The following is a 288,358-nucleotide window of genomic DNA, read 5'->3' as shown; positions in this document are numbered from 1 at the left end:
TATTATACCAGTAGGATAGCCCTGTTTATAAATGAGAGCTACACATAGTGAATATGAATAATTTGCTGTATTTTCTTCCAGTGTCTTACTTTTGTATATGATTTTCACGGTTGTAAAACTTTGAACCTTAGTTGCTATGTTACCCTAATTTTTATGTGTAATCAATAATAATTATTAGTTAATTTTTAATGTGACACATTTTGTCAGAAGTGAGTTTTTTTGTTTGTTTCTGTCTGTGGTTGTGATACTAAAGAAAGGGAAGAATTTTAGAATGTCAAGTCTGAGGCATTATAGTATCAAACCTAGTAATGTGATAGTAACTTTCAAATGTCAGTTACCCTAGCAAACAGAAAGAACTTGTTAGGAATTTGAAGGTAGTGGGGTGGAAGGTGGATGGGCATAGGGGAGGGTTGGCTGATCACACCCATGCCAGCTCTTTGGCCTAAGATGCTGGTAAGTAGAAGTTAGGGATATGTGCTTGACCACTCTGTGTAGTTTCTGGTATTAACTCAGCTGCTGTCTCATTCTTCCCTTTGGGCATGAGATGGAGAGAACTTGTTTAACTTTATGTGCTTTCACCCCTAAAATGTTTCTCAGTATGGAGCTAAGGATTGTTTTTTAAATAAACAGTTCAGATTCAGATACTACACAAAGGTTGAAAGATGATCTTTCCAGATTATGTATATGTTATCTGTTTTTGTAAATATATTCTCCACTGTTTTTAGTATCTCCAAAGTATTCCATGATGTGACTGTGTCATTCCCCTTCTGATGGGCACTCAGGCCGTGTCCAACCTTTAGCCACTGTAAACAGAGCCACAAGGAATATCTTTGTTGTTTCATCTTTGTAGCTGTATATTATTTCCTTGAGGTAAAGCCCTAGGAGTCTATAAAATACATGAACTTCCCTCTTTCCTAGAGTCCTGATCCTAATGCCCGCCCCAAGAGCACAGGTGTCTTTCAGGATGAAGAGCTCCTTTTTAGTCGCAAGCTTCAGAAGGACAATGACCCAGACGTTGACCTTTTCTCCGGCACCAAAAAAACCAGGGTCAGTTCCAAATGGTTCTCCATGTCATAGCTTTGTTATTATGTTAAATGTTGTCTCTGTAGCTCATCTGACTCTCTTTGTAAATTGCTTTTGTTTTGGATATTGAATTTAAGCTTTTTCTATTCTAGTTGTTAGAGCCAAGTGTTGGGAGCCTGTTTGGGGATGATGAAGATGATGATCTTTTCAGCTCTGCCAAGTCGCATCCTTTGGTATCAGACTTTTGTTCTCAATACTGCAGTGTGTGGGAGGGCTTCTGGGAAAGGAAATGAATGTCCCCTTATGTGACTAAGGAAAATGCTCACTAGTAAATGAACAGCAAATAATGTGCTCATGACAGTGTTCAGGTTGTCTCCATCTTATGTTTCCTAACGTTGAACTATTAACTAACCCAGGCTCTCTAACCGTATTACAAATCTGTTTGATTTTTAAGTTGTTCATTGAAAGACAAGTACATATGATATGGTGACAAAATATTCATACCTTTCAGGGGCAAAGCTGTAAATCTCAGTGTTAGTCCATGTGTTTCATTTCCCTCCCTTCCCCAGTAGATTTTTAAGTACTCTCTATTTTCTCTTTATTACTGAGAGGACGCCTGGTCTTTAGAACTCTGTTTCTGAAATGCTGCCTTTAAATTTGTTTGTTCAACCCTCATTTGTGAAATGACTTTTAAAAGTCAGAAGCTATTTTCTCTTTTTGCATTATGACTTCTCCTTAAAATTTCTAAGATACTTGACAGACTTTGGGTATTCTTTGCTTTTGAAGATCCCAGAAAAGAAGAAGGTAGTGAAAAAAGACCACTCTGTTTCCTCTTTCAAGAACCAGAAACATCCTGAATCCACTCCAGGTATCAAAGAAAAAGGCATATGGAAATCGGAAACACCTCAGGTTAGAACTGATCTCTTCAAGGACTTTCAGCTCTTGTTTACAGTGTAGTATAGTTTAATTGCGTCATTCAGTGTTCTCTTAATTAAGGAGAAAATAGCAACTAGGACTACCTCCCTTTGTTTACTTTTTTTTAAACCCCTGCTCATTTCTCCTCTCCTCACTCCACACTGGTTCCATGAATCTATACTTATCATTATTACTTTTGGAGTACCTGCAAATTTGATTCCAAGATAGAGTTAAGGCAGGATGAAGATCTTCCCACTAGAACTCCATTTCTCCCTTTGGGCTACTTTGGAGTAGGGTTCCATTAGAATTAAATATGAATTATATCCACTTTCTTGATTCCCTCTCTGTGTTATGTCTTCTGAGATCATTGCTATTAGGCCTCCATCCTCAGCAGTCTTCTCTGTGGCGCTCCTACTGAGGGCAGAGCAGAGCTAGACAGTGAGTTCTGGTCCTGGCTTACAGCTGTCCCCGGATGTCTCATTGAGGCCTCAGTGTTCTGAGCTGTGAAAATGAGGCACTAGGACTCACACATCTCCAGCGACTCAAGTCCCAGATTCTTTTGCTTCTAGAACTAGTGCATTAGGCTTGGGTGAATTTCTCTGCTCTGTAATATTTGCTGTGTGAGATAACCAGCATGGTAATGTTTCCAGCTGGTCCAGTTTTGGGGCTCTGATACACTATAATTCTTATGAATCTTATTCATGATCTTTGTCTCCCTTTCCTCCATGTGTGGTCTTACAGCCTTCCACTTATACAACGGATAAGGAAGCACAAATGAAGTAATGTTAGTGAAATGTTTTGAGGCCCCAGGAGAGATTTGAATGCCTTTCCCATTATAGGATTATAGAAACCAACAGCTTTGTTCCATCACAGATTTATTTTCAGGCATATGTGTAATCCAAGAGACACTTTTCTATTTCCCCAATGGATTTTTAACTGAATGTAATTTCACACAGGACTCACCAGATCCCGCTCCATTTAAAACCAAAGAGCCATCCCCTTGGATCTGGAAAATTCAAGTAATTATAACATGTCTGGAACCTTCATTGCCTGCCTTGTGGCATCTGTGAACTTTCTTGGGTTTTCCTTTTGTCAGCTGCTGCCAGGCGTTTTCTCATCTCTTCCCCACCCTGTGGTTGTTGCTTCCTGTGTGCTGCATCTGTAACATCTCTTCTTTGGTCCTGTGGTGGGCACAGGGGTATAGCCCTCTGTTTTAATTCTAAGACTAGATCAGGAGACTTCCCTGCCTTTCTCTTTCTCCTCTTGTATTATGTATTACGTACACCGAGTCTTTCGTCATGTGTCACAGTAATAAGAGTAGACTGTTGTGTTTAAGAAAACATACAGAGTAAGTCTCATTTTTCTTCTTTAGGCAAATTTAGCAATTAACCCAGCAGCCTTGCTGCCTACAGCGGCTCCCCAGATCTCTGGAATGAAGTCTGTTTTGCCAGAATTGGGTGTTCCTTCGTCTGAACCTGGGAGAATCCACAGTCTGGAAAGTATGCCCACTCTTCCTGGGAGTGGGGAGACCGGCGTGAGTTTTGACCTTCCAGCTCAGGCAGACACCTTACACAGTGTGAACAAGGTGATGAAACCACCTTTGCTTGCTTGCCTGCTTTTTTAAAAACCAGAACAGTTTGTATGTTTCTTCCAAGTTCATCAGTTGCACATGATAGGCTGACCCCGATTCCTCATTTGAAGGAGGCGCCTCATCTTTCCTTGAGCCTCTCTGCCCTCCTTCCACCTCCCTAGTTCTGTGTCCACTCTTCCACTGCCTGCCTTTGTTACATTTACGTTCTGCTCAGTAGCTAGCTCACTAGCTCCTGGCTGCCACCTGGAGGCCTTCTGAACACTGAGCATATCATGTCCTTACTGTTTGCTTCCTCTGCCGTCTCCTTACTGCTCAAAGGAGGATGTTCAAGCTCCTTGGTTTGGTATTAAAGCCATTTACAGTCCGTGCTAACCGAAGCTTCCAGCTTTCCCACCAGTCGCCCCACACTGTCAGCCTAAGTCCAGTCACCAAGAACCATTCCCCAAACACACATGCCCCACCGTGCTGCTGCCATCAGCTCGTGCTGCTTCCTCTGTCAGGAATGCTCTTCCTCATCGACAGCTCTGCACAAACTTCACAGTTTCTGTGACATTTCCCCTCCTGCCCCTGTCCTGGCCTCCCTCTCTGAGATCCCCTGGCAATTACGGTCCTGTCACACTGTTGCATAGGACTGTGGACTTGTGCTGGATGGACCATGAACTCTTTGAGGTTTTACTTTTATTTCAATTGGTTCTCTTTTCTTCTATCCAGTCTTCCTTCTCTAAAAAAATCTTAACTGTTATCTAAGTAATAAACAGTACCGAGGATGACCCTGCAAATACATTCATTTCAAGTGTTTCCAAACCTGTTTTAGTTATGAAAAATAAAACATCCCTCCTTTCTTTTTTTTTTCTGTTAGCTTATTTTGTTGTTGTTAAGTTTAAATTGTTCCTGAAATAATTCGTGAAATTTCCTCTACATAGGCGAAGTACAGTTAAGTACTTTGCCCAAAGTAGCTTGTGCCTTCTTAAAACTACTTGATGGTATATGTTGGAAAATATTACAAATACTGCATTATTGCTAATAAGTGACTCATATTTTGAGGTTATATTGAAAGTTCTGATTCCTAAGCCACATTTTTTTACGTGAAATATTTAAAATTTGGATTTAGTGTTTGTTGACTTGAAGAAAAGAGCATCTGAGATTACCTTTCTGTCTTTATCATCTTATCTCTCCGTTTCTGGAGCCTGATTTTAGGCTATCCCCCAGTAAAGCTTATTGCCAGAATCCCTGTAATTCTTTCTCATTTTGAAAGATACCCACATTTAAACTTAGGGCAGAGAAGGAAGGGTCCAGGGAGCGCTGTGGGACACAGGACAGTGTGGCACGAGCAGTGTGGCTTCCAGTGGCAGATGAAGCCTTTTGTATCAAATTGAACAGAAATTGAACAGACTCAAAAATGGGGGACACTGAAGGATTAAGAATGAGTCTTAGAGTACTAGGGGCTATTAAATGCCTTTGGAAATCTTTAAGAAATAACCTCTTCTGTCTTAGATAATATCTCGATTGAGGGGCACCTGACAACGTAACAGTATTTTGAGTTGCTGATGATTTGCTATGTTAGTTTTGAGCACCTTTTAAAAAACCATCAGGTCAGCATGTGGTTTTTGCCATTGCAGAACCGGGTCAAAGTGAGAGGGAAGCGCAGACCACAGACACGCGCAGCTCGGAGGTTGGCTGCCCAGGAGTCCAGTGAGGCTGAGGACATGAGTATCCCCAGGGGATTTGTTGCACAATTGGCAGATGGCGTCATTTCACCAGATGGTCATCAGCCACAGCCCAGGGCAGCTGGTGGAGAAGACAGCTCTGAGGAGGCCGTGGCAGCTGCCATTCCAACTTGGGCAGGTGGTCCTGTGCTTGGGACAGACAGAAACCCCTTTGTGAAATGTCTGGGTCAACCTCTTGAGGATGACCTTTTTGATTCTGGGGATATCTTTTCCAAGGGCATTGCATCTCAGTCCACGGGGAGAAGAAAAGCCAAGGTGAAGGCAGCAGACAGCCTGGCCAACCCGGCAGGGGGAAGTAAAGAAAAAAGCCCCATGTTTCCTGCTCTCAGTGAGGCAGGCAGTGATGATGATCTCTTTCAGTATGTTAAACCAAAACCAGCAAAGAAAACAAATCCTTTCCCTCTCCTGGAAGATGAGGATGATCTCTTTACAGACCAGAAAGGCAAGAAGAATGAGTCAAAATCCAACAGTCAGCAGGATGTTATCTCAAAAGCACAAGATATTTTTGAGGTAGGTAATAGGACACAACAATACATTTTTGTGCGGGGTTCTTTGTAAAGGAAAATACCTGATTAGGTCATTTGAGCCATAGATTGCATTAAACCTCTTTGGTTGCTGCCCTGTATCTACTTGCTTAGTGATTATAATTAGGTTCTCTGATTAATAACTCTGAAACTTATTCAGAAGTGGTTTTCTGTTTTGTTTCTGGCCATAACCGTTGATGCAAGTCTTGATTTTTGTTGTTGTTGTTGTTGTTTTTGCGGTATGCGGGCCTCTCGCTGTTGTGGCCTCTCCTGTTGTGGAGCACAGGCTCCAGACGCGCAGGCTCAGCGGCCATGGCTCACGGGCCCAGCCGCTCCGTGGCATGTGGGATCTTCCTGGACCGGGGCACGAACCCTTGTCCCCTGCATTGGCAGGCGGACTCTCAACCACTGCGCCACCAGGGAAGCCCAAGTCATGATGTTTATAGTTTTTATCTGGCTATTGCTGCAGTCAGCATAGATAAAGTAGCATCTCTACAGCTTGAGTGTCTAACCTCTGGTTCTTGGGGAAGCAGGCCCTGGCTTGAGCTGATGGTTTAATGCAAGCGGTAAGGCCTTCAGTGACACTCTTCGGGCAGATGTTTATTGAGCATCTGGGAAGTGGAAGCACAAGGTGAACTAGGACCAGTGCTCTGCTCCCCAGAGCTCTCAGGGAGGGGAATTGGATATAGATAGAGCCGCATATAAATAACGTTTTCAGGTAATGTTAAGGGCCTTAAAGAAAACAACCCAGGGCAGTAGGGCAGAGTGATGGGTTGGGGTGGGAGGTGCTTCTTCAGGTAGGACTGGTAGAGAAGGATTCTCTGTACAGCTCGAGGTTTAGCTGGGACTAGAAGAAAGAGAAGGACCATGCCAGGCAGAGATCTGGAGTAGCAATTCCAGATAGAGGGGCAGCTCACATGGCTGTTCCAGAACCCTGTGGCAGTTTGCATTTCTACAACTTGTAGAAATTAGTGTATGTAGTAAAGTAAAAACTTGACTTAAAATTGCTTTGCTTGTTTTTTGGCTTACAAGGATGATATATTTGCTACAGAAGCAATGAAAGCCTCACAAAAAACAAGAGAGAAGGAAAGAACATTTGACTCCAACTTGTTTGATGATAACATTGATATCTTTGCTGACCTAACTGTAAAACCAAAAGAAAAGTCCAAAAAGAAAGTGGAAGCTAAGTCTATTTTTGATGATGATATGGGTAAGTTTAGTTTTCTACACATGACAGAGAGAGTCATTACTGTTAAGTGACTTGGTATTTCTCCTGCTACCTTTGTCTTGACCCTTTCCTGGAAAATTTTCCCCATTGGGTTTCCTTTGACTTTCTGTATACTCCTGAGATAGACTGAGGGTGGATAAGTAAATGGCCTAGTCATTTTGGTGAAACAATGTTTTGTTATGATGGATATCAAGGAGTTTGAAGGAGCCCAGAGTTTGACTTTCAAGTATAATTTAGCTTTTTTCTTAGTGTGCCCCCTGCCAATCATCTATGACAAATCTGATCACTGATGTCATGAAAGGAGGATCAGAAACTACCCCACATGCTAAAGTAGGCTGAGGTGGCTGCCTTGGGTGTGATGCAGTGCTAGCTGGAGAGTGAGCGTTAGTGGTTCGGAGAATGGAGGGGCAGTGCAGGGGGAGAGCAGGACTGTATAGAAAAGCAGGCTATAACTCAGACTTTACGTCTCACTAAAGATCTTCTGTGTTTGTAAACATGTTCATTTTCTCTCCATAGTATAATGTCTGCTTTATTACTGGGCAAGCCAAATGCCCCGTAACCCGAAATGTAGGGCTTCTGATATGTCCTGTGTTAGTGCATAGGACTCGGGCTGAGGCCATATACACTTCCTACTCCCCTACCTGCTCTCTCCCAGTCTGGACCTTGGGGTTAACTGGAAGAAAGCTGGTACTGCAAAGCCACACTTTTTCGACTCCCCTAGCAAGTGTGCTCTGTCTCTACCTGCTTCCCACTACAAGGTACAGAAGAGACTTTATTACAAAAAAAGTAATACATGTTATAATAGATTAATACTATTTTTAAAATGTAAAAAGTAAAAAGGTAGCCCTAGAGGTAACTATTATTGAGAGTTTGGTGTGTCCCCTTTCAGACATGGTGACAGTAATATTGGTTTGTATACATATAAACGTATACTTATTTTTTCAGTGTTTTCCCATGTCAGTACATAGAGATCTACTTCCTTGTTTTTAGTAGTTGTGTACTGTTGCTTTATATTTAGCCGTTAGCCTATTGAGAGTGATCTAGATTGTTTCTCCATTTTCTCTGTTACAAATGATGCCATAATCTTTAACATTTGTGCATACATATCTTTATGTACACATGCTTAAAATCTCAGTAGAATAGAATCCTAGCAGTAACATTACTGGTTTACTATCATTACTGAGTAAAATAAGTCATGGAGCATTAGAGTCAGTGAAACATTAAACACAAATGTAGTCATAAAGACTTACACGCTTAGCATTTAGGTGCTGCAAACAGATGCATTTATTCTGAAAGAGGGTGACCTGTGTTGGATTTCCCTTTGCTTATTTTTAGTGCCTTTTCCTTTTAAAATCCAGTGGGAAAAGAATGTAGAAATAAGTATAATGCATAGATGGTAAAGTCAGGGGCTGGATTGGAGATTCAGTTATCTTTCCACTTTTCCTCTCCTGCATGTGCACACACACAGCTTTGTAGCTGAGAAAATTATGCTCAGAGAGAAAATGTGACTTGTATGCGATCATAAAACTTAGTAGCAGAGCCAGGACCAGAATTTAAGAGGCTTGGCTCTATCTTAGTGTTTTTTTCGTATCCCATACTGTTGTCAGACTTGAGTCTTCAGTTGTTTGTGTAGATGTGTCTTAAAAGCACCCATTTTCTTGCCTATTCAGCAACTCTTTTTTTTTTCTTTTTTTCCTTTTGAAAGATGATATCTTCTCCTCTGGTATCCAGGCTAAGACAACCAAACCAAAAAGTCGATCTTCACAGACAGTGCCTGAATCAAGATCTGAACAGAAGGTGTCCAACATATTTGATGATCCCTTGAATGCCTTTGGAGGCCAGTAGAGTGTACAGGGTATCCTTCAGCTACATCCTTGAGTTAATGATGCTGTCTTCTGTGCTCACTGTCTTAACTGAATTATAAAAAGCATATACTGAAACAGCTAGCTCACTTCTTACCCAACGTACTTCGTATTTTTCTGTACTGGTTTTAATCATGCTTAATACTGCCAAACAGAAATAAATGTTTCACTGTTTTGTTATTGGTTTTGCTTTTTTAACCATGTTTTGATTAGCCTTGGTGGGGCTATGGTTTAGGGTCATTAGAAAAGAAACCTGTTTGTGCCTTTCATGGGTGGGCAGGGACTCCCAGAGGTAGCAAATGCCAGACAGATGACCAGGAGTCTTCCCTACATGTATGGGAGCCCTAACTTAGTCAGAACCAGGGCACTTGATAGAGGAAGAAGATGAGAGATTACATACTTCATGAGTCTTTGTAATAGGAGAGGTCTCATTCCACTGAATTCTGAAGATGCCTCTATAGGTCCACTAAAGCAAGGTTTGGCAAACTGTAGTCCTCTACTCTCTGTTTTTATAAATAAAGTTTTATTGGAAAGAACCATACCCATTCATTTATGTATTGTCTATGGTGGTTTTCACCCTACCTCCAATGCCAGAGTTGAGTAGTTGTGTCAGAAACTGGATGGCCTACAGAGTCTAAGATATTTTCTTTGTGGCCCTTTACAGAAACGATTTGCTGACCCTTGCTCTAAGGCATCCATTTCCATTCCTTGGAGCTTTGCATTATTTTTTGAAAGAGCCAGAATGAACCCAGATAATGGTAGGAAGAAGTGCTGAGGATGGAAATGTCAGCTTCTAGAGCACCACTGATTCATAGAACTCTGCACTGATGGGAATGTTCTACAACTGTGTTGTCCCTTGTGGATGGCTGACCACCCCCCCACCTCACTCCCCGCCCTTCTAGTCTGTTTTCCTGTGCTGTGCCATCTTGCTCATGAGTATTCAATCTGTAACCATGGCACAATCTTGTAAGCAGACCCAGTTGGCTTTACCAATTCTGAAGCCAGTAACTTCTTCCTTGGTTACTTTTAAGGTTGAATTGGGAATTGCTCATAGTCAGAGATTTTGTATAGCTCTCAGAACACATCAACTGTTTGTCCAGCTCTGCTGTGAGAATGACCCAACAGCAGAAGAGGGTACATACTGGCTGCCTATTCCTTTTCTCTGTCCCTTTAGTGCATCTTCCTTCTGTCCTTAGGTTACTTGTGTACAGTTTCTTGCTCTGAGTCTGAGCCCAATGTGGGATCTGACTCAGTAAGCATTTGTTAAACATGTTTTTCTTTTGGAATGATCAAATCTGCTGACCCATCATTAGGATTGATTCCAGGGAATTCAGGAGACAATAGAGTTAGAAAATAGGCAAATTGCTATTTTGAGAGGGTTGAAAGGGGGAGGGAACTTAACATTCACTGGTCCGATGGTAGGTGCTTTTTATGTCAGTCTTCTTAACTCTGCCAGATAGGTGTTGTCCTCATTACACAGATGAGGCTAAAATCTGGAAGCAGAGTGGACTAGCGGAACAAGTTTGGATTTTTTTATTGAGACCTAGATTTAAATCTGCCACTTAGAGCTGTTTGAGTATAGGCAAATTGTTTTACCTTTCTTAGCTTCTGTTTCCTTCTTTGTCAAGTAGGGGTTTCAGTACCCACCTTGCAGGATTGTGATGGGACAGAATATGCAAAGATCCTTGTTAACTATCTGGCACTTGAAACATGGTAGATGATGATGGTGAGAATGAATGAACTGGCCAAGGTAGCAGAGCTTCCAGTGTTGGAACCCAGGCTTCAAGCTCATCCACCTGACTCCAAAGCTCCTTCTCTCAGTTCTGACTGAGAGGGGTGGCAGGTTTTAGAAACTAAGGTTTTGCTTCAGTAAGATTCATTTCATCACAGGCACTCATTTAAGAATTTAGTATACAAAGATAATAATCATATTTCTGTCCTCACGGGGCTCCAGTCAACTCAGTATTAGAGTTTAAGAAGGAACCAGTGGCAGGAGAGCCTGAAAATGAGTGAAAGCACAGTCCCTTAATCATATACCTCAGTGTATACTCAATAGTTTTTTGAATTATGGAGATAATTTGGTGGGTGGGGTCTCAGAGGAGAGTAAGAAGGGACAGGCAATGGAGATTAGTCATTGGGGTTCATTTTAGACTGGTTCCTCCGAGTCACAAGATAAGTGAAGCTGCAGTGAGAGGGAGATTACTGTTTATTGTCAGTTGAGTAATCCACCTAGTAAAATAGTAAGCCAGGAGGGCTGGAAAATCCGTTAAGCCTTGGATTTAGAATACCTACAGGAAATGAAGATAAAAAGAAGCAGTGGGGGCCCATGTCAGGCTGGAAGGTTTGTGTTGTCTGTTACGGTGTGCACCTGAGCTCAACAGCTTGGGAATTAGAGCTGGAGGGAAAAAAAAAAAAGGGTGGCTGGGCATAGCCGACGCTGCGATTTGACAACCCAAGGTACCCACTCAATTTCAACTCTACAATTGGATGAGGAATAAATGGATAAGATCTACAGAGCTTGTTTGCTTTCGCTCTTGCTTTCAACCAGGCATGGCAATGTCTCCACGTCTCAGATGAGGTACGTGAGACCAGAAACGTTAGGGGTCAGTAAAGCGCAGGAAGAGTGATTTGTTTAAGGCAGGCCGGCCTGGACCGCACTAGAAGTGCACAGGCTCTGGAAAGGCCATCGACGGGGACTATCCCCCCAGCACGTCGGGCACGTCTAAGAGAGCCTTAGGTTGGTCTCAGGGAGGGTGCTGTCCATACTCTCTTTCGGCCACAGGCCAACCCCACCGTTCCCAGAAGCCTGTGCGACTGGTCTCCAGCCCGTCCGCTTCGGCCCTAGTCAACAGGCCACTGTTAGTAATACAGTATTAACATCCGGGCCTCTCCTAACCAACAACCACCACCGAACGCAAAAGAAGCCCCGGCTCCCGAGCAACAGCAGGCGTCCGCGCTGACAGGTCCCGCCCCCGCCCCCGCTGATTGGAGGAAGACGCGAGCACCAGCGAGCGATTGGTACGCGGTGTCACAAAGAGGCGGGGGCGCGGCGACCACTGAGCGTTGCTCTTCGGTGCCTGCAGCGGCGTCGCTCGCGGGGTCGCACCTCCTTGCGGGAGGGCGAGGGAGTGGACGAGAGCCGGTGAGGGCAAGCTGGCCGGATGGGGAGGGCGCCCAGGGCCGCGGGCCGCTGAGCCGGGCCGCGCTGCCGTCGCTGGCCTCCTGGCCGCGCCCCCTCCGTCGCCGCCGCTGCCCCGATACCGACGCGGCGGGCCGTCTTCGCGGAGAAGGCAGCCTCCACTTTCCGTCCCTCCGCGAGCGCGACGCGGGGTGCCCCGCCCGCCTGACAGGTGCTGCCCTCCGAGTCGCGGATTCTGACGCGGAGCCTGACCGCTGCCCTCCTGATCTGGCCCGTGCGTCTGGGTAGCCGGAGTTTATCCTGGAGGAGCATGGGCTGCGCAGGTGACTCCGTTCTCTTCAAGTGTCTTAACACTGAAGGCTCGAGGAGACGTTGGCTCCGAAGGATTTCACAGTCCCCCTAGGAAATTGATTTCAGAATTTAGGGTACATGATGTGGTGGATATAATTCTGAAGCTTGTATTTAAAACTTAGGTATATTTCCAGGCTTTAGTAGAAACGGTTCATTAAGAGTCGGTATTTTTAAGGACTGCATAACATGCTTCCTCCCTTTATGTCGGAGGAAGAGTTTAAAAGAAATGCTCTTATATGGCTCTTCTTTACAACAGAGGATAAAGCTGATTTCGAGTTACTGAAATTAGTTATTTAGCACTGTTAAAGCATCACCTGTCTTTAACTTCCCGTTCATCTTTGACGGTTGTGTTTTAAGAACTTTTTCAGAAGGGAGGAGAGAAATGTTTTGGAAATTGATTTAGAAACGTTTTTTGATGCCATTAGTCTTTTTTGCCCATGATCTTTTTTTTTTAACATCTTTATTGGAGTATAATTGCTTTACAATGGTGTGTTTTTGCTTTATAGCAAAGTGAATCAGCTATACATATACATATATCCCCATATCCCTTCTCTCTTGCGTCTCCCTCCTACCCTCCCAATCCCACCCCTCTAGGTGGTCACAAAGCACCGAGCTGATCTCCCTGTGCTATGCGGCTGCTCTCCACTAGCTATTTTACATTTGGTAGTGTATATATGTCCATGCCACTCTTTCACTTCGTGCCAGCTTCCCCTTCCCCTTCTCCGTGTCCTCAAGTGCATTCTCTACGTCTGTGTCTTTATTCCTGTCCTGCTCCTAGGTTCTTCAGAACCTTTTTTAAAAAAATTCCATATATATGTTTAGCATACAGTATTTGTTTTTCTTTCTTATTTCACTCTGTATGACAGACTCTGGGTCCATCCACCTCACTACAAATAACTGAATATCGTTTCTTTTTATGGCTGAGTAATATTCCATTGTATATATGTGCCACATCTTCTTTATCCATTCGTCTGTTGATGGACACTTAGGTTGCTTCCATGTGCTGGCTATTGTAAATAGAGCTGCAATGAACATTGTGGTACATGACTTTTTGAATTATGGTTTTCTCAGGGTATATGCCCAGTAGTGGGATTGCTGGGTTGTATGGTAGCTCTATTTTTAGTTTTTTAAGGGACCTCCATACTGTTCTCCATAGTGGCTGTATCAATTTACATTCCCACCAACAGTGCAAGAGGGTTCCCTTTTCTCCACACCCTCTCCAGCAATTATTGTTTGTAGATTTTTTGATGATGGCCATTCTGACTGGTGTGAGGTGATACCTCATTGTAGTTTTGATTTGCATTTCTCTAATGATTAGTGATGTTAAGCATCCTTTCATGTGTTTGTTGGCAATCTGTATATCTCCATTGGAGAAATGTCTATTTAGGTCTTCTTCCCATTTTTGGATTGGGTTGTTTGTTTTTTTGATATTGAGCTGCATGAGTTGCTTATATATTTTGGAGATTAATCCTGTGTCAGTTGTTTCATTTGCAAATATTTTCTCCTATTCTGAGGGTTGTCTTTTCGTCTTGTTTATGGTTTCCTTTGCTGTGCAAAAGCTTTTAAGTTTCATTAGGTCCCATATGTTTATTTTTGTTTTTATTTCCATTTCTCTAGGAGGTGGGTCAAAAAGAACCTTGCTGTGGTTTATGTTATAGAGTGTTCTGCCTATGTTTTCCTCTAAGTGTTTTATAGTGTCTAGTCTTACATTTAGGTCTTTAATCCATTTGGAGTTTATTTTAGTGTATGGTGTTCTGCAGTGATCTCTTGGTTATTTAACAGTGTATTGTTTAGCCTCCATGTGTTTGTATTTTTTACAGTTTTTTTTTTTCCTGTAGTAGATATCTAGTCTTATAGCATTGTGGTCAGAAAAGATACTTGATACGATTTCAATTTTCTTAAATTTACCAAGGCTTGATTTGTGACCCAAGATATGAGTCTTTCCTGGAAAATGTTCCAGGAGCACTTGAGAAGAAAGTGTATTCTGTTGTTTTTGGATGGAATGTCCTATAAATATCAATTAAGTCCATCTTGTATAATGTATCATTTAAAGCTTGTGTTTCCTTATTTATTTTCATTTTGGTTGATCTGTCCACTGGTGGAAGTGGGGTGTTAAAGTCCCCTACTATGATTGTGTTACTGTTGATATCCCCTTTTATGGCTGTTAACATTTGCCTTATGTATTGAGGTGCTCTTATGTTGGGTGCATAAATATTTACAGTTGTTTTTTTGTTTTTGTTTTTGTTTTTGCGGTACGCGGGCCTCTCACTGTTGTGGCCTCTCCTGTTGCGGAGCACAGGCTCCGGAGGCGCAGGCTCAGTGGCCATGGCTCATGGGCCTAGCTGCCCCGCTGCATGTGGCATCTTCCCGGACTGGGGCAGGAACCCGTGTCCCCTGCATCAGCAGGCGGACTCTCAACCACTGCGCCACCAGGGAAGCCCTACAATTGTTATATCTTGTTCTTGGATTGATGCCTTGATCATTATGCAATGTCCTTCTTTGTCTCTTGTAATAGTCTTTATTTTAAAGTCTATTTTGTCTGATATGAGAATTGCTACTCCAGCTTTCTTCTGATTTCCATTTGCATGGAATATCTTTTTCCGTCCCCTCACTTTCAGTCTGTATGTGTCCCTAGGTCTGAAGTGGGTCACTTGTAGACAGCATATATACGGGTCTTGTTTTTGTATCCATTCAGCCAGTCTATGTCTTTTGGTTGGAGCATTTAATCCATTTACATTTAAGGTAATTATCGATATGTATGTTCCTATTACCATTTTCTTAATTGTTTTGGGTTTGTTATTGTTGGTCTTTTCCTTCTCTTGTGTTTCCTACCTAGAGATGTTCCTTTAGCATTTGTTGTAAAGCTGGTTTGGTGGTGCTGAATTCTCTTAGCTTTTGCTTGTCTGTAAAGGTTTTAATTTCTCCGTCGAATCTGAATGAGATCCTTGCTGGGTAGAGTAATCTTGGTTGTAGGTTTTTCCCTTTCATCTCTTTAAATATGTCCTGCCACTCCCTTCTGGCTTACAGAGTTTCTGCTGAAAGATCAGCTGTTAACCTTATGGGGATTCCCTTGTATGTTATTTGTTGTTTTTCCCTTGCTGCTTTTAATATTTTTTCTTTGTACTTAATTTTTGATAGTTTGATTAATATGTGTTTTAGTGTGTTTCTCCTTGGATTTATCGTGTATGGGACTCTCTGTGCTTCCTGGACTTGATTGAGTATTCCTTTCCCATATTAGGGAAGTTTTCAACTATAATCTTTTCAAATATTTTCTCGTCCCTTTCTTTTTCTCTTCTTCTTTTGCAAGCCCTATAATTCGAATGTTCATGTGTTTAATGTTGTCCCAGAGGTCTCCGAGATTGTCCTCAATTCTTTTCATTCTTTTGACTCCATTACTCTGAATAACTAAGCATGATTTTTAAATTATTCATAAAAATTCTGGACGTACTTTTTTCTCTGCCTTCTTCTTTCCTCTTCCTCTTCTATTTTTTAGCTGTCCTTATATCATTTTCCATCCTGTTTTTGAGTCTCCATTGCCCCTCATTTACCAACATCATAGGGGTCCATAATCTGCTCAGTCAAGCATGCTGTAACACAACTTTCAGAAGGTGTCCATGGGGCTTCCTTGGTGGCACAGTGGTTAAGAATCTTCCTGCCAATGCAGGGGACACGGGTCGAGCCCTGATCCAGGGAGATCCCACAGGCCGTGGCAACTAAGCCTGTGTGCCACAGCTACTGAGCCTGCCCTCTAGAGCCCATGGGCCGCAACTACTGAAACCTGTGCGCCTAGAGCCCGTGCTCTGCAAGAAGAGAAGCCACCGCAATGAGAAGCCCGTGCACCACAACAAAGAGTAGCCCCAGCTTTCTGCAACTAGAGAAAAACCTGCATGCAGCAACGAAGACCAAACACAGCTAAAAATAAATAAAATAAAATAAATAAATTTTTAAAAAGCCCAGGGCTGATTCAGACTTGCCACGTCAGTGAGCTCATCCAAATGTAAAGTGATATGTTTAAAAAAAAAAAAAGGTGTCCATGGACCCCGCCCTTAGTCCTGGCTAGGTCTTTGGCCTACTGGAGCTTCCATTTGCCCCTCTGCTATCATCTAGTCCTCCAGTCTGGCTTAACTAGATTTACTAAACTTACTTTGCCCTCTGTTACAGTGATTTCTACTGCTGAAGAGAAGTATTATAATTATTTCCTAGAGGCACACATTTCAGTTTTTTTTTGTTTTCTTTTTTTTTTTTTTTTTTGCGGTAAGCGGGCCTCTCACTGCTCTGGCCACTCCCGTTGTGGAGCACAGGCTCCGGACGCACAGGCTCAGCGGCCATGGCTCACGGGCCCAGCCGCTCTGCGGCATGTGGGATCTTCGTGGACCAGGGCATGAACCCACGTCCCCTGCATCGGCAGGCGGACTCTCAACCAGTGCGCCACCAAGGAAGCTCCACATTTCAGTTTTGAATTTGGTTACCAATCTTGCTTCTTTTTGGATTTTGGAAATTACTCCATTGATTAGGGCCCAAATATGTGGTAGTGTTCCAGTACAATTAGTGCTGTTCTAGGTTGCTAGTTTTCTTTTAGCCCATAATTACTCTGTACATTCTTGTTGCAGATGAAGGACTTCCAAATCTGTCTTTATGTTACTTTCTCCCACCATTTGTTTATTATATTCAGGGTATTGCTGTGGAAGACTACTGTGGTGAAAAAAATGATCTTTATATCTTATGTCTCTAAATTCTTTGGACAGGCACTGGTCACCCATGGCTTTATTTCTGTAATATTCAGTTTGGCATTCCTGACCCCTGACCTCTGTTGCTAGATCTTTTACTATGTAGATAAGAGTGCTCTTGGCTTTGGGGGAACAGACTCTGATAATTCTGTAGTACATTCTTATTTGATATAGGATGATAAGTATGTTTTTAAGAATTCACATATTATCTAAAATTGTATTATAAAAGCAGTCATTTCAGTGAGATAGGAAAAGGGGTTAGGTTCTGTCATTATTCCTACAGGCATGTCAATGTATTAAGGATATTAAGGAGACATAGCCTGAGCAATACAGCCATTTATTTAGCTTTTACTTGAAAGTAATGGTCTTTTACCACTGTCACTAGCATTATTATTATTATTATTTAATAGATCTTTATCAGAGTATAATTGCTTCACAATACTGTGTTAGTTTCTGCTGTACACCAAAGTGAATCAGCCATACGCATACATATGTCCCCACATCCCCTCCCTCTAGAGCCTCCCTCCCACCTTCCCTATCCCACCCCTCTAGGTCATTGCAAAGCACCGAGCTGATATCCCTGTGCTATGCTGCTGCTTCCCACTAGCTAACTATTTTATATTTGATAGTGTATATATGTCGATGCTACTCTCACTTAGCCCCAGCTTCCCCCTCCCATCCCATGTCCTCAAGTCCATTATCTATGTCTACATCTTTATTTCTGCCCTGCAGCTAGGTTCATCAGTACCAATTTTTTTTTTAGATTCCATATATACGTGTTAGCATACAGTATTTGTTTTTCTTTTTCTGATTTACTTCACTCTGTATGACGGACTCTAAGTCCGTCCACCTCACTACAAATAACTCAGTTTCACTTTTTTATGGCTGAATAATATTCCATTGTATATGTGTGCCACATCTTCTTTATCCATTCATCTGTTGATGGACATTTAGGTTGGTTCCATGTCCTGGCTATTGTAAATAGTGCTGCAATGAACGTTGTGGTACATGTTTCTTTTTGAATTATGGTTTTCTCAGGGTATATGCCCAGTAGTGGGATTGCTGGGTTGTATGGTAGTTCTATTTTTAGTTTTTTAAGGAAACTCCATACTGTTTTCCATAGTGGTTGTATACAGCCACTATGCGGGATAGACACCAACAGTGTGGGAGGGTTCCCTTTTCACCACACCCTTTCCAGCATTTATTGTTTCTAGATTTTTTGATGATGGCCATTCTGACCAGCATGAGGTCATTGTAGTTTTGATTTGCGTTTCTCTAATAATTAGTGACATTGAGCATCTTTTCATGTGCCTCTTGGCCATCTGTACATCTTCCTTGGTGAAATGTCTTTTTAGGTCTTCTGCCCATCTTTTAATTGGATTGTTTGTTTTTTGATATTGAGCTCCATGAGTTGTTTGTATATTTTGGAGATTAATCCTTTGTCTATTGTTTCATTTCCAAATATTTTCTCTCATTCTGAGGGTTGTCTTTTTGTCTTGTTTATGGTTTCCTTTGCTGTGCAAAAGCTTTTAAGTTTAAGTCCCATTTGTTTGTTTTTATTTCGGTTACTCTAGGAGGTGGGTCAAAAAATATCTTGCTGTGGTTTATGTCAAAGAGTATTTTTCCTATGTTTTCCTCTAAGAGTTTTATAGTGTCTGGTCTTACATTTAGGTCTCTAATCCATTTGGAGTTTATTTTTGTGTATGGTGTTAGGTGGTGTTCTAATTTCATTCTTTTACATGTAGCTGTTCAGTTTTCCCAGCACCACTTATTAAAGAAGCTGTCTTTTCTCCATTGTATGTTCTTACCTCTTTTGTTGTGAATTTGGTGACCATATGTGAGTGGGTTTATCTCTCGGCATTCTATCCTGTTCCATTGATCTATATTTCTGTTTTTGTGCCAGTACCATACTGTCTTGATTACTGTAGCTTTGTAGTATAGTTTGAAGTCAGGGAGCCTGATTCCTCTTGAAGGAAAATGAAGGAAACCTCATTTTCCTTTCTCAAGATTGCTTTGGCTATTTGGGGTCTTTTGTGTTTCTATGCAAGCTGTAAAAATTTTTTTCTAATTCACCAGCAGTATTATTAGCATATTACTTTGTGTTATTGTATATATTACTCATTATTTTGATAAAAAGTATAACAGCACTCAAAGCCGCTGTGCTTCCAGCAATAGCTTTTCTTCCTGTGGTGCCATATCTTCAGGAACGTTAGCAGTCTGCACAACGCAATTCAGGTTCCCTATTTAATTAATTATATTCATTATGCTTAATTATATTGAATATACTCCCTAGTTAATTGATGAATTTTATATATTAGTTTTATATATTGATCTATGGTGAATTTTTATAACTCAGTATAATTAATATTATTAACTATATTGAGTTATAAAAATTCACCATAGCAGAAATCTCTGTATGTTATGAGTTGTGTAAACATCGGTGGAGTTAGTTTGGAGTGAGTAATGATTCCTATGGGAAACCAGCATTTCTCCAAACAAACTTTTGTAGCATAACCAAACACTTCTTGATGTCTAAAGCAGGGATAATACCTTACCTATATTACAGGTTTGCTCTAAAAATCAGTTGAGAGGATGAATATTTATTTACTCTTTAATTGAACAAACCTTTAATGAGTACCAATATGTACAAAACACTGTGCTAGGTGATGGGGTGGTAAATCAGATGTCCTTCCCTTAAGGAGCTTACAATTTAGTAGAATAAGAAAGTCATGTAAAAAATGAAATTGATTGTAATGGGTGCCATATATGATGGAAGTCAGGGTGTGAAGGGGAGGAACTATAAACGGCTTTGTGGAATAGTTTCTATTCGACTTGAGTCTTGAAAGATCATAGGTGCTTGTCAGGTAGCCAAGTGTGGGAATGGTGGTGAGTAGAGGAAAGCAGGAGCAACGATATAGAGACCAGTGTTTTCTGAAGCCGCAGTTACAAATGATTAGAGGATAGAAGTACCAGATATATTGCAGGATGGGATGAGGTATGTGTATAAATAAAATAGGACTGGAAGGTGATATGCATGATCTTAGGAGCCTTTCTAAGGAGTCTGAATTCTGTAGACAGTGGGAAGCCATCGTGGGGCCTTGAGCTAAGAAATAACATGATCAGTTCTACATTTTAAAAAGATAACTGTGCTTCACATCATATGTCATTAGGGAAATGAAAATTAAAACAATGAGATACTATTATATGCCTATTAGAATGGCCAAAATCCAGAACACTGACAAAATCAAATGCTGGTGAGGATTTGGAGCAGTAGGAGCTCTTATTCATTGCTGGTGGGAATGCAATATAGAACAGCCACTTTTGAAGACACTTTGGCAGTTTCTTACAATACTAAACATACTCTTACTGTAAGATCTAGCAGTTGTACTCATTGGTGTGTACCCCGGTAAGTTGAAAACTTACACATCCACACAAAAACCTGCACGTGGATGTTTATAATGGCTTTACTTGTAAACTATTCTGTGTGATACTATAATGATGGGTACATTACTATACATTTGTGGAAATCAATAGAATTTGCAACACCAAGAATGAACCCTAATGTGAGCTATGCCTTTGAGTGATAATGATGTGTCAATGTAGGTTCATCTGTTGTAACAAATATACCACTCTGGTGTAGGTTGTTGATGGTGGGAGAGGCTGTGCATGTGTGGGGGCAGGGAGTGTGTGGGAACTGTCTGTTCTGCCTAATTTTGCGGCGAACCTAAAACTGCTCTAAATAATCGTTTATTTAAAAGGAAAAAAATTCAGGCTTTAGGCTAACCTAGATTCATTTCCTTCATTTAGTCTGAATTGATGGTTTCACCGCAGTGCATTCTAAAGTCAAATATTAAAAAATTTTAGAATTTTGAGTGACCTTCCCCCTATTATCTATAGATAATTAAGAGTAAAGTAATTTCTGAACTATATGATGTGATACCCTAATCCAGTTTTTATTAAACTTTCTATTTTTTAAAAAGGTAACTGTTGACATCCTAGAGAATGGATCAGAAGAGTGAAGGGAAGAAGTCAAGGATTATAGCTAGGCTATCAGAGTTGCTCAGTTAAGAGCTAATGAAGACCTGAACTAAGTCCTAATCAGTGTGGCTGGAGAAAGTCACAGATTATAGAAATGTTAATTTGTACTGTTAGGATTGGTCACTTCTAGATACCTTGAGGCTGGCGGAAAAATATAAAATGATTCCTAGCTTTCTGGCTTAAGTGACTAGGTTAATGGTGGTACCCTTTACCAAGATGGAGACTGTAGGACAAGAAGGAGGTTTGTAGGAAAGATGATTAGTTTTGGATGTGTTGGACTTCAGGTGTCTGTCTTGTATCCAGATTTTACTTGATTTTTATTTATTTTAAAGATTTATTTATTATTTATTTAGTTTATTTTTGGCTGCATCGTGTCCTAGTTGTGGCACTTGAGATCTTCGTTGAGGCATGTGGGATCTTTTGTTGTGGTGCGCGGGCTTCTGTCTAGTTGTGGCATGCGGGTTTTCTCTTCTCTAGTTGTGGTGCGCAGGCTCCAGAGTATGTAGGCTCTGTAGTTTGCGGCACGTGGGCTGTAGTTGAGGTGCGTGAGCTCAGTAGTTGTGGTTTGCGGGCTTAGTTGCCCTATGGCATATGGGATCTTAGTTCCCTGACCAGGGATCGAACCTGCATCCCCTGCTTTATAAGGCAGATTCTTTCCCACTGGACTACCAGGCAAGTACCTATTTTTATTTTTTTTAACAATGTTTATTTATTTATGTGGCTGCATCAGGTCTTGGTTGTGGCACGTGAGCTCTTTGTTGTGGTGTGTAGGGTTCTTGCTAGTTGTGGCGTGTGGGTTCCAGAGTTTGCGGGCTCAGTAGTTGTGGCACATGGGCTCTCTAGTTGTGGCACGCGGGCTCTAGAGCATGTGGGCTTAGTTGCCCCATGATATGTGGGATCTTAGTTTCCTGACCAGGGACTAAACCGGTGTCCCCTGCATTGGAAGGCGGATTCTTTTTTTTTAATAAATTTATTTATTTATTTATTTATTTATTTATTTTTGGCTGCGTTGGGTCTTCATTGCTGTGTGCAGGCTTTCTCTAGTTGCGGCGAGTGGGGGCTACTCTTCGTTGCGGTGCACAGGCTTCTCACTCTGGTGACTTCTCTTGCTGTGGAGCATGGACTCTAGGCATGTGGACTTCAGTAGTTGTGGCATGTGGTCTCAGTAGTTGTGGCTCACAGGCTTAGTTGTTCCGCGGCATGTGAGATCTTCCCGGACCAGGGCTCGAACCCGTGTCCCCTGCATTGGCAGGTGGATTCTTAACCACTGGACCACCAGGGAAGTCCCTAGTATCCAGATTTTAGATGCCTGTGAAAATCATGTCTATAGAATGGAGATGTAGGTTATTAATCAAACCACAAGTTTTAAAAAATAACTTCTCCTTAATCACATTGTTATGAAAATTGCAGTAACTTCAGTGATATATCCTTAGGCAAAAAAAAGTAAAAAATTTATCACCCATTTTTCTTCTTCATTTCTGCACTGCCCTAGTGTGCACATTCTGTTCACCTAGTCTTACAGATATTCTTCCCCCACTCTGAGGCTTTACCCATTCTGAAATACATTCAAGAGTCTACCTACCTTTAGGGAATACTTCTCAACTTATTTTATGAGGGCAGTATTATCTTGATATCAAACCAGACAAAGACATAGAAAGAAAACTAGATCAATAACTTTTACAGATATAGACACAAAAATCTTCAAAAAATACTAACAGGGCTTCCCTGGTGGCGCAGTGGTTGAGAATCCGCCTGTCGATGCAGGGGACACGGGTTCGTGCCCCGGTCTGGGAGGATCCCACATGCCGCGGAGCGGCTGGGCCCGTGAGCCGTGGCCGCTGAGCCTGAGCGTCCGGAGCCTGTGCTCCACAACGGGAGAGGCCACAACAGTGAGGCCCGCATACCACACACACACACACACAAAAATACTAACAAACTAAATCTAGTAACATATATAAATGATTACAGACCATATACAAATACATTTATCCCAGTGATGCAAGGTTGGTTCAATATATCAAAAAGCAGTCAATGTAATACACCATATAAATAGAATATGAGACAAAAACCACACAATCATCTGAGACACTAAAGAAAAGTATTTGACAAAATCTAACACTGTGATTTAAAAAAGACAACTAACACCTAAACAAAGTAGGAATAGAAGGGAACATTCTCCATCTGATAAAGATTACCTATGAAAACCCCACAACTAAAATCATACCTCATGGTGAAAGGCTGAATGATTTTCCCTACAACAGGAAAAAGACACGAATGTTTGCTCTCACCACTTCTATTCAACCTGTATTGGAGATTCCAGGCAGGGCAATTAGGTAAGTAAAGGAAATAAAGATAATCTATATTGGAAAGGAAGAAGTTAAAATTTCTGTTTGTAGTTGACATTATCTTGTATGTAGAAAATCCTAAGGAATCCACTTAGAAAAATACTAGAACTACTGAGTTCAGCAAGGTTGCAGTGAACAAGACCAATATATTAAAATCAGTTGTATTTTTATACACTAGCAGTGAGCAATTTGACAATGAAACTAAGAACAATTTCATTGATAGTGACAGCAAAAAGAACAAAATTCTTAGAAACACGTTTTTAAAATACAAAACGTATAATCTGAAAACTATAAAACATTGTTGAAAGCAATTAAAGAAGTTATAAATAAACTGAAAGATATTGCATGTTGATGGATTATAAGACTTAATATTGTAAAGATGGTAATACTATCCAAATTAATCTGTAGACTGAACACAGTCCTTATCAAAATCCCAACTGGTATTTCTGCAAAATACACTAGCTGATCCTATAATTCCTATGGAAATTCAAAGGACCCAGAATAGCCAACGATCTTGAAAGAGAAGAACAAGTTAGAAGACTCACACTTCTGATCTCAAAACTTACTACAAAGCTACAAAGACAGTGTGCTACTGGCATAAAGATAGACATATAGATCAATGGAACAGAACTGAGGTTATGGTCAGCTGGTTTTCAACAAGGGTGCCAAGACAATTCAATGGATTTAGAATAGTCTTTCTAACAAATGGTGCTGAGACAACTGGTTATTTGTCTACAAAAGAATAGAGCTGTACCCCTATTGTACAACAACCACAAAAATAAATTCAAAATAGACTATAGACCTAAATGTAAGGGCTACACTATACAATTCTTAGAAAAATATGTACTGGTCAATTGTTATTACCTTGCATTAGGCAAAGCTTTTAAAATATTACACCCAAAGTATAAGCAACACAAGAAAAATAGTCAGATTGGGCTTCATTAAAATTAAAAACTTTTGTGCTTCAAAGGAAACTATCAAGAAATTTAAAAGACAACCCACAAAATTGGAGAAAATATTGTGAATCATATATCCATTAAACAGCTTGTATCTGGAAAGTGTTAGACACAAATAACTCAATGGACAGGATCTGAATGGACTTTCTGAATAGACATTTCTGAAAGAATATGTGCAAATGGGTACTAAGGCATGTAAAAAGATTCTTAACATCTTTAGTCATTAAGGCAAATCACAACCACAGTGAGACTCTACTTCATACACACTACGATGGCTTTAATCAAAAGACAATAAAATGTATTGGCAAGGATGTGAAGAAATCCAAACCCTTGTTCATTGTTGGTGGGAATGTAAAATGGTTCAGACCACTTTTGAAAACAGTTTGGTAGTCTCACAAATTGCTAAACACAGGGTTACCACACAACCCATCAGTTCCACTTCTAGATATATATGGAAGAGAAAGGAAAACATGTCTATCACAGACTTGTAATTGAGTGTTCTCATAGCATTATTCATAATAGGCAAAAATTGGAAACAACCCAGAATGCCCATCAACAGATGGCTGGATAAGTAACATGTGGTACATCCTTATAATGGGCTATTATTCAGAAATAAAAAAGAATGAAATACTGATACATCCTAGAACATGGATGAACTTTGAAAACATTATGCTAAGTGAAAGAAGCCGGTCCCAAAAGTTTACATATTGCATGATTCTGTTTATGTGAAATGTCCAGAATAGGCAAAATTTTAAAAACAGAAAGTAGATTAGTGATTGCCTAGGGCTGAGAGAGACAGAATTTAGGAGTGTGTCTAAAGAATAAGTGGTTCCTTTTAGGGTTGATGAAAATGTTCTAAAAATGATTATGGTGATGGTTGTACAATTTTGTAACCATACTAAAGCCCAGTAAATTTTAGGCTTTAAATCGGTGAATTTTATGGTATATAAATTATATCACCATAAAGGTATTGAAAAGATTTACCTACTTCTCCAGAAAGAATATGTATCATTTGTCCTTTTAGTTTAAGTTTAAGCCCCTCCTCCTTTTCAAAGTTTTCACTGATTAATAGCAATTTATCAATTTGATTATTCCTATTCTCCTAATTATATGCTTGTAATTTATTTTAGTATTTCTGTTGGTTGTGTTTGCCTCTCATATTCATTAGCCATTGTATGTTTGTGTGTAGAGATTATGCCTAATGTCTGTTACCAGTATTAACCTCATCTCAGTGCTATACTGGTGGATAACCTCTGGAAACCCAAATGCTTATTGATTATTTAGTGAATCCTACTTTTAAGATGGTTACTATTCCTTTTATTCAGTGTGATTCAGATGTACAATGGCTATAACATTATACTTTGTATGGGTTATAAATTATAACTTATGTGTTTTAGGAAAGGATGTGCATAATTTATTCAAAGTCTTGCAAATATATACCTACATGTGGAATTCATTGGTTTAACTATCATTAACAACAAAACATATTTGTTGAGCATGTAGTGTAAGTAACTGCTGAGATCTAGTAAGATAAAGTGTAGCAAATATACCTGTTCTTAATAATCTTACACTCTAATTGGGAGAGTGAGTTCAAAGACAATTGTGTAAAGTTCAGGATTAGGCATAGTAAGCACTAAAATGAATTCCGGGCTCTCTGGAAGGCTGACATGGGCCAGAGTTGAGAAAATCTTTGTGGAGGAATGAGACTTTCACATAGGCTTGTTATAAAAACATTATTCTTGTTTTTTAGGTACAAAACTCAAAACATGAACAACGATATATATTACCAATGTTCAAAGCTGATTTGGTTAGAACTGGAATACAGTTGCCTACAACATATTCCAGAGGAATTAGAAAAGTCAAAGTAATGGATAACAGAAAAGATCCTCCATTCTTCAATGAAGATAACGTGGGACCATTTTACTTCAGACTTCCTTTCTGTGATACCATGGAGCTCTTCATTGAAACACTGACTGGAACATGTTTTGAGCTGAGAGTTTCACGCTTTGAAGCTGTTATTTCTGTGAAAGCAAAAATTCGAAGATTGGAAGGTACTAGTGTTTCTTGTTTTGTAGGATATGAGGATTAAATTTGTTCTTCAAGAGTGTATAATAACTTTTTAGCTTTTCTTATGGAGAAATGTCAAACATACATGGAATTAGAAAGAAATGGAGAATGAATCCTTATATATGCCCTACTCAGCTTCAACAGTTACCAATTCATGAACTGTCTTTTTTCCATTCCTACATTTCCCCCACTCTGTTCCCTTTCTACCAGATTCTTTTGAATCAAAGCACATCCCTGGCATTATGTTAATGGTGTGAAATAATATTTTAAAATAGTTTTTCAACAGGTTATGATGATGTGAAGATTCTGCAATAACTACCTTACAGTGATAATTGAATTCCGTTTTATTGACCCTGTTTACTTTTTTAGAGTGCTTTGTGAATACTTTTTATTTTTTTAATGTGGAGATTTTCTGGGAAGTTTTTGGTTTACATTTACATAGATTTGAAGTTTCCTCAGTATGGCAGGGATACTGAATATTGTATAATGTCTCTTTTATGGTTGGAGTATTTGTGAAAAGTGTTATAAATTACTTTGTGTTAAAATTAGTCTTTTTCTTTGTACTTGGGCAGATTTCTGAAATAAGTGGTATTTGCCATTTATAGTTGTTAAAATCCAGTAAAGACAGAAAATTTTCCATATAACACTAAATGGATCTTTGCTTCTTGAGCCAGCTGGAACTTGCTTGTAATATAAAGGTAGAAACTAGCATGCCCTCCAGCTCAGTTTAAGTTCAGAATTATAGAAGGATGAGGAGGATTGGAATTTTTTATCTTTGTAAAGTCAAGGATCCTGGTATCTGAGCTTCTGAATATTTGGTATTCCTCTAGTAACTAAGTTCTATTGAAGTTAGTGACCAGCTGAGTCCAATGACCACATCAGTACACCCATTAATGGCACATGAAGCTTTTCTCTCCCCAAATGATTTGGTGAGATACAGAGTCAGAATAGTTTATTTTGACTTTTCCTGCTTTTTAATTTATGTGATGGGGTAATGGTATCTTTTTAAGAGCGGTAAGATTTTAAAAAAACCCTCTTGTGTTCTAAGTAATCTCTGCATCATTTTTTCCTGCTTTCATGCATTTTGAATAATCTCCGTGCAGCAGAAGCACTCCAAAGGGCATCCTGTTTAGTTCTCTTAATGGCAGAAGAGTAGATTTGGGCTTAGGAAAGATTGGGGACTCATCCAAGGGAAATATTTACTGACAGAGTTGGACCAGAGCCAAGATATAGGCTACTTGTCCTCTGTAGGAGAAGACATAGGGTAAAAGCAATGACTTTGTAGTTATTAGACAGTTGAAACCTAGTTTAGACATTTATAAAATGAATATACTTATTGGGAGATTAAATGAAGTAATATGTAAAATCTCTACAGTCTTTGTCTGCTTGGGCTGTCACAACAAAATACCATAGACTGGGAGGCTTAAACAACAGAAATTTATTTTCTCACAGTTCCAGAGGCTGAAACTCTGAGATCAGGGTACCAGCATGATCAGGTTCTGGTGAGGCTTTCTTCCTGACTTGTAGACAGGTTTGTTTTCACTGTGTCCTCACATGGGCATCTCTTCTTATAAGGGCTTGGATCCAACCATAAGGACCTCACCCTCATGACCTCATCTAAACCTAATTATCTCCCAAAGGCCCCATCTCTGAATACCATCACTTTGAGGGTTAGGACTTCAAGATATAAATTTTGGGGGGATACAGTTCAGTCCATAGCACTTACCACTAGTGGTCAATAAGTCTTAATTCCTGTTCCCATTCCCCATCCTTCTAGCCCTCACCTCTTCTTTCCCTCCTGTTCTCTAAACTTTTGTAACTTCTTTTAGCCCGTGGGCTGGGATAGTCACTCTGTTCTTCAGGAGGCTTTAAGAGGGCATCCTTCATGTAAAATTAATTTTAATCCTTTTCTAGGTGATATTTCTATTTCTACCCAGGATGACATTTGAGGATAACATGGTGGGTAAGACTCTCTAAGATAAAAGGGTATAGAGTAGGTAGGATAGGAAGACAGAGGTGACACTGTTCAGTTTAATCCTTCAGGGAAATGGTTGCTCTTCCAGACTGCTTTTCCTTTTGGGCAACTTTTGGGAAGCTGGGAACTAAAGCATAGTAGGAGATAGGAGGGTAGATGGAGGGGACTGCAGAGAAAGGGTTGAAGGAGTGTGCTGGATTAGGAATGATGGGGCTGTAGTACCTACAGGGGTACATTAAATGGGCCTTGAAGGGACAGGAGCAACTGAAGCCAGACTGCCTGATTTCAGATTACCAACTGAGTAAATTACTTAACCTCTCTTTACCTCAGTTGTGCTAATTTAAAATGGGACTAATAATAGTACCTAGTTCAGAGTTGTCCTCAGGATTAAATGAATTCAATGAAAAGCATTTAGCAGAGCAGCTGTGCTCTTTATCAGGGGAAAATGGTTAGTCTGTGGAGATAGTGCAATATGTACCAAAGGATATAAGAGCTATGCCCTTGGGAGATATAATTTAGTTCTCTTGAGTTTCCAGAGAAGGAAAATTCTTTGGAGCTTATCATTACCTAGAGTAGTGGTCTGCAAAGAAGAGTACATGGTACTCAGAGGATAGGGATTTGGAAAGAAAAAATATGCCAAGAAATGTGAGGGATTATTGTCAGCTGGCTTTTTATTGCTGTGGGCAGTGGATTTCTTGGACTTGCCATCAAATCATTGGCATTACCGCTCCCTAATAAAGATTTCTCTTCCGTACATGGGATAGGATTTTTTCCCTGGCCAACTTTATGAGTTGGTGGGACCATGTTAATAGTTCTGGCCAGTGAACTATGAATGGAAGTCTCCATCAGCCTGAGTCCCTGAGTGACTATCGTGAACAGAGCCCTCCTGACATGCAGTAGACATGTAACTTGAGCAAAAAATAAATCTTTGTCTTAAGCCATTGATGTTTTGGGGATGTTTTGGGGTAAGTTCAATATAACCTACTTTATTTTGCCTGATACAGTATCAACTAGGGATCCATTTTTTTTCACTTTATAAATAATTGGCTATCTAAATACGACTTATTGAATTAGTCTAGTCTTTTCTCACTAAAGTAATTTCATACCTGTCATGTATTACATTTTTATATGCACACAACTGTTAATCACCTGATGTGTCCCCCTATGCCAAAATTATACTGTCTTACTTATTGTAATACAATTTATGAGTTTTGATAGCTGATTGTGTCCATACATATTAAGGACTATGTCGTCTTGGAGAACTGACTCCTTTATCACTATGTAATGCCCCTCTTTATCTCAGATATTTTTCCTTGCTCTGTAGCCTGTTCTGTCTGCAATTAATATAGCTACTCTAGCTTTTTTTTTTGATTAGCATTAGCATAATATATCATTTTCCATCCCTTTACTTCTTTTTCCCTCAGTTTTATTGAGGTATAATTGACAAATAAAATTGTATCCATCCCTGTCCTTTTTAAAAAATATCCAGCTATATTACTATATTTATTTTATTTTATTTTATTTTTTAACATCTTTATTGCAGTATAATTGCTTTACAATGGTGTGTTAGTTCCTGCTTTATAACAAAATGAATCAGCTATACATATACATATATCCCCATATCTCGTCCCTCTTGCTTCTCTCTCCCTCCCACCCTCCCTATCCCACCCCTCTAGGTGGTCACAAAGCACCGAGCTGATCTCCCTGTGCTATGCGGCTGCTTCCCACTAGCTATCAGTTTTACATTTGGCAGTATATATATGTCCAATGTGGCACATATATACAATGGAATATTACTCAGCCATAAAAAGAAACGAAATTGAGTTATTTGTAGTGAGGTGGATGGACCTAGAGTCTGTCATACAGAGTGAAGTAAGTCAGAAAGAGAAAAACAAATACCGTATGCTAACACATATATATGGAATAAAAAAAAATGGTCATGAAGAACCTAGGGACAGGACGGGAATAAAGACGCAAACCTACTAGAGAGTAGACTTGAGAACACGGGGAGGGGGAAGGGTAAGCTGGGACAAAGTGAGAGAGTGGCATGGACATATATACATCCCTCTACTTTTAATCTATATATATCTTTATATTTAAAGTGGGTTTCTTATAGACAACATATAGTTGGGTCTTGTTTTTTGATCCACTCTGACAATCTCTATCTTTTAATTGGTTTATTGAGGCAATTGATGTTTAAAATGATTACTGATATAGTTGAATTAATAACTACCATATCTGTTTCTATTTTCTACTCATTGCCCTTATTCTTTGTTCCTTCTTTAATGCTCTTTCTTTCTTTATGTAGATCTATATCATTTTCCTTTTCTCTGAAGAACTTCATTTCCTGCAAGGCAGTTGTACTAGCAACAAATTATCTCAAATTTTGTTTATCTGAGAAACTCTATTTCTCTTTCACTTTTGAAGGATAATTTCATAGGGTACAGAATTCTAGGTTGGTGGTCTTTTTCTTTCAACATTTTAAATATTTGACTCCACTCTCTTCTTGCTTATAGGATTTTGGATAAGGAGGTTCCTGTAATTATTATCCATATGGTTTTTCCTCTGTCTTCTTTGAAGATTTTCTCTTTGTCTTTGCTTTTCTGCAGTTTGATATAACATGCCTAGGTGTAGATTTTTAAATTTTTATCCTATTTGGTGTTCTCTGAGCTTCCCAATCTGTGCTTTGGTATATCTCATTAATTTTGGAAAATTCTGGGTCATTATTACTTAAATTATTTCTTCTGTTCCAATTTTCTCTTTCTTCTACTATTCCAGTTACACCTTTTGAAAAATTTCCATAGTTCTTTGATGTTCCTTTTTTAAAAAATTCTTTTTTCTCTTTACATTTTGATTTGCGAAGTTCCTGTTGACATTTCTTTCAGTTTACTGATTCTTTCCTTGCCATACCCAGTCTGCTGATGAGTGAGCCTGTCAAAGGCATATCTTTTTCCATCCCTTTACTTCTTTTTTCACCAGCTTTATTGAGCTTCCTTTTGCTTATATGTAATACACATGCATTTGAGATTTATTCATATTGTTCCATATATCAATAGTTCATTCTGTTTATGGTTGAGTCATTTTCCATTGTATGGATATACTACACTTATTCATTCCCAAGTTGAGGGACACTTCAGTTTTTGGTGATTTTGAATAAAGCCATTTTAACTTTCATGTACAGTTTTTTTATGGGTGCATTAGTTTTCATTTCACCTGGGTCAGTACCTAGGAGTGGAATTGCTGAGTTGTGTAGTAAGTGGTTTTAAAATTTAATACAGAACTCCAAACTCTTCCAGAGTGGCTGTACCCTTTTGTATTCCTGTGAGTAATGTCTAAAAGTTCTAGTTCCTCTGTATCATCAGAACATGGTATTGTTTGAGTTGTTTTTGTTTCTTTTTTGCCATTTTAATAGATATTGGTGATATCTCATTGTGGTTTTAATTTGCAACTCCCTAATGATTTTGAGGATATTTTTATTTGCCTATGATTTATGTGTTCTTTGGTGAAGTTTCTATTCAATCTTTGCCCATTTAAAAAAATTAAGTTGTTTGTTCTCTTGTTACTATATTTTGAAAGTCCTAGTGTTTTAAAATTTTTATTACGTTTCCTTATGTTTTCTTTGATTCCTGAATTTTTTAGAAGTATACTTTTATTTCCATACTTAGGGGAATTTTAAAAATTTCATTTATTATCACAAATTTAATTGCAGGTAGTTGGAGTAAATAGAATATTTACGATAAACATGGTATTTATACGTACAGTTTTCTTTGAATCTTATAGCCTGCCTGGGGCACTTTAAAAATTCATGTGTGGTATAGAAGAAACAGGAAGAAAAAAATTGATGAGATGAATTATTAATATTACAAGTTCAAGTGTACCTAAGCACAGTGGGAAGTTAGCTCAGAGATAAATCTTTGTTTCCCAAACCCCACAACCACCATGTTTTTTATTTGTTTTGTTTTCCCACCTACTTTCTGGTACTACAAGATGCTCTAGGATCATCTTGTATATTTCCTGCCGTGTCTTAGAACCAGCCATTTCTCCAAGGAGCTCTCATTCCTTTTGGGGAGTATGGTATTAAAAACCAGGATCTGGGCATGATAATTGACTTTTAAGCAGCAGTAATAGAAACCAGAAGACAGTGGAATATTATCTTCACAGTGATGAGAGATATAACAATCTCTACCTAGAATTGAATTTAACTTTCAGGGATGAGGACCAAATAAAGACATTTGCAGAAAAAAACAAAACTTGAATTTCCTAACAACAAACTCTTGCCAAAGGAACTTCTGAATATATCTTAGAAGGCAAATGATCCATAAAGGAAGTTCATGATGCAAGATGGAATGGCACATTTGTGGGTTAATCTAAATAAACATTTACTTAATAAAACAATGATATGTGAAGGTTTGAAAAACTTCTGGTAACAGTGACATGTAAATCAAGGTGGAGTTGTTTATAATGGGAGTGGTAAGGCTCTCAGTGTTGTTCATGAGGAGGATAAAGACGTGATTAGCTTTAGACTTGATCATTTAAATTTCTAAATTCATCACTAGAGATTAGAAATAGAATTATATAAATTCCAAATGACAGAAGTGCCTCCCCCTTTCCCATCTGTCTGAATTAATACATAAAGGAGGCAAATAGTTAAAGCAGAACAATTAGAAAGCACAAAATAAGATAGTAAAAATGAATTGAAATATGTCAGTAATCCCCCAAATGTAAAGTGGATAAAACTTTCTAATTGAAAAGCCATCATTGACAGACTGGTTAAAAAAAATACATATGAAATGCTGTTTGCAAGAGACCTAATCTAAAATGTAAGGACCTCAAAATGTTGAAAGCAGAAGAATTGAAAAAGATATACCAGGAAGATACTAACCTGAAGAAAGCTGGTGTTTTTGTATTAAGAAAGTTGTTATGTAAAATCTATTTCAAAGCAAAACATGTGAACAAGTCACGTAGAGGAATGTTCATAGTAGTCTTGTTGATAATTTCAAAAATCTAGCAACAACTCGAATGACTACACTAGAGTGGGTAAGTTGTGGTATATGTAAATATATGTGTCATATAGTGGAATCAAATTCTATGAAATAGTCGACAACAGGGAAAACAAATGTAATAGTAGCTTCATACATGACATGGATAAATTAAAAACAATGGTGAATAAAAAAAGCAAAACATAGATGAATACATATACTATGATCCACTTATATAAAGATCAAAAAGGGACCAAGAAACAATACCACATTGAAGTAAAGCACTAACAAAAAGCAGAAGGATAATTCATACCAAATTCAGAATGATGATTACCCCTGGGTGGAGGGAAGAGGATGCAGTTGGGGAGAAACATGAAGATTGTTTTTTCTATGTATCCTTCTCAACATTTGGTATGGTTAGTCTTTTTTAGTCATTCTAATAGGCATGTAGTGATATCTCATTGTGGTTTTAATTTGCATTTCCCTAATGACTAGTGATATTGAGCATCTTCATGAACTTGTTTGCCATCCTTATATATTCTTTGTTAAAGTATCTATTCAGTTATTTTACCCATTTAAAAAATCTGGTTGTTTTGAGAATTATTTATTCTGAATACAGGTTTTTAATCAGATACACATTTTGCTGAGATTTTCTCCCAGACTGTGGCTTGTCTTTTTATTCTCTTAACAGTACCTTTTGAAGTGAAAATGTTAATTTGGCTGAAGTCCAATTTGTCAAATTTTTAAAAATGGATATGGATGTCATATCTAAGAAATCTTTGTCAATCTGAGGTCACAAAAATTTCTTCTATATTTTCCTGAAAAAGTTTAGTTACATTGGTGCTTTTTTTTTTTGCAACGCTACGTGGCAGGTGAGATCCTAGTTCCCTGACCAGGGATCGAACCCTCACCCCTGTGTTGGAAGCACGGAGTTTCGACCACTGGACCACCAGAGAATTCCCAATGACATTTATTTATTTTTTTTTTTTGTGGTACGTGGACCTCTCACTGCTGTGGCCTCTCCCGTTGCGGAGCACAGGCTCCAGGCGCACAGGCTCCAGGCGCACAGGCTCAGCGACCATGGCTCATGGGCCCAGCTGCTCCGCGGCATGTGGGATCTTCCCAGACCGGAGCACGAACCTGTGTCCCCTGCATCGACAGGCGGATTCTCAACCACTGAGCCACCAGGGAAGCCCTGATTTTTAAAATATTAAACCAGCATTCCTGGAATTCACTTTACTTGTTCCTGTTGTTTTATCTTTTTAATATATTGTTGAATTTTGTTTGTTAAAACTGTGTTAGAATATTTGTATCTTTGTTTATGAAGGGATACTGATTTTATTTTGTAATGTCTTCTTTAGTTTTGGTATCAGGGCAATAGTGTCCTCATTTAATGAACTGGGACTATTCCTTCCTTTGCAATTTTTAGATAGAGAGTAGAATTGGTGTTATATTCTCAACTGTGAAGCTATCTCTTTAATAAATATAGGGCTATTCAGGTTATCTTTTTCTTCTTGAGTGAGCTGGGGTAGCTTGTATCTTTTAAGGATTTTGTTGATCTGTTTGTTGAATTTTACTGGCATAGAGTTCATAATATTCTTTTATTCTTTCAATATCTGTGGAATCTGTAATGATGTCACCCCTTTCATTCCTAGTACTTGAATATTGCATAAAAAATCAGTCTATTAATTTAATGAATTTCTTAAAGAATCAGATTTTGTTTCCATTGATTTTTCTCTCCTATTTTTCTATTTTCCATTTCATTGTTTTTGTTTTGATTTTTTCACACACACACACACACACACACACACACACACACTGTATTTTATTTTTACAAGAGATAGATAAACTGACACCAAGAATTGTAAATGTATGACCACAACAAAAGTAACAAGATAAACTGACACCAAGAATTGTAAATGTATGACCACAACAAAAGTAACAATGATTGCAATTACCAAACACGAAACACACTCATACTGTGTCATAATATTGACATTCAGTCCAGTAATCCTCCACTGTAACAGCTCCTTTACTTTGCAGTGGTAATTGATTTGTATATTTTTTGCCTCTGAGTCCTTGTGGGATTTTTTTTTTGTTTTTATTCAAACAGAAAATCACAAAAATTATAGTCATCCTCATCAGTCCCATGTAATTAATTTTTTTTCATCTTAATCTTTTGTTAGCACTTTTATGAATTCATCAGTTTTCCATTAGAGTTCTGAAAATGCTTATTCATTCAGTTCAGCAGTATAGTCAGTTACCAGAAACCTGTACTTGTCAGAGTCTTTTCCATGAATTCCTTGAAGCTGAAACCCTTTTATAGGAACATTTTTGCAAAAGCATCAGAGTACACCCAGAACTGTCTGTAAATAACAAAAGACTTAAAAATGACCACAGTTAAAGATTTGATGAAAGTTCATGATAATGCAATTGACAAGGAAATTTAGTTATTTCTGAGATATACATTTTAAAGTAATAACTAGAATTATGACTTATAACATTATACCAGAACATATAAGATTTTTAGAAATTTCATGTAATGTCTGAAATGTTTATGTTAACATATTTCCGTACAAATAACCCAAAGAAAGTTTAGTATTAGTTGGTTTTGTTTGTTTGTTTGTTTGGTTTTTTATACTGCAGGTTCTTATTAGTCATCAATTTTATATACATCAGTGTATACATGTCAATCCCAATCGCCCAATTCAGCACACCACCATCCCCACCCCACTGCAGTTTTCCCCATTTGGTGTCCATACGTTTGTTCTCTACATCTGTGTCTCAACTTCTGCCCTGCAAACCGGTTCATCTGTAACATTTTTCTAGGTTCCACATACATGCGTTAATATACGATATTTGTTTTTCTCTTTCTGACTTACTTCACTCTGTATGACAGTCTCTGGGTCCATCCATGTCTCAACAAATGACTCAGTTTCATCCCTTTTTATGTCTGAGTAATATTACATTGTATATATGTACCACAACTTCTTTATCCATTCGTCTGTCAATGAGCATTTAGGTTGCTTCCATGACCTGGCTATTGTAAATAGTGCTGCAATGAACAATGTTATTGGCTTACTTTATTAACAATGTTTTGGCTTACTTTGGATTTAATTTACTCTTTTTCTAATTTCTTGAGACTAAGGTTATTGATCCGATCCATTTCTTCTTATGAAATATTGGTAGGTAGTCCTTTAAGTTTCCTCCTAAGTACTATCTTATTAGTATTCTATACATTTTGATATGTTGTGTTTTCATTTTCATTAAGTTCAAATTATTTTCTAATTTTCCTTTTGATGCCTTTTTTGATCCATGGGTTATTTAGAAATATGTTGTTTAGTTTCTAAAAATTTGGGGAATTTCTAGAAATCTTTCTGATATTGGCTTATAATTTAATTGTACTGCATGATTTTGATTATTTTAAAATTTAGGAACTAGTTTTATGGTCCAGAATATTGTCTGTCTTGGTAAATGTTACCTATGCACTTAAGAAGAATGTGCATCCTGTTATTGATGTGTGGCATGTTCTATAAATGTCAGGGCAATTTCTGTGATAGTGTTCTATCTGTTCTTTTTGATTGTCTACTTATTCTGTCAACTGTTGGGAGAGGAGTATTGAAATCTCCAACTATAATTGTGGATTTATCTTTTTCTCCTTCCAATTTTGTCAGCCTCTATGTCATGTTCTTTGAAGCTCTGTTATTAGGTGCATACATTTTTAAGATTTCAGGTCCTCTTCACTGATCTCTTCATCATTATGAAATGACATTCTTTATGCTTGGTAATAATTTTTGCCCTGAAGTCTACTTTATCTGATATTAATATCATCACTCCAGATTTTTTTTGACTAGTAGTCAGCATAAAATATGTTTTTCCATCCTTTTACTTTTAATCTATTTATATCTTTATAGTTAAGGTGCCTATTTCTTGAAGACAGCATATAATTGAGTCTTGCTTTTTATTTTTATTTTTTTGTTAAGCCAATCTGTGTCTGCTTCTTAACTTACAGTTTTTAGACCATTTTATTTAAGATGACTGTAGATGGGATTAGGTTTTAGTTTGTCATTTTATTATTTGTCTTCTATTTGTTGCATCTGTTCTTTGTTCTCTTTTGTTGGCTTATCGATTGTAACTCTTTATCCTGATATTTTAGCTCTTTCTTTAGTGGTCTGTAATATACATCTTTAACTTACCATTCTCTGTCTTCAAGTAATATACCACTTCACATATCTTATAGGAACCTTACAATATTGTACTTTCATTTCTCCCCTCTTGGCCTTTATACTATTATTGTCATGCATTTTCTTTTACATATGTTGTGAACCCCATAATACATTGTTATTTTTGTTTAAGGTATACAGCATAATGATTTCACTTATATGCACCACGAAATGATAATCACAGTAAGTTCAGAGAAAATCATTTCATATAAATGCAAAATTAAAGAAATAGGGAAAAATTGATTTCCTTGTGAAGAGAACTCCTAGGATTTACTCTCTTAATAGCTTTTGTATGTAACATATATGAATCTGTAGATTGTCTTGGGTAGTCTGGTCATTTTAACAGTATATATTCTTCCAATCTATGAGCCTGGTGTATCTTTCCATTTGTTTGTGTTGTCTTCAGTTTCTTTAATCAGTGTCTTACAGTTTTCTGATACTGGTCTTTTACTCCCTTAGTTAGATTTATTCCCAGATATTTTATTCTTTTTGATGTGCTTATAGATGTAATATTCTTAATTTCTCTTCCTGATAGTTTGCTGTTAGTGTATAGAAGTACAACAGATTTCCATATATTAATTTTGTACTCTGAAACTTTACTGAATTCATTGATGAGTTCTAGTAGTTTTTTGGTTGTGTCCTTAGGATTTTCTATGTGTGGTGTCATGTCATCTGTAAACAGACAATTTTACTTCTTCATTTCCAATTTGGATTCTTTTTATTTCTTTTCCTTGTCTGATTGCTGTGGCTGGGACTTCCAAAACTATGTTGAATAAAAGTGGTGAGTCTTGGCATTCTTGTGTTTTTCCTGATCTTGGAGGAAATGCATTCAGCCTTTCATCATTGAGTATGATGTTATATCTGAGCTTGTCATATACAGTCGTTATTATGTTGCGGTAGGTTCCCTCAGTATCCACTTTGTTTAGAGTTTTTGTCATAAATGGATATTGAATTTTGTCAAAAGCTTCTTCTGCATCTATTGAGATGATCATATGACTTTTATTCTTAAATTTGTTAATGTGGTGTATCACATTGATTTGTGGATGTTGAACCATCCTTAAATCCCTGGAATAAATCCCACTTGTTGATCATGGTGTGTGATCCTTGTAAAGTATTCTTGAATTCAGTTTGCTAATATTTTGTTGAGGATTTTTGTATCTATGTTCATCAGTGATATTGACTTGTAATGTACTTTTTTGTGATATCTTTGTCTAGATTTGGTATCAGTGTCCTCATGCCTCACTTCTTGCAGTCCTGAACTGAATTTGTGCAGCTCATTGTTTTGATTTTTGGTTTTGAGATAGGGTTGTTTTGGTGGATTCTATAGGGTTTTCCATGTTCTTAGATCATGTCATCTGTGAATATAGTTTTACTTCTTCCTTTCCAATCTCAATACTTTTTATTTTTGTTTCTTGCCTAATTTTCCTGACTAGAACTGTCAGTAAAATGTTAAATAGAAATGGTGAAAGTGAACATCTGTGTGTTATTTCTTATCTTAGGGGGACAGCTTTCATCCTTTTATGGTTAAATATGGTGGTTACTGATTGTTGTTTTATAGACACTGTATACCAGCTTGGGGAAATTTCCTTCAGTTCCTATTTGTTCAGTGTTTTCTCAGGAAAGAATTGGATTTTGTCACATGCACTTTCTGTATCTATTGAGATGGTCATGTGGTTTTTGTGCACTCCTGGGATGAATCCCACTTGGTCGTGGTACATAATCCTTCTGATGTGCAGCTAGATTCTGTTTGCTCATATTTTGTTGAGGATATTTGCAATTGTATTCACAAGGGATATTAGTCTGTAGTTTTATTTTCTTGTAATACCTTTGTCTGGTGTTAGTAACCCAGTAATACTGCAGTAACTCAGTAACTGACAGAAAGAGTTGGTAAGTTTTCTGTCCTCTTTTACTTTTTGTAAGAGTTTGTGAAAGATCATGTTAATCCTTTAAATCAGGGGTCCCCAACCCCCGGGGCTGCAGACTGATACCAGTCCTCAGCCTGTTAGGAACTGGGCCACACAGCAAGAGGTGAGCAGCAGGTGAGTGAGCGAACAATGCTTCATTTGCTGCTCCCCATAGCTCGCATTACCACCTGAACCACCCCCCCCGCCCCCCGTCCATGGAAGAATTGTCTTCCATGAAACCCATCCCTGGTGCCAAAAAGGTTGGGGACCAATGCTTTAAATTAAATGTTTGGCAGAATTTAGCATTAATGTCTGGTCCTGAGCTCTTTTTGTTGATTATTGACTCAATCTCTACTTTTTTAGGTTTATTCAGATAATTTGTTTCTTCTTGATTCAGTTTTCATAGTTTGTGAGTTTCTAGGAATTTTTCCATTTCAAGCAGCTTGTTTAATTTTTGTAAGGTCAGTAGCAATGTTTCCACTTTCCTTCCTGATTTTTGTGATTTGAGTCTCCCTTTTCTTAGTCTAGCTAAAGTTTTGTCAATTTTGTTACTTTTTTGAAATAACTGATTTCTTTAGTTTTCTCTATTGTTTATTTTGTTTAGCTCTACTTTATTATTTCTTTCTCCTCCTTGCTTTGAGTTTAGTTTGGTGTTCTGTTTTAGTTTCTTAAGGTGGAAGTTTAAATTATTGATTTGAGATCTTTCTTCTTTTTTAATGTAGGTGTTTATAGCTATAAATTATAAATATATTAATATTGTCTTTTGTATTTACCTATGTAGTTTTTTTTTTTTTAACCAATGTTCTTTATTTCTTTGTGTGGATTCAAGGTAGTCTCTAGTGTTCTTTCATTGTAGCCTGAAGGACTCCTTTTAACATTTTTTGTATGACAGGCTGCTAGTGACAAACTCTTTCAATTTTTGTTTGTCTGAATTGTCTTAATTCTTCCCCATTTTTGAAGGATAATTTCATTATATATAGAATTATTGGTTGACAGGTTTTTTTTTTTTTCTTTTGGCACTTTGAATATGTCATCTTTTTGCCTTCTGTCTTCCATGGTTTCTGATTAGGAATCAGCTGTTAATCTTATTGACCATGTCTTTGTTTGATAAGTAACTCTTCTCTTGCTGCTTTCAAGATTCTCTCTTTGTCTCTGTTTGTCAGTCCCCTGTTCAAAACCTTCCAGTGGCTTCTCATCACAATCAAAGTAAAATCCAAATGCACTACTGTTGCATTTAAAGTTTTTCCTACATGTATCTTTAACCCTCTTTTATTACTTTCCATTTTAGTAATTCTACTTGAGGCACACCACCTTTTTACTCTTTCTTCAATAAGACCAGCATCTTCCTGCTTGAAGGTATCTCCTCCTCCAGATACAGTTATTGTTCATTCTCTCACTTTATTAAAATTCTCAAAGGGAATTCCCTGGTGTTCTGGTGGTTAGGACTGTGTACTGTTAATGCAGAGGGCCTGGGTTCAATCCCTGGTCAGGGAACTAAAGATCCCACAAGCTGTGTGGCATGGCAAAAAAAAAAATTGTCACATGTCATTTCCTCATGCCTTTCTTAACCACTCTTATTAAAAATATACTTCCCACTCCTACCTGTGCCAGTCACTCTTTATCTTTACCCTGCTGTATTGGTTTTCATTACTTTGAATAACCTGGCATTATATTATAGGTGAATGTATGGATGAATGGTTGGATTTATTATTAGTATTATTTTTAAGTAAAATCTAAGCGTCATGAGGTCATGGTCTTTTTTCTTATTCACCAGTGTATTTTTAGCCCAGAGACTTATGTCTGACATAGAATAGGCATTCAAATATTTGAGTGAAGGAAATCCAGGTGATGTTTAATAGTTCTTAACTGTATCTAACTGAAATATGGTCATCTAGTATAGATTATTTTTCCATTTGAGACATTAAAATATGTAATCTCTTTGTATATGCCATTCCTTCTCTAGTTCATTCTCATAAAGCTCTTTCTACCATTACTTTCTGCATTTTCTGAAGTGACTACATTCCTACAATGTTTTCAAAAGTACTTTAACGTCTTTGTTTTGACAGTATGTATGTACTACATGTACTTACCACATAGTGTTAACCTTAAGAATTAAAGTGGAAATGGCAATGTTGAGTAGAAATATATGTATTTAGTTTAATAAGAAACCAGGAAAGGAAATAATTTTCAGTTCATTGGTTTTCTTAATTTCTTTCTTTTCGATAAGCATTTTAAAAATTATGAATTTTGTTAGAGCAATTTTCAGATCACAATAAAACTGAACAAAAACTAGAGATTTCCTGTATACTGCATGCCCTCCACCCTCCCTTGTACAACCTCTCCCACTATCAACATCTCACACTAGAGTGATGCATTTGTTACAACTGATGAACCTACACTGACCAACCATTTTCACCTAAAGTCCATAGTTTACATTACATAGTTTACATAATGATATTTTCACCATTATAGTACTGTAGAAGATAATTTCATTGCCCTAAAAGTTCTCTGTGCTGTCCCTATTCATTCCTCCCTCTTCTCAACCCCTGGAAGCCATATTCTTTTTACTGTCTATTCCAGTTTTGTATTTTCCAGAATGTCATATAGTTGGAATCAGAGTATGTAGCCTTTTCAGAGTGGCTTCTTCCCATTAGAAATATGCATTTATGTTTCCTCCATGCCTTCTAATGGCTTGATAGTTTATTTCCTTATAACACTGAACACTGCTTAGATCTTTATAACACTCCCATTGTCTTCATATACCCCAGTTTAATTACCCATTCATCCACTGAAGGACATCTTGGTTGCTTAAAGTTTTGGCGATTATGAATAAAGATGCTATAAACATCCATGTGCAGGTTTTTGTGTGGGCATAAGTTTTCAGCTCTTTTAAGAAAATAACAAGGAGTGTGATTGCTGGATTTTATGGTAAGAGTATGTTTAGTTTTGTACAAAACTGCCAAGGTGACTGTACCATTTTGCATTCCCACCAGCGTTGAATGAGGGTTCCTATTTCTGAACATCCTTGCCAGCATTTGATGATGTCAGTGTTCTGGATTTTGGCCATTCTAATAGGTGTGTCATGGTATTTCACTGTAATTTTAATTTGCATTTCACTAATGACATATGATGTTGAACATCTTTTCAAATGCTTACTTGTTATCTGTATATCTTCTTGGGTAAAGTGTCTGTTCAAGTCTTTAACCCATTTTTAAATTTTAAGTTGTTTCTTTTCTTATTATTGTTTGTTTTCTCCCAGTCTGTGGCTTGTCTTCTCATTCTCTTGACATTGTCTTTTGCAGAGCAGTAGTGTATAATTTTAATGAAGTCTAGCTTATCGATTGTTTCTTTCATGGATTATGCTTTTGGTGTTGTATCTAAAAAGTCATCACCATACCCAAGGTCATCTAGGTTTTACTGCTTGTTATCATCTAGGGGTTTTATAGTTTTGCATTGTACATTTAGGACTCTGATCCATTTTGAGTTTATTTCTGTGAAGCATATAAGGTCTGTGTTTAGATTATTTTTTAATTTTTTAATTTTTTTTGCATGTGGATGTCCAGTTGTTCCAGCACTATTTGTGGAAAAGACTATCTTTGCTCCATTATATTGCCTTCACTCCCTTGTCAAAATCACTTGACTATATTTTTGTGGGTGTATTTCTGGGCTCTCTATTCTATTGATTATATTTGTTTATTCTTTCATCATCACCATGCTGTCTTGATTGATGTAACTTTATAGTAAGTCTTGAAGTTGCATAGTGTCAATCTTAGAACTCTGTTCTTCAGTATTGGATTGACTATTCTGGGTCTTTTGCCTTTCCATATAAACTTTACAATAAGTTTATTGATAGCCAAAAAATAACATGCTAAGATCTTGATGGGATTGTGTTGTATCTACAGATCAAGATGGGAAGAACTGACATCTTGACAATATTGAGCCTTCCAGTCCATGAATGTGGAATCTCTCTCTACTTATTTGGTTATTATTTGATATCTTTCATTACTATTTTATAGTTTTCCTCATATAGCTCTTATATGTATTTATTAGATTCATACCTAAGTTTTAAAATTATATTTGGTGCTAACATAGATGATAATGTATTTTTAATTTCAAATTCCACTTGATCATTGCTGATATATAAAAAAGTGATACCCTTTGGTATATTAATCTGGTATCCTGTCACCTTGCTATAATCTAATTGCTTATCAGTTCCAGGAGTTTTTTTGTTGACTCTTTTTGGATTTTTCTACATAGACAATCATGTCATATGCAAACAAAGACAGTTTTATAACTTCTTCCAAATCTGTATACTTTTTATTTCCTTTTCTTGTTTTATTGCATTAGCTAGGACTTCCAGTACAGTATTCAAAAGCAGTAGTGAGGGGAGACATCCTTGCCTTGTTACTGATCTTAGCAGGAAATCTTTGAATTTCAAACAATTAAGTATGCAGGGTTTTTGTTTTTGTTTTTGGTCAAATTGAGGAAGTTCCCCTCTATTCCTAATTTGCTGGGAACTTTTATGAAGAATGAATGTTGGATTTTGTCAAATGCTTTTTTTGCATCTATTGATGTATCATGTGATTTTTCTTTTTTAATCTGATGATGTGACGGACTACATTGCCTTGCATACTTGGGATAAATCTACCTTGGTCATGGTGTATAATTCTTTTTATTCATGTTGTTGGATTTGATTTGCTAATATTTTATTGAGAATTTTTTTATCTGTGTTCATGAGGCATATTGGCCTGTAGTTTTCTTGTAGTGTCTTTGTCTGGTTTTGGTATTAGGGTAATGTTGGCCTCACAGAATGAGTTAGGAAGTATTCCTCTGCTTCTGTCTTCAGGAATCAATTATAGAAAATTGGTGTAATTTCTTCCTTAAATATTTGGTAGAATTCACCAGTGAAACAATTTGGCCACAGTGCTTTTTGTTTTGGAAGGTTATAAATTATTGATTCAATTTCTTTAATAGATAAAGCCCTATTCAGACTGTCTGTTTCTTGTGTGAGTTTTGGCAGATTGTGTCTTTAAGGAATTGGCTCATTTCATTTAGATTATCAAATTCTGAACTGTGTTCAGCCTACTAATGAGCCCACTAAAGGCATTCTTCCTTTCTGTTACAGTATTATTGATCTCTCTAGCATTTCCTTTTACTTCTTTCTTAGAATTCCATCTTTTTGCTTACATTGCCCCTCTGTTCTTGCATGCTGTCTCCTTTATGCATTAGAGCCCTTAGCATATTAATCGACTAATCATAGATTAGTTGTTTTACATTCCTGGTCTGGTAATTCCAACTTTGCTGCCCTATATGAGTCTGGTTCTGATGCCTGCTCTGTCTCTTCAAACTGTTTTTTGCCTCATAGTATGCCTTGTTATTCTTTCTTGATAGCCAGACATGATGTACTTGGTAAAAGGAACTGCTGTTACTAGGCCTTTAGTAATGTGGTGGTGAGGTGTAGAGTAAGGTGGAGGATGGGGAAGCTTTCTACAGTCTGAAAATTAGGTGAGGTCTCAGTCTTCTATTGAGCCTGTGTCCCTGGTCTGAGAACTTCACCAGTGCTTCTCATCCTTTCCCTCCCCTTTCCTTACTCTTAGGTAGCACAAGATGACTGGAGAGAGCTGAAGTTAAGTATTGCATATTACCCTTTCTCTATGTGGAATGCTAGAATTAGCTGGAGTTGAGTATTTCCCTTCCCTCATGTGGCTAGAGTGGATTGGATTTAGTTATTTCCTTTCCCTCAGGTGAGTTAGGCTCTGATAAAACCCCAGCAGACTAGGTGCTGGTAAAATAGTTTCTTTTGAGGGCAGGCCTTGTTAAGAACAGAATGCTCTGATATATTTCAAACTAGTTACTTCCCCCCTCCCTCTGCTGGAAACACTAGGAGGTTTTTCTCTGATATTCACTGTGAGAATGTGGGCAAGCTCCTGGAGGTAAAATTCACAAAGTGTGTGTGTGGGGCCCTATGAGTAGGTTCCCTGGAATTTTTAGCTCTCAGATTTGTCCATACTGAGACTCCTGTAGTTCGTCAATTATAGGTTAGGTTTTCCTACCTACTAGTTCCAGGTAGAGGTTTCTGCTCTGGTTTGTTGTGATTTTCTATATTCACTTGTCTGTCTCTCCAGTATTGGGGGTAGTGATTTGCCCTGTGACCTCATTTATTTGATGGATTCAAGAAGAGTTGTTGACTTTTTAGTTTGTTTAGGTTTTACTTGTTAGGATTCAGTGGTGACTTCCAAGCTCCTTACATGCTTACCTGGAGATAAGAAGTTTTGACTATATTTTAAGAGGGTCATTCTTGCTGGTGTGCTGAGGATAGTCTGAGAGAGAAAGGGGAAGCAGAGGTAGAGGCTGTTGCACAAACACAGGTGAGAAATGTGCTGTGTTGGACTATAGAATGGTAGTTGGAAAGATAAATATTTCTATTTGGATGTTTGGATGTCATAGAGCCAGCAAGACTTGCTGACAGGTTGAACGGTAGGGTGTGAGAGAAAGAGAGGTGTTGGGGGTAACTCCTTGGTATTTGACCTGAGCAACTTGGATGAATGGAGTTGCTGTTAATTGTGATGGGTACTTCTGGAGCAGAAGCAGGTTTGGAGAGAAGAGATCCAAGGGTGCTCCAAAATTAAGAGGCCAGGAAGTTGAGACTGACCAGCCAAGGAGGTTTAGAGGGAGTGGCCAAAGAGATAATAACAAAACCAAGAGAATGTGTTAGTCATCTTGTGAATAAAATGTTTTACAGGAGGAGGAAGTGATCAGATGCTCGATAGGCTGCGTAGGAAAAGAATTGAGAATTGGCCATTGGATTTAGCAAATTGAATTAATTGGTGACTTTGACTGCATGACTAAGTTGGTATCAGCCAGATTTCCACACTGTAAAGTTACTATTTTTATCTTTGTAATTAATATCTCGTGATGTGAGGAGCTACCTTGACACTATGCAAACATCCTATTTTTTCTTATCATTTTGGTCAGTAATTTTAGCACCCATTGATAGGCTTGTCAGTAACAGTTGTTACCATAGTATTTGACTAATGATGATTTTTCTGTTTCTTTTATATTCTGTCTGCATTTATTGGCATTTTACTATAAGGAAATACTGTCATTTATTTCTCATTATCCCTTTTCCTAATTATTTATATCAGAATGGACTCATGAATATTTATTCTATGGGTTATAATCTATTACTATTGTTATTGTATTGCTGAAGTTGTCCCAAATTTGACTATCAGGAGTACCTTCAAGTTGGTTCATATTTCCTTTGGAAATGCCACCATCATTTTCTAGGCATATTCTTGCCTTCACTGGCACCACAAGATATTCCAGGTTCATCTTGTACTTTCCCTGCGACAGTGTTCACATCAGCTGTTTCTCTAAGGTTACTTTTATTGCCGTGGTATTTAGAAACCAAGATCTAGGTGCTAAGTGTACTACTTGCTATTGGGGTGTCATTGCTTCTAGGCCTCATAATGGGCAGAGATAGGGAATATGTGTATTTACACTCATATACCCACACTTCTTTATCTAAGTTGATATATGTTAAAAACCATGAAGTCAAACAGATATCTCCAATTCCAATTTCACAGTGCTCATTTTAGCCTTTTCCTTTCCCTATTTTCCCATTTTCTCACACAGTGAGAAACTTAGTTCACATTATCCATAGCATATCTACTTATTTCCTCAAACTTATACTTATACATAAACTAATTTAAAATCACTAACCCATGGATCTCTAAGAAACAAATTTACTAACTAGAGTATAATATTTGTGTGAATTTCTTTTTGTTCTTTGCCTATTGTATAGGCAAAATACTGTTTTCTAAAGTTACCTAGCTTTTTCTTCCCCACACCTTCATTTGTAATATATTCATGTGTTAGTCTTTATATTCTATTTTGAAGTTTCCCCACATCCTGAATGATTTTAATTGTTTATTTGGTGGGGGGGGGGTGAGTTGATGTGAAACATCAATGTGATTCCCAGTGTCAGAGCTATATAAAAATTTTAGAAGTTGCTACCCTTCATTCTTACTACTTGTTCCCTTCCCCACATTCTTTCTACACCATCCAACCCATCCCCTGTTGGGTAACCAATCTCATTAGTTTCTTTTAAATAAATTTATTTATTCTTATTTATTTATTTTTGGCTGCATTGGGTCTTCGTTGCTGCATGCGGACTTTCTCTAGTTGCGGCAAGTGGGGACTACTCTTCGTTGCGGTGCTCAGGCTTCTCATTGTGGTGGCTTCTTTTTGTTGCAGAGCATGGGCTCTAGGCACACAGGCTTCGGTGGTTGTGGCACGTGGTCTCAGTAGTTGTGGCTTGCTGGCTCTAAAGCCCAGGCTCAGTAATTGTGGCCCACAGATTTATTTGCTCCAAGGCATGTGGGATCTTCCCAGACCAGGGCTCGAACCCGTGTCCCCTGCATTGGCAGGTGGATTCTTAAGCACTGTGCCACCAGGGAAGCCCGCATTATTTTCTGATTTATCCTCCCTGTTTTTATTTTGCACAAATGGGCAGATACATGTATATTTTCATATATCCTCTTCTTTCTAACATGGATAGTAGCATACTATAGTCTTTTGTATATTGCTTTTTATACTTAATAATATATCCTGGATGTCACTCTAAATCAGTTCATAGAGAACTTTCTCATGCAGTTTTCATATTTTTTTCTTTTCATTTTTATAGTATTCCATTGTGTGAAACAAATATATCATAGTTTATTCAGCCACTTTTTTGTATATGGCACTTAGGTTGTTTCCAGTATTTTACATATTTACACGGTGCAACAGTGGATAACCTTGTGCATATATATTTTTGTATGTTGTAGACATATCTTCAAGGTAGAGTACTAAAATTGTGATTGCTGGCCAAAAGGTTTAAGTGCATATGTAGTTTTGTTAGGTAACATCAAATTTCATTTCAGATGATTGAACCAGTTTGTATTCCCACTGCAACATATGTACACCCATGACCTCCCAACAAAAGTGTTGTAATACTTTAAAATTTTTGCCAGTGTAATATGTTTTTTTAAATGTATTTATTTATTTGGGTGCGTTGGGTCTTCATTGCTGTGCACGGGCTTTATCTAGCTGCGGCGAGCAGGGGCTACTCTTCCACGTGGTGCGAGGGCTTCTCATTGCAGTGGCTTCTCTTGTTGCGGAGCACAGGCTCTAGGTATGAGGACTTCAGTAGTTGTGGCACGTGGCTCAAGTTGTGGCTTGCAGGCTCTAGAGTACAGCCTCAGTAGTTGTGGTGCACAGGCTTAGCTGCTCTGCAGCATGTGGGATTGTCCTGGACCAGTGATTGAACCCGTGTCCCCTGCATTGGCAGGCGGATTCTTAACCACTGTGCCACCAGGGAAGTCCTAATGTGTTGTTTTAATTTGCTATTTTATTATGAGTGAATTGGAACATTTCATTCATTTGTTTAAGGGCTATTTTTCCATCTTTCTTTTGGAATGCTTGTTCATGTCTTTTGCTTATTTTTCTATTGGGTTTTTGGTCTTTGTCTCAATTTTTAAGAGGTCATTATATGTTAGGGATATTAGTCTTTTGTCTCTGGTATATGTTACACATATTTTCTCCTGGTTGTCTTTTGACTTTGTCCATAGTGGTTTCTTTCTTATGCAATTAAAATTTTTTTCTCATGTAAAAATTTTTTTAAAAAAAAGGATATTTATCAATTTTACAGTCTCTGCATTTTGAGTCATAGTTAGAATAAGCCATTTTTTGCACCAGAGTTAAAGATAAATTCATCTATGTTTTCTTTTAGTACTTACCTTCATGTTTTCACATTTAGATCTTTAATCCATTTGGAGTTTATTCTTATGTACGGCACTAGGTATGAATCTAATTTTATCTTTTCCCAAGTGACTACCCATTTATTCCTGAACTGTTTATTTTTTTAACATTTTTATTGGAGTATAATTGCTTTACAATGCTGTGTTAGTTTCTTCTTTACAACAAAGTGAATCAGTTATACATATACATATGTTCCCATATCTCTTCCCTCTTGCATCTCCCTCCCTCCCACCTTCCCTATTCCACCCCTCTAGGTGGTCACAAACCACCTAGCTGATCTCCCTGTGCCATGCTGCTGCTTCCCACTAGCTATCCACCCTATGTTTGGTAGTGTATATATGTCCATGCCACTCTCTTACTTCGTCACAGCTTACCCTTCCCCCTCCCCATATCCTCAAGTCCATGCTCTAGTAGGTCTGTGTTTTATTCCCATCCTAGCCCTAGTCTCTTCATGACATATTTTGTTTTTTCTTAGATTCCATATATATGTGTTAGCATACGGTATTTGTTTTTCTCCTTCTGACTTACTTCACTCTGTATGACAGACTCCAGGTCCATCCACCTCACTACAAATAACTCAGTTTCATTTCTTTTTATGGCTGAGTAATATTCCATTGTATATATATGCCACATCTTCTTTATCCATTCATCTGTTGATGGACACTTAGGTTGCTTCCATGTCCTGGCTATTGTAAATAGAGCTGCAATGAACATTTTGGTACATGACTCTTTTTGAATTATGATTTTCTCAGAGTATATGCCCAGTAGTGGGATTGCTGGGTCGTATGGTAATTCTATTTGTAGTTTTTTAAGGAATCTCCATAATGTTCTCCATAGTGGCTGTATCAATTTACATTCCCACCAGCAGTGCAAGAGTGTTCCCTTTTCTCCACACCCTCTCCAGCATTTATTGTTTCTAGATTTTTTGATGATGACCATTCTGACCGGTGTGAGATGATATCTCATTGTAGTTTTGATTTGCATTTCTCTAATGATTAATGATGTTTAGCATTCTTTCATGTGTTTGTTAGCAATCTGTATATCTTCTTTGGAGAAATGTCTATTTAGTTCTTCTGCCCATTTTTGGATTGGGTTGTTTGTTTTTTTGTTATTGAGCTGCCTGAGTTGCTTATGAATTTTGGAGATTAATCCTTTGTCAGTTGCTTCATTTGCAACTATTGTCTCCCATTCTGAGGGTTGTCTTTTCATCTTGTTTATGGTATCCTTTGCTGTGCAAAAGCTTTTAAGTTTCATTAGGTCCCATTTGCTTATTTTTGTGTTTATTTCCATTTCTCTAGGAGGTGAGTCAAAAAGGATCTTGCTGTGATTTATGTCATAGAGTGTTCCACCTATGTTTTCCTCTAAGAGTTTGATAGTGTCTGGCCTTACATTTAGGTCTTTAACCCATTTTGAGTTTATTTTTGTGCGTGGTGTTAGGGAGTGTTCTAATTTCATACTTTTACATGTAGCTGTCCAGTTTTCCCAGCACCACATATTGAAGAGGCTGTCTTTTCTCCACTGTATATTCTTGCCTCCTTTATCAAAGATAAGGTGACCATACGTGTGTGGGTTTATCTCTGGGCTTTCTATCCTGTTCCATTGATCTATATTTCTGTTTCTGTGCCAGTACCATACTGTCTTGGTTACTCTAGCTTTGTAGTATAGTTTGAAGTCAGGGAGCCTGATTCCTCCAGCTCCATTTTTTGTTCTCAAGATTGCTTTCACTATTCGTGGTCTTTTGTGTTTCCATACAAATTGTGAAATTTTTTGTTCTAGTTCTGTAAAAATTGCCAGTGGTAGTTTGATAGGGATTGCATTGAATCTGTAGATTGCTTTGGGTAGTAGAGTCATTTTCACAATGTTGATTCTTCCAATCCAAGAACATGGTATATCTCTCCATCTATTTATATCATCTTTAATTTCTTTCATCAATGTCTTATTTTCTGCATACAGGTCTTTTGTCTCCTTAGGTAGGTTTATTCCTAGATATTTTATTCTTTTTGTTGCAGTGGGAAATAGGAGTGTTTTCTTAATTTCACTCTCAGATTTTTCATCATTAGTGTGTAAGAATGCCAGAGATTTCTGTGCATTTTTTTGTATCCTGCTACTTTACCAAAGTCATTGATAAGCTCTAGTAGTTTTCTGGTAGCATCCTTAGGATTCTCTATGTATAGTATCATGTCATCTGCAAACAGTGACAGCTTTACTTCTTCTTTTCCTATTTGGATTCCTTTTATTTCTTTTTCTTCTCTGATTTCTGTGGCTAGAACTTCCAAAACTGTTGAATAAGAGTGGTGAGAGTGGGCAACCTTGTCTTGTTCCTGATCTTAGTGGAAATGGTTTCAGTTTTTCACCATTGAGGACGATGTTGGCTGTCGGTATGTCATATATGACCTTTATTATGTTGAGGAAAGTTCCCTCTATGCCTACTTTCTGCAGGGTTTTTATCATACATGGGTGTTGAATTTTGTCAAAAGCTTTCTCTGCATCTATTGAGATGATCATATGGTTTTTCTCCTTCAGTTTGTTGATATGGTGTATCACGTTAATTGATTTGCGTATATTGAAGAATCCTTGCATTCCTGGAATAAACCCCACTTGATCATGGTGTATGATCCTTTTAATGTGCTGTTGAATTCTGTTTGCTAGTATTTTGTTGAGGATTTTTGCATCTATGTTCATCAGTGATATTGGCCTATAGTTTTCTTTCTTTGTGACGTCTTTGTCTCGTTTGGGTATCAGGGTTATGGTGGCCTCATAGAATGAGTTTGGGAGTGTTCCTCCCTCTGCTATCTTTTGGAAGAGTTTGAGAAGGATAGGTGTTAGCTCTTCTCTAAACATTTGATGGAATTTGCCTGTGAAACTATCTGGTCCTGGACTTTTGTTTGTTGGAAGATTTTTAATCACAGTTTCAATTTCAGTGCTTGTGATTGGTCTGTTCACATTTTCTATTTCTTCCTGGTTCAGTCTCGGCAGGTTGTGCATTTCCAAGAATTTGTCCATTTCTTCCAGGTTGTCCATTTTATTGGCATACAGTTGCTTGTAGTAATCTCTAATAATATTTTGTATTTCTGCAGTGTCCGTTGTTACTTCTCCTCTTTCATTTCAAATTCTATTGATTTGAGTCTTCTCCCATTTTTTCTTGATGAGTCTGGCTAATGGTTTATCAATTTTGTTTATCTTCTCAAAGAACCAGCTTTTAGTTTTATTGATTTTTGCTATTGTTTCCTTCATTTCTTTTTCATTTGTTTCTGATCTGATCTTTATGATTTCTTTCCTTCTGCTAAATTTGGGATTTTTTTGTTCTTCTTTCTCTAATTGCTTTAGGTGCAAGGTTAGGTTGTTTATTCGAGATGTTTCCTGTTTCTTAAGGTAGGATTGTATTGCTATAAACTTCCCTCTTAGAACTGCTTTTGCTGCATCCCATAGGTTTTGGGTCGTCGTGTTTCCATTGTCATTTGTTTCTAAGTATTTTTTAATTTCCTCTTTGATTTCTTCAGTGATCACTTCCTTATTAAGTAGTGTATTGTTTAGCCTCCATGTGTTTGTATTTTTTATAGATCTTTTCCTTTAATTGATATCTAGTCTCATAGCATTGTGGTCGGAAAAGATACTTGATATGATTTCAATTTTCTTAAATTTACCAAGGCTAGATTTGTGACCCAAGATATGATCTATCCTGGAGAATGTTCCGTGAGCATTTGAGAAAAATGTGTATTCTGTTGTTTTGGATGGAATGTCCTATAAATATCAATTAAGTCCATCTTGTTTAATGTATCATTTAAAATTTTGGTTTCCTTATTTATTTTCATTTTGGATATCTGTCCATTGCTGAAAGTGGGACGTTAAAGTCCCCTACTATGATTGTGTTACTGTCGATTTCCCCTTTTATGGCTGTTAGTATTTGCCTTATGTATTGAGGTGCTCCTATGTTGGGTGCATAAATATTTACAATTGTTATATCTTCTTCATGGATCGATCCCTTAATCATTATGTAGTGTCCTTCTTTGTCTCTTGTAATAGTCTTTATTTTAAAGTCTATTTTGTCTTATATGAGAATTGCTACTCCAGCTTTCTTCTGATTTCCATTTGCATGGAATATCTTTTTCCATCCCCTCACTTTCAGACTGCATGTGTCCCTAGGTCTGAAGTGGGTCTCTTGTAGACAGCATATATATGGATCTTGTTTTTGTATCCATTCAGCCAGTCTGTGTCTTTTGGTGGGAGCATTTAATCCATTTACATTTAAGGTAATTATCGATATGTATGTTCCTATTACCATTTACTTAATTGTTTCGGGTTGTTCTTGTAGGTCTTTTCCTTCTCTTGTGTTTCTTGCCTAGAGAAGTTCCTTTAGCATTTGTTGTAGAGCTGGTTTGGTGGTGCTGAACTCTCTCAGCTTTTGCTTGTCTGTAAAGGTTTTAATTTCTCCATCAAATCTGAATGAGATCCTTGCTGGGTAGAGTAATCTTGGTTGTAGGTTTTTTTCCTTCATCACTTTAAATATGTCCCACCACTCCCTTCTGGCTTGTAGAGTTTCTGCTGAAAGATCAGCTGTTAACCTTATGGGGATTCCCTTGTGTGTTATTTTTCCCTTGCTGCTTTTAATATGTTTTCTTTGTATTGAATTTTTGATAGTTTGATTAATATGTGTCTTGGCATTTTTCTCCTTGGATTTATCGTGTATGGGACTCTCTGTGCTTCCTGGACTTGATTAACTATTTCCTTTCCCATATTAGGGAAGTTTTCAACTATAATCTCTTCAAATATTTTCTCAGTCCCTTTCTTTTTCGCTTCTTCTTCTGGGACCCCTATAATTTGAATGTTGGTGCATTTAATGTTGTCCCAGAGGGCTCTGAGACTGTCCTCGGTTCTTTTCATTCTTTTTTCTTTATTCTGCTCTGCAGTAGTTATTTCCACTATTTTATCTTCCAGGTCACTTATCCATTCTTCTGCCTCAGTTATTCTGCTATTGATCCCATCTAGAGTATTTTTCATTTCATTTATTGTGTTGCTCATCGTTGCTTGCTTCCTCTTTATTTCTTCTTGGTCCTTGTTAAATGTTTCTTGCATTTTCTCCATTCTATTTCCAAGATTTTGGATCATCTTTACTATCATTATTCTGAATTCTTTTTCAGGTAGACTGCCTATTTCCTCTTCATATGTTAGGTCTGGTGGGTTTTTACCTTGCTCCTTCACCTGCTGTTTCTCTGTCTTTCATTTTGCTTACTGTGTTTGGGGTCTCCTTTTTGCAGGCTGCAGGTTCGTAGTTTCTGTTGTTTTTGGTGTCTGTCCCCAGTGGCTAAGGTTGGTTCAGTGTGTTGAGTAGGTTTCCTGGTTGAGGGGACTAGTGCCTATGTTCTGGTGGATGAGGCTGGATCTTGTCTTTCTGGTGGGTAGGTCCACGTCTGGTGTTGTGTTTTGGGGTGTCTGTAACCTTATTATGATTTTTAGGCATCCTCTCTGCTAATGGATGGGACTGTAGTCCTGTCTTGATATTTGTTGGGCATAGGGTGTCCAGCACTGTTCGTTGCCGGTCCTTGAGTGAAGCTGGGTCTTGATGTTGAGATGGAGATCTCTGGGAGATTTTTGCCATTTGATATTATGTGGAGCTGGGAGGTCTCTTGTGGACCAGTGTCCTGAAGTTGGTTCTCCCACCTCAGAGACACAGCTCTGACACCTGGCTGGAGCACCAAGAGCCTTTAATCCACACGGCTCAAAATAAAAGGGAGAAAAAATAGAAAGGAAAGAAAGAAAGGAAGGAAGGAAGAAAGAAGATAAAATAAAGTAGGATAAAATAAAGTTATTAAAATAAAAAATAATTATTTAGAAGAAAAATTTTTAAAAGTTAAAAAAAAAGGGACGGTCTGAACCCTAGGACAAATGGTGAAAGCAAAGCTATACAGACAAAATCTCACACAGCAGCACACACATACACACTCACAAAAAGAGAAAAAGGGGAAAATAATAATATATCTTGCTCCCAAAGTCCACCTCTTCAACTTGGGATCATTCGCTGTCTATTGAGGTATTCCACAGATGCAGGGCACTTGAAGTTGATTGTGGAGCTTTAATCCGCTGCTTCTGAGGCTGCTGGGAGAGACCTCCCCCTCTCCTCTTTGTTCGCACAGCTCCTGGGGTTCATCTTTGGACTTGGCCCCCGCTCTGCGCATAGGTTGCCCAAGGGCATCTGCTCTTCGCTCAGACAGGACGGGGTTAAAGGAGCAGCTGATTCAGGGGCTCTGGCTCAGGCCGGGGGGAGTGAGGGGTACAGATGCGGGGCGAGCCTGCGGCGGCAGAGACTGGCATGACGTTGCACCAGCCTGAGGCGTGCCATGCGTTCTCCTGAGGAAGTTGTCCCTGGATCCCGGGACCCTGGCGGTGGCGGGCTGCACAGGCTCCTGGGAGAGGAGGTGTGGAGAGTGACCTGTGCTCACACACAGGCTTCTTGGTGGTGGCAGCAGCAGCCTTAGCATCTCATGCCCGTCTCTGCTGTCCGCGCTGATAGCCGCGGCTCGTGCCCTTTTCTGGAGCTCCTTTACGCAGCGTGCTTATGTACTGTTTATTTTTAAAGTCCATTTTTGGCTCAGTAGTTTGAGATCCCACCTTTATCATCTGTCTATTTCTGGACATTTTATATGTCAGTATCACACTTTTAATTATAGAGGCTTTAATAGTATGTTTTTCATGTCTGCTAGGGCTAGTATTCATCAATTCTCTTTTTTGGTGTTTTTCTAGCTATTTTTGCATATTTGATTTAACTTTATTTATTGCCTTGTTTTACTCTTTTCAAAAGATTAGTATTTTTAGAGTGATTGAATTAAATTGAGAAATTAACATAAGTAGAACAAACATCTTATAATGTTGAATCATTCTATCCAAAAACAGAGTTGTTTTTTGGTTTTGTTCATCCACTTTTACATCTTTTAGAAGTGTTTTAAAATTTTCTTTGTAGAGGTTTGCACCTTTCTTGTTAAGTATATTTCTAAGTACAGTAGTTAATAATATTTAAATATTTATTGTTATTATAAATGAAGTTTTCTCTACTGGTGTATCCTATAATGGTTTATTGCTTGCTTATTTGAAGGCTATGGATATTTGTATGTTAATTTTATATACTGCTAATTTACTCAGTTGTCTTTCTTTTGGTCTTGTCATAAATTCTCCAGGGTTTTTCAGGTATATTTGACATATCATCTTCAATAAAGATAGTTTCACTACTTCTTTAACCATTCTTTGGCCTTTAATTGATTTCTCTTGTCTAATTAAATTGACTGATACCTCTCTTACTATGTCAAATAGTGGCAGAGTTGGTGGACATCTTGCCTTGTTCCTGATCTTACTGGATAATGTTTCTTGTATTTCCTCATTAAATAAGATACTGTCTTTAAGACTAGTAGTATTTTAACATGTTAAGAGAATATCTCTCATTCCCTATTTTCTTGAGACTTTTAAAATATCATGAATGAATGTTGAATTTTGTCAGAGATTTTCTTAGCACCTATGGAGATTTTGTTTTCCTTAGGCCTGTTATTGTGTTGGATAATAATACTGCTAAATACTCTACTAATAATAGATTTCTTAGTATTGAACCAATCTACAATCCTGGAATACATCCCACTTGGTTACAGCAAATTCTTTTATTGGTGTACTAGAGGATTCTGTTTGCCTGTATTTAGATTTTTATATAAGTTTGAGTGAATGATATTGGTCTGTAGTTTTCATTTTTTGTAATGTCTTTATTAGGTTTAGGAGTTGATGCTATCCTTACTTCTTTTTTTAAAAAATGTATTTACTTATTTTTGGCTGCGTTGGGTCTTCGTTGCTCTGTGCGGTATTTCTCTAGTTGCAGCGAGCAGGGGCTAATCTTTGTTGCGGTGTGTGGGCTTCTCATTGTGGTGGCTTCTCTTGTTGCGGAGCACGGGCTGTAGATGTGCGGGCTTCAGTAGTTGTGGCATGTGGACTCTAGAGTGCAGGCTTAATAGTTGTGGCGCACAGGCTTAGTTGCTCTGTGGCATTTGGGATCTTCCCGGACCAGGGATCGAACCCGTGTCCCCTGCATTGGCAGGCAGATTCTTAACCACTGCGCCACCAGGGAAGTCCTATCCTTACTTCTTAAAAGAAATTAGGATATTTTCATTTATTTTAAGAAATTAGGATGTTTTTATTCCTTTTCAGTGCTCTGGAAAAATATGTAGATCATAGGGTTTATTTTGTCTTTAAAGGTTTCATAAATTCCTGTAAATCTATTTGGCTTGGTGCTTTTTATTGTGTGTGTGTGTGTGTGGTGGGGGATTCCTGAACAGCATTCTCTAGTTCTTCTATGGAGATTGATCTGTTCAAGCTTTCTAACCTTCATGGCATCAATTTTGTTAATCTGTCATTCCTTAGGAAGTTATCCCCTTGCTATTTCTTATTTTTGTATATTTGTGAATACCCTTCCCTTTTTTTCCTTTTAATACATTTAGCTTGTAGTTTGTCTACTTTGTCAACGTTTTTTAAAAACTAGGATTTTGATTTATTGCCTTTATGTTTTTGGGGTTTTTTTTTAGTAGTCTTTAGTTTTATTGCATTGCAAAGAGTGTTGTTTGTAATATTTCCATTTTATGGAAAGCATTGTTTTCTTTTTGACCTAATATGTGATCAGTTTTTGTGTATGTGCCATGGACCCTTGAGTATGTGTATTATTATCATCTAGGAACAATAAACATGTCTCACTGATTATTTTGTTCAGTTGGCTTATCTTTATGTGTTTTTTCATGCTTGATCTGTCTTGTACTAAAAGGTATATTAACATCTCTTATTATTGTGTTTTTCTTTATGTCTCTCTGCACCTTCTATAGTTTTTGTTTTATAAAGGTGGTTACTTGTGTTATTTGATACATAAGAATATCCATAAGTGTTACATCTTCATTATGAACTTTAACATTAAAAAATATCCCTCATTGTCACATCTGATGCTTTGGGCTGTGAATTCTACTTTGGTAATCAGGATCGCCACCCTCTCTCCTTTTCTGGTTTATTTCACTTAGCATAGTGTCATCAAGGTTCATTCATGTTGTAGCATGTGGCAGGATTTCCTTCTTTTTTAAGGTTGAATAATACTCCATTATATATTTATGACACATTTTCTTTATCCACTCATCTGTCAATAAATATTTTAGGTTACTTCCATTTCTTGGCTATTATGAATAAAGCTGTAATGAACATGAATGTGCAGATATCTCTTCCAGATCCTGATTTCTTTTGAATAAATACCCAGAAGTAGAATTACTGGATCATATGGTAATTCTATTTTTAATGTTTTGAGGAGACTTCATGCTGTTTTCCATTTTGGCTGCACAGTTTTATATTCCCACCAATAGGGCACAGTGTTCCAGTTGCTCTACATCCTCACCAACACTTGTTATTTTCTGAGTTTGATAGTGGACAACCTCTTGGGTGTGGTATCTTATGGTGGTTTGATTTGCATTTCCCTGATGATTAGCGATGTTGACCATCTTTTCATATGCTTATTGGCCATCTGTATGTCTTCTTTGGAGAAATGTCTATCCAAAAGACATTTAAAAATCAGATTATTTGTTTTCTTGTTGTTGAGCCTGGTCAAATTATTTTGCCTTATAAGTTATTTGATTTTTTTTTCAGGTAACTGTTGGGAATTTTATCTTTGTCATTGAAATAAAATAGTTTTATTACTCAGATATGTCTTGGGCACAGTAGTTCTGGGTTAATTTTCCCAGGTACCTAGTGGGTCCTCTCAATGTATAGATTCAGGTCTTCAATTTATGGAAGTTTTCCAGGATTATATTTCTAAGTATTAGTTCTATTCCACTATTTTATTTTTTAGGGACTTTGATAATATGAATATTATTCTTGGCCTGTCTTCCATTTCTGCTACTTTCACTCTAACCCTTCTTACTTCTTTCTTTATGTCATTTTCATACTCTTGCTTGTTTTCCTGGCTTGTTCTTTACTGAGTATGTGGTTGAGTATATTATCTCTTGGTATCTTGCAGTTTATTCTTTATTTTTGTGGTAATTTTGTCTTTTTCCTCCATTTCTTTTCTGAGTTCAGTCAGCAGTCTTTTTCATCCCCCCCCCACCTTTTTGGACATTTTCTGTTCTTAATTTTTGAATTTCTGATTCAGACTGTTGAATACTTCAAATGCTTGAGTATGTTTAACTCTGTTTAGGGTGTGACCTTATAGTTTTCTTTTGCTTCATGGTTATTTTTCTGGGTAAAATTTGCCTTGGTTGATAAGTGTGGAATTTTGTTTTTTAATTTTTACTATTAACTCTCTTTGGGTTTGTTATTTTTTTTCTTCTGTTGATTTTTGTGGTGTTCGGGTGTTTTACAAGATTCTGTTTAATGGTGCTATGCCAGTTTAGTAATGTCCAGATATTTTCACATATGATTTATGTCTGTTTTGTGGTGATGGTGGGGAGTGGGGCACTCGTGATTCCTCCAATTTTGTTGTTATCTTTTGTCTTGCAGGACTCTTTAGTTTTTACCCCTTGTTCCTTTTCCCCCTGAACACTGAATTACTACGCATGCTCTTCCTCTTTTGCATTTTGCCTCCTACAGAAGTTCCTTCAAATTGCTTGGCTTTAAAGTCCATTACTTGTAGTCAGTATTCTGGTCTGAGTCCTTTTGGTAGACTTTTGAGACTTAGAATTGCCTTCTTCCTTGTGATGGTTTTATATTGAACTTGTATACTGTACTACCTTCCCTCTCCAAACTTCTCCAAAGTTTTTCTTGATCAGCCCTGCAGGGACAGGAGCATGAGATTTCCCATGCTAGGATACAGCAATTGCCCCTTTTTATTTCCAGTTCTTTTGAAGTTTAGACATTCTCTGTCTTCAAGTTATGAGGGCTGAGGGCATAGTTTCTGTGTAGATTCATTTCCCTTCTTACTGTTCTATATTGTTTGGGGAGGAAATATTGGGAGATGGGAGCTATGACCCACCATTGTCTTTAATTATCCATAAATCCTGTTGATTCTGTTTTATTTTCTAAATGTAGATATGAACATGGTCTCAAACGTATATATATCTGTGTGAAAATTCTAAAAAAAGACACAGGAAACATGTTTGAGTCATTATTAGGGTTAGATGAGGTTGTAAGTGCCTTTTGAAGAAGAGACACCAGGGAATTCTTCTTTTGTCTGTGCACACTCATAAAGAAAAAATCATGTGAGCACACAGGAAAATGTTGGCCACCTATAAGCTAAGAGAAGAGGTCTCAGAATGAAGCTGGTGCTTTGATCTTGAACTTCCCAGCCTCCAGAACTGTGAAAAAATAAATTTCTGTTGTTTAAGCCACCCAGTCTGTGGTGTTTTTGTTATGGCAGCCCAGGCAGACTAAGATACACAGACAACACACACACACACACACACACACACACACGTATATTTGCAAATACACGTACACTCATATATCACTTATCATGGCTTTGTTTGTAATAGTAAAAAATTGGATAGCTGAAAATATATCTTAGTAGGGGACTGGGTAAATAAATTATGACAGAAACATATTGGAGCACCGTTAAGTCATTGCATACAATGTATATTTTCATTTATTGATGTGAAAGATATATACAATATATTAAGTATATTAAGAAAACAGTTTATAAAACAGCTCAAAGTATGTTCCCATTTTATTAAAAAAATAAGTTTTTAAAGGAAGTGTACCCCAAATATTGAAAATAGATTTTACTGGACTTAGGATTACATGTAGTTTTAATTTTGTTTTGTATATTTCTGTGTTGTCTTTTTTCATAAGTCGCTATTTTTATAATAAATATTTGAATTTGTAAAAAGTTTTAAAAACACTGAATAGAAAAATCAGTATGTATGTAACATGTCCTTTGGGAAGACATGTTTGTTTAATAGGAATTAATTTTTCTGGATGTAGTTGTAAGAAATTAGCATTGAGGTTTAAAGGCAAAGGACCACCCTTAAATACAGTTGCCAGATTTCTATTTGCTAAATCTGGCAACCCTATCTTAAAGGAAAGTTGATTTGCTTTGTGTATTTGAGATTCCAAAAGTATTCTTGGTAGAAAGAACCCATCTTTTTTATTGTGCAAGTGAGAACGCTAAGGCTTACAGAGGTGATGACTTCCTCAAGGTCATCCAGCAACTCAGGTGGCCATCAGGACCACAGCTCAGTCTTTGATGATTCTTGCCACCCTGTTTTGCCTGTCAACATTCTATTGTTTTAGTCTGCTAACTGATAGCTAAGTCTATTAAAAGTGATTACAGCAGTTAATCTAAGCAGTGTTGTTATGTTTGTCTTTAATCCAGTTCTAAAGTTTTTTTTTTAATGCAATAATACTGTACAGTGTTGGTTGAATGTAAATAATGGTATTACCTACCCAAATTGCTTTATTTAGTTATCCTGGTGAAATCCTGTAATTTTGATTGAAAATATGACCAGATCATATTAAAATTTTTTTAATATTAAAATACTTTTTTTTTTTGCGGTACGCGGGCGTCTCACTGTTGTGGCCTCTCCCGTTGCGGAGCACAGGCCCTGAACGCGCAGGCTCAACGGCCATGGCTCACGGGCCCAGCCGCTCCGTGGCATGTGGGATCTTCCTGGACCGGGGCACAAACCCGTGTCCCCTGCATCGGCAGGCGGACTCTCAACCACTGCGCCACCAGGGAAGCCCTAAAATACTTTTAATGTGAAATAATTTCTAGGTTAAAAGCCTTTCCTTACTGGCATTCTTTTTTAACTGGAAGCAAAAAGAGTGAACTGTTCCCATTTGGGAGATATATGTATATCCACCTCCTCAGCTCATGTGGGCTGTATTCCATGATGATCTTTTGGAACATTCGGTGAACGTTTAGTAGACATTCAGGTCTACTAACAGGCAACACTACTTAAACATACACCTAGACAGCTACTTTTGCTTTATGGAGACTGATTTTCTAGAGACTGATTAGTATAAAGGTTGAGTGCAGTTTCTGGAGTTAGCCTGCTGGGGCTTTACATTTCTAATCCACATACTCTCTGGGTGTCACTTAATCTCTCGGTGCTTCAGTTTTATCATCTGTGAAATAAGCATAATGGTGATGCCTGCTTCACAAGATTATTGTTGTTGCAGTTAAATTATGGTAATACAAGTCAAGCATTTATAACAGTGCTTGGCTTATAATAATAAATGCTAACACATATAGCACTTACTGCTATTATTCTAGTCAACTTATTTTATAGTATCACAAGCAAAAGTAATTTGAGAAGGCAGTATGTGAGATATTTGAAAAAGATATTCATTAACATCAGTATCTGTAGCTGTTAAATGTTCTATTGAATAGATAATGCTCACTCTCTGGCTAGTAGTCTTTGGGCATTCAAATGTGCAGTTTGCAAAAAAAAAAAAAAAGCTTTATGCTGGAGTCTGGAATCTGCCTTAACATTCCTTTAATTAACATCACAGAAATGCAAAGAAACTGTCTTATAGACCGTAATTTTCAGCATTGAAAATTGCCCATAATATATTTTTTATTAAAGATTGAATTATTCTTTAATTAGTGTTCAGACTCTGCAAAAAAGTATGTCAATATGAAGTTATGGACTATAATCACATTCAAACATTAGGGTGGGAGGAATTTTCTAATATATTAATGTTTTATGGGAAATTATATTCTGTGCCCTGTTTCAGGATTATTGACCTTTCCATTTGGAAGAATATGAAAGATGCTATCTGAATCACTAAATAAACTCACATATAAACAATCATTATTCCCTGTGGACATGTTATTCTGAGAACAGATTTTTAGAATACAAAATTTTAGGGACAAATAAGCTAAATTAAATGTTCCATATATATATATTTTAAAATTTATTTATTTATGGCTGTGTTGGGTCTTTGTTTCTGTGCGAGGGCTTTCTCTAGTTGTGGCAAGCGTGGGTCACTCTTCATCGCGGTGCGCGGGCCTGTCACTATCGTGGCCTCTTTTGTTGCGGAGCACAGGCTCCAGACGTGCAGGCTCAGTAGTTGTGGCTTACGGGCCCAGTTGCTCCGCGGCATGTGGGATCTTCCCAGACCAGCGCTCAAACCCGCGTTCCCTGCATTGGCAGGCAGATTCTCAACCACTGCGCCACCAGGGAAGCCCCATGTTACATATATTTTTAAATTTAGATTTAATTGATATATTAGTTCTGGGGTACAACATAATGATTTGATATTTGTATATAAAGTTGGCCCTATGTATCCTCTGGTTCTGCATCTGAGGATTTAACCAACTGTAGATCGAAATTATTGGGGAAAAAAAAATCCAGAAAGTTCCAAAAAGCAAAACTTGAATTTGCATCATTCTGGCAAATATTTACATAGTGTTTACTTTGTATTAAGTATTACAAGTAATCTAGAGATGATTTAAAGTATACAGGAGGATGAGTATAGGTTATGTGCAAATAAATACTGTCATTTTGTATAAGGTACTTGAGCATCCGTGGATTTTGGTATTTGCAGGAGACCTGGAACCAATACCCCTCTGATACCAAGGGACTACTGTATTGCAAAATGATCAGTGCAGTAAGTCTAGTTAATAGTCAACATCCATCACCATACATAGTTACAAAATTGTGTTTTCTTATGATGAAAACTTTTAAGATCTACTCTTTTAGCAACTTTTAGATATACAACACAATATTATTAACTATAGTCTCCATGTTGTACATTATATCCCCATGACTTGCTTATTTTATAGCTGGGAGTTTGTACATTATTAACCCCTTTCACCCATTTTGCTCACTCTCCACTCATAATACATTTTTAATGCTGAATATAACCGAATGAAGTCTGTACTTTGCAGTATTGAGAACTGTCTTCTAGGTGTTAGATCTTAAACTCTTCAGGGCTCGTTTCAAGGTATCTTTTTATTTTTATTTTATTTTATTTTATTTTTTTGCGGCACGCGGGTCTCTCACTGTTGGGGCCTCTCCCGTTGCGGAGCACAGGCTCTGGACGCGCAGGCTCAGCGGCCATGGCTCACGGGCCCAGCTGCTCCGCGGCATGTGGGATCTTCCTGGACCGGGGCACGAACCCGCATCCCCTGCATCGGCAGGCGGACTCTCAACCACTGCGCCACCAGGGAAGCCCTAAGCCCTCAAGGTATCTTTTTAAAGGGCTGCCTAATTTTATACTTTGTTTCAAGGCCAGAGAATTACTGAAACATACTGTTCTTTTCTAGTGAGTGGATTGGATCATATCTACTTTTAGTCACACCTTTTACCTACGATTCTGTACAGTTTAGTTAAGCATCTAGGATTCAATTTAGAATTGTGTTTATTATTATTTCTTTGATAAAATTGATTTGTATCATACTCTTTCCAAGATACTATTGAATTTTTAACCAATTTTTTTATAACCTTCCCCTAAGGTATCCCCATCTGTCAGCAGCACTTAATTTGGAATAACATGGAACTTGAAGATGATTATTGCTTGAATGATTACAAGTGAGTGTAACTGTGTATCAGATATCTTATAGACGCTCAGAATTATGACTCCATATACCAGTGTTTTTCTTCTGAATCCTTGAATCATGTCTCTTCTTCTTCTGAATAGTTTTTATCCCTAGATTTTAGTGTAAATCCTGAACTTTAAGATGTGTTGGCTCAGTACCCATGCTACCTGATCTTTGTCCTCTGATTCTTTGTTTTACCTTTTCATGATTCACCCCAAGCCACTTACCCCTGCCTTTTTAGACTTCCTCTTCTTATCTTGCCTTCTTTGCTGCTTTCTTTGAATATTGACTCATTCCCATCTGGCTACCTTCCTTTTCTTTCCATTTTCACAAGAGTACTGGGTAAGAGAGTATTGCTCTTCACCAAGTCTTTCATTTTTCTTCGGCCCTCCTAATGTGATACTAAGTGACACCGTGTGCATCCGTGATTGTAGATACACCATCAGACCTTTTGTCTCTCTCCCTTCTCTCCATAATTCTTCATTCTTTCCTTAAAAAAAAGGGTCAGAGGCCATGTGGAATATCTGGGAACACACTGGGAGTTGGGAGATCTTGTAGATTTGTTACTCTTCTATTGTTTTATTTTATTAAATAGATCTGATATTTCTAACACTTTGGGTCTTGAACAAGCTTCTTTTCTTCTTAGGGCCTGACATGTGAAATGAAGAGGCTAAACCACAGAGGTCCTTTTCATACTTTTATTCATGTCATATTTAAGGCTTATGAGAACTTCTTCATGTTTTCATTATTTATGAAAGTAAATAAGTTAACATTTTATATTTATGTACATTGCTATATCTTTTTTTTATCTTTTAGAGAGTAGGCACTGTGATAAACCAGCACATAATTATGTGTATATTTAACACTGAATATATTTTGATGATTGTGGTTTATTTTTGTGTTAATTATCTACAGCATTTCAGAAGGTTGTACCTTGAAGCTGGTTTTGGCTATGCGTGGTGGACCTATAAATACTAGAAGAGGTAGGCATATGTTAAAATTATGTATATTAAAGCAATTTGACAATAATAATCTTCAAGCCAGGTGGTGTTTTTATAGCCTCAGGTTTTATTCAGGTTCTCTTTCTGCTATTAGGTCTTAGAAGAACCTCATTGTTTCTCTCAGCATTGTTTTTTTATTTTATTTTATAAAATTTTATTTTATTTTTATTGAAGTATAGTTGATTTACAATGTTGTGTTAGTTTCAGGTTTATAGCAAAGTGATTCAGTTATACATATATATGAATATATGTATTTATTTCAGATTCTTTTCCCTTATAGGTTATTACAAAATATTGAGTATAGTTCCCTGTGCTATATAGTAGGTCCTTCAGCATTGTTTTTTAAAGCCTAAATGAGGGGCAGGAGCTCATATTCCAGAAAATCTCATGATTCCTGATTCAGTCCAAAGAGATTTAAATATAAACCTCACCAGTATAGGGAAGGGCAGTGGGATGGCATAGTACAAATATTATGTTGTTATCATTGTGTTTAGGTTCATTTTACTGGTCTTGCTTTTTTAATCCACTGAGTCTTCAACTCCTGGGGTAATGATTGCTGTAGGAAATTCCAAAGATACCTCTTAGCCTGGTTTGTGATGGTTTGGGTTTTATAGATATTATCATAGTCCTGTTGAAGCCTTTTTTGCAGAATGTGGGTGGTCTCTGAGAGAGACATTCAGCAAACACATTTTGAACATCTACTAGATGTTCAGTGCAGTATTTCATAGGAGAAGAAGTTCCTGCTTCATCACAGTGTCCACAATAAACATGTGAAGAATTGATGTTACTTCAAGCAGCTGTAAGTGCTATGGAGGGAATAGGGTAGCATGACAGTGTCTGTGGAAGTAGGGTAGTAGGAGGACAATTGTGGAAGAGCCCTGGGAGATGATGATGTGAGCAGAGACTTGATTAACAAGAAAGTTCTAAGCATGGGAAAAACTGGGAGTGTTCATGTTTGTCCCTGATTTAGGTACATCAGATGGATCCCCACAAAGTAGAGGCATGCTTCAATTTCTCAGAGTAGTTCTGCTCTGTGGGCCTCGTTTGGGGGAAGGCCTTTGTATTTGTTTGATCCTTCACTAACCAGAAAATTGTATGTTGAGTACTGATTCTACTCATGGCTTGTACTTCTTCCACAAGTCAGATTTCATCTCCATGCTTCATAATTTTGATTAGAAAATAGGGTTATCACTATCTGTTTCCTAGCTATTTCAAGAGGATTTTGTGAGATACGTTACTTTGGCTGTTTAACTGTTTTGGATAAGTTAGAAAAAAACAAAGATAATAATGTTAGAGCTGATTAACTAGATTCATAATATCAGGGACTTTCTATTAGTTGGACCTATGAAATTGTCCCACGTAACATTAAATGATGTTTATAGTAGCCATTCTGAGGGTAGTAGAAGAACCCTAATGTGTTTACTGAGCCATTATAAGACACGAATTTAATGACATGTGAATTCCATTGTATTATATTTTTCAAAGTTTGTTTTTTGTGTATAGTATTGTCTTTAAACAGAATGTTTTATCAGGCACCTACTTTTCTTACTAGGACTAAAAATATGTTTATGAGGATAAGTACCACAGATTCTGAGTTTAAAATACATGTATTTTTTTAACTTAAAACAAAATGAAAGTGGAAGGCATCATTACCCTTTGGTAGTTGAAGCTTTGTAATACTTTTTTCCCTACAACTTCCTGTGCCTTGTTTGTAAATTGAAGAATCAGTACCTAGAACTTGTCTTTTTAAAAAATTTTAGACTGAGTTCTTAATAATTTTGCCTTTATTGAATCAACTTTTAAAATGAAAATGTAGCTGTTGTCTACCTTACATCACTGAAAACTTTGTGAAAAAGAAAAACTGTACCCAGATCTAGAAACTCTCCATAATGTATTTCAGAAACCTTATTTTTTAGCTATTGGGTTGGCCAAAAAGTTCATTTCACAGAAAAATCCGAAAGAACTTTTTGGCCAACCCAATATTTAGTCTTACTTGAAAATTATAGTTTAGAAAATATCTTTATTGTGTGAACTCCAGTAATATTTAGCTTTTAAAATTGTTTTTGAATTAACCATTATCAAAACAACATGGAAAATACTTTCCTGGGAATTCCCTGGTGGTCCAGTGTTTAGGACTCTGCACTTTGACTGCAGCAGGCACAAGTTCCATCCCTGGCCAGAGAACTAAGATCCCACAAGCTGTATGGCGTGGCCAAAAAGAAAAAAAAAAAAGCTTTCCTTTCTAAAATTAAATTTTATCTTAAACTATATACATAATGTTTTATACCTGATGAAATCTAAATGATTTTTCTATTATGAAAAGGGGTGTGCATATACACACATAGGTGCATACACATATTCAATGCCAGTGCCTCCCTAAGTAAGGCACACTCTCTTGGTTTAAACAAGACTCATGTGGTTTTAGTAATGATGGTAGCATAGTTTTTGTTTCTTATTAATGTAATTTGGAAAATGTAGCATAAACTTAAAATGGCAAGAACCTGTTTTAAAAATGTCCTTTAATATTTACACATCTTGTGCCTATGAAAGAGTCTATCAAAACATCCAACTATTTTTGTAAAACAAGGTAAATCTTATTATGTTTCTGAAGTTTTTGTGTTTTAGTAGTGGTGGAATTGAATTTAGGATATGGGAACATCTTCAATGTTTTTACCTCATTACTTTCAGAGTTTAATATTTATTATTTCTGTAACTTTTTGACAGGTTCAGATAACAGTTCAGCACTGTTATTCTGTTAATAAGTAAGCTACTTGAATGGAAGTTATAGAGTCTGAGAAATTGTTGCCTGTTTTAAGAAAGAACAGATGTTTCTGCAGCTTGACATGAAAACGTCTTTGGGAGCGAACTTTTTTTCCCTCAGCCATTGCTTAGAACATTCAGGCTGTGAGCTAGCAGTCTCTTGAGGCTTGTCCCCACCACAGGAGCAGAATCTGTCTGTGGCTGCTATGGATGAGAGTGGGTTGAGGTGATGGCTGCACAGTGTCATTCAAACCTGATGACAGCGCCAGGCCGCTAGAGCTACGTGCTCTGACTAGACACATAGATACATACCAGGACAAGTAGGGTCCTGGGAGTATGCTTTCAAGAAACAACATACTGATCATTACACACATTGCAGTTTTAGCACACTAAGGGACCCCCTTGTGTTCTGAGTTACCGTGTACTTTTAATTGCCTATCTTCACGTCAAGAAACAATTCTAAGAAGAATCAGCCTTTATATAAAACCAGAAGGAAAAAAAGGGATTCACTTCTAATTTCTAACATATGTTCCCCAACTGTGTGTGTGTTTTTTTAATCTAAAGTAAGTGGAATTTACATTGCTTTTTAATTATTGATTGTTGGAACCAATATTGGAAAATATAGGGAGTGGAAGGTGTAAAGTGAAAATAGTTATAGATAATTATGTCATACAATCAACAGATATACTCTCCAGTGACACAGGAAAAACCTCATGTATTTGGTTAAACCCTGTCTTTGTACATAACAACATAATAATTTCATTTCTTTCATATTAACACAACATAGAAAATGCTGTATTAACTATAAAAAGACCAGAAACTTATTTGAAGAATGTAATATATGTATTGTATGCATAGGATTGTTGTTCAAATTCAGCACCTTATATCCTGACAGTGTAGCAAGATGCATTAAACTTGATATAAATTGAAAGCTTGTTTATCAATTTTTCCATTTGTAGTTCCTATGGAAGATCCACTTAGGGAGATGGCTGAGTACATGCATTCCAGTCGAGATGAGGTCTGGGAGAAGACCTCCTGCAACAAACAAGTTACATTTCTGGTATACCGAGAAGGAGATCAATTGAATTTCTTTCGTGTAGTAGACAGGGGGGATGGCACTTTAACACCATTATCTGAATCTTTAAGGTAAATAGGTTTTCATTTGCATGTCTCCCTTAGAACATTGTATGATACACCCATAAACCTTATGTTTACCTTCTGTTGTCAAAATAATCTTATTATATTCACAAGACTAACTAAATTTTATTCATTCTCCCCTTTTCCCCCACCCCACCTCAATTATATAATTCTGAAATTGTCCTTCGTATGATTGATATGAGTAATTTCTAAAACTGAAATTTCTTTATGGAGTAGGATTTTTCATAAAAAATATTTATTTCTGTCATTTTATGAAAGTCTAAGATGCCTACTAGATTATAGAGTCTTGTTATAATACAACCGTGGCATAATAGAAAGGGTTAAGCCTAAAGTTGCTCTTTTTTTTCCAAACTTTAACTCTGCTGCTTAAAGATGGATAAATCTCTTTACTTCTCTAGTCTTGTTTTCCTACTGTATCAAAGGAGGAGGGCAAATTCCCTGGAAGTCCAGTGGTTAGGACTCTGCACTCTCACTGCCAAGAGCCTGGATTCAGTCCCCGGTCGAGGAGCTAAGATCCCACAAGCTGCACAGTGAGGCCCCCCCAAATAAATAAATACATAAATAAATAATAACAAAACATATAATCCTTAAAAGAAAAGAAGAAGAGGAGTTGTTATATTCTAAAATCAGAAGGAAACAACTTAAAGGTACTTAGCTAGGCAATAGAACACTTAGTAAATTGGACAAGGTAACCTTCAAGTTTCTATGCACTCTGGCTTACTATGATTCTTTACCTCCTTTCACTTTAAAACATTTACTAAAAATTTACTGAAGTTTTATAGTCAGTCTTTACACTAGGCACTAGGTTATAAAGATTATATTACCTCCCTTCATGGAGCATGCAATCTGCTATAAATAGTATCTATAATATAATTTTGGCAGTTGTTATAAAAAGACATCAACATCTCTGGAAAAGCAGATAAGAAGGCCTTCATTTTGCCTGAGAGGTGGGGAGTTAGGGACAACCTCTGAGAAAAAGTGACCTTTAAAGAGGAGTAGGACAGGCAGACAAAGGAAGGAAAGGTATTACGAGTAACTAAATTTAATTCCACAGCATAAAAACCTAGTTGCAATACCGTGCATACAAAAGGTAACTTGTAGTCTGGAAATCAGTTTCTACGTGTTGGGAGTCTAGGCACAGTTTAGCAAGGTGCTCTGCTCAGGCTCCCACAAAGCTGCAGTCAAGGTGTTGGCAAAGTTGTACTCTTACCTGGAGGCTTGATTGGGGAAGAGAATCTACTTTTAAGCTCATTCACTTTGCTGGCATAATTCATTTCCTGACAGTCATATGACTGAGGGCCCTGGTTCTTTTACTGGCTATTGGGTAGAAGCTTCCCTCAGTTCTCTTTTGATTAACTCAAAATCAACTGATTTGGGGCCTAAATTACATCTGAAAATCCCTTTACTTTTGCCATATTCTGTTGTATAGAAGCAAGTCATAGGTCATGCCCAAACTCAAGGCTAGGAGAGTGTACAGGGAGTGAGCACCAGGAATTGGGAGTCTTGGAGATTCCTTTAGGATTCTGCCTCACCTCAGAGTGTTATGTGGAAGAGAGATTGTACTCATTCTTTGGGGCCAGAGAGCAGATGTGACAAATGGGCGTTGACTGTTGACTCTACGTGTCAGGCTCTGGTTAGCATTGCTAACATGCCTTAAACGTGTGGGCTAAAAGTAGAGGAGAGGGACCAGTGAGGGCTGCAGCTTTAATCCAGGGTCTCTCACTTAGACCATGAATAGAATTTCTTTATACCAGTCTCTCCATGTGCTAGCTAGCTGTTGTTTTGGTTTTCTTCCTTAGGAAATCCTCTTTTGGCTCTCCTTTCCTAAAGGAGAACATCTAAGCTCCATAGCTTAGCATGGAAGGCCCTTCAAAACCTGTTATCATCATTTTTCTAGGTCTCTTTAATTATGCCATGTTTTTGTACATCATTTTTCCTTTGCTTAAAACATCATTTACTCTTTTTACCCCAGTTTTTCCCCAGTCAGCTTCTATTTGTGTTTAAGACATAATCCAAATGTTGTTACGGATTTCAGTTAAAATTGTATTATTATTGTTCCTCTTAAGATATTTTTTATTTTTCTTTTCCTTTCTATTCACTTACCAGAATTGGAGAAGGGATAGGGTAGGTGAGGAAGCAGAGCAGAAAACCTTTTCTGGTCATACCTTATCTTATTCTAGGAGAGGCTTTCTTAGTCCACAATAGAGGGCAGCAAACTTTTTCTGTAAAGGGCCAGATAGTAACTATTTTAGGGTTTCCAGGCCAAGAGATAAAAACTAAGGATACCATGTAAGTACTTATATAACAAGAGACAACAAATTTTCACAAAATTTTTACAGACAAAATTCAAAATATAAGAAGAATAGTGTGTGTGTGTGTGTGCACGTGTGTGTGTAATTCAGGTCTACTGATGAGAAGAATGGAATTCTTTTGTGTGGTAGAAGTAGTTTAGTTAAGGGGGTGAAAGCTAGTGTTGCCTACCAAATTTGCAGAATCAGTTGTAAAAGTTCATTTGTTAATATTGATCTGGAATGAGATTTTATGTACTTTATCTTTCAAAATTTCATTCACACAGATAGGTACTTGCCAAATAATGATAGCAGTCCATGAGCATATGATTTTAATTGAGCATATTCATCACTTGGAAGGCATTTATAGAATTCTGTTAGAGTCTTCCCTTGCTCTTTGCCTTTAGCATTTCGTTATGTTGCAGATCAGTCACTTCCAATTGAACATAGGTAGAGCTTCTCAATTGCACATTTAAATAGATTTTGAAATACACAGATTTCCTTTAACTTGCAGTGAGGTATGAAAACGCTGCGGGGAGTGTAATTGAGTTTGGAAAGTATGTCTGCTGCAAATGTGTGTGGGAATGGAGATCTCGCTTTGTTTTTAACTTTTGAAAGCATGATATTACATGTGATTCCAAGTAATGCTAGTTGTCAGTATGACATTGCTGCAGTGTAAGTTTCTCATGTAAGTACTGTTTTGCCTTGTAATCTTAGGTGGAATTCACTAAGGAATATTATCAAGTACGCAGCACAAACTAATTTCCAAAGGCATTATGCATTGGATATTAGCGGTTGTGAGTGGTTATTCTCATTAGAAAAATTCAGTGTCAGCCCTGAGCTGAAAAAAATCACAATAAAGTTGCTACTGGCAAGCCATTGAACTAATGGTTAAGTCCATGAGACAAATGAAGTCCACCATTGACACTGTTAGTTCAGTAATTCAGTAATAATAGATTGAAATATTTACTGCACGATTACCTGCTAATGAATAACACAATGAGTAACCATAGGTTTTAAACACCTTACATTTCATTAGCTTTGTACATTTGTTCAAGAAAGCTTGTTTTTTCTGTTCCACACATACTTTTGCTCCATCACTTGTAGATTTTACTTCAAGTTGTACTGTTAGTGTTTTAGCAATTTCTTTGAAAATATTCTTAAATGTAGTTGTTTCATGCAGACAATACATGGGGGCTAGTTCTTCAGTCAATTCAAATTTGGTTTTGATACCCTGAGTAAGCAAAAACAACTGAATAGTATCTAGCTTATCTTGACTTGTCAAAAGCCAAGGAAAATGACTCCAAATCATTTGCCTGATTTTTTAATTAACTATTGATGTTGCTTCCAGTGATTTCAACTCTTCTAGAAATTGTTCTTGCCAAAGAAGTAGTCTTTAAACAAGTTTATTTTCTTTGGATACATTTTTTCAACTGCTGTAATAAAAAATGGCTTAATTAATTCACAATTGGTAAACATTTCCTTGTTTGGCTAGTAAATAAGCCACTTGGAAATTTCTTTTGGTTGCACTCTCATTTTCATTTATTTTTGTGAAGAAATTATACTGTGATGAGATATTCCATTTTAAATTTTCTGCTTTTTCTGACCATTGCTTTTCTGCAAGTTGGGAATGTTTTGATGAGTCCTTAGTCTGATAATGTCCAAATATGTTGTTTTTCTTTAGCATAGCTATAGTGTCATTGTATAATAAACACCATATTTTGCTATTTAGTTGATAGCAAAATGATCCACTCTCTACTGTGTCTTAAAACTGCGGCATTTGAAGTCCACTTTTCTCTTCATTTTGACATGTTGGGTACGTACTGGTAATAAAATGTCATTGTACAGTGATACACATGGCAATCAAAGTGTTGTTGATTATGACTGTGCCACTGTGATTTATAGTGTGCTAAACCACAGTACAAAGAAATGAGAGAGCCACATACAATTTCTTTTGCATCTATTCAACTCTGCCATTGTAGTGTAAGAGCAATATGCAGTGCATGCAATATGTGATCAAGTGAGTGTGGGTGTGTTCCAGCAAAACTTTATTGGACACAAATGTGAATTTCACATAATTTTCACATTATGAAATGTTATTATTTTGATTTTTTTCAACTATCTAAAAGTATAAAAACCATTCTTAGCTTGTGGGCCAATCAAAAATTAGTGGTGGAGGCTTCTCTGGTGGCACAGTGGTTAAGAACCCGCCTGCTAATGCAGAGGCCGTGAGTTCGAGCCCTGGTCTGGGAAGATGCCACATGCTGTGGAGCAACTAAGCCCATGTGCCACAACTACTGAGCCCACGAGCCACAACTACTGAGCCCACGAGCCACAAGTACTGAAGCACGCACGCCCAGAGCCCGTGCTCTGCAACAAGAGAAGCCACCACAATGAGAAGCCTGCACACCACAACTAACAGTAGCCCCCGCTCGCTACAACTAGAGAAAGCCTGTGCACAGCAACAAAGACCCTACACAGCCAAAAATAAATAAATAAAATAAATAAATTTATTAAGAAAAAAAAAGTGGTGGACTGAATTTGACCTTGGTCATAGTTTTCTGACTTTTGCTCTAAGAAGAAACAGAGGATTATTTGATTCATTCTGATACAAAATCTATTATCAGTCATCATTTTTAGTCTCAAATCTTTTTAGTTAATTGTGCTACCTTACTGCTTTTTTAAGTGGGAAGAAATAAAAGGAGGCATTGCAACACTTAATTAAATGGTAACTTATCTGTGAAACTCACATAAGGAGTTGGCTTCAGGGTGAATAATATTCTTGTTGGAATAAATATTACATTTGCCCATCTCTTATTCTTTAATCCTATTATTAGGTTAAAAGATTTAGAAAAAATTAAATATAGCATTCAAGAAAATATTTAGAATATTTAAAAATAAAGATATTCTTGGATTAAGTTTATAAATTACTGTGTTATCCTGGTCTAGTTACATTTTTCCATTTAGAAAAAAATTGGGATTGGCTTCTAACTGATCCCATGAATCTATACTTTGTGAGAGAAAACACAATAATGTGGTATTTTGAAAAAATTAGGTGAATTTTTTTAAACATATATTTTTAATATTTATTTATTTATTTGGTTGCACTGAGTCTTAGTTGCGGCATGCGAACTCTTAGTTGTGGCATGCACGTGGGATTTAGTTCCCTGACCAGGGATTGAACCTGGGCCCCCTGCATTGGGACCGCAGAGTCTTAACCACTGTACCACCAGGGAAGTCCCCAAATTAGGTGAATTTTAAAATGTTTTTTTATCCTCTAAAATGCAGCCCATGAAATATTTATCATGATTGTACTTTTTAACGTACAAATACACACACGCACTGGTCTCTATGGGAAAATAGTAAAGGACCAGTTTTTTATGACAGGAAGGTTGAATCAGAAACCTCTTTTAGTATTCAATATGGATAAATTTAAAATGCCATGGGACATAACAGAGAAGTAGTTGAAGTTAAAGTATTATAAGGTGACCAAAAATAGAATATACTTGAATCATTCCTTCCACCTCTAAGGGTGAACTGGCAAAAATCTTCACCTCAACTTTCCTTTTCAGGTATAGTTAAGTTCAAGATGAGACCCTTCACATACTATAAATTCTGTTAATTAATTTGGATTCATAAGTATGACGCAGTAAGGTCTATTGTTTGCTGCCTGGGGAAGCAACAGGAAGTAGTATAAAGAATAGACTTCGGAACCAGACAGAGGATTTGAATCTTAGGTGCACTATTTACTAGCTCTCTGGTCTTGAACAAAATCATTTAACTTCTCTCACCTGCAGGTTCCTCATTTATAAAATGGGATATAATATCATCTTATGTAGTTTTTGTGAGGATTAGAAATAATATGCGGAAAGTGCCTGGCAGAGTAGACATTCAGTAAATGGTAACAGTGTCAATTTAGTGTTGTGTCCATTGTGTCAATTTTCATATTATACTAGGCATCTATAATAGATCGAAATGATAGTCACGAGCCAAACACTAGGGACTGAATTGGCTATGGAGACCAATTTCCGCCATTCTTCCTCCTGATACCTGTGGCTGCTGTGAGATGTAATTAACCCATTATTTCAGAATGTCACCCGTTTCACCATGTAAAGTTTAGGAATGGGGCTATCCACTCTACTTTACCTTTGTGTGGTGGTAGTATGTCCTTCAGAAGTGTTATGGAATATGCCCTATTAAGGTTATCTTAAATTGTTTCCATTTCTTATAGAACAGGAAATCTTATTAATTCTCATACTGCTTTAGCGTAGATACAGTAAATTGGGCACAGTGACTAGTGCACATGCTTCTTATGCTCAATTTAAAATTTCAGTCATTCTTCAAATATGCTGAGCTTGTGTACCATTTTAATTTTCCCATTACTGAAAAAGCTGAATGAAATTTTAATTATGTTTGTGTTCAGTTCAGCAAACGTTTGTTAAATGTGTGCCAAGCATTGTGCCAGGTGCTAAGACTAGGAAGATGAATGAAGCCTAATATATATTTTTTAAAATTTATTTTTGGCTGCATTAGGTCTTCACTGCTGCCTGCGGGCTTTCTCTAGTTGTGGTGAGCAGGGGCTACTCTTCACTGCAGTGCACAGGCTTCTCATTGCAGTGGCTTCTCTTGTGGAGCATGGGCTCTAGGCGCACGGGCTTCAGTAGTTGTGGCACACAGGCTCAGTAGTTGTGGCGGACAGGCTTAGCTGCTCTGCAGCATGTGGGATCTTCCCAGATCAGGGGTCGAACCTGTGTCCCCTGCATTGGCAGGTGGATTCTTAACCACTGTGCCACCAGGGAAGTCCAAGCCTAATATTAATATCTGCTTTCAACTTGCTTACATATGGGGGAATAAGAGGGAAAGATAGACATATAAGAATAAATATGAGGATAGTGTGATAGTGCCATTATATTATGGCATTATATTGTGGCATTATGTAGTCACAGAGAAGGGGCTCCAAATAATAAATATGTTAAGTTATGAATAAATGGTATTGTGATTGATCAGTAATTGGAATGTTTTACATGTTTAATAATTTGTGTCATGACTTGACCAAGGTGTCTTTTTTCATTTTAAAATCTGTGCTATTCTGTCTGGTTACATTTCCAAGCATAAAAGATCTTCACTTATGGTATACTGACTTCAGAAAAGCAGAGCTGTACTAAATTTTCAGTAATGCTAGATCATGATATTTATCCCCATTTACTTTTTTTCTCATAAGAAATATATTTTTGAAATACATTTGCCTTGAATTTGTATTGACAAGATGGATTTATCATTTTATCATTAGCAACATCTATAGTTTGTATTGCATTTAAAATATTTTTAGTCATTGGGCAGGTATACGGTACATTTCAATAGTTATTATTTTCTTTGCAGTGGTGGTTCTGTGTATAATTTGCATACTGATGAAGATGAGGAAATAGAGCCTTCTCCTTCTGGGCAACAGATAATTGAAAATTCAATAACTATGAATAAGATGAAACTGCTGAAGGCTAAGATGGAGAACATGAATCTCAGCAAAAAGGTGAAGCTTGGCCAGGTCTTTCTCTAGTATATCCTTGCAGGGCTCACAGCATTGAGTCTGTTGGTAATTGTGGAAAAAAGAAGATTTATTAACTATTATTCATTTTAAGTTTCTGGCCTCAGTTATTTATTGAGATAGTAAATGTGGTGAATTGATTTTTTTAGGCCAGCAGTGTATTTAATGTGATAATACTGCACTCAAAATAATTCATGATTTTAAAAAATTACATAGTTCTAGAGCTAAGAAGGATAATAAAAGATAGACTAACCTTAATTTTGCAATAGTTACTTTTTTAAATGCTGTTCATATTTACTTATAATGGATATCTCCACTACCTGGATGTTGATAAGGAATGTTCAGCTTTACTAGATACTGTCAGTTTTCCAAAGTAATTGAATGAATTCTGTCCAGTAGTGAATGAGAGTTGCAGTTTTCATGCATTCTTACCAGTATTTGATATGGTCCTTCTTTTTTGTTGTTGTTGTTCTGATTGGTGTGTAGTGGCATTACATTATGTTTTTTTTTAAATAAATACATAAATAAATTTATTTATTTTTGGCTGCGTTGGGTCTTCGTTGTTGCACGCGGGCTTTCTCAAGTTGCGGCGAGCTGGGGGGCTACTCGTCTTTGAGGTGTGCAGGCTTCTCGTTGCGTGGCTTCTCTTGTTGCGGAGCACTGGCTCTAGGCGTGCGGGCTTCAGTAGTTGTGGCACATGGGCTCAGTAGTTGTGGCTCGTGGGCTCTAGAGCGCAGGCTCAGTAGTTGTGGCACACGGGCTTAGTTGCTCTGCGGCGTGTGGGATCTTCCTGGACCAGGGCTCCAACCCATGTCCCCTGCGTTGGCAGGCAGATTCTTAACCACTGCACCACCAGGGAAGCCCTACATTATGGTTTTAATTTGCATTTCTCTGATCAATGAAGTTGAGCACCATTCATGTATTTATTGGGTATTTGGATATCCTTTTTTGTAAAATGCCTGTTCAGATCTTTGGCCCATTTTTAAAATTGGGTTGTATGTGTTTTGCTTATTGATTTTTTTTGGAGATCTTTAATATTCTGGATATGTTTTTTGTCATATATATGTATCACCACTCTATTATTTTGCTTTTCATTCCATTAATAATTTTTTCTTTATTGAAATGTACATAAAATAAAATTCACAAGTCTTTAATAGAGCTTGATGAATTTTTACATTTCTATACAGTCATGTAGGTATAACTCAAAATAGGTATAACTCAAAATTAAAATTTCTCTCCAGATTTCCTTGTAACCTTTCCCATCAATACCTGCCTTTTCCTACTCCCAGAAATAACTACTATTCTTACATGTGTCACCATGAATTAGTTTTTACTGTTCTTGAACTTTGTATAAATTATATCATGTATAATACACCTTTTTGTGGTCTGGTTTCTTTTGCTCAGCATAATACTTTTGCAGTTCATCCATGTTATTACATGGGTCGTTTCATTCTCTTTTACTGCTGTGTACTAATCCATTGTATGACTATACAGGCATACCTCGGAGATATTGCAGATTCGGTTCCAGACCACTACAGTAAAGCAAATATCTCAATAAAGTGAGTCACACGAATTTTTTTGGTTTCCCAGTGCATATAAAATTTATGTTTACACTATACTGTAGTCCGTTAAGTGTGCAATAGCATTATGTCTAAAAAACAATGTACATACCTTAATTAAAAATGCTTTATTGCTAAAAAATGTTAACCATAATCTGAACCTTCCGTGAGTTGTAGTTATAACATCAAAGATCACTGATCACAGATCACCATAGCAAATATACTAATAATGAAAAAGTCTGAAGTATTGCAAGAATTACCAAAATGTGACCCAGAGACCCAAAGTGAGCAAATGCTGTTAGAAAAATGGCATCAATATAGACTTGCTCAGCACAGGGTTGCAACAAACTTTTAATTTGTAAAAAATGCGGTTATCTGCAAAATGCAATAAAATGAGGTATGCCTGTACTTCTTTTCTTCCTTCTTCTTTTGACATTTAGGTTGTTTCTAGTTTTTGGCTTTCATCAACAAAGCTGCTTTGAGCATTCTTATACATGACTTTGGTGGACCCATGCACTCTTTTCTTTGGGGCATATAGCTAGGAATAGACTTGTTGAGTCATAGGGTAGGTATTTGTGTAGCTTTAGTTTTGCTAAACATTTTTGTGAAGTGTCTGAACCAGTTTACACTCGCATCAGAAACAGGAGAGTTCCCGTCTCTGTCACATCCTCACCAACACTTGACATTGTGAGTCTTTTTTATTTTATCCATTCTGGTGGATGTGTAGTGGTTTTAATTTACATTTCTCTGATGGAGAATAATGTTAAACTTTTCATATGCTTATTCGCCATTAAGATATTGACTTTTATACCAAGTCTTTATATCAAGTGAATCACACTGTTTAAATACATCCTTTTTTTTTTTAAGATACTGACTTTTGTCAAGTGCTTGTTCAAATATTTTGCTCATTTTTTAAATTGGGTTGTCTGCCTTTTGCTTACTGATTTGAAGGAATTTTTATATACTATGGATACAAGTTATTTGACAGATACATGATTTATAGATATTCTAACAGCTACTATTTCACTTTCTTATTTTTTAATGAATATTCTTTATTTTAATGTATTTTAACTTAACAGTTTTCCTTTTATGATTACTAGTTTTTATAAACTTTTAATGAAGTTTTTTCCTACCACAGGGTTTTGAAGACACGCTCCTGTGTTTTTTATCCAAAAGCTGTATGATTTTTCCTTTCTCATTTAGATTTACAATCCATCTGAAAAAAAAAAAACCAAAATGTCACAACTTTAAAAAGCATATATAATGTAAAGTAGGATGAAGACAAGTTTTTTCCAGGTGGAGTACAGTTGACCTAACTCTATTAAAAATAAAATCCTTTCCCCACAATCTTAAATGTTTATGTACTTAATAACAGAACATCAAAATGCATTAAGCAAAAGCTACAGAGAAATAAATTCATAGTTATATTAGATTTCTAATATCACTTGCATTGTCAAAAATTGATAGGAAAGATAGACAGAAAATCAGAAAGGATATAAGAAGACTCGATCAACTGTAAACCTATTTGTCCCTATTGACATTTAAAGAAAGCTCCACCTAACAACAGCAGAATACACATTCTTTTTAAGTGCACCCAGAGCATTTACTAAGATAAACTGTATTGTATGCTATCAAACAAGTCCCAATAAATTTTAAAAGATTCAAATCATACAAAAAATGCTCTCTTCATAGTATGAGTGTGTTTTGTGCTTGGTAATTGCAATCATTGTTGCTTTTGTTGTGGTCATCCATTTACAATGCTTGGTGTCAGTTTATTTATCTCTTGTAAAAATAAAATACGGTGTGTGTGTGTGAAAAAAAATGCTCTCATTACAATGGATAAAATTAAGAGTCAACCAAGATATCTGGAAAATCTAATATTTTGGGAATAACACACTTCTAAGTAACTGATGGGTCAAATAAGAAATCCAAAGGGAAATTAAAAAGAATTTTACATTGAATAAAATTATTCTGATAATGTGGTGAATTTATTTTTTTAAAGATGAAATCAGTCTTAGAATGAACCACTCTTGGTTGTAGTGAATTTTCCTTTTTATGTCTTTAGATTAAATATCCTAATATTTTATTTAGGATTTTTGTTCATCAGAGAAATTGGTCTTTAATTTTCCTTTCTTTTCCAATATACAGCAAGGTTGAAAGAATTTTACAGTGAACACCTGTTTATCCACCACCAAGATTCTATAATTAACATTACAAAATTTTTAATTATAGTAAAATAAACATAACAAAATTTACCATCTTAATAATTTTCAGTGTACATACAATTCAGTAGTGTTAAGTACATTCACACTGTTGAGCAACCAATCTCCAGACTTTTTCATCTTGCAAATGGAAACTCTATTCTCATTAAACAACTCCCTATTTCTCTACTCCCCCAGCCCCTGGCAACCACAATTCTACTCTGTTTTCTATGAATTTGACTTTCTTGAACCTCATATGAGTGAAAGCCTACAGTATTTGTCTTTTTGTGACTTATTTCACTTAGCAATGTCCTCAAGGTTCATCCATGTTGTAGCTTATGTCACAATTTCAGTACTTTCTAAGGTTGAGTAAATATGTATATACAGCATTTTACTTAACCATGCATCTGTCAATGGAGACGTGTGTTGCTTACACCTTTTAGCTATTGTGAGTAATGCTGTTATGAACAAGAGTATGCAAATATCTCTTTGAGACCCCACTTTAAATTCTTTCAGAAATTTACCCAGAACTTTAAGATCATATGGTAATTCTATTTTTAATTTTGGGGCGAACTGCCATACTGTTTTCCATAGCTTCCAGTTTCTTCGTATCCTCACCAATACTTGTTTTTGTTTTTTTTTAATAGTAGTCATCCTAATGGACGTGAGGTCGTAGTTGTAGTTTTGATTTACAGTTTCCTAATAATTAGTGATGTTGAGCATCTTTTCATGTTCTAGTTGGCCATTTGTATATCTTCTTTGGAGAAATATCTATTCAAGTGTTTTGCCCATTTTTGAATCAGGTTATTGTTTTTGTTGCTGAGGTTTAAGAATTCTTTATATATTCTGGATATTAGCCCTTTATGATATATATGATTTGCAAATATTTTCTCTTATTCTTTGTGTTGCCTTTTTACTCTGATGGTAGTATCCTTTGATACACAGAAGCTTTAAATTTTGATGTAGTCAGTTTATCTGTTTTCTCTTTTGTTGCCCCTGCTTTTGATGTCATATCCAAGAAACCATTGCCAAATCCAATGTCATGAAGCTTTTCCACCTGTTTTCTTCTAAGAATTTTATAGTTTTAGGTCTTTGATACATTTTTAAGTTAATTTTTGTATATGGTGCAAGGTAAGGGTCCAACTTCGTTCTTTTGTATGAAGATATCCAATTTTCCCAACTCCATTTGTTGAAGAAATTGTTCTTTCCCCATTGAGTGGTCTTGGCATCTTGTTGAAAGTCATTTGACCATATATGTGAGGGTTTTTTTCTGGGCTCTCTGTTGTAGTCCATTGGCCAATATGTTTGTCTTTATGTCAGTACCACACTATTTTGATTAGTGTGGTACTGACATAAAGACAGTGTCACACCAACAGCTTTGTAATAAGCTTTGCAATAAGTTTCAGCTTTGCAATAAGTTTTGAAATCAGGAAGTGTGAGACCTGCAACTTTGTTCTTATGTGTCAATATTATTTTGAGTATTTGGGATCCCTTGAGATCACTTACAAATTTTAGGATGGATTATTCTATTTCTGCAAAAATGCTATTGGGATTTTCACAGGGATTACATTAAATCTTTATATCAGTGTGACTCATGGCTTACTTAGAAGCGAACCTCTTAGTTTACAAACGTGGAATATTATGTACCTTTTTTTAAGATATAAATTTATTTATTTATTTATTTATGGTTGTGTTCGGTCTTCGTTGCTGCCCACAGGCTTTCTCTAGTTGCAGCGAGCGGGGGTTACTCTTCTCTGCACCGGGCGGGCTTCTCATTGCGGTGGCTTCGCTTGTTGCAGAGCATGGGCTCTAGATGTGTGGGCTTCAGTAGTTGTGGCACGTGGGCTCGGTAGTTGTGGCTTTCGGGCGCTAGAGCACAGGCTCAGTAGTTGTGGTGCATGGGCTTAGTTGTTCCACGGTGTGTGGGATCTTCCCAGACCAGGGCTTGAACCTGTGTCCCCTGCATTGGCAGGCAGATTCTTAACCACTGTGCCACCAGGGAAGTCCCATTACCTTCCATTACATGGAAGGTCAAGTACCTTTTTATTACTGATTTGTAGTTTAATATCACTGTGGTCAGGGAACATACTCTAAATGATTTCAAGCCTTTGAAATTAGTTGAGGTTTGATTTGTGACTAAGCATATTAATAAATGCCACTTACACACTTGGAATGACTGTGTAATCTGTCCATATATATATATATATATATATATATATATAGTGTTCTGTATATATCAATTAGATGTTATTTGTGTTGTTCTGGTCTTCTAATTTTTGTGTGTGTCTGTTTTCCATCAGTTATTGAGAGAAGTGTATTAAAGATCTCCCTTTCTGGTAGTGGATTTGTGTGTTTCTCCTTTTAAGATGTTTATTTTTGCTTTATGTATTTGGAAACTCTGTCAAACTAGATCAAATGATCTAGTACAGATTTTATGATATCCAAGGAATTGTGATATCGTTCTTGTAGTTTATATTATTATAAAAATTATTATTTATTATCATTTAAAATGTTTTTCTTTATGTCTTGTAATGCACTTATCTTATTAGTATAAGCCACTTTGTTATTAGTATAGCTGAGCTAGCTTTATTTTGGTTTATGTTTCTATTATATATCTTTCCACTCTGTTACTTTCACTCTATGTTCCTATATTTAAGAATTGTCTCTTGTAGTCAGTACATGGTTAGTTTATTATTTTTTAATCTAAACTGAAAAACTTAAGATTTTCATCTATTACATTTAGTATAATTACCCAATACATGTGGATTTTTATCATCTTACTATTTAACCACCTGTTTTATGTTTCTTTTTCTCTCCTTTTATGTCCTTTTTTAGATTAGTCTATTTTTGGTTATTCAGTTTTTATCCTCTACTACTTTGTTAGTTATTTACTATCATACTAGCTTTGTCAAGTGGTTAGTCTAGAGATTATTTGTACATTGTTGACTACTTATAGTCTAATAAAAATGATTTTTACCACTTTGCTTTTAATGCCAGAATCTTAGAACACTAACTCCATTTATACATCCAAACACCTTTTGTGTCGTTGTTATGCATTTTAATTTTACATATATTTTGAGCCCCTCAAATTGTTTTATATTGCTAATATTATTTATATTTACCCACATATTTACTTTTTCTGTTGCTCTTTATTCTTTGCTGCAATTACTTGCTTCCTTTAAAGATTATTTTCCTCCCATCTGAATCTTTTAGTGTTTTTTTTCATTTAGGGCTCCTGGCAATTAAGTCTCTTAGATTTTGTCTGAACACTTATTTTACCTTTTTTTACTTTGAAAAATGTTCAGTCCTTCAGAAATATTATACCCATGAGCAACCATGAAAATTTTACCTAGATTCACCAGTTAGCATTTTTCCACATTTGTTTTCTTTCCCTATTTCTTTTACCTGATCCATTTGGGAGTTAGTTGCAGATATCGTAACATTTCCCCCTAAATATTTAATTCAGTATATAACTCCTAAGAACAGAGCCTTCTCCTACATAACCACAATATAGTTATCACACACATAATTTATTATTGATACACATTACTTCATCCATATTCACATTTCTCCATGTCTCAATAATGTATTTGATAGTATTTTGTTTTATTTTGATTTTTCTTTCTGTTTTCAATCTGGGAACCAGTCAAGAATCATGCATTGTTGTATTTAGTTGTAATGTTTTCTTGGTCTGCTTTTATACAGAACTATTTCTTAGCCTTTTTTGGACATTCATGTCAGATATTTTTGAAGTGTAGGCCAATTTTGTAGAATATCCTCAGTTTGAGTTTGTCTTATTGTTTCATCATGATTAGATGCAGGTCAAACATTTTTGGCAGGATATTATGTAGATGATATATTCTTTTCAGTTCAGCCCATCAGGGAGAACTTAATGTCAATTTGTAGTATTTTCATTAGTTTTTCAAAGAAATTTTGCATTTTTAGTTGAGGGTTCCCTTTTTATCCAAGAGTAGTTTGAGTTTGAAAAAATCCTGGCGAGAGAGGCTTTTAAATTTTTAACTTTTAAAAAATTCTCTTTTTATTGCATAGAAATCAGAGAATGTTATTTCCATGTCTGCTTAATAGAATTTGATTATTTGTGATCTAATATCACTCTTTATGACTGTCCTGTGTATACTTAAGAAAATGGCTCATTCTCTATTATCAGGGTAAAAGTTTGATATCTGTCTGTAAGATTTGACGTTATTAAATCGTCCTCTATTTCCTTATTTTTTTGTCAGCTTGCTCTCTCTTAGAATGAGAATAGTGATACGTGAAACTCTGTAATTATTAGTGGGTTTCTGTGTATTTTTCTTTTCATCTCCCATAGTTTTTGCTTTAAGAAGGTGGTTGTGTGATTTAGTGCATAAATATTAATAACTGTTGTATTTTCATTATACTGCTAATTCTGGATGTTATAAAATGTTTCATCTCTGACCTTCAGCTTGAATTTTCCTTGCCTGATATCAGGCCCATAACCCTTGATATCTTATTGTTTTAATTTGCTTTGTGTACTCTTTCCCATGTCTTTTTTTATTAAGTTTTGATTTACTTTGTTTTAGGAAGATCTTTTATATACAGCATAGAGTTGTTTTTTGCTTTGTGAACCAATTTGAAATTTTAAAAAATATACCACTTAATCACATTCACATTTATTGGTATGACTTTTATATTTTGTCTTTTTTAAATAAATAAATAAATTTATTTATTTATTTACTTAATGGCTGTGTTGGGTCTTTGTTGCTGTGTGTGGGCTTTCTCTAGTTGCAGCAAGTGGGTGCTACTCTTCGTTGCGGTGCACGGGCTTCTCGTTGCGGTGGCTTCTCTTGCTGTGGAGCAAGGGCTCTAGGTGTGTGGACTTCAGTAGTTGTGGCACGTGGGCTCAGTAGTTGTGGCACATGGGCTCTAGAGCACAGGCTCAGTAGTTATGGCTCAGGGGCTTAGCTGCTCTGAGGCATGTGGGATCTTCCTGGGCCAGGGCACGAACCCATGTCCCCTCCATTGGCAGGCAGATTCTTAACCACTGAACCACCAGGGAAGTCCCTATATTTGGTCCTTAATATCTTATTATTTTGTTATATTTACAGTTTCTTTATGGTCTGTTTTGTGTGTGTATGGGTATGTGAGTGTGTTGAGTGTGTACTTTTTGGTACTTCAGAAGGCTTTTACTTTTTGTTCTATTGTTTAACTTTATAGTAATATCTTTTATCATGTCCTTATTCTGCCTTTTCCATACTTGTCTTCTCTTTTATTTTTAAAAGATATCTTTTGACTCCTACTTATTAAGTTATAATCAATGAACTTATTTTACTTTCTCTCATCTTTCTTCTTCCATTTTTAATATTTGCATTATTTCTGCTTTTTAAGATAGTATAACATTTACAAATCACTTTTCTAATCTTGTCCCCGCTCTTAGTTTTAGGTCTTTAATTAAATATATTACATGGTTACTATCAGTCTTTTTACTGAAGTTTACCCATGCTTTTTGGTTAGAAGAAGCTCATCTCTAATAAATTTCTCAGGAAAAGCTTGTAAATACAGTATTTTCTGAGTGTTTGGATGTTTAAAACTTTTTCTTTAGCCGTAACACTTAAAGGACAGTTTGGCTAGACATGAAATATTTGGTTCATATCTTTCCAAGTGTCTTCTTTCTTTGGATTTTTAGTTCCCCCTTAGTTCTTGCCTCAACTACTATCTTCTGAATTATCTAGATTTTCTTATATTTCTAGGTTGGGATATTTGGTATATCATCAGGTATTCCTTCCTTTTGTCTTGCACATATCAGTTCATATCTTAAAGATAAGCGCTATGGCTTCATATCTTTAATTTTCAATTTTAACCATACACCATAAATTGTTGTGATGCTTTTATTAAAATCTACTATACTGGGGACTCCTAGAGCACTCCTAGGTTTGATGATTTGCTTGAAGGACTCACAGGATTAGCTTGCAGTTTTATTCATAGCTAAGATTTATTATAGCAGAAAGAGGGTACAAAGCAAAATCAGCAAAGGGAAAAGGTGCATGGGGTGAAGTCCAGAGGAAACCAGGCACAAGCTTTTCCAATGAAGTATCATAAGATATGCCTGATTACTCTGTCAGTGAGTTGTCAGTACATGTGGAATGTTGTCTACCAGGGTAGCTCATTAAAGATTCTTTGCCCAGGGGTTTTATTAGGAGCTTTTAATGGAGGCACCCTCTGCCTAGCATGCACCAAAATTCCAGACTCCCAGAAAGAAAGTTGATGTTCAGCATAAACCATATTGCTTGCACAAACAGTTTAGGCCCAATGAGCCACTCTTATCTGTTATGGTAGCAGGAACCTTCTTAAAATACAAGTTCCCTAGAAGCCAGCCAAGGGCCAGCCTTGCAAGCAGATCTTTTCAAGGATAGCAGTTTAGGTCTGTTAACTCTTTTTTGCAATAGCTACCTAGCCAAATACTTTACTCATCTTACTAGGAAAATTGTTGGGGATCTAAAATAGGTCAGCAATGTCATACCTAATATAATCAGTTTTCTTCTCTGCAAAACTCTGACAAATAATTAATAGTGATGAAAAATAAAATTATTTTTCTATAACATTCTCAGAAAATTATACTCAATGAAGGAAGAGAGCAAAATTCTTCTCAATCATAAGCTTAAGATTTTAATCTTTTTAAACATTTTAGATTGAGGTAATTCATATGCCAGTATGTTACAGAAGTAACCTTTTCTTCCTTCATTAATTTTTGTTAATGGGCAGAGAAAATGACCGTGTAAAGAATTATATATTCCCTCTTTTCTTTTAGCCTAAGAAAGCTGTCAAGGTAAAACCTCATCCACCTGTAGTTCCTCGACCTTCCACTAGTTCCACGGCAGCTGCTCGCCACAGATTGTTAAGGGTTCTCCCCCACATTGGGCAGTCTTGTTTACCTTCTCCTGGGAACATATATCTGCCTGACTCGGCCAGCAATGCCATTTCAAGTTTGGCAGCTCTGCCCCCTGCTGATAGATCCATATCATCTATCACTAGTGATTTTCTTAAGGAAGACGATAACTGGGAGAGTAACACACAGTCTCATTCCAATAGTGGCTTCAAACTACCACCTCAGATACACCCTATGGAGTTTGAAAATGACAAAGAGCTTGCTGATTCTATTCTCCATCTTGGATCATCCCTACCTAGGCGGACAAAAAACCTTTCAGGAAATTTGTCATCTAATAATGAGGACGACACTGTTTTATTTCCAACTTCAGAAGAGTGTGTAACTGAAGAATCGCTTCTACCTGAAGTGGGTTCGTTTGCTTGCTTTACCGAAGGAAATGCTGATGAACAGAGCAGTGGCTTAGAAGGCACACGGAAGGTAAATCCAGAATTCCCACTCACTAATGGTGATAAAGGGTTGAAAGCTACAGAGCAGCATCTTAAACATGTTGCAAGAGTGTTGAATGGTGAATCAGTAGAAACTGCAGTTCTCGACCACCGTGAATTAAGTCCTCATCACAAGAATAGACTCTTATCACCTCTTCACTGTTCTGCACCAATGTCACTACATAACTCTCTGGTGAAACCACAGAGACAGTCCAAATGTTTTGAGTCTGGGAGCCTCCAGTCTTCTGCTTCACAAAATGTGCTTCGGTCGCTGGACGTTCGAAATATAACTGATTCTTCTTTCTCTAGGACTACTTGCTTTCGAGCTGTTAAAGTCGATTCACCTGGGAAAAGATCTGATATTATTTCTAAAGTTGAGGCTCGGGATATCACAGAAATGGCTAACAAGGCATCCAAAGAGCCTGTTGGTTGTGTAAATAATATAGATTTTCTTGCTTCTCTGGCCCGGAGTGCAAGCAGAGACAACTTGCAGAGCACACGTGGGACAGGCAGGCTTCGAACCTCTGGAATTGGGCTGTTTACAAACCTCCAGCATTTTCAGGAAGAAAGTTTTAGGAAAAGTTCTCCCCAGTTAGAACCTACAGAATTTTTTTTAGTAAGTATTTGCCTTTAAATATGTTCTACTAGTTATCCATGTAGTGATTCAACGTATAGTTTGCTTTTTGTTTACACATTAAATGAAGTGGCCAAAGGTTGAATTCTTTCCATAACTTTCTCTTAAAATGTTTATCTAGTTTGTAGAAAAATTTTTTGACAGTTGAATTTTAAATAATGTTTTAGTCCTAAAGTGAGAGTTGTAATTTGAAAGTAGCTTTGTGTAAACAGTTTATCATGTATTTTTAAATACTAAATATTTTTATTAATGTTCTTCCTCAATAAGAACTTTTATTTGAGCCATTGTATTTTATTTTCTTATATATAAAGAGTAAGTACAATATTGACAGATGGGACAATTAGGTTCCAAGTTAATTTAATTAAAAATAGATTAAATACTTTTAAATGAAAGCTCAGCAACATTTTTATAATAAAATATAATTATTTCGTTTTTGGTGATTTTTCCTTCTGTTTTCCGTTAACTCACCTCTATAGATGTCTTGTGTTTTAATTGTAGTCTCCCCGTGGTATTGGAATGAATGGAAATAATACAGCAGCAGGGAAAAGAGTAGGTAAGCAACAGATAATTTTGAAAACAATGTAAGGCTAATAATCATAGCATTATGTATACTATGAATTTGAATTTTCAAAGAGAAATGAAAACATTCTCTATGGTATGTACAGAGTAAACTTTCCCTAAACTTTGTTCCACTTAAGAAAATGATTATGAGAACTGACTGTGGGACATATTTGAAGAATCAAACAAAAATTGAAATTGAGGTCTCTGTTGTCTGGGAAAAGATATGGTCTATGCAAAAAGAGAAGATGCATGAAAAATTAACATGTAGTTCGCAACCCTCCCAGTTCCTGGCCACTCTAGAGCCATGCTGGGTACTGGATAGGTTTTGAGGAAATACCCTAGAAAGGTGTTTCTTAAAGTCATTGTCCAATATCAAGGACAGTAGTAAGAGCTCCATTTGATGAACTGTTTTTTTCTGGATGAAAGAAAGGGACAGTCTCTTTGACTAGCCCTTTCCAAGTCTTAGTAGCAGAAATGACTATATTCTTAGCACTCACTTCTACCAATAACACCTTAAAGGTGCACTGGCCAGCCATTATTTCCTAAGAAGCCATTACTATCATCATTTTTTGTGTTTTAATACCCAGACTAGAGTTGGAAACTCTACCAAAGATGTACCACCTTTGTAGCCCCAAAGTTCTAAAGAATACATTATATATTATGGTTGCCATGTTACTTTCATATCTTTAAAGAGATACCTAGGGTTTGTTTCTACTACTGTATAAGGCCCAAGGTTCTAAAGTCTTAATATATCCACTTCTTAATTTTTTCATTGTGATAAAACCCACATAACAAAATTTAATATCTTAACCATTTTTAAGTGTACAATTGAATGACATTAAGTAATTAACATTTTTGGCCAATCAACACCACCATACATCTCCAGAACTCTTTCCATCTTGAAAAACAGAAACTCTGTACCCATTAAACATTAACTCCTTATTCCTCCCTCTCCCCAGGCCTTGGCAACCACTGTTCTATTTTCTGTCTCTATAATTTTAACTACTCTAAATACCTCATATAAGTGAAATCATTCAGTGTTTGTCTTTTCATGCCTGGCTTACTTAGCATAGTGTTCTCAAGGTTCATCTATGTTGTAGCATGTGTCAAAATTCCCATACTTTTAAAAGCTGAATAATATTCCATTGTATGTATATACAACATTCTGCTTACCTCTGCATCTATGGATGGAGACTTGTGTTGCTTCCACATTTTATCTGTTGTGAATAATGTTATTACAGACACGAGTATACAAATATCTTTGAGACTCTGATTACAATTCTATTGGGTATATATCCAGAAGTGGAATTGCTGGTTCATATGGTAATTCTATTTTTAATTTTTTGAGGAACTGCCATACTGTTTTCCATAGTAGCTGTACTGTGTCACATTCCCACCAGCAGTGTACAGGGTTTCCAATTTTTCTACATTCTCACCAATACTTGGTATTTTCTGTTTTGTTTTGTTTTGTTTGATAGTGGGCATCCTAATAGGTGTGAGGTAGTATCTTATTGTGGTTTTGATTTGCATTTCCCTGATGATTATTGAAGTTGAGTATCTCTTAATGTGCTTAAGCATTTGCATATCTTCTTTGGAGAAATATGTATTCAAATTGCTTGCCTGTTTTTGAATTTGATTGTTTTTTGTTATTGAGTTTTAGGTGACTCTATATATTCTGGACGTTAATTCCTTATATATGATTCACAAATATTTTATCCCATTCTGTAGGTTGCCTTTTTACTTTGTTGATAATGTCTTGATGCACAATAGTTTTTAATTTTCATGAAGTTCAATTTGTCTATTTTTTCCTTTGTTGCCTGTGTCTGGTGTTGTGTTCAATAAATTGTTGCCATATCCAGTGACATGAAGCTTTTCCCGTATATTTTATTTTAGGAGTTCTATAGTTTTAGGTCTTACATTAGGTCTTTCATGCATTTGAATTAATGTTTATATATGGTGTAATGTAAGGGTCCAACGTTATTCTTTTCCATGTGGATATCCAGTTTTCGAGGCACCGTTTGTTAAAAAGACTGTCCTTTTCCCCATCAGATGGTCTTGGCACGCTTGTCAAAATCATTTGATTATATATGTGAGGGTTTATTTCTGGGTTCTTTATTGTGTTCCATTGATCTGTATGTCTGTCTTTATGCCAGTACCACACTGTTTTGATTATTGTAATGTATCTACTTTTAATGTTATAATTATTTTTCTTCGACACCTATTTAAATCTGTCCAGTCCTAACCCACAGCTCAGCCTCTTGGAAGTTTGTGTTGTACTTGTCCCATCTCTCTCAACTCTAATTCAGCCTACAGTGCTTTCTTCTCTTCTCGCTGCTCCTCTGAAACTGTCATTGCTGAGGTCACCAAAGATCTCCATAATTTCAAATCCAGTGGATACTTCTGTATCCTTATCTTACTTGATTGTTATGGCCTTCTTCTTGAAATAGTTTTTTTTTTTCCTTTCTCTCTTTTTATTTCTATTTTTATTCTGGGCTATTACATTTTTGTAGATTTTTGGTTTTGTTTGTTTTTGGTTTTTTTAAGCCTCAGTTTTCTTTTTAACTTGTTTTACCAGTCCCTCTGCTTGCCCCCAGGTATATACTCTTTTGGTTGATTTCATTTAGGTCAAGTCATCAGCTGCTACCTGCAGTGATGATTCTCCAAACTAGAGCTATGTAACTTGCTGCTGTTTTCTTTCATTAATAACTGTATCATTCTGAATTACCTAGAAGAGTCTGTGAAAGTTTTGGCATAAGTTTCGTTTAATTGACTTAATCGAGTTCCTCCATTGGTCCTCTTTGCTTTTCACTGTAGGGTCTCCCTTGGAAATCTTATCCATCTTCATAGCTTTAGTTATCATTTTTAGGCAGATGATTACCAAACTTGCATCTTGAACACCGTTTAATACTTTGTTTGCTGCCTTATTCTGTTGGGTGAATTTTTACAGATTATTGTGTTAGATCAAATATTAGACCATATTTCCTAAATATTGGTCTAATTAGACCAATTAGACCAATATTTAGGAAATGCCAAACAAGTGAGTTAATCCAAATATCTTTACTCTCGTTCTGAAAAGCAACTCTTCGCATTGGCGTTATTTTATTGACTTTTTCTTTATTCATATGTTCATTACACATTTGAGAGAAGGCTTCAGAGAGGAGTTGATGATTGGTGATATCTTCTTACAGGATGAGTAGAGTTTTACTAGGTTGACAAGGTTACTGGAGCATTTTAGAAGAAGAGACTGCACATGTGAATGGGTCTGGCACATCATTCAGGGTGGGTATGATGTGGCAAATGACAGAAAATGACTCTGGAAAGTTAGAAAGGTATCATATTGGACATGTAAGACCTTGAATGTCAATCCATGGAAGTGGAATTTTTCCTGTTGGTAGTAGGGAACATATATATTAGGGCTGGTTCCTAGCATGGAGTATATGACTAATAATTTTTCTTTCTCTGGTTGGTAGAAGGATATATGGAAACCATTCTCATAGGAGAAGACTGAGGTTATGTTTCTGTGCCACCTTATTTCGGTCACTACTATGTTTTCTGTTTCTGCACATTCACAAGAGTTCTTGAATTTAAAAAAAAGCTTGGGAAACATTGAATTAAGCACCCCCAGGCAAAGAAAAACACGAAAATATGACTACACTGAACTAAATTTTCATCAACAGATTTTTTTCTACTGTTGTTTAAGGAAGAATATCCTAAGCCTGAATTTCAAAGATAATTGCAATTAGATGAGCTTCAGAGGATATCTGGTAGTATATGCCTTTCCTCTGTGTCCTGTGCAAATGCTTGTCTTATTTTTATTATTTAAGAAGAGGGAAGTATCCCATCACCTTTGTGAAATGTTCTTGATAACTCTAAGTGCACTTGAAGAAGAAAGTGCTTATTAACTTGAGCTGGTGCCTGGCCACCATTAGGAGTTGTAAGTTAGTTTCCAGTTTTAGGCAAGATCTCGGACTGTATTTTAGACTAGTAATAAAGAATACTTAATTTTACTGGGCTTGTATATCCAGCACCCAGTTTGGGTCATGGCAAAAGGCATAGTGCCAATTAATTGTAATTCCAACTTCTCAAACCCTTGGATTTTCAGAGACTTTTAGCTGCCAGATAAATATTAAGCCCAGACCTCTCAAACCTTTTTCAGTAGTAGAGAATAGGTATCATCTCTATTGACACTCTACCATTTTTCTTCTCACTTCTTCCCTTTGTTTTTGCTTTCTTTGTTTGCCTCTTGTTTCTTGGCCTTTGGGTGCCACCACGCACTATGTACTTATACTGTTAGTGTAACAAGTATGCATAGTGACATTGAGTCTCTCTGCTTATGAGTGGGGTTTGTTGGAATTCTGCTCAGTTCTAAAAGCATTTCACTTAGTATTTTAAAAAATTGATTTAATTCTTTCTCATATAATAGCAGGTGTGCTCTTATTTTTGAGGTAAAAAATCAAGTTGGTACAATAGCCCAGAATTTAGTAAATATTTTCTGAAAAGGTAGTAGTAGTACTGTGAAATTGAGCAGTGTACCCTGTGAGTCACTGCTGATAATATATTTTATATAAATATAACATTTAAAATTTTCAGAATGCTTTTTGTATGTGAGAACTGAGTTGACCTTTAAACACTTAGAAACTTAGGGAGAAAAATACATGTCCTGTTATCATAAAAATGAACAAATTGAAGTTTTGAAAGAATAACTTGCTCGTAGTTTGATGAATTTAGTTTCTATGGTATAATTAGGTCTAAAAGACCAGTTTCATGATATTCTTGTGCTCCTTCTTGGTGTGAAAGAACAGGGTGATTGTAATACATATTATATTGTTCCTCAGAAGCCTCATAAATATGATTTTGAACCAGATATTCTTCTTGATTCTCTGCCAAAGTTCAGTATACTTTAAATATACTGAGTGTCCTCAGAAATAATTAGAAAGGTGTTGGTATGTAAAAAATATAAGTCCTAAAAATATGTCTTAGGTTTCAGTAGAAACCTACCACATCTTAAAAAATATAACAGTTCTAGTGCATCTTTACTTGCAACTCTGTAAATAATTTTAGATATAAAAAAAGCACTAATTAATTTTTTATGGCTTAGAAGTTTGCTGTGGCAGGAATGTGTTTAATGTTTTAATAGTATTTTACATCTAGAATTTTATGTCTGTATTAATCAAGGTGTGCTTTCTCTAACAGGAGAATGTACTCATCACCTCCCACCCGTGAAAGCTCCTATTCAAACAAAGAAGAAAACAACAAAGCATTGTTTTCTTTGTGGAAAGAAAACTGGACTGGCTACTAGCTACGAATGCAGGCAGGTTGGCTAGCTGAAAAGCTGAGATGCTTTTTTTGTGGTGACCCAGTGTGGGGATACAATACAAAATGTTCTTTAAATTGCCTATTCATAACATCATTAAGATGATGTTCAAATAGCAGACCCAGCTGAACTCCTTATTGGCTGAAGTAAAGAGCAAGTAGATAGCTTATGTGTTTCCAAAGTCATGAGATCCTCCCCTGCACTTTAAAGTAGGATATATAAACCAATGGAAGTGTACTTTCTTTGTCTTATGATAGATATACTTGGTTTCTCTTTGACTGTAGCTTGGAGGAACCCCTTCTCCAAGATTCTATTTAATTTAATTTATTTATTTGGCCGCTCTGAGTGGCATGCAGGATGCAGGATCTTAATTCCCCAACCAGGGATTGAACCCTTGCTCCCTGCAGTGGAAGTGTGGAGTCCTAACCACTGGACCACCAGGGAATTCCTGATTCTATTTTAAATTAAACAAAAAAGGACTAAATTTAACATTAATGTACTATAAATTATTATATGGTACACTTTTCAAAACAGATGAATGTTTATAAAAATAATTAATTTTTTCCTACCCATAATTATTTCTTTCATTAGCATTGCTAATATGCTCCAAGGATGGTGTCTGCCCTTAGGTTGAGGCCAGGCATTAAACAAAGCTGCTGCTTTTTAGAGTGTATTCTGTTCAAATGGAAACAGCTTATCTTGTTGCTAGAAGTACTTTAAAATCCTTTCATGGCATAGTTAGGTTTTACATAATTTAATTTTCTTATGAGACTGAATTTCTCAGAAATTCAGAGTTCTCCCAGGTTTACTAGATAGAAGAGGAAGTGGTAGATATATTTATTGTTTTTTGCAGTTTTACTGCTTCCTAGAGGTCAACAGCCTGTTTCACTCCAGAAGAGATTCTTTATTATAAAGTCTCATATTCATAGACAATTAACTGGGTTTTTTTGGGGGGTGCTTGTGCTTGTTTATGAGTAGAAGGGAATTGTCAGCCCTGCAATTCTAAAGAGAACTAACTAAAGGGCTCCTGCTGGACTACGTGAGATCAAGCTTTGATCTCCCAAAGAGATGAGGTTCTTGTAGAAATGTGACTATTCACATAAACTTTTTTGTGCTTTAGATGTGGAAACAACTTCTGTGCATCTCATCGCTATGCAGAAACTCACAGCTGCACCTATGATTACAAGAGTGCAGGGAGGAGATACTTACAGGAGGCAAATCCTGTGGTTAACGCACCAAAACTTCCAAAAATCTAACTCTTGCTCTGCACCTGTTCTGCCCAAGGAATCGTATTACAATGACAGAAGAAATATTGTTTAGACTGCATTATTTTTGTTTGACTCCAAAAGATTTGCCAAATAACAAAAATATAATGCATACTGTTGGAGAACGAGAATGCTACTGTATTTGACATCTTTATTCTTTGGTAAATCAAAAGTTTTAAAAGTAGTTTTAAAAACTTTAAACTATAATGATTTAGCTTTGTTATTGCATGTCATGTGTTAAGTATTTTATATTTGATACTGCAATTTTACTAGACAAGTCTTCAAAAGATGCACTTTAGGAAGTTAATATTGACTAGGTAACCAGCTTCCATGTTGTACAGAAATGAGCCTTCATGTAATGGCTCTACTCAAATCGACAATTTTTTTTGTGGGGGTGGGGGGGTGGGGTTTAAAAACAAATATCCCATACGTGAAAGTTTATTGAGTTTACTGGCAAGTTCCTTTTTATTTCAAGCTTTTTGTAAAAAAATAACATTTGGTTTTCCAGTGTGGTTTTAACACATATATTTCTTCCATATTCAGACTGGCATTCAGATATGTATCCATTCTATAAAACACATCATGTTAATAATAGTATATATTTCTTAAAATACTACTTTTTGAATGGTAGTTTTAAAAGAGATGATGCCCCACTTGTTGCCATTAAATACAGAACCCAACTTTTCACTTTTTGAAGAATGGCTATACTGAAAACAAAATCTCACAGCTTGGTTAGTTTTTCTTATGTTGAGTGCTATTACCAGGAGAAATTCAAATAAATATTCAATTTCATTATGATTTTGATTATTTGCAATAATTTTTCTTTTATAAATACTTTAAAACAAAACCATTTAATTAAATAAATCAGTAATTTATTCTACTTGGAAAAACTGATTGTCAGTATAAAAGAACGCTTTTAAGGTGTAAGGGCCCTGCTCCCCAGATGTAGCTAATATACCATTCCAGCTTTGGGGAGGCCACTTGCTTTATGGAAGCTTAGTTGAATCTGATGCTGAACCCTGGTAAATAGCTGGCAGGCAACCCAAGTAGACTCTGCAACTCTAGTCCAACCCAAGTAGGATCTACACTGTTACCAGAAGGCTAATTTAGGTGCTCCACAGGGCCACAGGGCCTCTTTCTCCATGCAAGGCTGAATGAAATGAAGAGTTCTGTTACCCTTCCTCTGCTTCCTGTAAGAGATTAAATGTTGAGCAGAGAAAGATGCCTTCATCTCTCTGAAGGCATGCTCCTCCAGAGCAAGAAGGAAATACATTTACAAAAGGGAAGGGTGAGAAATTAGTGGAGTAGTGATGCAATTAGGGGTTGATAGCTTACTTTTTAAGGGGGGCTATATAGGCTAATGAAAAATATTTCTGTCTGTGTTGACCAGTTCAGCTTTTACTCTATTACATGGATAGGCTGCTGAAAAATGGGCCAAGACCTATTTATTCTATAGATAAATATGGATGCTTAGGACATGTTTGGTATATGCTTAGTGCACTATGCTTTATAAACCAAGACCATGTAGAAATAAGTCTTGTTTTAAGTTTACGAAAGATTTTGGTCAAAGTTGAGTCTTTTTTTCCTGATTTTTTTTTTTTTTTTTTTGCCTTATGCGGGCCTCTCACTGCTGTAGCCTCTCCCGTTGCGGAGCACAGGCTCCGGACGCGCAGGCTCAGCGGCCATGGCCCACGGGCCCAGCCGCTCCGCGGCATGTGGGATCTTCCCGGACCGGGGCATAAACCTGTGTCCCCTGCATCGGCAGGCGGACTCTCAACCACTGCGCCACCAGGGAAGCCCTCTAATTTCTAAGTCACTGAGAAATAAACCAGTTTAATTCAAGAAATTATATATATATATATATATATCTTTTAAAAAAACATCTTTATTGGAGTGTAATTGCTTTACAATGGTGTGTTAGTTTCTGCTGTATAACAAAAGGAATCAGCTATACACATACATATATCCCCTGGGAGGCATTTCTTTATGCCTTAAATTCTTACAGGGAAGTGATCATAATTTTTAGAGACTTCAGATCTATCCTTGCATTGCTAGTAATTAGCAGAATGCCTTGCATATAGGCACTGGTTAAACATTAGTTAAATGAGTTAATTTTATTGGACAGTTTACCATGACAAAAAATGAAGGCATTTATATTGTTTTATATAACTAAACTAACTTTATATAATAAAATCTAGTTTCTGGATTTTTTTAAACAGTAAGCATTTGGTTTTAGCAACACTAAAAGTCTGAAAAATTTTAACTTTTACCTACATGAAATATTTTCAAGTTTAGTGAATTTTAATCATTCTAATATGGGAATTTTAAATACTAAGATATTTTAAAATTTTATCAGTGTTGTAACTTGTGGAGGTATTTAATTATAAAAAAGAAGACAGGAATTAATTTTCTGATATATGTTTCATATGGTTTTATGTCATCATGATAGATAATTCAGTCCTGAATGTAGCAGTGTTTCCCAAATTATGACCCCTATACCACTCCTGGAACATGAGATGATTTTAAGTGATACATGGATGAACATTTTTTAATAATTATATATTGTATCAGAAAAAGATGTAACTCTAAGTAACAAGTTGAAAATAAAATAAATCGATATAGGTTAAAACAAACATTGAAAATTGCCAAGCAAGGGTACATACAACAAAAATCATAAAAGTTGGGCTTCCCTGGTGGCGCAGTGGTCATGAGTCCGCCTGCCGACGCAGGGGACACGGGTTCGTGGCCCGGTCTGGGAGGATCCCACATGCCGCGGAGCGGCTGGGCCCGTGGGCCATGGCCACTGAGCCTGCGCGTCCAGAGCCTGTGCTCCGCAACGGGAGAGGCCACAACAGTGAGAGGCCCGCGTACAAAAAAAAAAAAAAAAAAAAAATCATAAAATTTGACGCGAATGACAAATTTAGGAAACAAGGTATGATGTTCTCATTTTTCTTTGAAAATTATGTTAAACTTTCAAAGTGATTGATGAAAGTAAATTACATAGTTTTAACTATAGGGCTTCCCTGGTGGCGCAGTGGACACGGGTTCGTTTCCCGGTCTGGGAGGATCCCACATGCCGTGGAGTGGCTGGGCCCGTGAGCCATGGCTGCTGATCCTGTGCCTCTGGAGCCTGTGCTCCACAACGGGAAAGGCCACAACAGTGAGAGGCCCGCGTACCGCAAAAACAAAACAAAAGAAAACAAAACAAAAACTATAAAGGATGAAAAATGAAAGTAAAATTGTCACCGTATACCTCCCCCAATCTAATAATTTCTATTTTAGTTTTTCTGGTAGTTACCGTCATAACAGTAGCCAATATAGACATTTTTTTTTGATGCCCCATTATTACAGGTAAGGAATTTAGCATGATAACACATTACTTCAAGACTGTACTTCCCAATTTTTTAGTGTGTTAGTCTGCTCATGCTGCCATAACACAAAATACCACAGACTGGGTGGCTTAAACAGAGAAAACTGTGAGAACAGAAATTAAACAACAGAAATTAATTTTCTCACAGTTCTGGAGGCTAGAAGTCCCAGATCAACAGATCCAGTAGTGTGGATTTCTGGTAAGATCTCTTCCTGGCTTTCAGAGAGCTGCTCTCTCTCTGTCCTCACATTGTCTTTCCTCAGTGTGCACACACGGAACTTTGATGTCTCTTCTTACAAAGACATTAATACCATGGGATCAGGGCCTCTCTCTAATGACCTCATTTAATCTTAATTACTTCCTTACTCCAAATACAGCCACGCTGGGGGTTAGGGCTTCAATATATGAATTTGGAGGAGACACATATTTAGTCCAAAATGATTAGTTATTTTTAGTTAACAGTAGTTATTTCAAATTCACTCGCTCCTCTGCAGTTACCCTAGTCCATGTTACCATAGCTTTCACTTGAGCTATTGCAATAACTTCCTAACTGGGCTCCTTAAATTAGTTCTATGTCCTTCATAACCCATTGTCTACTCTTAACTGTAGTGTGCTTGCAGAACCAAAAAATTGAGCACATCGATGCTCACAATCATCAGTGACTTCTTGTGTTCTTAGAATAAAGACCCAAATCCTTAACCCTTCTTACTAGTAAGGCTCCTGTGGTCTGGCCCCCAATCTACTTCTCCAGCCTCATATTGTACTGTTTATCCATGCTTTCTGGGATTTGCCCACACTAACTTTTCGTTTTCCCAGCCTGTTTTCCCTTGTTAACACCCACTCTTTATTCAGATGCCAACTCCATCATTACTTCCTGAAGGATGCAAACCTCTGTGTAACTATTGCCCACGCTAAGAAATAAACATTGCCAGTACCCCAGAACTCATTCCTGCCTCCTACCCTTTCCCAGTCACTACCACCGTCCTTCCATGCTGTGATAGTCATTTTCTTGCACTTTTTAATGGTTTTACCATCTAAGCATGTAACCCTGCAGTTTTGCTTTACAAAAACAAAAACCTTTACCTAGTGGAATTGTATGGCATGTATTCTTTATCTGGCTTTTTTCATTCAGTGTTGATTATGAGACTTATTTGTGTCGCATGTAGTTGTACTTAATTTTTATTGAAGTATTCTTCTATATGACTGTGCCACAATTTATGTTTCCATTTACCGCTGATGCACATTTGGGTTGTTTCTAGCCTTGAGTATTATGTACAGTGCTGCAATGAACATTTGTGCACATCTCCTGGAGCACATGTATACACATTTCTTTTAAGTGTACACCTAAAAGCAGAATTGCTGGATCATGGATGATTATTGTGTTCGTTCAACCTATTAGATGGTATCAATGAATTTTCCAAAGTGGATTTTACCAGCTTATCTCTACTCATAGCAGTTTGAGAGTCCTCTGTTTCACATCCTTACCAGTACTTACTATCTCTAGTCATTCCAGGGATTGGTTTTTGTTTACTTCTCACATGTTCCTGCTTGTCTCAGCCAGCCTCCCCACCAGCTCTAAGTTACCTTTCTTTGCAGCTTTAGGGGTGAGGGGTGGAGTACAATCCCAGCTTTGGAGGGGCGAGGGTCTCCCTTGAATGATATTGAGCCTTGACTTGTCTCCCTGGCCCTGTGAGTCATGGTTTGGCATATACACTTAGTATAGACAGGATTTCAGTGCTCTGCCTACCTCTTTGGATGCATGCTTTCACTTAGATTTTAGCCCAGTGATTCTCAAAAATCTTGACAGTTCTTTGATTCTTTAAGAATATATACATTTAAAATTTTGTCCAGCAGTTTCAGCTGGATGAGTGGCTCAAATAACCTAGTTAGCTTTATTTCTGGAAACTGAAACTTTTTAGTTGAATTTTTTCAATTCATTTTCTTGGATTATTTCACAGTGTTAATCTCTTTCTTTTGTGTTACTGATCTTTTTCAAATACTTGATGATTTTGTACATGGCTATGAAGAATGTGACTGCTTAGTATAGGTAGGGGCCAAGGATAAAAGTGGAAGTATTGCTTAATTTACGTGTGCTTGGTGATTGTGCTTTGGTCAGGTAATCCTCTTTTGGAAACTCATTCATTCAAATATTTATTGAGTGCCTCCCATGTGCAAATAATTATAATTAGTTGCTTGGAATATAGGTGAACTTGACAGGTGGAGTTTACATTGCAATACAGACAGACTTTAAACAACTAACCATGTCATTATTTAATTATAGTTTTGATAAATATTATAAAGGAAAAAATGTGGACATGCAAATATGCAACAGAAGCATCTGATCTAGTCCAGTACTCTTTAAGTTGAAACCTCTCAGAGTAACAAGTGATAATTAGCTAGGAAAAGGGGTTAACGATGAGGGAAAGACCTAGGAGAAAAGAAAAAATATATATATATATATTCTCATAAAGACTTTTTTCCTAGTTGGGCTTTACCTCTTTATTCAGGAAGGCATGCCCTGATCAGAGACTTTATCCTATATGTAATTGACCAGAACACTATTATAAGGGCAGCTAGGAGATCAAGGTTTTAGCTTTTCCATTATAGCAGTTTCAAGCAAGGAAGAAAGAGGCTGGAAATGGAGACTGGGTCAGCTACCTACAGTTTCTGTTACAAAAGAATGATTAGATTCCAAAAGGGATGAGAATTCAAGGTTTGCTGGGGGTAGTAGAAGCAAAATATAAAGGACAAAATCCTAATGAAAAGAATTCAGGGACACTAGATCAGCCCAAAAGCTTATATCCAATCTGCTTAAGAAGAGAATCAAACATTTTATTATATACAAAGAAAAAAGAATAAGGTTGAGATTTTAGTCTATATAGTATTTCTTTGTTATAATCACATCCTTAATATATAAACATATTCAGTCTTATTTTTCAAAAACCAATGTTTACCAATAGAAATACTTAAAGTAGACATTTAAAACAAAAGACATTAAGGGAAGAAAGTTCATAAAGGATGGAAGGAGTGCTAATAGACTTAAGTCATAAAAAGAAACAGTTACAGGTAAGATCAAAAAATGAAGTCCAGGGCTTCCCTGGTGGCGCAGTGGTTGAGAATCCGCCTGCTGATGCAGGAGACACGGGTTCGTGCCCCGGTCTGGGAAGATCCCACATACCGTGGAGCGGCTGGGCCCGTGAGCCATGGCCACTGAGCCTGTGCATCCGGAGCCTGCGCTCCGCAAAGGGAGAGGCCACAACAGTGAGAGGCCCGTGTATCACAAAAAAAAAAAAATTAAAAAAAAAAAATAAAGTCCAACACCTTGCTGTAGAGGAAATACCTGAAGTAGAAAGATACAGGCAAATTTTAGTTTACTTTTTTACTTTTAGCTCATTTCTTCTTATTGCTTAATAATATTTAATTTGGGACTTCCTTGGCTGTCCAGTGGTTAAGACTCTGTGCTTGCACTGCAGGGGGCGCAGGTTTGATCTCCGGTCGGGGAACTAAGATCCCACATGCTGCATGGCGTGGACCCCAAAATAAAAAATTAATTGTATGGATATCTTTCATTGCTGTGTCAGCTGAGAGGGCCTAGAAGCAATAACATCCTAGTAGCAATGAGTACACCTAGCACCCAGATCTTGGTTTCTAATACCATAAAGGACAATACCATACTTCTTTAGAGAAATGGCTGATCTAGGACTGGGACAGGAAATATGACTTCTTGTAGTGCCAGAAAGAAAGGGAGTGCTGAAAAAAGAAAGCCCACACCAAAAATCTATAATAATGATGGGGTATGTCAAAGGGAAACAGTAGTCAACTGAAAGAGCTACCAGTAGCCAAACCTGGAACACTTTGAGCAATAAAATAAAGTAGTATTGGATTATAATTCAAAGTACAAGTGTCCATGAGTCTATACTTACATAAACAATAAATTTTAAAATGATTGAGAAGAGACATATCTCCCATTCAGAAGAATTCTGTAGCTAGTCCTCCCTCAAGGAGGTGGGTATAACTCCCCATTCTGTAACTGTGAACTGTGCTTAGTGACTTCCTTCCAATTCGTATAGTATGGAAAGGGGGAAAAAGAGTGACTTTACAATGAAGAAACCTGACAAACACTACGTCAGTCAGGTGATCAAGGTCAAACATCAACAATGATGCATCATGTTGATAGAATTAACCCTTGATTAGATGTAGTGAGAATGGCACTTTACCTCTGTGATCTTCCTGTCAAAAACCCACAGCCCCTGGGACTTCCCTGGCAGTCTAGTGCTTAAGACTTCGCCTTCTGATGCAGGGGGCGTGGATTTGATCCCTCGTTGGGGAACTAAGATCCCACATGCCACACACTGTGGCCAAAAATTAAAAAAAAGAAAAGGAAAAAAAAACTAAGGAAATCTGAATCAAGCATAGACTTTACCATACTAATATAAAGTATTAACAAAAAGAAGTGGACTAGACTAGCTAGTATGTGCCTTAACATCCATGGTGGATATAACAGGACAAGTCAACAGTGAAAAACAAGATGAATTTAACATTTTTGTAGACAATAAAATGGGACAAATAGAGAATATATGTTTTCTCAAGTATTTGATTCTTTGGGGGGCAAGAAATCCATGTAAAATATAAAAAGTAGACATTTTAAACAGTACATTCTTAGACGTATTCTGTTGTAAAATGCTGTCATCAGAGTGTTTAACAATAATGGAAAACCAAAAAGTTCTTCACACATATTTAAAAATCCTAGAAAGTATTATTTTATACACCAAATTTCATAAATAGTACTTATTAAAATTTGTACAACACAGTCAAAGCTGTAACTTACCAGAAAATAGTGCTATATTCTTTATTCCAGAAATAAGGTAGAAATGTCTATGTTACAAAAAAAGAGAAAATCTATAACTAATCTAAAACGTGTGAAAAGAACTCAGAGAACCAAAGGAAAAGAGAAAATGGAAATCAGGAAAAGAAAAGAAAGTGAATACTGGAAATTGAATAAAATTGCACTTATTCCACAATATTTCAGCCAAATTTATATCAACATTACCTTAAGAAAGAAAAGTAAATTAGTAAAATTAGAAATGAAAAGGGAAGTTTAATTCAGAAAAATCTGAAAAATATTATGGAAAGTTAGCAAAATGAGTAGAGCCCCAGAGATTTTCTTGGAAAAAATTTCATTTAAATACAGTATTCAGTCATTTGATAAGTATTAATTGAGCATCTACTAGGTGTCAGGCACTATTCTAAATGCTGTGAACATAGTGTTGAACTAAATATCCCTGCTTTCATTATGTGCTTATATTCTAGAGAAGGGAAACAATAAAAATAAATATGCCAGATGGAGTATTGGTGTTAGGATGTATTCATTTACTAGGGCTGCCATAACAAAGTACCACAGACTAGGTGGCTTAAACAAGTTTATTTTCTCACAGTTCTAGAAGCTAAAAGTCTGAGATCAAGGAGTTGGCAGGTTGGTTTCCTCTGAGGCCTCTCTCTTTGGCTTGCAGACAGCTGCCTTCTCCCTGTGTCTTCATATGATCTTCCCTCTATGGACATCTGTGTCCTAATCTCCTCTTCTTATGAGGACACTGGTCATAATGGATTAGGGCCCACCTGAATGCCCTTATTTTACCTTAACTACCTTTTTAAAGGGCCTATCTTCAATACAGTCACATTCTGAGGTACTGGGACTTAGGACTTAAACATATAAATTTTAAAGAGACATAATTCAGACTATAACAGATGTTATGTTACAGTGTGGTAACACATTAACCCCCAAAGCTCAGTGGTTTAACACGAAGTTTATTCTTCACCCTTGCAAAATTCAGTGAGCCAGGCAACTTTTCAGGGCGACTGCCTGATAAGGTAACTCAGTGATTCAGTCTGTTTCTGTTGTGTGGTTTGCCAGTGCCACATGCGGTCTCTCTGAGATTGCTGCAGCAGGGGAAGAGAGAGCTGGAGGGTTGCATGGTGGCTCCAAAATGCTCTTGCCTAGAAGTGTAGAAGCACCTTTCTGCTCACAGCCCATTGGTCAGAGCTGGGCATATGGCCCTACCTAATTGCAAGAGTTATAGGGGTGGGGAATGGATATTTCATGAGCTGTAAATGTCTCTGCCACAGCTGGTTATAAGTGCTAAAACAAAAACCAAGCAGAGTAGGGTGACAGATATGAGTGTTGTTTTAAAAAGGGTGGTCAAACACAGCCACTATGAGAAAGTTAACATTTAAGTAAAGTCACATAGGCAGTGAAGAAATGGGGGAAAGTGTTCTTTGCCTGAGGTAATGAAGAAATAGCAGAGAAGCCTGGTTGCTGGAGCAAAGCAAGTGAGGGAGATGATAGGAAATAAAGGGCTATGTCATGGAGGACTTTATAGGCAAGAACTTTGGACTTTATTCTGAACTGGGAAAATACTGGGGGTTTCTATAATGGGATTTAAGTTTTGAAAAATCATGCTGGTGATCACGTAGAAAAAAGACTAAGAGGCAGGATGGAAGTCAGGAAACAGAAAGGTATAGCAGTCGTCCATGTAGGGGGAATCACCAGGCTGGGGCCGGAATTGGGCTGGGATGTTGTACTCTCCTGGATGATTTTCACCCCCCTCCCCAAACCACCAGCAACATCTCTCCCCCTCCTCACTCTCAGCTTATTTTATTAAACTATGAATAACTGGAAAAGAAATTCCACCTGCATCAAACAAGTCTACCAAGCTATCTGTATCTGCCTGCTCGCAACCCTTGTTCACCTATCTACAGACGATCCCTCCAGCCTACCTGAGGATTTTCTTTAAACGACTGTCACTCTCTTCTGCATCGATCTTTTCTTATCACTGGACCATTTCTCTTAGCGTATAAATATTTAAACAGAGAACCTTAACGCCCACATCTCTTACCTGCTGTTGTCCCATTTCCCTGCTCCTCTTTACAGCAAAAAGAAATACATCTACTTGCTGTCACCATTTACTATCTCTAAAATCAAGCTTGAAAAAAATAAATAAAAAAAAATCAAGTTTGTATCCCCACCACTTTGTCTTAATTGCTCTGTTCTCAGGCTCTCAGTGATTTGTAAACTGCCAAATCCAAAGGTCAATTTTCATTTTACTCAACTTCTCAGGACCAATGACACATGCATTTTCTTCTCCCTGAAACATTTTCTTTCTTTCCTCTTTAGGACTCCTCTGCTCTGTTTCTCCTCTTACCTCTGGCTGCTCCTAAATTTCCTTTGCTTATCTTCTAATCTCTAAAGTCTAATCTCCATATGACTAGCCTTTGGATCTCTCTTTTATTCCCCAGCAATTGTGCAATTAATGTCCTGGTCAGCGACTTTCAGTGATTTTCAAACTGTAGGACAGAACTAGAATTCAGTTTAAAATATCAATTGAGTTGGGAGCAGACGTTTTAAAAAACTGAACAGAATAAAGTGGAAGAGAAAGGGAAGGTAAATTTGCTTCTTGAAATTTTCAAGTTATATATTGATCAATACATGTATTTGGTCAGTATGGAAAATGTATTTTGTATTCTGGTTGAGGTCAGAAGGTATCAAAGTTAGTGCTTTGTGTGAGCTCATCCAATCCTGTGGCTTTTAATCCACTGACCAATCAATTTTTATCTCTACATGTCTCCCCAGAATTCCAGTGAGTCCTGGCTCACCCTAGCATTGCCTCCAGAGTACTGCCTAACTCACAGATCCTTCTGGATCTACAAAAGTTCTTTGCCACTTCCTACCGAAGGATGGCAGGATTCCACATGCACGGATCAGCCAACTTTCTTTGCTTCCCAGATAAGGAATACCAATGGAGGATACTGTTCCTGCCTTCATGGAACACCTGTTGCTAGAGGCAGCAGAAAAGGTCAACCAGGTTGTGGCAACTGGCCTTGTAACTCCATAGTAAAAGATGAATATTGCCAAAGATCCATCACTATATTTTGTACTCTTTGTAGTGCTGCATTCTAGGTGTGTTATAGAAATGAAGAGGATATTTGACCTTGTCCTATTGACCTGGAGGATATTTTGAGTACACTGTTTTGACCCTGTCAATGTGCTCATAGATAGCTAAGTATGCAAAGTGATCGGAAATGTATGGTGGAATGTGATTACCCAATAGATCACACCAGGACAGCATAACAACTGGCATATTTTCAGGTATTTGCTCCCAATTCACTCATGAATTTAGTAAGAAATAATACAACTAATTTATTACACAGCTTATAATGAATATTTTGGGAGAAATTGTCAGTGGCTGAGACTACTTCTGCAAAGTTTGATCTAGGAACACTACACTTGGTAGAAGTAGTCACTACAAACAAAGTGGCAGAGCTATAATCAGGAAAGTTTGATGTGGACAAAGGCTTAATGCCAAATCAAATATTTACTTAGATATGTTTGTATTTACATATACAAAGACTAATCATGGAAATGATAATAAAATATAATTTAAAATAAAACTTGGAAGTCCCATAAGCCCTCTTCACAGCCTTTCTATGATGGGGGATGGTAGGCTGTGGACCTTTATTCACATTAGGGAGCAAAAGTAAACAAAAGTGTTCGTTAAGGCAAATCAAACCATTATTGCTTATTCCTCTGCCCTCCCTTTGTTTTCTAGCTTTGGATAAAGAAGTATTTTCCATTTTTCTTTTCAAGTTCATCATAATGCCGGACCGAATTCCCTCCCCCTTCTAAAACAAGAATGATACGTGCGGTTAGGCTCAGGGGTCACTAAAGGACGAAGCCGGTGGTGGGTCTTTCCTCTTCCTCGCCCAGGTTGATCAGGGCGCGCCGGCTGTCGACTCAGCACAGCAGCCCATGAGGTGGGAGAGCAGAAAGACCGCGCCGACGCCGTCGTCCGCCCCCAGAGCGCCGTCGTCGCTGGGCAACGCCTCTGCCCCACCCCGGTCGAGCACGTGACGTGTGCGTCACGTGACAGACCAGTCGGCGTCCTCCCGCGGAGGGTTGTAAACAGGTTTAGCGGTGGCCGAGCTGCAGCCTGCCGCGTCCGCGTCTCCGGCATGCCCGAGGCGGTCGGGGGTTTCCCCGCCGCGAGCTCAGCGCCCACCTGAGGTAACTCCTGCGGCCTCGGGTCCGGCGTACCCCGCGCCGCGCGGAGCCGCCGCTGCTGGCCGCCGTCGAGGCCGGCCGAGCCCCCGGCCTCGGCAGGGGGTGTGGCTGCCCGTTGTGCGGTCCGCGACAGGTGGGCGGGTCGGGGGCGGCCGTCGAGGCCCGGGCCTCGCACCGCCCTGGGCCGGGGCCCAGGCGCCTAGCCGGCCAAAAGTCGGCAGCGACCCCGGGCCGTGAGCTCTTCCGCCCCGGTTTTCGAGGCTGCCCTTGGGCCGGGCCGAGCCGGGGGCCGCAGGAGCCATCGGGTGCTGAGGGCCCGGGGCTGCCAACGTGGAGTCCCAGTTGAAGTCCTGCCCACGACGGGCTGTGAGACCTTGGGCAAGTCAGCCCTCCCCTTGGCCTGAGTTTCCACATCTGTAAAATGAAAGGATGGACTAGGTGATTTCTGAGGATCTTACCCTTCCGACGTGTGTGATCTCGAGAGAGGCCTGTATACGTTGGAAGCTGCCAGAGGGAAAGCATAGGTAGATATTTTGTCTTTTAATTGCTGAGTTTCTGTTTGACTTTCAGTTTTTCACCTGACACGACTTGGATTCTCGTTCACTAGGGTGAAGTTTTTAATAGAAAACTTAGAGAAAGTCATAATGGTTTATGTTACTTTTTTTCTCCTCCCAGGCTTTTAAAAATGCAACGGAACCTTTTTTCTTAAAACCTTGTTTGGAAGCCAAATTTGTCAAAATCAGAATCCTTATCTGCCATACTGTCTTCCTCCCTCTCCCCGGCTCCCATACCCCTGAGAGAACTAGGTTTGGGAGAGAAGGAGGTTCTGTTTTATCTAGTGAGTGAACATAAACAGAATCTGAGGTGATGGTGTGTAGGCAAAAAGATTATCAGGAAGATTTTTTTTTTTTTTAAGTTAAGAGAAATACATAGTTTCCTCATTTGTTGTTTTTGAAGACTAGAGTTGGGAAGTTTACTAGAACTCACAGTTTGATATTAAAAGAGGAAAACCATATCCTTTGACAGCTTGTCTGCTTGGTGCTTCTGTGAAGTGTGTGAAAATCAGAGGTCGAGTGGACCATGAGTGGAACCCAAGGTGACCTAGTGGAATATGTTTTCTCTTTTGAAAGCAAACTGACTTCCTTGATCTTTGGTTTAGGTAAGTCACTTCCCTTCTTGGGGTCACAGTTTCTGCTACAAAGTGAGGAAATTAGATTGATTTTGGCTTCCCTTAGGGTTGCCAGATAAAATACAGGGACACCCAGTTAAATTTGAATTTTAGTAAACAGTGAATAAGTTTTTAGTATAAAGCATAGGGCATGCTTTACTAAAAAGTCATTGTTTATCTGAAATTTAACTGGGCCGACTGTATTTTTATTTGCTAAATCTGGCAGCCCTAGCTCCAACATTTTTGTCTTCTTTGAATTAGTTCCAGGAAGATATTATAGATGCATAGATGGGAGTGAATTCATTAAACCAGTCAAGACCCTTTGTTTGTTATCAGTAGCAGTGTCTAGTTCTTGAAGAACAGCTCTGTTTCACTTTGGTCCCTCCTGCCTGCCCTCCATGTAGCAGTTCCTTTTTTGCTATAATCACATAATGTTTAGGTTTATACTCTTGGTGGTAAACAATTTAAATAACTGAAAGAAAAAAAAGTTGCCAAAATTTCTAAAAGTACCAAATTTGAGTCATGAAATGGCATATGCTATTTTTTTTTTCTAGAGAAGATATTTTACAGTCCTACTTATTCTTTAGTTATCTGATTGACTCAAGACATTTTCTAAAGCAGTGGACTGTTCTGATGGTAAATAATCCTACAGGAAGATCTTAGGCCTTTTGCTTTGTCCACCTGTGAGTATGGAAATGATCAGTGTTTGCACTATAAACATTTAGTTTTAACTATTTATCAATTTTGTCTTTGCTATATTTTGAAGATTTTCAATGTTGAAATTTTTTTCAGGGAGTGTAATTTTTTTTTTTTTTTTTTTTTTTGCTGTACACGGGCCTCTCACTGTTGGGGCCTCTCCCATTGCGGAGCACAGGCTCCGGACACCCAGGCCCAGCGGCCATGGCTCATGGGCCCAACTGCTCTGGGGTATGTGGGATCTTCCTGGACTGGGGCACGAACCCATGTCCCCTGCATCGGCAGGCGGACTCCCAACCACTGCGCCACCAGGGAAGCCTGGGGAGTGTAATTTTTAATTCTTCATTTTTGAGGATTTAAAAAAAAATTAGGCCTGATTTAGTTTCTTTGATCAACTCACTCTGAATTCCCTGAATTTTCTAATTCATGTATTCATTTAACAGTCAACAAAAACAAAAAACCTGAGCGCCGCCTTTGAGCCAGGCTGATGTGATTCAGTGTTGTAGTTCTTCACGTGCTTATTCTGATAGAGGAGTTAAATCACATGCAATCTGGGGATAATGTGATGAGGGTCTTGAAGTGATACAAGTGCTACAGAAATTGAGAGGAGGATTATAAGTGTCCATCTAGTCGTTAGATTGAATGACAGAACTTCCTGGAGGGGGTGGTATTTAATCCAGGTCATGGGGGTTAAGGTGAGATTAGGAAGACAGGCTTAAAGGAAGGTGGGAAGATGCAGGAAGGGGCAGGGGAATCCATCTTCTCAGTTCTACAAAGCATACACTTCGTTAGGTTGAAAATAGTTGACGATATTGTTTATATGTAGTTCTGTTTTTTGTTTTTTTTTTTCAGTTCACAGGCCTCTCACTGTTGTGGCCTCTCCCGTTGCGGAGCACAGGCTCCGGGACGCGCAGGCTCAGCGGCCATGGCCCACGGTCCCAGCTGCTCCGCGGCATGTGGGATCCTCCCAGACTGAGGCACGAACTGGCATCCCCTGCATCGGCAGGTGGACTCTCAACCACTGCGCCACCAGGGAAGCCCTACATGTAGTTTTTGATTCACTGTGAATGCGAGCCTGAATTCTCTAGTCTTGCTGCTCACTTCCTACGGGAGACCTTTTCTCTGGGCCATTCGGTTTCTCCAGAGAATCATCTGTTCTCCCCCTGTGTATTAGTCTTGCTTTTCAAGGTGTATTCGGTAGACTGTTCACATTGGTATCATCTTGGTGCTTGTTAGAGATGTAGAATCTCAGGCCACATCCCAGGTGTGCCTCAGAACAAGATGATTTATATGCACAAAAAATTTTGAAAGCACTGGACTGTGCTGTGCTATGGCAACAGCACAATAGCAACAACAAAATATTTTTGTCATGCAAAGTCTAACACAAGTTGGATGTAACTCCTCCATCTGTAGCTATGCCATCTGGCTTCCAAGATGGCAGTGGAAGAGCTGGAGGATCTCAATGAATGGTTTTAAAGGCCAGGCCTGGAAGTGGCTAACATTACTCTCACCATATTATATTGGTCGGGAATCAGTCACGTTACCTCTAACATAATTGCAAAGGAGGCTGGAAAATGTATTCTAATTTGCCCAGGAACAGGGACCAGTGTAGTGGATAAGTAGCATTGACTCTGCCTCAGTTGGCCATTCTGGTCCCCAGACTGTTTCATTCTCCCTCCCACATGTAGGGTATGCTAACCCCCTGTACAACCAGTCATTGCTTTAGTTCAAAGCCCAGGCATACCTTGGAGATATTGTGGGTTCAGTTCTAGACCAACGCAATAAAGCAAATATTGAGATAAAGCAAGTCACAATTTTTTTTGGTTTCCCAGTGCACATAAAAGTTATGTTTATGCTATACTGTAATCTGTTAAGTGTGCAGTAGCACTATGTCTAAAAAAGACAATGTACTTACCTTAATTTAAAAATATTCTATCAGGGGCTTCCCTGGTGGCGCAATGGTTGAGAGTCCTCCTGCCAATACAGGGGGACACAGGTTCAGGCCCTGGTCTGGGAAGATCCCACATGCCGCAGAGCAGCTGGGCGCGTGAGCCATGGCCTCTGAGCCTGCGCGTCCCGAGCCTGTGCTCCCCAACGGGAGGCCACAACAGTGAGAGGCCCGAGAAACGGCAGAAACAAACAAACAAACAAAAACTCTATCGTTAAAGTATGCTTATCATCATCTGAGCCCTCAGTGAGTCCTCATCTTTTTCCTGATGGAGGGTCTTGCCTTGATGTTGATGGCTGCTAACTGATCAGGGTGGGGTGAAGGTTGGGGTGGCTGTTGGAATTTCTTAAAATCAGCCAGCAGTGAAGTTTGCGGTATTGATAGACTCTTTCTTCCATGAGCCATTTCTCTGTAGCATGCAGTGCAGTTTGATAAATTTCATACACAGTAGAACTTCTTTCAAAGTCGGAATCAGTCCTCTCAAACCTTGCCACTGCTTTATCAACTAAGTATATGTAACATTTTAAATCCTTTGTTGTCATTTCAGCAGTCTTCAACAGCATCTTCATCAGGAGTAGATTGCATCTCAAGAAACCACTTTCTTTGCTCATCCGTAAAAGCAACTCATCCATTAAAGTTTTATCATGGGATTGCAGCAATTCAATCACATCTTCAGGCTCTACTTCTAATTCTTGTTCTTTTGCTGTTTCCACCACATTTGCAGTTACTTCTTCCTCTGAAGTCTTGAACCCCTTAAAAACTCATCCATGAGGGTTGGAATCAACTTCCAAACTCCACTTAATTTTGATATTTGGAACTCTTCCCATGAATCATGAATGTTCTTAGTGATATCTAGAATGATGAGATCCTTTCCAGAAGGTCTTCAGTTTTACCCAGATGTATCAGAGGAATCACTATCTATGGCAGCTACAGCCTTCTGAGGTGTATTTCTTAAATAATAAGGCTTGAAAGTCAAAATTACTCCTTGATCCATGAGCTGCAGAATGGATGTGTTAATGGTCACGAAAACACCCATACAATAATGTCATTGTATATCTCACTCAGTGCTCTTGGGTAACCAAGTGCATTTTCAGTGAGCAGTAATATTTTGAAAGGAATCGTTTTTTCTGGGCATTGGGTCTCAACAGTGGGCTTAAAATATTTAGTAACATGTTGTGAAAAGATGTGCTGTCACCCAGGCTTTGTTGGTCCATTTATAGAGTGCAGGCAGAGTAGACTTAGCATAATTCTTAGGGACCCTAGGAATTTCGTAAATGACCGTTGACTTCAACTTAAAGTCACCAGCTGCATTAGTCCCTAATAAGAGAGTGAGCCTGTCCTTCAAAGTTTTGAAACCAGGCATTGACTTCTCTCTAGCTATGAAAGTCCTGGATGGCATCTTCTTCCAGTGTAACACAGTTTCATCTTCATTGAAAGTCTGTTGTTTAGTATAACAACCTCATTAATCATTTTACCTAGATCTTTTGGGTAACTTGCTGCAGCTTCTACATCAGCACTTGCTGCTTCCCCTTGCACTTTGATGTTATGGAGACACCTTCTTTCCTTAAACCTCATGAACCAGCCTCTGCTAGATTCAGACTTTTCTTCTACAGCTTCCTGATCTTTCTCAGCCTTTATCAAATTGAAGAGAGTTAGGGCCTTCCTCTGGATTAGGCGTTGGCTTTAGGAAATGTTGTGACTGGTTTGATCTTCTATCTAGACCACTAAAACTTTCTCCATATCAGCAATAAGGCAGGATATTTCACTTTCTTATCATTCATGTGTTGACTGGAGTGGCATTTTTAATTTTCTTCAAGAACTTTTCCTTTGCGTTCATAACTTGGCTAACTGTTTGGTGCAAGAGGCCTAGCTTTCAGCCAGTCTTGGCTTTCAACATGCCTTCCTCCTTAAGCTTAATCATTTCAAGCTTTTGATTTAAAGTGAGAGGGCTCTTCGTTTCATTTAAACCATCCCTTCTCTTGAGGATTATTAACTGACCTAATTTCACTATTGTGTGTCTCAGGGAATAGGGAGGCTTGAAGAGAGGGAAAGGGAGAGAGACGGGAACAGTTGGTTTGTAGAGCAGTCAGAACATACACAACTTTTATTGATTAAGTTTGCCATCTCACATGGCCATGGTTCATGGCATCTAAAACAATTAAAATAGTAACATCAGAGATTACACTGATCACAGATCACCATAAAAATACAAGAATAGTGAAAAAGTTTGAACTATTTTAAGAATTACCAAAGTGTGACACAGAGACACAGGACACAAAGTGAGCAAATGCTGTTGGAAAAATGGCGCTGATAGGCTTGCTCAATTCAGGGTTGCCACAAACCTTTAATTCGTAAAAAATGCAATGTCTGCTAAGTCCCAGTAAAATGAAGAGCAATAAAATGAGGTATGCCTGTATGGGATCTCTGAGTGATGCCTGGCTATCTTATCAGGTCCAGATAAGCCTTTCTTGTTCAAATGAATTAAGAAAACACATTATTTATTACCCTCCTCCCCAAAGTATTATAATAAGGGTACAACATGACTACTAAACAGTAGCATTTGGAAGGTGAAGCATAGACACACAGTAGTTACTCTTCTGTAGCAGTTCTTTAATGTTTATGGACAGATATAAAGGAATGTTCTCTTCCCTCGAAGGGAAGGATGTTTCTTGATTGGACTCTGATTTTGTTCCCTGGGAGAAACACTCACATCCTTTTTTCTCCATGGCTCCAGGGACCATCCTTAGGGTTCTTCTTTTTCCATTATTTTGTTTGCCCACACCCTGTGTCCAGAATTGATGCTGGAAGCATGCTGTCCTGGGTATCATGCAGTTTGCCTGTTTGTAGAAGGTTGGACTCCCAGAGGTTGTTTTGAAGTCTTGAACAGACATTCTAAATCTGGGCCTGTTGTTTTTCTGCCAATACATTTCCTACAGAAACTTAGCAGACTCTTAATCCATTTGCTTCCAGTCAATTCAGAGTACCAATAACCAGATAAATTTTTGATTTTTGCTAGAAACAGCCAATAGTAACCAGCCTATACTGTAAAGTTTCATTTTCCAGTTTTTCCGCATACAGTTTTTTTTTTTTGGTGATACGCGGGCCTCTCACTCTTGTGGCCTCTCCCGTTGCGGAGCACAGGCTCCGGATGCGCAGGCTCAGCAGCCATGGCTCACGGGCCTAGCTGCTCCGCGGCATGTGGGATCTTCCCGGACCGGGGCACGAACCTGTGTCCCCTGCATCGGCAGGCGGACTCTCAACCACTGCGCCACCAGGGAAGCCCCCCCATACAGTTTTAAAGTCATCATGTGTGTGATTTGCCTTCTGAGTTACAGCCATCAACAGGTTTTGTAACCATTTTTCTACTGCATAAGGTGGATCATCATCTTTTCCTTCTCTGATAAATTCCTCATTGCGTACAGAGTGGTGACTAAGAAAAATGCAACTTGTTGAGGTTTTTGTTATGATAGCATCCCACTTCTGGTAGCGGTTTCTGTTGGAGAGGTGGCCAAGGAACCAGTTGTTTTATTTGTAGAATTATCTATTTTTAGCCAGTATTTTACTACTACTCAAAACCTGAGACCTGAGCTCTTTGGCATCCTATAGGCAAATTAACTCATTTTGTATATTTATTATTTCACATACTTTTTATTGTGGCTTTCTCCACTTTGCTAAATTAATTAGTATTCCCATATTTTCTGTCTTTAAAAAACCGTTGAAATCTTTTTTGTCTGCTTGGGTGCCATCTCTCCTCATTTGTGGCCTTGTGATTTATGTCTTTTTTTTCCTTTTTTAAAAAATTTAATTTTTCATTTTGAGATAACTGTAGGTTCATATGCAGTTGTAAGAAATAATGTAGAGGGATCCCATTTAACCTTTATACAGTTTTCCCCAAAGCTAATAGCTTGCAAAATTTTAGTACAATATCACAACTAGGATATTGACATCTTTATAGTTAAGATGCAGAATATGTGTCACCACAGGGATCCCTCATGTTCTTTTTTTTAAAAAAAATAATTAATTAATTAATTAATTTTGGACTGCTTTGGGTCTTTGTTGCTGTGCGCGGGCTTTCTCTAGTTGCGGCGAGTGGGAGCTACTCTTCGTGGCGGTGCACGGGCTTCTCATTGCAGTGGCTTCTCTTGTTGCGGAGCAAGGGCTCTAGGCACGTGGGCTTCAGTAGTTGTGGCATGTGGGCTCAGTAGTTGTGGCTCGTGGGCTCCAGAGTGCAGGCTCGGTAGTTGTGACGCACAGGCTTAGTTGCTCCATGGCATGTGGGATCTTCCTGAGCCAGGGCTCAAACCCGTGTCCCCTGCATTTTGGCAGGCGGATTCTTAACCATTGCACCACCAGGGAAGTCCCCCTCGTGTTGTTCTTTTATAACTACTCCCACTTCTCCCTGCTCCCACTGCCTTCTTAACCTCTGGCAACCACTAATCTGTTCTCCCATTTCTATAATTTTGTCGTTTCAAGGATATTATATAAATTGAATTATACATTATGTGATCTTTTTGGATTGGCTTTTCTCACTCAGCATAGTTCTCTGGAGATTCATCATTGTTGTTTCATGTCCAAATAGTTCTTTTTTTATTCCTTTTTTATTGCTGAATAGTATTCTATGGTATGAATGTACCATAATTTGTTTAATCACTCACCTGCCGAAGGACATCTAGTTGAATAAAGCTATTACAAACATTTGTGTGCAGGTTTTCCGGTAACCATATTACTTCATTTCTCTGGTTATAAAACTCCTGGAGTTGCTGGGCTGTATGATATTCACATGGTATGTTTTAGGAAATTGCCCAAGTGTTTTCCAGAGTACCATTTTATATTCCTACCAATATGGAAAGGATGGTTCAATTTATCCTTATCCTTGCCCACATTTTGGTGTTGGCACCATTTTTAATTTTAGTCATTCTAGTAGATATGTAGTGATAACTTCATTGTGATTTTAATTTGCATTTCCCTAATGGCTAGTAAGGTTGAACATATTTTCAAGTGTTTATTTGCCACTTGTATATTCTCTCAGCAAAAGTCTCTTCATGTCTTTTGCCCATTTACTAATTGGATTTTTGTTGTTGTTGACTTCTGAGAGTTCTTTATATATTTTAGATACTAGTCCTTTGTCAGATATGTGGTTTGCAAATATTTTCTCCCAGTCTGTGGCTGATCTTTTCACCTTTTGAAGAACAAAAGTTTTTTTATATTTATGAAGTTCAATTTATAAATTTTTCCAACTCGGAATCAAGCCTTTGGTGTCAAGTTTAAGAACTCTGTCTAACTCTAAATCCTAAAGTTTTTAAAAAAATGCTTTTTCTCCCCTAAAAGCTTTTAGGTTATACATTTAAGTTCATGAACTATTTTGTGTTAATTTTTGTGTAAGGTGTTGAAACTTCATTTGAGGTTCATTTTTTTCCCCTTATTGCTCTGGCACCATTTGTTAAAAAGTACTCTTTCCTTCAGTGAATTGCTTAATTAAAAATCATTTGGGCATATTTGTATGGGTCTATTCATGGGTTCTCTGTTCTGTTCCACTGAATTATATGTCTGTCTCTCTGCCAGTATCACGCAGTCTTGATTGTAGCTCTATAATAAGTTTTGAAATCAGTAGACTGATTCCTCCCATTCTCTTCTCTTTCAAGAGTGTTTTAGCTTTTCTCTTTCCATATGCATTTAAAAATAATCTTGTCTATGTCTACAAAAGTCTTTAAAAGATTTTGACAAGAATCTTGTTAAGCTTGTGTATTAATTAGGGAATAATAGACATTTTGACTTTGTTGACTCTTCCAGTCCATGAACACATGTATGCATCTTAATTTATTAGTTTATTCTCTAATTTTTTTCATCAGCATTTTATAGTTTTCAGCATAAAAGATCTTTGTTACATTTATACCTAAGTATGCCATATTTTTTCATGATTGTAAATGGTGTTGTATTTTTAATTTTCATGTCCTTGTTTTCATTGTGAGTATTAGAAGTATGACTAATTTTTGTATGTTTATCTTGTATACTACAACTTTGCTGAATTCACTTATTCTGCGAGTATTTTTTGTAGATTCCTTGGGACTTTCTGTGTCATCTGAAAATAGGTACAGTTTTCTTTCTTTCTAAACTGCATGCCTTTTGTTTCTTTTCTTGCCTTACTGCATTGGCTAGAACTTCCAGCAGTATGTTGTAAATAAGAGTTGCCTTTTTCCCAGTCTTAGGGGCAAAGCAGTTGTTTTCTTATCATTAAGTATAATATTAGGTGTAGGGGTTTTTTTTGTAGGTGCTGTTTTTCAAGTTAAGGATATTCTTTTTTATTCCTATTTTTCTGAGAGTTTTTTTTCTTAAATCATGAAAGGGTGTTGAATTCTGTTATACGCTTTTTATTTGTTCATTGGAATCATACGATTTTATTCATTAGTCTCAACATAGTAGATTACATTGATTACTTTCCTTTTTTAAAAAAAAATTTATTGGAGTATAGTTGATTTACAATGTTGTGTTACTTTCTGCTGTACAGCAAAGTGAATCAGTTATACATGTACATATATGTATATATGTATATATATACATATATACATATACATATATCCACTCTTTTTTAGATTATTTGTCCATATCGGTCATTACAGAGTACTGAGTAGAGTTCCCTGTGATATACAGTAGATCCTTATTAGTTATTTATTCTATTTATTATAGTGTGTATATGTCAGTCCCAATCTCCCAATTTATCCCTCCCTCTGATTAATTTTCAAAAATTGAAAAAAATCTTATATCGTTGGAATAAGCCTCACTTGGTCATGGTTTATAATTCTTTTTATATTTGCTGAATTCTGTTTGCTAATATTTTAAGGATTCTTTTTTCTGTTTAGAGAACTTCCTATAGCCGTTTCACCCTTTGGGGTACATCTGCTGGTGACACAGTCTCGTAGTTTACTTTTCTCTCAAATGTCTTGATTTCCCCTTCCTTTTTTTTTTTTTTTTTTTTTTTGTGTGTGTGTGTGTGTTTGTGTGTGTGGTACACGGGCCTCTCACTGTTGTGGCCTCTCCCACCGCAGAGCACAGGCTCTGGATGGGCAGGCCCAGCGGCCATGGCTCACGGGCCCAGCCGCTCTGCGGCATGTGGGATCTTCCCAGACTGGGGCACGAGCCCGTGTCCCCTGCATTGGCAGGCGGACTCTCAACCACTGCGCCACCAGGGAAGCCCTCCCCTTCCTTTTTGAAGGATTATTTTTTTTGGATATAGGGTTCCAAGTTGACAGTTCTTTTCTTTCAGTCCTTGAAAGGTGTTGTGTCTTCCCTTCTGGCCTCCCTGATTTTTCATGAAATATTTGCTGCCATTTAAATGATGTTTCCCCTGTAGGTAAGGTGTTATTTCTCTCACTGCTTTCAAGATATATATGTTTTTCTTTAGTTTTCAAAAGTTTGACTGTTCCATATCTTGCTGAGGATTTCTTTGAGTTTATCCTGTTTGAGGTTTGCTCAGAATTTTGAGTCTGTAAATATATCTTTTGCCAAATTTGGGAATCTTCAGCCATTATTTCAAGTACTTTTTCAGCTCAGCTCTCTCCGATGACATGAATGTTAAATCTTTAGTTATAGGCCCACAGGTGCCTGAGGCTCTGTTCATTTTTCTTTTTCAGTTTATTTTTCTCTTTGACATTCAGATTGGGTAGTTCCTATTGGTCTGTCTTCTGGTTCACTGTTTTTTTTCTGTCCCCACCATTCCGCTGAGCCCATCTCTTGGTTTTTGTATTTTGGTAATTGTATTTTTCAGTTCTGAAATTTCCTTTTGGCTTTTCTTTATACCTTTGCCGAGACTTTTTTTTTTTTTTTTTTTTTTTAACCAAGACGCAGCAGTGGTGGGGATGAAAGTCCCAGCTACCAACTCAGCCTCCTTTGATACCGTCCTGATGGGGATGTTGGGATGCTTTGTTACATCTTGGTGAGAGAAGATGTCTAGTCTACCCTTGGTCTTTGCTGGCATGGATCGGGGTGTGGCCACGGGTTTTTTTTCTGTGGTATTTGTCTGGAGTAGGGTGATTGTTGTCTACTTATTATTTTTTGGTCTTTCTAGGCTGACCCTTTCCTACTCCTTTGGTTATTAGAAAGAGCAGGCTTTTCTTGGGGCTTTTGTGTTTGTTTGTTTACACTTCTTGGTGTTTCTGGATTTGCCGATTCTTCAGCTCCAAGATTGGATTATATGAGGCAAAAAGAAAACCCAGGAAATTGAACATCATGTCAATTCTTTGAATCCTGAGGTTCCTAGCTGGTCTGCCTCCTTCTTCTGCCTTTCAGTCTTGTATTTTTTTTTTACTTATAATGTGCAGAGTTTTTACTTGTCCTTAGTGGAAAAACAGGGAAAAGTACATTAACTTCCCAGAAGTGTAAGCTTCTTCTTTTTAAAAAATCCTTTTATTATCATTTTAATAGAGTCTTGGTGGAAGAGGAACTAACCTCTTCAGTCCACACCTTTATTACTTCTTAATATTTTATTTCATTTGTATGAATTAGGCAGATTGAATATGTTATTTGCTCAGTGCTTGTATTGTTCATGGCACACAATCATATGTGGAAGAGCCTTTGGAAATAATTGAGAGCATGAAGCTTTGCTTGGCTAAAGTTTCTCAAAAAGCTCCAAGCCATAATGAGTTCCTTCTGTGTTGCTCCCAGAAAGATTAGTTTGCTTCTTGGTGAATTTCTTTAGGGTAGTTGATGTAGAAGATGATACTTTAATACTGTAACCTAATTTTTAAGTTTAAATGACCTTTTATTTTATGCCAGGAGGCTACATACTGTAAATCTTTAAATTTAATTTGATTTGTTAAAAATTAATTTAAATATGTTCTCAGGAAGGATATCTTTATATTAGATTATGTCAAAGCATTAAAAATTTAAAGAATCACTGAAAGTCTTAAGTTTGTTAATTCAGTTGTGATAGTGTTAGGAATGTTCTAGTGCTTACCCAGATTGCATAGCAGTTAAGGATATGGCTCTGGAGCCAGCTTCAATGCTTACTGATGACCTTAGGCCTGGGTTTCTTCATCCATAAAGTGGATGATCACAGTTACACTACTTCATAAAGTGATTGTGATGATGTGAGTTGTTTTTAACTTATTAAAACTGAAAATATTTTTCTATTTTATCATAAAACTTTAAAAATGTCAATTCTATTAGTTACAGCATCTAATACAACTTGATATTAGACTTAAGAGATTAGACTTAAGAGTTAGGAAACCTGAGTTCCACTCCCAGCTTTCCTGAATAGCTGCTTGACTTTTGCCAAGCAGCCTTGCTTCATCCCTTTCTGCCTTATTTTACTCATTTATAAAAGTAGGGTTGAGTTTGAAATGGTTGATCTCTAAGATTCCTTCTATTTCTATCATTCTGGTTTTTTGTCTCACTGAATCATAATTGAGCTAGTTATAACACAGTTCATGAGGAGAGCACATTTTACAACCAGGAGAAGAAAAAGGATTCGGGTAGGGAGGGCAGGATAATTTTACAGAAACTTTTAAGTGCTGATATATTGAGAATAATTAAGTTTGTTTCACGCAATTCTAATCAAGGGCAAAACTAATGCCTGTGGATGGAAGGATGGTGCTCTTGTCTCAGCCTAATGGACCCATGTTTAACAGTTACTCCTGTCCAACATTGAAATGGGCCACCTTAAGTGCTGGATGCTTCCTAACAGTGAAAGGACAAAAGTCAAGGTCAGACTGGCAAATGATATATCAGTCAGGTCGAGATTATTTAAATCTCAGCCAGGGATGGATGACTTCTCTAACTTTCTGGCCTCCCATGGGTAGAAATCATGACATGATGAAGTTGTTAAAATAATCAAGAAAAAACATTGTAATGTGGCACAGAGGTCACTAACTTAAACTGACTTATAGTAATGACAATTCATATAATAAATTCCTTTTTATTTGCAATTGTTTTTTGGTTGAAGTGCAGACTGAGTACTTTTTGTTCTCAGTTTTGAAAATGTTGCTTCTCTTAACTCTTACGTAGTTTTTGATGATTCATGTGGGGAAAGGAGCAGTATTACTTTCTTGTTTTTGAATGATCTTTGATTTTTTTTTAACGTCTTTGTTGGAGAATAATTGCTTTACAATGTTGTGTTAGTTTCTGCTGTATAACAAAGTGAATCAGCTATACATACACATGTATCCCCACATCTCTTCCTCTTGTGTCTCCCTCCCACCCTCCCTATCCTGCCCCTCTAGGTGGTCACAAAGCACCGAGCTGATCTCCCTGTGCTATGGGGCTGCTTCCCACTAGCTAGCTATTTTACATTTGGTAGTGTATATATGTCCATGCCACTCTCTCACTTCATTCCAGCTTACCCTTCCCCCTCTCTGTGTCCTCAAGTCCATTCTCTACGTCTAAGTCTTTATTCCTGTCCTGCCGCTAGGTTCTTCAGAACCTTTTTTTTTTTTTTTTTTTTTAGATTCCATATATATGTGTTAGCATACGGTATTTGAATGCTTGCCACTTTTCTTTTAAGCTAAGCTGGGAGCTGTGAGTTTGGGTTCTTAGGTCCTTGAGATATGCAGCTAAATTTGTCATCAACTATGTGGGTGCATTGCCAACTTCTCTGGAGATGTTTACCAGTCTGGGCAATTTTGATAGTATTATCTTCTTACAGTTTCTGCTGTGAGGCAGTCTTTGAAGAAATATATGATATGTGGCAGAGCAAGCCCTTGGGGAGAAAAAGTATTCTTATTACTTTTATTAAATTATAATGTTCTTGTTCCCAGCTCCTGCAGTAGAATTTTGGTCCAAAGGAACAACTATCTCACCCTGCCTTAGCATCTGGTTGAGGAGGTTTTGTGTATATATATGTGTGTGTGTGTGTGTGTTTAAATTTCCTAAAATACCTCAGGTCTCCTTTACTCACTCTGTGTCCTAGTCCGCAGCGCTGCTGACATTTGGGTGTGGGTAGTTTGTCATGGGGGCTGTCTGGTGCATTTTAGAATGTTTAGCAGCTTTCTTGGCCTCTTCACACTAGATGCCAGTAGCCTCCCGACAGTTCTGGCAACGAGAAATACCTCTAAGACATTGCCAAAAGTCCCCTCGGGGGCAAAATCATCCCGGTTGAAAACCACTGACTTACGAATGCCTCTCAGCCAGCCAGCCCCCTGCTACAGTTGTGACCATCCTACTCCCATCTGGTTTCTCCATGTTGCCAGCCTTGGTCACAGCCTCTTCCTCCTAACTGTGCTCTGCTCAGGTAATAAGGTGGAAAGTTGCCAAGTGGAAGGTGGAATCAGTGGGGAATAGGGCAGAGCTGGAGTCAGGTGTGGCCCTGGGTAGTGGCTGAGCACTGCAACATGCAGATGGGTGTGTTTTTTTGGTGGCAGCTAATGATTAGACTTAAAAACAAATGTTCTTTGATATGAAACTGAGCTGACAATGACACCAGTGGTCCTAGCACACAACACTAATCAGGTATGTGATGTCTTCATGTTGTCTGAAGCCTGCCTTGGGAGTCTGGAGCTTCAAAAGAAACCTCTTTTCTCAATGTTTTTATTTGAAAGAAGCTAAGAAAAGAGAAACTGCATCCTGGTGAACTTCCTTATTCAATTTAGATTTCATTTTTGAGGTGACTTTAGTATCTAGAGTCAGTAATTTTTTTGCACGTACAAAATGAGGTGGAAGAATTTGTAAATATGAAGCATCAAATGTTTAATGAGTGCATCTGGGGATGGTGCCACGACCTCAAGAAATGCTCAGAGTGCTGAGGGAGTGAGACAAGGTAATTGCAAATGATACCACCATGTAAGGAATGGTGGCTCTGTCTTGGGTGGGGGCAGGTGGTGAGGGGTGGGCAAGGAGAGATCTCATAGATAAACTCGAGACTGGAACAGGTGTTCACAGTCCTTGTTTTATTCATTTTCAAACAATCAATTTTCATTATCAGTACTTTTTTCTGGGCTTTACTGATTGTTTTCTGTCTAATCAAGGTCATCCTGAATGCCTATTTTTATAAGTTTTATTCTCTTAACATTTGTTGCATGACATTTTCCATTTTTAGCAACTCTTAAGGACTGCATGTTGCATTTTATGGTTATATCCCAATTTATTTAACCATTTCCCTGTTGCTTAACATATAGCTTATTTTAAAGAACTTTGCTGCTGTAAATATCCTTTAATGAGTAACTTTGGGCATATGTTTGAATCCACAGTTCAGATGATTTCTTTAGGACAGTGTCATGAACTGAGTGAAGTGGTGTGGATATTTTTAAGGCTCTTGGCTTATATTGCTGAACTGCATTGCTGAAAATTCCTAATTAACATTCCCACTAGCAGGGTGTTGAGTGGCCATTTTAGGGCATTCTTGACAATGTTGAGTGTTTTAAAAAAGAAAATAACTGACTTAACAGGTGGAAGACATCTCATTGTTATCTTCCTTTGCCTGTTTAAATTATTAATGAAGTGGATTTTTTGTTTTTACTATTTTTCTTTTTCCTTTAAAAGTACATTAGCCTCTTTTGCTAATTGAGTGTACATGTTGTTTTCCCAATAATCTTTTGGGGTGTTACTGCTTTTCTTCTGATTCCTTTATGAAATTTATTTATATGTTGAAGGAAGGGACCTTTTCTGTCGTGTTTGGCAAAACACTGTTCCAATTTTACGATTACGTCTTTTGCTTTATGTGTGACTTCTAATTTTGACATGATTTCAAATTTAGAGAAAGAGTGTAAGAGTACAAAGAGTTACCATATATCCTTTACTAAGATTCACCAATTGTTATAAATTTACCCCATTAGCTTTATCACTCTCTCTCTATGCATATATAAATGCATTTTTTTCTGATTCATTTGAATCTAAGTTGTGTATATCCTAAGACCTGGGGCATTCTGTTATATGAGCATAGTAAAATTTAATAATTAATATAGTACTGTTATCTAACTCACAGTTGATGTTGCATTTTCAACAGTTATCCCTATAATGTCCTTTATTGCTCTTGTATTTTCTCTGTCCAGTATCCAATCCAGAATCATGCTGAATTTGGTTGTCATGTTTATTTAGTCTCTTTTGATTTGGAATAGTTCCTCAACCTGTCTTTGTCAGTATTGATATTGACATTTTTGAAGACTGTAGACCAGTTTTTTGGTTTTTTTTTTTCCTAGAATGTCCCTCAATTTGCATTTGTCTGAAGTTTCCGCATGGTTAGAGTCAGGTTATACATTGTAGACGGAATAACACAAAAGTGATTTTTATTGTTCTCAGTGCAAGACAGTTTGGAGCCACCTGACGTTAGTTTGTTCCAGTATTGGTGATAACTTTGGACACTTGGAGAAGTTGATATTTGCCAGATTTCTCTACTGCTAAGATACAGATTTTCCCTTTGAAATTAATACTATTAACACTATATAAATATCCTGTTCCTCATCGAACATTCACCCACACATTTTAGCATCCAGTGATGATTTTCCAACTCCATACTTCCTTCTGTATTTATTAGTTGGTGTTCTGCTGTAAAGAAGAGCTCCAGCCCCATTTGTTTGTTTGTTTGTTTGTTTGTTTTGCGGTACGCGGGCCTCTCACAGCTGTGGCCTCTCCCGCTGCGGAGCACAGGCTCCGGATGCTCAGGCTCAGCGGCCATGGCCCATGGGCCCAGTCGCTCCGCGGCATGTGGGACCCCCCCAGACCAGGGCACGAACCCGTGTCCCCTGCATCGGCAGGCGGACTCTCAACCACTGCGCCACCAGGGAAGCCCTATTTATCTAATTATTTATTTGAATTATTCATAGATCTGTTCTTATTTAGTGGCCTATGATTCATTACTCTAATTATTTTGATAATTGTCCCAGACTTAGTCAGTGTGAACCCTTTCAAGCTGGCTTCTGTCTCCTTTTTATATATCTCCATAATTTTTTGAACATTTTTTTGCTTTCTGGTGCAACAAGGTGCTCTGGGCTCATTTTATGTGCCTCAGCCCTCAAATCAGCTTTTCTCCAGGGAGCCTTGTTCCTGTTAGTGGGGAACAAGATCTGGGTGCATGTTGGGTACAACTAACGTGTCATTACTTCTACTCCTTTTCTGTGGACAGAGCTAGGATATGTTTTTTGTGTGTGTGTGTAAGACACATATGCACATGCACAGATATATCTCCATTTTTTACTTATATATATTAAAAACTGTGATTTTGTATTGATACTACCAATGTTAATCCAGCACCACGGGGAGACATTCTGGTGTCCCTCCTTATGTTGAATTTTGTCATGTGCTTTTGCATCTTGTTTATTTCCAGGAGTTTTATAGTTTTGGCTTTTAGGTTAAAATTAAGAGGTACAAACTTTCAATTGCGAAATAAATGACTCACAGGTATGAAATATACAGTGTGGGGAATATAATCAATAATTATATAATATATTTGTGTGGTGACAGATGACAACTACACTTAGCATGGTGATCATTTTGAAATGTATAGAAATATTGAATCACTGTGTTGGGTACCAGGAACCAACATAGGGTTGTAGGTCAGTTATACTTCAAAAACAAGCAAACTCATAGAAAAAGAGATGAGATTTGTTGTTATTGGAGGTGGGGGCGGGGGGAAATTGGATGAAGATAGTCAAAAGGTACAAACACTCATTTATAAGATAAATAAGTACTAGGGATGTTATGTACATGATAAATACAATTAACACTCCTCCGTGTTATATGTGAAAGTTGTTAAGAGAGTAAATCCTCAGAGTTCCCATCACACGGGAAAAATATATTTTTCTATTTCTTTAATGTTGTTATCTGTGTGCGATGGTGGATGTTCACTAAACTTATGTGGTCATCATTTCATGATGTATGTAAGTCAAATCATTATGTTGTACTCCTTAAACTTTCACAGTGCTGTATGTCAATTATATCTCAATAAGACTGGAAGGAAAAAATAGATGTGTGTACTGAACTAAAACTTTTGAAGTTTACTGTCTCATGAAAATTTGCTGCTATGAAACTGGCTTGGAAAAATAACATTAAAAATAAAATTCAGAGCATGGAACTTTTTCTGTTTTGAAGTCAGAAGACTGTTCTTCAAAATAAATGCATCAAAAAATTTAAAAAAGCTCTATGATCCATCTCAAATTATTTTTTGTTCACGATGTCAGATTAGGGGTTAAAGTTTATCTTTTTTTCTACATGGATATCCAGTTGCTCCAGCACTATTTGTTGAAAAGGATTTCCATTCCTTATTGAATTGCTTTGGTGCCTCTTTTGAAAGTTGGTTGACCATGTAAGTGTGAGTCTGTTCCTGGACTCTCTGTTCTGATATATTTGTCTGTCCTTAGGCCAGGACCATACTTTGATGATTACTGTGGCTTTATAATAAGTCTTGAAGTGTAAGTCTTTCAACTTATTCTTTTTGAAAATTGTTTTGGCTGTTTTGGATCCTTTGCATTTTCCTATACGTTTTAGAATCAAATGACCAATTTCTACAAAAACTTCTGGTAGGAATATGAATGGAATTCTTATTTGGGCAGAATCAACATCTTTATAGTAGTGAATTTTCCAAATTACAAACAAGGTGTATGTCTCCGTGCTGTTAGATATTTAATTTACCTCAGCAGTGTTTTGTAGGTTTCAGTACATGAGACATGCATGTCTTTCTTTAAGATTATTCATAATTAATCTTCTCTTTGACATTAAGATAAATTTTTAAAATTTCATTTTCATTTTGTTGCTATTATGTAGAAATACATTTGGATTTTGTGAAATGACCTTGCATCCTGCAGCCTTACTAAATTGACTTAGATTAATCTGGCTAGACTAATTTAGATTTCCTAGAAATGTCTATGTTAGTAATTATGTACTCTGTGAAAAGAAACAATTTTATACCTTCCTTTCCAATTTTTAGACCTTATGTTTCTTTTCCTTGCCATATTACACAGGCTAGGACCTTCTGTCCAGTTGTTGAATACAAGTGGTAAGAGTGCGCATTCTTGTCTTGCTGCCAATCAAGTGGGGAAGGCCTCAGGATTTCACTATTAAGTGTGCTATTTGCTGTAGATTTATATGATTGAGGAAATTTCTCTGTTTCTAGTGTGCTGAGGGTTTTTATTTTTTAAACTCAGAATGAATGTTGATTTTTGGCAAGTGCTTTTTTTGCATCTGTTATTATGTTACATGACACTGACTTTGAGATGTTAATCCAACTTTATATTCCTGGGATAAACCCCACTTGGTCATGATATATTACTCTTTTTTAAGTTGCCAATTTTTCCATTAGTTCGCCAAGGATGTTTTCATCTGGGTTCATGAACTATGTTCATGATTTGTAGTTTTTTGTAATGTTTTTTGATTTTGTTTATAGGTTTATGCAGAGCATCTAAAATGAGCTGGGAATTGTTCTCTTCCTTATTGTTTGATAGAATTCACCAGTGAAACCATCTGAGCTTTGAGTTTTCTTTTCTCAGAAGGGTATACTAACCAGTTCAATTTGTTTAATAGATATATGGCTATTCAGGTTTTTTAAATTTCAGCTTGTGTCAGTTGTGGAAAGTTGTGTTTCTCTTTTTCCATTCTCTTTACTTTAGACCTGTGTCTTTATATTCAAAGTGTATCTCTTGTAGGGTATGGTTGGGTCTTGGTTTTTGTGGTTTTTGTTTTTCTTTCTCCCCATTCTGACAATCTCTACTTTTTAATTGGAATATTTAGTCCCTTTATATGTAATATATTGAATACTTACTGATACACAGTTGATTCTCATTATTCATGAATTATATATCTGCAAATTTGCCTACTCACTAAAACTTAATTCTGATCCTAATGTCACTGCTCACAGTGCTCTTAAGGTCATGCACAGACATGCACAGAACAGTGAGATTTTTGAGTCATCTAGTATGCAGGCTCCCAACTGAGGTTGAAAAGTCAAACTCTGCCTTCTCATTTCATTTCTTATACTGTAAACATGTGTCGTGTTCTTTTTGTAATCTATTCAGTGCCATGTTTTTCACATTTTTGTGCTTTTTTGTGGATTATATCACTGTTTAAAACTACCCCTAAGCATAGTGCTGAGGTGCTGTCTAGTATTCGTAAGTAAAGAAGGCTGTAATGTGCCTTACAGAGAAAATAGACACGTTATTAGATAAGCCTCCTTCAGGCAGGAGTTAAAGTGCTGTTGGTCATGAGTTCAATGTTAATGGATGGACAAAATATATTTGCTAAATAAGGTGTCCTTAAACAGAAACAAACATAAAACAACGTTATGTGTTGATGGTTGACTAAAGTGTTGTGACCAGAGGCTCCCAGGAACCTAACCTTGCATTTCCCCTAGGAGCAATGGTTCAGTATTCACTAATTCCATGTTCGTGGCAACTTTATAGAACATAACTGTGCACATTGAGAACTGGCTGTATTTGGGTTTAGATCTTTCTTTTTTTCTTTATCTGTTACTCTTTTATTCCCTTACTTTATTGACTTTTTTCGTGTTCCATTTAATAACTTTTTTTTAGTGGTTGCATTTGCAATTGCAGCATGCATCCTTAACTTATTTCCAGTCTTTCCTACTCTTAGAGTTAATATTTTACCGATTCTTTTAAAAAAGAAGCACCTTGCAACAATATAATTCCATTCCTGTCACATTCATTGTGCTATTGTTTTCATATATTTTACATAACCCTACATTGTACCCTAATGTTACACTTCCTGCATTAAACAGCCGGCACCTTCTAAAGAAATTGAGGAGAAAATGAAAGATAGTTCTTCTTTTACCTGCATATTTTCCATCTCTGGTACCCTTCATTTCTTTTTGTAGATTCTAGTTTTTATCAGGTATCATTTGCTGGGAATGAATTTCCTTAGTTTTTGTTTATCTGGACATCTTTATTTTGCTTAATTTTTGGAGGATTTTTTGCTGTATATGTAATTCTTTCAGCATTATAGATGTCATTTCATTGCTTTTTGTTTTTTTTCTGACAGAAAGTGGTCATATTGTTACTGTTATTGTTGTCATTGTTATTATTTCTTTCTAGGTGCTTTCAAGATTTTTCTCTTCATTTTTGGTTTTCAGCAGTTTATGATGCTCAGGTGCAGTTCTGTTTATATTGATCCTACTTACAGTTCCCTGAGTTTCTTGGATTTATATGTCAGTGTTTTTCATCAGATGTGGGAGGTTTTTGGCTATTGTACCTTCAAATACTTTTTCTGCTCGAATTTCACTCTCTTCCCCATCTATGTCTCCAATTATATATATGTTACAGTGCTTGGTATTATCTCACAGGCTTGTGAGAGTGTGTTCATTCTTCTACAATCTTTTTTTTCCCTCTATTTTTCAGCTTGGATAATTTATATTGGTCTGTTTTCCAGTTCTCTAACTCTTTCCTCATTTCCAATCTACTGTTAAGATCATCCATTAAGTTTTCATTCTTTTCAGTTCTAGGATTTCTGTTTAGTTCTGTTTCATAATTTTCATTTCTCAGTTGAGATTTCCATTCATTAAGACCATGTTTTCTCAACTTCATCTCACAGTGGGTAACAGATGAAATAGGCCTATTTATTATTATTATTATTATTATTAGAGCTATTCCTGTTTTCTTTTGATTAATACTTAATATTTTTAATCCTTTCATTTTCAACTTTTTGTGTTATTATTCATTGCATATGTCTTAAGCAGTATATAACTGGAGCTGTTTATATTTTATAAAATAATCTTATAATCTGTCTTTTAATTGTCAATTTTAATTAATTTATGTATATTATGATTATTGATGTATTTGCAGTGATGCCTGTTCATTTTCTTTGTATTTTCTGTTTGTACTTTTCTTTGCCCCTTTTTTTCTCTTTTCTTGTTTGTTCTCCTTTAAATAAAAATAAGGTTTTTGCAGTTATTTTTTTCTTATGATGCTTTCCCTCTGTATTAATTTGGGAGTTTTTTCATGGTTTATTCTTGAGATACTACTATAGACTTTAATTTTTATTTTTAATTTTAGTGAGTTTTTTTTTATACAGCAGGTTCTTATTAGTTATCTATTTTATACATAATAGTGTGTAGATGTCAATCCCAATCTCCCAATTCATCCCCCCCCCCCCCACCCCCCGCTTTCCCCCCTTGGTGTCCATACATTTGTTCTCTACATCTGTGTCTCTGTTTCTGCCTTGCAAACCAGTTCATCTGTACCATTTTTCTAGATTCCATATATATGCGTTAATATACGGCATTTGTTTTTCTCTTTCTGACTTTCTTCACTCTGTGACAGTCTCTAGGTCCATCCACGTCTCTACAAATGATCCAATTTTGTTCCTTTTTATGGCTGAGTAATATTCCATTGTATATATGTATCACATCTTCTATATCCATTCGTCTGTCAATGGGCATTTAGGTTGCTTCCATGATCTGGCTGTTGTAAATAGTGCTGCAGTGAATATTGGGGTGCATGTGTCTTTTTGAATTATGGATTTCTCTGGGTATATGCCCAGTAGTAGGACTGCTGGGTCATATACCATAGAGTTTTAAGTTAACAAAACAGAAAGTTATCAATATCTTAATTGCCCTCCAAGCAATACAAATACTTAAAAATATTTTAACTCTAGTGACCACTCCTCCCTCACTTAAACGTTTTGTTTTTTCAGATTTCAATTTTTTTCTTGTTTAAACCCACAAATTGCAAACTAATATTATTTTTAGCATGAGAATTGTTTGTTTATATTTATTTACTTCCATGTTTACCAATACTTGCATATCATTCCTTCTGTCATCTCAGATCTCCTTTTTGAGTTTTTTTTTTTTTTACTTTTCTGTGACATAGTTTTTCAGAGTGTCTTTATTGAAAGAATGCTGGCAATAAACTCTCTCTGCTACTTTTTATTCTTTATTTCATCTTCATTCTTGAAGTATAGTTTTGCTGGACATACAATACTAGATGACAGCTACATTTTCTCTGTATTTTGAAGATAGTATTCTACTGTCTTCTGGCTTTTGTTGTTACTGGTGAGAATTCTGTAGTCAAATCTAATTGTAATCTGTTCTTTTTCTCTCTGGCTGTTTTGAAATCTTTTCTTTGGCTTTATTTTGCAGTTTACTACAATGCATCTAGGTGTTCAGTTCTTTTTGTTTATACTAGTTGGTATACGTTGTGTTTCTTGACTCTTGACCCAAATTTTTTGTCCATTTTTGAAAATTCTCAGCTTTTATCTCTTCAAATATTGTTTCTCTTATTGGTTATTTCTGCTGATTGTCATTCTTAGAGATATATTTCTTCGTGTATATGGTAAATTTTTATCGTGAGCTTTTTTTTTTTTTTTTTTTTTTTTTCAGATTTAATCTGTGAGAGTCCAGAGGACCTCAATTGAAGATGGTTTCCTCATGAGGCCATTTGAATATGAATTCTGCCAGGAGGTAGGGTGCACTTTTGTCCTGGATGACATTATCCACTTTTCAGAGTACCAGTACTTAAGTACTCATTACAGGCACATTTTATTCACCTGGCCTTGTAAGGGGAAAGGGGTTCTAGTAATTTCTTGATTGGCTTATCTGTTATCCTCCTGATTCTAACTTTACCTTCACTCCTCAGTCCTTCTGGACCTATCCAATGTTGTCAATTCCTCAGCCTTTTGCAGGAGTTCTACAGTGTCATTGTCACCCATGCCACTCTCAGTTTTGTGACAAACAGCTGGCTTCCTGTGCTTCTAAATCCTTGAACTTTCATTGTTCTACAGAGTCGTTTGAGAAGTGTCTTTAACTCTATTTACAACTCCCTTGTTTTATGCAGTGTAGTGTGAATGACAGATACCATGTTCTCCAAACCACATAGTGTTCTCATGCTCTATGGCTTTCTTTGGATTAAACTCAGACTGTTGCTTTAGAATGAATCGTGCCTTACCCCCTGTCCCCCTACCTTCTGGAGAGTTCCCAGACTTTTTTTGTAAACTGGCCTTTAGCAGGACTGACCCTGCCTGTAACCCCAGTCATGTGCAAAATCTCTCTTATCTTTCTTTCCTGAAGTGGTCCCAGTGCAGGGTCAGCTGGGAGTCATGCTTAGGAAGAATAATGTTGTATGTAAGTGATTTTCAAAAGTAGTGATTTACTCAGGGTTCATCTTTCTAAAATAAAACCACCAAAGTTAATTGAAACTATAGTAACAGGCAGAAAAGTATCAGTGATACTTTCTCTTATTTGTTAAACACTTATACTATGGTTATTGTTACTAGATTTATAGTTAAGTCATTATTATTATTATTATTATTTTGTAGGCCTGAATTGGCATATTTAACTAAAAATCTGTGGAATGAGGCTTGGCACAGTGCTTTCCTAACTACCTGATCTAAGGCATCTGTTAGATTGGCACTGTGTACTTACCAGCGGTCTTGCCATCATTATTATGGGGCAGCCAGAGGAGTGGTAAGCCTCTAATGAATGCAGGCACAAAAGGACTACTGCTTCCATAGTTGGTGCTGCCTCATTTGACTTCCTTTAGCTGTGGGCCTGCCTCTTCTGGCCTGTCACTCCCATTCAGAGAGATTGTGAAGGCACATTCCAGCCCTGTCCTCTGAACAGAGGGTCATATGGATCATCCTCTGCACAGAGGTTCATATGACTTCATAGTCATACTTCTGACCTCTCTCATTTCCTTTAAGGATTTTTTTTTAATCTGCTGTTATTGTGCTGGTGATCCATAAAGTTTATTGTGAAAATAATTATACTTTAAAAGCTGTTGTGGTAGCTAGAGACACATATAGGATAAAATAGGCAATGGGTAGGAAGTGTTAAGAGTAAGCATCTTTTATTTGCTATTGACTTATTTTTTTCTTCCAGTTTTATTGAGATATGATTGACATACAGCACTGTATAAGTTTAAGGTGTACAGCAAAATGATTGACCTACATACATCGGGAAATGATTACTAAAGTAAGTTTGGTGAATTTACTGCATTTTTTGTTTAATGGGTATAGAGTTTCAGTTTTGCAAATTGAAAACGCTCTGGAGATCTTTTCCCAACAACGTGAATATATTTAACACTACTGAACTGTACATCTAAAAATGGCTAATTTGATAAATTTTGTTACGTGTTTTTTACTACAATAAAAAAAGAATGAGCATCTTTTGTGGGATATAGATTTAAAAGGTTAAGGGCAGGGTTTTGGATTTTTTTTACCTTATTTATTTGTACTTGGTTCTATTTTCTCATCCTTTACCACAACTTGAATTAACAGATTAGAGTTATTGGAGGGTTTACTAGAGCAGAGGAGATGTACAGCAAACTGAAATTTATTCATTTAACATTTATTGAACAGCTACTATGTAGCAGGCTCTGTGCTTTTAGTTTATAATTCAGAGAAGTAAGGGGCATGTGTCCCAGAGGAGAGACAGGTGAAAGAGTACATTGCCACGTATGCTGAAAGAACTGTAGAATGGAAAAGTTATGCATACCATAAACATTTTGTCAGTAACTTAAAGCATATAGATATACAGTCATTCATCAAATTTTCAAAACCTAATTATGGAAAATTTCAGTTATATACAAAAGTAGAGGAATAATACGATGAGCTACTGTTTGTCCATCCCCCAGCTGGCATCCACTCATAGCCTCTTTTGTTTCCTTGTATTACTTCTCCCACTGCATATTTCAAGCAAATTCTAGTTATCATATAATTTTATCTAAATATTTCAGTACTTTCACTGAAAGATAAGGGCTGTTTTCTTAGAATTGACCATAGAACTGCTATCACTCCAAATTTACTTCATACTGGTTTTTTTCAGTTGATTTGTTTGAATCAGGATCTGATCATAGTCCACCCATACATTACATTCAGTTGATGTGTTTTCTTAAAATTATCTTTTAATCTATAGCTTCCCCTTCTTATTTATTTTCTTTGTTCTTGAAATGTGTCTGCTGAATAAATCTTGTCATTTATCTTGTAGAACCGCCCATACTGTGAACTTTGCTGAATACATCCCAGTGGTGTTATTTAACATGTTCATCCTCCTACCCCACCGTTAGTTTTAGAGGTTTAAGTTCTTTTTTTCTTTTTTGCAAGAATGTTTCATAGACAGTGGTTTCCAACAGCACATAATGTCTGATTGTTGTTTTTTCTTTGTGATATTAGTGGCCACTTACAATTTGCATTATTTAATTGGGGTTTGCATGATGTTGCTGTTCTAGTTTCATCATTCCCTCTTCATTTATTAGCTTTTAGTTTACTTCCATAGAGAAGTTTATCTTTATCAACTATTTGGTTACCTGGAGGTACAGTTCATACAGGGAAAACAGGTTAAATGACTGATTCTTTTCCTTTGTTTATAACTCTTGGAAGGACCTTAATATCTCCAAAGATGGCCAAATGATGTTTTTCTTTATTTTTAAAAATATCGTTAAGAACACATGAATTTTACACATTTGATTATTTTTTAATAATCAAATTGTTATTTATTTATTTATTTTTGGCTGCATTGGGTCTTCGTTGTTGAGTATTAGTTGCTCCGCGCGGGCTTTCTCTAATTGCGGTGAGCGGGGGCTACTCTTCATTGCGGTGCGCAGGTTATTTTTTTTCATTGTGTGGCTTCTCTTGTTGCAGAGCTTGGGCTCTAGGCGTGCAGGCTTCATAAGTTGTGGCACGTGGGCTCCGTAGTTGTGGCTCACGGGCTCTAGAGCACAGGCTCAGTAGTTGTGGCACATAGGCTTAGTTGCTCCACGGCATGTGGGATCTTCCTGGACCAGGGCTCAAATCCATGTCCCCTGCATTGGCAGGCAGATTCTCAACCACTGCACCACCAGGGAAGTCCCTCAAGTTGTTTTTTTATGGATGATCAAGTTGTCCCTTCTTTGGCCCATGAGAGTACCTTCAGGTTGGCTCCTGAGTCCTTTTGATATGAATGCCTTTGGTAGCTTCTTGCTTCCTGGTGTGACAAGATGTCCATGCTCAGCTTGTATATCTCCAGCTGTAGCTCTGGAATAAGCCCTTTCTTCAATGAACTGTGGTTCCTTTTAATGGGAAATTGTATTTAGAGACCACAGTTTGGATACCACAGGTCAGTTGTTGCTTCTAGGCTTTCAGAGAAGATACTTCATGAGTTTCATACTGATTTTTCAAACTTAAATTTAGAAATAGAGGATTCTACTGAACTTATTTGATTTCATATTTGCTGAAAATCTTGGTCCATAATAATATTGATACTTATTGATAATAAGTAATGGTACTTATTTATCAGTATTATACTAACAATATGATTACTGAAAACCATTTAAGAATTCAAAAACATTTTCTCCCATCCTTTTTATTCTTAGGATAGTTTCTTCTAGGGATGTACTATGAAATTGTGTTTTAAATTATTTGAAATAATTCCTTTTTGCTTGGTTGCACCAGCAATTCAATAAATATTTAGCTTTGTTTCATTTGCTTTTGAATTTCAGGGATTAAAACTTTTTTGATTTTGTTGTTGTTGTTAATAATTATGGAAAACACGTAGATGGTCCCAGAACCAAGTCTGCAGAACAAGGCAGAATCAAAATGTCTAGATTCGATCCTTGCCCCCTCCGTTCTATGCCTCTCTCTCCCACACTCCATTTAAAATATATAAGCAAGTGTGTGTGCAAGAATGCACACGTGTACACATTTGTTTCTGCCTCCCAACACCATCTTAGATGAATGGCAGCACACTGTATATGATTTTCTTTCCTTGCTTTTTACTCTTTCTGCTGTTTCCTGGAGATCACTCACCACAAGTATATAGAGACATTCTTTATGCCTTTTTGCAGCTATATCATATTCCACTGTGTGAATGTGCTGCAGTTTATTCAACCTGTCCCATATTAATAGACATTTTGGTTGTCTTTATTCTCTTGCTGTTACAGATAGTACTGTATTTAATACCTGGTACGTCTGTATTTTTTTAAAATTTTACCACCCCATAGGGGGATTTCAATTTTAATATTATATTAATTTGCACACAGGTGGTAGAATGTAAAAGTCTTAGGTTTACTGTTTGTTCTGTGATCCTGAAACCTATTCTTGTTAGTTTTCTCCCTCTAGATAGCACTTTCCAGTGACAAAAACTATAGTTAGAAAAACATGTTTCAGTCGGTCATCAAAATAGTAACCCAAGACCTAATTTAAAAGTGACATAAGTGTAAATCAGGAAACAGTTATTTGTTTTTAAAGTTAACTATCGCTTCTCAGAGATTTTTATGTCATTTTAAATCCCTTCTCTTTGAGAAGACACATAACATATCTGAACCAAAGAAATGGACAGGCATCTATTTTCATAGGGATAAGAACGCCAGCATGACCTGCAGACACTGAAATAGCTCATCTAATGTTTTTTGAGCACCTATAAATACCAGGCCCCTACAGGGAAACAGGAGATTTTAGAAGAGGACTGATGCTATCCATTCCCTTCCTAAAATATGTTAGCTAATGCTCAGAACATACAGAATGGTCACATTTAGTAAGCTACTCTAAGCAGTATGTACATGTCTGCTCCCACCAGCTGAGTTATGAGCATATAAAAAATCTGTTTATACCTGCAAAAGTAACCAGATTAGGCCCAAGATGGAGTCGCTTATGCTACACCCCATATCAGGAAACCAAACTTTACTAAATTTCTGCACTTGACTCTCCTAGAAAAGGAAGGCCTAAGTCAACCAATCAGTATTGCCTGCTCAACACAAGTTACTCTACCTGGCTCCAAGGCTTCCCTTTGCTCCACATAAAGAAAGTAACCTACTTTAACCAATCAGCAAATGCCCAGTATAGCTTCCTTGTTCCTGCTCACTTTGGTTTATAAAAATCTCTCTCTTAGTTCACTGGAGCTCCTTTCTGCTAGACGGGGTGCTGCCCAATTTGTGAATTATTGATTTACTGATTGATTTACTGATTGATTATTAATTATAATAATATAATAGTAATTATTATTATTATTGATTTACTGATCTATTGATCAGTAAATTGTCTATGGAAAATTTTCTTTTAACATACCCAAGCCTGTTTATGTCGGCTGTACTTTTTATTGCAATTGTATAATTTAATTTAACACTATGTAAACTAATCACAAATGAGCAAAAATGTGGCTGCAAAAATAAAAAGTTACTATTTCGATAAAAAATAAGTTGAATACTTTGGAAATTATCCATAAAGGCATATTATTTTCCTTAAAAATTTTTGACAAATTGGTTATAAGTAAAACAATTACAAAAGCCCAGGAAAAAACACCATAAAAGACTATAATTCTGTGCTAGGATTGCTTCAAAAGTTTCTGAAGTCTCAATCTACTTTAAAGAAATTGAAACTGGAAAATACAGAAGTTACTGTATGGATATAGCTAATACAAGAACAATGATCTAGAACTCCAGTCAGTGGACCCATACTCAAAGAAAAGACTTCAAACCTTGGTCAAAAGACTGGTCTCCTGAATTCCCCACTACTAGCAGAATAATCCATCAGCAGCAGTAATTTTGCATCTGAATGCTTCCTGAATGCAAGTTATTCTACTTAAATTTGAAATCCCCCATAGGGTGGCAAAATTTAAAAAAATAAACCTACATACCAGGTATTAGATACAGTACTATCTGTAATAACAAGAGACTAAAGACAACCAAAATGTCTATTAATATGGGACTGGTTGAATAAACTACAGCATATTCACACAGTGGAATAGGATGTAGCTGCAAAAAGGCATAAAGAATATCTCTATATACTTGGGGTGAATGGTCTCCAGGAAGCAATAGGAAGAGTAAAAAGCAAGGAAAGAGGGCTTCCCTGGTGGCGCAGTGGTTGAGAGTCCACCTGCCGATGCAGGGGACGCGGGTTTGTGCCCCGGTCTGGGAAGATCCCACATGCCGCGGGGTGGCTGGGCCCATGAGCCACGGTCACTGAGCCTGCGCGTCCGGAGCCTGTGCTCCGCAACGGGAGAGGCCCCAACAGTGAGAGGCCCGTGTACCACACACACACAAAAAAAAAAAAGCAAGGAAAGAAAATCATATACAGTGTGCAGCCATTCATCTAAGATGGTGTTGGGAGGCAGAAACAAATGTGTACACGTATGCATTCGTGCACACACACTTGCTTATATATTTTAAATGGAGTGTGGGAGAGAGAGGCATAGAACGGAGGGGGCAAGGATCAAAGCTAGACTTTCTGATTCTGCCTTGTTCTGCAGACTTGGCTCTGGGACCATTTTCCTCTGGGGCCAATGTTGCTTTCTTTCTTTCAGCTACGGGTTGTTATGCATTACCATGCAAATCACAGTAATTGGGGCCAGAAGGTTAGGAAACTGGAAGGATTCAAGGTTTAGTCATAAAGAAACACCAGTTAGGGCTTTCCTGGTGGCGCAGTGGTTAAGAATCTGCTTGCCAATGCAGGGAACACAGATTCGATCCGTGGTCCTGGAAGATCCCACATGCTGCAGAGCAGCTAGCCTGTGAGCCACAACTACTGAGCCTGCATGCCACAACTACTGAAGCCTGTGCACCTAGAGCCTGTGCTCTGCAACAAGAGAAGCCACCGCAACGAGAAGCCCACGCACCGCAACAAAGAGTAGCCCCTGCTTGCCGCAACTAGAGAAGGGCCGCGTGCAGCAATGAAGACCCAGTGCAGCCAAAAATAAATAAATTAATAGATAAATTAATTAATTATTTAAAAAAAAACAAACACCAGTTAACATTTTAGAAGTATTTCACCCCTGCTCTATATAGAACATTGTAGAGAATACTAAAGAAATACATGATAATCCAGAACACTATAAGGAATGCTAAAAAAATATGTAATGGTCCAGAGAGAATTCAACCTTTTAAGTAGGCCAAGCTTTATACACTGTAGGGAATAATCTATAACTAGATAGTATTTTGTGTTAGGGTTCTCCAAAGAAACAGAAGCAATAGTATATACATAGACAGATGGATATAGAGAGATTTTTATTGATTGATTTTAAGAAGTTGGCTCATGCGATTGTAGAGGCTGCCAAGTCCAAAACCTGCAGGGTAGGCTGGCAGGCTGGGGACCCAGAGAAGAGTTGAGTCTGGAGTTTGAGACCACGGGTCTGCTGGCAGACACCCTCTTCTTCCAGGGGAAGTCAAGGGTTTTTTTTGTTGTTTGTTTGTTTTGTTAAGGCCTTCAGATGATTAGATGAGACCTACCCACATTATAGAGGGTAATCTCCTTTACACAAAGTCTGCTGATTTAATTGTTAATCATATCTAAAAATATACCTTCACAGAAACCTCTAGAATAATGTTTGACCAAATATCTGGGTACTGTGGCCTATTCAAGTTGACACATAAAATTAGCACATATACTGAAGGACCGTTTTGTGTATAATTAAATGTCGAACTGTAAAGAATATTGGGTACATGTTGTGGGTGGTAAGGTAGGGGTGGGGGAGCTTGTTTTGGTGTTTCTTTGCTCACAGAGGAGATAAGCTTTGAGATGTGCTCTGAAGGCCAGGGAGTTTTTGCCCTGGTGTGCAGAGTGTGAACAGCATCCCAAGAGGGGGTGGATCAGAATGAACAAGGGTAGAGTTGACCATGGCATGGGCATGGGTCTTCGGGAAGATTTGTCCTGGCTGGACAGAAACTTCTTGGACGATGAGGCAAGCCCCTCTCTGGTTTCTCTACTTTACTGCATTAAGTAGAGAAGATGCTTGCTCCAGCCTGGGATGACAGCTGGCTGGTGCAGGGCTGTCTGTACCACCAGCATTGTATGCTACGTTATATAGTGTGATGTGATGAGAATTCTTTTTGTAGGAAACATTTCAAATAAAATATAGCTGCCTTAGGTTTTTCGGTTATAAAATATGGTCAGAATTCTTTCTTCTGTCAATTTAATGAATTTGCTTCAAAAGATCTATATGTTTCATATGTTTGTGAAGAAACATGAGATCTTCAAATGATGTGAATTGCTGCCAGTAGTAATTCTAGTCTTTAAGCCTTGAAATATTTTTGGATCCATTATTTTGAACTAGAAATATAGCCCAGTAACTTTTCCCTCCACATTTCAAATTAAAGAACATAATTGGGACTTCCCTGGTGGCACAGTGGTTGAGAATCCGCCTGCCAGTGCAGGAGACACAAGTTCAAGCCCTGGTCTGGGAAGGTCCCACATGCCACGGAACGACTAAGCCCGTGTGCCACAACTACTGAGCCTGCGCTCTAGAGCCCACGAGCCAGAACTACCGAGCCTGTGTGCCACAGCTACTGAAGTCCATGTGCCCAGAACTTGTGCTCTGCAACAAGAGAAGCCACTGCAATGAGAAGCCCGCATACCACAACGAAGAGTAGCCCCTGCTCACTGCAACTAGAGAAAGCCTGCACGCAGCAATGATGACCCAACGCAGCCAAAAATAAATAAAAAGATAATAAATTTATTTTTAAAAAGAACATAATTTATTTTTAGATGTAATAGGTGTAAAAACACTTTATAATAAAAAATTCTACTAATAAAAATAATTATTATCAGAGAGAAAAATAACAAAAACAATTTGTGGTAAATTGGTACACAGTAGCCCCCAGTGAACCACCTCCCCATGCCTCTGCCCCTTTGCAGTGTGGGTCTGCTTGTTTCTCCCATCAAATGGTAGAGTCTGTTTCCACACCCTCGGTACTGGGCTTTGCCATGTGGCTTGAACTGGCTAGTAGGGCATCAACAGACATGATGCAGGCAGAAGCACCATGTGTAGTGGGCCAGCTCTCTTGGCATGCTGCTTCCATTATGTGAAGAAGGCTGTGAGGAAGGCCACATGGAAAGGGAGGCCCAGCCTTCTTCACTGAGCCCAATCCCCAGCTGACCTGGGCCCAATGCAGCAGCACGAGTAAGTCAGGTAAGAGCAGCAGAAGAGCTGCCCAGTCAACCCATGGAATTGTGAGAAATAGGAAATTGTTGCTGCTTAAGCAGCAAAGTTTGGGGTAGTTTGTTACCCAGCAGTGGCAAACAGAAACATCCTGTGACTAATGGCAGGAATTTATCCCTGTAATTCTAATTCTGGCTTCATTACTGAACCCTCAAGGATCCCACAGTCCAGTGAAGGAGGCAAAAATGTAAGCAGGTCACTCTATTATGGTGTGGTGAATGCCCAGGAGCAGGGGTCTGGGCTGCTGCAGCCTTGACTTTTCCTCCATCCCCCTTTCCTCATCTGTAAAGATCAGATTTTTCTCTGCAAGACAAGCATTAAAGGGCAAGTGGAGGAACTGGAGGAAGTAGACTAGTTCTGTACTTCATTGAAGGTATTTTCCATCTCTAAGGTCCGTCAGACTTGCACTCCCCTTTCTCGGAAGTGAAATGCTGAAAGAACCCCAACAAATCTCCTCTTTTCCTTTTGTTAACTGCTAGTGTTTTCAGTACTCTTGTATTTGTCCTGCAGAGTGCCCATGGGTATTCCTCCTTAACTTCCTTCAGGTTCAGAATCTTCTGGAAGATTTAGACATCATAGGCCCTTTTCCTTGTAATCATCCCTGGTTCACCTAATTCACACACATAGTGGAGTGGTTCTGCTGAGGTCTCCGTGAGTCACTGGAGAAGTCACAGATTACACACACTGTCTGGAGCTGAGTCCTGCCTGCCCCACGTTATCTTCTCACTCACTCGCCCTCAGCCTTGGCCTACCCCTCTCTTACTCTGCTCCTTGAGATTCTCAGTTGCACACAGCGGCCTTCAGTCTGCAACACTCTCCTCTCTCCCGGCCAAGCACTTGCATTTGGCTTAGGACTTGCAGCACCAGGCTCCCTCAGTTTTCCTTAGTGGCCCATTCTCCCACTGGGCAGCATTGTTGGACATACCTGGAGTCCACTCTGTCTCTCTTCCTGGCTCCAGCCTTTGAGGTTGCATGTTAGAAAATTACCTTGAATAATCTACTGGAGTAGTTTAAAGATACAGCTTTAGTTTTATATAGTTATAATAGTTTAAGGTTATGTTATTATATATGTAATGTAGAACATCTAATAGTTTAAGAATATGGACTATAATTTTAAAATGCAGTATTTTTCTGTGGCTTGCGATATAAATTTGCAAGTCAACTGGAAATGATAAAGTTAAATATTTGTTATAAATTGGAGTGAGCTATTTCAGTCACATCTTACTGCCTTGAAATATCTAAAATTATTATTTTTGTCAAATTTTTAGCATGTATACCCATTACTTTGGTCAAATGTCCCTCCATGTAGACAAAATTGCAGCAGAAAGCATGTTACTAAGTTAATACTTCAAATGTGGATTCTGTGTTATTGTTTGTATCCATGGTGACCATAATAACTCTTCTTTACCATAACAAAGCCAGCAAGCAACACACCAGGATTTATCTTTTTCTTTCCAACAGTTGTGCTACAGTGAGATGAAAAAGAAAAAACCTACATATTTTAGATTCACCTTGTAAGTCACCACAGGCTACTATATTTAGTGAAATATGGCTAAGAAACCTTGGGCAAGTTGCTTAACTTCTCTAAGCCATGTGTGAATTGGAGATAAGACAGTTCCTCTTACCCTCTGGTACTGCTGTGAGAATCAAATGAGATAATGCATGTAAAACACTTATGATTTTCAGGTGCTTTCATCTGTTGTGTTTTTCCTCCAGCATTACTATTCAAAGGTGGTATTTCTGTACTTCTCAGTTTGTTTCTCTTGCTTTATCATTTTAAACTGTTTATACTTTGCATTTCATTTTCTAGTTATTCTCAGCATTGCTTATTTGTTATTTTTTAATGTAACATTGATCTTACTCTTTATTACAGCTAGTTATACTCTGAAGTATCCTAGGGGATTTTAAAACTAACAAAATCTTTTTTCTGTTTCTGAGTAAATTTTTTTAGTCTTTGGGATATGTTTGTGTATTTTATGATTTTTTTCTTCACTTTTGGTAATTGTACACATATATTCTGCTAGTTACTGCTTTATTCTGTTGCATTTAAATTTTTAAATTCATTTTGATGTTTTTTAAATAAGCTCATTGTTCCTGAAGCTCATAGTGTTAACAGACCAAGTCAAAGCTTTGTCTCAGACTGTTTTTTAGTGGGTGGCATATGGAGACCTTGTGGTGTTACTCTACCATCTTCCCTAAAATTCTCAGAACTCTGAACTTTAATTTTGGTCTTAATTTCAGTAAAGAGTGGGTGTAGGGTAAGTTTGATACTTTAAGGTTTGTGCCTTGCTACCTATTGGTCTAGTGAGGGTAAGACAGTGGCCAGATGTGAGTTGCTTGTGAGAGAGCTTTCTTCCCTGGTTGAGTGAAGGGGGAAAAGGCTTTGAGGTGATACTGTTAGTGTGATAGCATGTTTTATGCCCTTCTTTGACTCTGTAGATATGTCCTTATTAACATGCTACCTGTTCTTCATTGGATTTTTGACTCAAAGATTGAAGTTACTTATCTGTAACTTAGGAAACATAAGTTTTCCTCTGTCTTAAAAGAGCTTTTATCAGCAATTCTTAACAACTTATAATTGTGGCCTTTTAGAATCATTCTTAAAAATACTTGGATCGCATTTTGAATTCCATTACAATTTTGGACTTAGTCTGATGTGGTCAATCTGCTGCAGATATTTAAAGATCAGTTGTTTCTTCCCAATGGAGATGAATTGTAAAGGGATGAAAAATGCTGAATTTTTGTTTGTGTTGTCTAAATTTCCACTATGCTACTTAATCAGCATTTGAGACAGTGAACAGTATTGGTTATAGTTTGAGTTACAAGTGAAATTCCCAGCTAGTTCTGGCTCCTGTCTGAGAAAGATTGGTTCAGTCAGTATTTACTGAATGGATTTTATGTGATTGCACTGGGCTAGAGAGTGCTGATACAGGGTGAGCAAAATGAGATAGGATCTCTGCCTTTAGGGAGCTTACAGCCCAGTAAGGGAGAACGTCATTAATTAAAGAATTCAATAAGTGTAAAATTCCAGTTGTGATAATTGTTAATGAAGTAGAGGTTTTTCATTGATGCTGTAAAGACCAATAAATGTGGGATTTCCTGAGGATGGTCAGATGTTAATTAGATCATGAGGGGCAGGAAGAGCATTGTAGGCAGGGAACAGCATACATGAAGGCCCTGTGGTAGAAGGAGCTGCAGAGTCTTAGGAGACTGAAAGAAGGCCACTGTTGCTAGACTGTAGTGGGAGAGGGTGGTACAAAATGGGGTTGGACAGATAAATAGGGGTCAAACCACATAGGGCCTCTTAGGCTGTGTAAAATGAGCATCTTGAGGAATAATTTAGATACAGTATAATTCACTCATTGTAAGTACACACTTAGTGAGGTTAGTAAATTTAGAGTTGTGCATCCATTTGATTGCCCCCAAATGTTCCCTCATGCATGTTTGCATTTGATGCCTGTTCCTGCCCTAACCTACTGATCTGCTTTCTGTCTCTATGTATTTGCCTTTTCAAGAAACATCATGAAAATAGAATCATACAGTTTGTAGTCTTCTGTGTCTGACTTCTTTCATTTTACATAATGTTTTCGAGGTTCATCCATGTTGTAACATTTATCATTGGTTTGTTCTTTTTAATTGCTAAGTAGTATTCCATTGTGTGGAGATGCCACATTTTGTCTATATATCTGTTGATGGACATTTGGAACGTTTCCAGTTTTGGGCTGTTATGAATAATGCTACTGTGAACATTCATATACAATATGTCCACAGAGGATGTATGTCTTTATGGCTCTTGAGTCAGTTCCCAGGAGTGGAATTGCTGGGTTGTATAAGTTTGTGCTTGACTTACTAAGATACTGCCAAACTGTTTTCCAAGGTTTCTATACCGCTTCACATTCTCAAGGGCAGTATATGAGGGCTCCAGTTTCTCTACATCCTATAGTTGATATTGACTGTCTTTTTGATTATAGCTCTTCTAGGGGGGATATAGTATTATCTCATTGTGGTTTTAATTTGCAGATCATTTCATGAGCTTACTAGCTATTCATTTATGTTCTTTGGTGAAATGGCTATTAAAAACTTTTGCCCATCTTTAAATTGGTTGTCTTCTTGAGTTGTAGGAGTTCTTTAGATATTATGGATACAAGTCTTTTATCAGAAAGATGATTGTCACATTATTTTTCCCCAGTCCATCTTTTCAGTTTTCTTAATGGTGCCTTTTAAAAGCACAGAAGTCTTAAATTTGATCAAGTCTGATTTATCAGTATTTTCTTTTTGAGTAAAATGCGCAAAGGTGGTCACTGAAGCCAAAGATATGGATTAGATAACTCAGGAAAAGGGAACACAGAATGAGAAGGGGAGAGGGTAAACTGGAGCTTTGAGGAATCCTAATATTTACTGTTGTGCGAATGAGTAAATATTTCAAGTCAAGTTACATGGGCCCAGAAAATGTCCTTTAGGCTTAACAGCCATGGAGAGTGCTGTTAACCTTACTATACTGAAGCCAGATTGCAATGAGATGAAACGTGTGTGGGAGGTAAAGAAATGTTGAAGGTGAGTGTAGAAGAGCTCGAGGGTATGGAAGAAGAGCTCTGTCTTGCTCTAGAAAAGCAGGATAGATGTGGTTATCCCAGGAGTTGAATGATGAATCAAATGAAGTTTTCTCTGTTTCTTTTTCCTCTCTTTCTCTTTAAAATTTTCGATGAGAGAGGGAATTTCCTCATTCAGCACCTAAATAGTGACCCAAGTATAATGCCACATTTGGAAAATACATGGTATAGGTATTGCTCCATTTAAGGTCACATGAGTCTCCTGCCTGTTTTCTCTTTATACTTTATCTCCATTTATTTCTTCTAAATATTTTCAAAATGATAAAAGTAATAAATGCACATAGCTTTTTGAAAAGTGAAATGGAGGCCCAAACTCTCTCATCTAAAATTCTTAGGTCAGGAATATTTTAGACATCAGAAATTTTCAGATTTTAGAAAGGTAGTCTATATATAGTATTTATTAGTGAGTACTCTTCTTGGGGTAATACCTGTAAAACACATTAATATTTCTTCATCGTAGCATAGTATTTATACTGAGTTGCATAAGTAGAGACTATAAATAGCTTCCTGTCAGTTCAGGTCAGGTTTTGGCCCCCAGACAGTTTATATAAAATTAGGTCTTAATGTTAAATATAAGTAAAGAAAACCTAGGGTTTTGTTTTGGTATTTTTCTGAATTCTAGAACTGTGGGTAGGAGATGGTAGTACCCGAAGTCCTGTAATGAAAGCCAGTAGTCCTTTGCTCCATTCCTTCACAGCCCTTGTCCTATTCCACAGAGGCAGCTATGTATATGCCATACTTGTATCTTCTGATTGTTCCCTCCATGTTTTCAGATAATATGCTTATACTATTTCTTGACTTACAAATATTAGACATTATCTCTTGACTTCCTTTTATACCCCATCCTCCAGATTTGGTTATGTCACAAAGTTGTTTACACGAAGTTGTTTATATTGTTAAAATGTTTACACCATTATCAGTATTGAAATACTGTTCATTTTAGAGCCAAATGATTACATTTTCTTTCTACTATAGTTTTGTTGTTGTTACTTTATGTTTTTACTTGTATGATCGTTATTATACTTATCCTTAATTCTTCTAAGTTGTCCATGATATTATCTGTCACTCCATCTTCCCTGTTGAGACTTCTTGTGTTCTGGAGACCTGCCCCTGGAAGTGTTCCATATGTCTGCTCCACTTTGTACCAGTAGTCTTTAGGCCTGCTGTGCAGGTACAATCCTGGAACTTACACTTTGTGCCTCTCCTAAGTTAAAATGACTGTTTTGTGTGTTCTGTGTTTTACTCTTCCTTGATTTAGTCCTGTATTTTGATAGAGTACAACTTCCAAGAATTTCCTTTAGAAGGGTGCATGGGAAATTTATTTTCTGGCTGTACGTCTAAGAGGATGTTGATTGACTTGTTTAAAAGGATTTTTTTTAACTTTAGAAAGTTATCTTTATCTCCCCTAGGTTTTTTTTCTTTTTGTATGTATGTGTATATGCATGTATGTATGTATTTCTTCGCTTTTTTCATTTGGAGCTCTTCTCGTAAGTTTGATCAGTAAATGAGAAAGGCCAAGAACAGTTTGTGGAATGGGGGAGCAGAGGTTGGATTGCATTGAACTGAGTTGTGGAAGCAAGTAAGTGAAGAGCATTGTAGATATAATTTAGAAAGTTTGGTTATAGAGGGAAAGAGAATAGGAGCATTGAAAGCATTTTTACTTTTTTTTTAACATCTTTACTGGAGTATAATTGCTTTACATTGTTGTGTTAGTTGCTGCTTTATAACAAAGTGAATCAGCTATATGTATACATGTATCCCCACATCTCCTCCCTCTTGTGTCTCGCACCCACCCTCCCTATCCCACCCCTCTAGGTAGTCACAAAGCACCCAGCTGTTTTCCCTGTGCTATGTGACTGCTTCCCACTAGCTATTTTACATTTGGTAATGTATATATGTCAGTGCTACTCTCTCACTTCATGCCAGCTTACCCATCCCCCTCCCCGTGTCCTCAAGTCCATTCCCTATGTCTGCATCTTTATTCCTGTCCTGCCCGTAGGTTCTTCAGAGCCATTTTTTGTTTCTAGATTCCATATATATGTGTTAGCATACGGTATTTGTTTTTTTCTTTCTGACTTACTTCACTCTGTATGACAGACTCTAGGTCCATCCACCTCACTACAAATAACTCAATTTCATTTCTTTTTATGGCTGAGTAATATTCCATTGTATACATGTGTCACCTCTTCTTTATCCATTCATCTGTCAGTGGACATTTAGGTTGCTTCCATGTCCTGGCTATTGTAAATAGAACTGCAGTGAACATTGTGGTACATGACTCTTTTTGAATTATGGTTTTCTCAGGGTATATGCCCAGTAGTGGGATTGCTGGGTCTTACGGTAGTTCTATTTTTATTTTTTTAAGGAACCTCCATACTGTTCTCCATAGTGGCTGTATCAATTTACATTCCCACCAACAGTGCAAGAGGATTCCCTTTCCTCCACACCCTCTCCAGCATTTATTGTTTGTAGATTTTTTGATGGTGGCCATTCTGACTGGTGTGCGGTGATACCTCATTGTCACTTTGATTTGCATTTCCCTAATGATTAGTGATGTTGAGCATCCTTTCATGTGTTTGTTGGCAATCTGTATCTTTTCTTTGGAGAAATGTCTGTTTAGGTCTTCTGCCCATTTTTGGATTGGGTTGTTCGTTTTTTTTGATATTGAGCTGCATGAGCTGCTTGTATTTTTTGGATATTAATCCTTTGTCAGTTGCCTCTTTTGCAAAATTTTTTTCCCATTCTGAGGGTTGTAATCAAAACAGTACGGTACTAGCACAAAAACAGAAATATAGATCAATGGAACAGGATAGAAGGCCCAGGGATAAACCCACACACATATGATCACCTTATCTTTGATAAAGGAGGCAAGAATATACAGTAAAGACAGCCTCTTCAATGAGTGGTGCTGGGAAAACTGGACAGCTACATGTAAAAGAATGAAATTAGAACACTCCCTAACACCATACACAAAAATAAACTCCAAGTGGATTAAAGACCTAAATGTAAGGCCAGACAGTATAAAACTCTTACAGGAAAACATAGGCAGGACACTCTATGACATAAATCACAGCAAGATCCTTTTTGACCTACCTCCTAGAGAAATGGAAATAAAAACAAAAATAAGCAAATGGGACCTAATGAAACTTAAAAACTTTTGCACAGCAAAGGATACCATAAACAAGACCAAAGACAACCCTCAGAATGGGAGAAAATATTTGCAAACGAAGCAACTGACAAAGGATTAATCTCCAAAATATACAAGCAGCTCATGCAGCTCAATATCAAAAAAAAACAAACAACCCAATCCAAAAATGGACAGAAGACCTAAATAGACATTTCTCCAAAGAAGAGATACAGATTGCCAACAAACACATGAAAGGAGGCTCAACATCACTAATCATTAGAGAAATGCAAATCAGAATTTACTTTTGTTTTTAAATATGGGAGAACCATAATGCACTTCGAAATTCTGTATCAGTGTGAACTTTTATAATTTTTTATAGCAAGTAGTGACATAGACTACTTATTCTATGCATTTTCTTGGAAAATTGATTCTGTTCCTTTGTTGATGTGAAGGATACTTTAGAAAGGATGGGATGAAAATATGGGGTAGGAGGGTGGCTGATAGAGTGAGGCCTCTGAATTGTCAGGTGAGGAGGATGGCAAAAAGCCCAGGTACACTCCCAGAGCTGAGGCCGCCTCTTCCTTTGAACTGCATAATACAATTTATTTAATTCATGAAAGGGTTGGGGGCAGTGGACAAGTTTATATGATTGGTGGTAGGAAATTGAGGGACTTTTACAATAAATATCATTTAAACAGCAAAAGTGCCTGATCTCATGGTCAGATCCACAGGGGCTTCCTTCACTCAGGAAATCTGTTGTTAAGAGGGAACAGTCTATTCTCCTCTGCTGGAAAGAAAGCTTTTTCACTATTTTGGAACAAGAGGTTTCTTTTATAACCATCATTAAAAGAAAAATCCATTTGCTAATAGCCCATGTTTATTCTTTTCTGAGTTTTGTGAAGGATGGTGGTTCTTGCTACAGATATGTTTTTGCCATAGCAACAGGGACAGACATACACTGGAAAAAAGCAGTGTAAACAACAGATAGTCTTCTTAACGCTGGGCAGATGCTCAGATTTATTGACCATGGGCAAGTACTAACCTCCCTTTGTCTGCCATGTTGTAACGCTATATTCCTAGCACTGCATGTTCTTAGCCTCCATTTCTATGGATGTGTAAAGGCCATCCCATTGCAGTTGCATTTTGTGGGAAGTATGCAAACTGGAAGTAGTGTGACATGGAAATAATTAATAAGGCTTACTATGCATAAAATATGAAATAATGAAGTCTCCAAAATTGGTCACTTTGGAATGAAAGTCAGATGTAATAAAACACCATGAAGAGAGGCAAACTATTCCCATGATACAGTATGCTGTTTTTTAAAGAAAAGCACTCTGCAAAAATATTAGAGGAATTCCTGAAAAAAATTTAAAAGGAACATAAAACAAACACTATAGTGGTTGAAAACATCAATGTCCTGAGAATGCATCCTCCTACTTTATTACTGTAGGAAAGTTAAGCTTGATTTATGTGAGGTCTTCAGAAATGTATTCCTCACAGAAAATGAGCCCTTTTATGGTTGTACATGTATTCATTGATAACATAGAATTCTGACTGTTACGAACCTATGTGGAATGACTTGAGCTTTAACTTTAACTCTTTAAAAATATATATTTAAACTATAAAAGTATTATATTGTTACTAAAAGTTTAGGAAATAGAGAAATGAAAAGTCATTTGTATTGCCACATCATTAAACTGCTGTTAACATTTTTTATGAATCTCTCTCCTAGCATCTAACTATGTATTAAATAATGACAGCAGTAATATGCTAAGTTTGCTTTCTAATTTAAATAGATGCCTCTAAGAGTTTTGCTCTGTGAGTATAATGTTAAGTTTTGGTTGAGATAGGTTTTTTTTTTTAATATGATAGTTAGGGATTTTCCTTTGCTTTTTCCTAAAAGGTTTTAAAATCCTGTATTGGTGTTAGGTTTTATCATTTGATTATAGCATCTAATGACATAAATGCTTGATTCTGTAGGTTTTTCTTGGAAACCAGATTCTATTCCTGTGTATTCAGGTGTCACGTATGCTGGTGACTCCCAGTGTGCACTGTGTACATATGTTGGGTTTCCCACAGGCATATCAAGCTCAGTGTGCCCATGGCCAACCCCTCCTGCATCTCGCAGTCCTCTCTGCATTCTGGTCTTGTGAATGCATAGCTAGAAACCAGGGGACGGTTTAGATCCCTCACCAGATTATGTCAGTCCTCCTTTTCAAATGGTCTCTCTTCTCCCTCCAAGTTCACTGTTCTAGGTCTGGCCTTAGTCATTCAGTGCTGTGTATTACAGCTGGTCTCCTCACTCATACTGCTTTTTTTCTTTTTGTGTCTGCTAGCTGCTGTTCATAGGCTTCTCATTTCCTATGTGAAATGTTCTTCTGATAAAAACAGGCTTAACTTAAAGTTGTTTATTTAGAGTGCCAGTCAGGATACTGCGATTCAACAGCTCACAATGGGGAGGAGGAGGGCGCTGCTGGAGCCTGGTACCCTGTGTGCAGGGATGCAGGGAGGCATGCAGACCCGGGGTGACCGTCTCTCAGGGGGGGCTGCCATTGACATCTTGTGTTTTCTCCTGGCTGCCTCTTTGTTGTCTGTATTTGTCCCAAGCATTGTTGGAATGGGCAGTATCTTGACCATCTGGAAAGCACATAGAACAGCTTGATTGTTAAGCTACTGGGATGGTCTTCTGGATAGGGCCTTCCTACCTCTCCCCTTAGAGGGATAGCATTGTCAGCCTTGAATCCCCTCTAGCAGAGTCATGCTGCCAGAGGTTCTAAGTAAATGTCAGAAAGGATTTGAGGTCCCAGTTGTATATATCTTGTGTCAAACTGAGGTAGAGAAGGACAGAAAATAGTACTGGAAAGACAAAGCCAACAAACTGGCCTTTGTGAAGCAGTGAGAGGCATCGTTGCAGATGCTTGAAAAAGCAGTCTGGAAAATGTGCTGATGCTAAGAACCCTGATATTTGTGTACATGGACATAGTTTTATTTGGCTTCACAATAACCCTGTGAACTGAGTAGAGATTATTACCTTTCTGTTTCACAGATGAAGAAACAGAGCCTTTGAAATTCATCAGTTTGCCCAACATCACTTAGTTAGTATTTAATAGAGTCATGACTTGAACTTAGGTTTCTGATTGCCAATTTTATATACTTCATGTTACCTTTCTTAAAAGCGGAAGAATAATAGGCTAACAGTGGCCATCTCCATGTCATCAGGTAAATTACATTAGGGATAGCACAAAGGAAAAATAAAAATTTACGTATCTTAATCCATATCGATTATTTTCATATTTTTAAAACAGCTTTATTGAGATATAATTCACATCTATTACAATCCACTGATTAAAGGGTACAGTTCTATGGCTTTTAGTATACTTAAGAGTTGTATAGCCATCACCATTATAAATTTTAGAATATATTCATTGCCCTAAAAAGAAACTCTTCTAGCTATCACTGCTCCCCTCCCCCTAATTCCCACCCCAGCCCTTGGCAATCACTAATCAACTTTTTGTCTCTATAGATTTACCTACTCTGGACATTTCACACAAAATCATACAATATGTGGTCCTTCTTTCATTTTCTGTTTTCAGGTTTTATCTATGTTGTAGCATGTACCCGTATTTCATTTCTTTTCAACAAAGTTTCTGCTGAAAAATCAGCTGATAAGTCTTATGAGGGTTTCCTTGTACATAACTAGTTATTTTTCTCTTGCTGCTTTTAAGATTCTCTCTTTAACTTTTGACATTTTAATTATAATCTGTCTTGGTGTGGATCTCTTGAGTTCATCTTGTTTGGGACACTCTTTGCTTCTTGGACCTGAATGTCTGTTTCCTTCCCCAGGTTAGGGAAGTTTTTAGTCATTATTTCGTCAAATATGTTTTGTGTCCCTTTTCCTCTGGGACCCATATAATGTGGATGTTAGAGTATTTGCTGTTGTCCTACAGTTCCCTTAAACTATCCTCATTTTTAAAAATTCTTTTTTTCTTTTGCAGTTCTGTTTGGAGATTTCCACTACTGTGTCTTCCAGATCACTCATCTGTTCTTCTGTATCACTTAGTCTGCTGCTGTTGATTCCCACGAGTGTGTTTTTCAGTTCAGTTGTTGTATTCTTCAGCTCTGTGAGTCCTGTTTGGAACTTTCTTATATTTTCTATCTCTTTGTGGAATTTCACTGTCTTCCTCCCTTGTTCTCCCAAGTTCAGTGAGCATTTTATGACCATTACTTTGAACTCTTTATCAAGTAAATTACTTACCTCCATTGCATTAAGGTTTTTTTTACTGGGGTTTTATCTCCTTCCTTCATTTAGAATGTGTTTCTCCATTTCCTCATTTTGCTTGACTCTCTGTGTTTCTGTGTATCATGTGAAGCAGCTATCTTACCCTGTCTTGAAGGGATGGCTCTGTGTGGGAAATGAACCTTATTGTTTAACCTTGCCCTAGTTCTTCATTGTCTCTTGAACTCTCTTTCCACTTGTTTCAGTCTGTGGGGTCCAGAAACACAGTCCTCCTGTCAGCCTGGGCCTGGTGCTCAATGGATGTCCCCTGTGCGGGCTGTGAATGCCTGTTGGCTTTGGTGGGGTTGTGCGAGTGGAGTGGAGGCGTGTGGCTGCTCGAGAGCTGCATCTCTTGGTGCTGTGGCTTGAGCAGGGCTGTTCACACACTCCTTTTAGCAGGTTAGAATAAGAGGGTAAAAATGGTGCCTGCCAGTGCCAGCAAGGTAGAGGGAACCTGTAAAAATGCTATCTGTCAGCATTCCATCCCTGAAGAGTCCCAGCAGACTTCTGCCCCTTTGGCAGATGCTGTAAGATTACTAAGTGAATTTACCTCACAGATGGTCTAAGCTCTTTACAAACTGCTGTTCTTTGTGCTGGGTCCCGGGGCAAGTGGTTCTTTACACATGCTATTTAAGAGCAGAGTCTTCATTCCCTGCCATCCTGAGTTACTCCTGAACATAAGCGCTGTTGGTTTTCAAAGCCAGACATGTTGGGGGCTCTTCTCTCTGTTTCAAGACCCAAAGGTTGTGGTGCCTGGTGTGGGTATAAACCCCTTACTCCATGAGGAGAAGCTCCGTTTATTTGTTTGTCTATTGCTTGATTTGTTGATTGATTTTATTAAGATTTCTTTTGATTGTGGGTCACCGTATTGGGAGTGGGGTTTTTGGTGAGAGCATTCCTTTCCTACTTGTCTCTATGAGGCCCTCGTATCCTTTGTTGTGGAGCAGGTGTTCTGGCAGTTCTCAGGTTCTTTTCAGAAGGATTTGTTCCCTGTGTAGCTGTATATTTGTTGTGTCTGTGGGAGGAGGTGAGTTCAGGATCTTCCTATGCCACCATCTTGAACCCAGTTTTCTTACCATTCCTTTGTAGTAAGTTTTTAAATCAGGAAGTGTGAGTTCTCCAACTTTGTTCTTTTTCAAGATTGTTTTGGGTGTTCTGGGTCCATATGAATTTTAGGATCAGCTTCTCCAATTTCTGCAAAGAAGTCAGAAGGTTTTTGATAGGGATTGGTTTATCTGTAGATCAATTTTGGGAGAATTGCCATCTTAACAATAGTAAAGCTTCTGATCCATGAACATGTTATATTCATTTCCATACTCTTAAACAACCAGTTTTGTCAGTCCAGTTTTTCTAGATACGAATGTTCATATTAAGTGTGTTGTATTTTGCAAAGTAGCGTTAGTGGAATTGAAGTCCTCCTGCCTGAATTGTCAGGCATAGTGCAGAGGTTTAACTATTGCTCTTAATTAAACATGACTTGAATTGATAGAAAATGATACTTGGAAATTATGTGAAGAAACGAGTATGAGTAATACCTGCTTTATGATTTTCATATGAACCTTCACATACAAAGTGGTATGGTTTGTTTTGTAGTTTGGTTTTTTAAATTATCATTTTTATCCTAAATATGTCTGACATAGGAGAGGGATTGCTTCAGGCAGACTTTCAGGTCTAGTACCTGGAGATAAGGGTGCATATCCAAATAGTAGCTTACATAGCTGTAATGAGGGAGGTCCTTCAAAACTTTGTGATAAAACTTAAAACCGTCTCACATTTGTGTTTCTATGGCATAAATAGTCTTCTCCAGGCTTGTCATGGTCAAGTACCAATGATGTAATAATGATGACTATACCAGAAGCACCAAAGGCAGCTATTGGCATGCTATGTGGTGGGGCTCTAGGCATGGTTAGTTTGACTAAGTATTCTAAGAGGCCACATGGAGTTTGTCATCTCTGACAGAGGACTTTAATGCATTAGTGATGAAAAATGGCTCACTACTGACTCTTGTTATCTTCCAGAGAGTGTAAGACAACGCAGTAGTAAGTGAGTGCCTCTTATCTTATGTAATGTAAACACATATATTCAGACCATTTGTTTGGGTACAGTGTTCCATCTTGTGTCAGCCTCATCAAAGGCTTGAAATAGAGTAGGTGATACATAATATGTAGATATTAACATTTTATTTATTATTGGATATAACATCTAGATACTAATATTACCTACTCTTGTTTTCCTGTTTTATTGCTTATGAGTGATCACCCAACTATTATAAAACTAGACTTTTTAAAAACAGCATATTCTTTTAGCTTATTTTCTCCTGTGTGTTGATCCTTTCTGGTTTCTTGTTCCTTCCTGTTGCTTGTTGATCAGAGGCCTGTGGAAGAAATTGGTTTTGTGAGTCCTGTTGCTCTTCAATTTGGTTAGTAACACTTTCAGAGGTGGAATCAGACACATAAACATCTATCTTTGGTCCAGAGCACAGTCAGGGGAGAGGTGGAACAAATGGCTGCTCGACAGATGTGTACTTAGGGTTGTCAGGCCCTGTTGTTCACCCTCCTTGTCTACTTCCCCACCTCCAATACATGCTTAATAAACGAAAATCCCCAAATTAGAGATTCATTCTTTTGGATTAAGGCTTCCATCCTTTGTTAAAATTCACACAGCATGAACTGTTACCTTGTTAAACATTACGGATAGTTTGGGTAATTTATATTTAATTGGTTTTGTATACAGAGTTTGATAGATTTCAGTGGGGGCAGAGAGATAGAGAACACACAATTCAGTTACTAGGTACTTCGGAGGAATGTAGGATAAAACCAGAAAAAAAGTAAGGGCTGCCTGGAATCATGAATATAGCTTATTCGGACACTATTATTTTACCTAAGGGCAGCCTTTTATGGCCCCAGGAATGTATGTGATGACCCTCATCTTCCTTGGAATATTCTTAGAGCAGGGTTAGGATACTCCAGGCCCGTGGGCCAAATCTAGTCTGCCACCTATTTTTGTAAGTAAAGTTTTATTGGAACATAACCATTCTTATTTGTTTACAAACTCATTGTGCCTACTTTCTTGTAACATTGGCAAAATTGAGTAGTTGTAACAAATTTGGCCCACAATGTATAAAATATTTACTTCTGGCTTTTTATGGGAAAAGTTTGCCAATAAATTGGTCTAGAGAGTCTAGACTTTTAGAAGGTTAAGCATGGATCATAGATATCTTAAACTTATTTCAGACTTCTTTAACTTTTAATATTACCATTATATGGACTCAGGGCAGTGATCTTAAGGAAGGTTCACTACTTATATCAGGATGAATGCTTGTTCAAAAAAAAATGTGTAACTTCAAAAATATTCTTAAAGGATGACACTGCTATGTTTAAAACCGAAGTAGCCATTGGAAAATTAATATCTGATTATACATGTACCTGTTACACCAGCCTCTTTCAGGTGCTCCCATCTTATTACATGAGAAAAATGTTACAGTTCTCGCCATAGGCATTCATCTTCTATCATTTTTGAAGACGAAGTATTTATGTTAGACATTGTAACTTATTTAACTAAATATGAATATAAATATAAAATGCTAATCTCACTGTTGGAAATTTTTTTAAGTGTTTTAGCTCAGTTACGTCTTGTCTTCCTTTCTCTCTCTCAGCTTGAAGTCCATGGCCCAAAATGACTCTACCACTGGAGACTTTCTTCCGTAAAGAGGAAGACCACACAGGAGGCTGGGATGAGCATGCCACTGCATCAGATCTGTACCATTCCATCCCAGGATGCCACCTCTGCTAGAGTCTACAGAAGTAAAACCAAAGAAAAGGAGAGGGAAGAGCAGGTAGTGGGGAAATACCCTTCTTAGTTTCATTATTTTTGTTCTTTTCATTAAATACAGTCTAGAATAAGCTCTGACGATCAAGTTTTCTCTAATAATAAATTTAAAAAGCACATGGTGTGAACAGTTTTGCTCAGAAGAAGTTGTCTTTTTGTAGGTTTCTAGGTTTCCAGGTTTTGCAGTCAACTTATTCTGCCATGATTATATCATGACTTATTTATCTTCATTGGTTAAATATTTCTGCTAAATCACTGAGAAAAAGTTCTTTGGATTCTCAGAATATGATGCAAAGGATGAATTTATTTGAGCAAAAACATATGCCTGCTGCAGGGGTGTCATAGTTAACATCAGAGTCTACCTCTGCTCTCATATGGCTTTTGATTGGACCTGACAATTAAATATGCATTAGAATCTAATAAGGTCAGTGGTAGAGGAAGTTCAGGACCACCTAATCCCAGCCCAAGGCAACAGGAATTGCTTCCTTGAAAAAAATGACATTTACATGGAGACCCCTAACCTGGAGTTAGCTAGGAGAAAGAGTGTTCCTGGGACATGCTGAAAGGCCAAAGGTTAGAGCAAGGTGGATTTGAAGATACTAAAATAGAATAACTGGAATATAAAGGTTAAAAGGGTAGTGGCAAGATAGGAGGTTGGAAAAGTTATAGGAGTTACCTTAAGGAGTTTCAATTACTTTTGCAAAAGAATGAATGATCAGATTTGTGTTTTTAAATCTTTCATCCAGCCTGCAATTTGGAGGATGAATTGAGTGGGTGGCAGGAAGAACAGTCAGAGAATTATTTAATAGCCTACTTAGTCCAGATTTGACAAACTTTTTCTGTAAAAGGCCAGATAATGTTTCAGCCATTGTGGGTCAGGCAGTCGCATCTCTTCAGCTCTGCCATTGTAGCATGAAAATGATCAAAGACAATATATAAATGACTGTGTTCCAATAAAACTTTATTTACAAAAACAGGAGACAAGTCAGATTATACCTGTAGGCTGTAGTTTGCTGATATCTGGCCTAGGGAAAAGTTGATGGTGACTTTGTCTAGGATAGGCATAGTGGGGATAGAGATTTACATTATTAATCCAGTAGGCTTGATGATTGAATGTGGGGAGGGACAGGGAGGAATCAGAGATGACCCCTGCTGTCTTCTTGCCTTTATAGTGTGCTTTATAAACATTTGCTCCTTAGTTCTTAGAGCATTCCTATTTTATAGTTAAACTTAATCTTTGCCCAGGACTCTAAAGAATGCTTGTTAAATCAAGAATTGATGTCTTGTGTGAAGTTGAATCATTATAGGTGATGGGACACCATTCTTTCCATTATTACGTATAGAATAAAGAAAGAATCTATCCTATTTCTTAAAGTACATGGACTATAGAAAATGAAAAGGTTTCAGGTAAATTGAAAAGTTCTCTGTATTCTTAGTTTGTGGGGTTTTTTTTTCATTGCTTGTATTGTCAGTCTGCACCCTTTCCATTTTCTGAGCTCTTAGAAGTGTGGCCAGCATTGTCCGACTGGGGGTAGTGATGGGGTAGATGGTTTCAGAATGTCATATTTTCAGTATTTTAGGTTTTTTTCAACATGCTGGGGATGGGAAAATATCCCTAAATATCTTTCCCATGTTCTATCAATTTTCATTTGTTAGTCTTCATTTAAGGTTCAGTTAAATTAATAGTCTTTTCTTATAATCCTTCTTAGCCCAAATGGATTTTTAAATACCACTAAGTAGAACATTTCCTTGGTCTAGGGTGCTTGCCTGTATTAAGTTGAGGCTGTTAGTTCCTTATTCATTGTAGTGTCAAGTTTGGGTATCAGATGGAGGGAATTTCTTGGTATATATATGAGGAAGCTATACATATTTGTTTGGAATAGATAAAGGAAGATGTCCAACATTTTAGCAAGGAAGAGAGATCTCTTTTGTATAAAACCCTATTAACAGGTTTGTTGTAGGTGGGTATTCAGTAAATACTTATTGAATGATATGATCTATTTGATGCCATTTTTAAGGTTTAAATAAGTAGCATTAACCAGCTGTTTCATGGAATTGGGATTTTGATTGGTATTGGGAAGAAGAACCATCCTGCCCCACCTTCATATGGGGAATAGTTTGAATACATGATGACAAGTGTGACAGTTCTGGGAATCATTGTGCCAAGGTGAGGTGGCAGGTAGTGAAAGAGCCACTTAGACAGGAGCTTCAAGAGCCCCAGAAGAGCTTTGGCAGCAGCTGGCAACAGCCTCTGAAAAATGATTGTTGTAGGTTTCTGGAGTCTGAAATGTGGTATCAGGATGGGTTTGGAAGGTAAATTTTTGTCCAGTGAAGTCTTTTTTCCTTTATCCAGTTTCCCAGCTGCAGTGAGTTCAAAACAAAATCCTTTGGTACAATTTCTGATCCTCTTGGGCTTGGGAGAGGAGGAGAGGAGGGAAAGAGAAGCTATGCAAAGGCACCCCTTCCTTCCATCCCATCATCCACTGTTCTCAGAACCTGAAAGCTGGCAACCTGAGACAGTCCATTACATCAATAACAATTTGATTCCTTCTGAATCTTGTAAGAAGAGAGGAACATCGCAGTTTACACAGAATCAAACGTAACTGTTAACGTGGACACAGTTTTACCTATGTTTATCAGATGTGAGATTCTCTCTGTAGCACCCATTGCCTGAGCCTATATCTACAATTCTAAGAGTTAATGACTTTTACACAGTGGTCAGTACACTTGATGAATAAATGAATGAGTTCAGTTTTAATGATATGGGGACTACTGTGGAAGTGAGAGGAACGTTTTGCAATCCATAAAAGGGTTTCTTCTGCTGTTGCTTATGAACTGGGTAAATGTTTCTTCAATATTTTTTTTCTTAGCATTTTATAAGTATTGCTCCATTGCCGTTACACTCTGGTCTGCATTTAGAAACCTGATGTTGTGGTTTTTTGCATTCTTTCAAAAGAAACATATTTTTTATAGCTTTTTGCAGAATACTTTCTTCTTATAGTGTGAGGAGTTATTTGGTTAAGTCTTGCTGTTCTTGATGGCTTTCTTTGGTTCTTGTGGGGGATTTTTGAGCCTTTAAATCTTCTTTCAATTCTGAAACCTTTTCTTCTACCTTTAATCATGAACTCTAAACTCTGATTCTCTCAAGGATTGCTGCTAGAGGTTAAATTTCCATATTCTCTTGGCTATTGTGTATTCTCAGATTCATTTCCCCTTAGTTCTGTACTGTGGTCCTTTGGAATTTACCTTTTACAAATTGCCCTATTTTGCTGACTCAACACTGCTGATTTTTGCTTCTTTCTCTGTCCAAGAAGGCTCTTAATTTATCTGTTGCTATCTGATTGCATTTTGATTAATTTCTTATCTGGAGTTATTCTGTTTTGTGGTTTGATACATCTCTTTACGTTTTTTGAGATTTTTAAAATTATGTTTTAGTTTGTTTTTAAATAGCTTTATTAAGGAATAATTGACATACAGTAAACAATACATATGTAAAGTATACAGTTTGATAAGTTGTGAAATATATATATATACACATGAAACTATTTCCACAATCAAGATTGTGAACATATCCATCACTCCCAAAAGTTTCCTCATGTCCCTTGTAATCCCTCCCTCCCACCCCTTTCCAACCCTTTCCTCAGGGAATCAGTGCTCTGTTTTCTTTCACTATAGATTGGTTTGCATTTTCTAGAGTTTTATAAAGATGGATGTACATATATTATGTACTCTTTTTTGTCTAGCTTTTTTCATAGCTTAGTTCTTTTGCAGTTCATCCACATTGTGTGTATCAATAGTTTGTTCCTTTTCTTGCTGAGTAGTACCCATTGTATGGACCTACACAATTTGTTTATCCATGCTCCTGTTGATGGACATTTGGATTGTTTACAGTTTTTGGCTGTTACAGACAAGGTTGCTGTGTTCACACAACAAGCCCTTGTATGGACATATATTTCCTTTCCCTTGGGTAAATACCTAGGAGTGGGACCATATGTGTGTTCAGCTTTTTAAGATAGAAACTGCCAAACTTTTCCAGAGTGATACTGTTTTACATTCCTGTCAGGAGTATGAGAGTTCCAATTCTTCTATATCTCCACCAACCCTTGGTATGGGCAGTCTTTTTAATTTTAGCCATCTAATAGGTTATTCTAGTATCTCATTGTGGTTTTAATTTGTATTTCCCTCATGAGTAATGACATTGAGCATCTTTTCATGTGCTTATTTATTGTCTATATGTCTTTTTTTTGTGTTGGACCATCTGTTCAAATCTTTTGTCCATTAAAAAAAAACCACCAATTTCTTTTATTATTGTTGAGTTTTGAGCATTCCCTGTATAGTCTAGACACAAGTCCTTTATCAGATATATGCTTTACAAGTGTTTACTCCAAAGGTTTGGATTGTCTTTTCATGCTTCTGCTGGTGTCTTTTAAAGATGAAAAGTTTTTAATTTTGAAGTCAAATTTGTCCGTTTTTTTCTTGTATGCATTGTACTTTTGGCATTCTGTTAAGAAATCTTGGCCTAACCCAAGGTTTCAAATAATATCTTCTATGTTTTTTTTCCTAGAAGTTTCATAATCTTGGTTTTACATGAACATCTATGATCTATTTTGAATTAATTTTTATAGATTGTGTGAAATACATATCCAGTGTCATTTTTTGTTATATGAATATCACTTGTGCCAGTAACATTTGTTAAATAGATTGTCTTTACTGCATTACCTTAAGTCTGTTGATCATATAGGTGTGTGCTTATTTTTGGAGTCTGTCTTCTGTTCCATTGAACGACTTGCCCATCTTTACATTAATACCCCACTGTCATGTACATTTATAATGAGTCTTGAAAATCAGACTTCGGCAAACTTGTTTTGCCTATTTTAGGTTTTTTTGCATGTCCACATGAATTTAAGAATTAGATTGTCAATTTCTGTACAAAAATGTCTACTGGGATTTTTGTTCAGATTGTTGAATATGTAGTTCAGTTTGGGGGAGAACTGACATTCTAACAATATTGAATCGATCCATGAACAAGGTATGTCTCCTCTTTTAAGTCTTATTTACTTTCTCTCAGCAGTGTTTTATAGATTTTAGTGTATAGGTCTTTACACATCTTTTGTCTGATTTATCCCTAAGTACTTTTTATTTTTGATGCTGTTGTAAATGATATTGTTTTTAAATTTTAATTTCCTCTTGTTCATTGCTAGTACAGAGAAATAAAATTGATTTTTTTGTATTGATCTTGTATCTTGCAATTTTGCCAAAGTCACTAGGACCTTTTTTGTAGAGTCCATTGAATTTTCTGCATAGGCAGTCATGTCATCTGTAAATGAAGATAGTTTTACGCTGCCTTTTTCTATTTGGATGCCTCCCTCCCTCTTTCTCGCCCTAGTGAAAACCTCCAGTACTATACTGAATAGAAGTGGTGAGAGCAGACATTCCTGTGTTTGTGACCTTAGGGGGAAAGCATTCATTCTTTCTACAGTAAGTATGAGATTAGCTATATGTGTTTTGTAGATACTCTTCAACATGTTGAGGAAGTTCCCTTCTGTTTCTAGTTTGCTGAGAGTTTTGTTCAGTTTTGATACTGGTAACTTGCATCTTCACTATTTTTTTTCCTGATCCTAGCCAGAGGTTTATCAATTTTATTGATCTTCTCAAAGAATTCTTTTGGTTTCATAGATTTTCTCTATTGTCATTCTGTTTTCTGTTTGTTTCGTTTCTGCTCTGATATTTCCTTTCCTCTGCTTCCTTTGAGTTTAATTTGCTCCTCTTTTTCTAGCTTTTTAAGGTAGAAGTCAAGGTTATTTATTTACCTTTCTTATTTTCTATCACAGGATTTAGTGATTATAAATTTCCCAAGTTCTGCTTTCATGGCATTCCACAAATTCTGCTGTGATGAGTTTCATTTTCATTCAGTTCGAAATACTTTCTAATCTCCCTTTTCATTTCTTCTTAGATCCATGGGTTATTTTTAAGTGTGTTGTTTAATTTCCAAAATTTCTGGACTTTCCAGAGATCTTGCTTTTATTTATTTCTCATTTAATTCCATTTTGGTCTGAAAACATATTTTGAATAACTTAAATCCTTTTAAATTTACGAAGACTTGTTTCATGGTCCAGAATATGGTCTCTTTTGGTAGATGTTCTGTGTACACTGTAGAAGAATGTGTATACCACTGTTGTTGGATGGAGTGTTCTATAAATGTCAATCACATCAAGTTGATTGATAATGGTTTTCAAGTCTGCTAAACCCTCACAGTCTGTTTGTTCTGTTATTAGAAAGAGTGGTAATTAAATTGCTGACTATAATTGTGGATTTGTCTATTTTTCCTTGGAGTTATACCAGTTGTGCTCCGTGTAGTTGATGCTCTGTTATTAGGTGCATAAACATTTAGGATTGTGTGGTCTTCTTGATAAATTAATCCCCTTATTATTAAGAAATAATGATCTTTATCCCTGGTAATGATATTCTTTGCTCTGAATTCTACTTTGATAATAACTCATTATTGACTGGGGGTTTTTGCAGAAACTAACACCTGCAGCCAGCGATTTGTTATGTAAGTGATATTGATTTGTCTCCCGTCAATAACATTCGGGTAACAAAAGATGTATTAATACATCTCTGGTCAATAATGTGATTATACAGGCACTACAGCTTTCTTTTGATTAGTATTAGTATGGTTGTCACCTTTTCCATCTTTCTACTTTTAACCTATTTGTGTCTTTATTTAAAGTGCTTTTCATGTAAGCAACATATATGGTTGAGTGTTTTTATCCAGTCTGACAATCTCTCTCTTTATGTGGATGTTTAGACCATTTATATCTAGTGAGATTATGGATATGGTTAGGTTAAGTCTTCCTGTTTGTTTTCTGTTCATCCTATCTGTTCTTTGTTTTCCTTTTCATTACTTTTCTGCTCTTTAAAACATTGAGTGTTTTTTAAAATTTAATTTTCTTTTTTGTTGGTTTATAAGCTGAAACTTTATTTCAGTGTTTTAAAATTATATTTATTTTATTTTTTTAGGGTTTATATTATATATCTTTAACTTGTCACAGTCTGCCTTCAAGTGATACTTTATTACTTCAAAAATACTATAAGTGGCTTCCCTGGTGGCGCAGTGGTTGAGAATCTGCCTGCTAATGCAGGGGACATGGGTTAGAGCCCTGGTCTGGGAGGATCCCAGATGCTGCAGAGCAACTAGGCCCATGAGCCACAACTACTGAGCCTGCGCATCGAGAGCCTGTGCTCTGCAACAAGAGAGGCCATGATAGTGAGAGGCCCGCACACCACGATGAAGAGTGGCACCCGCTTGCCACAAGTAGAGAAAGCCCTCGCACAGAAATGAAGACCCAATGCAGCAAAAATAAATAATTTAATTAATAAACTCCTACCCCCAACATCTTCTTAAAAAAAAAATACTATAAGAACCTTACTTTCATTTCTTCCCGCCTACACTGCAGTCTTTATTCTACCGTTATCATATGTTTTATTATATATATGTTATAAACCCTAGAATATGATGTTATTTTTAAACACTTTTATTTTTAAGGAGATTAAAATAATAAGAAAAATATCTGTTTACACTTATATAATGTAACTACCGTTTCTGGTGTTCTTCATCTCTTTGAGTAGAGCTGTATTTCCATCTGTCATTTTCCTTCCATGTGTGAAGGACTTTCTTTAACGTTTCTTCTATTGTGAGTTGGCTGGTAATGACTTCTTTCAGCTTTTTAAAATTTTCTTTTTTGTTTTCTTCATTTCTTACGTCTGGGGTTTGTTGAGCTTTGTGGGATCCATGGGTTTACAATCTTTATTGAATTTGAAATATTTTTCAGATATTTTTTCTGTCCTCTCCTTTATTTGGGAACTCTATTACACACATTAACTGGCTTGAAGTTTTCTGATATTACGTTTTTAATTTATTTTTCTTTCTTTGTTTTATTTTGGATAATTCTAATTGCTATGTTTTTAAGTTCATTAATCTTTTGTTTTTCAGTGTCTGCTCTGTTGTTAACTCCATTTAGCGTGTTTTTCATCTTAGACATGGTATAGTTTTAATCTCTACAACTTCAGTTTGGATCCTTTCTTATATCTTCCATGTCTCTATTCAACTTTTTGATCATAAGATCCAAATTTAACTTCTAAAAATTTATTTTAAAATAAAACTGACTTAAGATACCAAGTGATGGGTATGTTTGTAGTATTTTTTTTAATTTAAAAAAAGTTAGCATAGTTGTAGTATCTTGAATATAAAGTCCATGTTTTTCTTATTCTTCTGTCCCCTTACCCCATTATTTGATGTCTTTTCTTATCCCTAGGCCTATTTGAAAATGTGCTTCTGTGCACTATGTAGTATTATTAACGTGTATTTTTAAAAGTCTAAAAGACAGTTTTGTATCTGACCATCAAATAGGTGTTTAGAAATACACATTTCATTTGATAGTATTTGTAAATTACTTTCCATTTCAGAACAGTGTCCATTTTACCCTGTTATTAACAGAGCTCCAGGTCCACTGTAAGCAATGCCATGATTTTTATTTAGTTTAAGGAGAGGGGTTTAATACAGGGAAGTAGATGCCTACAAAGTATTTGAAGGGCTGGAAGAGTAGGCCTTCACTGGGTTTCCAGGAACAGCTAAGTCCCAGCCCTCCTTGGACTACTCTGTTGAGGTCAGGAGCTGGCCAATCAGAAAGTTGCTGTTGATACTTCTGGTGAAAAAAAAGTCACTGTCTTTACCATGGTTTGAAAGCTACTGCTGCTGCTACAGACTTTGCTGAATTAAGAAGAAGCTGCTGGCTCTAGAACTGCATCATTTGTGCCGTGATCTCAACAAGCAAAGTGGATGCTCTGTCCTCTGCTTTTCTCCCTATGTCCCATCTCCAATTTAAGGCTTTGAGTGTGAGTACAACCTAATTATGGATTAATTGGATTAGTGCAACCTAATTATGTCTGGAACCCAAATTGCAATGTTGTCCAGGAAATACATTTTTAAACTTTCAGCCCTATACCCCTTTAATATGAAATTGGTGTGGAAACTGAAAGATTTGGTCCACATCACAGTATCTCTCGAAGAGGATAAAAAACAAAAAGGTAATTCAGTGATTAGCTTACATTTAAACAGTACACCCCATAGGAAATGAAAGTGGCATTTTCTTTCATGTATTTATAAACAGTTCCATTTCTGGCCCTGTTGGGCTCACCATCTTGCTTCTGAGGTCAACAAGGGATTTTACCCTGTAGCATCAGGATAATGATCATCTTAACACACTTACATTTGCTATGAAAAGATATGAATGTTGGCAGCCAATACTGTACTCATCTTTACCTGACATCTAAAAGATGGCTTCACAATTGTTCAAGGGATAACAGTATTTTGAGGCATAATCACCATACTTTTACCTCTTAATAATTATTCTCTTTTCTCTGCTAGATAAATTATTCCCCTTTATATCATACAAACCTAATATAAGGAACCTGGAGGAAACAATCTGTGTTTTAACATCTTGGAATCTCCAACACCATCTAGCCTAACCCCCATTTTTTTTTTTTTTTTTTTTTTTTTTTTTGCTGTACGCGGGCCTCTCACCGTTGTGGCCTCTCCCATTGTGGAGCACAGGCTCCGGACACGCAGGCCCAGCGGCCATGGCTCACGGGCCCAGCCGCTCTGCGGCATGTGGGATCTTCCCGGACCAGGGCATAAACCCATGTCCCCTGCATCAGCAGGCGGACTCTCAACCACTGCGCCACCAGGGAAGCCCCTAACCCCCATTTTAATGCTTGAACTTCTCTGGGTCATCATGGCTCGCTTGTTCTTGGCCCCTTTAGGGCATCTCTCATGGTACTGACCCACCACTTCCAAAGGCAGTCTTTACTTTTTGGGGTTACCAGAGATTTGAGATCCAGTATAAGAATTAACTCTGTAGCTTTCTCTTTTTTAAAAAAATTTTATTTACTTATTTATTTATTTTTGGCTGTGTTGGGTCTTCGTTTCTGTGCGAGGGCTTTCTCTAGTTACAGCGAACGGGGGCCACTCTTCATCGCGGTGCACGGGCCTCTCACTGTCGCGGCCTCTCTTGTTGCGGAGCACAAGCTCCAGACGCTCAGGCTCAGTAGTTGTGTCTCACGAGCCTAGTTGCTCCGTGGCATGTGGGACCTTCCCAGACCAGGGCTCGAACCCGTGTCCCCTGCATTGACAGGTAGATTCTCAACCACTGCGCCACCAGGGAAGCCCAGCTTTTTCTTTTTGACAGCCCTACTTTTTTTCTTCTAGTAACTGGCGGTCTTACATTCTGCGGCATAAAAATCTATTGTTTCATGTATTACAAAGTTAAGTCTCTCAGCATTCTGGTTGTTCTCTTTTAGACCATGCCTAGTTTCTTCCTGGAAGTATGCTTAAATGAAGAGATGAATATACATCTTTAAAATGTACCTGTCCCAAATTATTGCCCTTGATTGGGCATCACCCTCCATGAGATCATTTGTATGGCTTCTTGAATCATCTGTGTGCTTTACCTGCAAGAACCCCATGAGATTAATCTCATACCTAGAAATCAGGATTTCTTTTGTCATCTGTTTACCTTTTCTTGGTCCCTGGAGTGGTTTTTTCAAACCTGCTTCCAAGTATGTTTTCCCTGTCCGGAATCAAATCTGTCACTGTAACGTGCTGGGCGCTACTCTAGTTTGCTCAAGTACACACAGGAAGTTACAGTGTGCTTGCAGTTTAAGAACCAAATATGAGTAATTCTTTTCCAAATGGTTGTTTTCTACCTTTTAAGGCTTGTTTTCTTTGAGAATGAAGAAATAAGATTAGATATTTTTCTAATGATAAAAAAGTGTGCTCTTATCAAACATTAAATACAAGTTGGTCAGTTTGAACTGTTACATTTTCTTGTGTACACATAGATTTTGAAGCTTAAATGTAGATAAAATTGTATACAACTTTGAGGTCCTGCCATTTTAAATATTCTTAGTCAAAAGCCAGCAGTATTGGTTCTGGCTATTTTATATTTTAGCAGCTTACCTTTCCCAGCCAATTCTCACATAAGTCTTGGACTGGTAACAATTTGCTGTTTACTTATTTAGGGTATGAAAATGGAAGGATGTGCATATTGACTATAGCTGACCTCTGGGATGTTGGTTTGGGGAGAGTTTGCTAGGTAAGAGTCCATATCACGTAAGTCAAACGAGGAGTCTAGTTTGGATATATGGGAGTGAAGCGCTGGCAATTAGCTTCAGTGTGTTGTGTATAAATCTAGTGAAAATGGCACATGAATATGTTTGTCTTGGTACCACTGCAGGACTCACTGATTATGGTTTGTTGCCACTATTCTCTTACAGCTGTCCTGTGAAGTAAATAACTGGGAGGCAGATAATTTTTCAGATTTTCCGTCAGTAAGCCTGTTGAAAATAAGAGAGCCACCCAAATTGGTTTTTAAATGCAGAGGTTTCAAAAAATAATATTATAGCCATAGCATCCTATAATAGTTGTTAGTGACTTCTGTGACATCATGGAGATGACTCCTTTATTTTACACAAATGGAGAAACAGGTCTAAAGAAAATGCCCTGCCTGTGGACACTTGAATTTGTATATTTTTTCTGTGTTATTCTGTTTCCTCCTTAAAAATTCTTTCACACGAATATAAATATACTCCACACATTTATTCTTTCACTCATTTATACATCAAGCAGGTATTAACACTATATTACATACTGGAAAGAATCCTGCCCTGAAGGAGCCTGTAATCCAACAGGGAGACAGGAAAGAGCCGTGTCACAGAATGCAGTGAATGCTCTGATGGCAGCCTCCCCAGTGTATTGTAACGGGAACTTTTTTGATCTATGATGTGACTAGATATTGCTTTTGTTTATCTCATTTTTGCTTGGGACTTAGGTGTGCTTTTTCAATTTTTGAATCTGAGGACCCAGGCCTTTCTTCACTTTTGAAAATTTTCCACCCATTATTTCCTCGCATATTGCCTCTCCCCCACTCTCTTCATTCTCTTTCTGGGAATAAAGGTCACTGTGTCTTCTGCCATGCGTCCTATCTTTCTCTGTGCACTGCACTCTGGGTTGATTTCTTCAGTGTTCTGTTTCTATTCACTAACGCTCTCCTCAGCCAAGTCTAGACCTCCCATTGAGAGAGTTTAATGTCTACATGGTTTTTATTTTTTTATTTTTATTTTTTTTTTGCGGTACGCGGGCCTCTCACCGTTGGGGCCTCTCCCGTTGCGGAGCACAGGCTCCGGACGCACAGGCTCAGCAGCCATGGCTCACGGGCCCAGCCGTTCCACGGCACATGGGATCTTCCCGGACTGGGGCACGAACCTGCGTCCCCTGCATTGGCAGGCAGACTCTCAACCACTGCGCCACCAGGGAAGCCCTACATGTTTTTATTTCATACATTTATTCCACTATTTCCTGTGTTTGTATTATGTTTTTTATTTTTCATTTATCTCTGTTAACATACAATTCAAGTTTCTTTCCCTTAGTTTCCCCAGTGTACTATGAATTGTGTGCTTATGTATAAAAACAATTCTGTTGTAAATATTACCTAAAACTCTAGATGTGAAAATTCTTCATAGTTTGCAGTAAATATGCTTGATACATCACCCTCTAATAAGTGGAGGTGTGCAGTTGTCCACTAATTAATTATTCCCTTCACATATGGCCATTTTTACAGTGTCTAAATAGGTGAAGCTACCGCTAAGGATTTGTTTAATTTAACATAGCATATACTTATATAATGTTTATTCTGTGCAAGGCACTGTTCTTCTCAGAGCTTTACAAATATTAATTCATTTGATCCTCATATGAGCACTATGAAGTAGGTACTGTCATTGTCACTCTCCTTTTATAGGTGAGGCACAGAAAAATGGGATGAGTTGCCCAAGTTTCCCTCGTTGGCAGTTGGCCCATGTTGGAATTGGTATTCAGACCAGTCTCCACATCCATGCTCTTAACTCACTTGCTCTTTGCGTGCCACTCAGCCAGCCACTATCTTTTCAAGCCACATGTCCCTCTTAATGAACCTCACCCAGCTCCACTCCCTTTGTGTCTACATTCTTGAAGCACTTAATAAGTCTATACTGAGCCCATTTCAGGTGTTCTTCTGTTTGCTTCCTATGTCTAAATCTTGTGTCTTCATTAATTTATTCATTCTTCAAACAAGTGTGTATTAATCACCCATTACATGGTGGGTGCCATGTCACACATTGAGCATAAATATGGCGTTAACACAGAGACACCCTCTGTGCTGCCTAAATATCTCCCAAGCCGTGCGCTTCTGTAAGTCCCCACGCTGCAGCTGTAGTCCAGGACCTCACCATTTCTACTGGTGCAGCAGCCAACATACTGGTCTCCGTACTTCAGCCTGTCTCTTCCTGCTCTGGGCACTGCTGGAGGAGAAGACGACAGTAAACAGTTCAGTGTGCTAAGTGCCATAGTCCAGAGAAGTGCCCCTGATTCAGTCTCGTGGTGACAGAGAAGGTTTTCTGCAAGAAGAGATGTCAAAGGTGAGTCCTTAAGAAGTAAGAGTTAGATGGAGATAGAGGTGAACAGTGTTCAGGGCAGAGAGAAAGGTACAAGACCAAAACTCCTAGGGAATAGAAGAACACATGGCATGCTTGAGGTACTGAGAAAAACTCACTATGCTAGTGGACTTGAAATGTGCCGCTGGGGGCAGCGAGGTGAGTCAGGAGCGGCCACGTTGGTGCTGAGGGCGCTGAGATGTCAGTGCAGGTGTTAGAGTTGGAGTTACACAGTTGAAGCTGTTTTAGTTAGGTGACTGTGCAGTTTGGTGAGGGGAGTTAGAAAGCTATTGGAATAGGCTGGGTGATGATGGTCTGAACCTAGGAGGTGGTGCTGGGGATGAGAGAAGTGAGCAGATTGCAAGGAGGATGAGCAAGAGGTAGGAACAACGACAGTGCTGGTGGCTGAGGGACTGTAGTGGTCGGGTAGGTGAGGTCTGGCCTAGACTAAAGGTTGACATCATTCACTTTGACAGAGGTGAGGTGGCAGTTTAGGGGAAAGATGGTGAGTTTGGTGGCAGATGTGCAAGTATGCGGTACTTGTGGGGGGGGTCCAGCTGGAAATATCCAGATTTCAGTTGTGTTTGAATCTCTGTAGGAAAATCTATTGAAGCTAGAGATAGAAATTTTAGAGTTGGTGACATATACACGGTAAAGGATGCCCTAGGAATAGGTAAAATTTTCAGTTGGAATGAATAGCCTGAGGAGAAGTAAGGGTGTGTAATAGGACACCATGGAAACAGAGCCACCATGTCGAGTCACTGTCTCACAGACACCCTGTGCTGATAGGTACCTTTGGTGCTTGCTGTATTTCAGAATATGTTATATCTTTCTTCCCTGTCACTTTTGCATAGGCGATAAAATAGCACCCCTTTCATTCAGTTGTCCTTGTGCAGTGTTTGTGCATTTTTTGTGTTTGCTTATGAACTCAATTTACCACATTTCCGAAACCTGTCTTTTTTAAACATCAGGAGATGGGGTCGGGGAGCTGAGGTCGGGGTGTGGTGGTGAGAGGATTGGGAGACTGGGATTGACACACATACACTATTGATAGTATGTATAAAATAGATAACTAATGAGAACATACTGTATTGCATGGGGAATTCTACTTAGTGCACTGTGGTGACCTAAATGGGAAGGAAATCCAAAAAAGAGGGGATATATGTATATGTATAGCTGATTCATTTTGCTGTACAGTAGAAACTAACACAATATTGTAAAGCAACTATACTCCAATAAAAATTAATTTAAAATAAACATCAGGAGACTACTTTTATTTTTAAATTAATTTGTTTTTTAATATAAATCTGATTCTTTTTAAATTAATTAATTTATTTTTGGCTGTGTTGGGTCTTCGTTTCTGTGCGCAGGCTTTCTCTAGTTGCGGCGAGCAGGGGCCACTCTTCATCGCGGTGCGCGGGCCTCTCACTGTCGCGGCCTCTCTTGTTGCGGAGCACAGGCTCCAGACGCACAGGGTCAGTAGTTGTGGCTCACAGGCTTTGTTGCTCCGTGGCATGTGGGATCTTCCCAGACTAGGACTCGAACCTGCGTCCCCTGCATTGGCAGGTGGACTCTCAACCACTGCGCCACCAGGGAAGCCTGAGACTACTTTTAGATTCACAGCATCAGGTTATATGTGAATAACTAGTAGTGGTTGCAGTTACAAGAAAGTCCTAATAATATCTTTTGCCTCAGGGCTTTGGTTTTTGAATTAGGCTTAGGTTGATTAAGGTATAAATGCTTGTGTATTACTAGCTGTGTAATTAGCATTTATAAGCAGAGTCAGCATCCAAATTGTGAAAGACATGCTCAGGTTATTCATACTGTTCCCTGAGATCAAAGGATATTTGAAGAGAAATATCAAATTTCTCTTCAAGTTAGCTGTGTGAGCCTCTGCTTAGAAGCACGGTTCTTGTGGCCACTCAGTGAATGTCACCATTCTCTTTTCTGGGTCTCAGTTGCCCTCCCATACCAATCCACTGATGGCAGTTGTCATCCCAAATCTAACTCACAGGTATAGAGACTAGAATCGTTTATCAAGTGAACTTTGAAACTGCCTTTGAAAAAATTGTTCCATTAAGTTCAAGGTAATACTGAGAGTTTTTTGAAGAAAATTTGAATGAAATGAAATGAAAAATGAAAAACAGAAAAATTGTGGGGGGACTCCTTTAGATTTAAAGAAACTAAAGAGGCATAACAACCAAATATAATATGTAAACCTTGATGGAACCTGCTAGGAAAAATAGGCAGCTATAAACTGTTTTTTGAGACAACTGGGAAACCTGAATATTATCTATATATTAAATGATAATTATAGAATTATGGCTAATTTTCTTAGATGTGGAAATGGCACTGTGGCTATATAGGAGAATGTTCTTGTTCTTAGAACATGCGTTCAGAAATATGTAGGGGTAACGTGTAATGTCTGCAACTTACTTTCAAATGGTTCAGCCAGAAAAAGAAAAATAACAAGAAAAAGAAAAAAAAAATGTGTATGTGTGTGTGTGTGTGTGTATCAGAGAAAGAGAGGAAGAAAGCAAATGTGGCAAATTTTATAACAGTTGATGCATCTTGTTGAAAGATATAGGGTATTCATTATACTGTTCTTACATATTTTCTGTAGATTTTTAAATTTTCAAAATAAAAATTTTGGGAAATAAAAGAATATGCCATTTTCTAACATGAGATAAAGCCAGGGTTGCAGTAAACAATGAGATAAAGCCAAGGTTGCAGTAAACAATGATAAATAGTAAACAGTGATAGACAATTAAAAGGCCAGTGGATGAATTATTTAATGAGGTGCTTCATAGGTATTCAGCTATTTTAAAATCTGATTCCAAACTTTTTATGATACTTTAGGATTATGCAATCATTGGTTGATATTTATGCCCAGTTGTTGAAATAAGGAGTTCTGTTTTTAAATTGTGGTTATTGCTGATCATTGATGTTTCTCATCCATCACATTAGCAGAATATTCAAAATGGAACCTGTGACTAGATTAGGTTTTCTCTGTGTTGTATTTTAAGAGATTTACTTCCTTTGTTTAGGTTTTCATGCTGTGAAATATCTGTACTTTAGGTGTTCTCAGATGTGTGGCTCACTCTGTCTCTTGTTGACCTTTCTTCTGTGATATATTAAAAAAGAGTTTTCAAACTGGTGTGTCCAAGGCTGGGAGGCGTGTGCAGACTTCCCAGAGGGCACACAAGCATGGGTGGGCTGAAGGGGATTTGTTTTCAGATCCTCTCTTTCCACATATACTTGAGCCTAAAACTACTCATAGGAGTTTTCCACCTGCATCTCCTCTTCTACTCAGAAGAAGAAAGACATACCCCTTAATTTTACTCTGTAGCATTGTCCTAGGGAATAAAAATCTCAGGACATCGAAGGGACAATTGGATTTACTGGTTTTGGGAATTCTCCTTTTAATAAATAATCAAATCACTGTATACCTGCCTGGTTAGTTTATCTTTTCTTGTCTTACTCAAACTGTATTTCTAATGGTTCAGAAGGTATGTTGGCCTATGATTACATGTTAAGAACTCAGATACAGTATAGATATAGATGGATGAAAGTGACTTCACCTCTTCCATCCCCCAAAATGCCGTTCTGCAGTGAAGAGCTTTTAAGGGAGAAACCTTTGAGAACAAAGCAAAGTAAGCTTCAAGTGACAAAAATGGCTTTAAAAAAATGTAACTTATTTAACAATAAGCTGATTTTTTAGCTATTCTCAGTTCTTAGTTGCTAGGATGGGTCATTAGCTATAGAGTAATACACATTTGGACAGCTGAAGCAGAACTTGTTAGTGAAGCCAGTTGTTTTCAGTGTGACTGGAATATTTTCTTGGACTATATACAGTTTTTCAAGATATTCCAGGTAAAATATGAGGATAAAAAATTTTTTTGATCTCTTTACAATAAAATGTATGTTATTCAACAAAGCAGGTGATACCTCTTTTATTGAATCATATTATGAAATATTTATTCCAGTTACACTTAATCCTCATAAAATATTTTATATTTTCTACCACCTGTTAATAAAAAATGAAATTATATTCTGGCTGCCAGACTGATTTTTTAGCAGTGCAGTAATTACAGTAGGTTTTTAGGAATTTCACCTTGGTATTTGCTCCGCATCCTCTCTTGTGTGGTAGAGTAGAATTCATAGCCTACATAAGTTTTTAGATCATAACAAAAGCACATGATTGAGTTCCCCTGGAAGCCTGGTGATTGGCCCAGGCCTGAATCCTACTTGACACCTAATTTAGACCTTAGTCCTTTTCTGAATCTTAAATCTGACTTTGCTTTGCCCAAACCACACATATCTTCATTCGTACTTTTTATCCCGGCCAACACTATTTCAGCATTGATTTTTCCAGCATTGAGGGAACTTTATCTGCTATAATTTAGATTAAATATACAGTATACTGTGTCAGGTGTTCAAGGATTGCTTAAATGTTTAAAAATGTTATTATTGTGAAACTGTGTTTTTCCTATATTTTAGTAGGTCCACATAAGGTATTTATAAACTCTCTTTCTAATGTATATGTCCAATAGGGACTCCATTATTCCTCTCTATTCTCCATTCTCTTCCTCCATGGATGGGTGGTAGTGGGGTGGATATGTAAAAAAGAGAAAGAGAAGCTAGCATCTCTGTCTCTGATGTGGCATTTTAAAAATTCTACCATGTAGTTTTTACCTGCTGGTTGGTTTACCTGTTTATATCCCATAATAGACTATCAGTTCCTTACTGGTAGGGATGATATTTTCTTCATCAACAAAACTCCCTTGTAGCTTATAGGATGGTGCTATCCATGTTTGAATGAAGACATTCTCAATCTTTTGTGAATGATAATTGTAATTTTTATGCAAATATTTATATTTTTATTTTAAGTGCAGGTCAAAAAAGTATAAGATGGTAGTTAGAAAAATCTGGTAAATATTTTCTTGCGTAAACTTCCTGCCAGTATATCTGTTAGCACTTCCACAGCTGTGGAATTCTCAATGCTTCTGTTATAAAACTGGCACAGTCCCCAGGTCTCTGACAAGTTCAGTGGTTTGAAAGCTAAGTCATTTTAATTAGAAGCATTGTCATCTAGAGCAGTGATATGATACTGATAACTTCAAGAATGCTCTTGAATGTGGCATATAAGGAAGAAGAGGGCTCTGGGTAGAAAACTATACCAGTGTCTGAGGGCATGGTTTGCAGCTGAGCTGGGATCAGCAGGCCAGGCCAGGACTGGCATTATTAATGAGATAATGTGGAAAGGTTCTCACAGGGTGTTCCCTTAGGCAACCTGTTAGTAGCTGAGGAAGTCCAGGCTTCCTGAAATGCCCAGATAAGCTTATAGTAAAGGTCAGAGCAAACTGGATATCTCATCCAGAGTATTGGGCAACATTTGAGGGAGCAAGTTTCAAGATTCTGGGAAGCAGGAGTTCATCAGGTCAAGGGTCTTCAGAGCAATGGCAGAGAATTCACCCATCCATGAATGGTTGTTGGCTGCAGGCAGGGTTATTGATACTTTCCTCCTGCCGCTTTAGGGATATGTCATTGCAGCTGTCTTAAGAGTTTGAAGGTCTTGGTTGAAATGTCAGTAGTGGGAAAAGTAGACACGTCATCAAGTGCAGACTGTATATTCTGTCTCACTTGGGTCTCTCTTTTCTGCATTTCATGTGGCACTGTGATCATAGAATCAAAAGTACTCTGGGATAGTCCCAACTTTGATGCAGAGTTTTTGTGAAAATTGGAAGGACTTACTTGGCAACCATTGCCTTGCCATATTTCAGAATTCTTAAGAAAGCTTGGCCCTCCATAATCAAGGCTTTCACCTCATATACCCAAAAGGTATCAGAATTCTTTATGAGACACTTGGAATATGTGTGAGTCCATCACTGTTGTATTAAATGCCAGGGAGGCTACTCTTTGGAGAAATACCTTTACCTGTACACATGTAGGTTTTAAGGTCTTCAAGGTTGGTTCTGCCAGTGGGAATTTTAAACTCAGGGCAGAGAGGTATTTGAAAAGAGGATATGAATCAAGGAATAGATGACAGTAGTTGAGAGACAATAAGAACAAACAAAATGATAACTCAAAAATTTTATGTTATAGTTTTTTTTTTGTTTTTTGGGGTTTTTTTGTGATACGCGAGCCTCTCACTGTTGTGGCCTCTCCCGTTGCGGAGCACAGGCTCCGGACGCGCAGGCTCAGCGGCCATGGCTCACGGGCCCAGCTGCTCCGCGGCATGTGGGATCTTCCCGGACCAGGGCACGAACCCATGTCCCCTGCATCGGCAGGCGGATTCTCAACCACTGCGCCGCCAGGGAAGCCCTACGTTATAGTTTAAAATATATGAGAAACAGTAGACTGATGCCCAAGGTGATGATTATCTTAAAATTGAAGAATTAGTTTATCACATAGAAGTATTACCCGACGATTCCTTGTGCTTCTTTGATGGTTTGTCATGGGGAAAATGTTGAAAACCCTTGCCTGTTTTATATATTTAAAATGTGTTCATCCAAGCCTTAGTCTACTATGGAGGATGTGGAAAATACAGGAGAATATGAACGACACTATGTTCCAAAATCTTACCTTGTAAACTTTTAGTTTCTTACAACAGTTACAGGCCCTCCTTCCAGAAGTTCTCTTTTTACAATATACACTCCGTCCTCCGTATCCATAGATTCCACATCTGCTAATTCAAGCAGCTTTGGATCAAAAATATTCGAGAAAAAAATTCCGGAAGGTTCCCAAAAGCAGAACTTGAGTTTGTTGCAGCTATTTACATAGCATTTACATTGTATTGGGTATTATAAGTAGTCTAGAGATGATTTAAGGTATATGGGAAGATGTGCGTAGACTATATGCTAACGCATTTTATATAAGGAACTTGAGCATCTGTGGATTTTGGTATCTGTGGGGGACCTGGAACCACCCCCGCCTCCCATGGATACCAAGGGATGACTACATACATATTATCATTCTTGGAGTAGGGAGTACAAGAAGGCTCTAAAACACAGGGTAGAATTGTACATGTGTATGATACATAAGAAGGAGTTTTGATAACCTGGTTAAATGCTAAAGGTTCATAATTCTGCCGCCAACTGACTGAAAATCTAGGGAAAATTGGTGTCCCTGGTGTGCCTTGTTCATTGTGAGAAACAGCTTGCCCTCCTTTTAATTTGTTCCTAAAGTCGTATATTCCCATAGACACCTCAGTCCAAACAATGAGCCTTACAGTAATCAGGCTGCATTTTTTTTTTTGCCTTTAAAAGATATTTATCTATAACATAAGTGATATTTAAATCAGGGGTGAAAGGATGGATGAGTTAATAAGTAAGGTTGGAACAACTCACTTTCCATACAGAAAATTAAGATCCTTACTTCACACAAAACACAAAAGCAAGTTTCAAATAGATTAAAGAAAGCTCCAAGTGTAAAAAACCAAAACTTTTAAATTGCTTGAAGAAAATATAGACAATATCTTTAGAATCTTGGGTCACAGAAGGTTTCTTTTTTCTTTTTTTTTTTTATACAGCAGGTTCTTATTAGTCATCCATTTTATACACATCAGTGTATACATGTCAATTCCAATCTCCCAGTTCATCACACACACACACACCCCCCACTGCGTTCCCCCCTTGGTGTCCATATGTTTGTTCTGTACGTCTGTGTCTGTATTTCTGCCCTGCAAACTGGTTCATCTGTACCATTTATCTAGGTTCCACATATATGCGTTAATATACGATATTTGTTTTTCTCTTTCTGACTTACTTCACTCTGTATGACCATCTCTAGATTCATCAGAAAATCTACAGTCATCAGAAATCCACGAAAATCCACGTATCTACAAATGACCCAATTTCATTCCTTTTTATGGCTGAGTAATATTCCATTGCATATATGTACCACATCTTCTTTACCCATTCGTCTGTCAATGGGCATTTAGGTTGCTTCCATGACCCGGCTATTGTAAATAGCTCAGCAGTGAACACTGGGGGGCATGTGTCTCTGTTTTTTGTTTTTTTTGGCGGTACACAGGCCTCTCACCGCTGCGGCCTCTCCCGCTGTGGAGCACAGGCTCTGGACACGCAGGCCCAGCGGCCATGGCCCACAGGCCCAGCCTCTCCACGGCATGCGGGATCCTCCCAGACCGGGGCACAATCCCGCGTCCCCTGCATCGGCAGGCGGACTCCCAGCCACTGTGCCACCAGGGAAGCCCCATGTGTCTCTTTGAATTATGGTTTTCTCCGGGTATATGCCCAGTAGTGGGATTGCTGGGTCATATGGTAATTCTATTTTTAGTTTTTTAAGGAACCTCCATACTGTTCTCCATAGTGGCTGTATCAATTTACATGCCCACCAACAGTGCAAGAGGGTTCCCTTTTCTCCACACCCTCTCCAGCATTTGTTGTTTGTAGATTTTCTGATGATGCCCATTCTAACTGGTGTGAGGTGATACCTCATTGTAGTTTTGATTTGCATTTCTCTAATAATCAGTGATGTTGAGCAGGTTTTTATGTGCTTCTTGGCCATCTGTATGTCCTCTTTGGAGAAATGTCTACTTAGGTCTTCGGCCCATTTTTTGATTGGGTTGTTTGTTTTTTTAATATTGAGCTGCCTGAGCCGTTTATATATTTTGGAGATTAATCCTTTGTCCGTTGATTCGTTTGCAAATATTTTCTCCCATTCTGAGGGTTGTCTTTTTGTCTCGTTTGTAGTTTCCTTTGCTTTGCAAAAGTTTTGAAGTTTCATTAGGTCCCATTTGTTTATTTTTGTTTTTATTTCCATTACTCTAGGAGGTGGATCAAAAAAGCTCTTGCTGTGATTTATGTCAAAGGGTGTTCTTCCTATGTTTTCCTCTGAGAGTTTGATAGTGTCCGGTCTTACATTTAGGTCTCAAATCCATTTTGAGTTTATTTTTGTGTATGGTGTTAGGGAGTGTTCTAATTTCATTCTTTTACATGTAGCTGTCCAGTTTTCCCACCACCACTTATTGAAGAGACTGTCTTTTCTCCATTGTGGGCCCTTGGCACAGGCTCTGAAATTCTACGTTAACTTTAAAAACACACATGCTAACATAAAAGCATTTAATATTGTAACTAGATAGTCCAAATGCCATCAGTTAGGATGCTTTCAGCTGCAAGTAACAGAACAACCAACCCAACCTGGCTTAAATAATGAAAAGCTTTACCAGCTCATATAAAAGGAAATCTGTGTAAAAGAGCAGATGGGCTTCAGAGGTGGTTGATCCAGCATATCAGAGGCCTGTTCAAGTACCCGGGTCCTTTCTGTCTGTCTCCTCTACCATTCATGGGGTTTACTTCATCTCAAGGCAGATTTCCACTGAGGTTGTAGATAGTTGTCAGCATTCCTGGCTGTGCATGACCTTGTGCATGGGAGGAAGAGAAGAAGAGAAGCTTGTTGCTCTCTCTAAGGGTGAGAAGGTAATTTTCCAGATGCCTCCAGCAGGTCTCACCTCATGAGCCAGAAGTGGGCTCTTGCCAGTTGACCTACTTCAGGAAAAAAGGGTGAGGTGAGCATCCTGAGATGCATGGTAACTCTGGGAGAGAGGAATAATGAAGGGAATTGGGGCTCTGTTGAGGAGGAAGAAGGGGAGGCAACCAGCAGTATTCCCACTAGTCATTTTGTTTTAATGCTACTCTTTTGATGTCTGTTATGCCATAAGGATTTTGAGTTAGAACTATTTTTTTTATGTGGCCATATGAGATGTCTTTCTTTTTTTCTGAGTAGTGTGATTTCTCTTTTAAGATAGCAGAGTGAAGCCAAATTTCAAAATATCCATCCTTTTAGACTTGAAGATATGAACAGCAAATGGATAAAAGTTAGCAGAAATATACCAACAGGAAATTCAAAGAACACAGCTGATGGTCAGTAAGAGAAATGAAAGTTTCCAAGAATTCAGAGGGTTTGGCTCAGAGTGGTTCTTCACCTCTTACTATGCAGAGGCTCTATGAGAGAAAAGGATAGTGAGCAAATACTGCAAAATCCTTAATAGGTGTGGCAGGAGAGTGGGTGAGTACAGGCAGTGCTGTGCTGTAGCAACACTGGGAATTCCAGGTGACTGGAAACCCTTCCCTGAATGTTTCTCTCATGTGACAAAGAAAAGCATACTAGAGATCGTTATTTTGGTACATCCCAGCTGGGAAAGAAGTAGAGAAGAAAGGCAGAATGACAGTAAACCCTGGAGCTGATTATCTTCATCAGTAAACTGGGAGTTAGCAGAACACCTGACAGAAGGCAACCTTGATAAAGGGAGTCTCTGGTGAACAGTAAGTGGAAGAAGTGGCACATAGTGAACCCAGGGTGACAGGGCTCCCTTATCTCTTTCATGGGCTAGGTAGGGGTGTGCATTAGATAGTCAGGATTTGAAGGAAACGGAATGATTACAAAGAAACAACCTGGGCTGACTCTTTCTGATGGAAATGAAATATCACAAGGATTGAGGGAATTACAGAATGTTAGGGAGGAGAAGAATATATCCCTGGGAGAAGAGAGCAGAGTTAGGCTACTTGTAACCCTAGCCCCTGTTGAGCTGTACCCCTTTTTCTTTTATCACACTCCTGAACTTCCGTTCCCCCCAACACACCTGCACAAAGCTGCTAGAATGCAGCACCAGCTGAGGATGTGGCTGGGAGGGGAAAGGTTCCCCTAGACTACACAGTAACACCGACAGAAGTGCTCCACAGAACATCCTGAGCCAATGAGAAGACACAGCCAGGCCTGTGCACTCAACAGCAAGGTGGAGAGGAAGGCACAGTGCCTACAGAAAAAAGATGCAGTCTGTTCTGGAAGAAATAATAATTTCCCTTCAAAACAGAAGAGAGTCCTGCATGAGCTATTAAGAACCTGAGTTTCATAGAACATTGGCTCAGAAATGATAATAATAAAATAACAGAATGAGGTGGAAGGGGGAAAATATGGGGCCAGTGAAACTCATAGAGAACCAATTTGCAGAATAAACAAATTAGAAGCAGCTAGGAACAGAATAGTCATGGCTGAAAAATTAACTTACTGGCAGAGCACAATCTTGAGATATTCAGTAAGTGCAGAAGAAAAAGAAACAAAGATTGAAACAAGTGAAGATGATAGGTGTGATATTGGACTTCCTGGAGGCGGAGCTGATCTAGAAGTATAGGCCTTCAGTTTTTTGTTCAAGTTCCTCTTGGAATTAGGTTTTTGGTTGCAGAGAATTGACCACTTTAGACAGCACTCATTTGGAAAAGTGTAAGCATTAACAAATGGTGAAAATGAATGTTCATGTTCTTCCTAGAAGAATACCAATGAGATGAAAGATTTATTTATAGCCTGAGATACCAGGAAAAGTCCCCTTTGAAGCAATTTGTTTCCTGGCAGTGATACTAAAAGCTCCCTTCCCCCACCACAGGATGATTTTCTATGCTTTGCAGGACCTGGTCTTTTGCTAAATGTTAATACTGACCTGCTGATCTCAGGGCAAGCTGCTTTTCCTATAGCCAGAACCCACTTTGTAGGACAGGTTCTATGGAGAAAAAAATTTTTTTTGTTCTGTCAGACATTTATGGTTAATCATTGACATTTTGTACATTAAAAAAAAAAGTCTCTCAAGTAAGTCTGGGTGATAGGTTAGCATGAAAGAAGAGCAAACAAATCCACTAATGTTTACTTTAGTTGACTAGAAAACTGAACTTTCATTCCTTGCATGTCACCAAGTATGGTTTAGAATCTTTACGTTCTAAATTGCTGTGGGGAGTAGATCATAGAGCAGAAATTGGTTGCTGGAATGGATTTGCCATGAATTATTCATTCACTACCTAGTTCCTAGGAAATCAGCTGGAGGAAGTAGTTAGTCCAGTTTGATCACAGGAGTGGTATGCTAAGGGCTCTAGCAAGCCCTTACAAGTCCGGCAGCAGCGACGATGTGCTTCTGCTGGCTGCTGTAGGGCAGCAGCTGCTGTGCATTGCAGGCAGAACCAAGGAACATGCTGCTGGGGGAGAGCTGCACTGAGGACTCCCTGATGCTTCTTGCCAGAAAATGAAGCTTCAGGTAGGAGAAGTGCCCTGTTAGCGGGGCCGGATTTCTCAGGGATCTTAGGGATGCCATTAGGCCTTATGGAACAAATCTGCATAGAACTGGAGTTGCTCAAGGGTGCCTCAGTAATGAGGTTGCCAGCCAGAGAAGCTTAGCAGTTTATTTCCATTTTCAAGGGTGTACTTTGTTTCTAACAAAACCGTTCCTTGAAATTGTGAAAAGTATTCTTGTGCCAAATAAACATTTAAGTCTATAAATTATAGCATATGTTTTAATGATATCTCCTACTTTTGGTGTAAAAATGTCTTTTTCATTGACATAATATTGGTCATATAATTTAAAATCATGGAATTATGACTTTGGAAAATCATGAGAAAGACAACTTAGTTTATAATTTGCATGAGCACAGCTGCAGGCTCCATTGTATTTTCTAGAGGAAAGGAACCTTGGTTCTTTCTGCTGGAGCATTCATTTTGGGAAGATCTTTTAGCTTCTCATCAGATGGAAAATGCATAAAAGATGGAACAGTAACAAAGGATCTTTGTTCTATTTGTTGGTATTATTTACTGTGTGTACGTGCGCACGCGCACTCTCTCTTTCTCTATCTTTCTCAGTAAGCCAGACATGTAATTTCATTTGGCAGGGACATTCTAATGTTGCCATTTGCATGTCTGTCTTATTTTATATGGATGCTCTCTCTGTTAACTTTGCTGAGGCTATGAGTTGCTCTTGAGCCAGAGGGACAAAAGTAGTAAAGATGAAAAGAGTCAGCCTCAAGGAATCTGGGCCAAATTGGATATACATATTTCATCATGAAATACCATTTATAGTTTTGAAACTCTTAAGTAAACAAACATCCCTTGAACACATACACACTGAGCTCTGAGACAACCAATGAAGATCAACAGTCTCCTTCTGCATCATTTACTTTAGCTCCACAAGAGAAAGGGATCTTTGTTTTGTTCACTCATCATTCCCAAGGGCCTAGAACAGTACTGGGCACATAGTAGGTGGTTAATAAATGTGTTCCCTGAATGAGAATGTTCTGTACTAAAGAAAACAGTCTTCCTACAAAGGTTATAGTATTTACAGTGTTACAGTTTCTATGAAAACTTTTACAACAAATGTATTCTGAATTGTATTGGTAAAGATTTTTCAGGTAACTAAAAGGAATTATGTATTTCTTGGATATATAAAGAGTTTTAAAGCGGCAGAAATTAAATCCATTCATTTTACTGTTTACATAATTAAGGATTTTAAAAAATCAACAGTGAATACAAAGACCTTTCATTTTTTGGTGTAACTTTATTTCATGTTCAAAAAATGAAAATTACTTAATGGAAAATGTATTTGGAAAAGAGTATATTATTCATCAATACCTACTAGGAATATTATCATTCTAATCGTGCCATGTTACATGTAACATTTTAAAAAGCATTTATCATTCTATGTCAGAAGGCTTTTAAAACTCTAAACCCATTTATTCATAACTTCTAGGGTAAGTTTAAGACTGTAGTATGTTTGGAGCTGAGTGGAACTAAGCAGGACAACATATTCCCCATAGATAATATCACATTTGAGAGCTCAGTGGAACCAAAAGGGGTCATCTCTGCTAACTTCTCTCTCCTCCCCGCTCCCACAGAAGCCCACTTTATAAAGGACAAAACTGAAATCCAGAGAACATAGGTGAATGGCCCAAGAACAAATGGTTAGCTGTTATGGTTTTACACTTGAACATCTCAAATTTTTTAGTTGCTTGTTACTTTATTATTGCCACATTAAAGCTTAAAAAAATGAAGCAGATAATCACACTATTATAAATTTGGACTGTATTATTTTACTGAAGACAACTATTAGTGCATCTTGCATTACTTTAAATAAATTGTCTTAGTCTATTTGTTGAAATACAGTTTTATAAATTGTAGACTTTTCACCCTTTTGTGCTGTATTTTTTTTCCTGAGTTAAAATTGTAATGTCTAAATGTGCCCTAAATTTTATTTCAAATTTGAACTTTTTTATAAAATGATATTTTGTTCTATTTTTATTACTCCTTAAAAGTATCTGGGTTTTGCTTTTATTTTTGAGATGGATGTAGATTGTTGCATAAATTTTCTGAGTCCTTTTTACCGACTATATTAGTCTGCTTGGGTTGCCTTAATAAAACGTTACGTGTGTGGAGACAGAGAGGTATCTCTCTCTTTCCCATCTCAAAGGGATAAGCAAAATGTGGTAAATCCATACAATAGAATGTTATTTAGCCGTGAAAAGCAATGAAGTATTGATACATACTGCAGCATGAGCAAACCTTGAAAACATTATGTTAAGTGAAAGACAGACATAAAAGGCCACGTTTTGTCTGACTCCATTTTTATGAAAGACAGATAGAAAACAGACGAGTGGTTGCCTAGGGGCTTGGAAGAGGGGAATGGGGTTTTGTTTTAGGGTAGTGAAAATGTTCTGGAACTAGAGAGGGATGATGGTTGCTGAACATTTTAAGTATACTAATGTCACTGAATTGTGCACTTTAAAATGGTTGAAATGGTAAGTTTTCTGTGTGTTTTACCACAAGAAAAAACAAAAAAGATGAGCTTACAACCAGAAAAATATTTTTTCAGGAAAAAGTAAAATCATGATTCTCATGAACATATATTAAGGAATTTATTATACTCATGTGATATGAAAGAACTAGCAGATGTTTAACCAGTTCAAAGGAAAAGTCAAAAGAGCACCAATTTATGTAAAGGAAATATTGAGAACTGCAAATGGAGACAAAACTGATTTTTCCATGGGAGGGGGGTGGAAGTCAAAAGTCACTCTCAAATAGGACATCACTTACTTATTAAGTACCTACATTGTACAAAGAATTGCACATAGCTCATAGTTTTCCATTGAAGCTCAACATTTTTCCCCTACAGTCTCCCCTCTTTTGATAAAAAAATCTCATAGAAAAATTATTCTTGATCAAAATTAAGATCCTGTTGGATTTGGCCTGATTATTTATATAGGGACAACAAGAGTGTTAATTTCCCTTATAGGCCTTCTTAAGTTGCTTTGCTGCAAGTTTTTCTAAGGAATATCAGAGTGGATTTTTTAAAGCCTCATTATTTGTGGTCCTAACATTAGGAAGCCAAACCAAGAACTTGCTCTCAAATTTCACTTATAGCACCTATAAATTTTCCTAATTTCTTGAGGTCCCCCCAATACTCTGTTTCCTAGGCCTGCCAGGAAGTGGCTTTCCTTACTTGTCTGTAAGGCTGGGAACCTTGTAAGCCAGTTTTCCCAAGAAGGGCTCTGAAAAACACAACCTGAGTGCCTTAAATGTGCCTGGTCATATCTGATTGAATGAGCACCATCCTTAAATGTGAGCTTAGCTGCAAAATCAGAGTTTCCAATTATGTCCTAGTAAGAAAGAGGACAGATTCTTATTGAACCTATGCAGGTAACTTTATCGCTATGAAGATAAGAATATGCAATAAGAGTTATGAATTCTGGAGGGCTCAGGCAGGGAGAATAAGATATCATTGACAGGGGTTTCATTTCAGTTTATGAAAGCAGAGTCTACTAAATTATTGTGAGTTAAAGGAAAGAGAAAGGGTTTCCTTATATATTTAGGAAATAGAACATTCAAACAGTATCAAGAATGTTTAAAACAAAACTAACATTATTCCCTCATCAATTCATTTAACCTTGTTCGCTTAGTTCTTATTGCACTGAATCTTGGTAAGAGTTCTGGAAATTGTGACTTAGTTCACTGGTATGGTCTCAGAGTTGTTTAAATGATGCCATCAGAGCCTGTACCCAAAAGTACCTGGCATAGTCCTTTTCCATGGGCCTCTGACACAGCCCTCTAGCCTGTAGCTGATTGCAAGAGCTTTCAGGGAAGCATCAGACTAAAATAAACAAACAGAAAATATCTGTAGATGGCAGAAGACTTAAAATGGCTATGCTTACTCTATTAGTGATAATTTTAAAAATGAAATGTCTCATGAGAGAGTTTATTTCAAGAAACATGTAACTGGCAGGGAAATTTGGCTATTTCTTCGGCATGCAAAACAAGATAATTAAGTCAGTCCCCCCCAAATTTTAGACAAAATAATTATAAACATAATAAACTCTATATTTAAGGAATGCAATGAACAGTACATCTGATTTATAAAAAAATGAATGAACATAAACTTTACAGAGAAAAAAATATTCAGATATAATAATCCTTAGACATTAATGTACCATGAATACAACACAGATATATCAGGACTGTCAAGTAAAGAGATTCAGTAAGTCTGAAATAGGTCCTAAACTTTCTGTATATTAATGAAACTCCATAGTAGGTGATGGGAATCCCCGACTGAAAACCATTGGCCTAGAAGATGCTAGATTCAAATATTAAAAGTAAAGTAGCGACCACATTAACATTTTTAAAAAAATAACAGAAATCCTGTCTGATAACAACTACAGAGTACAGAATAGCATCAGGACTCTGATAAATAGAAATGTATCATGACAGCACAGTACTGACAGATCTCTTCTCATTTCATAACTCTTCCCATGCAGTTCATCAATAGTAACAAATCAAGAAAACCTAGTTAGTCTCAGTACCTTTCCTTTTATAGGATGAAAAGATAAACCTTTGTGATTTTTCAGCCCCCCCCCTGGGAAATCTCAAAGACAGGTTTAGGAGCAAAAGATATCATGAAATTTTTATTTCATTTTATTTTACATTTAGGATTTGATTTTGTGAAGACAAGAAACCAAAAATTTTCAGGAGATTTGAACATTTAAAAGAGAAATTTGATCATGGGTACCTGAGAAACAATGACTACTCATTTTAATATTTACTCTAGCTTTTTTTTAAATATAAATTTATTTTTGGCTGCATTGGGTCTTCATTGCTGCGTGTGGGCTTTCTTTTTTTGGTTGAGGCGAGTAAGCGGTACTTTTCCTTGCGGTGTGCAGGCCTCTCATTAAGGTGGCTTCTCTTGTTGCTGAGCACGGGCTCTAGGCACGCAGGCTTCAGTAGTTGTGGCTCATGGGCTCAGTAGGTGTGGCTTGAGGGCTCTAGAGCACAGGCTCAGTAGTTGTGGCACATGGGCTTAGTTGCTCCGTGGCATGTGGGATCTTCCTGGACCAGGGCTCGAACCCATGTCCTCTGCATTGGCAGGTGGATTCTTAACCACTGCACCACCAGGGAAGCCCAGTGACTACTCCTTTTAAAGTGACAATAAACATTTGAAAAATAAGCATAGAAGGTAACATTATTGTAAAGAATTTAACTCTTTCATAAGTGAGGAACCTTTGTTTTCTACTTAAATCAAGGACATAATAAAGTTAACATAAAAAGCACAGAAAATTAATCTGATAAAACACAGAGTCTGTTACCTAGGGATATTGTAGAGAAGGTAAAGAATAACTCTACTGAGAATAAAGAGGTTAAAGAATAACCTCTTACTGAGAGAAGACCAATTATCAAGAAAATTTGTAATTTTAACAGTTAAAATAAAATTCTAGTTTTGCATCAGCATAATATTTGATACTAATGGAATTACAAGCTCTTTTATGAAATCTCATTAATTAACCCATGAAGAATGAGCCAGCTTGGGCTACGGCAAATAAAATTCCCTTTCCTCAAACCTTCTACAACTTTCTTGTTTTGTTCTTCACAATTTCTTTCTCATTCTGGAATAACCAGCCCTTCTATTTTAGGACAAAACTATTTTTTCCCCTTAATAAACCAAAAACCCATCATTATTGAACACATAAAGTTGTACCTCTTGTTCACCATTGCTTCTAGTGGTCTCATTCACATGTGTTAGTTTTGACTTTTAACCAAAGTAACTTCTGTTACACAGAGGAAACTAGAGGGTGGATAATTGTGAGCTATCACACACCATCATTTTAGCAGACTAGCAGGGCTAACATCCAGCATTAATACAACTTTTTATAGCTACACATATTCTTATACAAGTCTTGTAGAGGCAAAAATTGAACACGTTTAACAGATTAACAGATTCAGAGATGCAGTCTCTTTGTAGCACATAGAAATATGAAGCAAAAGTATGTAAATTTAAAATTATGCTTACTAATAAATGTTTCAGTATTCTCACTTATAAATATTCTAGGCATCTAAATATAAATTCATCAGAATAATGATTGGATTTGGTTAAACACAGATTTACATTTTTCATAATCTTAAACAGGTAGAGGTAATGGTATTTTTTTCAGTCAAAACTTATAAGTTTAGGAAAAATACCCAGATAGAATAAAAATCTATGCTTATACTTAACACTGATAAATCAGAAAAGACATAGCTATGTTTATTAAACTGTAAATATTAGGCCAGTCTCATTTGCCAAAAATTTGCCTAAATTATGTTAATCTGATTTCTTAAGACATTTCTGAATTGGTTTCTGTAGGGATGTTTTTATAATCTAGCGCACTGAAAGTATTAGAATTTCACCTTCCCTACTTTCTAGGAATTTTAGGAATATTCTATTTATACAAGTACTTACCTATATAAGTCAACTTCTGGTTCTAGGGTCCCTTAATATCAGAGATTTTATAATCTAACAAGATTTATAATTAATTTAATACCATCCCTAGGTAGAAAGTTATTACACCTTCTTCACACAATGAAAGTTAAAGACCTTTCTGAATTACAGACACATAGACATGCAGACACAAAGCTTATAGCTTCAATTCCAAAATTTCAGTCGTGGGTCAAGAGTAAACATAAAATTACAAAATTCATTGGTCTGTATCAAAGAGTTGTTTTCTTTCCTGTGGCTATGAGCTCCTAATTGACTTGAGCTCTGAACAAATAGACAAACAGAAAAAACTAAGAAATCAGGTTATCTATAGTCTTACCCATTAACCCATTTATAGAAATACAGAGGTTATAAAGATGATGAGACCATAAAACCAAATTCCCAATGGAAAATAATTTACCAGATGTAAACAAATCAAGGCAGATATAGTAGAGAGCCAAAGTTCTCTCCCTTCCAGGCAGATCCCAGTTTTTCCACCCAGGATATTTGAATAGGATAGAATCATGTGGTTTCAATAGGATAGCTCTAAGCGATGGCTCTGACTGTCCTAAAGGAATTAATGTTATATTGGCCTTCAACCATTCACTGTGGCAAGGAGTAGGGGCAGAATGTTGCTAGGAAACAGAAATTCCCTCCTAGCTCAGACAGTGGCTAGACCAAAAGACTGGCATTAGTTACCAGCCTATGCCATTGATTAGAAACAAATAAATGGATAGCAACTTAACTGTAACAGAATTTGGCACCAGGACCTGGAGAGTTGCAAGTAACAGACCCTAATGTGGGAATTGACCAAATGGATTTAAGTGGTGATAGATAGGCAATCTCTTATCAACAATGATTGTTTTAGGCCAGTCAGCTCCCACTCCTAGAGCTGGGAGTGGGAGCCAATCCTACTGAAGGGCAAGGCTGGGAAAATCAGGGCAAAGGTGTCTAGTTGAAAGCAAATATTAGGCCTTTCTAGTATTCCCCTTTTGCAGAAAAATAAAATAATAAACTTGAGATTTTCTTGTACTTTATTTCCCAAATTGAGCAATTTGATTATGATATCATGGGCATGGATTTCTTTTAGTTTATCCTTTTTGGAGTTCATTCACCTTCTTTAATCTGTAGGTGTATGTCTTTCTCCAAACTTGGGAAAATTTTAGCAAGTATCTCTCCAAATATTTTTCAGCACTGTAGTTCTTCTTTACTTTTTGGATTCTACTGATAGGACTGTTAGACTGTTTTGCTTCACAGATCCCTGAGATCTGTTCATATTTTTTAAAAATCTTTTTTCCTCTCTGTTGATTAAATTGAATACTTTTTCTATCAAGTTCTTGATTCTTTTATTCTGTCATCTCTCTGCTATTGAGTCCATTTTACTTCAGGAGTGTTGTGATTGCTCATTTGAGTATATTTATAATGGCTGCTTAAAGTCTCAATCAGATCTCAGCACCTCTGTCATCTTGTTATTAGTGTCATCTTGTTATTGGTGTCCCATCCTTTATTTTTAACCTGTTTGTATTTACATATTTACAGTGTTTTTCTTGTAGGCAGCATGTAGTTATGTCTTGCTTTTTTATTCAGTCTGAAAATCTCTGCCTTTTAATTAGGGTGTTTAAACTGTACACTATACACACACACACACACACACACATAAATACATACACATGTATGTGTATATAGTTAAACTTTTATATTATAACTGTACATTCATAAATCGTTGTAAAAAATGATACAGAGAGAAATCATGTATTCTTACCCCACTCCCTCTATCTTCTCTTTTTCCTGCTATCAAATGCTTTCTAAGAATTCCTTTTTGTTTTATCTGTGGTGTTAATGACTGTATATCTTTGTATAGCTTTTTAGTGTTTGCTTGTCATTTGAAGTTTTGATTTGATTGTTTTTTATATCTTAAATATCTTTAACTTTTTGAACATTTGGAAAACAGTTATAATAGTATTTTGATGCCCTTTTCTGCTGATTCTAACATGTGTACCAGTTTTAATTGACTATTCTCCTCATTAGAGGTCATGTGTTATTCCTTCTTTGCATCTCTGGTATAAATCATTTCTACTGCATACCAAAGTGTAGAGCAAAGCACTTGTATGATAGTGTGGAGTTTTTTGATATTGCATAATAAAATGTGTCAGTCTTGGAGATTTGCATAATTCAGTGAGCCAATAATCTCTAAATGGCCAAGGTGTGATGTTCTAAAGTCATGCATGGTTAAGAGATTGTTTCTAAGAAAGATGGGGCAGTTGATTTTAATGGAGTATTGAAAGTTCATTAATATCATTTCAGAGTCTAAATGCCAGGTAACTGTTGAGTTTTTGTGTAGTACAAAGAATAATATCCACAATTGTTTCATGGTTATTAAAATACATATTGCTTTCCTAACTACATAACTACATAAAGCCAAATAGTCTTCATTTACTTTAGTCAAAACAGCATATCAGAGGAGATTGAATGCACAAGCAGATATGAGAATCCAGCTGTCTTCTATTCATTAGACAATAGCAAGATTCATAAAAATGTAAAAACATACTACTCTCCTCACTTTAGTTGTTTGTTTGGAAAAATAGTTGTTTTTCATAGAAATGTTATTTATTTTAATTTGGTTCATTATTGTTAATTCTAAATGAATTGAGATATTTTTAAAATTGTCCGTTTTAATTTCTAATATGGTAAATGTCAATAGATATAACCCACATAAACAAAAGGTTTTTGGAGTCCTCGGTAATTTTTTATGTTGTGAAGGAGTCCTGAGACCAAAAGTACTGCTGTTCCTCCTGGCATGGCATATATATTCCAGGGTGGCTGAGGGCAGGAGGAATGCTGGAGAAAGGAATAGCAGTTTCAGGAAAGCAAAATTTTTCCCAGAAACCCTCAAGGGTAGTATCTTTAGAGAGAACTTTCTTACATGTTTACCCTTTGTTGCAAAATAGTGTGAGAAAGTGAGAACTTTTGGTTGGGTCTGTTGCTGCTCAGAATAAAGTTGGAGTTCTGTTGGTGGCATGGATATTGGGTAGACAGTTACCCATGTCTGTTACACATAAGTTGGTGTGTGTGTGTGTGTGTTTGTGTGTGTGTGTGTGTAATGACTGGTCATGTTTAGAGTTTCAGGGAAACTCCCATATGAAGTTCTTTTGTTTGACTACTTTATACAGAGTCCCCCAAACTTGCTTAGACACCTCATCTCATTGTCGTCTTGTTAATTCTGGGCTTTTTCCAGGGCATGTTTGGTCTCAGTAGGCTCTGCGTCTTGGCTGTACACGCAAGGTACATTTTATTGGAGTCACATATGGACTTACAAAATCATTGACAGGACTGATTAAATTGTGAAATGTCCCATATTTTTCAACAGAGCTTCTCTTTATCTTTGTGATTGGGTAACTTCTTACATTAACAAAACTTTTCCTTTCTCACACCTTGACTCAGTTTTTTCCAACAGTTTTTCCCAATCTATTTATCAATCTGTTCCCTGACTGACTTATTTGTATTAACTCAATTGTGAGCTCACTGCCATCTTTTACACAGAAATTTACCTTTTCAATAGTCATGATTTGCTTTATAAAAAATGAGTCATAGCCTTTATGGATTATTCTGGCCTGGGATTTAGAATCAGACTTGCATCTTAAAGTGTGGCCTGGGGACCAGCAGCATGGGAGTCACCTGGGAGCTTATTAGAAACACAGAATCTCAACCTACCTCAGACCTAACAATCTGCATTTTAGCAAGATCCCTAAGTAATTCAAGTGCACAAAGTTTCAGAAGGTCTGGTCTAAAGGAGACAATAAGTGAGAAGAGGGCATGGAGCTGTGTTCTGAAGAGGCTTCTTGTTTAATGTAGACAAAAAGAGTCCATAAAGAGATGTGGAGATGAGAGCCAGACAGGGAGGGAGGTGTGTAGTATAGCAGTGTGACATCTCCCTGCCCGCTCTGAGGAAGGAGGGTGCAGTGAGGCTCTCGTCTTTCCCAGGGTTACAGGATGGTGGGACCCACTGAGCAGTGACAGAACATATTGGAGACTGTGTGAAGATAATTTGCCAGGGTTTTTATCACTTAGGCACTGAAGTTTAGTTTCAGCTTGAACTGGATTGGAACTCTTTTTCTCTTTGTTATGCCTGGTTCCAGTTCTCAACATTGATGTTTGGCAAACTTTCCTTCTTCTCATTCGGAAACTTGACATTCTGACTGTAGGAGAGAATGGTGACACCCACTCTACCTGATGTAATTTACGTATGTGCTTTTTTATGTCATTCTTCACCTTTTCCCTAGATGTACATTCCTCATTGAAACACTATTTCAAGGCACGTCTGTGGTAATGTTAACATTGGCACAGGCCTAGGAGTTAGATTTATTTTTGTCGGTATTCTGTGACTGATACAGTTGTTTGTATATGGCAGTTGCATAGTAAATAAATATGGAATGAATGAGAAACTGACTTGAATGAGTCCTGGGATTTGCTTCCTTTCAGTAAGTCCAAATAAATGTAGCAGTGTTTAAGGGAAAAAAAACCAAAAATATGATCTTTTGAAACTGAGTTGTTAATATCCTGCCAAGTAGTGGAGAAGCAATACCAAATATTGACAGCTTTCAGCCTTTAAAACATCTGTATCTTCTGGGCCTGGCTGTTTGATTTTACCATGTAAAATATTGAATTGTTCTAACAAGGAAGACAGAATAAAGGCTTTACATCATTAAATTTATTTCTCAAGTTCACAAAGTAAAGAGCAACTTTTAGATCTCAGCCTGGATTTATAATGTTACCTAGCTTAATAGCCAGGCTTCTCCCTCAGTACCATTCTTTACGGAATAATGAATGTCAGAAGGTCTAGGACGTGAATTATTGCTGCTCAGAACTTTTCTGTAGATTTCCAGATGGTGTTAAACTGGCCATTTCTTGTAAGGTAGCAGGTAATTTGATAGTGGTTATAATTGGTTTTCTGTACAAATAATCCAAAGCATATGGTACCTTTGTTTTAATTTAGTAGACTAAATTAAAATTTAGTAGTAAATCGCCAGCAGATGAGCCTTTAAGTCGGATTCACAGCAGTGTCGTATGTTTGTCCCTAGTACGTTCTTGACTCATAAATGAAACTTGAATGATTATAAATTTTCCTTTTCTGTGGACAGAGGGACTCATTTCCCAGAGAGAGGTAGATTTTGGTGATATATTGCCAACACCTTGAGCACACTTTATAATTTTTTCTTTTCCTTTATAACTATTCTAATTGACGAGCTTAAGACCAAGAAACATTCTGTGAGACTAAACACTTAATAGCACTGTCTGTATTGTATTACATTTAAGAGACTTGAACTTCTATTCCTGCTCAGATTTATAAAGTAAGGGAGAATTTAATAAAATTATTCCCCAAATTACACAAACACATTGCTATAAAGACAAAGAAGACAACATTGCCAAAACATGTGCTGACTACAGGCTACTTGGGAGATCTTGAAACACTTCTTCATCATCATTTTAGTCATATCCAGTATTCAGGAGCCAGGTGTACAGAAGTCAAGGAAGTCTGTGATTTGGTGGATTGAGGGGAAGGAGAAAGTCAAAATTTTCTTGGTGGCCAGCTTTCTTTAAGAAGAGCCTTGGTGGAATGGAATCAGCTCTTCCTCAAAGGAGTTTTTAAATGACAGCTCCTTTGTACTTCCTTCTGATCAAAGAATTTTACCTACATCTCAACCTTCTCTGATCTTTGCCATGGTTATTGCATGGCATGTGAACTGAAAAAGAGAATAGATAATTTTTAAAATACACGTTAAGATCATCTCTTCCATTTGTAATAGTTTTTTATTTAACTCATTTGATTTAGAGCAAGCCTGAGTGGATTCAGGGAAGGTTACTTTATTATTTTTAAAAATCAAATTTACATTTGGAGCATTTGCTGTTTTTAGAAGTTTATAGTGTGGAATATTATTGTATTCATTTGCTAGGGCTACCATAACAAAGTACCACAGACTGGGTGGTTTTAACAACAGGAATTTATTTTTTCACACTTCTAGAGGCTAGAAGTCCAATAACAAGGTGTCAGCAGGTTTGGTTTTTCCTCTGGACCCTTTTCCTTAATGTGTAGATAGATGGCCATCTTCTCCCTGCATCTTCTGTGTATATCTGGGTCCTAATTTCCTCTTCTTCTAAGGACACCATTCATATTGGATTAGGGCCCAGCTTAATGGCCTCATTGTAACATAGTTACAATGTTAAAGACTCCCACCTCCAAATGTAGTCACGTTGTGAGTAATGGGAGTTAGGACTTCAACATATAAATTGGGGGTGGGAGGTTAACAATTCAGTCTGTAACAATTGTGTATCAGGGAGGTCAATTTAAAAGCAGAAAGAACAGGTAGAATTACAAGAAGAAATGAAGAAAACATAAACGAAGGCATTGACAGTAGGAAATGGAGATGGGATTTGAGATTGAGAGATATTAGGGAGGAAGAATTTGTTTTTAAGACTTTGTGACTTGAAGGTGGAGGAGTGTGAGAAGGAGGAGGCTAGCAGGACTCTCAGATTTCTCTAACCCAGGAGGACAAATAGGCTTGAGGGAGTAGGTGTGAGCTGTGCAGTATCCCTGCAGAGTACCCAAAACTTTGCAGCCAGACAGCCTGGGTGGGGTCATCTGTCCTGCTTTCCTCTTCCACATCTTATAGCAGCTCCTCATCGCATGGACCACGTGGTATACAACTGAACACGCAGCTTCTTGCTTCTGAACCTCCACTTGAATGCTTCTTAAGATACTTATTACTGCTGTCTTATTTTTACAGTTATTTCCAAATTCCTGTTCTTTTCTTGTTAATAAATTCCTTTAGGGCAAGGACTATTGTTTTGTTAATCTTTGCCAGATTCTCCAGTATTTCATAGCTGGCCTGGTGCATAATAGTTTGTGCACAGCAAATTCTAGTTGAGGGAATGATTTGTTAGTAGGATTGTTATGTTCAATTACTTGTTTGCCCATTTTAATCAAAGCTTGATACTTAACACCTGTTTGGTTTTCTTGCAGCATGAGAAGACTTTGGGACATTCCATGAGTCATTCAAGTAACATTTCTAAGGTAGAGTGCCACTGAAATATGTTATTTTTGTAGCTTGGGGTTTTTATATTCTTATACCTGGCATATGTTTACACTCTTCTCTTTTAAAGACATAAAGTTATCAGTTCATTACTTTAATCTACTCTGGGATCATGTGAGGTATATAGCAGTTATATTTTTCTAGTGAGGCAATTCTGAGTGTGTGTTGGGGGGAGTGACTAATAGGAGAAAACCCCATTTCTTCCAGTAGAAATTGTTTACTTTCAGGTAAAAGAAATCTCAGAGAGTCACCAAAGAATCTGTCACCTCAATTAGGAATGCATTTGCCTGATGGTAATAAAAAACCAACTCTACCGACTTAAATAACTATAGATTTCTGTTGTTCTGATGACAAGATGTCTGGGGAGGTGGATGGTTCAGGGCTGACGCAGTGCTCACAGATGTTGCCAGGGACCTAGGCTCCTTCTGCTTTCTTTGCGCCACCTTCCTTGGCACATTGTCATCCTCATGTTTGATCTCAAGGTAGGAGCTGGACCTCCAGGCACCCTGGCTGTGGTCTGTCAGCTGAGAGTGACCCTTTTCAACAGGAAGGCAAAAGCTTTCCCAGAAGCGCCCCTCAGCTGCCTGACTTCTGCTTACATCTCACTGGCCAGAACTGGATCACAAGACCCCCGCCAGCTGGAACGTGGCTAGGAAAAGGAGGGCAGAGGGGTGAATCGGCAGCCAACAGCACCTGATACACCTGTGGGGTAGTCACTTGAGTAGCCTGCTGGGAGCACATCAGATGCTAGGGGTGACCCCGGAGCCAGCAGACGGTGTCTCCCATGCCGTGAGCGTGCTCCCATGCATTGCTCATCTCTCAGCCTAGACACGGGCTCTAGCCAACCCCTTGTCCATACAGGTGTGTCTATGAAGGTTCCTTGCAAAGATGGATTTTCTCTCCATGTCTGTGTCAGATCCTGACAGGAAGATCTGAATAGTGTGGCAAAACCTATCCTGCTGTCTCAGGCCTCTTAATTTCTCTAAAATAAACAGTGACATTATATGCCAAATGTTTTTTATTCACATCACTCTATAGTATACTTTTGAATTAAAAGTAGAATGTAGAAAATCCTTTAAGACATTAATCAATCTGTTCTTAGGCATACTTGTGATCTAATCATGTCATTCTGCCACTGAATTTTGCATGAAAAGAAAAGTCCACAGTGCTTAGTGTGCCTAAAGGCCATTTACAGAGTGCTTCTTGGTTCGTTGCTGACCTGACCTTCCCCCAGACCAGTGGGGGTTAGCTTCAGCCACCTCATATAAATACCTTTCACCAAATACTCTCTGCTGTTTCAACCTCCTTTTCTTTTCTTTTGCTGTTCCTTCAGCCAGGAATACTGGAGCTATAGAACTGTGTAGTGGTAGATCATTACTGTCTGAGTAAAATGGCCAGTTTTGCCCTACTACTTTTTGAAGGCGCTGTCCAACATGTAAGCATAGAGAAAAGTAAGAAGGCATAGATCTAAATGGCCTGTCTGGTTAAGTTGAATTAAACATTTTAAAAGCACACAGTAGCACTCATTGCCTTTCTCCAATGGCTAAGAGCAGTTCTGAAGGATGTTATTATCCTGTGCCTCAGATATATGTTTCTTGTTTGTTTATGGTTTTAGTAAGATTTTATTTTGAAGGAAAGTTTCCTCCTATAGTTAAAAAAGTTTGTAAACTCATGGCTTACAATGTCTAGAGGCACATTTGATGGGCTTGTCACAGGCCTGGGGCATGGGCCTTCTGAGTTGCTCTGTGAGGGTGTTAGAGGGTTAGGTGGACAAGGGTTTCTAGCCATGTGACTTTGAGGAAGGATACTCCTCTGAACTTTAATTTCTTGATGAGTAAAATTAGGGTAATTACACAACCTTCAGGCTTGCTCTGAGACTTAGGGGTAATGTTTGCAAGGAGCCATGGAACAGCTTCCGCATTGCAGTGAATCAGTAAACTGACTCTTGTCAAACTTGTTTGAACCCTGGTGATCTTAGTTTGATTGGGTCAGGATAGTCATTGATGGTAGCTATTATTATGTCATTACTGATCAAAGACAGAACCATAGGCAGACTTCGTTTTATTGCATTTCACTTTATTGTACTTTTCAAATATTGTGCTTTTGACAAACTGAAGGTTTGTGGCAACGTTGCATTGAGCAAGCCTATTGGCACCATTTTTCCAACAGCATTTGCTCTCTTCTTGTCTCTGTGTCATGTTTTGGTAATTCACTAAATATTTCAAACTTTTTCATTAGTATTATTATATTTTTATGGTGATCTGTGATCAGTGATCTTTGATGGTACTACTACGACTTGCTGAAAGCTCAGATGATGATCAGCATTTTTTAACAGTATTTTTAAATTAAGGTATGTACTTTTTTTTTTTAGTTATAATGTTACTTCAAAGTTAATAGAGTACTGTATAGTATAAACATAACTTTTATGTGCACTGGGAAACCAGAAAATTTGTGTGACTGGCTTTATTGCAATGCTCTGGAACCGAACTCACAGTATCTCTGAAGTATGCCTGTATATGCTTTAAGATAAATATCACCTGGGGGTGAAAATTAAGAAATCTAATCAAAACTCTGGCTTTTTCCTTTTTTTCTTCTTGCACACATTTTTATTGTGTGTTCTCTGTGCCAGGCACTGAGCTCTAGGTGCTGGCATAAAATGATGAGCAAAACAAACAAGGCTGCTGACAGGGAACTTTCCTGTAGGCAGGGTTGGAATTTTCTGAAAAAGAAGTTTTAGCTCCACACTTTCACACCCTTAGAAACAGGGGTACTGTGAAAGCCTCAAAGCTTTCTGCCACAGAGCAGAAAGAAGATTTGGGTCTCTTGCATTTCCACAGCAGGAGTTCCTGCACACTTAACTGGGATCAAAAGAAAACCTCAGGAGTGGGGAGTCTCGTGTGCTCACACCACTAACTTCCCAGTGATCCCCTCAGCATGAAATTTTGTTGTAAAATGTGAGCCTCCTTAAATATGTTAGGCATGAACCAGTTAAATGGGGCTGCAGAACAGAGGGCAGGACTGCTGTGCAAGATAACTTGTTTTTGAGAATGCAGTTCTTTCTTGTATTTATAAAATGAGCCTGTTGTTTGAGGCTACTTTTAGGCCAATATATGTAAAACTCTTATCTTCAGTGTAGCAAACATACTTAAGCAGATGCTTCATACCCTTGAGATGGAAGATACAAAGAAAGGTCAGACCATGGACATGTTTTATGCTACCTCAGATCTCTGCTGTCTTGTCAAGAGACTTTTCCTGCCAACTCAGCCTCTAGCTGGATTTCAGGCTAGTTTGTACTCACATTTGTCAGTCACCTGCAGTCTGCATTATGCTGCTGTTAAAAAACTAGTACAAAATGTTCTTTCGATGTGTCACCTAAACTCTATCACCCACCACTGGTCCTGATTCTGCCCTTTGTGAACTAGAGCTCTGACAGACAAGGGGGTTTGGGAGGCTGTGTGGTGCAGAGAGGGGAAGGGGTAGAGGTAGGGTCTCTGCTGTAGGAGTGATGTTCAGCCTCTGGCTGACAGGTGGCCTTCACTCCCAGGGTGACTTGGAGCACGGGCTGGTGGGGGGAATGCAGCGAGATACTGACACAGCCTTCGGGGGACTTGGGTGATAACGGAGGCTGCTCCTGGAAGGCCTACCATGTTAGGGTGAGATGACGTGACTCCCTGTCCAGGGGTGTTGTACCACCACTGCCCACCACCTGCAAGCTGTCTCATCACATGGCATAAAGTATCCTCATCTGTAACGTATACAAGTGCAGCGTTCAGGAGTATTGCGTGAGTTCAGACTTGTCCAACACTTAACTGTGTGCAAGACATTATGCTTTGAATGCTGAACTAAATAGAGAAGAGAGGAATAAGCAGAGTGCCATAAAATACTTGCAGACAGAATTATTATGAAGGTGAAAGAAAAGGGGCTAAGGTACAGAATTATGAGGAACCAAAGTTAAAAGGGCTGCTCGGGGAAGGTATGGCTGAGGAGGGGATACTTAAAGCAAGACATAAAAGGTAAAAAGGAGCTGGCCAGAATGGGGTTAAACTGTAGTAGAAAACTGGTTTGTCACCTTCTTGGGAAATCCAGTTCTTTAGCTAAAGATGAAAGGCAGGTATTTGCAGCCTTGGTCACTGGGAGTGATGGCTGTCATGGCCACCCAGTTGCAAGGTACCTGTAAACCCTGGAGCTGTGTTGGTTGGGACCATTCCAGTGAGGACCACTGTACTTTGACCTAAAACCCTTTAGAGGAAGGTTAGAACTCCCTGAGGCGGCTTGAACGAATTCTGTCCAAATGGAATTTTTTAAAATACAAGGAATTGGCCTAGGCCAGGTTCACTGAGGGAGCTGGGCTTTCTTGAGCCTCTGTTGATACCTCTCAAGGGAGGCTTATGTGCAGGAAAGGGCAGCACACAGACATGGCGTTAGTTTACCCTGAGGGAAGCATTCTTATTCAACTCGGGGAATTGGATTTGGTCCAGGTGACACAATTTCTTGAACAAGTTCATGATTGGCAGCGCTTATCACAGGATGATGGCAGTGGCAAGCTAGACATCCATCATGAAGCCTGGAGCATGGGTGCCCTCCTCCCTGCAGCCAAGCAAGTTCACTAAGCTCCAGCAGTTGCTGAAGACTGGTACCTGGCAGAATATTTTAGAGCTCTGCATAATTTTATTCAGATACCATGAACATTATGTGCCTGCCTCTGGTTAATCAAGTATTCCTGGGTAGAAGTCAGATTGGACATGTTTAATGAGCACTTAAAATTATTGCTGTTCTGTTGTTTGGCAAGCATACCTCAATGAATTTGAGCATTGACTCTCCTAGAGCTCTTGAATATTTTCTAGTTAATGTTGCCGTTAGGTAGGAGTGAGATACAGCAGAATGTCACATGTCAGATGTAAATACAGCCTTAGGATGGTGGCTTGCTGACCACACACCTTGGTGTGATTGTCAGGACCAAGGCCTGCTTCTCTCTGCTTCTGAATACAGAGTTAACCAGTGACAGACTTAGGTTACTCAGACCTATGGGTTAAGTATAAGACGAATGTGCCTTTCTTAATTTATACTGAAGAAAACAACTATCCCAAAGACAAGATACTTATTTTCATGCAGTAGAAACAAGGAGAATGAATTGGTGGAGTTGAATGGCATCAAGTGGTAACAGCCTGCTTCACGTGTGTCATGAACACCACATTGCTTCACTTTGGGTCCTGATGGGGCTCCATGGTCAGTGTCTTGCTATTTGGTTCCCCTTTTATAAAGATTGACTGACCATATTTTCTTTTTTTTTAGCCTTCTGACTGGTTACAGTTTAATTTGAAACTCTAGACCAACAGTTTTCAGTTTGCTTCTGGATCTTCTGGCAGGGAGAGGGAGAAGGTTAAAACCGGTTTCATAATAATACGAAGACATTATTTGCTTTTATTACTCTCATTCTCTCACAGGTGTACAGTGGAATTTCCAGAGACTGAGTGGCATGCAAGATGGCATCTTCTCTCTGACACTAATAGAATGTGTGCTGGTGGTCTTGTGTTTTAAAAATCTCTAATATGTGGTTGATGTAACCCACATAAACATAAGAATGAGGCTCTTTGGGGGCCTCCATTTATTTAGTGTGTTAAGGGGTCCTGAGACGAACAAGTTTGAGAACCTCTGTTTTAGACATATTAAAAGAGACACAGTTACTCCAGAGTGTCCTTGTTTTATTTATTCAACAAGTGTTCATTGAACACCTCCTATGTGCTAGGCACTGTGCAAGGCTGAACAGCAGCAGCTTCTTGGTGAACATATTGTTCCAGTAACATCTTTTTATAAACTTTGACAAGTGCCAGGAAAGAAATGAACAGGGTACAAGGACAATGAATAATAGTGAAAAGCCCTTTTTGAGGAGAAACCTGAGGAAGGGCCAGTTGTGCTGGGTGGGGTGTGGGAGCATCCCCAGGCGGAGCAAGAGCTTGTGGAGTGCTCGGTGACCAATGCCGAGTCGCAGAGCAGAGAGGGAGGCTGGGCTTGGGGCGTTGGGGCCAGCAAAGGGGTTTCAAGCAGGTCTCTGAATATTCTTTTAGATTGTGGGTCGGGGAGGGCATGTGCTTAAAGAGATAACTGATTTCATTTGTCACCTAACACATTTGGCTTCAGAGGAAGAGCCTTAACATTAAGTTTGGGGGCTTCCCTGGTGGCACAGTGGTTGAGAGTCCACCTGCCGTTGCAGGGGACATGGGTTCGTGCCCCGGTCCGGGAAGATCCCACGTGCTGCGGAGTGGCTGGGCCCGTGAGGCATGGCCGCTGAGCCTGCACGTCCAGATCCTGTGCTCCGCAATGGGAGAGGCCACAGCAGTGAGAGGCCCGCGTACCGCAAAAAAAAAAATCATTAAGTTTGGGGTCATCTTTCTCGTCTCCTGTGTTCCTTGTCAATCACGTTCTCCCAGGCCAAAGGTTCACCCACCAGGTGAGTAGCCTGGGCAGAAACTTTTCTCATCCCAGTGAGTGGACAGTGGTTGCCTCTGTTGGAATGGGGGCATTTCATCACAAATATACCTGCACGTTTACTCTGCAGACCATCAAGCAGTAGTAGTCCACCTGGAAGCCTTCTTCACAGTGGAGACATTCCAAGAATGGTGTGTGTCACATTTCTGCATCTCTGATTTTATTTGATCCTCATAGTAGCCCTGTGGATTATTGACCTGATTTTTTAAATGATTAAATTCCTGCTCCAAGTGGTGTGCTCTTGGGAGGTAGTGTGCTTAGTGGAGTGACCCTGGAACACACACAGACTGAGGACTTTGGAGCCAAAAACCAGTGCTTTTGCTACCACCTCAGAATTTTCGCAAAGAATGATTGGAAATAAAAATGCATTTCAGTTATATTTGAAAAGTTAAATATTTAGGGACTTCCCTGGTGGCGCAGTAGTTAAGAATCCGCCTGCCAATGCAGGCACGGTTCGAGCCCTGGTCTGGGAAGATCCCACATGCCATGGAGCAGCTAAGCCCGTGTGCCACAACTGCTGAGCCTATGTACCTAGAGCCTGCGCTCCACAACAAGAGAAGCCACTGCAATGAGAAACCCGCACACCGCAACGAAGAGTAGCCCCCGCTCGCCTCAAGTAGAGAAAGCCTGCATGCAGCAACGAAGACCCAACGCAACAAAAAAATAAATAAATTTATTTTTAAAAATTTATTAGGGCTTCCCTGGTGGCGCAGTGGTTGAGAGTCCGCCTGCCGATGCAGGGTACACAGGTTTGTGCCCTGGTCTGGGAGGATCCCACGTGCCACGGAGCGGCTGGTCCTGTGAGCCATGGCCGCTGGGCCTGCGTGTCTGGAGCCTGTGCTCCGCAATGGGAGAGGGGACAGTGGTGAGAGGCCCACGTACCACAAAAATTTAAAAAAAAATTTATTTAAAAAAAGTTAAATATTTAAAGGAAGTCTGTAGTAGTAAAGGGTCCTTTTGAGTACTAAATAACTCAGAAACCCAGCCCTTTCACCATGGTATTTCTGGTGGTTTGGGGGCCTTTATATGGTTACACTTACAGTTTCTGGGAATGTGAAGCCATCTTTGCTCAGAAATCATTGTCTTCAGTGTAGTTTATTGAAAACAAGTTATGTTTGCAATATTCCCAACAGTAGCTTAAAGACCTGCTTTGTAAGATGAGCCATGAGAAAGTCCCTTCAGCTGTTGTCTTCCCTGTAGTAGTGCTATGACATATGCCCCTCATTATGCTGGGGACATATTATTATTCACATAATTCCAACTCTCTCTAAAAGGGCACCAAAGAAAAGAATTCAGTGTTAGTGCTACTCACTAGACAAAGCTTAGAGTCATTTATAATGGAAATCATTTTAGAATTCAGTGGTTTTTATTGTACACTCTCCTCCATGAATTCTGTATTGTATGTATTTTATATTGACTTTTTTAGAGGTCAGTTTCAATTATTTGCTCTTGTCAAAGCTTGTTCTTGGCCCAGCCCTTCATCAGGAGTCAACATGTGTGTATCAGAGCAGTCACAGAACTGGCCTCTCCTCTTTAATTGTAGATCATTTTGGAAGTTGAATACAACTGGGTGTTTATTTTTAGAAATCAGATTCTCTCTTAATGAAGCATTTCTTTTCACAGAGGAAATTCTGCACTAAGCAGAAGGTTTGCTGAAATGCAGTCTCAGTCTGTACACTGCAGTGTCTAAACACCAAGTGAGACTATTTGTCTTTATTATATGAAGTCAGGCCTGCCTGCTGAGCAGCAGTAAGGACCCAATCACTCTCTCTTGGTTTGGGGGCAGGAGCGCGGTAGCATTTAGTAACCTCCTGAGCAGAAAGTAAAGGTAAGGTGGTCTGGTAAGCAGAATTTCTAAAATGGCCCCCCAAAGATGTCCCACCCTGATGCCCAGAGCCTGTCGCTATGATGAGACATTGCTGACAAGATCATTGTATTAATGGAATCACATGAGCTCTTAAAGGCAGAGAGCTTTCTCTGGCTGGTGGCAGAGATTGGAAGCAAGAGTGGGCTTGAAGATGGGGAGGGATGGATGGGGAATGCAGGCAGCCCCTGGCTGACAACCAGCAAGTAAACAGGTCCTCAGTCCTAAACCTGCTAGGAACTGCCTTCTGCCAGCAACCTGAATGAACGTGGAAGTGCATTCTTCCACAGAGCCTCCACAAAGAAGGGAGACCCTGAGCAAAGGGTCCTGTCACACTGTCTGTCGCATGATACGTTTGTGGTTTTGAGCCACTAAGTTTGTGGTAATTTGTTAACATAGTAATAAAAATCTAATACAGGTGGCAAATGCCATCTTTGTAGAGGAAAAACCTCTCTCTTGATAGCTGTCAAAGCCCTTCACTTTCAAAATCTCTGTGCTGACAATGTAACATGCTTTCTTTTTTTTTTTAAAGATTTTTTTCTGGATGTGGACTATTTTTAAAGTCTTTATTGAATTTGTTACAATATTGCTTCTGTTTCATGTTTTGGGTTTTTTTTTTTTTGGCCGCGAGGCATGTGGAATCTTAGCTTCCTGACCAGGGATCGAACCCTCAACCCCTGCATTGGAGGAGAAGTCTTAACCACTGAACCACCAGGGAAGTCCCTAACATGCTTTCTTGATTTAGCCATCTTCTTTTTCTTTTACTTATTTTGATATTTTTGTTTGTTTGTTGTGGTTTTTTTTGGTAGAAATACAGTAGTGCAGTGACTTTCAAATTATGTTGACCATGATCCTTTGTAAGAAATAGTTTTTACATTGAAACTCAGTTCATTGACACACACAATGGAAAGAAAAAATTCCCCCAAAGACTTAATCATCATGTCAGATGCACTTTGAGTTCTATTTTATTTCATTGTTAAAAATGTAGGTCATGACCCATGAAATCAATTTCTTTACCAGTTTTTCCATAATTGGAAAATCATTACAGTTGGTTGTGCAGTTTTATTGTACTTCTTAGACTTTCAGTTGCATGTTACTTTAAAAATTTGTATTTAGGAAATACCTGTTCATGGTTAAGTGATATAAGGTTGGAAAGGGTCTTCATGAAAAGTCAGTGTCCCTCCTGCCCGGGGTCCCCTGCTCTCCTTCTGTGTTTCACAGGAAACCACTATTGGGAGCCACTGACAGATAGTCTGCACATGCCAGCATGCATGGTGTGGCTCTCCTCTCTGCCTGTTCCCTCCATATACCCCTTACTGCACATAATGAGCTTTCCCTTATTTTAATGATTGCCCACGTTCCTTTCTATCATTGTACCAGTATTAACACAATCAGATACGAGCCCATGGGCAATGAGGTTATACCAACCCTTTGCTCCCACAAACAGTTTTGTACAAACCTCTTCCTGCATATGTGTGAGGATGAATTCCTAAAAGAAGAGTTGCTGGGACAAAGTGCACATGCATTTGTAATTCTCAGCAAAATTGCCATCTTAGGAGGGAGGTTTACCAATTTGCTTTCCCACCAGCAATGTGTAAGCATGCTTGTTACCCCATACTTTTGCCAACATGGGTATTTGATTTTTTAAAAACTCTTTGTTGTTGATGATGATGGTATTTCTCATTGGAGCTTTAATTTGTATTTCTTGTTGTGAGAGAAGTCAAGAAGCATCTTCTGATGTTTTAAGAGCCATCTGTATTTCCTTTCCCATTTTTTAAGTCATTGATTTGATAAATCTAACTTGAGGTCCGTTGTAAACACGAGCCCTCTTTGCATCTTGCCCTCCTTCTCTAGTCCTTCCTCAAGTTCCTTCTGGCCTAAAAGCAAACAAGCCCAACCAGACCATTTCTTGTGGCCCCATATCTGTTGATGAAGATCAGATGGGCTGATTCACATTTGTTAGGGAGCAAAATGTTTTAAATGTGGCTTTGCTGGTAAATGAAAAAGGGCCCAGTGGGGTTTTGCCATAGAGGAGGAGGAGGAAGTGGCTGAGAGGGAGGTTGGAAAGTAACGTAGTGGAGGGAGCAAGGGAAGGAAGTGAAGCAAAAAGCAATAGCTAGTGGGAAGCTGCAGCATAGCACAGGGAGTTCACCTCTGTGCTTTGTGACCACCTAGAGGGGTGGGATAGGGAGGGTGGGAGGGAGGGTGACACAAGAGGGAAGAGTTATGGGAACATATGTATATGTATAACTGATTCACTTTGTTGTAAAGGAGAAACTAACACACTATTGTAAAACAGTTATACTCAAATAAAGATGTTAAAAAAAAAAAAAGCAAGCGGGGAAGGGTAGGGTTACGGAAGGTACAGCTGGTGTCCTGCAGGGAGGAAGTCCCCTCCTGTGTCAAATTGGTAAGTTCCTGCCACAGACTGACTGAGAACTCTGCTTGGTGAGTCTGTTATGACAGGCCTCCCAATGACAGTAAAGGGAAACAGAGGTGGGGACATGTGAGCTTCTACCAGGGATACATGGAAACTTTTCTATTCCTTATATGTTTTTGGCAGTCTTGATAAAATCATTTAAAACAGTGGGTTGATAGGAAAGACAACCATTAAGTGACTTGAGGACAGCAAAACAAACATGTCATTCCTAAGAAATAAAAGCAACTGGGATTTAGGCCTAGACAGAATCCAGAGGTTTGTTTTGGCATAATTGATTACAACATCTTAAAAAGAGGGGATTTTTACGAAAATTTTTTTTGTAGTGAGATTGCTTTACATTCTTTTTCATGACCGGAAAGCCTCTTGTTTGAGAACCAACAAAGAACTTCAGGAACAGAGGGCTTAAGTTTTCTCAACAAATGAATTTTCTCGTTATGAACATTTACACCTATTATCAGTAACTGTGGAGTCCTGTGTGGTCTGATCCTCGTGGAGGGGAGAGGGTGTTCTCCGGCTTTGTGCGGGGGGCACAGAGTCTCCTTTTCCCTTGAGCCAGCACAGCCTCCCGAATGTCACCCTGCCCCTGCTCTCAGGAGGAGCTGGGGAGCTGTTGGCCCGAGCCTCTGAGAGGGGACTGCCAGCCCCTTGACTTGTCTTGACCTCCCTGGTTGGACCCTGGAACTGTGTTTTAAGCTCTTGGCTTCATTTTGTCGTCGCCATTGTTGATCAGGCCAGACTTTTAAATCCTCCTTGGTAGGTTGACAGATTTTACTCAGCCTGATACCAGCAACAAGTTAAGCTCTTTAAAGTTGCTGTTGCTGTCGCTGTGCTTTGATGATCATTCTACATGAGGACTGGTCCTGAACTCTCAGCATGTGCTGCTCTTTAGCTGGTGACAAAAGGAACCTCTACGGGGACTGTGATGGCCCCATGAATCTTGCTCATTTTCTCACTCTTAAGGAGAAGGAGCCGGGATAAGGCATTTGTTGGTTTGTATGTATGTAAAACAACAGTAAGTAGGTTTTAAAATTTTCCTTGTAACCTCATGACCTAAGAAGAAGGGAGACTTTTTCTCTGTTATTGGGAGGCTTGTTGAGGCTTGGATATTACCTGCTGAATGTGTCTCGTGATGTTCTTTGTGGGATCAGAGAGGATGAAGTGAGGGCAGGAGCACAGATAGAGGATGCCGAGGCTGCTCCTGTTTCCCAAACAGAGCAGGGGCTTGGGGCTGCCGCCATCCCGCAGGCCTGCCAGTCTGCTGCAAGTACAGACATGACTCTGTGTGAGTCCCCGTGACACACCTGAGATGGAAACTCATGGGGAAGGGATCACAGATGTCAAGTGTGTGGATAGTCTGGCTGATTCCTCGATGCAGGTTTTGTTCTGCTCTGAGGCTCTTCCCTTCTACCACTGAGTCTTGCCATCACGGATGTGTGATAATGTGATCGTTACCCTGGACTTCCCGTTTTCACATGAATTATTTGAGGTTCAGAACAGGAGTGAGAGGCCATTTTGTCTTGGTTTCAGCTTCCCATCTGAGACCTGCCCCCTTTCAAAGACACTGATCCTGGGAGGGCCTCATTCTCCAGATAAGACCCCACTTTCCTTTCACAGGGTTTGCCTTCCCTTCAGAATACAGGAAAGTATGCGTGGTTTCAAGAGGCTCCTGTCCTTAGAATGTAACAGGGAAGGAGATAACTAGGTATTGCCCCCGTCTTCTTGATGAGCAGTGTACTTTTCCCTTCCTCACGTGGGGAGGGCACTTCCTTCTGTACCTCAGTCCAAGCAACTAAGCTTGACCCAGCAACCTAGAGGAAGGAGAGCTGACCTCTTAGCAGTGAGGGACAAGGGCGTGAACTTACATTCCTGTCCTCCCTTCCTCCCAGGTCTACTTGGGGAGGTATGGTGACGACACTCACTTTTCTACACCATGACCAGCTTGTGGCCTTGCCTATGGATGCTGAACAGAGCTGCTGGTCACCCTCACAAGTTAAAGAAGGGAGCAAGAAGTTTAAGAAGGCTCCTCATCTCAGAGTGGGGCTAGGGCTGTATATCAGAGACCAGGCTGACTGTAGGAGCTGGGGACATTAGCGTGGCTCTCCTCAGCCTGCCTCCGTGCAGTGACTAACAGTAAAGGCCCTGTGTGCTCACCTCAGGAGAATGGAGAGGAGCCCGTGGTGGCTTCCTTGGAGGAGGGCACAGGAGAAAGCAGAGGAGGGTGGGTAGCTTGTGCAGTGGGAACGTAGCAGCATAATATTGAGACCCCCCCCCCAATTTGTTTTAGAAAGAATCATGACCAAGTAGTGCAAGGTTATTGGAGGGATGTCTTTTTTGTGGCTCCAAATAAACTTTAGATTCTTAAGAACTTTGACCAGCAATGCTTTTATGGAGAATATGCCCAACATTCCCGTGCACATTCACTTAAAGTAAATATGGATTCTTTGGTGACTCAGAAGATGTGCTCATTGAGTAATGCTGCATAATTTTAGTATATACATGTAGCATGATACCATGTAACTTCTTGGATCAAGTTTCTTTAGGTTAAGCTGGGTTTAAAATGATGTATCATCCCCATGCTGGGGAGCAGGAGTAGCCATCCAGTGGACACCTCAGTCAGAGTGCCAGTTCTGTCTGGCTCTTCCCAGGCTGGTATAATTTGCTGGAGAGGCAAGGTGGGGAGAGCTGTTCTGGTGGCTGATGCAAGTCCGTGGTCCCACAGCTGGAGTGCCAGGATGAGAGTACATCCTGGGGGTGGCACTGAGCAAGAGTGGAGCCAGATGGGCTCTCCAGAATCAAGAAACAGGGCTGAGGGCCACTGGACTGGGCCTGGGGAGGGTAGGGAGGAGATGTCAGCTTGCTCTTGAAAACAGACTCACAGTACTGTCTTCCCTTGGCCCTTGAGTTGTCCCTCAGGATAACCGTCCTAAGTGGGGAAGAACACACAGGGTGCTGAGAGGTCTGTGGAATCTCAGGAGTCAGTCTTGATGAGGCCTGGCAAGGGCCCCCCAGAGGCTGGAGTGGGAGGCTGGGGGACCCTCTAGTAGTGGTCATGCATCCTCAGCCCAGCTGTGCTCCCTGATCCTATTTCTCTCCTCCACTTCTCTTCCCATCGTGGTACTTCCTCACCCTCCCAGACTTTTCTCTAATTTTAGCTTGTTCACGACCCCTCAGAGCCCCTGCTCTATCTCATGACCTCTTGCTATACTTTCTTCCACATTTACATGTTCTTGATAATTTTCTCAATACATAATCCCAAGATTAGGACTCGGGAGCATTCTGTGCTCAGCCCACTCCTGGGCCCGGGGTTGAGCTCTGGGTTGGTGGCCCTGTGCTCAGGTAGTCTTCCCTTTGTATGAAGAGTGCTGGCAGGGTAGTGAGGGTTCATGGACCAATTGCCAGGTGGTGAGGGAGGAGTGGCTCTCACATTCTGCCAGCCTCAACGAGGATGATCCCAGGTACCAGGTTAAAGAGTGCTGGGTGGGGGAAGCAAGACTGGCAGGGAAGGTGCCTCATGTTTCTTTTGCATTTGCATGTACCTTATTTACGGTGCTTGGTTTCTTGACTTATGTATGAACTAATTAAGTTTAGGTGCTTAGAAGATAAATGACCACTGAATATACAGGTTGATGGTTCCAGGAGAGAGTCAACAGGAGGTTGACTCTGTTTCAGAGTCTCAAATATTTCTTGGCTACACTTTTACCTTCAGCTGAGAAAGAAAGAGTGCTGCTTGGTTTGTTCTTACCTTGGCTCGTAGGGACCTGATACGTGCTATTCACTGAGCAATGGGCAGTGGCAGACCCATTGCCATTCACAAGGAGGTGGTGTTTGCAGTCCCCTGGCTTTTCCTGAAAACTGACTGGAGGTGTGTTGTTGCAGGCTGGGGGCTCTTCAGTGGCATCCGCTCCAGTGTCCGCCTTCTCTCGCACTTCTGTCACGCCCTCCAATCAAGACATCTGCAGGTAATGCTCTGCTTCACATGCTGTGGTGGTTCATGTGCATCTCAGGAATGAGCGTTCATGTCTGCAGGTTCTTGATTCCCCATATGCCTCTGCTCTAAACAATCAACCTGGTTTAATGTGCTGTTTGCTCACCAGGTACCACGCAAGTCTCATTTCTGCACTTTGATGCCTGTTCTCTTTTAAAATTGTTTTTACTTTCTGTGCTTTTATTCCACTGTTCTCTGCGTGCAGTTCCAGTGCAGTGTTTTCTGAGTGTTGTCACCACAGTCCCGTGCAGTCTGCTGTTGTCTTGAAAGCTCCTCCCTGCCAGAGTTCTCTGACACAAGGGCTCACTGTGACAGTTGTCTGTCAGGACACATTGCAGGCATCAAAGAGAAATTCCCATGGCTCAGAGTGGGTCCAGGCCTTGAAGCCTGCTAAGAATACCAAAGCCAGAAGAACACTGAAGTTCTCAAAATCCCTGAATGATGTGGGTGAGAAGGCCCCAGATGCTTTGGAAAGTTTTGACTATGCAGAGAGGACTTGCTCTGAAGGGAAACTGATACTCCCTCAAGACCCGTGTCTCAGTATTAACAGGCTCCACCAGAAAGAAAAAAGAACACTGAATCGCAAACCTCTTGGCAGTTCCAAACATTCTTGTGTTTCATCCCTTTCCGCCAATCGTTCAGCGGCCTCAGAGGCAGGAGCCGACAAGGGGGGCGTGCACGTCCTGCCTCTGGACGAGAAGGCAGATGGCGAGGCCGTGTCCAGAAGCCGGTGGCTGCTCCGGTACCTGTTCTCGCTGTCGCACGGCTTGAGCACCAGCAGCCTGCACGGGTTCCACGAGCTGGAGAGCTGCACTGCCGGTCCGTACCCCGCCAAGTCCTCCAGCGGGCTGGCCGGGAGCGCGGGCTTCTGCTCCGACGAAACAGGAGATGATGACGTCTTTGAGGACAGCATATCCACAAAACCGAAGAGCAGGGTCCTGCAGGCGCCCCTGTGCTCGGTGGAAAAGGACAGTGACCTGGATGGTCCTTCCCCTCTCTCTGAAAAGGGCCCCCCCATCTCTCCCGTGTCCACATCAGGGGATGCCTGCAGGTTGGTTTGCCAAGAACCACCATTCTGGCCATCTCTGCTCCCCACACTTACATGGCCTCATCTTGCTTTAATATGTGAAGTTTCAGGAAAATGAATAGGCAGTTGTACACAATTACGGATTAATAGTTTTCTCCAGAATAGATTATTGGTATCATTTGAAAAACCAATTTTTATGACATGGGTCCCAAGATAGTTTCATAGATGATAAAAGAGGAAGAAGCTACACATATTAAAGACCAAGCTGACTCTTCTCAACTAGAAATAAGCAGCTTTTACATAAGGAAAGTGGAAGAAAAAATAGTATCTCCAGTCTTCCAGCTTGATGGTCTAGATATTAAGCATTGGCTTCCCCTCTCAACCTCGTTTTTACCCCTCGCTCCACCTGCAACACGAAGTGCATGGGGAAGGGCTGCTCTTCAGCAGCTCCTTCCTTCCTTTTAACTTGGATGCAGCCACCTCTGCCCAGGTCCTAACTCCACTTTTATCTTCCTGGGTGCAGCATCCTTGTCAGGCCTCCAGAAGCTTTCAGAATTCACTTTTGCCGCTACTCTTAGGCCTTCCCCATTCTAACCTTTCCCCAGTGGTCCCCTCCTCAGGATCAGCTCTTATCATTTATTTTAACAATTGGATCAGAACCCCCTCTCACAGAAACAAACAACCAAGAGCCTGGCCTGGGCCAGAACCCAGTTCCTTTCAGGCCAGGTGTCCCTACCTGCTCTCCAGCTGCTGGAAAAGACCTTTCTGTTTCTCAAAAGTCTGTTAAGTTCCTTGAGGTTAGTAGCTACATCCTGTTGCATGCACCCTTAGAAATAATGAATGATTTAAATTTCTCACTTATTGCTATGAGTGGTCCTGAAAAAAGAAATGAAATTGCAGCATCTTATAATGGTTTTTCAGGTCCAGGAGAAGCACTGTGGTTTCTCTGTTTACTCTCTGAGAGAGGACAGAAATGTGTAGTTGTGGTGTATGAAGGTGAGGTCAGTGATTATAGCTAGCAAGCAAAATTCATCATCTTTTCAAGCCACTGGCATTTTTGAAAGGTAGAGTGCTGGTTTTGTTTTACACAGAAATTTTACCTCTAATTATTTTAATGTCATGTAAGTTCTGGAAGATGTTTCCTTAAATTTGTCTTTTTAGTGAAGTTCTTAAGTCTTACCCAAAATGACTGCTTTGTCATTTCTTATATCATTTTTTCCTCTCTGATGCCAAAAGCCACCCAGACTTTCCATGTTGGTGCGGTAAGCTAGAAATTTTTAGTTTGTAGTAATTGTTTTCATTTGTGTTTGTATGTTTTCGTGCTTATAGTCATTTTGTGATGTTTGTTTCTGAACGTGTTCCTTGGGGGGACTGACCTTCCACTGAAGCGTCATCTTCCCTGTTGTGTGGCCCTCCTTCTAATGACTGGCTTTCCTTCTGCCGCAGGATCTGTCACTGTGAAGGGGATGACGAGAGCCCTCTGATCACACCCTGCCATTGCACAGGGAGCCTCCACTTTGTGCACCAGACCTGCCTGCAGCAGTGGATCAAGAGTTCCGACACACGCTGCTGTGAGCTGTGCAAGTACGAGTTCATCATGGAGACCAAGCTGAAGCCTCTGAGAAAAGTACGTGTGAGGCCACCCTCGGAAGTACTTTAGCTTCACTGAGATGAGCACCCAGAAGAGTTAGCACCTGGGACTGGGTGGAGCCACAGTTGGCTTGTGTTCACTCCTTTAAGAAGTGGGGGCTGGTGTGTACATTCATGTTTTTGGTACTGATTTCCAAGTCCCTTCTCTCAGGAAGAAGCTCTTTCTGTCCATTTAGTCATATGATGTTTTCTTTTTCCTTAAAGCTAAGTCTGCCTGCTTGTCTGTATCAGTCATTTGGCTCTTGACCACAGACTGTTTTGTGACGTCTTAGTCAACATTAAACTTTGTATGTATTAACTCTTCATGCTTTGCCTCTAATTAGGTCCATATAGTGGAGATTAGTATCTCTCCCCAGCACAAAGAACAGCATAACATGGTAAATTTATTTCTATATACCTGTGACAAGTGTTTGCTAGATGGGAAGTGGGGGCAGATGGGAAAAGAAAGGAACCACAGGCATTACATGCAACACAGCTCTCTTCAGGTCCCATGTCCTTGCTTCCTCTGAAAGGAGCCACATCCGGTGCTCCCCTCCTGTGTAAACACTGGCGGTTCAATGTGTCTGTGTGCCCAGAGTATGGAGAAGTTTTGTTTGGAAGAATAAAAGGTTTGTTCTTATCTCAAAACTCATAGGGCTTCCCTGGTGGCGCAGTGGTTGAGAGTCCGCCTGCCAATGCAGGGGACACGGGTTCGTGCCCCGGTCCGGGAAGATCCCACATGCCGTGCAGCGGCTGGGCCCGTGAGCCATGGCAACTGAGCCTGCGCTCCCCAACGGGAGAGGCCGCAATAGTGAGAGGCCCGCATACCGCAAAAAAAAAAAAAAAAAAAAAAAAAAAAAACTCATAAATTGCAAGGGGAATTACGTAATCAGGTAATAGCACCAACATGCCAATTCAGTGCTAACTTCTATGGTGATCACTCGTATCAGATATTCAGAGAAGGAAGTATTCATTGTGGGTCGGAGCTCTGGGGAAGCAGAGTGGTGGTAGCATCATAGAATGATTGTTGTTGAAGCAGTTCTTGAAAGATCAGTAGGATTTAGAGGGGAAATGAAAGGACTCTAGAGAGGTCAGATTGTCTCTGGAGAAAAGCATCCACCGCAAATGTAGGGTGAGCATTTCAGGGGAGTGTGAAAGGCTTGAACTGAATGTATCTTCGAAAATCAGGGGGACATTTTAGGAGGGAAGCCAGATGAGATACTGTGTCACACCATAGCAGAAAGAAATCTGGATGTTAGGGAAGGCAGGTGCAAACTACTTAAAAAATGTTTTGTCCCATAAAAGCCTTATTTTTGGGGGCGTACCTACTCTATGCTTATCCTTCAAGTGAGTCTTATGGCACTTTGACCAATATAGATAGTCCATGAAGGCTCTACTTTCAGTTTATCCTGCATAGAACCACCTGGAAAGGTTGTGAGTAGGGCTGGCAGAGGATATGCAGTGTTTATACTTGTTCTTTTTCTTTACCTCTATGTGTTTTCTTCTGATTCGGAAACCAGTAAATGAAAAAGAAAATCTGGCTATTTGGAGTAAATTAATGAGCTCCTAGAGGAGATGGGACTGGCACAGACTGCTTGTACCAGGAACTCTTAGCATCGATTTCACAGTGTTGCTGCCAATGTAGCAGAGGACCAAAGAGTGAGCGCCCTCCACCATCACCTTCACGACATAGTGTGACCCATCTGCTAGTATGTTGTGGTGTCATCAACCCCCTTCTTCCCCTCACTCATGCCAGTCAGCAAGTCACAGAAACCTAAAGTGTGCCACCTGGGTCTTGGGCCAATGTGCTGTTTTCATCAGGACCAATACCATAAAGTCTTGTATCAAAGCCACTGAACGCCTGCTTTGCCAGAATAAGCAGCCAGGGGATTGCTGGTGGTGGTTCATAGCTCATCTTGATCCCAGCTTCTCTTCATTGCCTAGAAAGTTGGATGTGGACAGAAAACCAGTGCCTGGTACCTGGTTGACGCCACATGGTTTAAAGGGAGCGACTCTGAGTGTTTGGGGAAATTCATCTAGCTTGGGAAAGGGGGAGGGAGGAGGGAAGCCAGTCTTAACCATCAACAAAGCTCTCACCCCATTGTAGTGCTTTACACCCATGAGCCTGAGCCTCACGCTCTGTGCATTGTCTTTCCAGTGGGAGAAGCTGCAGATGACAGCCAGCGAGCGCAGGAAGATCATGTGCTCCGTGACGTTCCACATCATTGCCATCACCTGTGTGGTCTGGTCCTTGTATGTGCTCATCGACCGCACTGCTGAGGAGATCAAGCAGGGGCAGGCAACAGGTATGTGCTCAGAACGACAGGTGCACCCAGGAGATCCTGGATGGCACAGTGGGTCTTAGGACTGGGGTGTTATTCCAGGTTGATTTTCAAGTCAGACCTCAAATGTCTGGGCTTCTGGAAGGAGGCATCAATTATGAGGCACCACGCATCCTTTTTGGATGTTTCTTTTGCTGTGGTGGTAGTTTTTAAAACCCAGTCAGGAGGGCTTCCCTGGTGGCGCAGTGGTTGAGAGTCCGCCTGCCGATGCAGGGGACGCGGGTTCGTGCCCCGGTCCGGGAAGATCCCACATGCCACGGAGCTGCTGGGCCCGTGAGCCATGGCCGCTGAGCCTGCGCGTCTGGAGCCTGTGCTCCGCAACGGGAGAGGCCACAACAGTGAGAGGCCCGCGTACCGCAAACAAAACAAAACAAAACAACCCGGTCGGGAGAGATCAAATCGTGGAGAGAGAGAATCTCCATGAATGCCCCCTGGAAGAGCAGGATAAAAGGGATGGACATGCTCTTCCACTCCTCCAGCGAAGCAGGATTCGATGAGTTAAGAGTCCATGGTTATGGGAAGTTCAGAAATTGTGTTTTATTTACTTCACATCTTAAATAAGGTTGGCTGATAGGCTAACCGGGTTTTTTCCCTTCCAGGAATCCTAGAGTGGCCCTTTTGGACTAAATTGGTGGTTGTGGCCATCGGCTTTACTGGTGGACTTCTTTTTATGTACGTTCAGTGCAAAGTGTATGTACAATTATGGAAGAGACTCAAGGCTTATAACAGAGTAATCTATGTCCAAAACTGTCCAGAAACAAGCAAAAAGAATATTTTTGAAAAATCTGCACTAACAGAGCCCAACTTTGAAAATAAAGATGGACGTGGAATCTGTCATTCCGACACGAACTCTTCTAGTTGCACAGAACCTGAAGACACTGGAGCAGAGATCGTTCACATCTGATGATGTGGAGGGTGTGTAGCTCTCCTGGACATCTGCGAACAGCTGAAGGAAATTGTTTACTGCCAATTGTGTACATTTTCTTATGTCCTTTAATAGCATAGACCGGGCAGGTGACTATTTTTAATGGCTTCTCTTTTTCTAAACCCTCCTTAGTGACTCTCCTGGAAAACCCTCACGTCAGCTGTGCACGGCTGGGTTCTGCTTCCGCCAGCGTGTCTACAGGAAGGGAAGTTGGAAGAGCTTGTAACACCGTGATGGGGTTCTGGCTGGGTTCTGGCCTGTAGTCTTGAGCAGAATGAGAGAATAAGATGCCAAACCTGAGGTTAGAGCAGGAACTGGTAGCGCCTGGGCCCTGATGCGCCTCTTCCAATTGGCAGGTCCTCGCACCAACCCTCTGGAGTGGAGTGTTGGGAACATCTAGCCATGAGGAGAGGCTTCCCCCTCACAAAGCAGAGCGTGGGGAGGCCTCCACTGACAGTTCCCGAGCAGACAGGCTGTGGTGCTCTGTGCGTGGTGGTGAGTGATTCACTAAGCAAAGCAAAAGCACTTTACAAAAAGAGAATCTGTATTTTGTAATATGTGTGTCCCGTGGGATTGACATTTAAAAGGACGTCTCATTTACAAACCTTCCCTTCATGACCCTGATTATCTCTTTCACATTATAATAGATCTAAAACCCTTTCTGCCTTAGCTAAGAAACATGACATCTACTCTGTGTCCATAAAAGGGACTTGTGACTCTAAAGCAGGACAAACAGGTCTGAGGCTTTTTCATAACACCTTATGGGAATTAATGGATGCTAAATGACAATTTGAGTGTAATTCCTGTGGTTTTGAGCCTGTTTTATGACAAGTCTTCATGTCATAGGGCTGCCCTGAATGTTTCTTTTTTTTTGGTCAGCCCGGAAGAAGGGTTCATGAGATCTAAATGAAAAGAAGTGAGTAATTAGAACAAAACTGAATATTTAAAAACTATTCCTTTAAAGACAAACCTCTCCAGTTTGTGCTGGCTTCACATTGATGGAGTAGGCATTGCATCGCCCTGGTCTGGGGCGTGCACACTGCAGGTGCTCCTGGGTGCCTGTCACTCAGCCCGCCCCTGCTCCTGGCACATTCTGTGGATCACTGCCCAGGGCAGAGAGGCAGACGGGCTGGCTCTGGGGTGCGGGCCAGGAGTGAGCAGCAAACTGCCCTGGTCCACTGTGTCCCTGCTCCCAGCCACTCCCCTGCCCATTTGTCGCCTTAACTGGACTGAACAGAGAGGATCCTTTAGGGGCCCCTGGCCCTGTTATCAGTCCATTCTGTCATCAGGGATTATCTCCTGTACCATTTTTCATAAAACAAAACCAAAATTATTACCATCAAATGGCCTTTGTCCTTTTAAAAAGGTCTGCTTAAAATTCTGTTTCTGAAGACCAGTTTCATCACCAGGCAAATGAGAGTCAACTCCAGGAAAATAGGCCAGTGGGGTCTGCAGTGTAAGTTAGGTATGCCCGGATACTTACTCTCCAGGAAGCTCTGCAGATGAGCATCTGGGGTGAGATGCCTGGGGGTCCTGCCCTCCATCCTCTGAGCCTTAGTTGCTTCATCCAGCTTTTAAGAGGAGGAAGCAAACAGAAGATGATTCCTTTCCATTTCAGAGTAGAAGCCCCACGGTTTGTTTTGAGAGCCAAGAGGAGGCTGAAGGATCTGTAAGCTCTGGAGGAGGGCTTTGCCCTGCCACAGCTTCTCTGGTCTGGCAGCTGCTGTCCAGTTGTAGCCCATCCCTGGAAATAGGTCAGCGGGCCCTCTCTGTCTCCCAGGGCACATCCAGCCCGTGCCTGTGCTCACTGTGCCCCAAAGTGCAATTACCTACACCCCTTGTCAGCCTAGGGACACCAAGCAGCTACAGACTGTCCACTCAGGAGAATCCCAGGTCAGCCCTGCCTCTGCCCCTTAGGAGCTGCCTGGGCAAGGCCCCTTGTCCCTCCAACGGCGGATGAGTGGTCAAGGGAAGACTGGGATAGATTTTTAAGTGGGGATCTTTCCCTTTCCCCCTGGTGGAACCCCTTATGCTGGACTTGAAAAGCACTGAGACTTTCTGTAGAGAGGAGAGTGTGCTTAGGTGGAGATAGCCCCAGGGCAGCCCACCCAGTATGCCTGGCACCCTCTGTGGCAGAGATGCCTTTATAACCATGACTGTTGTGTTGCTCCCATGCCCAACTAGACCCTCACAGGAAGCCCTGTCACTTCTTTTTAGGAAGGGCCTAAACACCATCTCGTCACCTCCAGCCAAGTTCCTAAAATCCTCTGCCTGTGGACAGTCAGCCCCGTGTCGTCCTTTTCTCTCCTGGGGTGGCACACAGCTACCCCGTTGCCTTTCTCTTTCCTCGCAGGTTCTGTTGAGCACCTCTGCCCCCCTACTGAGTCCCAGGGCTAATCTCTTCCCCGAAGGGACTAACGGTGAGTGCGAAGCCCTACCAAGGTTGGGCTGTGCTGCCACCTAGTGGGAGCCGTGGATGTGCCAGGCATTCCTTTAGTCTTGTGTCAGCTTGCTCTCTAGGTTCTTTTGGGAGCTTAATTATTCCCCATTTCCTCATCATTTTGCACCTGACTTTAGTGAAAAGATGACACTTGGCTGAACTATATAGAAACGTGGAATGAGCTTGCAGGTCTCAGGGCCAGGGGGGCTGATATTTGTAAGCCAGGGGAGGGGGAGAGGGAAGCAGCCTCAGGGGTGTCGCCAGCCAGCCATCTCTGATTTGGCCTCTACTTCCCCTCAAATTATAGTTCATCTGAAGGGCTTTTGTGTTTGGGTTTATTTTAAGATTTTCCTGAAAATTGTGAAAGACCTCTTCCTACCACAGGCCCCTAATGTTACTTCCTTTTTTGCTTCCATCCACTCTTTTCAATCTTATGGGTCCAGTTTCAAAACCTGCGGATGTGCCCTTCCTGGCTACAGACATACAGACCCCAGGCAGTTGGGCCCGTTCAAGAGCCTCACCTAAGGCCTGCACGGGTTCGAGCTGCCCCTGCTGCCTGGTGGTCGGCTGCAGAGCTGGGGGAGGACTGGGCATGGCAGGGTGTAAAGATCCACGACGGTGTGGATTTGGCCTAATGCAAATACACATTTGAGATATTTTCCCTCTTGGATCTGATTTTGAAATATGCAGCTTCCATCTCTAGTCCAAGGAAAGACTGAAACATAGGGAGGTAAAAGCATTTGTCTTTGTTTTGGAAGTAATTGTGCAACTCATCACCTATTTAGATGCAGTGTTTGTAGGAGGTTGATTGTTAATAAAGACCAAATTTACACTGGCATGTGTGGTGTAGTTTCTAAAAGGCACTTCACATTTGAACTTTTTCTTAGAGAATTTTGAGTTATCTAAATGTCTAGTTTTGTATCCCTTTGTGTGTGTTCACTGTTCTTCAGCATTACTGCTTGAATTAATTCTCTGTATTGGGGGGGGGGGCGGTTGTACTATACACGGGAGTATCTAATTGCAGCAATAAAGCTTTTCTTTAAAAAGGAGTTTTGCCATGAAAGTGTTTTCCTGCAAGGAGGCTGGGAACACTGGCAAGCACTCCAGTGGTCTGGTCCCCTTTCCGGGTTCCTCTGGCTTGCACATCAGGAAAGTAAATCATGCAGACTCACGTGCAGATTTGGTCTGTCCCTGTAAGGGAGGAAGGATCCCTCAGTCACTGGCAGTGGGTTCTGGAGGATGTGTGGGCGTGGGAGTGAAAGCTAGTCGTTCTCACAGGTGTGCTTGTCTCAGACATCCAGGCTCAAACAACTTGGACTCACCACACTCAAGTTCTCTCAACTTGAAAGAAGCCAGACTCAAGTTCAGGGTGTGTATGGCAGCACGACCATTGGAACGGTACGTTGCTTAACTAGCCTTATCTGCTGAAACATATACTGAAGCACAGCCCAGCTGAGTGAGGGAACAGGTCAGGGCGGACAGGGTTGCTGGCAATAGCTTAGCCTGGCTGCATCTGCTGGCTCCTGGCGGGGCTTCCCTGAGTAATGACAGTGCCGTTGATCCTCCAGTCTCGGGACTGCAAACCACTCCCGGGTCTGGGAGCACCGAGGGCGGGCACCTGGCTTCACCTTTGTACACCAGGTGAAAGGAGGGAGGCCAAGGTCGCCCCAGCATACTGTCAAGCCGGGAGAGTCTGCCCACGAGTGCAGGGAGACTGGGGAGCTAATAAGCAGGAGGGTGCTTTGCCAAGAGTCCTCCTTGCCTGAGTTGGGAGAAGAAGTCCCCAGAACTGAGTGGAGCTGTTGAGGCTCCTAGAGGAAGAGGTGGCCTCAGAGCAGCTGCATCTGCTCAGGTGTGGGCTTGCGGGAGGGACGGAGGCTAGCGTGTGCCCCAGCCCTCCCCCCAGAGCTCCCTTGAGCTCAAGCGTCAGTTGGAGGGAGTGGCGAGGAGCATGGAGCTGAAAGAGGAACCTTCTGTAAGAATGCGAAGTGGGGACTGTCCATGAGGAGCCTCTACGCTTTGGGGACCCGATGAATTTGCGTTTGGCTGTAGAGACGCCCAATAAGGTCTTGTTGCCGGTGGGCTTGACACAATGCCATCCCCAGGCCTCTCTACCCTTTGACACCAGCCACAAAATGACGGTTTGGGGCCGCTGATGGCACACTGCTAGGGGCAGTTTGAATCCTCTAGGTCGAGGGTGGCCCACCACTGCTCGCAGACCAGCCTCGTGTTTCGTAAATGTACTTGTAGACGTACAGCCTTGCCCCTTCATTGACACTCTGTTCAGCTTATTTCCTGCTACAATGGCAGATCTTATGGCCTGCAAAGCCTACAATATTTACATGCCCCTTTACAGAAAAAGTTTGCCAACCCTTGGCCCGTGTGATCAGCGCCCCCTAGAGTTGTTGCTGCACAGCCCACGTGGTGTGAGAGATGTAGACGACGCTCTCTCGGGCCTGTCTTTTCTCCCAGCCTCAGAAGTGCAACGGTGACCAGGAGTCCCGCTGCACGTCTGTGTTGCCTGTTGCCGGGTCAGGAAAGAGCTGAGAAGGTAATTCACGGGGGAAAGAGGGAGAGGGATGAGCCTGCTCTCCTGAGCTGAGAGTTCCTCTGGGCTGGCAGGCCCAGCCCCTCGGCCCTGCCTCGCCAGGCTGCCTCCCTCGGAGCTGAAGTGAGAGGAGCGGAGTCCAGGCTCTGCGGGCATGATCTCAGCGTCCCCTCTGCATTAGGTAGGCGTCTGGAGGTCCAGGGAGCCAAGGTGGTCTCCACTTTGGTCTCCTTGTCCAGCTCCCACCCTTTCACTGGAGACACACAGTGCCAGGCACTCAGCAGAGGGGAGCTGGCACGGCCGTGCTTCCGGGCACCGCTGTGGCACAGTCTGCAGGGGGACCAGGGGAAGATGGGAAAAGGCAATGCAGGTTGTTGCGAGAAAGAGTAGTCTGTTATCCTTATTCTCCTGCTTTTTCTGTTGTTAAAATGCCCTATTCATGAAGCAGTGATGAGAGTAGCTGGTAGCACTTGGCAGGGGTGCTTTTTGTGGATTGGTTGGTTCATACCAACAAAAATTTGGTAACACAAATGTCCCTCCAGATTTTTCTTGCAGAACTTTTCTGTCCCATAAAATCCAGTCACCTGGGAACCCTGGTCCCAGGGCTCTTTCCTCAGCCACAGGAGGTGTGTGGTTCCCTGAGGATGGTATAAGTGCCTGTGTCACACTCCTGGGGGAATGCCCGTAGCTTTTATCTGATTTTCAAAGTGGTCTGTGCTTCCCCTCCACAGGAACGTCCCTCACCCAACACTAAGAACAGGTACTCCAGTCTGACCCCCATGTATAGCGGGGAAACTGAGCCCCAGGGAGGGCATTGGTTTGAGTCACGGAGACCCCTCTGACTCAGGGCTCTCCTCCCACCCCACCCTCCAGATCTCAGCCAGTTTCTGGGGTGTCTGGGAAGAAATGCAGCCAATTTCCAATTCCCTGACCCCATCTGATTCCACCCTGTGGAGGCCCAGGCCCAAGAGACAGAGTTGGGCTCTCTGGGTTCATCCCACCATTTATGATGGAGGAAGCGAGGGAGGACATGGAGGTCCTGGGAGCAGGGCTGCCCGCTGGGTTGAATTAGCAGCTACCTGAGTGACTTCTGCCTGTTGGAGTACTGCCCCCCAGAGGCCTGCTGGCAAAGGCTTCACTGCTTCAGAAGCACTTGTAAATTCTTAAAATGTTGGCGATGAAAGGTACTCTGGCGAGATCACCCAGAGGCATCACAGCAGATGATGTGGAAGGCCCTGGAAGGCCCAGCTCCCCTCCAGCTGGCAGCCTCTCAAGGGTTCCTGCTTTTTGCTGAGCTTCAGTTTCCTAATCTGTGGACTGGGGCTGACACTCCCCGCCAAGCCCCTTCAAGGGGAGCTTTAGAAGTCAAGGCAGTGCTGATGAGTCCCCACATTTCCCTTTTGGAAGGGCCCACCCAGGAATGTAAATTGGTGCAGCCACTATGGAAAACAGTATGGAATTTCCTCAAAAAACTAAAAACAGAGTTGCCATATGATCTAGCAATCCCACTCCTGGGCATATACCCAGACAAAATTATAATGTGGGGCTTCCCTGGTGGTGCAGTGGATAAGAATCTGCCTGCCAATGCAGGAGATACAGGTTTGAGCCCTGGTCCAGGAAGATCTTACATGCCACGGAGCAACTAAGCCTGTGTGCCACAACTACTGAGCCTGCACTCTAGAGTCCACGAGCCACAACTGCTGAAGCCTGTGCGCCTAGAGCCCATGCTCTGCAACAAGAGAAGCCACCGCAATGAGAAGCCCGCGCACCGCAACAAAGAATAGCCCCTGCTCGCTGCAACTAGAGAAAGCCCATGCGCAGCAACGAAGACCCAATGCAGCCAAAAATAAACAACAACAACAAAAAAAACCCTCTAATGTGAAAAGATACATACATGCATCCCTATGTTCACAGCATAGATGTGGTGTGTGTGTGTGTGTGTGTGTGTGTATAATGCAATATTACTCAGCCATAAAAAAGAATGAAATCTTGCCATTTGCAGCAACATGGGTGGACTTAGAAATTATCACACTAAGTGAAGTAAGTCAGAAAGAGAAAGACAAATACCATATGATACCACTTTTATGTGGAATCTAAAAAATGACACGAATTTATCTATGAAACAGAAACAGACTCAGAGACGTAGAGAATGGACTTGTGGTTGCCAAGGGTGGGGGGCAGGGGAGGGATGGATTGTGAGTTTGGGATTAGCAGATGCAAACCATTATATATGGAATGGATAAACAGCAAGGTCCTGCCGTACAGCACAGGGAGCTATACGCAATATCCTATAATAAACCATAATGGAAAAGAATATGTATGAAAAAGAATTTGTGTGTGTATATATATATATATATGTATAACTGAATCATTTTGCTATACAACAGAAATTCACAGAACGTTGTAAATCAACTCTACTTCAATAAACTAAAAAAAAAAAAAAAAGTCCACCCAATGCTCCTTCCCCCAAGCTGTGCCAGTGCACATGGGGGTAAGAGAGTACTTCGGGCCCAGGGACCCTAAGGACATGCTCACTGCTCCTCACTACTTGGGGTGTCAGGCTGGTGGGGGGAGGATGACCCCTGGGCTAAAATAGAGCTGACCAGATGGCCAGGAGTGGCTGGCCTAGCACATCAGGTGTACACTTTCCAGAAACCCTGTGGACCCAATTCTGAAGTCAAGGGCTGGGGGCTGGGGCTGGGCATGTGTGTAGGAGGAGACAGTGGATTGTCAGCCCCAAGCTCAGGGCTGGCTCTGCTTCTTGGGCCTGAGGAAAGAAAATGCATTTTTTTGTTTGTTTTTTGCGGTACGCGGGCCTCTCATTGTTGTGGCCTCTCCCGTTGCGGAGCACAGGCTCCAGACGTGCAGGCTCAGCAGCCATGGCTCACGGGCCCAGCCGCTCCGCGGCACGTGGGATCTTCCCGGACCGGGGCACGAACCCGTGTCCCCTGCATCGGCAGGCGGACTCTCAACCACTGCACCACCAGGGAAGCCCAGAAAATGCATTTTTTAAAAAGTCATGTTGCTTTCTCTGCCATAGGAGAAAACAGCCCCCAGCTCCCAAGATGATGACTGGAATCTGTAGGTTAGGTGCCCAGCTGGGAGGAAAATACGGGAGCAGCAGGGTGGTGACTTACACCAGCCCTAGGCCACAATAAGGGCACAGAAATAAATACGGCGGGTTCCCTGTCCTCCAGGGGCTCTAGTTTCAAGGGTGAGACCATGTGGGAGGACGGAAGAGGTTTGAACAAAGCCCTGGGGGAGAGATGAGCTCTGTCTGGGCAACTAGGGCGTCTCCCCAGAGGGGATGAGATCTGGGATGTGTTCTGAAGGAAGAGTAGGAGTTTCTGGGCAAAGAAGAGAGAAAAGCACCTTTTCTCCAGACTGAGGGTTGTGGGGAGGCTTTTGCCTAGAAGGGATCACAATGATTATGGCTTTTTGGGGTTGGGGAGGGCGTTGAGCTGTTTGGGGTGATTGGAACGTAGCATGTGGAAGGAGACCTGTTTTAAATGAACGCCTTTATTTTTATGAAAACCAATTCTTAATGCATTCAATAAGAATTTATTTGGGTACCTACTGTATGCAAGAAATTGAACTAAGCATAAATAGAACAGAAAAAAATCATCCCGTGTCCCCAACAAGAGCAAACAACCATCCGTTATGCTGCTCTGTGGGGCTTTCCTGCTGCAGAAGCGCTGAGCTGGGTGGTGGGCAGGAAGCTACACAGTCCTGCTCTGTGTAGGAAAGGTCCCTGCAGTGTTTACACACTTGGATCAAAGTATGGGATTCACTAGAGACTGAGGAACAAACAGGGAAATGCACCGAAGCTTAGCTATATCATGGTCTAACCTGGGGAGCCTTTGGTTTGAAGCCAGGAGCCTGGGGCCTGCGGGCAAATTCCCAGGAATCCCACTGCAGGGCAGGCACGCCCTGCAGCCGCCCTGGGAGCCTGCCCTCCTGGGCAGGCTGGAGTCTGGGTGCCGAGCCCAGCCTTGAGCAGCTGGCTGTCCTGGAGTGAGACAGGCTCAGGCGGCCCCTCAGATGGCCACGCTGTTGGGGATCCGGTCTGGGGACAAGTAGTAATACGGCAGCTTCTTGTTCTTATTGCGCTCGGCGATCACGCTGACAATGGTGTCAAGGTTCTTACGGAATCGGGCCATGGCCTCCTTTACAGGCGTCTCGATAAAATGCTCCTCCGGGTACATGCCTAGGAACAGCTGAGGACCCAGACACGACAGAGACACGTTAATCTGCGATGAGGCGATGTAAACTGACAAGCCTTGTCCCACCCCCAGAGACCATCCTTTGGGAGGCAAGGCGTGTGCTCATCCCCCCATCTCCACCTCCTGACACCTACTGAGAGCGCCCTGAGAATGCCTCTGGGCTGGGACCTTACAGATCAGTGCCCTGCCACAGGGTGGCTATAGGACGTGTAAAGGTGCAGGCGGACGTGGAGGCGGGGGGTAGTCCTGGCTGTGGTGGGCATGTGGCCTGGTCCCAAGCAGCACTCCTGCCTTCCCACCTGAACTCAGGGCAGCAGGACCACAGGGGCCAGCGCAGGCCTTCTCTCCAGCCCAGGACGGCCACAGCCAGGCTCTGTTGGGGGTGGTATGCCCATTTGCACACCCACACAGATGCTTGCAAGTTAAAACTAGGCATATCTTTTAGAAACAAACTATGGGATTGTTAAAATTGTAAAGTTTCATAGCCAGGGCTAGTAAAGGTAGGAGAAATATCCCGTGCTATTGATGGGGTTTTAGATTTAGTTTGTGGAGGGCAATTCAGTCTCAACATTCTTTGACCAAGAAACTCCTCTACAAGGAACGTACTGGTTCTACGGACACACGTGCCAAGACCCATACGTGCAGATGTTAGTGAGGGACCACAACATTAGCAAAGGTCCCAAGGCAACTCAGATGCCAACGAATGCCTGCGGGTCTGGGGCTGTTTCAGCTGGCCTGTCATTCTGAGCAGCCATGCGCTGACACCATGGGGGTGTGTCTACCGAGAGCGGGCTTTGGGATTAGCTTCAGTAAATTGTATGGGCGTGGGAATGTCTCAGAAGATACCCAGGAAACTCTCAGCCCCACCGCTGGGGTGCTGGGGAGAAACCCAAATGACGGAGCTTTGTCAATGGCAGGGGTGGGGGGTGCCCTTGTGGGGAGCGTTCCAGTGTCCCCCTGCTCTCCTGCCCCGCCCACCCTGAGCTCCAGCCAGGCTTGGGCCTGAGGGCTTCGTGGGCCCCTCCAGCCTTGCATGTCAGGATTCCTGGCCAGCAGGGGTCCAGCCTGAGCCCTAAATCACAAAACCCTGGGGTTGAGGAGTGGGTTAAACCTTTTGACTCCCGGAAGGGGCGAGAAGGCCTCCGGTCTCACCTCATTGTCCTGGAACTGGCTCAGCGCCCACACTGCACCCAGATGCCAGCAGGAGCGGCCACGGTCGGGCAGCATGTCCACAATCTGCTCGATGGTGACCACACCCTTGACTGTCGGCGGTGGGGCTCGCATGGTTGGGGGGGCATTGGGGATCCAGGAGCACCAGTCGTACTGCGGGGACGGCCACTGACTCGCGTGGGCACCTCTGTGGTACAGCCTCCGCCCACCTTCGTCTCCTGCACCTCCTCCCGAGTCCCCTCCTCCCGAGTCCCCTCCTCCCGCTCCAGCAAGGCCAGGGCAGGCCCCTCCCTCGGGCCGGCGCCCAGTGCTTAGCACTGAACCAAACCGCACCAGGAACACCGGATTCCTGGCCCCAGGGCCGCCTGGGCTTCGTCCAGCCCGTCTGTCTGGAAGACGAGGAAGTGGGGCGGTCCACCCAGGGGCCCTCAGAAGCAGTCAAGGTGGCCTTGGCCACCTCCCGCCCAGATGGCTCGCCCCGCCCTTGCCCACCTGGCCGAAGTTCACTGCCGCGTGCTGGGCTGAGGCCGTGAAGATTACCACAGTCAGGTACTCGGACAGCTTCTCCTTGGTCTGGATGGACTCGGGGAAGCCTAAGGCAGAGCCACGGGCTGGCTGAGACCCCAACCCTGGGGAGGGACCCCCGACTGGCAGACACACGCCTCCACCCACACTGCTTCCCGGGTTCCCACACGTCAGTGCTGGAGGGCCCGGGCTTGGCCCAGTGCTCTTGTTGTTTCCGACCTGGGCTCTCAGGAGACACAGAAAGGCCCTGAGATGTCCCCCTGAGGCATACTGGCGGATAGGGGTCCCCTAGGGGCTCTGGCCCCAGTGCCAGGTGCTAAGGTGGAGGCCACAAGCCAGCACTGCCCAAAGAAAGTCAGGGAAGAGCAGAAGAGAGGGCTGGGGGCGGGGCAGGGGGATGTCCCTACCTGAGGCCTTCCTGCCCCGCATGCCGTACATGTAAATGTCCTTCACGAAGTCCTGCAGCTCCTGGTCCTCCTCCACCACCTGGTCGCTCTCGTAGTAGATGTCCACCACCTCGGCTGTGAACCTGGCCCAGGAGGAGAGGCCCAGCTAGGAGTGGGTGATCCAGCCAGGGCCTGCAGAGCTGTATCCCTGGGCCCCAGGGCACAGCCCCCATCGGTGACGCTGTCACTCTTTAATGTCTAGACTCACGTCACATGCTCTCCCACCCCTGCCCCGCCCCGGCATACCCTCGTTCCCCCATCCCTGCCTGGACGATGGAGCCAGGCCCTGGCCAACTTTGCCAGCTGCCCAGCCCCCTGGCTGGCTCCATCAGTGCCCACGCCCACTGCTCCTGCAGGCCTTCCGCCCCTGCTGCCCAGAGCAGGTCCCACAGCCACAGCACTCACGCCCTGATGGCCTCCCACACCAGAAGCCCGTCGTCCCGGTAGAAGTAGTAGGGAATGTCTTCTGTGTTGTCCATGCCCCGGGCCTTGATGGCCTCAGGGAAGCACAGGGAGCTGTAGGTCAGGTCCTGCATGGACTTCTGCACCATCTGCACGTGGCCACCGCCCCCTGTGGCGTTGGCCTTGAGCAGGAGGGGAGAGAGCGCTGTGAGCCGAGGCTGGTTCCCCCTCTCCAGCCTTCCAGCCCCAAAGCTCAGTATGAGAAACCGTGAGAGGGCAGGGCGATGACCAGGCCTGCCGAGGGCTAACCTGAGTCCCATGAGGTGGGTGGGAGGGACGTCTGACTCGGAGAATGCCAAGGGCAGCCCAGTGAGAGGTTACGGGGAGAAGCCTCTGCCCGATCAAGATGTGAGGGGCTGAAGTGCAGAGACTGGGGCCAGCTACAGGAGGGAGGGGTGAGCTACCATCCCAAGCAGGGCAGCAGGGATAGCTGGCAGGGTGGAGCCCGGGCTGGAGCAGCCCTCGGGCCAGGCCTGCCCTCGTTCTGAGCACGGGCTGCCCAGAGCCCAAGCCCTGCTCTCAGGGACCTGATCTTTGGGCACAAGATGGGGGCAGATACCAGCCCCCAGGACCCTCACAACTCTGTTGAGAGCATCTTGTGTGTCAAGGTGAGGGCTGGATAGACGCCCCAGCTGCTGAGATGCAGGTACACATACACGGTGGCTGAGTGCTCAGGGCACAGAATCTTCAAAGGAGGGCTTGGGTGCTGGGGGCCAGACACTGGTCCACTGTAGGCGTTTGACCCAAGCAGGACCAATAGAGTTGCTCCCCGGTACTTTCTATTTGGATGGAAGATGATGTCACTGTGTGGGAACATGAGCTTGGAGCTCACTGTGATGAGGTCCTGTTCCCTCTCCCACAGGGGGAAGGCTGTCTGAGAACCCCATCTGAGAGAGTGAGGCCCACACAGTTTAGAGAGTGGAAGAGTTCCAGCCAGTGGCTTGTACCCTGGGGACATTATTCGAGTCCCTGGTCCCTGCCTATGAGGCATCCTGGTGGGTAGGGGTTGCTTGGGGGCTCTGGGCCCAGCACCTGGTGCTGAGGTGGAGGCCACAGGCCAGTGTTGCCCAGCGAAACACGGAGCTAAGAGCTGTGGCTCCCAAACCCGAATATGTCCAGGTGTGTGAGATGATACAGTTCCTTTACAGCTGCAGCTGGTCTGAGATGGGTTTTGTCATTTTCCACCCAAATGGTGATTCAACCCTAGTGATCGTCTGGCCCGCTCACTAATGGGAAATGAGAAAGGAGGAAAGTTGGAGGCAGGGCTGCCAAGAGGGTCCAGGCTCAGTAAGCCTCCTGGGGGGTCGAAACAGGGGTGGGGTGCTGCCTGAGAGGATGTGATGGGTCAGGGGGAACTGAGCCCCCACTGACAGGGCGCGAAGGCTGGGAGCACCGACGGCCTGCGAGGTGGGGAGCAGGTGCCGGGAGGCATGAGGATGGAGAGGGGAGGGAGGAGGTGACAGGAAGACCGCGGCGAGGAGGAAGAGCGGGTGGTGCTTGGAAGTGGCTGGGTGGGAGGGGCGGACGTGGGCCAGGGAACCTGGGAGGCTTCAATCGGAGAACCTCCAGCCCGGTGCTGCCCAGGGGTGCTGGTCTTCCGAGAGGAAATCTGGACCTCAGGTCGGAGTGGAGGCCACCGAGGTTCTGAGAAGTAGGTGGCTGCCCGGCCGGAGCTCTTCTGGGAACCAAGGCGGGCAGGAGGCACCCACCTTGTCAAAGAGGCCGTACTCGCAGATGAGCTGCTCCCGGGCCTTGGTGTTGATGGCGATGGTGAACCGCACGTGTGCCACCAGGAGCTGGGTGGAGGGGCAGGAGGAGACCTCAGAGAAGGCCGGTGTGGGGCTCCTGACCAGGTCTGTGCCTCCTCGGGGGTCCTCCGTGGAGGGGCGATGCTACAGGCCTCAGGGAGGGAGTGAAGCTGACATGCTGACCTTCACTGTGGAGCAGCTGCCAGCGGCCTGGGGGATGGGTGCCGCTCTAATGCATAATGGTCGTGATAAAAATGATAACAGCCAACACTTACATGGAGCATAACTGTGCTAGGCACTATCTGAAGCTCTCCGAATCTGTCAACTATTTTAACCCTGACAGTGATCCTAGGAGGCAGGCATACTATCTGAACTGTTCTACAGATGGAGAAAAGGAGGCACATAGAGGTAACCTGAGCCTGCAGTCAGCCCAGCAGTCAGTGCCGGTAGGATTTGGGAACAGAGAAGGACAGTGACAGTGGGGGCTGCCACCTGGGATCAGACAGGGTCACACTGAACTCATTTGCCTCTTCAAAATCTGCCCGGCCCACCCAAGGTGAGCCCAAGCTGGAGTCAGGCCCCAAACCTGTGTCCTCAGGAACCAGCAGGCTCAGAGCTGCTTCCTTCCTTGGGGGTACTCACCCACCTCCCCAGCATCTCTCCAGGGGTCTCTCCCAGCCAGTCCTGTGGAGAGGTCAGTACCCCTCCTCCTTCCCTTCTGTCCCCCAACCCCATATCTGGATACCCTCTCCCACCAGGTAAGGCAGCAGCTTGCTATACCTTAAAAATGGGGTGCACAGCAGGCAGCTGGCGGTACAAGGCGATGCCAAAAACCTCAGACACTAGATGTGTGCGCAGAAGGTGGGTGATGGTCTGGTGGATGTGGAAGTCACTGGAACGCACCCAGATTTTGGCCAGAAGCCAGTCACACTTTGCATCCGAAGGGAGAAAAATGGGGTTCTCATCTCCTGGGACCTGGTTGAGCTGATACATTGGAGAAAGAGAACGCACTGCAGTATTTCGCTCCAGACTGTAGCTGCAGAAGAGCCTGGCCTCTCAGGAAATTCCAGGAGAATCCAAATTTCTTAAACAGTGACTTTTGAATCATGAGAGGATTGTGGAGGAGGGCAGAGGCCTAGAGATCGTATTTCCTATCCCAGCTGCATCACTTACTACCTGTGGGACCATGGGCAATGTAGCCTTTCTGAGCTCTGGCTTCACCATCTGTAACAAGGGCAGTGTTTACTCACCTCACAGTTATTAGGACAAGTGAATGAAAGAGCATGAAGGCATCAGCAAGGAGCGAGCAGCGTCATGTGTGAAGGCTGTGGTCTTAAACCCGTTCCCCATCTCCGCTCCTCCCTCCTGGTTCCACCTGCTTCTCTGCTGCTGCTTTTTGGTCTCCCAACTTTCCTTTCCTCTGCTCTCCCCTTAAATGCTGCTGTTCCCTAGGCAATGTCTTGGTGCTCCTGAATTCCCGTCTTGCCCTAGATTAGCAACTCCAGTTCCTGGGGCTCTAGGGCCTGCATGATGCAGTGTCCCAAGTCACTGTCCCTTGAGCCCAGCCCTGTGGCCAGGTGCCTCCGTAGTAGAGGCTGGCTTGTCTTTCCATTCCCTGTTTCAACTCCACACTGGGGCAGGGGTGATTTTTTTTTTTTTCTAAAATATAAATCACGTCAGGTCAATCCTGTCCTTAAAAACATCCAGTCACCTCTTCGTGCCAGAAAATAAGGTTGCCAAACTCCGTGATCTGGCCCTGACATATCTGCATTATCCAGCCCTTCCTGCCCAAGCCCCTGGTCCCTAGCTTTGTCCATGACAACAGCCCTTGGCATTCCTGGGGCTCTCCCCTAGCGCCCCGTGCAGCCTCGGGACCTGACAGCCCGATGTCATGTGAGCCTGCAAGGTAGTTGCTGCCATGACCCGTCTTTCTGAGGAGGACACAGAGCCTGGGAGGGGTGGACACATGGGATGAAAATGAATTATCCAGAACAGAGGAGGAGAGTGGAGGAGCCGACATAAGAACTGGGGGCTGGGCCGGGTGTTAGACTCTTGCTGGGAGCAGTGTGGCGCGAACAGGGTGACCCAGGAGGAGAGCTGTCTGAGATGTGGAGGAGCCATACCAATTTGGGTCCTCAAGGTCATGCTAAATATTTTGGAAGGTAATTTCCTTGTCTCTCCCTCAAAACCAGAGATGAGGTCCAATAGAAATATAATGCAAGCCACATGTGGAATTTAAAATTTTCAGGTAGCCCTGTAACCAAGCAGGAGCCTATGGGGGTCTTTCCAGGACAGATCCCCTCCATGTCCTCCGCCTGTCTCTTGTCTATAGAAAAACTTTAGCATCCTAGGCCTTCCCTGAGTTCCAAAGAATAAATTTAATCAGAGAAGTGAGAAAATGCAGAAATAAAGGAAAACAGTCAAGCAAGATGGAATAATATACTTTAGCCATTAAAACAAAGTGAAGGACCTTTAGTTCCTCCTCAAGGGCTACAGATAATATTCTGAGCCATATACTTTGAGCTGTTTTGCAAATACTGAAATCCCCAGCAGGTGGAAGAAATTAACTGTATGCTGCCCACAAGCACACAGACCCCAAACCAGTTGGAACCAGAAGGCTGATGCTGACTCCCGATTACCTCACCACCAACCAATCAGAAGAATGTCCACAAGCTGATCACACATCCCACAACCCCCCCCCCCCACCCGCCCTCACCGTGTCTTTAAAAGCCTTTCCCTGAAAGCCACTGGGGAGTTTGGGGCCTTTTGACCACTAGCTGCCTGGACTCCTTGCTTGGGGCCCTGCGATAAATGCTGCACTTTCCTTCACCACAATCTCTGGAATGGAGCCAGCTGCGCAGCTGCACCAGCCACAGACCTTAACCTGAATGGGAACCTTGTTCCCACCACCAGCGGTGGGAACTTGTGTTGGGAGAGAGGAGCAGAGGCAGTCAGATGAGGACCAAGGCCACACTGATAGATGAGCAGAACATCCCTGCTGGTGGAGGGCTACTCTTCTGAGGCCTGGATGGAAGTAGACGCGGATGAAAATGGTGCTAAGGTACTTGTATATGTCCTTGACAAAAACCGAGCAAGAGAAAACACTTCATAATCCAGCCTCTTTGCATATATGCATATTTGTGCAATTTTCCATACATTGATTAGCATTATAATCAAGTCTGTTGCTTCTTTCTTTTGCTCACCTGTGCCCCAGCCAGTTCCACATCCCAGTGTTCCCAGCCTGGTGACCTGTGTCCTTCTGCGACTCCCCACGCCCACAGAGTATCTGGTCACATCTATGGTGGGCCCTTTCCTTGCATTCAGTTGACATCGATGAGATCGTATAATCTCTACCCTGTATCTTGCTTTCTGCTGTTAACTCATTGTGGAACCCCCTCCAGGTCAGCTGGGATAGATCTAATTTATTGGCTGTAAAGGTGGCATAATAGTCCATGGTCTGGACATAAAAGGTCTCTGGAGGACAGGCTGCTTCAGAGGTGCCTGCCAGTGATGAACAGGGCTCCTAGCTCTGCTTACTTCTCCATCACTTGTCCCTTTACCTTTTGCATCAGTTTCTGAAGAATAGGGCTTCTCTCTGATAACAGGCTGGGAACTCCTTTGGAGGAGAGGTGCCCCAGAGACTGGGAGACTGGTGAGGCATGAACTTTGGAGCCAGACGGCCTGGTTCGAGCCTCAGCTCTGCCGCTGACTACCCCTGTGCCTTGGTTTCCTTATCTGCTTAAAATGATCGGTAGCACTAGTGCCTGCCTACTCAGAGGGTTGTAGTGACAATTACATAAATAAAGGTAGGTCCTGGTCTGAAACCCTGATGGCCAAATGTTTCAGAATTCGGAATTTTTAGGATTTTAGCAGTGTGTACATTTCATTAGGTGACACTTCTCTCCCCCTCCCTGGGTCTGGGGCAACACAATATTTTACACTCAAATACGTTAGTATTTCTGCAGTGAAACATATGCATTTCATACTAAGTGAGAGAAAGCCTCTTAAATAGCCTCTCCTATTGGTTCAGAGCAAGCTCTGCTGCCAATGAATTTGCTACAAATTTTTGATAAATCTAAGAGCTTTAGAATTTTTTAGATTTCAGAATCCAAGGTAAGGGATTGTGGACTGTGTAGGCAAACCCTTGCGATAGCCTTGGCGGTTCACATCTGGCAAAACTAGCTGCTATTATGCCCACGGCACCCAATGCCCGGTTCACGGCTGACTCCAAGTACTGTTTGCTGAGTGCTTGTCTGCCTTCCCCTTGGGGGCCCCTGTGCAGCCTCCCCCATTCATGGACCCACACCTCATCCTGGCCTGGGTGTGGTTTCCTGCTGTCCGCATACCATCTCCCACAGTGTTGCAGTGGCCTGGTGCCTTGAGAAAGCAGATGCAGCCAGGAATGGGGAGAGATGAAGCTCTGTCCCTGCCTGCCTCTCCCCCAAACTGCTCCCCTCTCCTTCTCCATCGTCTTTGGTGGAGACAAGAACCCCGGGGCACACGAAGGGAGCATCTCAGGACTGGCACAGTTCCTGAACCCCAGGGTCCCCCCTTGGCAGCCTCAGCTTCCAGCTCATCTCACAGCTTCACTCGCCTGGGCTCTGCTGGTGTTTTTGTTTTGTTTTGTTTTGTTTTGTTTTTTGCGGTACGCGGGCCTCTCCCGCTGCGGAGCACAGGCTCCGGACGCGCAGGCTCAGCGGCCACGGCTCACGGGCCCAGCCGCTCCGCGGCATGTGGGATCTTCCCGGACCGGGGCACGAACCCGCGTCCCCTGCATCGGCAGGCGGACTCTCAACCACTGCGCCACCAGGGAAGCCCCTGCTGGTGTTTTGATTTGGGGCTGCTCAGGATGCTGGGGTGGGGAGCCCAGTATGCTATCCCAAGGCAGGTCCTCCTCAGAGCCAGGAAGTTCTCAAGGATATCCTGGGGAGTGGAGCCCTTTCTGCCCATTGTGGCCAGCCCTCTCCAGGACTGGCAGGAAGCCCTGAGTTCCTGTTTTTCCTGTCTACCTGGCAAAGCCTTCAGCAGGAGACTCAAGGCAGAGCAGCCTTCTCCTCCTAGACCTTTGGTGGTGCCACCCAGGAAATCCTCCCTGAGCCCTGACTGCTGAGGGTAGAGCCGCCCGGGAAGAGAACAGGTCCCCTCAGCCTACCTGGATGGCAATGGGGACAATCTTGTTGGCCAGATTCTTGTACAGCAAGCAGATGGGCGCAGCCAGAAACTGCAGAGTGCAGGGGTCTGTTTTGTTGACATCGATGCCATCCAACAGCTTAAAGTCCACGATGAAGATGTTCCCTAGCTGCAGGAGGCAAGAGGAAATACATCCACATCAGTGGATGACTCAAAAACAACAGGGGTAGAATTTCTCTATTCATGTTGCAAAAAAATAACTGCATAGGTAAATATTAAAAATAAAAACTTAGGGGCTTCCCTGGTGGCGCAGTGGTTGAGAATCCGCCTGCCGATGCAGGGGACACGGGTTCGTGCCCTGGTCTGGGAAGATCCCACATGCCGCGGAGCGGCTGGGCCCGTGAGCCATGGCCGCTGAGCCTGCGCGTCCGGAGCCTGTGCTCCGCAACGGGAGAGGCCACAGCAGAGAGAGGCCCGCGTACCACACACACAAAAAAAAACTTAGGAGTTTTAGTAGGCCACAAACTTAATGTAGATCATAAGATGCTGCCAAAGAGAAGTAGCAGAAATGACTGTGGGAATTAAGAACCATATTGTAGGGGATGGAGCGAGGTATGTGTAAGAGATGGGTGGTGTGTGTGTAAGACTCCAGTCAATGGTGGCTATGGGATTATTGCTTCACCACCAAAACCACCGCTGAGCATCAAGACCATAACTCAAAGGAAAGACGACCATTGTGGTGGCAAGGACTCCTGAGTGGAGGCTGTCCCCCTGCCAGGGTGGCTGGATGCACAGATGGTTGCTCAGTCCCTTCCAGTTCTAGGATTCTCTGGCTTTTAAGGTTCAGTGATTCTCTGATTTGAAGTTTGAAACCAACAGCACTGAATCAATGTTACTACGTCTAGCAATTAAATCTACAGGGGAGCACTGCTGTGTGTGCCTGTCTGCGTGGGGACAGGTTGTCACCTGTCCACGTGACCAGGTGGGGCAGGAGCCCTGCCTGGGGACTTCAGCTGGGCAGGTGGCCCTCCAGAGTCAGGTGGGCAGGGTGTGAGGGCTGGGAGAGACCTCCACAGACCTCCACAGACGGCACTGACCATCGCTTTCTTTCTGGGGCCCCATAGTGAGCTGAGCAAGCAAGACAGGGTGACTGGAAACAGCAGAAGGCCGCCTAGAAACCTGGGGCAGGTGGCAGGAGGCCTGGTCATCCTGGCTCTAGTGGGAATGGGCCAACTGATGGGAGACTAAGGCCAGTTCCCAGAGCCTCAAGCTCCTGGCATGGAAGGCGGTTAACACTGAGTCCCATCAGAGGAGGAGGTCTGAACCCCTTTCTGTCTCAAGACTACAATAGTCTTGGAACTGGAGAGGGCTGACCCTGCAGATGAGGGCCAGGAGAAGGGCTGGGGAGAGGGTGAGGACAGAAGCAGAAGACCAACACTTCTAATTAGGAAGTCAAAAGTTCCGTCAGTTTTTTTTTTTTTATGCAAGGCTTGCTTTTTTTCCTCCAGTTTCTTCACCTTTGCAAGGTGGGTAACAATTGATGGTCCTGTGCGTAAAGCATCTCTCACAATGCTTGGCCCACAACAGGCCCTTAGAGGGAGCTCTTTTAATTATGATATTGATATTGAAAATATTGATATTATGCTCTAAGACCTGAGCATCACAGAGAACTATCACTCTCAATTCTTCCACCTATGCTGGACAAGACAGTTTTCATAAATGCTCAGGAAAAGGAAGAGGTCACTTCACTGAGGGCAGCCGATCTTGCCACCAGCCAGACAGATGAGCCTGGAGGTAGCAGCCTGGGGGCCAGCGAGCAATGGCCAGAAAGAAGTGGTTTCTGCCCAACAGAGTATGACCTGGCCATCTGAGCTGAGCCTCTGGCCTGGGCCACCGTCTCCAGCCAACCAGGTTCTACCTCAACCTCCTGCTCCAAGGTGAGCTGCCGCTCCAGGCTGCACTCCACCATCTCTGTGGTAACCGGGAGATTCTCTGGCAGCTTCGTGCAGCGTTGGATCAACACAGGGTTGCAGCCGTTCAGGAACTGGTAGCCAAACATTACGTCTTCTTGCCAGTGGTTCATAACCTGTTCTATGGAGGAGAGAATTGCAGCTCAGCCTGAGTTCTGAGCCGGGCTGAGGTCTTCCTGATGCTAGCGGAGGGCCAGAGTCCTTGTCGGGTCCCCTCTCCCAGGCACTCAGTAGACAGCCCACCATGCCCAACTGCTTGACCACTAGGTCAGGCCATGGCACCACCCCATCCTCCCTGAGCTGGCCTTTAGTGGCTCAGAAGGTTCCTGGGGAACCCCTTTCTCAAGCACGAAAACAAAAATAGACAAATGGGATTGCATCAAACTAAAAAGCGTTCTGCAAAGCAAAGGAAACAATCAACAGAGTGAAAAGACAACCTACAGAATAGGAGAAAATATGTGCAAACCATTTATCTGATAAAAGCTTAATCTTCAAAATATATAAGGAACTCCTACAACTCAATAGCAAAAACACCAATAACCCGATTAAAAAATGGACAAAGGATTTGAACAGACATTTCTCTGCAGAAGACATGCAGATGGCCAGCAGGTATAGGAAAGAATGCCCAGCGTCACTAGTCACCAGTGAAATGCAAATCAAAACCACAGTGAGATAGCACCTCACACCTGTCAGGATTCTATTATTAAAAAAAAAAAAAAAAAAAGACAAGTGTTGGTGAGGCCATGAAGAAGTTGGAGCCCTTGTGCACAGTTGGTGGGAATTCAGGATGCAGAGCTGCTATGGAAAACAGTGTGGAGTTTCCTCAAAAAGTTAAAAATAGAAAAAAATTGAACTGCCACATGATCCAGCAATCCCACTTCTGGGTATTTATCCCAAAGAATTGAAATCAGGATCTTGAAAAGATATCTGCATCCCCATGTCCCTTGCAGCACAATTCATAACAGCCAAGATGTGGAAACCACCTAAATGCTCATCTACAGAGGGATGAGTACAGAAAATGTGGTGTATACATACATACAATGGAAAACCATGCAGCCTTAAAAAAGACGGACATTCACAATAGGTGACAGCATGGATGAACCTGGAGGACATGATGCTAAGTGAAATAAGCCAGTCACAGGAGAAGTACTGCATGGTTCCACTTATATGAAGCATCTGAATTAGTCATGCTCAATAGAATCAAAGAGCAGCGCAGCGTGGTGGTTGCTAGGGAGGGGTTGTGGGGAGTTACTAATCCATGGCGTGAAGTTTCAGGTAAGCAAGATGAGTACGTTCTAGAGGTCTGCTCTACAACACTGTACCTACAGAAAAAGAAAAAAAAAAAAAAAGAACCCAGGTCCTTGTGCCCAGGAAGCAGGGGCCCTAGGGTGAGGGAGAAGAAGCGGAGCAGGGGGCATCCTGGGAAGGAGTTTGTGAAGGCAGTTTTCTCCCTTGCTTGTTTCCTTAATGTCCCCTAATCTTTCTGTTGCTGTGTGGTCCTTCCTGTGCCATCCCTGGCAGTTATGATGCTACTACTCTACCAAACACATCCTAGTCCAAAGGAACCCACTGTTGCTTTCATGTAAATGCTTAAAAAACAAGCTAACTCCTGCCTCTTCTCTGTTCAGAAGCATCATAAATGATTAATTTATTTAAAGAAAAAGTGTTGATATTTATGAGACTTTCGATGGTGAAATGAGGTTGAGGGTGCTCAACACTGGACATCCAAGGAGGAGAAACCTCTGGCCATGAGGGTGATCCCCAGTGGAGTGTACTGTGTGGGTGCAGGCAGTGCTGGCCTGGCGGACAGGGAGGCCTCGTGCTGGAGTGGGTGGAGCAGCCCTTTCCCACGCTCAGGCAAGCCTCCCCAGCACCATGAGAGCCCCCAAAAGCACACTCACCAGAAATAGTGTTGCTGATCCTGCAGAAGATTTTCTCAAAGTCAGCGAAGTCGCTCCAGGAAGACTGGAACATGTGCATGAAGCGGTTGATGAACAGGTTCTCCATCCTGCAGACCGAGACACGGAGGCACCCTGCATGCTCTGGCCTCATCTGCCCCCTGACAAGCCCCTTTGCACCCTGGTCTCATGGGGCCTCTAGGGGACTTGAGCCCAGGGCAGCTCCAAGGGGGCAGCTGATTGGCCTTGTGGAAACCAGGACAGAAACTGGCACCCATGCCCATGCTCTTCCTTCTGCATTTCCCCTAAGAAAGAGACCAGTCGCCTGCCCTCGACAACAGTCTACAGTGCTCCCTTCCCATTCACACGGGCTCTGGTCTGTGCCTTCATTCATTCATTCATCAAACTTTTTGCTGCCTCAAATTGATGCAAGCTTCCAGGGACAGAGCGCCGTTATCTCCTATGTAGCTGCTCTCCCGAGTCTCCTGGATTTGGGGGGATAAGCAGTGTAGTGGAATTTAACCCTCATTTACTTTCTGCCTAACCTTGGCTCTTTGCCTGGTGCTGAGGAGGACATAGTTTCCAAATATTCATTACACAGGGAAGCAAAGTAACCCAGGACAGCAACTTGCTAAATTCAAAATGCAGGCTACAGGTAATAAGGAGAGATCTGAGTGGCCTGAGCAACCCCGGGGACTTCCTGGAGGAGGTGTGTGTGGGATGGGTCTGGAAAAGGTGGAAAAGGAGGGAAGAGGCTTCCCAGGCTTTCCTACATAACCCAAGCAAGGCACAGGATGGAGGTGTGGGTATTCTGGCCAGTGCTCATCGTGACAGCCTCTGCTGTCAGCTGCCTCAGTTTCCCTCTCTGGCTCACACAGAGCTGAGAGTGATGAGCAGTCACCCTGTTTCCTCCCCACCATCAGTGCCCACTGCCCAGTCCTCCAGTGTTCAGGCCTCCCCACTGGCTCCGTCTTTTTTATGTCCTGACTTGGAAGCCTTGGCATGCATGGTTCCCTCCCTCTGGAATGCTCTGTGCCCCTCTTTCTTCTCCTCCTGAGCATATGGGATGAGTGTATCTGGAGGGTTTGTCTAGTGAACCCCACTACTCCTTTAATCTCACGAAGCCACCCCTTCCCCACACCAGGCTGGGCCTTGTGATGTTACCTCCGCAGCGCTGATAGCAGATTACGTACAAACCCACTTATGTGAAAACCTGCCTGCTGCCTAAGCACCAGGAGGGCAAGGGCGGGTCTGCATTGCTCCGTGAGGCCCAGGCTCCAGGTACTGGAGGGCTCAGGCAACCTTGTCATTGACTGAGAGGGGTAGTCAGGGGCTTGGGGCGGGGGACCTTGCCGGTGCTCCTCCAGTGGGCTGCACACCTCCCCCCACCCAAGGGTGCCTCCCCAAGGAAGCAGCACTAATGGTGAGGGCCCAGCACCCTCCTTGCATTTACTCCTGGGGCAGTGGGCTGGCTGGGGGCTAAGCGTGTCACAGGAAGGTTTGGGAATCCCGAAGCCTCCTCACGTCTTCACTGTCTCAGCAGAATCAAAGGACTGTGGTTTGGGTGTTTTGTCCGGAGTCAACCTGGCTGATGGGGACAGAGGGCTCTGTACAGCATCGCAGGGGAGCCACTTGTGAGCACGCATGAGGGCAAGTCCTAGTGACCAAAGACGGGGACTCAGCAGACAAGCAGGAGATGCTGGGGCTCCTCCTGGCCCTGCCAGGCATGGGAAAGGCACCTGATGCAGAAAATGACATACCTGCCTGAAGACTCCCCTGCCTCAATTTAGCAAATGCTTCTCTCCTTGGTACTGGCTGCCTGGGGACCTGGTAGCCCACACTGCTCAAGAGAGGGTCCAGGAGGCGAATGCCCTCTGTGAGTTGAAGGAACCAGCTGCTTGCGGGTTATTGAGATGCTGTGAGGCCTGGAAGGTGCTGCAGCACAGCCTGGGCCGTGGTGGCTGCACACAGTAGGTGTTCAGCGCCTCAGAGCTGGAGAAGAACGCTGGCATCATCCTGTCTGGTGTCATCATTACTTTTATCCCAGCCCCTCATGGGGAAGGAGGAGCTTTTACACACACACTTGTTTTACACATATGCTTGTTGCGGCCTCATCACTATTAGGCTGGCCTCCGGGAGTGCTCCAGCTAAGCTTCTACCAGCCATGCTACCTCTTTCCTCACCCAGCACCCCAGCCCTCCTCCTCCACCTCCCCTGTTAGCTGAGTGTCCTGGGACAGAAATCCTTGCTAAGGTGGAGGACCAAACCTCTAATGATCTCTGATGTCTGAGTGTGGAAAAGGACTTATTTCTGGGAGAAGAGGGGCCTTCCCAGGCCTGTACAATCGTCACAGCCCTGAGGATGGCCCAGCACCAGACGGTGCCCGGGAAAGAGGTCCTGGACCCCAGGGCATCTTGTGGGGAACTGGGAGTGAGTCAGTCCCATGTGGGTCATGGTCTCCCCGGCTGGGTCTCTTTGACCTCAAAACAGAAGGTTGGCACCGAACACAGGGTGGGGTGTGGCAGTACTCAGAGTAAGCCACAGATCCAGGAAGAAGTGGAGTTAAGAGGAAAATATGTGAAAGTCACCTAGAGGCAAAATATTGCTACATACTTATAGACAACTGGATATTAGGGACTTTGAAAATCTGTTATCACACAAAGGAACCTGTGGCCAGCAAGGGCACCTAGCTCATTTGAGGTCACACAGCCAGGTAACAACATGGTCAGGTAATGGCACAGCCAGGTAACAACAGAACCGGGTAAAGACACAGCCAGATGGGAGTGCATACTGAGCCGCTTGCTGGCCTGGGCTGGGCACCCGCTGTTGGCCCTGTACTGGCAGAGGCGGGAGCTCCTGTTTCCTCCGCTTCCCCTGCCCCTTTCCTTCTTCTAACAGCTTCTCCATTTCCCAGTTCATGGTTTTGCTCTTTGGGGTGGGAGGCAAAGCTTACTGAGGGAGTGCCCGCGTTGTTCCAGGTGGAGCAGGTGACTTGGAGGAAACTCGCCGGTTACCCAGAAGTGGTGCGGAAACGGAACTGTCCTAAGGTGGAGGTTCCAGGGGGAAGGTCTCTGATGATCTCATCTCTGAGTTTCAGTTTTCCACAGTAAATGCTGGCCTGGGTCTGGGTTGGATCAGGGACCTTCAGTGCAGAAGGGCCACCACGCACAGGGTGGGTGCTGTTTCCCTGTCAGACCACTAGGGGGCCGGACCAGGGGGGTCTAGGAGCCACCAGCTCCTGTGCTGGGATCTGGACACAAGAATCCTGGGTGGGGCTGGGAGTCCATATGCAAGGCCAGAGGGGGCAGCTGAGATGGATGCAGGTCAGCACAGTGTTAAGGGCCTGGCTGAAGATCCCAGCTCCATCTCTTCCCAGCCATATGGCCTTGGGCAAATCCCTAACCTTCTGTGCCTCAGTTTCCTCATCCATGAAATGGGTACAATAATTGCCCCTGCCTCACAGGGCTGACATGATATATAGAAAGCATTGATTTGTAAAATGAGTTCAACAAATATTAGCGACTAGTACCATGATTATCACTTACTGTTAATATTAACATCTGCAGCCTTAAACCGTGGTGTTCTGGAGGGACCAGTGGACAAGTTCACAATCCAGGCTACAGCACAGAACTTTGCCCTCTCCCTCCTGGGGTCCTTCTGCTTAATTCACTCATCCCTTTCTTCCTTCACACTCAGTTCACCTAAGAATCTTTGCATCTGACTCCTCTTTACTTCCTCTCCTCTCTGCCCTCCTTAAGTGCTCTCACCCAGGGCACTGTGTGTCACATCCTAGTGGCTGTATCTAGAGTCAGCTCTAAACTCCCCTGATCTTGCTGAAGCATCTGACAGCCAACCCCTTTTTCCTTGACACGAAAATGCTGACCCCCATGGACTTCACCCCTGCTTCAAACCCCCATGGTCCTGCACCCCCCTCCCAGTAAAGGCTGGGTTCCTTGCCCAACTCTCTGCATTGGCAGCCTCAGCCCCACTTCCCTACACAGACCCCCACTCTGGTCCTTCTGGATCACGGAGTTCTCACCACCCTGAAAGCCATCCCCCCCCACTCCTCCAATCAGCGTGGGGAACTCCTATGCATCCTTCAAGACCCAGGTTGGGCTTCTCTCTTAGAAAGCTTTTTTCTGATGCTTCCTCCTCAGAGCTTCCTCCCTGCCTCAAGTTTTCCCAGTGCTCTTTTCCAAAGGAATATCTACCACATACTGTCTTGATGAGCTGTCCATAGCTTGGTCTCCACTAAACTGTGAGCTTCTTGGAGCTGGGACCAAGGGACCACTTTTGATTCATCTCAGGACCCCACCCCCAGGAGCTCAATTTGCATGTCAAAGGACAAGCAGCAGGTAGTCTCCCCTGGGCCAGCTCCCACGGGGATGGAGGAAGCACAGAAGAGCCAGCAAACAGGCAGTAACAGAGCCTGAGAAGGTAGCTCCCTGACCAGTCTCCTTCCTTGGGCTCAGGAATGAGGACAAAGTCCTCCCAAGCATCCAGAATGGAGATACTAGATACTAGGTCTACAGTGTGCTAGACCTCACCGCAGCGGCACTGCCTACATGAGTTCGTTTAAATCTCATAACAATTCTAGCAGTTAGGCAGCACCAGCCTCATTTTACAGGAAGGAAACGGGTCAAAAAACTTAAATAACTCTCTCAAGATGGTGCCGCTAGAGTCTGAAACAATCGCTGCTCTCCAGGCTCTAAATAAGGTGACCTTTTGCTTTTAAAGGGTAATTAGAGATGAGTTGATACTTGTTGTTATACTCTGAATAGATTAATAGGTTTTTTTCCCCAGGAAAGCAAAGTATAACCTTGCTACCCCAAGTGTGGTTGGTGGGCCAGCAGAATCAGCACCCCCAGGACGTCATTAGGAATGCAGATTCTCAGGCCCCACCTCAGCCTTCACTAATCAGAAACTCTTGGGGTGGGTCTCTTAAGTCCAGACTTTAAAAGGCCCTCCAGGGGATTCTGATGCAAGCTATAACTTGAGAACCATTGCTGGAGAGGTTGCAATGTTTTCCAAATTAATTTAACTATAAAACAAACTCTTTTTAAAGGAAACATTACTTTATGATTTGTGTTAACTTATACCTTTATTTTATGATCCATTTTTAACAAAAAACTGCTACGTTAGCAAATATAAGTAAAAATTTCCAGGTCTGTCTAACTTTTAGGTGGGAATTTTTTTCCCCCTACATTTTCCCCAACAAATTTATTTCCCAATGGGACGCATCTCTGATTCTCTAACAGAATTCAGTATAGGTAAATAGGGTTGATATACAGACATTCAGGGATCGGTTAGAACAAGGAGGAGATGACTTTAACAATTACCAAGAAGATCCAAGGATTTGGGTAGCATTCGTGAAGTTAAAGGGGAAATCCTATTTTCTGAGTGCTTTGGTGATGTGGAGCCCACTTGTTTCTGAGCTGGGGTGGCAGTAGGAGGGTGTGGGGACTTCGTCCTGCAAAACTCCTGGCTTTGGCTTCCAAAGTCAAGAGAACAAGCTCCTCAGCTTCCCTGCTCCTGGGCCATCATCTCTCCCTCTCTTGCTCTCACCCAACCTCAGAGGGCCTCACCCCAGCCCTCACCATGGGCAAGGAAGCCCATCTTTTCTCTCTAGCTTCCTGCTCTTCATCTTGGGGCCCTGCTCTTTCCTTCTCTATACCACCAGCTCCTTTCAAAGAGCTACCATACATGTAATTTTGTCTGACCTCACGCAAAGCAGTGAGTGACTGGTCTGTGGGGCTGGAGCAGGGGTGGGAAGAGTTATTGCCTTCAGACCACACTTCAGAACACGGGAGATCCCTCATCTCCCGGGGTGGGGTCCCTCTGAACTGCTTCCCTGAGACCCAGTCCCCTTGACTCAGGCTGCATCCTCCTGTAATTCAGAGGCTGTGTCTCTTCTCTCCTTCTTAGGACCTCATGGTCCTTGGTTCACTGTGCCAACAGAGCTGGTGCTCAGCTGACCACCCCAGCTGGGCTGGGCCAGGTGGGGCTGAGGGCCCATCTCAGCATTTCTTTGCTCTGGTCCTGCCAAATAGTTTGCAGCTCAAGGGGCCAAGTAACACGGAAGATGTGGAGAAAGATGGGCTATGGTATTGCTGGAGAGATGGTTGCCTGTGTGGCCTGTACTGGGGAGCACAGAGGAGGAAGTCTCCCTCAGACCTGGGGCTTCTAGGAGCCTCTGAGAGAAGGGGCACCTTACTCCAGTCCTGAAAAAATGATGAGTTGGACCTGGCCAGGCAAAGAAGGGAAAAAGGGCATTTGAGGCTGAGAAAACAGCGAGGCAAAGACAAGGGGACACGAAGACCCCCAGCTCTGGACACACATGGCTGGGGTGTCCTGTGCATCTGGGGGCAAGAGAGAAGGCTGGGCAGAGACCCCTGTAGTTGGGGTAATCACTGAAGGATTTTAGGTAGGGGAGTCAAAGAATTATATTTGCTTTGTAGAAGGAGCCTCCAACAAACTATACATGTACTTGAGAATGAACTTCCAATTTCTGTGTGGGATGGAGCCTGGGGAAGCAGGTAGAAGAATGTTCCTGAACATTCCGGGGAGACATGGCGGAGCTGGGAAAGGAGGACATGCACACTGAGACCCAGGGGATGGACATGATCCCACATTCACTTGGATGGAGGATGCGGCCAAGGGAGGCATCAAGGCCAGTGGTTTCAATCCTGGTTGCACATTAGAATCCCCCAAGGAGCTTTTAAAATATACTCATGCCTGTGCTGCAAATGCTGGCTTAACAGCCTGGCTGTGGTGAGGTGGCATGGAGTCTTAATATTAAATGCACAGCCAGGACTGAGAACCATTGATCTAGGATGCTGTTGGCCATGATGGGGAGACATGAGAAAGAAAAGGTTAAGTGGGTGATTTTGTGTGTGTGACTCTGTGTGTGTGTGTGTGTGTGTGTGTGTGAAGTGAGGGCCTGTGAGGTGGCCACACTAAATTCATTTTGACAGGGTTTACTGAGCACCTATCCTGTGGCAGCAGCTGTGCTGGGATCCTGAGATAAAAGAAGACAATGACCTAAGGAACACTGAGCAGACATAAGAAAGGCACAGCCTGGCTTTCACTCCACCACCCCTCCATCCACCATCCACTATCCGCCAGATGTTGGGTACTGCTGCATTACTAATCTAGTGGTTTGGTTTTAATTTTGCTCTCCATTTGATCTCAATAGTATCAGGGAAGAAAATCCCCAGTTTTGAACCCCAATAGACCTGGATTCAAATCCTGCTTTTGCCAATTCCTGCCAAAATGACCTTAGGCAAATTCCTTGACCTGGACCTGGCAGAGCCTCAGTTTACTTACCTGGAGATGGTTAAAAACAGTACCTATTTCCCGGGGTTGCTGTGAAGGTTAACACAGACAATTCTATATAGAAAGCACCCACACCTACAGCCTGGCACTTAGTAGAGGCTTATTAAGTGTCAGGCCCTTATTACTTCCTCCCTCCCATGGAGATGCAGCCTCAGGGAGACAAATGCATCCAAGTCTCTGTGATGTGAGGGGATTCCCTGCGGAGTCTGATTGTGAGGCTGTGTGTGTGTGTGTGTGTGTGTGTATGTGTGTGTGTGTGTGTAGGGTTTTTCTCAAATGCCCCAAAGAGAAAGGCCTGAGGGTGTGGCCTCCCTGGGAGACTGTCACCCTGGTGGGAGGGTTTGCTGGGCACCGGGAGGTGCTGAACCTCCTCAGGCCTGTCCAAGGCTTGGTCAGGTTGCATGACCACGGATTTAGGGTTTTCCAAATTTGCATGATTGTGAGAATTCCCTAAAGTATCAGAGTACAGATTCAAATGCCCCTCCACTAGCCCTGAGGTAGGGCTGGGGCTCCATGTTGGTAATGAGCACCCAGGGAGTCTTTGAAAACCGTGTAATAATTCAGCCGCCAAGAAGGGGCACAGAACTCGGATCTCTGCCGTTTATTAGTAGGGGCTACTGGGCAAGGTCTTGTACTTCCTTATTCCACATATTCCTCAACTGCAGAATGGGGATAAGATCTGTGCCTGCCTCGTGGGGTTGCAGTGAAAGACGAACGGGGATGCATGGAAGTGATCAACACAGGCATGTTGGCCGTTATTACTGCAATGCCCTGCCAGCTGGGTGACAGCCTGGACACTGTCTACCCTTGAACTGGCCCAAGGGGAGATGAGCTGTGGATGGGGATGGGGCACTCCAAGTAAAGACCTCCACTCTGGGCTGAAAACAGCTGTTTGGTGTCTGGAGTCCTACAGTCTGTAAATTTGTTTAGATACAGGTTTTCCTGTGATTTGATTGTGCATTAAGGATCCATGCTATTGCCGAGATACAATCAAATGATTTGGGAAGAGCTGCTCGGCTGAGCTGCTCCCCCAGCCCAAGGCCACCACAAGGGGAGGAGTGAGGGTTCCATCTCCGGCCCCAGCCGCTGGAGGGCTGCCCAGAATCCTCGAGTTCTTGAACACTTACGCTTTGCAGTAGTTCAGAACAAAGTCTACTCCCTTCTCACTATCGAACTGGATATCTCGGGGTAAATCCTTGTAGCATTTGGCATCGATACTCAAGGGGAAGCCAGGGTTCCACTCCATCCATCTGAGCGTGAAAAGGAAGGAGAAGAAAACTGGGTTAAATGTCTGGCTTTTGGGCTGGCCCCTCAGGCTGAAGGCTGCCTGTGTGGTCTGAGGATGTGCCCATAAGGTCACCATGTTTTAGCTGAGCGTGTGCCTGGCGAGGTACTGGGATGCCTCCCAAGGTCTGGTGGCCCCCCACCTTGCTGTGCCCTGAGTCTCACAGTGGGAAGCCTGAGGTTCGCTAAACCTGAAGCTGGGCTTACAGCAGAGGGGTGGTGAATGGTAGGTGCATACCAGTGTGTACAGAGAGCATCAGAAGACCTCATTTATTTGAGGTGACATTCAAGGGCGATGTCTCCCCAGCACAGAGCTGCCTTGCTGGTCACTGGAGGTGGAAGTGGTTAAGGTTGCCCCATCACACTTGACCTAGACATCCAACGTCCTACCAGCTTGATCATCACCCCTGTATTGTGTGTGGTGGTCGAGGGAAAGGGGACAGTGGTCATGCCTTCCCAAAGGGGGCATGAGTCAGCAGGGAGGTTGAGTGAGGACCTCAGGGCACAGACTGATGCCAACGGCAGGTTCAGAGATTGTTATAATCAAAACAGCTCCCCGGGACTTCCCTGGTGGCACAGTGGTTAAGAATCCACCTGCCAATGCAGGGGACACGGGTTTGAGCCCTGGTCCAGGAAGATCCCACATGCAGCAGAGCAACTAAGCCCGAGCACCGCAACTACTGAGCCTGCGCTCTAGAGTCTGCGAGACACAACTACTGAGCCCACGTGCCACAACTACTGAAGCCCGTGTGCCTAGAGTCTGTGCTCTGCAACAAGAGAAGCCACCACAATGGAGAAGCCCGTGCACCGCAAAGAAGAGTAGCCCCTGCTTGCTGCAACTAGAGAAAAGCCTGCACACAGCAAAGAAGACCCAATGCAGCCAGAAATAAATAAATTAAATAGATAAATTAAAACAAAGCAAAACAAAAAAAACAGCTCCCCTCAAAGACAGGCCATGCACTCTATCCCACCAAAATTTTTAGAGCCTGGTGTCCTTAAAATTTATCCTGTAGCATTGGGCATTTAAGTTTGTTTTTTTTAATTTTACTTTTCTTTTTGCTTATTGAAAAAACCAAACCAAACCAAAAATCTGTTAGTTTCTTTTAGAGTGGGGAGAATGATCTTTTATTTATTTAAATGATCTTACATTTGTTTAAAAAAACAAAATTTACATTCTGGGATTTCAGCTTTTCCATTTGTATTCCTTGTTAATCTAATCCTCTTATAAGAGGGAAGTAAAACACTGAGAGTTTAGGTCATTAAAAAGTCTTAGGACATGGAAGCAACCTGAATGTCCCACAACAGAGGAATGGATAAAGAAGATGTGGTCCATACATACAATGGAATATTACTCAGCCATAAAAAAAACAAAATAGTGCCATTTGCAGCAACATGGATGGACCTAGAGAATGTCATACTGAGTGAAATAAGTCAGACACAGAAAGACAAATATCATATGATAGCGCTTATATGTGGAATCTAAAAAAAAAAAGGGTACAAATGAACTTATTTACGAACAGAAGTAGAGTCACACTTGTAGAAAACAAACTTATGGTTACCAGGGGATGGCGGGGAGGGATAAGTTGGGAGATTGGGATCGACATATACACACTATTATATATAAAATATATAACTAATAAGAACCTGCTGTATAGCACAGGGAACTCTGCTCAGTACTCTGTACTGACCTATTTGGGAAAAGAATCTAAAAAACAAAGGAGTGGATATATGTATATGTATAACTGATTCACTTTGCTGTATACCTGAAACTAACACAACATTGTAAATCAACTATACTCTAATAATTATTTTTTAAAAGTCTTAAGGCCCTTTAATATCATCTTGTACTTTTACCGTCACAAAAATTCCACAATGTTTTTGAGGTATCCTGTTGGCCCAGTAAGCCTCTCATTAGTATTATTAGAGGTGAACAGGAACTGGATATGATCACTCATACGATCACTCAAAATGCATTTTGAAAAGCATTTTCTACATTTCTCGCTGTTAGTTTACTAACAACGTTCTCTTTTCCTAGGTATTAAAAAAACCTTCTATTTTTGTTGTCTGTATTAACACCAATGCTGGATTAACATTAACCAGGGAAAAATGTGGATGAATGCACAAACGTCAACTAATTTATTGACTTTTTTCCCTTTGTTTTAGAAAATGATTTAAGGTATCTCCAATATATGTGTAAAATTGAGGCAGTCATCTGGTAGCTCCACTGGTATTAACTGTCGATTACTTAATTACTGTTGGTCAAATCAATTTAAATATTCCTAACCATCTTTACCTAGCCACTGGGAAGTAGGGCTCTAATTAATTTGAAGAGCTGAGTAGAGAAGTTGCAGCTACTGAGCCCGTGAGCCACAACTACTGAAGCCTGTGCGCCTAGAGCCCGTGCTCCGCAACCAGAGAAGCCCCCGCAATGAGAAGCCCCCGCACCGCAACGAGGAGTAGCCCCTGCTCGCCACAACTAGAGAAAGCCCATGCACAGCAACCAAGACCCAACACAGCCACAAATAAATAAACAAATTTATTTTTTTAAAAAAGAGACAATAAAATAATTTAGTAAGGTGTCAATACAAAGTAAATATTAAATAATGAGTAATTATCTTTATCCCAGCAATATTCATTGGCAAACGGAAAAACACCCTACTTAGAATGGCAAAAGCTATAGTTTCCCTTGGTATAAAGTGACCAGAAATGTGAAAGAACTTCATGAAGAAAAAGTAGAAATTCTATTGAAGGACATCACACAAGATCTAAATGGGTGGAAAGATGCAACATTATTAAAATGTCACTACAGGACACACGTGTAATTCAAAGAGATTCTCATCATGAAAACCTTTAAAAAGAACAGTAAGATAACATAACACCTATTCACATTTATTAGAAAGTTCTGATAACAAAAAGATGGCACTGGGCTATGGAGGCAGTAGAAAAACAGTAGAAAAACAGACCCAAGAAAATATGTGAATATAATACAAAACTAGCTAATATTTATCCAGTGCTTTTTATGTGTCAGATACTAGTCTATGTGTTTTCATGGTGTAACCTATTTAATTCTTTCCAAAATCCCTAGGAAGTGGTACTATTATTTCCCCCATTTTACAGATGGGGGAATTGAGGCACAGAGATTACACAACTTTCACAGGACAGAGTGTGGCTGTTAAGTGGGAGCTGAGCCCAACACTGGCTGCAGAGCCCATGCACGGGGTCACCACACCAGCTCCATGCACTGTGGGTGTCATCCCAAAGCAGCAGGAAGAAACATTATGTAACAAATGATACCAGGGACATTTGACCCTCACTTCACATCACATATAAAAATACATAGCCGATGAGCCTAAAGTTAAAAATAAAATTATAAAAATATTAGACAAAAATATGAGAATTTATGTAACGCTGGGGTGGGGAGGGCCTTCTTAAGCAAAGCAGGAAACCCAAAAGTTACAAAGAAAAAGAATATATATATTAAGAAAGTAAAAAGCTAAAACCTGTGACAAAAGCAACTGAAGACAAATGATACACACTATACATATAACAAAGGGATACAATCTCAATATATAAAGAGCTGCTTTAGATTAATAATAAACCCACAGAAAAATAAAGCACATAAATAGGTAATGCAGAGGCTAAAGTGATCAGTGGTCAGGGGTATGCAGATTAAGACAGCAGCGGCTCTTACTTAAGGATTCCTGGATTGTTAAAAATTTTAAAGATTGATGTTATCAGGTATTAGTGAACGTATGGGTAGTAGTATATTTTTACATACTATTGGTGGGATTGAAATTACTGTAAAATTTTGGGAAGTGAATTTGGTCATTCTTTTTTTTTTAACATCTTTATTGGAGGATAATTGCTTTACAATGGTGTGTTAGTTTCTGCTTTATAACAAAGTGAATCAGCTATACATATACATATATCCCCATATCTCTTCCCTCTTGCGTCTCCCTCCCTCTCACCCTCCCTATCCCACCCCTCTAGGTGGACACAAAGCACCGAGCTGACCTCCCTGTGCTATGCAGCTGCTTCCCACTAGCTAGTTTACATTTGCTAGTGTATATATGTCCATGCCACTCTCTCACTTCGTCCCAGTTTACCCTTCCCCCTCCCCATGTCCTCAAGTTCATTCTCTACATCTGCATCTTTATTCCTGTCCTGCCCCTAGGTTCTTCAGAACCATTTTTTATTTTCTTTAGATTCCATGTATATGTGTTAGCATACAGTATTTGTTTTTCTCTTTCTGACTTACTTCACTCTGTGTGACAGTCTCTAGGTCCATCCACCTCACTACAGATAACTCAATTTCATTTCTTTCTATGGCTAATATTCCATTGTATATATGTGCCACATCTTCTTTATCCATTCATCTGTAGATGGACACTTAGGTTGCTTCCATGTGCTGGCTATTGTAAATAGAGCTGCAATGAACATTGTGGTACATGACTCTTTTCGAATTATGGTTTTCCCAGGGTATATGCCCAGTAGTGGATTGCTGGGTCATATTGTAGTTCTATTTTTAGTTTTTTAAGGAACCTCCATACTGTTCTCCATAGTGGCTGTATCAATTTACATTCCCACCAAGAGTGCAAGAGGATTCCCTTTTCTCCAGACCCTCTCCAGCATTTATTGTTTGTAGATTTTTTGATGATGGCCATTCTGACTGGTGTGAGGTTATAACTCATTGTAGTTTTGATTTGCATTTCTCTAATGATTAGTGATGTTGAGCATTCTTTCATGTGTTTGTTGGCAATCTGTATATCTTCTTTGGAGAAGTGTCTATTTAGGTCTTCTGCCCATTTTTGGATTGGGTTGTTTGTTTTTTTGATATTGAGCTGCATGAGCTGCTTGTATATTTTGCAGATTAATCCTTTGTCAGTTGCTTCGTTTGCAAATATTTTCTCCCATTCTGAGGGTTGTCTTTTTGCCTTGTTTATGGTTTCCCTTGCTATGCAAACGCTTTTAAGTTTCATAGGTCCCATTTGTTTATTTTTGTTTTTATTTCCATTTCTCTGGGAGGTGGGTCAAAAAGGATCTTTCTGTGATTTATGTCATACAGTGTTCTGCCTATGTTTTCCTCTAAAAGTTTTATAGTGTCTGGCCTTACATTTAGTTCTTTAATCCATGTTGAGTTTATTTTTGTGTATAGTGTTAGGGAGTGTTCTAATTTCATTCTTTTACATGTAGCTGCCCAGTTTTCCCAGCACCACTTATTGAAGAGGCTGAATTGTATTGTATACAACTGAAGAATTGTATATTCTTGTCTCCTTTATCAAAGATAAGGTGACCATATGTGTGGGTTTAACTCTGGGCTTTCTATCCTGTTCCATTGATCTTTCTGTTTTTGTGCCAGTACCATACTGTCTTGATTATTGTAGCTTTGTAATATAGTCTAAAGGCAGGGAGCCTGATTCCTCCAGCTCTGTTTTTCTTTCTCAAGATTGCTTTAGCTATTTGGTGTCTTCTGTTTTTCCATACAAATTGTGAAATTTTTTGTTCTAGTTCTGTGAAAAATGCCTTTGGTAGTTTGATAGGGATTGCACTGACTCTGTAGATTGCTTTGGGTAGTATAGGCATTTTCACAATGTTGATTCTTCCAATCCAAGAACATGGTATATCTCTCCATCTGTTTGTAACATCTTTAATTTCTTTCATCAGTATCTTATAGTTTTCTGCATACAGGTCTTTTGTCTCCATAGGTAGGTTTATTCCTACGTATTTTATTCTTTTTGTTGCAGTGGTAAATGGGAGTGTTTCCTTAATTTCTCTTTCAGATTTTTCATCATTAGTGTATAGGAATGCAAGAGATTTCTGTGCATTAATTTTGTATCCTGCTACTTTACCAGATTCATTGATTAGCTCCTGTAGTTTTCTGGTGGCATCTTTAGGATCCTCTATGTATAGTATCATGTCATCTGCAAAAAGTGACAGTTTTACTTCTTTTCTTATTTGGATTCCTTTTATTTCTTTTTCTTCTCTGATTGCTGTGGCTAAAACTTCCAAAACTACGTTGAATAATAGTGGTAAGAGTGGGCAACCTTGTCTTGTACCTGATCTTAGTGGAAATGGTTTCAGTTTTTCACCATTGAGAATGATGTTGGCTGCAGGTTTGCCATATATGGCCTTTATTATGTTGAGATAAGTTCCTTCTATGTCTACTTTCTGAAGGATTTTTATCTTAAATGGGTGTTGAATTTTGTTGAAAGCTTTTTCTCCATCTATTGAGATGATCATATGGTTTTTCTCCTTCAGTTTGTTAATATGGTTTATCACATTGATTGATTTGCGTATATTGAAGAATCCTTGCATTCCTGGGATAAACCCCACTTGATCATGGTGTGTGATCCTTTTCATGTGCTGTTGGATTCTGTTTGTTAGTATTTTGTTGAGGATTTTTGCATCTATGTTCATCAGGCACCAAAACCAAATCAATATACAAATGGAAAACAAGCTGAATGTCCATCTATAGGGGAATGGTTGAATAAGTTATGGTACCTTCACATAAAGCAAGAAATATGTGGCAACTTAAGGACAAGGGAAACAATGAGATACTATTGCACACACATTAGATTGACAAGAATGAAAATGTCTCAAAGTGCAAAGTGCGTCAGTGATGTAGGGAAACAGCAACTCAGGAACAGCTCTTAGGGTGAAAATTGGCAGAATCTCTTTGGAAAACAGTTGGCAATATTTAGAAAACTTAACACGTGGTCTGCAAACTTTGGTGTCTATTCCTAGGGATGTTCTCTAGAATAACTCATTCAAGAGAGCACCAGGAGATAAGACATATGTGGAAGCTTATTGTGGTGTGGCTTGCAACAGCCAGAAATTAAAGACCACCCACAAGTCCACAAGCAGGGGAGTGGGTGAACACAGTGGTTTACTTACATGGTGGTGCACTACACAGAAGCTAAAATGAATGGACGACACTTATCTGTGTCAACTGGCTGCTCTTTAAAACAGAATGACCACTGGATAAAAAGCAAGTCACAGAATGATTAGATTAAATGATGTAGATTAGATGAAAACACATTCTGCTGTGTGTGTGTGTGTGTGTGTGTGTGTGTGTGTGTGTGTGTGTGTGTGTGTGTGTACCATGCAGGTATATGCAGTCATAGTGAGAGAACATGGATGCTGGGTTATGACCTGTGTGGGATTCTCCATGTCCCTGCCTGGCTGATTGAGTGATGAGAGCCAGCTGGACTTGCCAGCTTTTGACATACTGGAGATTATTCTTAGTTGTTACTTTACTTCCAAACTCTAATCTGGAAGCCTGTGAGTTCATATGAAAGAGGAACTGTAAGAATATGCAGACGGTGCAAAGTTCAGTGTTTCCTGAATGGAAGCAGAGGAGAAGGTCTGAAAAGGACAGATGAGTAGAAGGAGGAAGAAACAATGATGATTAGATCTAAGAAAGGGGCAGACTATTTCACCAGAAAACCTTCTGCCCCATTCCCTAGACCCTGCCAAAGCCCCATCTCTGTAAAACCAACACACCATTGAATCCACCTCTCCCTGGGGAAGGGTTGTTTCTCAAAGGGTGCTGCATGGAGCAATCGTTCTGCACGATGTTAAGAGTCGTACGTCAAATTCTCTTGGGACACACTGGGTTAAAAAAAAATTAACCAGGGTCCATTACCCCAGAACTTCTCAGAATCCTCAATGCTTATGTGCATTGTGAACCTCTAGGAGGGGGATGTGATAAACAGTTTCCCAAACTTTTTTTTACCATGAGACCGTCTTCTGGGAAAAAAGTTTTGGGACCAGTTGCTCCAGTGCACACTTTGGAAAATACCGGGTTAAGACAAAATGCCTGTAAGACTGATTTATCAGTCATTAACATCTTAGTCTGAATTAGTGTGGAACTGATAAGATTTGCTGTCCACTCTCTTAACAGGACACAAACTAGCCTGATTCTCTGGAAGCTGTTTAACTCGCCACACCCTAGGACTCCCTCCTTCCACAAGGCCAGAAGCACGTGGAGTGTTCACTGTAGGGGCTTTCCCTGGGTGGTCTTGTATGCTGCAATATTGTTTTTAGTTCCAATGATTTTTTGGTGATTTCTTTAGGATTTTCTATATACAAGGCCATGTCCTCTGTGAATAGCAATGGTTTTACTTATTGTTCTCCAATACAGATGTTTTTTCTTCCTTCTTGTCTAATTACCCTGGCTAGAACCTCCAGTACAATGTTGAGTAGAAGCGGCAAAAGCTGACATACTTATCTTGTTCCTGGATCTTAGGAGGAAGGCATGCAGTCTTTTCCCCTTAAATATGATGTTAACTGTGAATTTTTTGTAGATGCACTTTATCAGGTTGAGGAAGTTCCCTTCAGTTCCTATTTTTTGAGTGTTTTTAAAAAATTTTGCAAATGCTTTCGTGTGTGTCTATTAAGATGATCATGGTTTTTTTGGACCATGTATTTTTTTTGTTCTTTATTCATATGGTGTATTACATTAATTGATTTTTGGATGTTAAACCAACCTAGCATACTTGGAATAAATTCCACCTCTTTATATTGTATAATGTCTTTTATGTGTTGCTGGATTTTGTTTGCTGGTATTTTGTTGAAAATATTTGTATCTATATTCATAAAAGATATTGATGTGTAGTTTTCTTATGACATCTGGTTTTGGTATAATACTGGTCTCATACAATGAGTTGAGACAAGTTCTCTCCTTTTCTATTTTTTGGAAGAGTTTATGCAGGGTTGGTATTAATTTTTTTAATGTTTGCTATAATTCACCAGTAAAGCCATATGGGCGTGGGCTTTTCTTTGTAGGAAGTTTTAAAATTATTTTAAAACTACTTAGTAGGAAGTTTTAAAATTAATTTAAAATTAGTATTCACTCTCTTTTCTTGTGATCAGTCTATTCATTTGATTTGTTCTTGAGTCAGCTTTGGTAGTTTCTGTCTAAGGAATTTGTCGTTTTCATCTAAGTTATTTAATTGGTTGGTATACAATTGTTCATACTATTCCCTTTCATTCATTTTAATTTCTGTGAGGTTGGTATTGATGTCCCCTCTCTTATTTCTAATTTTAATAAATTGAGTCTTCTCTTTTTTCTTAGTCTGTTAGCTAAAGATTTGTCAATTTTCTTGTAGATTATGTATCACATTTATAACTGAATTATTATAAGAAGACATAAAAAGTGAAGGGTAATTCCTACAATGGGAGTGGGAGAACATCAAGGTGAATTCAAGCCTTTAATGTCCCATTCCTCCTAAATGCTAATACGACTGATCCCAAGTTTTTCATAACTCTTTCACCATCTCTGCCTGGAGTGGTGGTAAGGTGGAGCTTGGGTATCGAGGAGCACTGAAGGGATATGGTCCCTTGGTCACCGCGTACCAGCAATGATGGGCCATAAACTGCAGGCAGGGTTATGCCCCCGAGATAGAAGGCACCATGGCCCCAAGCCATTTGGTCTGATGTCATAACTCACCGATACTGTTTTTGCCGTGATTCCAGTTCTTTACGTCTGTGCTGCTTGAGAATATGAATCTGGTCATCACAGGCCAACTTTGCTGTGAGAAAAGCACATGTGTAAGAAGAGCCTAGGGAAGCACATTAACAACATCCAGTATTCAGGTTTCCCTCAGGCACCCTTCCTGAGCCAAGTGCTTTATGTGTATCGTCTCATTTAAGCCTCAGAACACTCCCTCATTTTATAGCAAAGAAATGGGGGCGTAGGGAGGTTGAATAGATTTGCCCTTGAATTTTACCCAAGTTCACAACCTAATTAGTGGATTTTCAACACAAGACTCAAATCCCATGCTGTTAGCTAACTCTCTTTATAAAAGACAAATCCAGTTCCTCCTCCTCCTGTCTGCTCACTCAGCAAGCCTGGGGGCTCTGAACCTGGGGGTTCTGAGAATCACATCCAGATACATAAGCCAGGCTTGGTTCTCATTGTGAATTACAGGAAGGCAGACCAATGATTCTCTGGCAGGCACAGTGTGCCCATCTCTGGCCTGCCTGTGGATTTCCACCTGGGGGCGCCCACGACACTGCCTTTGCCAAGAATCGTGGGGCCCATGGCGCAGAGCTGCCTTTCCACTTCAGAGGAAAGGCATTCCGTGACCTTTGGTGGATCTCTTCAAACCACTTCAGAGCAGTTCACTCCTGCATTTCTCACGCAGAGCAGAAATGGCAGCCACTGTGGGTTTCCATGTTGCCTGAGAGAATAGCAGGGACTCATGGCTTTTGTGTTTCTAAGTCCAGTTGGTTGCTTCCTGGAGAAATGTGTGACTTAAGATTCAATATACAGACGCTGACACTGTCCAGTTTCCTGTGGTGGCTACACAGAGGAATGAGAAGGAAGCTTATTCTAAAACAGTCTGTCATGTCCTAGAGTGTGGGCTTTAGAAGAGATGTTCTTGGGTTTGAGTTTGGACTAGGGCTGTGTCACTTAAAGCTGTGTGACCTTGAGCAAGCTGCCTTAGCTTCTTCACATGTAAAATGGAGATAATAGCGCTTATTTCTAGGGCCATGGTGGGGATTTAGTGAGAGACTGAAGCAAATCATTCCATACAGTGCTTAGGACCAGTAAGTGCCCAGTAAATGGGAACCATGGTTATCACTGTTGTATAATTATCATGGACCTGAGTCCTCTTCCTCCCTCTAAGCCAGACTTCAAAGGTGTCTCATCTTTCATTTCAGGAGTGGGCAGGTGGCTAAGGGCACAGTTGGTCACATTTCTCAGGGCCTTTAGAGTAGGAGAGGTCAGATCAAGATTACCCTTTATACTATTATTTAAGGTAAAACCAGCGAACACAGTCAATGGAACCCCGACTGGCAGGATTCCAGAGCATCTCCTGGAAAGGGGGCCTCTGCAGTGAAGAGCTTCTCCAGCTCTCTGTGGTGAAGAGCCGGGTTTTTAAAACTTCCATTCCATCACAGACTGACATTTTTGTAAATAAGTGGAGAGGCTCGAGGCCACTGAAGGCAAGGTGAGTATTAAATGTAACAACAGCTGTCATTGGCACATTCATCATCTCTCATCCACCTTAAAGAACCTGCCTATTTCTCAGGCACCTTGCTCTGAGGAGTTGTATCTCTTTAGCTTTACTGTATGAATAAGTCAGAGAACGTGTAAAATTGCAACCTACCAAGTTTCAAATGGCATATAGCATCCTTTTTCCTGGCCCCACTGACTAACAGAACTTCTGGGAACATGGCAGGTGACAAAGCCTGGACTGACTACAGCAGAGTTCAGGGGGACAGATTCCAAAAGACTGATATGAGTCTTTCACATAGATGCTTGGAATCCCTAGGACCACAGTGACCCACTGATCTTCCTCTTTGGGCCCCAGTTCCAAGCCTGGGACTGGAGCTGCCTCAGGCAGAGGTGCAATGGGCCAGAGAGCTCTGTGAGGCTCAGAACTGTTGGGTGCTGGTCTGCAATGAGGTAAGAACAGAGGTTTGAGTGTACAGTTTTACAAACTTAGAGTAACTTGCTAAAATACTTCTGACTGTTGCATCTGATAATAAAAATGGGGCTTGTATTTTGAATGGCTTTGGTTTGTTTTTTATTTCATTTTTCTAGTAGTTAATTTTTATTGTATTTTACCAAAATGTCAGTCACCACAGAGACAGCCCTCTGACTTCTATGGCCACCCCAGGTGCAGTGGTGAAATATTAGATTCCAGAGGTTTCTATGTGGTGAGTGATTGAATTGCTTGTGGGCTGGGCCCCCTCATTTCCAGGTCGCCCAAAGGGTTGGCTGTCATGCCATGTGGTGGACCAAAGATGGCCACAAATTCTGTGACATTCCTTCCATTGAGAGGAGGTCTATGTTCCCCTTGAGTCTGGGTGGGCTCTGTGACTGCTTGGACCAATAGAACGTGGTAGAAGTTACACTGTGCCATTTTCCAGGGCCAGGCTTGAAGAAACTGGCAGCTTCCACTTTCTGTCTCTTGCTTTTGGAAGCCAGCCACCACAAAAAGAAGTGCAACTACCCTGAGACCACCAAAGTGTGAGAAGCCCAGGCTCTATGGGTAAGCCTTAAAAATGAGATGCCATGTGGAGAGGGAGAGACCACGGAGCCCTGAAGCACGCGAGAGGAGAACCATCTTAGAAGCGAATCCTGTAGCCCTTCCCTCTCAGCGGATGCCCCATGGCTCACAGAGGGACCACCCAGCTGAGCTTTTCCCAAATTCCTGACCCCTAAGATCATGAGCAAAATGAAATGGCTGTTTAAAGCCACTGAGAGTGCTACACAGCAACTGATAAGTGGAACATACTGGGTGGCTTCCATGTGCCCCTCCAGATCCACCCTTCACCTGTCCTGTCCCTGAAGGTCCCTGATCAATGCATCAATGGGCTTCACATTCGGTTCAGCCACTGGGAACCCTGACCAGAGACTGGAGGGGACGGGACAGTGAGGAGAGGACACTTCTTCCCCAGCCTCTCTCTGTAGTGTCTCCCCAGGCTGTCTGCATTTCTACTGAGGACCAGAGCTCCTCCCAAGGCAGCTCTGGCTCCAGGACACTTCCCTTTTGGATTATCCTCACATTCTTTCCCTTCCCCCACCCCACCAGGACTTGCAATTCTAATGGCCCTGCACATTGGCCTACACCTTCTAAATATCCCAACTGGAAGGTGCCGTATGCTTATTTGTTGGAAAGAGATTTGGGGTCCGTGGGAAGAAGGACTACACATCCGAGACCGTGGTAGGAGGGGGCAGGAGGGAGATGTGGAGCTTGTGTTTCTACAAGCCTGGTAAAAGAGAAGTGCCCTGTCTGCAACCTTTCCCATGCTGGCCACCGTAAGACAGAGTGACTTTTGTGATCTTCTTTCCTGCCATGAAGACAGGGGATAAAAATCCTTCCTGCTCCAATCATTTAGTTCAGAAATAATCTTGGAATTTTGTTTCTTTTTTTTTTTTTGAATTTTGTTTCTTAAGTTCCATGTCAGAAGCAAAGGGATGTGGCCTGATAGTTTTAAGAACACCAGGTAGAGAAGAACTTTTCCTCCTGTGTCTTGGTTTCCTTAGCTAAAATAGAGGGGGTACTAATCATTCTCACCTTACCTACCCTGCCAAAGTTCTGTGAAGAGCAAATGAACTAGTGATAGGAAATGTGTTGTCAGCTAGGAGGTGTTAAACGGTGGCACTGGAAGAAGCAGCTGTCCCCCTCCTCACTATTCGAGTGGATGCACGAGATCATTTCAGGTTTCAAGAGTGAGCAAGCTGAAGGGTCATGACTAAGGTAAGGCAGGATTTTGCCAAGGCATTGATTTGACTCACACACGCTAAGAGGCTGGTGTGCAAGGGGGGCGTCATGCACAGGGAAAGAGGCCTTAGCTGACCCCCGCCCATCTGCTCCTCTCTCCTCCTCCTCCAACCAGGCCAGCTGCGTGTCTCTTACCAAGAATGGCCTCCTGAGGAAGCGCCAGATTGAGGTCTGCACATTTGAGGGTCTTGCTTAAGAGGGTATATTTTAGGTTCCTTTCTCTTTCAGCAAAAAGTGGGACTTCAAGTTTAGTGGCTGGTGACCGTCAAACATCAGGCCTGCCCACGTTTCCTCTGAGCTGGCGCTCAGGCACTCCTGATCAACCCCTTCCTTTTCCTGGCTTGCATGGGGTCCCTGGAGCCCAAGCCCTACTGTGACCTCACAGAGATGAGAGCTGAGAACTCAGCTGAAGAACTGCCCATCCAGGAGCACGTCCCAGGGGTATGTGTTACTAGGGACCCCAGTTACCCTCTGGCAAAAAGGGGGCCATAATCTTCTCCTGAAGGACTTTATAGCAGAGAGGGGACATGGCTGGATGGAGCCTGGGGCCTGTCACTTCTCCCTCTGAACCTGGGGCTTGTCAGTACCTGGAGGAAGGTCACACCTCCTACAGGTGCATCGAGGCACGAAGCAGGTGCTCAACCACGGAGAGCATGGTTATTATTCCCATGGATACAGTTCTTCGGGGAAGGAGTGCCTACAAACTCTCTCATTCCCCGGAAGCCCAGGGAGTGGAAGGGGCCTGAGCCGCTCACCTCGTCCATCTCTCAGGACAATCTCGTTCTCGCTTGAGATCCAGCGGTAGCAGGGGAACTCAATGTAATCCCCACAGGGCGTCTTCAGCGTGATGTACTTCAGGTACCAGTCGTCATGGAACCAGTACTTGCGTTTCTCGATTCTGATCAGCTGGATGTCGCCCAGTTCGTCATCAACTATCACATTGTAAGAATCAACCTGAGAAGGAGAAAAGGCAAGTCAGACCATCTGGGAGCTCCTGAGCCTCTGAATCACCCTCAATCCATTTAGCTGAGATGTCTGCCAAATGCCTGCCCTTGGCACAGCTCTGCTGCGTCCTGGGTGACAGAGATGGTCAATCCCCCAGCTCTACCCTCAGGAGATGGAAGTCTAGTGAGCAAGGGATGGCACTGCTCAGAGAAAGACAGTCTGCTGTCTGCGCACAGCCCAGTGCCAGGCCAGGCTCGGTGAGGGCCTCTGCAGCTGCCCCCACTCACAAGGGCAGCAAGGCTGCTGGCCCTGCTACCTTACAGGGCTAGATGGGACAAACTGGCCCTCGCACACAAGGGCAGCCCTTTACAGCTTGCAACGGGCTTGCTGACGTTGCTATAGGTCCCACAACTTTGGGAGGAGTGGGGAGTTATGACCTGGGCCTCAGATGGAGACCGTGAGGTTCAGTAAGCCCCACTTCTACTACTAATTGGCAGAGCTGGAATTCCAACCCAGGCCCTTCCATATCTCTCTCATTCTCAGTGGGGCAAATAACTGAGTGCAAATGGGGAGGCTCAGATAAAAGTGAAGTCACACAGATTCCAGCTGTCCTGGGGCCTCTGCAGTTCACTGAGCCACAGTGATGCCAAGAAAATCAGATAAGCAGTTTCCACTATGTCCAAGGCACAGTGGTGGATTGAGGCCGGTACCTCAGGCTGCTGCCAGGCTCCTGACCCCAGGAGACGGGCTGGCACAGTGGCAGTGCAGGGCAGCCCCTCCATGGCTGCTGCATGATTCTGCATATGTGCAGCTCTGGATGGCAGATGGGAAGGAAGGATGGGGGCTCAAGCATTGCATCGGGCTTTCCAAAGACCAGTAGGTTTGGGGAGCCCCAGACTCAATGCCCTCTGAGGCACCTTCTAAGCCAGATTTCACCCATCTTTGAACTTTTTCCTTGGTGGCAGGCTTAGAGTTCTCCGTGTGATGGTGAAGTAAGTGGAGGGGAAGGGTGTTCATCTCGCACATGACCCCATGCATCCCCATTTCCATCCTTCTCCCTCCAAATGCCAGGAGACCCCTGGGAGGACTTCTTGAAGGGAGTGGGAAGGTGAACATCTTCAGCAAACCCCTTGGCTCTGAGCACAGTGAGCAGCTTGCACGTCCTGGCTGCCTCAGATGCCAGATGCTTGTGGTCAGAAAGGGAAGTCTCTTCCTAGTGCCTGCTGGTCTGGGTCTGGGTCCTCAGTTAGAAACAGCTTCTGGGGACAGAGGAGCCAGCCTGTGTGCTGGGTCCCTAATAGGTGTGCCGGCACATCTGTCCTGCCAGATGCCCATCCTGCAGGTGAAAGAACCCTCCTGCCCCACAGCATGTCTTATGGGATACCAGGGGCCACAGGCGAGGTCACAGAGAGCATTGACCCCCAGAGCCTGTGGGACCTCAGGCAGAGGGGCCTGCCTGTACCAAAGAGCGCCGATCCGTGGGGAGAAGGTGGCAGGCCCTGGATAGAGTTGGGAGAGGAGTCCCAGGGAGGGGCTGGATGACCTGAGGATCTGGGAGGAGGGAGAGGAAAGGAAGGACACAGCTCTTGATGGGTGGCTTCCCAGGGCTGGGGAGAGAAGGGAGGCCCCTGAGCTGAGGCATCAGTGGGCCAGGGCAGGAAGGTTTTGATGGATCAAGGGGCCCAATGTCCACTTGGAGAAGCAGAGTGGGGACTGGTACCTTAAGACTGGACGTCTGCAGGGCCCACCCCATTCCAACTCCCACCTGCCACGAGGATCTGCAGAGACCGTGGCCCTCCTGTGGGGTCAAGACAGAGATTCCCACCGAGGACTGGAGGGAGGGCAGTGAGGGGCAGGGGGCGAGGTGAACCTGAGTGTCAGGGCAGCTCAGGAAGCCTCAGGGGCCTTGAGTTCACATCCCAGCTCCAAAGTAACTGACCATGGGCCAGGGCAAACTGTTTCACTCTCTGAGGCTATGTTTCTTCATCTATCAAGGGGAGATCACGCTTAGCTTGCAGGACCATTGAGAAATCCAAATGACATGATGCCTGAGTGGGCTCCTTTCTCCAGAGGCACAGGCCACCAGCTGCTGTGTGTATCAGAACCACCTGGTCCTCCCTCCTTGGCTCCTGGGGGGTCAGCAAGTCCCACACTGCCTGCAAGCGGCTCTGAGCTAGCATGGGCCCCTGTGCTGAGGTCCATGCTTGACTACATGCGCCACATTGAGTAGTCAGAAGTAGAGATGGGAGGAAGAAATTGAGCCCGTGAGCAGAAACTACAGGGCTCAAAACCTGAAAGGAATTCCTGTGAGGATGGAGAAGGGGCCTTGAGGCCGAGTGAGAACTGGAGGCATTTTTGTTGCTGGCAGTGCAGGCCGAGCAAAGGGAAGTCAGCTTGTGTTGGGGCCTGGGCCCGGGCTCGTGGTGGCTGCTCCAGGGGAAGTGGCTTTCCTGTGGCTCCGAGGGGCTAGAGGAGGCTGCAGGTGCCTGGGAGGTTGATGCCAGGAAGGCTGAGGCGAAGGGGGAGAGGACGGCCATCTCAAGTAGCAGGCGCCATAAGCATCTGAGGTGGACAAGTCTCATGGGAAGGAGGAGCCTTGGATCACAAAGGGAAGGGAGATGGGGCTCAGGGAGTCTCCCCAGGGCAATTCTCAGAGGGAGGGCCAGATGTCCAGCTGTGGGTGGGGATTGATAAGGAAGAGACGGAGTAGCTTCTCCGAGAGAAGGGAGAGCAGGGTCACCTTGGGCACACGTGTGGTGCAGTCACAGGAGAATGGGCCCTCCAGGTCACCTTTTCCCAATGACCCACAGGAACCTGGCAGAGGGCCCTGGAGTTTCACCCGGATGAAATCACTGGACAGACCTATAGGGACTCAGTAGGCCATCTGACAGGGTCTTGCAATGGGAGAAGACTGCCAGTCTGGCTTGTCTCTGGCTGGCCCTGGCTTCAGGCCCGGTGCTACAGGAGGTGAACCAGGGCCCGAGTTCAGTCCCACCTAACTCAGGCAGTCTCAGGGACAAAGTCTGGTGACATTGACACTGGCATCCAAGGGAGCCACTGCTGGAGAGTCACAGGGGATAGAGAGGGGCCTCCAGGAAGATCTCAGGGTCCTGTGTGTCAAACAGCAAAGTCAGGTCTTAGGAAGATACAAAGAGCTACAGGGTGTAACGACCTTCCTTCTTCTTCTCCCTCGGCCGGTATGCTGGGTGGATACTGTGTTTTTTGACTACTTTGCCTTGACACGTTAATATCACATGTCCATTCTGCACAGTGTACAGTATCAACAGTGGATTGCACTGCGCATAACAGGCCCTCAATAAATACAGTATATGTGCATGGCCGAGTGGATGATTATCTCATTTTATAGTTGGAAACTGAGGCTCAGAGAGGTCAGGCAGCTACCATGCTAGTGAGTAACTGGTGGCCCCATGATTAGAACCCACACCTGTGTGATGGCCCAACCTGGGTTCCTCTCACTGTTTCCCATGGCCACATCGTGGGAAAAGCCTTGGCCTGGGAGCCAGGTGACCTGGTTTTGAGCCCTGGTTCAAGCCCTCCATGGAGTATGAAGGGGCAATGTGGGGTGGGGTAGAGGACAAGGAAAAGCTTCCTACAAGGTGGCATTTGAGGCAGCTCTTGGGAGTTGGTAAGATTTCAGAGGTGAGTTGAGTGGAGAAGAAGGGGAATGGGCAGGGCATTTTGAATGTAGAGAAAGGAGGTGGGGAATTTGCATGTGAGAGGAGGAGGCTGGAGCATGGAGTTCTCAGGGCAGAGGTGGTGGGTGCAGTGGTCAGACACTGGAAAGACATGGAGCCTGGGAAATATTATATTCACTAGTCCTTTCTCAGAAAGGCCAGTTTGCTGATTTCACCCGTTGCTCTCAGTCCTCTATTGGATACACAGCTTTAAGGTTTTTGAATATTTCAGCAAATTGTTAGCTGGCCAGTTTTTTGCTTGATCTTTATATCAGCATTTAAAGAAAGGTTTCATTTGTTTCTGCCCCAGATCCCTGCTACAGCAAGGACAGAGAAGAGTCATGATGTGGTCCAGCCTGGACTGCCTGTCTTGGAGGGGTCTAGTGAGGGGCTGGTGGGTGGTGGGAGGGGAGAGGAGGGGGCTGTGGAGTAGAGACAGAGGGAGATGATTAAGGGGTGGACAAGGGAGAGGCTGGGGCAGAGAGAGGGAGAAAAGGGGCAGTGGTTAGGGAGACTGAGGGAGCAAAGAATGGGGGAGCTGGGGAATCTAGGAGACAGCAGAAGGGAGAAATTGGAGCAGAAAAGAAGAGAGAAACAAGGGACATGGGGAATTGTGGGGAATAGGGAGCAGAGGAAGGAAGAGAAGGAGGAAGAAGAGGCAGAATGTAGGGAAGAGATGGGACAGAGAGGGAAGATGGGGGATAGAGAGATTGAGGGTCAGAAGGAAATATTTACCCTTCAGTGCTATATTATCATTTCTGAGAAGGCGGTATTCTAGAATACATTCTTCATGAGTATACTGTAAGAATATTCACTGAAAATATTTAAGAAGTATAGTTGTTAAGACTTGTTCACACGTACTGAGTACATTCAAGGATGATATACTAAGCATCACCCTACTGCCTTTCGCTTTCCTAAAAGTGCTACCAGGGGATGAAAAAGCGTCAGGTAAGATTTCCCAGAAATCTTCGGATCTGTGAAAGTTATCCCATCGGGACTTGAATTACTTTAAATCGACAAAGCCAAAGAAACAAATCAATTTGCTAAATTTGAGCTAGGCTCTGGGCTATGTGGGTCCACCGCCTGGGCTTTCCCAGCAGATGCCGTGACGGTTGACAGGACAATCTCACCTGCGAAGGACTCCAATTCCCAGTCCTGTCCTGAATCACTTGGCAGAACTCTGATGAGAATAACCAGGGATTTGTGACTCAATTTATTGAGAAAAAAATCAGTCCCATCCATTATAGGACTGAATTTTGCATGGGAGAATGAGGTATTGACCTGGAAATGACTGAACTGGTTGCCCAGAAACCAATTTTTTTTTATTGTTGTTACTGTAACTGTTATTATCTATAATGATTGTATAACACTTTTTGGGTAATATGGGTTAGCTTTATCTTCTCTGCAAGTATTTCCTCTAAGATTTCTCCTTCACCTTTACCCAAATGGGACGGATTGTCCTTAAGAGACACTGGCTGGAGATTGAGGAAGTAGCTCTGGGCTGTGCAAGACCAAGTGTGGAGTAACTTTGCAACAGCAGGAACTTTCTCAAAAGATGATTTTTTTCAAAGAGCCTTTTGGAGCCGTGATTCCCCTGCAGTGCCCCTCCTGACCTGCCCCCTCTCACCGCAATGGAAATGTGACATGCAAATCTCTCCTGAAATTTGCTGCTGGGACTCTCACTGAAGTATTTAATCATATTGTCATTTGAATGAATTCTCAGGCTGGGGAAATAATAAACAGAGGGATGCTTTCACCCCTCTTCCAACGACCCCTTTATGGTCACACCCCCGTACCTCCCCTCTGAGAAGCCACACCCGGCTGCTCATGCTGCACACTGATGTGTGTCGTGTGTGGAGCAGAACAGACCCACTGCGGACCACTTATAAAGGCAGAGAAGTCTGTAACCTGTTCTCCTGCCATAAGTGTTGAGGGAATCCATGAAATAATGGAAACAATTATTTCTGACGGTGCTTCAGAATGGCCGAGGGTGTCATTATCCCAAATGGATGATTCATTAGCCCTCCTGCACCACCATCCTCTGGGCAAGTTCCCTGGTTGGGGAAACCAAACAATAGGAGGTAGTTCTTATACTCAACACCTATCTCTTCTAGAAGGGTACTCTAGCCACATTAATATGACGAACTTGGCTAAGTGTCAGATGGGCTTATAGCGAGGTTCTGAGGCTCCTGGGTAGGAATCAAGCTCACTTTGAGTTTGGAATCTGGAAAAGGAGTGGACTATTATGTGCTTACTTTAGGCTCTGCAGACCTAAAACACGCTTCATGAATATTATCCAAGAAGTATTTGGTTGAACCATATGAAATTGCCAGTTTTATTTGTCAAAAATAGTCAACTATGAGCAATTCCTTATGGTTCAACCAAATAATGAAGAGATAAAAAGACAGCTTTGTGAAATCTAAGTCTTTTTGGTCCAGTTCAGAAGCTGGGGGTGGCAGAAGGGAACAGATATTTCCTGGGCACCTACTGTGTTGGAGCTGTCACAATAGTCACTTCATGAGCACTTAAGTTATGAGCACTTAATAAGCCCAGTGGACTGGGCACATCACACCAAACACTTGGCGAGGATCGCCACATGCTGTGCCCACAGAGAAAGCTACAGGTTGGAATTCAAGGCCAGGTCTGCATGGGGAGCCCACTTCTGAATGAATCCTCACACGGCGCCTGGCACCACAGACTAGACGTGCAATCAACACGGGCTCCCTTTGCTCCCTGAACTCCCAGGCTCCAGGGTCTCTGGTGAGGAGGGGAGAGGGGAAGCCCTCCTCCCTCTTCCTCCTCTGAGCCCTCACACTCAGGGTGGAAGTGTTCCCTGGCCTACACTCTGCTGGGAGCTAGCGACGACCTCCAGGTTTGCAAAAGGCTTCTCCAGGCCTGAGTCTCTCGTTCCTTCCCTCTGCATTCCTTTGGGGACCTGTCCTGAGAATGTGAGCTGCCCAGGTGTGGAGACATAAGCTAGCGCAACTCTGGGCCACAGGCTCGAACTCCTAGACCAGCCTGAAGCCAACCCTTGTACTTTACATTTGGGGAAACTGAGGCCCAGAGAGGGGACACAGTGAGCTAGTGGCCAGGCCCGGATGGAATCAGGCCTCTGGACCCCCAGCCCCGCGTGTTCTCCCCACAGCCGAGGTGCCATCTGTGGAGTCCTAGAAAGTGGGGCACAAGTAATGGTGGTCACAGCGCTTGCCCAGTTAAGTGGGCTCTCAGAGCCCCTCGCCCCCGAACTTGGGTCCCAGCCGCCCCGGACGTCCGCACCCTGTCCTGGCCACCCCAGCCCGTCAGGGCCGGGCGTCCTCACCGCGCCGCGCTCGAAGTCGTTGTAGAAGGGCTTGTCCAGCAGGTGCTTCTCGCTGCAGCCCGCGGAGCCCACGAGGCTGAGGTAGATGTAGTCGTCGGTGCCCGCGAACCACTGGCTGCCGGTGGCCACGGTGACGGTGTAGGAGGGCATGGTGGCGCGCAGCGAGGGCCGCGGGGCGAGGGCGCAGAGATCACTGGTAGCCTTGGCGCGCCGGTCCGCAGGCCTCCGCCCCTCGCCCACTCCGCGCGGCAGCTTCCTGCCTCTGAGCGTCCGGGTCCCCTGCCGCCCCTCCCCCTCCTGCCCGCCCTGCCCCCGGCCCCGCCCTCCCGGAGCTCTGACCTCGCCGGACCCGGCTCGGACTCGGTAAGCGCACCCGTTCCTGCACCTCCTCTCCTCCACTTGGCCTCTGTTTTGGCAGTCAGGGGACTGGGGCCACCTCAGCTGCTATCCCCTCCTCCCACCCTCTATTCATTCTCTCACTCAGTTTCTCATTCATTGTTTTCACTCTTCACCCTTCCCTCTTGTCTCCCGGCTTCCCTCACCTCCAGGCCCTTGTGAGGTATTAGGGTTGGACTCCAGGAACGCCTAGAAAACCAGACACAGTCCCTGCTCTCACCAAGTCCCCAGGGTTTGAGGGAGGCCGCGTGACTGGGGCACTTAGCCATGCTGTGATTACTGAGAGCAGGGGCACTCTGGGAGTCTACAGCGGGAAGTGGAGCCCACCTGGGGAGTCAGGAAAGCTTTTGGAGGGGTAACACCTGAGCTGGTACTGTGGAGCGCAGAGACTAACGTGGGCATTGGCTTCTTCCACAGGCTTGGCTGAATGTCACTCTGCGCCGGGTGCAGGTGGGCACTGAGGTGAGTCAGGTGCCAGCCTCGCTCAGGCCTGGAGATTGTCAGTGTGTGTAGTGGGAGGAGAGCAGCCAGAGAGAGGGAGGCCAGGGTAAGAAAACCCGAATCTGGACACCTAAGGGGTTGTCTGGAGGAGGTTGGTGCACTCGGAGGCGAGGGGTTGCAGAACTCAAGGGCAGGGAGGCTGGGCGTGTGGTGGGAAAGTGGGTAGACTTGTTTGGAGATGGCTTCTGGGAATGGAACCATGGCTGGAAGTCCTAGGGAAGAAGATGTGGACTCCACGGCAAGGATGTTCCATGAGTTGGAGGTGTTACTTGGAAAACCCGCTGCCTGGCAGAGTAATTGGTTGGCTATCATTTACTTTTAATTAATTAATATTTTAATTTATTTAAAAAGTTTTGATCGGCTTTCTAACTGATGATGGGCGAGGCTTGGAAGGCATGGTAGTAAAAGGCTTTGGACACTAGAAGGAAGCTTCCTGCAGGTGGTAAGCTTTCCAACTGCTGTGACCTGATCTCAGAAGTCTTCTGTATTCCCCTACGTGTCCTCTGTACCCAGCTTCAGAACTGGGTCTGACTGTGGTACACATTCAGTAATGAGTTGAACTAAATTTAAAAATAAGTTCATTCCGCGTGAGGTGGTGGGTACATCAAGTCACCTGTTCTGCACACTCACTTTTGGGGATGGGCAAAGAGGCAGACTCAAGGCAGTCTCCCCATTTCTGGGAGCCTGGGCTCCATCTGGTGGCAAGTCCCACTTTCTCCTCTGCCTGGCAGGACCACCACTCTGGACAGAGAGAGAGTGAGTACCTGCCATTCTCTACAGGTGGGAGATGAGGGCAGATCTCAGTGGGACTGGCTTTATTTATCAAAGGACAAACACCAGAGGGATTCTCTGGGAATCAAATTGTAGGACATGAAAGAAAGACTCTGGCCACAGCTGAGATAGGGTGGATGAAGATAGCACAAAAGTGGGATCCAACCCCTGCCAGGCAAAATATATGTTCCAGGAAACCCTGGAGAAGGTGTGAAGGATGGCTATGGAATTGTCCTTCAAATCTAAGAATAATAGGGTTATTGTTTTGCTAAAAAAAGGAAATACAATATATTTTTTGATGAAAGTAATGAACTATCTGTAGAAAATAAAAGTTTGATACACAAAACTCATAACAATATGCAGAGAAAACAATTAGTAAACATTTACTAATTACATTAGACATTTTTACATTAAGAGCACATTGTAAGTGCAATTTCCTGTTTTATTTCCATTTTCCTTAATATTATAACATATATTTTCCTATGTAATTTCACATTTTAAGTATTTCATTGACTGTGTAATATTTAATTGTATGGATATACCACCATTTCCTTAATTAGTCCACTATTATTGGGCATTTAGGTTGCTTTCCCTCATAAATAATGCTATAGTACATATTTTGTGCTTAAAACATTAAGAAATTTTTTCTTAATATAGGGACTTAGAAATGGGCCAAAGCGTATGAACATTTTAAGACCTTTAAAACATGTTATTAAGCTACTTCCCCAAGCACTGAGTTAATTTATACTCATGCCATTTACTCTCACGCAGAACATGGAGTGTTTGTTTCATAGAAACTTTGCCACCTTGGGAGACAAATATCTTCCACTTGTCCTCACTGCTGTGCCCTGGCTCAGGCTTTCAACACCTCCTGTATGGATTGTAGTGACTGCTTCCTACCTAATCCCTTTACCTCTAGTCTAACTCCCATCCCCCCAACTAGTTCCCTAATTCTCTAGCTAGAATTATTTCTCTTTAACATAGGTGGGATCATCTACTGCCTTAAAGTCCATCATTGCATGCTTTTCATTCTTTCTTTCCTACATTCCTCCCTCCCTCCCTCCCTCTCTCCCTTCCTTCCTTCCCTCCTTCTTTTTTACAGCTTTATTGAGATGTAATTAGCATGCCATACAATTCACTCATTTAAAGCATACAAGTCACTGGTGTTTAGCAATATTCAGAGAGTTCTGAGACCATCACCACAAGCAATTTCAGAATATTTTCATCATTCCATTAGTAGTCACTTCCCATTGCCCTCCTCATCTTTCCAGTCAGGGTAAACACACCTATTTTCTGCTTTATAGATTTGCCTATTCTGGACATTTCATACGAGTGGAATCATACAATATGTGCCATTTTGTGACTGACTTCTTTCACTTAGTATCATTTTTTCCCCCCAGATTCATCCATATTGCAGCAAGTATCAGTACTTTATTCCTTTTTCTTGCTGAATAATAATCAATTTTATGGATACACCACACTGTGCTTATCCATTCATCAGATGATGGAAGTTTGAGTTGGGGCTACAATGAATAATGATGTTATGAATATTCATGTATAAACTTTTGTGTATACGTATGTTTTCAGTTCTCTTTGGGAGATAACTAGGAGGGGAATTGCTGGATCATATGGTAACTCTATGTTTTTAGCATTTTGAGGAAATGTCATATTGTTTTCCAAAGTGGCTGTACCATTTTACATTTTCATCAGCAATATATGATTCCATTTTATCCATATCCTTGCCAACACATTATACTCTTTGTGAAGGGGTATCTCATTGTGGTTTTGATTTGCACTTTTCTATTGGCTAATGATGTTGAGTATCGTATCTCATGTTATTGGCCAATAATATATCTTCTTTTGAGAGATGTATATTCAGATCTTTGACCCATTAAAAAATTTAGCTTATTTATCTTTTCATTATTGAGTCGTATGTCTTCATACTTCCTGATAAGGGGCTGGATATTTTGTTGCTTTGGTGGGTTGTCTTTTCACTTTTTTATGGTTATGTTTGAAGCACAAAAGTTTTTCATTTTGAGCAAGCCCAATATATATATATATATTTTGTTTTTCTTTTGTTGCTTGTGATTTTAGTACCATATCTAAGAGACTGTTGCCTATGCTTAAGTCACAAAATTTTACTCCTATGTTTTCTTCTAAGAAATTTGTTATTTGAGTCTTCATTTAGACCTATGATCCATTCTGCTAATTTTTATGTATGGTGTGATATGGGGATACAAATCCATTCTTTTGCATATGAATATCCAGTTGTCCTGAAACCATTTGTTAAAAGGAAGATTCTTTCTCCATTGAATTGTCTTGGCATCTTGGTAAAAAGTGAACTCACCATAAATGTAAGGGTTTATTTCTAGACTTTCAATTTTATTCCATTGACCAATATGTGTATCTTTTGTCAGTGCCACACTGTCTTGATTACTGTAACTTTACAGTAAGTTTTGAATTGGGAAGTGTGAATCTGCCCTTGTTCTTTATTTTTCAAGAATGTTTTGGCTATTTTGTGTTATTGCATTTTCATATAAATTATAGGATCAACTTATCAATTTCTGCAAAAAATAAAAGCAAGCTGGGATTTTGATAGGGATTGCACTGAAGCTGTAGATCAACTTGGGGAATATTGTAATCTTAACAATATTAAGTCCTCTAAACAAGGAACTGGGATATAATTCAATTTATCTAAATCTTTTCTAATTTATTTTAATAGTTTTGTAGTTTTCATTGCACTTTATTTTGTTAAATTTATTCCTGAATATTTTGTACTTTTTTTGAAGGAAAGCTATATATATGTATATATGTTTTTTGATCTCTCCAACTTTATTAGGGTATAACTGACAAATAAAAATGGCAAATATTTGAGGTGTGCAACATCAGGTTTTGATGTATAAATACATTGTGACATGCTTACCGCAATCAAGCAAGTTAACACATCCATCACTTCACATAGTTACCTTTTTTTTTTTGCTTGGCAAGAACACTTAAGATCTACTCTATTAGCAAACTTCAAGTATACAAAATAGTATTATTAACTATAGTCATCATGCTGTACATTAGATGCCCAGAACTTGTTCATCTTGTAACTGAAAGTTTGTACCCTTTGCCCAACCTGTCCTGATTTTCCCTACCTCCACTCCTGGTAACCACTGCTCTACCCTATGGCTTTGAGTTTGACTTTTTAAGATTCCACATAGAAGTGAGATCGTACAGTATTTGCTTTCTGTGTCTGGCTTATTTTACTTAGTGTGATGTCCTCCAGTTTCATCCATGTTGGCACAACTGACAGGATTTCCTTTTTATGGCTGAATAGTATTCCTGTGTGTGTGTGTGTGTGTGTGTGTGTGTGTGTGTATACACACACACACACATATACATATATACACATATATATGTATACATATATACATCACATATATATCACATTTTCTTCATTCATTCATCAGAACTTAGGTTGTTTCCATATCTTGCTATTGTGAACAATGCTTCAGTGAACATCGGAGTGCATATCTCTTCAAGACCTTGATTTCATTTCCTTTGGATATATGCACAGAGGTGGGATTGCTGGATCATATGGTAGTTCTATTTTTAATTTTTTGAGGAACCTCCATACTGTTTTCCATAGTTGCTACACCAATTTACATACCAGCAATGTACAAGAGTTCCCTTTACTCCACATCCTGACCAATGCTTTTTATCTCTTGTCTTTTTGTTAATAATCCTAACAGGTGTGAGGTGGTATCTCACTGTGGTTTTGATTTGCATTTCTCTGATCATTAGTGATGTTGAGCACCTTTTCATGTACCTGTTGGCCATTTGCTCACCTTCTTTGGAAAAATGTCTATTCAGACCTTTGCCTGTTTTCAAATTGAATTTTGTTGTTGTTGTTGCTGTTGAGTTGTATGAGTTCCTCTTTCCTTGTATAGTTTGGAGGTTAACCCCTTATCAGATATATGGTTTGCAAATATTTTCTCCCATCCAGTAGGTTGTCATTTCATTTTGTTAATTGTTTCCTTTGCTGTGCAGAAGGTTTTTACTTTGATGTAGTCCTACTTTATTTTTATCTTTGTTGCCCTGCACTCTTGGTGTCATCCAGAAATCATTGCCAAGACCAATGTTAGGGAGCTTTTCCCCTACGTTTTTTTTTCTAGGAGTTTAGTGGCTTCAGGTCTTACATTTAAGTCTTTTATCTATTTTGAGTTGATTTTGCATATGGTGTAAGATAAGGATCTGATTTCATTCTTTTGCTCGTGGATATCCAGTTTTCCCAACATAATTTATTGAAGAGACTATTCTTTCCCCATTGTGTGTTCTTTGCACCCTTTTCATAGGTTAGTTGACCATATATATGTGGGTTTATTTCTGAATTCTCTTTTTGTTCCGTTGGTCTATGTGTCTGGTTTTATGCCAGTACCATACTGTTTTGATTACTGTAACTTTGTAATATAATTTGACATCCAAAAGTGTGATGCCTCCATCTTTGCTCTTCTTTCTTAAGATTGCTTTGTCTATTTATGGTTCCATATGAATTTTAGGATTGTTTTTTCGATTTCTGTGAAAAATCCTGTTGGAATTTTTATAGATTGATTGCATTGCATCTATAGACGTTGGATTGCATTGAATCTGTACATTATTTTGTGAAGTATGGACGCCTTCACAATATTAATTCTTTTAATCCAAGAACATGGAGTATCTTTCCATTTTTTTTGTGTCTTCAAGTTCTTTCATCATTATCCTATAGTTTTCAGTGTGCTGATCTTTTACCTCCTTGGTTAAACCTGTTCCTGGGTATGTTATTCTTTTTGGTATCACTGTGATTGGAATTGTTTTTTAAATTTTATTTTCAGATTGTTCATTGCTAGTGTATAGAAAAACATTTGATTGATGTATGTTAATTTCATATTCTGCAAACTTGCTGAACTTGTTTACTGTTTCTAATGATTTTGCATGTGAGTGTGTGCATATTTCTGCTGTGCAAGATCATGTATGAGAGATTAGCGACATTTTACTTCTTATTCACCTTTCTGGATGCCTTTTATTCTTTTTTCTTGCCTAACTGCCTTGGCCAGAGCCTCTAGCAAAAGGCTGAATCTAAGTGGTGAAAGCAGGCATCCTTGTCTTGTTCCTGATTTAATACATGTGTCTTTTAAATCAGTTAAGAGAAGAAAGGAAAAGATATACACTTGTACTGAATTGTACTTATTTTATAATTACCTATATGACTACATTCACTAGTTCTCTTTGTTTTTCTGGGTGGGTTCAAATTATTGTCTGATGTCACTTGCTTCACCCTAAAAAACTTCTTTTAGTGTTTGTTTCTTTTAAGGTTAGCCTGCTACCAACGAATTCTGTCTGAGAACGTCTTTATTTCATCTTCATCTTTGAAAGGTAGTTTTGCTGGATATACAATCCTTTTTATTATTGTGGTAAAAATACATAAAATAAATTTATCTTTTTAAAAATTTCATTTATTTTTCTAGAAATTATATTTTACAAAAGTTTCTCTTTATTGTGGTAAAACATATATAACATAAAATTTACTACCATTTATGTAATTTTTAGGTGTACAGTCAGTGACTTTAAGTACATTCATAACGTTTTGCACCCCTCTCCAGAACTTTTTCAACTTACTAAATGGAAACTCTGTACCTATGAAACAGTAACTCTCTGTTCCCCCCTATCCACAGCCCCTGGCAATCACCAATTTATATTCTGTCTTTACGAACTTGAGGTACTCTAAATACCTCATATATGTGAATCATACAATATTTGTCCTTTTGTGCCTGGCTTACTTCATTCAGCATAATGTCTAACATGTCTAACGTTTAGTGGCATGAGTCAATTCATTCCTTTTTTTAAGGCTGAACAATATTCAGTTTTACCACATTTTGTTTATACATTCACTACTGATAAACATTTGGGTTGTTTTTACTTTTTGGCTATTGTGAATGATGCTGCTATGAACATTGGTGTAAAATATCTGTTAAAATCCCTGCATTCAGTTTTTTGGGATATATACCCAGAAGTGGAGTTGCTGGATCATATGGTAATTCTATGTTTAACTTTTTTTGAGGACTCCCCACTGTTTTCCACAGTTACTGCAGCTTTTTACATCTATACCAGCAGTGCACAGGGTTCTGATTTCTCCAGATCCTCACCAACCTTGTTTTTTTAATGTTGTTTTGATAATAGTCTTTCTAATAGGTGAAAGGTTACGTTTCATTGTGGTTTTAATTTTCATTTTCCTAGCGATTAGTGATGTTAAACATCTTTTCATGTGTTTATTGGCCAACTGTATGTCTTCTTGGGAGAAATTTCCATTTAAGTCCTTTGCTCAATTTTGAATCACATTGTTAAATTTTTTGTTGTTAAGTTGTAGGAGTTCTTTATATAATCTGGATATTAATCCCTTATCATATATATGATATGTAAATAATTCCCTCATTTCATGAGTTGTCTTTTCACTATGTTGAAAGCATTCTTTGATACACAAAATTTTGAATTTTGGTGAAGTCCACTTTATTTTTTCTTTTGTTGCCTATGCTTTTGTTGTTATATTCAATAAATCATTTGTCAAATCCAAGGTCATGAAGATTTCCCCCTGTTTTCTTATAGGAGTTTTATAGTTTTAGGTCTTGAGTTTTGGTCTTTGATCCATTTTTTTCATTTAAAAAAATTGAAATATAGTTGATTTACAATATTATGTTAGTTTCAGGTATACAGCAAAGTGATTTGATTATACATATATATGTATATATCTATATTCTTTTTTTGGATTCTTTGCCTTTATAGTTTATTACAAGATATTGAATGTTCCCTGTGCTATACAGTAAATCCTTATTGTTTATTTTATATACGGCAGTGTGCATTTGTTAATCCCATACTCCCAATTTATCTTTCCCCACCCCTGACACTTTTGTAACTATAAGTTTGTTTTCTATGTGTCTTTGATCCATTTTGGGTTAATTTTTGTATGTGCTATAAGTGTTCAACTTATTCCAGTATCACAGTGCTTTGATTACTTTGTAATAAATTTTAAAATCAGGAGTTGTGATTTTTCCAGCTTTGTTTTTCTTTTTTGAGATTATTTGGCAATTCAAGGTCCCTTGCTATTCCATATGAATTTTAGGATGGACTTTCTGTTTCTGAAAAAGAAAAATTGTTGGGATTTTGGTCGGAATTGGATTGAATCTGTACATTGTTTTGGGTAACATTGACATCTTAACAAGGTTAAGTCTTCCACTCATTAACATGAGATGTTTCTTTCATTTATTTGTGTCTCTAATTTTTTTTAGCAATGTTTTATAGTTTTCTGTGTACAATTCTTTTATCTCCTTGGGTAATTTTATTTCAAAGTATTTTATTTTATTTTTTTTGATGCTATTGTAAATGGAATTGCTTTCTTAATTTCCTTTTCAGGTTGTTCATTATTATATAGACTTGCAACAGATTTTTCTGTGTTGATTTTGTATCCTGCAACTTTGCTGAATTCATTTCTTTTTTTCTAATAGTTTTTTTTGGGGGTGGTGTAGAATCTTTAGGGTTTTCTACACATAAGATCATGTAATCTGTGATGAAAGACAATTTTACTTCTTCTTTTCTAATTTGGATGCCTTCTATTTCTTTTCTTTGCCTAATTACTTTGGCTACCACTTCCTATACCAAGTTAAAAGGATGTAAGATTCTTGGTTGACAGTTTTGTGCTATTATTGCAGGAAGGGGGATCCCTTCCAGGGCCCAAGAGTAGGCTCTTGTCTAACACTTGGAAATGAATTATTCAAGGATACACACTTGCTGACAAAGCAAGAGACTATTGGGAAGGGGCGCACAGGCAGACAGCAGCAGGGTAAGGGAAACCGGGACATCTGTTCTGCCACGTGGCTTGCAGTTTCAGGTTTTATGGTAATTGGGTTAGTTTCCGGGTTGTCTCTGGCCAATCACTCTGACTCAGGGTCCTTCCTGGTGGCATGAGCATCACTCAGCCAAGCTGGATTCCAGCAAGAAAGATTCTGGGAGGTTGTTAGGACAAATGGACTGGAGTCCCTTCTCTCTTTTTGACCTTTCCTGAATTCTTCTGATTGGTGGTATCTTGTTAGTTCCGCATTCCTTACCAGGACCTCCAGTTTAAGGTAACTCATGCAAGTGGTTACTATCATGCCTGGCCAGGGTGGGCGGTTTCAATCAGTGGTTCCCCTAACACTATGTCTTACATCTGTACTCTTTCAAAGGCGGTTTCTGTTGCTTGCCTTTTTTCTTCTGTTTGGGTCACACCTTACTGTTTCTCTTCATGTTCATAATTGGATGTTTTAGATAATGTTTGTTTGTTTGTTTTGTAATTCTGGATACTCATTTCCACACACACCCCATGTTGTTGTCATTTGATTGTTTATTTTTTATTCATTAGTGTATAGGAATGCAAGAGATTTCTGTGCATTAATTTTGTATCCTGAAACTTTACCAAATTCATTGATTAGCTCTAGTAGTTTTCTGGTGGCATTTTAAGGATTCTCTATGTATAGTATCATGTCATCTGCAAACAGTGACAGTTTTACTTCTTCGTTTCCAATTTGTATTCCTTTTATTTCTTTTTCTTCTCTGATTGCCATGGCTAGGACTTCCAAAACTATGTTGAAAAATAGTGGTGAGAGTGGACATCCTTGTCTCATTCCTGATCTTAAAGGAAATGCTTTCAGTTTTTCACCATTGAGAATGATGTTTGCTGTGGGTTTGTCGTATATGACCTTTATTATGTTGAGGTAGGTTCCCTCTATGCCCACTTTCTGGAGAGTTTTTATCATCCATGGGTGTTGAATTTTTTTCAAAAGCTTTTTCTGCATCTATTGAGATGATCATATGGTTTTTATTCTTCAATTTGTTAATATGGTATATCACATTGATTGATTTGTGTATATTGAAGAATCCTTGCATCCCTGGGATAAATCCCACTTGATCGTGGTGTATGATCCTTTTAATGTGTTGTTGGATTCTGTTGGCTAGTATTTTGTTGAGGATTTTTGCATCTATATTCATCAATGATATTGGTCTGTTATTTTCTTTTTTTTGTAGTATCTTTGTCTGGTTTTGGTGTCAGGGTGATGGTGGCCTCATAGAATGAGTTTGGGAGTGTTCCTTCCTCTGCAATTTTTTGGAAGAGTTTGAGATGGTGTTAGCTCTGCTCTAAATGTTTGATAGAATTCACCTGTGAAGCCATCTGGTCCTGGACTTTTGTTTGTTGGAAGATTTAAAATCACAGTTTCAGTTTCATTGCTTGTGATTGGTTTGTTCATATTTTCTGTTTCTTCCTGGTTCAGTCTTGGAAGGTTATACCTTTCTAGGAACTTGTCCATTTCTTCCAGGTTGTCCGTTTTATTGGCATAGAGTTGCTTGTAGTAGTCTCTTAAGATGCTTTGTATTTCTGCGGTGTCTGTTGTAACTTCTCCTTTTTCATTTCTAATTTTATTGATTTGAGTCCTTTCACTCTTTTTCTTGATGAGTGTGGCTAATGGTTTATCAATTTTGTTTATCTTCTCAAAGAACCAGCTTTTAGTTTTATTGATCTTTGCTATTGTTTTATTTGTTTCTATTTCTTTTATTTCTGCTCTGATCTTTATGATTTCTTTCCTTCTGCTAACTTTGGGTTTTGTTTGTTCTTCTTTCTCTAGTTCCTTTAGGTGTAAGATTAGATTGCTTACTTGAGATTTTTCTTGTTTCTTGAGTTAGGCTTGTATAGCTATAAACTTCCCTCTTAGAACTGCTTTTGCTGCATCCCATAGGTTTTGGATCATCGTGTTTTCATTGTCATTTGTCTGTAGGTATTTTTTTATTTCCTCTTTGATTTCTTCAGTGATCTCTTGGTTATTTAGTAACGTATTGTTTAGCCTCCATGTGTTTGTGTTTTTTACTTTTTTTTTCCCTGTAATTCATTTCTAATCTCAACATTGTGGCCGGAAAAGATGCTTGATATGATTTCAATTTTCTTAAATTTACTGAGGCTTGATTTGTGACCCAAGATGTAATCTATCCTGGAGAATGTTCCGTGCGCACTTGAGAAGAAAGTGTAATCTGCTGTTTTTGGATGGAATGTCCTATAAATATCAATTAAATCTATCTGGTCTGTTGTGTCATTTAAATCGTCTGTTTCCTTATTTATTTTCATTTTGGATGATCTGTCCATTGGTGTAAGTGAGGTGTTAAACTCCCCCACTATTTTTATGTTACTGTTGATTTCCTCTTTCATAGCTGTTAGCAGTTGCCTTATGTATTGAGGTGCTCCTATGTTGGGTGCATATATATTTATAATTGTTATATCTTCTTCTTGGATTGATCCCTTGATCATTATGTAGTGTCCTTCCTTGTCTCTTGTAACATTCTTTATTTTAAAGTCTACTTTATCTGATATGAGTACAGCTACTCCAGCTTTCTTTTGATTTCCATTTGCATGGAACATCTTTTTCTAGCCCCTCACTTTCAGTCTGTATGTGTCCCTAGGTCTGAAGTGGGTCTCTTGTAGACAGCATATATATGGGTCTTGTTTTAATATCCATTCAGCAAGCCTGTGTCTTTTGGTTGCTACATTTAATCCATTCACGTTTAAGGCAATTATCGATATGTAGGTTCCTATGACCATTTTCTTAATTGTTTTGGTTTTTTTTTTTTTTTTTTTTTTTTTGCGGTACGCAGGCCTCTCACTGCTGTGGCTTCTCCTGCTGCGGAGCACAGGCTCCGGACGCGCAGGCTCAGCGGCCATGGCTCATGGGCCCAGCTGCTCCGCGGCATGTGGGATCTTCCCGGACCGGGGCACGAACCCGTGTCCCCCGCATCGGCAGGTGGACTCTCAACCACTGCTCCACCAGGGAAGCCCTTGGGTTTGTTTTTGTAGGTCCTTTTCTTCCCTGTGTTTCCCACTTAGAGAAGTTCCTTTAGCATTTGTTGTAGAGCTGGTTTGGTGGTGCTGAATTCTCTTAGCTTTTGCTTGTCTGTAAAGCTTTTGATTTCTCCATCGAATCTGAATGAGATCCTTGCTGGGTAGAGTAATCTTGGTTGTAGGTTCTTCCCTTTCATCACTTTAAGTATATCATGCCACTCCCTTCTGGCTTTAGAGTTTCTGCTGAAAAATCAGCTGTTAACCTTATGGGAGTTCCCTTGTATGTTATTTGTCATTTTTCCCTCGCTGCTTTCAATAATTTTTCTTTGTCTTTAATTTTTGCCAATTTGATTACTATGTGTCTCAGCGTGTTTCTCCTTGGGTTTATCCTGTATGGGACTTGCTGCTCTTCCTGGACTTGGGTGGCTATTTCCTTTCCCATGTTAGGGAAGTTTACGACTATAATCTCTTCAAATATTTTCTCTGGTACTTTCTCTCTCTCTTCTCCTTCTGTGACCCCCATAATGTGAATGTTGTTGCTTTTAATGTTGTCCCACAGGTCTCTTAGGCTGTCTTCATTTCTTTTCATTCTCTTTTCTTTATTCTGTTCTGTGGCAGTGAATTCCACCATTATGTCTTCCAGGTCACTTATCCGTTCTTCTGCCTCAATTATTCTGCTATTGATTCCTTCTAGTGTAGTTTTCATTTCAGTTATTGTATTGTTCATCTCTGTTTGTTTCTTCTTTAATTCTTCTAGGTCTTTGTTAAGCATTTCTTGCATCTTCTCGATCTTTGCCTCCATTCTTTTTCTGAGGTCCTGGATCATCTTCACTATCATTATTCTGAATTCTTTTTCTGGAAGGTTGCCTATCTCCACTTCATTTAGTTGTTTTTCGGGGGTTTTATCTTGTTCCTTCATCTGGTACATAGCCCTCTGCCTTTTCATCTTGTCTATCTTTCTGTGAATGTGATTTTTGTTCCACAGCCTGCAGGATTGTACTTCTTGTTGCTTCTGCTGTCTGCCCTCTGGCTATCTAAGAGACTTGTGCAAGTTTCCTGATGGGGGGGACTGGTGGTGGGTAGAGTTGACTGTTGCTCTTGTGGGCAGAGCTCAGTAAAACTTTAATCCACTTGACTGTTGATGGGTGGGGCTGGGTTCCCTCTCTGTGGGTTGTTTGGCCTGAGGCAACCCAACACTGGAGCCTACCTGGGCTCTTTGGTGGGGCTAATGGCGGACTCTGGGAGGGCTCACACCAAGGAGTACTTCCCAGAACTTCTGCTGCCAGTGTCCTTGTCCCCAAGGTGAGCCACAGCCACCTCCCTCCTCTGCAGGAGACCCTCCAACACTAGCAGGTTGGTCTGGTTCAGTCTCCCCTGGGGTCACTGCTCCTTCCCCTGGGTCCCAATGCACACACCACTTTGTGTGTGCTCTCCAAGAGTGGAGTCTCTGTTTCCCCCAGTCCTGTTGAAGTCCTGCAGTCAAATCCCACTGGGCTTCAAAGTCTGATTCTCTAGGAATTCTTCCTCCCGTTGCTGGACCCCCAGGTTGGGAAGCCTGATGTGGGGCTCAGAACCTTCACGCCAGTGGGTGGACTTCTGTGGTGTAAGTGTTCTCCAGTCTGTGAGTCACCCACCCAGCAGTTATGGGATTTGATTTTACTACAATTGCGCCCCTCCTACCATCTCATTGTGGCCCCTCCTTTGTCTTTGGATGTGGGGTATCATTTTTGGTGAGTTCCAGTGTCTTCCTGTCGATGATTGTCCAGCAGCTAGTTGTGATTCTGGTGTTCTCACAACAGGGGGTGAGAGCACATCCTTCTACTCCGCCATCTTCGTTCCTCTTCTGCCCCCAGTCACTAATTCTTAAAAGCTCCTTTGCCCCACTCATCATATGGCTACTTCATTCTTATCTTTTAGGCCTTAGGATTCTGGTCACCAATTATGTTTGGGAGGGTTTCCCACACCACCAAACAATTCTCAGATACCAGCTAGATGTGGTACAATTCAACTTGATTCTGACAGTATCAACCTGGAGATCTGAAGAATTTCTTAAAGGTGACCACTGGCCCCAAAGAAATCTACTCCTACTATCTCACCCCAAGTGTTTCCTCTGGAGCCAATTAGACTTCAAAAATAGTTTCTGATTCTAATGAAAACTGTTGTTTTTCTTTTTCCCTTTTCTTCTCAGTAACTCTCAAGGTGAAATGTATAGGATCATCACTTTGTTTTAGCAGCTTTATTGAGGTATAATTGATATATAAAAACTGCACATATTTAATGTGTACAGTTTGATGAGTATGACATGCAATCACTACTTTGTTTTGGATGTAGAAATTTCAACTTTAAAACCTGGGCTATGCATTTAGAAAAATGCCTGCGATTTCTCACTTACTTTTCCTTTACTTTGTTCCCAAATCAAGAGCGATGATTTAGCTCTAAAAGTTGCACAGCATTGCAAGAAGACAATGCTACCTTCCCATTATTTCAGAATACAACTGGGTGGACAAATCCTCCATGTTTAACTGGACTAAAAAATTGATTCTCTTTATTATGACCGATTAAAAATGATAGAAGCAAGTTGTGAGTGTATAACTGAATCTTTGGGATTGAAGAAAAACATATTGTTTGCTATTGTAGATGGAAGCTGAGAGTACAATCTGATATTGATTTAAAAAGGATGAGTTGTTCATCCCTTTTAACTGGATGGTTCTTCATCCAGTATTCTCATTCTCATTCATCAGAAGCAGAACGATTTGGGGCATGAAATTCAAGAATTTCATGAACCATAGGCTGACTGTGGCATTGGCACATAGGTTGGTAGAAACCAAATCTAATCTCTTCTAATGGGATTCTGACACACAAAAAAACATGTTGAAGCCCTTAGTGGTCTCAGAGACTATGCAATGAATAGGGCTTTGAAAACTACCGCTAATGACTCAGTATGATCACTAATAGATTTTCTTTCTTTTTTAAAGTATTTATTTATTTATTTATTTTAGCTGCATCGGGTCTTAGTTGCGGCACATGGAATCTTTTGTTGTAGCACTCAGGCTCTTTGTTGTCGCGAGCAGGCTTCTCTCTAGTTGTGGCACATAAGCTTAGTTGCCCCTTGGCATGTGGGATCTTAGTTCCCCAACCAGGGATGGAACCCACATCCCCTGCATTGGAAGGCGGATTCTTAACCACTGGACCACCAGAGAAGTCCCTGATCACTAATAGGTTTTCAACATGCCATGAAGAACATATGTTGTGTTATTCATCTTGGTTTCTTATAATTTTATATTTTCTATATTTTGTAATGGATTAAAAAATAAAATACTTAGACAAGTATCAAGTGTTTAACAGAGCATTACTCATTTGACAAAGCAGAAATATGAGACTTGATTTGTACCCTTAGAAAACTGATAACCCAATTAAGAAGACCCTAGTACCCATGCTGGTGAATATAAAAAGAAAAGGCATGAAGGGGGCTGCATTACACAGTGTGGTATAATGGTGCTGTGGATGCACAGAGATGTGTGTAATGTGGAAAGAGCCCTGAGCTGGGGGGAAGAAGATATTGGTTCATATTCAGGCTCTTTCAGAGCACTCAATCCATTTGAGCTCTAGTTTCTTTCTAAATATAATGAGGACAATAAATCAACCTAGAGATGCAGCCAAGACTGAATGAGAGAACTGAAGACAATGATATCAAGTGCTATGCAGGTTTAAGATGTTGCTATTGGTGAGTGATCAGAGGACAGGAGCAGCCAAAGAAGCTGAGATATCACAGCTCCTCACCCCTGCCTGGCTCAGAGTGATGTTTGCAGTGGTTAACTGGAAAGGGTAAGTGGGGGCTAAATAGCATGTGACCACACAGAAAGAGGCTGCTGGGACCGCTGTGGATTTGACTGTAAAAATGACCTAGTGAGGAGAATCAACTCAGCTGGGTAAATGAGAAATCATTCAGTGGCCCCTGATTTAAATTAGATCCTGTTAATCTCAGGAAGCCTCAGGCTCCTGAGTGACACCATACCTACTCAAGAAAGGCCAAAAAAGGGAGTTCCCTGACAGAGATGGATCATCAACATTTCCTTAGTCCTAGATTCTCTCCCAGCTCCCAAAGCCCATCTTCTTTCAGACCCAATGTTCTTTTTCTTTTTCCTTCTCTTCAAATTCAATCAGGTCCATTTTTTTCAGATCACTTCTTCTCTTTCCTGTTCAGTTGAGTCCCCTATCTTGGGCTCTGTTCATCTTATCCATCTGAACTCTATCTAAGCAGCTGGTCCTCTCTCTGTAGCCCTTTTGGTCCAGGTAGACCATCCCTTCCTGCTGAGTGTTGCCTTGCTTGGAGTTTGCCTTCTCAGAACAAATGCATTCTTTTCCTTAAACTGACCTGGAAACTGAGACTTTGGTTTTTTTTGGGGGGGAACTGGCACCAGTGTGCCTCCCTTAGCTGAGACAGAGAAGCAGCTCTTGCTTTCCCATAATCTTTTATCTTTTAAAATTAGTCCTCGTGATTTGATGCAGACAGACTCATGACCTTGCATGCATTCAGCAGACAGCACTTTTGTATTACTTCACATTATCAATTCTTTGAAGAGCCATAGAGAGGAACTGATAGAACTTTCACTTCTATTTCTCTGCTTTTTATCTTTGATAATAAGTATCAGTTAAGGAAAGCACATCCTTCCTTCGAATGATTCCCCAACCATGAGCCCTCACCATTTTGGCTTCCTGACGCAAGCAGACCTCCTGCAAGTGGTAGGAACCAGACTGGTCTACCAGCACCAGCAACCACACAGTGAAGTGTCTGGCTGATGGAGGTAAGATATTTCCCTGTGGTGCATCCAGCTCCCTCTCTGTGGAGGCTGCTTCATGAGCTTCAGTCTTCACCACATTCCTGTCCTTTGGCCCAAGACAATATGATAGTTGTATGGTTTTGTTTTAGACTGGTTTCATTTTTCTTCAGGTTTGTCTACCTCAACACTATTGACATTTGGGCTGGATCATTTCTGTGAGGGTTTTCCTGTGCATTGTAGGATATTTAGCAGCATCCCTGGCCTCTACCAACTAGATGCCAGTAAGACAATGCCAGTTTAAGACAACCAAGAATGTCTTCAGACATTGCCAAATCTCCTTGGGAGGTGAGGGGGGAGGGAACAAAATTGTTCCTGGATGAGAACCACTGAACTACAGCCAACTGGAGATGGCCTGTCTCACATTTGGAAGATTCATGGTTGCTGCTATGCCATTTCTGCCACTATGACGACT

The 288,358-nt window shown here is 40.4% G+C and overlaps 4 protein-coding genes across 48 annotated transcripts in view; 3 read left to right on the top strand and 1 right to left on the bottom strand.

Moving 5' to 3' along the window:
• LOC131751390 (WASH complex subunit 2-like) overlaps positions 1-9,050 on the top strand; it is a 58,239-nt gene extending 49,189 nt beyond the window's left edge. For 10 of the 24 annotated variants that reach the window (XM_067025161.1, XM_059055106.2, XM_067025160.1 and 7 more), the window contains 8 exons: positions 919-1,047; positions 1,176-1,256; positions 1,810-1,932; positions 2,895-2,957; positions 3,311-3,523; positions 5,149-5,766; positions 6,813-6,990; positions 8,714-9,050. In XM_067025161.1, coding sequence (XP_066881262.1) covers positions 919-1,047; positions 1,176-1,256; positions 1,810-1,932; positions 2,895-2,957; positions 3,311-3,523; positions 5,149-5,766; positions 6,813-6,990; positions 8,714-8,853 — 1,545 coding nt within the window. In that variant the 3' untranslated portion in view covers positions 8,854-9,050. The remainder of the gene's footprint in view (positions 1-918; positions 1,048-1,175; positions 1,257-1,809; positions 1,933-2,894; positions 2,958-3,310; positions 3,524-5,148; positions 5,767-6,812; positions 6,991-8,713) is intronic. The other 14 variants (XM_059055109.2, XM_067025165.1, XM_059055110.2 and 11 more) reach the window with 2 other exon arrangements.
• A 2,887-nt stretch (positions 9,051-11,937) lies between these two features.
• On the top strand, positions 11,938-96,625 carry ZFAND4 (zinc finger AN1-type containing 4). 5 transcript variants are annotated; one of them, XM_059055117.2, is made up of 10 exons: positions 11,938-12,332; positions 26,177-26,477; positions 64,767-64,842; positions 65,766-65,833; positions 69,571-69,757; positions 77,437-77,584; positions 88,147-89,325; positions 89,842-89,896; positions 95,098-95,215; positions 96,339-96,625. In XM_059055117.2, exons 2-10 carry the CDS (start codon positions 26,216-26,218, stop codon positions 96,472-96,474), a joined length of 2,229 nt encoding a protein of 742 aa, XP_058911100.1. In that variant the 5' UTR covers positions 11,938-12,332; positions 26,177-26,215; the 3' UTR covers positions 96,475-96,625. The 5 variants fall into 5 exon arrangements, with proteins under 5 accessions (XP_058911100.1, XP_066881242.1, XP_066881241.1 ...); XM_067025141.1 differs by lacking the exon at positions 26,177-26,477; XM_067025142.1 differs by lacking the exons at positions 11,938-12,332; positions 26,177-26,477 and adding an exon at positions 64,483-64,498.
• Positions 96,626-108,762: 12,137 nt separating this feature from the next.
• MARCHF8 (membrane associated ring-CH-type finger 8) lies at positions 108,763-218,288 on the top strand. Of its 15 annotated transcripts, XM_067025157.1 has the most exons (13): positions 109,062-109,432; positions 109,935-110,067; positions 132,966-133,046; positions 134,463-134,555; positions 154,220-154,345; positions 158,156-158,335; positions 197,418-197,468; positions 211,302-211,323; positions 212,170-212,236; positions 212,468-213,313; positions 214,736-214,916; positions 217,077-217,224; positions 217,860-218,288. In XM_067025157.1, the coding sequence occupies exons 6-13, from the start codon at positions 158,234-158,236 to the stop codon at positions 218,162-218,164; spliced, it is 1,722 nt and encodes a 573-aa protein (XP_066881258.1). In that variant the 5' UTR covers positions 109,062-109,432; positions 109,935-110,067; positions 132,966-133,046; positions 134,463-134,555; positions 154,220-154,345; positions 158,156-158,233; the 3' UTR covers positions 218,165-218,288. The 15 variants fall into 15 exon arrangements, with proteins under 15 accessions (XP_066881255.1, XP_066881257.1, XP_066881256.1 ...); XM_067025143.1 differs by lacking the exons at positions 109,062-109,432; positions 211,302-211,323; positions 212,468-213,313 and adding an exon at positions 108,781-108,911 and having other exon boundaries at positions 212,154-212,236; XM_067025144.1 differs by lacking the exons at positions 211,302-211,323; positions 212,468-213,313 and having other exon boundaries at positions 109,056-109,432; positions 212,154-212,236.
• An 8,392-nt stretch (positions 218,289-226,680) lies between these two features.
• ALOX5 (arachidonate 5-lipoxygenase) lies at positions 226,681-270,822 on the bottom strand. Of its 4 annotated transcripts, none has more exons than XM_059055119.2 (14): positions 270,565-270,822; positions 263,361-263,559; positions 258,816-258,897; positions 249,208-249,330; positions 240,749-240,855; positions 238,796-238,968; positions 236,900-237,046; positions 232,528-232,731; positions 231,709-231,795; positions 229,943-230,121; positions 229,499-229,620; positions 229,059-229,159; positions 228,549-228,719; positions 226,681-227,390 (listed from the first exon to the last, which is right to left on the bottom strand). In XM_059055119.2, the coding sequence occupies exons 1-14, from the start codon at positions 270,712-270,714 to the stop codon at positions 227,211-227,213; spliced, it is 2,025 nt and encodes a 674-aa protein (XP_058911102.1). In that variant the 5' UTR covers positions 270,715-270,822; the 3' UTR covers positions 226,681-227,210. The 4 variants fall into 4 exon arrangements, with proteins under 4 accessions (XP_058911102.1, XP_066883559.1, XP_066883561.1 ...); XM_067027458.1 differs by having other exon boundaries at positions 227,262-227,380; XM_067027460.1 differs by lacking the exon at positions 229,943-230,121 and having other exon boundaries at positions 227,306-227,390.
• Positions 270,823-288,358: the final 17,536 nt, after the last annotated feature.

This window comes from Kogia breviceps, chromosome 2, assembly GCF_026419965.1.
Source record: "Kogia breviceps isolate mKogBre1 chromosome 2, mKogBre1 haplotype 1, whole genome shotgun sequence".
In the NCBI taxonomy this organism is placed as follows: domain Eukaryota; kingdom Metazoa; phylum Chordata; class Mammalia; order Artiodactyla; family Physeteridae; genus Kogia; species Kogia breviceps.
The sequence above is the reverse complement of the archived record's forward strand: the minus strand, read 5'-3'. Positions and strand labels throughout refer to the sequence as shown.

What these genes read in the sequence shown, in the direction of transcription:
- ZFAND4 (XM_059055117.2), top strand. Translation starts at nt 26,216, where the DNA reads ATGTTCAAAGCTGATTTGGTTAGAACTGGAATACAGTTGCCTACAACA. An exon ending in AAAAATTCGAAGATTGGAAG is followed by an intron (nt 26,478 to 64,766) that starts GTACTAGTGTTT and finishes CCTTCCCCTAAG; the next exon opens with GTATCCCCATCTGTCAGCAG. An exon ending in GCTACTAGCTACGAATGCAG is followed by an intron (nt 95,216 to 96,338) that starts GCAGGTTGGCTA and finishes TTTGTGCTTTAG; the next exon opens with ATGTGGAAACAACTTCTGTG.
- MARCHF8 (XM_067025157.1), top strand. Translation starts at nt 158,234, where the DNA reads ATGAGCATGCCACTGCATCAGATCTGTACCATTCCATCCCAGGATGCC. An exon ending in TGGGGGACCCTCTAGTAGTG is followed by an intron (nt 211,324 to 212,169) that starts GTCATGCATCCT and finishes GGGGCTCTTCAG; the next exon opens with TGGCATCCGCTCCAGTGTCC. An exon ending in CAAGCAGGGGCAGGCAACAG is followed by an intron (nt 217,225 to 217,859) that starts GTATGTGCTCAG and finishes TTTCCCTTCCAG; the next exon opens with GAATCCTAGAGTGGCCCTTT.
- ALOX5 (XM_059055119.2), bottom strand. Translation starts at nt 270,714, where the DNA reads ATGCCCTCCTACACCGTCACCGTGGCCACCGGCAGCCAGTGGTTCGCG. An exon ending in GATCAGCAACACTATTTCTG is followed by an intron (nt 238,969 to 240,748) that starts GTGAGTGTGCTT and finishes TCTCCTCCATAG; the next exon opens with AACAGGTTATGAACCACTGG. An exon ending in TTGTCCCCATTGCCATCCAG is followed by an intron (nt 232,732 to 236,899) that starts GTAGGCTGAGGG and finishes CCAATGTATCAG; the next exon opens with CTCAACCAGGTCCCAGGAGA.